This window comes from Heterodontus francisci, chromosome 20, assembly GCF_036365525.1.
Source record: "Heterodontus francisci isolate sHetFra1 chromosome 20, sHetFra1.hap1, whole genome shotgun sequence".
NCBI lineage: Eukaryota > Metazoa > Chordata > Chondrichthyes > Heterodontiformes > Heterodontidae > Heterodontus > Heterodontus francisci.
The window spans coordinates 85,304,641-85,570,873 of record NC_090390.1 but is presented as its reverse complement, the minus strand read 5'-3'; the positions used below and the strand labels follow the sequence as shown (position 1 = coordinate 85,570,873).

General features: G+C 47.2%; 2 protein-coding genes across 5 annotated transcripts; one reads left to right on the top strand and one right to left on the bottom strand.

Annotated features, from left to right (window-relative positions):
* Nucleotides 1–23,856: 23,856 nt before the first annotated feature.
* On the bottom strand, nt 23,857–29,292 carry LOC137380804 (BLOC-2 complex member HPS6). Its single transcript, XM_068053170.1, has one exon. The coding sequence runs from the start codon at nt 29,275–29,277 to the stop codon at nt 26,104–26,106; it is 3,174 nt and encodes a 1,057-aa protein (XP_067909271.1). The 5' UTR covers nt 29,278–29,292; the 3' UTR covers nt 23,857–26,103.
* Nucleotides 29,293–36,224: 6,932 nt separating this feature from the next.
* On the top strand, nt 36,225–233,598 carry armh3 (armadillo like helical domain containing 3). 4 transcript variants are annotated; one of them, XR_010977082.1, is made up of 26 exons: nt 36,225–36,565; nt 62,847–62,958; nt 64,308–64,364; nt 67,423–67,569; nt 68,618–68,725; nt 70,040–70,132; nt 70,432–70,506; nt 74,511–74,597; nt 78,909–78,965; nt 80,079–80,122; nt 82,104–82,164; nt 85,181–85,227; nt 99,581–99,656; nt 101,278–101,374; nt 103,684–103,785; nt 108,348–108,406; nt 109,143–109,208; nt 112,039–112,108; nt 129,453–129,513; nt 135,276–135,364; nt 145,528–145,610; nt 152,187–152,313; nt 153,054–153,129; nt 179,892–179,943; nt 182,404–182,482; nt 232,796–232,880. XR_010977082.1 is itself a non-coding variant. In XM_068053168.1 (26 exons), exons 2-26 carry the CDS (start codon nt 62,857–62,859, stop codon nt 232,886–232,888), a joined length of 2,073 nt encoding a protein of 690 aa, XP_067909269.1. In that variant the 5' UTR covers nt 36,230–36,565; nt 62,847–62,856; the 3' UTR covers nt 232,889–233,598. The 4 variants fall into 4 exon arrangements, 2 of the variants coding, with proteins under 2 accessions (XP_067909270.1, XP_067909269.1); XR_010977080.1 differs by lacking the exon at nt 232,796–232,880 and adding an exon at nt 231,857–231,944; XM_068053168.1 differs by lacking the exon at nt 179,892–179,943 and adding an exon at nt 231,857–231,973 and having other exon boundaries at nt 36,230–36,565; nt 232,796–233,598.
* Nucleotides 233,599–266,233: the final 32,635 nt, after the last annotated feature.

The following is a 266,233-nucleotide window of genomic DNA, read 5'->3' as shown; positions in this document are numbered from 1 at the left end:
TATATCTGTTCCTCTATCTCTCCCTGACTGTTTGGACACCTGTAGTACACTCCCATCCAAGTGATTGCCCTCTTTTTGTTTTTAAGTTCTTCCTATATGGCCTCATTTGAGGAACCTTCTAAGATATCATCCCTCCTTACTGCAGTAATTGACTCCTTGATCACAGTGCAATGCCACCTCCTCTTTTACCCCCTCCCCTGTCATGCCTGAAGATTCTATACCCTGAAATATTGAGCTACCAGTCCTGCCCCTCCCTCAACCATGTCTCTGTGATAGCAATAATATCATAATGACATGTACTAATCAATGCCCTCAATTTATCTGCCTTACTAGTAAGACTCCTTTCATTAAAACAGATGCAATCCAGCCTTGTATTTTTCACTTGTGCCTTAACAGGTCTATATTTGCTCGGCCTTCCAGACTGACTCAGTTTCTCCTCTATATTTGACTGTGCATCACCCTCTACTGTACCTCTCCTCTGTATCCCACCCCCCCATCCCCAACAGCACTAGCAAACCTCCCAGCAAGGATGTTGGTCCCGTTCCGGTTCAGGTGCAACCCGTCCAACTTGTACAGGTCCCACCTTTGCCGGAAACAGACCCAGTGATCCAGGAAACTAAAGCCCTCCCTCCTGCACCACCTCCTCAGCCACACATTCATCTGCTCTATCCTCCTATTCCTATACTCACTAGCATGTGGCACCGGGTGTAATCCAGAGATTACAACCTTTGAGGTCCTGCTTTTTAATCTGATACCTAGCACCCTAAATTCTTGTTGCAGGACCTCATCCGTCTTTCTACCTATGTCATTGGTAGCAATGTGTACCATGACCTCTGACTGTTCACCCTCTTCCTTCAGAATGCCCTGCAGCTGCTCCGAGACATCCTTGACCCGAGCACCAGGGAGGCAACATACCATCCTGGAGTCTTGTTTGCGGCCACAGAAATGCCTGTCTGTTCCCCTTACAATTGAATCGCCTATCAGTATGGCTCTCCCACTCTTTTTCACCCCCTCCTGTGCAGCAGAGCCATCCCTGGTGCCACGAATATGGCTGTTGCTGTTTTCCCCTGGGAGGTCATCCCCCCCCCCCCCCAACAGTATCCAAAGTGAAATAAAAACTGAACTGAAGAAAGGTCACTGACCTGAAAAGTTAACTCTGCTTCTCTCTCCACAGATGCTGCCAGGACCTGCTGAGTTTTTCCAGCATTTTGTTTTTATTTCAGATTTCCAGCATCTGCAGTATTTTGCTTTTATTTTAATATTCAAAATGATATCTGTTTGAGACGGGGATGTCACAGGGGACTCCTGCACTTCCTGCCTGCACCTACTACTCCTCCTGGTGGTCACCCATCCCTTTTCTGCCTGTGCAGCCATTACCTGCAGTGTGACCACCTCACTAAACGTGCTATCCACGACATCCTCAGCATCACAGATGCTCCACAGTGAGTCCACCCGCAGCTCCAGCTGAGCAATACGGTCAGCCAGTAGCTGCAGCTGGATACATTTCCTGCACACTGGAAGTGTCCCTGATTTCCCACATAGCACAGGAGGAGCATATCATGGGGCTGAGCTCTCCTGCCATGACTTACCCTGAGATTAAGCTCCTTAAATTAAGTTAGATTAATCCTTAGATTAAGTCTTCACTCATGTCGCCTTCAACAGGATCCAGAAGCTGGCTGAGAGTGTCTATCCTGAGGCACAGTGTGGCTTTCGAGCAAAGAGATCCACCATTGACATGCTGTTTTCCCTTCGCCAGCTGCAGGAGAAATGCCGTGAACGACAGATGCCCCTCTACATTGCTTTCATTGATCTCACCAAAACTTTTGACCTCGTCAGCAGACGTGGTTTTTTCAGACTACTAGAAAAGATTGGATGCCCACCAAAGCTCCTAAATATCATCACCTCATTCCATGACAATATGAAAGGCACAATTCAGCATAGCGGCGCCTCATCAGACCCCTTTCCTATCCTGAGTGGCGTGAAACAGGGCTGTGTTCTCGCACCTACACTGTTTGGGATCTTCTTATCCCTGCTGCTCTCACATGCGTTCAAGTCCTCAGAAGAAGGAATTTTCCTTCACACAAGATCAGGGGGCAGGTTGTTCAACCTTGCCCGTCTTACAGCGAAGACCAAAGGTACGGAAAGTCCTCATCAGGGAACTCCTCTTTGCTGATGATGCTACATTAACATCTCACACTGAAGAGTGTCTGCAGAGACTGATCGACAGGTTTGCGGCTGCCTGCAATGAATTTGGCCTAACCATCAGCCTCAAGAAAATGAACATCATGGGACAGGACGTCAGAAATGCCCCATCCATCAATATTGGCGACCACGCTCTGGAAGTGGTTCAAGAGTTCACCTACCTAGGCTCAACTATCACCAGTAACCTGTCTCTAGATGCAGAAATCAACAAGCGCATGGGAAAGGCTTCCACTGCTATGTCCAGACTGGCCAAGGGAGTGTGGGAAAATGGTGCACTGACAAGGAACACAAAAGTCCAAGTGTATCAAGCCTGTGTCCTCAGTACCTTGCTCTACGGCAGCGAGGCTGAACAACGTACGTCAGCCAAGAGCGACGTCTCAATTCATTCCATCTTCGCTGCCTCCGAGAATCCTTGGCATCAGGTGGCAGGACCGTATCTCCAACACAGAAGTCCTCGAGGCGGCCAACATCCCCACAATGCGTCACTTTCTGAACTGTGAAGTCAGTCATGGAACTCTCTCGCTGTCCCTGTGAGAGTCTGTGTGATATGCCTCTTTTAAGCCGCTGGAACTCCTGCTCCCCAGTGCTTGTCCCCTCGCAGGTCCGCCTTGGTCTCACTTTGCAGTTCATAGAGACTCTGTAAATAGACTTATTTTGTTTTACTGTTTGCTGCAAAATTTACTGTTTAGCTGTAAGTATAAAATTTACTATTTGACTATGAGTCCCTCTGTAACTTCCACCCAGCCTCAGTCCCCACTCATTGACTGACACCGTAATGTTCATTGTCACTCCACCTGTTTATACTGTCACAAATCCTGTGACACAGTGCAGTTCCCCAGTTAAAAATATGTGCCTGCATGTAGTTGCAGCATCAGACCACCAGGTGGTGGCATAGAGCAACTCAAGTGGAAAACTGGGAGACTGCTCAATAGCAGAAATGCTGGAAGCAATAGGAGAGATTACAGACAGAGGCGTGACAGAGAGAAATGTGATACATAGTGCATTACATACATTACTCACCTTCCAGGAACCATGTAATTTCCTGCTAAAGGTAATAAAACCGATCCAAAAAAACCCAGGCTAATTATGGAAATAAATCTAGAAAGTTCCTGTCAAATCTCTTCAAAACTGGTCCAGGTGATCACATTGACTGGATTAACATTACGAGGAACCTGCATTTTGTATGAGATGTTCTCCTCCTCAGCAGAAACAGGTCCAGCTCTCATTTGAAGGAATTCAGTAAATTGGAGTCCACCGCACGACCTGGGAGCCTGTTCCAAGAAGTTCACTACTCCCTGAGGAAACCATCTTCAAATATCTGACCTTGATTTATGTGTCTACAACTTGTAAGCTGTTACGGCTGATCCGCCTGAACCTGTTCAGTTGAAACAATTGGTCGACATAAACACAACCTGGCCGGCGCAGTGGTTAGCACCGCAGCCTCACAGCTCCAGCGACCCGGGTTCAATTCTGGGTACTGCCTGTGTGGAGTTTGCAAGTTCTCCCTGTGTCTGCGTGGGTTTCCTCGGGTGCTCTGGTTTCCTCCCACAAGCCAAAAGACTTGCAGGTTGATAGGTAAATTGGCCATTAGCAATTGCCCCTAGTATAGGTAGGTGGTAGGGAAATATAGGGACAGGTGGGGATGTGGTAGGAATATGGAATTAGTGTAGGATTAGTATAAATGGGTGGTTGATGGTCAGCACAGACTCGGTGGGCCGAAGGGCCTGTTTCAGTGCTGTATCTCTAAAACTAAAAAAAACTGATCTCCGCATTCTTTTATAAATCTCAATCAAATTGGCCCCTGAGTCTACACTTTTCTAAAGTATACAGTCCCAGCTCTTTGAGTCTATCTGGGTAACTAAGGTGTCTGTAAACTGGAATTAATCTTGTGACCCTCCTCTGCTCCCCTTCTAAAGCCTCAATCAGCCCCAACATGTGAATCACTGCATTGCAAAGTGAACCAACTCGGCAGGAAATATGGCCCATTTCGGCTTCTTTCACAGCTACTGAGGCAATTATTATGCTTAAACTGTGGATCAAGGAAGGGAGCCCATGCTGGAGTAGTTTGTTACATTTGTTGTGATCTGGAATGCACTGTCTGAAAGGGCAGTAGAAACAGATTCAATAATAACTTCCAAAAGAGGAAGTGGATATATACTTGTAAAGGAAAAGGTTTGCAGGGCTATGGGGAAAGACCAGGGGGAAGTGGGATTAATTGCATAGCTATTACAAAGCACAGGTACGATGGGCTGAATGGTCCCCTTCTGTGTGTAAGATTCTACTTCTAATTCAGGGGTCTCTACTGACCTGCGTAGCAAGCCCCTCTCCTACAGATGTTCATTCTGTGGTGATTCACTGTCTGGAATAGCTAGAGATTCACATCACATTTCTCAAATTAAATTTATTACCTTGTTGCAAAATGCTCCATCATTAGTAATGCATGACTGCAGAGCTACAAAATAATTAGCTCGAGATGAATACAACAGTGTTTAAGAACAGTCTTACTTGCTCTCCAAAAGGCATGTTAATAGATACTGGTTTAGTTGTAATATGTTTACTATAGAGTCACAGGATTTCAATCATGGGGATCTAGCTTGGATCTCAACCAGTTTTTATTAAAGAGAGTGAAATGCCAAATTTTCCCTGAATTCTGGATCGACTGAGTCTGGAAAGTACCTGGGAATTTTAATTTTAATACACCTCTGGACACCAAAGACTGGTTCAGTAGGTAGCGTGTAACAGAACCATATAGATTAGCAAGTTCAAATCCCTGTCGGTACTGACGGAGCTCATCTCAGGCAAAGGTAGTGGTACGGGCACTTTGATTCAACTTAGGACCCTTTGATTGGTGGTGGGGTGGGCAATACGGGCCAGGGTTCCCACTCCTGATTACTATCCAATAAGCTCTGCTAGGAAGAGTGTATGGGGGTTTCTGGGGAGTACAGCATCAGGCTCGGCTACGATGTCCACCACAGTTGAATAGCTGGCTGGCATTCACTCTCTAGGATCATACATGAAGAATGGTCACATGGTAAGGGGACCGGACAGGTGTGCCTTCATGACAGGAAATAGAGAAAGTTACACTCCATTTCTCAGTCAGAAGGTTTTGGGTTCAAGCCCCACTCCAGAGACTAGAGCACATAATCCAGGCTGACACTCCAGTACAGTATTGAGGGAGTGCTACGTTGTTGGAGGTGCTGTCTTTCAGTGAAACATTGAACCAAGGCTCCGTCTGCCCTTTCAGGTGAATGTAAAAGAACCCAAGCGTGATTTTGAAGAAGAGCAGTGGGGTTATCCCAGTGTCATAGAGCCAATATTTATCCCTCACGCAGCACCTAGAAACAGATGATATGGTCATTTATTTCATTGCTGCTTGTGGGATCTTGCTGGCTGCCAGCTTCTCCACAATAGTGATTACACTTCAAAAGTACTTCATTGATTATGAAGTACTCTGACGTTGTGACAGGTGCTTTTTTTTACAAGAAAAATGTAAATTCTTTCTTTCTAAATCCACTTCGTGCAGGACTGACACACACACTTTGTCATATGCTGGAAACTAGGCTTTGTCCAGTGTGTAAAATGACCATAACAGGACTTACACCTGAAATCTTCTGATAACATTGCAGCTAGAGCAGGAATCGGAAGCCTTTTGCATTAGGTCACAGCACCATTGTGCAGGGAATAGAATAACTCCGGCAAATCCCCTGTGCCCTTGTAAATTTGTTACCAAAATATCCACAGGTTCCTGGGAATATGAGGAAAATCATGACAGTCATTTTCATGGGATAAGAATGGCAGGTGTCACACCAAGGATTTCAAAAAAACTTGCATTTATATAGCACCCTTGCTTCACATGAGCGATGCCAGATAATTTTGACACTGAGCCCCATGAGCAGATATCAGGACAGGTGATCAAAAGCTTGGTTAAAGAGGTAGATATTAAGGGGCATCTAAAAGGAGGAGAGTGCGTTACAGAGGCAGAGAGGTTTCGGGAGGGAATTCCAGCGCTTAGGGCCCAGGCAGCTGAAGGCACGGCTGCCAATGGTGGAGCGATTAAAATCAGGAAGGCACAAGAGGCTGGAATTGGAGGAACATAGAGACCTCGGAGGTTTGCAGAAATGGAGGAGGTTATACAGACAGAGAGGGGCGAGGCCCTGGAGGGATTTGAAAACAAGGATGAGAATTTTAAAATAGAGTCCACTGTTGGTCAGGTGATGGGCGTACAGGACTTGATGCACGTTAAGGTATGAGCAGCAGAGTTTTGGTGGAGTACAAGTCTACACAGTATGGATTGTTCAGCAGAGATCTAGCTTGGACTCAATGGGCCGAATGGCCCCCTTCTGTGCTGTTAAAACTCTATGACTCTATATACACAATCAATACAGTGTCATATAGCAGGCCCAAGGCATTGCAACAGCAAGAATCACTTTATATTTAACACTGAGGGAGGAATTGCAGTCACCCTGCCACGAGTTAAACATGCCCTAAACCAGCAGAGTTTTTGTTGGCAGCACGAAGCACACACACATTGCACACCACTGGAATTAATATTCATGGGGGGGGGGGGCTGGGTGGGGAGTAAGGCTTATATAGATCTTTGTTAATACCATGATGTCTTCCAGCAAGGTGGGAGTTTCACCCCCTCCTCTCCCAAATGCAGAGATAAAGGTTTAAGAAACAGGGTTGGTATCTAAACACAATTCCAGCAGTGAATGTAAAGCTGCAAACCGAGGTAGGACCAGACCGTGGGAGGAACCACCATCTGACCTCAAGCCAGACAGTCGGATTTTGGTAGCAGCCACCCAGTTTCAATCATATATAAAATGGAACAGAAAAATTTCCCCCATCACTGTTTAATTGGGACGTGCAGTTGCAGCCAATGAAGGACGGTTGTAATAACAATTAGCATTTAGATAGCACCTTTAACAAAGGAAATGTCTCAAGGCGCTGAACAAGAGTGATACGAAACACCTTTGACATTGAGCTATGGAAGGGGATATCAGAACAGATGATGTAGGAAATGTGGCAGCCAATTTACACACAGCAAGATCCCACAAACAGCAATGAGATAATGACCAGATCAGCTGTTTTTTGGTGATCTTGTTTCAGGAATAAATGGTAGCCCAGGGCACCAGAGTAGCGCTGTGGGATCTTTTACATTCACCTCAGAGGCAGACAGGGCCTCAATTCAACATCTCATCCAAAAGATAGCACCTCCAACAGTGCAGCACTCTGACTGCCAGTCTGAATTATATGTTCAAGTCTCTGGAGTGAGGCTTGAACCTACAAGCTGCTGACATGGAGCTGAGCATGCTCCCCACTGAGCCACAACTGACTGGTCTAATCAATTATGAAGGGTGCCTTGAAGTGCTGTGGCTCTGACTCGTGTGAATACTTTGACCAAGACTGATACTTGGTGGGGATTTGGACCCAATCTTCCATCACCAGGTGTTCCATCTTGGTGTTAATTCTAAAGGATATTGTTAACCTTCTCTGCTAAGAACAGTGCATTTGGCTGGTGCTAAACTATTTAAACTCTACCAATCACATAGAATATACAACACAGAAACAGGCCATTCAGCCCAACTGATGAAACGGAGTGCCGATTGCAAGCTGAGTGTGGTGATTTGAGTTTGGTGAGTGGGGATTTAAGTGTTATCTTTATAAAAGTCCGGTTTTCAGTTAGCATTTAACCTCTTCTTTTGGGCCTCCTTATCTCGAGAGACAATGGATACGCGCCTGGAGGTGGTCAGTGGTTTGTGAAGCAGCGCCTGGAGTGGCTATAAAGGCCAATTCTGGAGTGACAGGCTCTTCCACAGGTGCTGCAGAGAAATTTGTTTGTTGGGGCTGTTGCACAGTTGGCTCTCCCCTTGCGCCTCTGTCTTTTTTCCTGCCAACTACTAACCCTAACCTCTAGTTAAAGAAGGGTTACGAAAGTAGTTTCTTACAGTCTTAGGCAGGAAGTAACAGGCTCTACTGCAGAATAGCTGATTACTTAAGTAGCTGACCAGTCTAATCTGGTTGCTGCAGTTTCAGCTTCAAAAATTATAAATACAGAGGTCTGGGTGCAGCCTGCAAACAGTGTGCAGATTGCAAGCTGAGTGTGGAGGTTCGAGTTTGGTGAGTGGCAGGTTCAGTGAAGCGGGAGGAGGTGCACCAGTATTTGGTTCTTCCTTTGGTGCAGTGGACGGAGCTGGTTGGTGAGTAACTGGTAAGCTACTTAAAATAAATAGTCTGTTAACTTAAGGTATGGCAGGGCAGCTCTACCGAGTGGAATGTACAGCCTGTGGCATGTGTGAAGTCATGGATGCACCATGTGTCCTAGACAAACACATCTGCAGGAAGTGTCACCGGCTGTAGAAGCTTGAGCGCCGGGTTTCAGAAATCGAGCGGCAGCTGGAGTCACTGTCGTGCATCCGCGAGGCAGAGGTCAACATGGATAGCACGTTTAGGGAGGTGGTCACACTGCAGGTCAGGAGCATTCAGGCAGAGGGGGAATGGGTGACAACCAGGCAGTCTAAGAGAACCAGACAGGTAGTGCAGGAGTCCCCTGATATGATCTCACTCACTAATCGGTTTTCAATTTTGGATACTGGTGAGGGTGATTGTTCCTAAGAGGAGTGCAGTCAGAGTCAAATTTGCGGCACCATAGGTGGCTCAGCTGCACAGAAAGGGAGGAAGAAGAGTGGAAGAGCAGTAGTCAAAGGGGATTAATTAGTTAGGGGAACAGACAGGCGTTCCTGAGGCAGGAAACGTGATTCCGGGATGGTGTGTTGCCTCCCTGGTGCCAGGGTCAAGGATGTCACGGAGCAGCTGCAGGACATTCTTCTGAGGGAGGGTGAACAGCCAGAGGTCATGGTCCACAACAGTACCAATGACATAGGTAGGAAGAGGGATGAGGTCCTGAAAGCAGATGTTAGGGAGCTAGGAAGGAGATTAAAAAGCAGGACCTCAAAAGCAGTAATCTCAGGATTACTCCCAGTCCCACGTGCGAGTGAGCAAAGGAATAAAAGAATTGAGTGATTGAACATGTGGCTGGAGAACTGGTGTAGGAGGGAGGGCATCAGATTTCTGAGATATTGGGACTGGTTCTGGGGCAGGTGGGACCTGTACAAGATGGACGGGTTGCATCTTAGCAGGGAGATTTGCTAGTGCTGTTGGGGAGGGTTTAAACTAAATTGTCAGGGGGATGGGAACCTGAGAGGGAGCTCAGATTGGAGGGAAGCAAAACTGGTAACTTGTCAGGGGTGTGGGAACCAGGAACAGGTATTAGAGAGGAATACCAAGGAGCACAGAATACTGGGGGAGATAGATAGCATGAGAATAGGGAATAGTAAGTTATTAGGTGGGGTCAGAGTAAGGGAGAAAGTAATAAAGTCTGAATCAGGGTTAATGTGCATGTATGTGAATGCACAGAGTGTGGTTAATAAGACTGGTGAGGTACAGGCGCAGATTGCCATGTGGAAATATGATGTTGTGGCTAAAACAGATACCTGGCTCAAAGAAGGGCAGGACTGGATGTTAAATATTCCTGGATACAAGGTGTTCAGGAAAGGGAAAAAAGGGGGAGGGATGGCAATATTGATTGAGAGCATTGCAGTGCTGGAGAAAAAGGATGTCCCAGAGGGGTCGAGGACACAATCAATTTGGCTAGAGCGAAGGAACAAAAAAGGTGTGGTTACATTGCTCAGTGTTGTCCATAGGCCACCAGCTAATTACCTACTGATTACCACCTACCGCCCTCCCTTAGATGATGACTCAGTACTCCTCCATGTTGAACACCACTTGGAGGAAGCACTGAGGGTGGCAAGGGCACAAAATGTACTCTGGGTGGGGACTTCAATGTTCATCACCAAGAGTGGCTCGGTAGTGCCACTACTGACCGAGCTGGCCGAGTCCTCAAGGACATAGCTGCTAGACTGGGTCTGCGGCAGGTGGTGGGGGAACCAACACGAGGTAAAACATACTTGACCTCGTCCTCACCAATATGCCTGCCGCAGATGCTTTTGCCCATGACTGTATTGGTAGGAGTGACCACCGCACAGTCCTTGTGGATTTGAAGTCCCGCCTTCACATTGACGATACTGTCCATCATGTTGTGTGGCACTATCACCGAGCTAAATAGGATAGACTTCAAACAGATCTAGCAATGCAAAACTGGGCAACCATGAGGCGCTATGGGCCATCAGCAGCAGCAGAATTGTACTCAACCACAATCTGTAACCTCATGACCCAGCATATCCCCCACTCTACCATTACCATCAAGCCAGGAGACCAACCCTGGTTCAATGAAGAGTGCAGGAGGGCATGCCAGGAGCAGCACCAGGCATACCTCAAAATGAGATGTCAACCTGGTGAAGCTACAACACAGGACTATCTGCATGCCAAACTGCGTAAGCAGCATGCGATAGACAGAGCTAAGCGATCCCATAACAAACGGATCAGATCTAAGCTCTGCAGTCCTGCCACAACCTGCCGTGAATGGTGGTGGACAATTAAACAACTAACTGGAGGAGGTGGCTCCACAAATATCCCCATCCTCAATGATGGGGGAGCCCAGCACATCAGTGCGAAAGATAAGGCTGAAGCATTTGCAACAATCTTCAGCCAGAAGTGTCGAGTTGATGATCCATCTTGGCCTCCTCCTGAAGTCCCCAGCATCACAGATCCAGACTTCAGCCAATTCGATTCACTCCGCGTGATATCAAGAAACGACTGAAGGCACTGGATACTGCAAAAGCTATGGGCCCTGACAATATTCCGGCAATAGTCCTGAAGACCTGTGCTCCAGAACTTTCCGCACCCCTAGCCAAGCTGTTCCAGTACAGCTACAACACTGGCATCTACCCCGCGACCTCTACCAACTAGAAGGACAAGGGCAACAAATACATGGGAACACCACCACCTGCAAGTTCCCCTCCAAGTCACACACCATCCTGACTTGGAACTATATCGCTGTTCCTTCACTGTCGCTGGGTCAAAATCCTGGAACTCCCTTCCTAACAGCACTGTGGGTGTACCTACCCCAAATGGACTGCAGCGGTTCAAGAAGGCAGCTCACCAGCACCTTCACAAGGGCAATTAGGGATGGGCAATAAATGCTGGCCTGGCCAGTGACGCCCATATCCCATGAATGAATAAAAAAAAATAATGGGAAGGACGTGGAGGAAAATATTTGCAAGGAAATTAGAAAGGTGCAAAAATTATAGGGTAGTTATAATGGATGATTTTAATTATCCAAATATAGACTGAGATAATAGTAGTGTAAAGGGCAGTCAAGGGCAAGAGTTCCTCGAGTGTGTTCAGGAAAATGTTCTGCAACAGTATGTTGCTAGTTCAATGAGAAAGGAGGCACTGCTAGACCTGGTTCTTGGAAATGAGGTGGGTCAAGTGGATCAAGTATCAGTAGGAGAGCATTTAGGTGACAGTGATCATTGTATCATAAGGTTTAGGCTGACTATGGAAAAGGACAAAAAGCAATCCAGAGTAAGAATAATTAACTGGGGGATGACCAACTTCAGTAGGGTAAGAATGGAGCTGGGACGAATAAATTGGAGTCAAAAGCTGGCAGGAAAACCAATAGATGAACAATGGGCTACCTTCAAAGAAGAGATAGTTCAGGCACAGTCAAGGTATGTTCCCTCAAAAGGGAAAAAGTAGGGCAAACAAATCCAGAGCTCCCTGGATGACAAAAGAGGTCGAGATTAAGATAAAGAAAAAAAAAGTGTACTTATGACAGATGCCAGGTAGCAAATACTATTGAGAACCAGGCTGAATATAGAAGGTCCAGAGGGGAAGTGAAAAAGCAAATAAGAGAAGCAAAGACAGTACACAAAAGATTCACGAGAATGGTTCCAGGGATGACGAATTTCAGTTATGAAGATAGATTGGAGAAGTTTGGACTGCTTTCACTGGGGAGAAGAGAAGACTGAGAGGTGATTTGATAGAGGTATTCAAAATCATGAGGGGTTTGGACAGAGTAGATAGAGAGAAACTGTTCCCACTCGTGAAAGGATCGAGAACATGAGGGCACAGATTTAAAGTATTTGGTAAGAGAAGCAAAAGCAACATGAGGAAAAACTTTTTCACATAGTGAATGGTTAAGGTCTGGGAGGTGCTGCCTGAGAACGTGGTGGAGGCAGATTCAATTGAAGCATTCAAAATGGAATTAGACCATTATATGAAAAGGAAGAATGGGCAGAATTATGGGGAGAAGGCAGGGGAATGGAACTGAGGGAATTGCTCTTTCGGAGAGCCAGTGCGGACACGATGGGCCGAATGACAACCTTCTGCACTGTAAGGATTCTGATACTCTGTACAAGTCTCCTTCCATTCCATCTGCCTCATCTCAGCCTTTCAGCATATCTTTCTATTCCCTTTTCTCTCATATACATGCCTGGTTTCCTTTTGAAATCATCTATTTACCTCAACCACTTTCTGTGGTAGCAAGTTCCACATTCTAACCACTCCCTGAGTTCTCCTTATTGTATTCATGGTCTCTATGATTAGATTCTCCTACAAGGGGAAACACTCTCTCCACATCCACCCTGTCCAACACATTCATAATTTTAAAGACCTCTATCAGGTTTCCTCTAAGCCCTGTTTCAACCTCTCCTGATAGCTGTCATCTCTTAATTCTGCTACCATCCTTGTACATCTTTCTTTCACCTTCTCCAGTGATGCTATATCCTTTTCACAGTATAGAGACTCAAAGTGTGGCCCGACTAGTGTCCTGTGCAAATTTCACATAACTTGGCTATGTTTGAATTCTACACCCAAAGAAATGTCTTCCAGTACTTTGTTAGCATTTTTACTTGCTTTGAGGACCTTTGATGTCTGCTTTTAATGATTTGTTTAATTGTATCCCTAGATCCTTTTGCTGTTCAACTTAGGGGTATGGTAGCATTGTAGTTATGTTATAGGACTTGGATTAATGATTCAGAGACATGAGTTCACATCCCATGACAGCAGCTGGGGAATTTAAATTGAGTTAATTAATTAAATCTGGAATAAAATAGTGCCCATCAAACTACTGGAATGTTGTAAAAACCCACCTGGTTCATTAACATCCTTTAGGGAAGGAAATTGGCCATGCTTACCTGGTACGTGACTCCAGACCCACTACAATGTGGTTGACTCTTAACTCCCCTCTGAACTGGCCTATCAAGACACAGAGCTGTATTCAAGAATGTGGCTCACCATCATATTCTCACCGGCAATGAGGGATGGGCAATAAATTTTGGCCTTGCCGATGACAGCCACATCAGATGAATGAATAAAAAAAAATTATTTCCTAAATTGTAGGTTCTTTTCTATTTTGCCTACGAAAGTTAAAGTTAATTTGCCACTTAACTGCCCAATCAATCCACAACCATACAACAGGTCTGCAGTTTTCTAATGTCGTCTTGTACTATGTTACATTCTTTCTCATCATTAACTATACGGTGTCCCTCTCCCAAGTTTGATATCACACCAATGGTGCCCAACAATTGTGATTTTGTGTCATTCTCCTTTTCTATGTGGGGTGGGGTGGGGAGGCTGGATGAAGGTCAGTTAAATGTCAAGCATACAAATATACAGAATATGCAGCACAGAAACAGGCCGTACAGCACATCTGGCCTACGCAGGTGTTTATAGCCCACATCACTCTCCTCCCGCGATATTACCACTTCCTACCCTGGCCCCCATTCCCTTCCGCCTCGTCCCCTTAAATGTATCAACACTCTGCTTCAACCACTTCCTGTGGCAGCAAGTCCCACATTCTCAGCAACCTCCAGAAAGTATTCATGGAAGAAAATATTTATTTATTCCTCCCACCTCCCTGCCCCAACTTTCTCCAACACTCCTACCAAAGGTAGACAAGATCAATTCTGGGGCAGAATTAAGCTGTTGCTGGGAGCCCCAGGGGAGCAGAACACAAAGCTCAGCTCGATGGACACTGCCCTTCAGTCCAAAAGGTCAATCTCCAAACTGATTGGACCGTCAGTAGCTCACTGTTACACTACTCAAAATTAACCTGTATCTTCCATTAAAAAAATGCTCATCAGCTGAGTTGAATCAAATTCACTCCAGTCAAAGTGCCACTGGCCCCACAGACTAATCACCCCACTGCCATGTGTAACATGAACCTCGGCGGCAGCCTTAGTTTCTTGTATAGCAACACTGCAGCCAATAACAGGACCAAGAGAACGGAGGTAAAATGTTTAAGGCTGTATTAGAGAGTGAGACAAAAAGTGCACATGGTAAGAGAGAATGTGTGTTTTACCATTGGAAAATTTCATAAGTTACATTCCAATTTTGCACAGATGTGGTTTGTTTTATTGGTGGAAAAGGCTCAACGCTCTAAGACTGTCTTAATTTTGAATTGAGTATTTTTATAATGACACCCCAAAAAACAATTTATCAAACCAAGACAGTCTTAGTTTCAGTAAACTGCTGCTTTGGCACTTGGCATGAATCCTTTTAGTTAACACATTTTGGCTACCACTTTTTGCGCCTTACTGAACAAGTAAATGTGCTGCACGATTAAAACTGTTATTTCAAAGCAGCACTTCATCTCCTTCCTCCTGATCTATCATACTTCTGGATTTATCAATAATGGAAAGTCAAAGCCTGCCTTGAGCTGTTTAACCTGTCAGTCTTAGACCATACCAGAGTGGAGAAGTGCAGTTGTGTGTTTCATTAGAAAATCTGTTTTGCTCTAAATGAGAATTCAATGTCTTCCTTGTTATCTGTTTGTATTCGAATATCCGAAGGTAAAGCATGTGGAATGTTTCCAGTGGGAATAATGTTTGGAAAAAAATATTACTCAAAAGTTTGAATACAGAAAGTAAATGGGGGAATTCAAAACTAGGGGCCATAAATATAAGATAGTCACTAATAAATCCAATAAGAAATTCAAAGAAAGTTCTTTATCTGGAGAGTGGTGAGAATGTGGAACTCACTACCACAGGGAGTAGTTGAGGTGAATAGTATCGATGCCTTTACGTGGAAGCTGGATAAACATCTGAAGTTGAAAGGAAAAGAAGGATATGCTGAGGGTTGGATGAAGGAAGGGTGGAGGAAACTTGTTTGGCGCTTAAACACTGACATAGACCTGTTGGGCCAAATGGTCTGTTCCTCTGCAGTTAATCCTTAGCAAGACTACACCTTCTTCTGGCAAGGCAGAGATCCTGAAGAACCAAGACAGCATGGAGTGGGCTTCGCCATCAGAAACTCCTTGCTCAGCATGATAGAGCCTCCCTCAAATGGCTCAGAACGCATACTGTCCATCCGACTGCTCACCACCTCTGGTCCAGTACACCTACTCAGCATCTATGCTCCAACACTCTGCTCCCCACCTGAAGCTAAAGACCGAGGAACTCCATATCATTAGCAGCATCCCCAACACCGAACACCTATTCCTGCTGGGGGACTTTAATGCCAGGGTTGGGGCCGACTATGACTCATGGCCCTCCTGCCTTGGGCGATATGGCGTTGGAAGGATGAATGAGAACGGGCAGAGACTGCTTGAGTGTGTACCGATCATAACCTCTGCATCACCAATTCGTTCTTTCACACTAAACCCTGTCACCAGGTTTCATGGAGGCACCCAAGATCGCGTCGTTGGCACCAGCTAGACCTCATTGTCACAAGGTGAGCCGCCTTAAACAGTGTTCAAATCACACGCAGCTTCCACAGTGCGAACTGCGACACCGACCACTCCCTGGTGTGCAGCAAGGTTAGACTCAGACCAAAGAAGTTACATCATTCCAAGCAGAAGGGCCACCCGCGCATCAACACGAGCAGAATTTCTCACCCACAGCTGTTACAAAAATTTCTAAATTCACTTGAAACAGCCCTTCACAACACTCCCACATGGGATGCTGAGACCAAGTGGGCCCACATCAGAGACGCCATCTATGAGTCAGCTTTGACCACCTACGGCAAAAGTGCGAAGAGAAATGCAGACTGGTTTCAATCTCATAATGAAGAGCTGGAACCTGTCATAGCCGCTAAGCGCATTGCACTGTTGAATACAAGAAAGCCCCCAGCGAGTTAACATCCGCAGCACTTAAAGCAGCCAGAAGCACTGCACAAAGAACAGCTAGGCGCTGCGCAAACGACTACTGGCAACACCTATGCAGTCATATTCAGCTGGCCTCAGACACCGGAAACATCAGAGGAATGTATGATGGCATGAAGAGAGCTCAGGGGACATAATCACTGACCAACACAAACAAATGGACCGCTGGGTTGAGCACTACCTAGAAATGTACTCCAGGGAGAATGCTGTCACTGAGACTGCCCTCAATGTAGCCCAGCCTCTACCAGTCATGGATGAGCTGGACATACAACCAACCAAATCGGAACTCAGTGATGCCATTGATTCTCTAGCCAGTGGAAAAGCCCCTGGGAAGGACAGCATTACCCCTGAAATAATCAAGAGTGCCAAGCCTGCTATACTCTCAGCACTACATGAACTGCTATGCCTGTGCTGGGATGAGGGAGCAGTACCCCAGGACATGCACGATGCCAATATCATCACCCTCTATAAAAACAAAGGTGACCGCGGTGACTGCAACAACTACCGTGGAATCTCCCTGCTCAGCATAGTGGGGAAAGTCTTTGCTCGAGTCGCTCTGAACAGGCTCCAGAAGCTGGCCGAGCGCGTCTACCCTGAGGCACAGTGTGGCTTTCGTGCAGAGAGATCGACCGTTGACATGCTGTTCTCCCTTCGTCAGATACAGGAGAAATGCCGTGAACAACAGATGCCCCTCTACATTGCTTTCATTGATCTCACCAAAGCCTTTGACCTCGTCAGTAGACGTGGTCTTTTCAGACTACTAGAAAAGATTGGATGTCCACCAAAGCTACTAAGTATCATCACCTCATTCCATGACAATATGAAAGGCACAATTCAACATGGTGGCTCCTCATCAGAGCCCTTTCCTATCCTGAGTGGTGTGAAACAGGGCTGTGTTCTCGCAACCACACTTTTTGGGATTTTCTTCTCCCTGCTGCTTTCACATGCGTTCAAGTCCTCTGAAGAAGGAATTTTCCTCCACACAAGATCAGGGGGCAGGTTGTTCAACCTTACCCGTCTAAGAGCGAAGTCCAAAGTACGGAAAGTCCTCATCAGGGAACTCCTCTTTGCTGACGATGCTGCTTTAACATCTCACACTGAAGAGTGCCTGCAGAGTCTCATCGACAGGTTTGTGGCTGCCTGCAATGAATTTGGCCTAACCATCAGCCTCAAGAAAACAAACATCATGGGGCAGGACGTCAGAAATGCTCCATCCATCAATATTGGCGACCACGCTCTGGAAGTGGTTCAAGAGTTCACTTACCTAGGCTCAACTATCACCAGTAACCTGTCTCTAGATGCAGAAATCAACAAGCGCATGGGTAAGGCTTCCACTGCTATGTCCAGACTGGCCAAGAGAGTGTGGGAAAATGGCGCACTGACACGGAACACAAAAGTCCGAGTGTATCAGGCCTGTGTCCTCAGTACCTTGCTCTATGGCAGCGAGGCCTGGACAACGTATGCCAGCCAAGAGCGACGTCTCAATTCATTCCATCTTCGCTGCCTCCGGAGAATACTTGGCATCAGGTGGCAGGACCGTATCTCCAACACAGAAGTCCTCGAAGTGACTAATATCCCCAGCTTGTACACACTACTGAGTCAGCGGCGCTTGAGATGGCTTGGCCATGTGAACCGCATAAAAGATGGCAGGATCCCCAAAGACACATTGTACAGCGAGCTCGCCACTGGTATCAGACCCACCGGCAGTCTATAAATACATCTGCAAACGCGACATGAAATCCTGTGACATTGATCACAAGTCGTGGGAATCAGTTGCCAGCGTTCGCCAGAGCTGGCGGGCAGCCATAAAGACAGGGCTAAAATGTGGCAAGTCGACGAGACTTAGTAGTTGGCAGGAAAAAAGACAGAGGCGCAAGGGGAGAGCCAACTGTGTAACAGCCCCGACAAACAAATTTCTCTGCAGCACCTGTGGAAGAGCCTGTCACTCTAGAATTGGCCTTTATAGCCACTCCAGGCGCTGCTTCACAAACCACTGACCACCTCCAGGCGCGTATCCATTGTCTCTCGAGATAAGGAGGCCCAAAAGAAGCCAATGTAAATGGGGGTGAGTATCAAGTCAGTTAAAAAGTGTGGCCCCTGCTTTGAATCCAGTCTACACTGATGTGGGTGAAATTCTCCACTTTGCAAACGGTAATCAGCACCATGCGAAATTAATTTTAAAATTCCAACCCAGTTGAAGAGGATCACGAGTCCATGCACATAAAATCCACAATTTGGCATTAAATGTTATTAGTCACACTCCACTGATAGCTGGCATGTTAGTTCAAGACAGAGGGGTTAATGTACACTGATGGAGTGCTGTAAGGGAGCTTGACTCTGTATTGAACCTGTTTTTTTTTTCTTTTTAGGAAGCCTTTATACCCCAGGTCCCATTATATATTATTTGTCGAGGGGGCCTTTATTTCCCATGCCCCCCTTATACACAATTTATAAAATAACTATTACAATTGAATAAATAAAACAAAACTCAAATTAAAATGCCATTTTTGGTGTCGATGATGCACTGCAGTCCCTGTGGTGCCCACCGGTCACAGAAGGCCTCAAGCGTACTGACGGACACTGCATGTTCCTTCTCCAGGCACACCCAGGCGCGAACGTAACCTCGGAAAAGGGGCAGGCAATCAGGGTGGATGGACCCACAGCCTGGACCCTGTGAATTGCCACCTTGGCCAGGCCCAGGAGCAGACCGACGAGGAGATCCTCCTCCCAACACCACCCCCCTCCGCACCAGGTGCCCAAAGATCAGCAGCGTAGGGCTGAAGTGCAGCCAAAACTTGAGGAGCAGCCCCTTTGAATACTCAAAGAGGGGGTGCAACCTCACACACTCGTCCAGGCCACAGAAATTACAGGTGGCTTAGGAGTCTGTGAACCCACTTAAGCGTATTGCACAGGACTGCCCTCTGCAGCACCTTCCACCCCTGAGTAAAGGGGGGACTCCTGTGTAGTGAGACCTCCACCGGGGTTTCCCCTCGCTGCCAGATGGCAACATGGACCGCCACGGCATGTCCGGGTGGCAGACAAGGGTGAGGAAGTGTAGAGTGTGCAGGAGCAGGAGCAGCCCATATTGGAAACCCCTTTGCGCCGTGTGGAATGGCACGGAGGGCATTTCTGGAGGCGACCCAGGTTGTGCGGGACCAGCTCCCGAGGAAGGTTTCGGGGCCTGGGTCCGATGAGCAGTTCTGGCTGAGTGGGGGCTCAGCTCGGCCGGGAGCGCTCCGCATGCCTGAGCCCCCTTGCACCCACAGTGAGGGGCGTCCCAGGGGCTTTGGCTACTCCTCGACTGGAGGCGACCATGTTCTAGACTCTGAATAGATCCTGTTAAAAGACAGGCAACTCCCTTAGAGAGGCGAGGTTAAAGTTCTCCGCTAGGAGCTGCGTGTCACCTTGAAGGCAGTGCCCCAGCGGAGAAAATACACTGCCAGTGCACACCATCTGGGAGGACGCTCGATGTACTGTATCTCTGCAGGGTCCGAAGGCGGAGAGTCGCAGCCTGGGTGTGGACAGACACCAGTGACTGGCCGCCCTCCTCGATTGGGAGACTCAGGAACGTGGCAGAGACCCAGTGTTTCCTCTTGCCCCAGAAGAAATCGACGAGCTTCTTCTGGATCTTGGTGGTGGCAAATGCAGGGGGCGGGGCCAAAGTGACCAACCGGTACCAGAGCAGAGGCCACCAGTTGGTTTATGACCAGCACTCGGCCCCTGTAGGAAAGCACTCGGAGCAGTCCTGTCCAGCACCCCAGCTGAGTGGTGACATTTGCCTCCAACACCTGTCAGTTTGCCGGCCAGGCTTCCTCAGCGGGGCTAAGGTGGACTCCCAGATAGAGGAGGTGCATGGTGCTCCACACAAAAGGTATCAACACTTCTGGCGGGGAGTCCACCCGCCACTGACCCACCAGGAGACCGGAACATTTCTCCCAATTAATCCTTGCGGAGGACACGACAGAAAAGGTCTGATGTCAGTCGCGCATCCTCTGCAAGTCAACGGGATCTGTGACGATGAGGAGCACGTCATTGGCGTAAGCCGAGAGGACGACCTGCATGGCCGGCTCGCGCAGAGCCAATTCCGCCAAACTCCTGCGAAGCAGGCACAGGAACGGCTCCACGCATATGGTATACAATTGGCCGGACATGGGGCATCCCTGGCGTACTCCTCTCCCAAAGCGAAGGGGCGCTGTCAAGGACCAGACACTCTGTGACGGCGTATAAAAGTCGGACCCGAATCCGAAAGCACGCAGAGTCCCATAAAGGTATTCATGATCCACCCTGTCAAACACCTTCTCCTGATTGAGGGAAACAAAGGCGACCGACAGACCAGTCCTCTGAAAAAGATAGATCAGGTCTCGGATCAGGTGGATGTTCTCCTGGATGGACTGGCCCACAACCGTGTAGGACTGGTCGGGGTGGGTCATCTGGGCCAGCACGGAGCCCAGGTGGATAGATATAGCCTGGGCAAAGATCTCTGCTGAGGAGGGAGACCGGACGCCAGTTTTTAAGCAGGCGGAGATCGCCCCTCTTTGGCAGCAGGACAATTACTGCCCTGCGCCACAAGAGGGGCATCTGCCCGGTCGCCAGGCTTTCCCCCAGGACCCGTGCGTAATCATCCCCCAGAACGTCCTGAGGAACTCCACGGCCAGTCCGTCCAACCCCGGGCATTTGCCCCTCGAGAGCTGGTGGAGGGCGCCGGTCGGCTCCGCTAACTTGAGTGGAGCCTCCAATCCTTCGACACCCTCCAGGCTGACCTGCGACAGGTCCTCCCACAAAACTCTGCGCACGTTCTCGCTGGATGGATCCGGAGTGCACAACGCACTGTAATAAGTACGGACCAGGAGGCCCATTCCCTCCAGATCCGTGATGGAGCATCTGTCGTCGGCCAGCAGCTCGACGAGCTGCATACGGACTCCCCGCCATTTTTCCAGCGAGTAGAAGGGTGAGGCACAGTCCAAATCTTCCAGGATCTGGATCTGCGACCTCACGTACGCGCCTCGAGACCCTATGAGCTGCAGGTCGCTCAGCACGCCCTTCTCTTTATATGCCTGCCACAGGGCCGGGTCCGCGATGGCATGACTGAGACGGGACTCCAAATCGAGCACCCCCCTCTCTAGGTGCCTGATCTCGGCTTCCCGCCTCTTGGTCGACCCCTTCGCGTACTCCTGACAGAAGACATGGATGTGAGTCTTGCCCACATCCCAACATAGTCTCAAGGAGGTGAAGCCCCCCTGCTTCTTCTCCAGTTGGCCCAGAATCAACAGAATGAGTCCCGGAATCGCTCGTACTCCAGCAGCCGGTTGTTGAAGTGCCAGTACGCGGACCCCGCCCGCTTGTGGAGCAGAGTGAACTCCACCCACACCAGGTGGTGGTCCGAGCACGGCACCAGCCTCAGGGAGGCTGCCGAGACGCGGGAGACGTACATCTATGAAAAGTAAAGGTGGTCGATTTGGGACCCTCCTCCTCCAGAACTCCACCTGAAGTCGGGATGGAGATTCCGCCAGACGTCCAAGTTGAGGGAGCCGATCAGTCCAATGCTTGGCCGCGCTGTGGACCGGAGCGATCCCCCACCTCGAGGGTACAGTTAAAATCCCCCGAGGATGATGCACTCGCCGCTATCGATGGAGCTCAAGACAGCGGACACTTCTTCAAAGAAGCGCGCTTGCAACGCGCGGGGCCTGGGCGCGCACATTTTCACAAGGTGGAGCGGCACACTACCCAGGCGAACGGCGAGGTGGAGCAAGCGGCCCGGCACTCGCTCCTTGACCCCCCAAGATCTCTGGCTGAAAAGTCGGGGCCAACAAGATAGCCACCCCACTAGAAATAGGGGTGAGGTGACTCATGTAGACCCCAACCTGCCACTCCAGGAGCCAGGTGGCTTCATCTCCCGGAACGGTGTGGGTTTCCTGCAGAAAGCTCACCGCATATCTCCCTTCCCCGAGGACTGAGAGATTGTGAAATCTGTGGTGAGACCTCCTGCTGCTGTTGATGTTGAGGCTGGCTATGGTTATCTTCACGTCAAAGGTACTTAAAAACCGTCCTCAACACCTCACTGTGAGGAGGGAGCAGAAGGGCACCTGGCTTTCCACTCTCCCAGCAACCCATTGAGGAACGCATTAAATCGGCGCCTGTCAACCAGTTTCACGCCCTTGCCTGCTTTCTTGAGGGCGGCACGGACGGACTGGGTGATCAGCGCCAGATTCGACCAATGGCCGAGGGCCAGCTGAAATTTACTGCGGCAACCCCTGCAAGCCATGAGGAAATCCCGGAGTTCCGTCGTGGGGATGAGAGGAGACTCGGTGGGAGGCACGAGGGACTCCACCACCTCACTGGCGATGGAATCAAGGTCGTCCTCCGTGCCCCACACCGAGTCCCCATATTCCTCCGGGTCGTAACTGCCAGTGCTTAGATGTTATTAGTGCAAACGGTGACAGGGCAACAGGTGCAGCTGCAGCAGCCGCGGCAGCATATGTATGGGAGGGCCCCACCACTGACGAAGGAGGGCTTGCCATGGGGTCTAAGAGCCACACCCACCCCTAAGAAACAAAGCAAAGTTACACAGTTGAAACAACAAAAACAAACTTTAAACAAAGTGGTCTGCGAGTAGAGGAGGATAGGGGTAGGAAGGTAAAGGAAAAGGGGAGGATAGGTGATTGAGTGGAGGAAGGGAGACAAAGGCTGAAAAGGATGTTTGTTCCAACTGCCAGTTGGAGCACCTTAATAACAGTTAGTCCAAAACTATTTGTTGTCTTCCAGTTGGGGGAAGGCTTCTTCACCCGGGACAGCTAGAGCCGCCCGGTACTCTCCTCTTCTGATTTTCACAAAAGGTCTTCACCCAGGCAATTCCAGCTGTCCCGAGCAGGCCGTTGGGGTGGGGAGGGAGCTCCCTGTGTGCAAGCACCAATACCAATGCAGGGGCCCCCTACCGGATTTGGCAGACCCACCCGAGTCTTCTACCTCCCCAAACAGTTCAAACTTAGAGTCTTTCAGGTGCTCTGACACCCACCTCTCCAAAACAACTGCAGCCTTTCTTGATGGTTTCACTCCACTCTACAGTCTCCTCTCTCCACTCCGCAGTTGCAGCAGCACAGGTGCAGCTGCTCCCCCTGATTGCAGGCAGGAAGTGCTCCAAGTTGCCCAGCCAATCCCATTTTTTTTTTTTTGTCGAGGGGGCCTTTATTCCTCAGGCCCCCTTTATATATTTTTTATGTCGAGGGGGCCTTTATTCCTCAGGCCCCCTTTATATACACACTTATGCTGTACCTGTCCTGGGAGTGTTTGATGGGGACAGTGAAGAGGGAGCTTTACTCTGTATCTAACCCTGTGCTGTACCTGTCCTGGGAGCGTTTGATGGGGACAGTGTAGAGGGAGCTTTACTCTGTATCTAACCCTGTGCTGTACCTGTCCTGGGAGCGTTTGATGGGGACAGTGTAGAGGGAGCTTTACTCTGTATCTAACCCTGTGCTGTACCTGTCCTGGGAGCGTGTGATGGGGACAGTGTAGAGGGAGCGTCAGATTATTTAACAGGCATGAGGAAGTTTTGATTGAAGTAGGAAGTAATAAATTTAACACTAAAGGCGATGTCAACAACAGTGTTTACATTTTATTTGGAGTCTGAGAAAAGCTTTCTTGATCTGAACATTGGGATAACATCCTAAACACTTACTTTAATTTTGTGCAAAAGCAGCACCAGGAATTGTATAAGCTGTAATAACTAGAACATAAAAAGCAGGTTCATGGGTACAGCAAGAACTGAACAGTCTGAAGACCATCTTCTCTCTTAGCTGTTGAGCAACCAACTGCATGGCCGTAAAGGAAAAGAGATGCAGGACTTAGTGTTCAGAAACAGGAGTGAGGGCTATTGCTCCTTTCAGACATGCATAAAACAATTGCAAAAATCACTCCAGGGGCACGCACTCTTGCTGTGCTTTGGATCCACAGGACTCATCATCCAGTAACTCATGCAGTTTTTCACTTGCTCAGATAACAAGTGTTGGAAGCAATTGCACTGCATGGTGCATCACAGCAGTCTCAGATCCCATCCTCCACTTTCAGGTGGGGGAGGTAATGGGAAAGAGAGGCTCGCTGACATTGACTCGGAAGAGGAATCCCAGCTCAGCTCTACACTCGCCCCCCCCCCCCCCCCCTCCCACCAGTGAATCCAGGGTCACTGAGGCTAACTCACACGGCACCTGCTGTCTTCAGTCGATTCTGCCTCGGCTGAGGATCCAGCAGCACCACCACCATTACCGTCTGAGCAATGGTGGGATCTTTCTTGCCCAAACCTGTTGATCGTAAAGCTCTATACTTATTATCCCGAACTTATCTTCCTCCATTTTAAAACCAAATGATAAAAACGGGTTATATAACTTGACAGGGATAAGCAGCATTTCAAAGATTTGAGTGAAGATTGATATCAAAGAGCAGGAACTGCCCACAAGACCAGGAGAACTGGCTGTCCTTTAACTGTGGATGTGAACTTTGAGAAGCCCTTTGGGGAGCTGGGAAAAGCCAGAATTTGTGCTCACATTTTCCACCTGACTGATTTGTTTGATCCAGACAGTTTGACAGGGTTTTAAAAAAATTAGATGCATTTTGTCCCCATTCCATCTCACCAGGAAGGGTCCCAGTAATACTGCAATGGTGGGTATATGAAGAGTGTCTCGCTGCACTCTGAAAAAACACTGAGCCAATACTAGATTCAGCCTTTTTCTAACCAATCGTGTCGGCAAAAAGCTGTGCTTTGGTTACAGGTCTGTCCCTGGCGGTGGAGCGTGATTAATGAAGAGTTTCACACAAGAAGACTTCAGCAAGGTCATTCCTGCAGTAAAGATCAACACCACACAATGAAACTGGGCAGCAAATTTCACCTCCAACTGAGGATCACAACTTTGCTGCTTTGAATCAGCTGGGCACCGTGTCAGACGCTATATCCCACCTGCCAGCTCATATCGACGGTAGGTAAGGAGGGCTGAAACCAGGGGCTCAAAACCTGAGTCTCCTGGCCTGACCTGCAATCTCTCAGGCTGCTTACGGACAGGAGGGGCGGAGCGTTCCTACTATGTAGTGGGACTGAAAAACCTCACTTGCTGCCAGTGCGTATCACGAAGATCGCAGGTAGCGTGTCCACCATTGTCAGATCCACCTTGTTGCAGGCCGATGCTCTCTGCTGGCAGCGAGTGATTTAAGCCACTGTGCCATGTTAATCACAAAGACATCACACTGCAGTCTAGGTCTATCCCAATACAAGGATAATCTTCATGAGAAAGCACAATTAACGGAGAAAAAAATATCAGCAGTAAATATAATTGAGATAAATATGACATTTCTTTCCTCATTCCTTAACATTATTCGGATAATTTGTTGCTAGTAAAATATGAAACAAGGCTGCCCTTTCCCAACCATCTTCCAAATCCCATTTGTCAATCAAGCCTTGAGCCAGCCCAATGAAAACAAGGACGAGCATAGTATGGCACGTAATTAAAACAATCTCAAGGGTGAGCATCAAAACTGCTTTTTAACCTGCTTCAAAGGAAGGTACATCGGCAGTAAAACAGGGCATCGCTTCTGCGGCCACTGTCCATCTGGCTGTTGCACTGGCAGGTGCGAGAAATGTTTTAGGAGAGAAGGAAGGTAGCTTATAAACATGATTGATTGCCCAATTCCCAGCTGGGCATCACCCCCTATAGATAGCACACACAGCAATACTGTTAAATTTCCTTGATATTATGTTTAAACAGAATATATAAACAATCGGGGAGATTTCCAACTTGACCACAGAGCAAAAAGTGCAAACCTTTTTGTATTTCACAGTGCTTATACAGTAGTGTTCACAATGGCTCATTTGCCTCAGCACTGGGTTCAGAGTTCAAAGGGTCAGATTGAGCAGCCACTTTCTTCTGCCTGGGTGGAGTGGGCGGAGGGAAAACCAGTGTCTTTAGCCCTTCGGTCATGTCCGCACTCCGCCGATCCTCGCCCCGTCTCAGCACTTTAGCCAACAGCGACCGCAGGGGTCCGATGGTCAGCTGGCGACCGTCGCTCGTGTATGGCTCAGGCTCGCAGCTTAAGGACGGCACAGATCTCAGGACAATGTCCAGTACGTCTGCAGTTGTGGCATCCTCGGGGCACAGCTCCCAAATCTCCTCCAGGTATGGATCCAGGGCTCGATGCTGGGAGATCTGGACGAGCATTGTAGCAAAGAGCTCTTTCTTCAGCAGGGGTCCTTGCTGCGAGAACCTCTGAGTGGCCTCCACTGCCCTCTGCCACATCCTCCGCTCGATCAGGATCCGAACCGCTTGGATTATGGCGTTTGGTCTCTTGCTGCACAGCAAGAGCTCGATGGCTGTTTCCATGGCGTCTCCGGTCCCACCACTGCGGGCCGGCGGGATGACCGACATAGCTCTCTTGTACAGGGGGGCGTTCTCTGGCCCCTCACTGCTCCCGTAGTTCCGGCAAGTGGCCAGGTGCTGCTGGGTCAGCTCGACGAACTTTGGCAGCCATTTGGGGTGGAACTGATAGAGCAGGCGACAGATCAGCTCGAAGACTGCCACTACTCCATTGGTGGTGACCTGCTGGTCAGATGGGAGACCCGGGCTCAGTATCACTCTCCACATATCTGCCGTGGCTCTAGCAGAGAGGAGTCCGTCACTGTTCTGGTGCAGGTGCAGTGTCCTTTTGACAGCCTTCCAGGCTTCCCTTGGGAACATGTTGAAAATGGAATTCAAATAGACCAATGCCTCCCTGTCAAGCTGGCAATGGAGGAGCCTCCGAATTTCCTGCTCAGTTATTTCCTCCACATAAGTGGTAACTTCATTCTCTGATCCGTTTATGATGCAGGACTTGGCTTCCTCCAAGTTAACATAGCCTTGTACTTCCCCAGCCATGATGTTGTGCAGCTTGGTGTAGGTCTGCTGGTTACAATAGCCAGTCTTCCTGAGATTGAGATGATTCTGCAAGATGGAGCAGAGGGCGAGAGGCGCCTGGAACATTGCCTCACTTTTCAGCTTCTCCACCGTCAGCCTGCTGCTACTCAAGCTCCTTTTCTGGTAATACTTGCAGGCTTCCTCCAAGACCAGCTGCTCCAGCACCTCTCGGGGCTGGCTCTTGCCCCAACGGATCCCTGATGTGGTGTCAGAGTGACCAGGGAGAAGCCCAAGAGCATAGATGCCATCCTCTGCCAGCAGTTGGATCACGCCGGTTTCTCGGCAGGCGAGCAGGGCCAGTGGCTGAACCTCCAGGGCTGTCTCCTCCACCATCCGACCTGTCTCAGTGTCAAAACATTGCAGCGTCCTGCCCAGCGTACAAATCAAGGTAGTCCCACAGAGCTCCATCATCAGTGAGTCCTCGGCCAGGGGGCTCCGGCTCAGCTGGCAGAGGAGCCGGGTGGTCCCGTCACTTAACAACAGGCTGACCTCTCCATTGGCCAAAGCCAGCAGGAGCCCGGCCGGACAGGGGGAGACGGCCCGGATGTCCAGTGGCAGGAGGGCAGGCAAGAGGCCCGCGGCGTCTGCCACCAGCCTCCTGAAGTCAGAGTCCCGAGGGAGCAGTTTCTTGGTGTCCAAGGGTCCTCGGGCCAGACTGCTGATGGTCAAAGTGTCCTCCCTGGGGCCCCAGACCAGGATGAACTTGGCCAGGTTACTCATGGGGCAGCTGCTAGGGCTGTTGCTGGGCATGGGGCTGTTACCGGGCAAGGGGCAGTTACTAGGGCTGTTGCCGGGCATGGGGCAGTTGCTCGGGTTGTTGCCCGGCATGGGGCAGTTGCTAGGGCTGTTGCTGGGCATGGGGCAGTTGCTAGGGCTGTTGCTGGGCATGGGGCAGTTGCCGGGGTTGTTGCTGGGCATGGGGCAGTTGCTGGGGCTGTTGCCGGGCATGGGGCAGTTGCTGGGGCTGTTGCTGGGCATGGGGCAGTTGCTAGGGCTGTTGCTGGGCATGGGGTAGTTGCTAGGGCTGTTGCTGGGCATGGGGCAGTTGCTAGGGCTGTTGCCGGGCATGGGGCAGTTGCTGGGGCTGTTGCTGGGCATGGGGCAGTTGCTAGGGCTGTTGCCGGGCATGGGGCAGTTGCTGGGGCTGTTGCTGGGCATGGGGCAGTTGCTAGGGCTGTTGCTGGGCATGGGGTAGTTGCTAGGGCTGTTGCTGGGCATGGGGCAGTTGCTAGGGCTGTTGCTGGGCATGGGGCAGTTGCTAGGGTCGTTGCCAGGCACCAGGTAGACGGCCTCCCCGGCTGCCAGCACCCGGTAGGCCGGGCTGTTGTGCATGAGGATGCGGACAGGTCCCAGGGCGAGGCCGCTGTGTCCCGGGTCCAGGCTCCGGCTGCAGACGCAGTGCTGCTGGGAGGCGGCCCGGCCCGAGGCTGGAGGCCTCTCCTCGCACCAGGTGATGAAGCGTCCGTCCCAGGCGGCCGAGAGTACCCGAGCCCGGGGACTGGAGCAGAGCTCGGCGGCCTGCAGCAGCTGCCAGCCCCCGGCTTCTCGGCAACTCCAAAACTCGGCCTTACCGCGCTGGGTGATGAGGGCGGCGGCGGGGCCCAGACCCAGGCCCGGGGTGGCCGGGCCCTCCAGCCTCGGCCTCTCCCACAGCTCCAGCACCTCGAGCAGCCGCTCCGTGCCCGGGAAGCTCCTGTCGAGCGGGGCGGGCGCCGGGCCTCGGGCGGGGCTGCGGTCGAAGCTCAGCAGCCGGCGCTCCCGGGGCAGGTAGAGGTAGAGGCGGCGGCGGGAGCAGCAGTGGAGCCGGGCCGGGGAGTGAGCCCCGGGACCCGGATCCGGCCGCAGAAGCTCCCGCAGCTGCTGGTGCCGCGAGTAGAGGCTAAGATCGGAGAGCCGGCGCAGCGGGGACGGGGAGGGAGAGCGCCTCATGCCTGCCTGCCTGACCGGGCCCCGGGCCCCGCTCCCCGGCCTCTCTCCCCTTCTTCTCTCCCCAGCCTCTCTCGCTGGATCTATCGCTCCTTTCCCTATCAGAGCTGTTTCCGGGTCAGAGGCTACATCAATCACCCCGCCTGCACAGGCCATTCAGCCCACCCAGCCTGTGCTGTCTCACTGAAAGAACAATCCAATTCGTCCCAGAGCCTTCAAGTATTTATCCACATGAGATCGGCACTGGAGATCAAGATGTAGAATCAGTCTGGGTAGAAAGAAGAAATAGCAAGGGAAAGACGACCCTGGTGGGAGTAATCTATAGGTCCCCATACAGTAGTTCTGCAGTGGGGCACAGGATAAACCAGGAAATACCGGGGGCTTGTAAGAAAGGTATGGCAATAATCTTGGGTGATTTTAATATGCATATAGACTGGATTAATCATATTGGCAAGGGTAGCCTCAAGGGAGAGTTCATTGAATGTATTAGAGATTTTTGTTGGAGCAATATGTTGTGGAACCAACTAGGGAGCAGGCTATTCTAGATTTGGTGTTGTGTTATGAGGTGGGATTATTTAATGATCTCATAGTTAAGGATCTGCTAGGGAAGAGTGATCATAGCATGCTAGAATTTCAAATCCAGTTTGAGGGCGAGAAACTCAATTCCCACACTAGCTTTCTGGAGTTAAACAAAGGTAATTACATAGGCATGAGGACAGATTTGGCCCTAGTGGACTGGGCACGAAGACTAAAAGGTAGGACAGTTGATGAGCAGTGGCAGATGTTTAAGGAGATATTCGACTCCTCCCAACTAAAATATATTCCAGAGAGGAAGAAAGATTCTAAGGGGGGGAGAAAACATCCATGGCTAAACAAGGAAGTTAAGGATAACAAAGACAAAAACTAAGGCATATCATATTGCAAAGGCCAGTGGCAGGCTGGAAGATTGGGAATTTTTTTTAAAGATCAACAAAGGGTTACTAAAGAAGTAATGAAAAGAGCAAAGGTAAATTATGAAAGAAAACTAGCGCAAAATATAAAAATGGATAGCAAAAGCTTCTTTCAGTATATAAAAGGTAAGAGAGTAGCTAAAGTGAATGTTGGTCCCTTGGAGGATGAGACTGGGGAGTTAATAGAGGGGAACACAGAAATGGTGGAGACACTACATCAGTATTTTGCCTCAGTTTTCACGGTGGAGGGCACTAGTACCATCCCAATAGTAACAGGCAATGCAGATGTTATAGAAAGAGAGGAAATTAGCACAATCATCATCACTAGGGAAAAAGTACCGAGCAAACTATTGGGATTGAAGGCAGACAAGTCCCCAGGGCCTGATGGCCGACATCCTAGGGTCTTAAAGGAAGTGGCAGCTGAGACAGTGGATCCATTGGTTATAATATTCCAAAATTACCTGGATGCGGGGAAGGTTCCAGTGGATTGGAAAAATGCCAATATAACGCCCTTATTCAAAAAGGGAGGGAGGCAGAAAGTAGGAAACTATAGACCAGTTAGTTTAACATCTGTCATTGGGAAATTGTTAGAATCCATTATTAAGGAAGTAATAACAGGACATTTAGAAAGTCAAAACACAATCCATCAGAGTCAGCATGGTTTTATGAAGGGTAAAACGTGTTTGACTAATTTGCTAGAGTTCTTCGAAGATGTAACAAGTAAAGTGGATAATGGGGATCCTGTAGATGCAGTATATCTGAACTTTCAGAAGGCATTTGATAAGGTGCCGCACAAAAGGTTAATACACAAGGTAAGATCACATGGGGTTAGGGGCAATTTATTAGCTTGGATAGAGGATTGGCTAACCAACAGAAAACAGAGTCGGGATAAATGGGTCTTTTTCTGGTTGGCAAGATGTAACTAGTGGGGTGCCACAGGGTTCGGTCCTCGGGCCCCAACTATTTACAATCTATATTAATGACTTGGATGTAGAGATAGAAGGTACTATAGCCAAATTTGCAGATGACACTAAAATAGGTAGGATAGTAAGTTGCAATAAAGAAATATGAAATTTTCCAATGGATATGGATGGGTTAGGTGAATGGGCCAAAATTCAGCAGATGGAGTTTAACGTGGATAAGTATGAGGTTATCCATTTTGGTCGGAAGAATAGAAAAGCAAATTATCTAAATGGAGAGAAACTTCAGAGTGCTTCGGTGCAGAGGGATTTGGGTGTCCCCGTACATGAATCGCAGAAAGCTAGTATGCAGGTACAGCAGGTAATAAGGAAGGCAAATGGAATTTTGGCATTTATTGCTAAATGAATAGAATATTAAAGTAGGGAAGTGTTGCTGTAACCGTACAAGGCATTAGCAAGACCGCACCTGGAATATTGCGTACCGTTTTGGTCCCCTTACTTGAGGAGGGATGTAGTTGCATTGGAGGAGGTCCAGAGGAGGTTCACTAGATTGATTCCAGGGATGAGGGGTTTGTCTTATGAAGAGAAATTGAGCAGGTTAGGCCTTTACTCTCGAGAGTTTAGAAAAATGAGAGGAGATCTAATTGAGGTATGTAAGCTGATTAAGGGGACTGACAAAGTAGACGTAGAGAGGATGTTTCCTCTGGTGGGGCAATCTAGAACGAAAGGTCATAGTTTTAGGATAAGGGGTAGCAGATTTAAAACAGAGATGAGGAGAAATTACTTCTCTCAAAAGGGTCGTGAGTCTGTGGAATTCACTACCCCAGAGTGCGGTGGATACCAGGACATTGAGTAAATTTAAGGAGGAGATAGACCGATTTTTAATTAGTAATGGATTGAAGGGTTATGGAGAACGGGCAGGAAAGTGGAGCTGAGGCCGAGATGAGATCAGCCATGATCGTATTGAATGGCGGAGCAGGCTCGAGGGGCTGAATTGCGTACTCCTGCTCCTTGTTCTTGTGTAAAGTTACTATTGAATCTGCTTTCACTGCCCTTTCTGGCAGCGCATTCCAGATCACAACAACTCACTGCGTAAAAAAAATTCTCCCGTCTGCTTCTTTTGCCATTATCTAAAATCTGAGCCCTTTAGTTAACAGCCCTTAGTCCCCAGACCCAGCAATATGTACATTAATGTATACTTCTTTCTTTTGGGCCTCCTTATCTCGAGAGACAATGGATACGCGCCTGGAGGTGGTCAGTGGTTTGTGAAGCAGCGCCTGGAGTGGCTATAAAGGCCAATTCTGGAGTGACAGGCTCTTCCACAGGTGCTGCAGAGAAATTTGTTTGTTGGGGCTGTTGCACAGTTGGCTCTCCCCTTGCGCCTCTGTCTTTTTTCCTGCCAACTACTAAGTCTCTTCGACTCGCCACAATTTAGCCCTGTCTTTATGGCTGCCCGCCAGCTCTGGCGAATGCTGGCAACTGACTCCCACGACTTGTGATCAATGTCACACGATTTCATGTCGCGTTTGCAGACGTCTTTATAACGGAGACATGGACGGCCGGTGGGTCTGATACCAGTGGCGAGCTCGCTGTACAATGTGTCTTTGGGGATCCTGCCATCTTCCATGCGGTATACTTACAAGGCACATTCATAATATATTTACTGTATGCAAAATTGCTCTTCCAGGGAGCCGGCATGGACACAATGGGCTGAATGGCCTCCTTCTGTGCTGTAACCATTCTCTAATTCTATTCTATGATTCTCTATGTAGAAATGATTGCATAACATATATATAATTATCTGTAAATCAACAGCTAAATACTGTAAGTGTGAATTCCTAATTGTACACAATGATTCAATAGAATCCACAGTACAGAAACAGGCCGTTTGGCCCAACTGGTCAGTGCTGTTGTTTATGCTCCACGTGACCCCCTCCATCTCACCCCATCAGGATATCCTTCCATACCTTTCGACCTTGCGTTTAGCCAGCTTCCCCTTAACTGCATCTATACTGTTCAACCACTCCCTATGGTAGCAAGTTCCACATTCTCACCACTCTCTGGGTAATTCCCTATTGATTTTATATGGCCCCTAGTGCTGGATGATATATTTTCCCTCTTTTAATTCTATTTCCTTACTATATATTCTACAAATAGAAATAAATGTACATTATTTAATTATTGAATGCAAATAGGAATACATTCAGAATTAATTACTCTAAGCAAGGAAATAATAAGCATAACATATAAAGAAATTAGCATCTCACATAGAATTGCTGAGCTCCAGGACATCACTGCAGGAGTTCCTCAGGGTAGTGTCCGAGGCTCAACCATCTTCAGCTGCTTCATCAATGACCTTCCTTCAATCATAAGGTCAGAAGTGGGGATGTTCGCTGATGATTGCACCACGTTCAGCACCATTCGCGACCCCTCAGATACTGAAGCACTCAGTGTAGAAATGCAGCAAGACCTGGACAATATCCAGGCTTGGGCTGATAAGTGGCAAGTAACATTTGCACCACACAAGTGCCAGGCAATGACCATCTCCAACAAGAGAGAATCTAACCATCTCCCCTTAACATTCAATGGCATTACCATCGCTGAATCCCCCACTATCAACATCCTAGGGGCTACCATCGACCACAAACTGAACTGGAGTAGCCATATAAATACCGTGGCTACAAGAGCAGGTCAGAAGCTAGGAATCCTGAGGCGAGTAACTCACCTCGTGACTCCCCAAAGCCTGTCCACCATCTACAAGGCACAAGTCAGGAGTGTGATGAAATTCTCTCCACTTGCCTGGATGGGTGCGGCTCCAACAACAGTCAAGAAGCTCGACACCATCCAGTACAAAGCAGCCTGCTTGATTGGCACCCCATCCACAAACATTCACTCCCTCCACCACCGACACACAGTGGCAGCAGTGTGTACCATCTACAAGTTGCACTGCAGCAACTCACCAAGGCTCCTTCGACAGCACCTTCCAAACCCACGACCTCCACCAACTAGAAGGACAAGGGCAGCAAATGCATGGGAACACCACCATCTGCAAGTTCCCCTCCAAGTCACACACCATCCTGACTTGGAACTATATCACCATTCCTTCACTGTTGCTGGGTCAAAATCCTGGAACTTCCTTCCTAACAGCACTGTGGGTGTACCTACCTCACATGGACTGTAGCAGTTCAAGAAGGCAGCTCACCACCACCTTCTCAAGGGTAATTAGGGATGGGCAATAAATGCTGGCCTAGCCAGCGACCCCCACATCCCATGAATGAATAAAAAAAACATACAAATAAATAGGAACTTTTCTTCTATTTCTGCTCAGGTTGCGGACCCTGTGGGAAAGGCAGCATTATTGCTTAACCCTTGTTGCCGAGAAGGTGGTGCTGTCCGTTACAACTGCCGCTCAAACTGTGTGCAAAGTAGTTGCCATATTTTCCTTCAAAATTAAAGTCGCTACACTCCAAATTCATTCATTTTCTGTGAAGTAGTTTTGGGACAATTCTGAAAGACATGTTAAGGCGCTATCGAAATGCAAGACTTTCTCTTAAAAAGAGGTGGAAGGTGCTCCCTCAATTGTCTAAACATTTCTCTGTTGGACTTTACAAATTAATGTGGAATTCGGGAGCAGGTACTTGGTAATTATAATGTGGATCTACAGCATATAATTCACTGACCTCAGTACTCTGGATTAGTCCATTCCTTGGACCCACTTGAGAGGGTAGAATTGCAACTGAGTCCAAACGACCACTTCCTAAACATAAGCCCCGCAATTTATGCAGCAATCGTCCATTAACAGGAAATGAGAAAAAGCACAGCCCATGATTTATTCGCTCTGGTTTAGCGAAATGTTGATTTCTTCTGGTCATTTCCCCATCCAATTATACCCAACTTTGCAGCATTTCAAGAATAACTAACTCTTACAAAGAGATTACTTCTCCTTTTACACAAATTGTACTCGCAATTTATTCACTGGGAAGGTTTTTTAATGGTGTGTTACCAACAGCTTGCTTTTATATAGCACCTTTATAACATAGTAAAACATCACAAGGCACTTAGCAGGAGTGTTATCAGACACCAATCCCTTCCCTCTCCCTGGTGACTGTCTCAAGGTGAACTAGACTGTTCGACCCCTCAGCGATCTATATGAAAATATGTTAAGGTTCTGGCCTCATGTCATCTCCAACACCAAGTCTGCATATTTCCACCTATGTTACATCTCTGCCCCTCCCTCAGCCCATCTGTTGCTGAAATCCTCATCCATACCTCTAAACTTGACTATTGCAATGGTCTCCAGGCTGGACAACCATCTCCATCCTCCAAAAAGTGAGCTAATCCAAAGCTCTGTTGTCTTTATCCGACTCACACCAAGTGTACTAGCTGGCCTACATTGGCTCCCGCTGCAACAATGCCATGACTTTTTCAATTTTTAATATTCCCATCCTAGTTTCAAATTCCTCCATGGCCTCGCCCCTCCCTAGCTTTGTAATCCTCCTCCAGCCCCACAACCCTCCAATTCTGGCCTCTTGAGCATCCCCAATTTTAATCGCTCCACCATTGGTGGCTATGCCTCCAGTGGCCTAGGCCTCAAGCTCTAGAATTCCCTCCCCAAATTACTCTCCCTGTCTCTCTCTTTTTAAGATGCTCCTTAAAACTTAAAGCTCTTTGATAAAGTTTTTGGTCATCTGTCCTAATCTCGCCTTCTGTGACTTGGTGTCATATTTTGTTTGATAATGTTCCTGTGAAGAGCCTTGAGAAATTTTACTACTTTAAAGGCAATGTATGAGTCCAAATTGTTGTTGTTGATTATCTCTGAGCTGTTTTCACGGCGCCAGGTTTTTGAAATTCTTTTTTTTGTTCAGGTTGGCATTATTTTGGGCTCAGTCCCACCAGCCAATGTGTTCCTTCAGTCATTGAACTATGGGTCCTCCCTGTTACTCAGGTTGCTATGGGGACGGTTGCTGTGCTCGGTCTTCCCTACTAAACAATTAAAAAAACTAACAGAAAAGTTCAACACCGCAAATCAAAACGGAAATAACCACAGAGGAACAAAAACTCCATTCAATGACCCTGCCTCAATCGGACCTCCCGACCAGTCTGCCAGCATCCCACAATCCCCGGGGATCCTCCCGCGCAGTCTTCCAGTATCCCACAATCCCCAGAGTTCCTCCCGATCAATCTGTTAAATACTCGATTAGAAATCGTCTTCTTGGGGGTGGGGAACAGTTGAATATTGGGAATTAAGGAATGTTGGCAGGCTGGTGAGGGGGAACGAGCCTCCAGACTGTGGACTACTTGGCAGCTGAATGGCAGGGATTATGTGATAGTGGGAGACGCAGGTCTGGAGATGTACTGGAGGATTGTGGGATTCTGGCAGACCGAGGTCTGGAGGACTGCCAACGATTGACGGATCTGGGAGGAGAATACTTGGAGGATTGCCCGGCATTGTGGGATGCTGGAGGATAGGCTGCGGATTGTGGGATAGAGGCAGACCGAGGCTGGAAGAGTGGTAGATTGAGAATGGGAGTGTGTGAGCGGAGGCCGGTTTGGTGATTGGAATGGGTCTGACAGGTAAGAAGATCTTGGGAGCAGGGGCCCGGGAAATCCTCTCTTTCCCTCCTGGTGGACCAGGTTACAATGTAAGCGAAAGGATCAACTCCTCATCCTGAGCTGCTGCAGTGAGGAGCGCTCGGAGTAACCAGGAAGGCCGAGGATTAGGGATCAGACTAGGCCGCGGCTGTAGTTTGCAATGAGTAGACAATGAGATTCCTTATTCAACACATCTACTGTTAAAAGACAGAAAATGCTGAAAATACTCGGCAGGCCTGGCAACATGTTTATTTTTAGAGATACAGCACTGAAACAGGCCCTTCGGCCCACCGAGTCTGTGCCGACCATCAACCACCCATTTATACTTTCTTTGGCCTCCTTGTCTCGAGAGACAATGGGTAAGTGCCTGGAGGTGGTCAGTGGTTTGTGAAGCAGCGCCTGGAGTGGCGATAAAGGCCAATTCTCGAGTGACAGGCTCTTCCATAGGTGCTGCAGATAAAATTGGTTGTTGGGGCTGTTACACAGTTGTCTCTCCCCTTGCGCTTGTGTCTTTTTTCCTGCCAACTGCTAAGTCTCTTCGACTCGCCACACTTTAGCCCCGTCTTTATGGCTGCCCGCCAGCTCTGGCGAACGCTGGTAACTGACTCCCACGACTTGTGATCAATGTCACAGGATTTAATGTCGCGTTTGCAGACGTCTTTAAAGCTGAGACATGGACGGCCGGTGGGTCTGATACCGGTGGCGAGCTCGCTGTACAATGTGTCTTTGGGGATTCTGCCATCTTCCATGCGGCACACATGGCCAAGCCATCTCCAGCGCCGCTGACTCAATAGTATGTATAAGCTGGGGATGTTGGCCGCCTCGAGGACTTCTGTGTTGGAGATACGGTCCTGCCACCTGATGCCAAGTATTCTCCGGAGGCAGCAAAGATGGAATGAATTGAGACGTCGCTCTTGGCTGCCATACGTTGTCCAGGCCTCGCTGCCATGGAGCAAAGTACTGAGGACACAGGCTTGAGACACTCGGTCTTTTGTGTTCCGTGTCAGTGCGCCATTTTCCCACACTCTCTTGGCCAGTCTGGACATAGCAGTGGAAGCCTTTCCCATGCGCTTGTTGATTTCTGCATCTAGAGACAGGTTACTGGTGATAGTTGAGCCTAGGTAGGTGAACTCTTGAACCACTTCCAGAGCGTGGTCGCTAATATTGATGGATGGAGCATTTCTGACGTCCTGACCCATGATGTTCGTTTTCTTGAGGCTGATGGTTAGGCCAAATTCATTGCAGGCAGCCGCAAACCTGTCGATGAGACTCTGCAGGCACTCTTTAGTGTGAGATGTTAAAGCAGCATCGTCAGCAAAGAGGAGTTCTCTGATGAGGACTTTCCGTACTTTGGACTTCGCTCTTAGACGGGCAAGGTTGAACAACCTGCCCCCTGATCTTGTGTGGAGGAAAATTCCTTCTTCCGAGGACTTGAACCACCCATTTATACTAATCCTACATTAATCCCATATTCCTACCACATCCCCACCTTCCCTCAATTCCCCTACCACCTACCTATACTAGGGGCAATTTATAATGGCCAATTTACCTTATCAACCTGCAAGTCTTTGGCTGTGGGAGGTAACCAGAGCACCCGGCGAAAACCCACGCAGTCACAGAGAGAACTTGCAAACTCTGCACAGGCAGTACCCAGAATCGAACCCGAGTCGCTGGAGCTGTGAGGCTGTGGTGCTAACCACTGCGCCATTGTGGACAGAAAAACAGAGTTAACGTTTCAGTTCTCTGATCTTTCATCAGAACTGGGAAAAGTTAAAAATGTAGTACATTTGTAGTGTGAAAGGGGGAGGGGAGAAGAATAACAAAGAGGGGAAATCTGTAAGGTAGAGGGCAGGAGAGATTAAGCAACAAAGCTGTCCAGGAACAAAGGCAAAGAGTGTTATTGCTTGTGGTGAAAGATAAAGCATTTGTCCAGAGAGAGTGTTAATATGAGAATAATGAACATTATTATTATATCATTATTCTGCTATTAACACTCTCTCTGGACTAATGCTTTGTCTTTCACCATAAGCATCAGCACACTCTTTGCCTTTGTCCCAAGACAGCTTTGTTATTTAATCTCTCCTGCCCTATCCCCTTTGTTCACCACCCCATCCCTTTGCTTAAAACCTAATTCTTTTCTAACCTTTGCTAGTTCTGATAAGTCACAGACCTGAAACGTTAACTTTGCTTCTATCCACAGCTGCTGCCAGACCTGCTGAGTATTTCCAGCACTTTTTGTTTCTATTTCAGATTTCCAGCATTTGCAGTATTTTGCTTTAATTGAAACAAAAGATGTGTCTGGATTAGGTGTGAATGGCAGGATAGCAGCCATCCAAAGACAATGTAACGGCATAGATAAAAGAAATGAGGAAAAAAAGCAAACCAGCAAAGAAACACAAGTGCCCAGTTGAAAGATGAGGTGCTGTTCCTCAAGCTTGCATTGAATTTAATTGGAACACTAGCAGGCCAAAGACCGAAAGGTCAGAGTGGGAGCAAGCTGGAGAATTAAAATGGCAGGCTACTGAAAACTTGGCGTCACACTTGTTGACTGAATGGAGGTGTTCCACGAAGTGGTCACTCAGTCTGTGCTCTGTTTCTCCAATGCAGAGGAGACCACATTGTGAGCAGCGAATACAGTATGCTGAATTGAAAGAAGTACAAATAAATTGAAGTTTGACTTGGAAGAAATGATTGGGGCCTTGGATGGTGAGGAGAGAGGAGGTAAAAGGGCAGGTGTTGCACCTCCTGCAGTTGCACGAAAAGGTGCTGCAGGAAAAGGAGGGGAGTTTGGGGTGACTGAGGAGTGGACCAAGGTGTTGCGGATGGAACAATTCATTTTGAATGCGGAAAGGCAGGGGGAAATGTTGTGTTTGATGGCATCACATTATTGGTGTTGGAAATGGCGGAGGATGATCCATTGAATATGGAGGCTGATGCAGTGGACGATGAGGACATGTTTCTGGGAGGGAGGTGAAGGGGTGAGGGCAGAAGTGTGCAAAATAGATTGGACACGATTGAGAGCCCTGTCAACGATGGTGTAGCAGGAATTCTCGGTTGAGGAAAAAGGAAGACATTGGAAGCGTTGGTATGGAAGTTTGCATTGTTCAAACAGATGTGATAGAGAAACTGTCCTTACAGAAAGCGGGTGCGAGAAAGTGTGGTTGATAGCTGTGGGAGTCCGTGGGTGTATAGTGACTATTGGTTGATAACCTATCCCCAGAAATGGAGACAGAGAAGTCGAGGAAGGGCAGGTGAGAGAACGGTGGAAATTGGGAGCAGTGTCAATGAAATTTTCCAGTTCAGGGTGAGAGCAGGAAATGGCACAGATGCAATCATCATTATACCAGAAAAATTAATTAGAGGCTGGGGGGAATCTTGAATCGGACTGGAATAAAGATTGTTTCACATATCCTCGACTTGTAGTCACCTACTTGTAAACCATTTCAATGAAGTATTTACAAGCTGCATAAAGGTTTTAATTACCATGTAGTTGTATTTTAAATATGAAAGAATGCATTGTCAGTAAAAAAAAAAAAAGGATCTTACCCCAGCACCTAATCTCTAAACTAGGCCCCTAACACTAAACCCTAAATCATGGGGTTTTAATGCTCTTTCTGAATATTAAAATATAAATCATGCTTTAAAAACAGCTTCACCATCTCTGGACATCATTGGGAAGGATAGGTAGGAGGAGCACTGCCCTATTGTGTCATCCATCACAATCAATACTGCTCCATCTCGGTGCAGTGGCAACAACCATCTAAAAGTGGAAATAAATACCATGAAAAAATAGTTCTAGATCAGGGTTGTCCAACCATTTCGTGTGGGGGCCACATTACAATTTTTGTCTTACACAGGGGGCCGGTGAGCGAATTTCAGGAAGATAAAGGCATAAAAGATTTATCTTACTATTAATCAAAACAATAAATGTACATTTTTGTTGAGCTTTAAATGAAAAGAATAATTTATTGACTGACTTTCTCATCACTATGTTGGATACTGATTCAGTGAGATAGCTGGCATTCTTTTGCTAGCACAAGTAGTCAACGTTTGCACACACACTTGTAGCGATGCAGAGTATTCTGGATCAATCTCCATCTGTCAGGAGTGATCGTGATCTCTCTCTGTCTCTCTGTCTCTCTGTCTCTCTCTCTCTCTCTCTCTCTCTCTCTGTCTCTCTCTCTCTGTCTCTGTCTCTCTCTCTCTGTCTCTGTCTCTGTCTCTCTCTGTCTCTGTCTCTGTCTCTCTCTCTCTCTCTCTCTCTCTCTGTCTTGTCCAGGGCTCTCCTTTTGCTCTTTTTCTGTTTTGGCTGCAACAGGGTTTATTTTAACACAGTGATTTTGCTTACCACCTCAATGAGCTCTTGCTCACTGTCCCTGTAATTCTAATTGTAAATGAATCAATCAGACAGGTTTACTTGCGTTTAAACAAGAAGGATGTAAGTTTTTGTAGTAGTGGTATCATCACTGGTAACCCAGAGACCTAGGTGATTTCTCTGGGGACATGGGTTTGAATCCCACCACAGCAGAAGGTGGAATTTGAATTCAATTAATAAATCTGGAATTAAAAGCTAGTCGAATGATGGCCATGAAACCATTGTCGATTGTTGTAAAAACCCATCTGTTTCACTAATGTCCTTTAGGGAAGGAAATCTGCTGTCCTTACCTGGTCTGGCCTACATGTGACTCCACACCCACAGCAATGTGGTTAACTGTTAAATTCCCTCTGAAATGGCCTAGCAAGACACTCAGTTGTATCTAACCGCTATGAAGTCAATAAAACAGAATGAAACTGGATGGACCACCCGGCATCGACCTAGGCACTGGAAACGGCAAACCCAGCCCTGTTGACCCTTCAAAGTCCTCCTTACAAACATCTGGGGGCTTGTGCCAAAGTTGGGAGAGCTGTCCCACAGACTAGTCAAGCAATAGCCTGACATAGTCATGCTGATCGAATTGTACGTTACAGACAATGTCCCAGACACCGCCATCACCATTCCTGTCCCACCAGCAGGACAGACCCAGCAGAGGTGGCAGCACAGTGGTATACAGTCAGGAGGAAATTGCCCTGGGAGTCCTCAACAACGACTGACTCCATGAAGTCTCATGGCATCAGATCAAACATGGGCAAGGAAACATCCTGCTGATTACCATCTACTGCCCTCCCTCAGCTGATGAATCAGTACTCCTTCATGTTGAACAGCACATGGAGGAAGCACTGAGGGTGGCAAGGGCACAGAATGTACTCTGGGTTGGGGACTTCAATATCCATCAGCAAGAGTGGCTCGGTAGCACCACTACTGACCGAGCTGGCCGAGTCCTAAAGGACATAGCTGCTAGACTGGGTATGCGGCAGGTGGTGAGGGAACCAACAAGAGGGAAAAACATACTTGGCCTCGTCCTCACCAATTTGCCTGCCGCAGATGCATCTGTCCATGACAGTACTGGTAGGAGTGACCACTGCATAGTGTCCTTGTAGAGACAAAGTCCTGCCTTCACATTGAGGATACCCTCCATCGTGTTGTGTGGCGCTACCGCCATGCTAAATGTGATAGATTTCGAACAGATCTAGCAATGCAAAACTAGGCATCCATGAGGAGCTGTGGGCCATCAGCAGCAGCAGAATTGTACTCAACCACAATCTGTAACCTCATGGCCCGGCATATCCCCCACTCTACCATTACCATCAAGCCAGGAGACCAACCCTGGTTCAGTGAAGATTGTAGGAGGGCATGCCAGGAGCAGCACCAGGCATACCTCAAAATGAGGTGTCAACCTGGTGAAGCTACAACACAGGACTACTCGCGTGCCAAACATCGTACCCAGCATGCGATAGACGGAGCTAAGCTATCCCATAACCAACGGATCAAATCTAAGCTATCCCGTAATCAACGGATCAGATCTAAGCTCTGCAGTCTTGCCACATCCAGCCGTGAATGGTGGTGGACAATTAAACAACTAACTGGAGGAGGTGGCTCCACAAATATCCCCATCCTCAATGATGGGGGAGCCCAGCACATCAGTGCGAAAGATAAGGCTGAAGTATTTGCAACAATCTTCAGCCAGAAGTACCGAGTTGATGATCTATCTCGGCCTCCTCCTGAAGTCCCCAGCATCACAGATGCCAGACTTCAGCCAATTCGATTCACTCTGCGTGACATCAAGAAATGACTGAAGGCACTAGATACTTAAAAGGCTATGGGCCCTGACAATATTCCGACTATAGTCTGAAGACCTGTGCTCCAGAACTTGCCGCGCCCCTAGCCAAGCTGTTCCAGTACAACTACAACATTGGCATCTATCCGGCAATGTGGAAAATTACCCAGGTATGTCCTGTACACAAAAAGCAGGACAAGTCCAACCCGGCCAATTACCGGCCCATCAGTCTACTCTCAATCATCAGTAAAGTGATGGAAGGTGTCATCGACAGTGCTATGAGGTCAGGAGCTGTGTGACCCTGGCTGAACCCAAACTGAGTGTCACTGAGCAGTTTATTGCGAAGCAAGTGCTGCTTGATTACAGCCTTGGTTCAAACATGGACAAAAGAGCTGAACTCCAGAGGTGAGGTGAGAATGACTGCCCTTGACATCAAGGCAGCATTTGACCGAGTATGGCATCCAGGCGCCCTAGCAAAACTGAAGTCCATGGGAATCGAGAAAAACTCTCTGCTGGTTGGAATCATACCTAGCGCAAAGGAAGATGGTTGTGGTTGCTGGAGGTCAATCATCTGAGCTCCAGGACATCACTGCAGGAGTTCCTCAGGGTAGTGTCCTAGGCCCAACCATCTTCAGCTGCTTCATCAGTGACCTTCCTTCAATCATAAGGTCAGAAGTGGGGATGTTCGCTGATGATTGCACAATGTTCAGCACCATTCGTGACTCCTCAGATACTGAAACAGTCCGTGTAGAAATGCAGCAAGACCTGGACAATATCCAGGCTTGGGCTGAAAAGTGACAAGTAACATTCGCACCACACAAGTGCCAGGCAATGACATCTCCAACAAGAGAGAATCTAACCATCTCCCCTTGACATACAATGGCATTATCATCACTGAATTCCCCACTATCAACATCCACGGGGCTACCATTGACCAGAAACTGAACTGGAATAGCCATATAAATACTGTGGCTACAAGAGCAGGTCAGAGGCTAAGAATCCTGAGGCGAGTAACCCACCTCCTTACTCCCCAAAGCCTGTCCACCATCTACAAGGCACAAGTCAGGAGTACGATGGAATACTCTCCACTTGCCTGGATGGGTGCAGCTCCAACAACACTCAAGAAGCTCGACACCATCCAGGACAAAGCAGCCCGCTTGATTGGCACCCCATCCACAAACATTCACTCCCTCCACCACCGACGCACAATGGCAGCAGGGTGTACCATTTACAAGATGCACTGCAGCAATGCACCAAGGCTCCTTAAACAGCACCTTCCAAACCCGTGACCTCCACCATCTGGAAGGACAAGGGCAGCAAATACATGGGAACACCACCACCTGCAAGTTCCCCTCCAAGTCACACACCATCCTGACTTGGAACTATATCGCCGTTCCTTCACTGTCGCTGGGTCAAAATCCTAGAACTCCCTTCCTAACAGCACTGTGGGTATACCTACCCTACATAGACTCCAGCGGTTCAAGAAGGCAGCTCACCACCACCTTCTCAAGGGCAGTTAGGGACGGGCAATAAATGCTGGCCTAGCCAGCGACACCCATATCCCATGAATGATTTGAATTAAAAGAAAGGTTAAAATTACTAAAATACACAATGCATCTATGCTCACACTCATACGAGAGGCACACTCGCACACACAAACAGGTACAGAAGGGAAAAAAAGAGTTGGGAGGTTGAAGTAAAGTCCGTAATAAATGGAATTCAAATACTGAGTTTCAGTGTCCTTTGAAGTTAAATTCTTGAAGTCTTCACTGGGCCATGCACAATTTAGGCTTGCTCTCTGGTTCCGGAAGGCCGAAGAGCGGCTTTATCGATCCTCTTGGTTGTTGCCTGAGGGTCTGTAGATTTGAGGTTTAGCTGCAGCTGAGGCTCCCCTGGGAATTTGCTGGGGAGGGAGGTGCTTCTTGGAGTTCAGTTACTGTCTTTTTTGCCTTCTGAGGCACAATTCACAAACTGAGTTACACATGCAGGTATGTCATGTGACCACCTATTTGTTTAAAAACAAGTTTCTGGAAGGTTTTTTGAAATTCAGAGTTCTTCTCTCAAGCTGTGCAAACATACTTGGTCGGGGGGAGGTTGGCTCTTTCAAAGTCAATGGGTGTCGAGGCTTTTGATGACCACTATTGACAAAAACCATTCTCGGTAACTGAATCAGAGCGTACACCTGTTGTTCTAGCTAGCCTCTGTCTCTCAGCCGGTTTTTGGCTTCTCATATGCACATTGTGCCTGGCCGTCTTTAGCTGTTTTGTTCTGCTTTTTAAAAGTTATTTGTAATGTCCAGTAAAAAAAAAAGGTCTCTGGTAACGTTCTGTATGATAAAATGAATATTTTCCGTTTGGCATGTGGGATTTCCGTCACACCTCCATACCGAATGAAATGCAATAATGGGGAGCAGTTCAATATAAGTTAAAAAGAAAAAACACAGGAAAACATACATGCATTTCTCTCATTCACACTCATCCCCTCAGAAATCTTAATATTGTGGCAGCTTGTCTTTTCTCTGCAGCAGTGCTGCTTTAAACTGCCCTTTTCCCTTGAGGTGGGTCTGAGATGGTTAGGTGTTGTCCAATGGGTTTAAAGTTACTTTAGTATCAGTTTGTAATAAGCTGGGGATGGGCTTTCCAATAAACATGTGGCTCTTGGGTAAGCTTGGTGTCTGCAAATTTCCATAATTGTCTAGGGCGAGTTCTTCTTTGTTCACAGAGTTTACCCCCTCATCTGTTGTTTCTGCAACATGTGGTCCTAACTCTTCAGGTTTCAGCACCTTGTTAGTTTCTCTCCACATGGTAGTAGTGGGTAATAAATTGGCTTTAAGCCCCCGTGAGGTGTCTGAGATTTCATCTGGGCCTTTGCTCTTGTTGAGGTCTGCAGGGAGATTGTTGGATTTAATTAGCTCTGGGCTTGAGCTCTGTTCATGGGAACAGAGCTGTTCATGGGAATAGAGTGGCGCAGTGGTTAGCACCGCAGCCTCACAGCTCCAGGGACCCAGGTTCAATTCTGGGTACTGTCTGTGCGGAGTTTGCAAGTTCTCCCTGTGTCTGTGTGGGTTTTCGCCGGGTGCTCCGGTTTCCTCCCACAGCCAAAGACTTGCAGGTGATAGGTAAATTGGCCATTGTAAATTGCCCCTAGTGTAGGTAGGTGGTAGGGAATATGGGATTACTGTAGGGTTAGCACAAATGGTCGGCACAGACTCGGTGGGCCAAAGGGCCTGTTTCAGTGCTGCATCTCTAAATAAATAAATAAATCTGCAGTGAGTGGATCCACTCAGATCTCACTTTCAATGCTCTGGCGAGTCATCCAAGTGCTGCTCACTTTAGAGCATTTTTGTTTCTCTTTTCTCCTGACTGGAGGGGTTGTCCTTTTGTTAATCTCCATCATGTCGTCTGGGACATTCATGCTCACAGGTATTTGTCCAGATTCCACTCCATTCCCATGAGGCACTCCGACTAGGTGAGGGATCACCCTCAATGTTTCTCTGCCTTTTTGGGAGCTTTCCTTGTCCCCACAGGTTTCTGCAAATACTGCTAGCAGCCCTGGTAGGGTGCTCCATTTGCCTGCATTTATGTAGGAGGGTGGGGGGAGGGTCTACTTTTTCCAACATTTCATGGAACACCACCACCTGCAAGTTCCCCTCCAAGTCACACACCATCCTGACTTGGAACTTTATCGCCGTTCCTTCACTGTCGCTGGGTCAAACTCCTGGAACTCCCTAACAGCACTGTGGGTGTACCTACCCCAAATGGACTGCAGCGGTTCAAGAATGCAGCTCACCACCACCTTCTCAAGGGCAATTAGGGATGGGCAATAAATGCCAGCGACGCTCACATCCCATGTATGAATTTAAAAAAAAATGCAGGTACAGGAGGAATTAGGGGTGCAGACTTTACGGCAGGTTGGGGCCTCCTCGCAACCTGGCACATGTGGCAAGTTCTACAGTACTCCACTACATCTTTGTGGAGTTTTGGCCAGTCAAACTGCTGTCTTGTGCGGGCTTTGGTTTCTCGTGCACCGACATGCACAACCAGTGTAAACACATGGGCCATTCTTAATATTTCTCTAAAGTACCTTGGCGGCACCACTAACTGGTGAACCACTGCCCATCCTTTGTTCTCAGGTCTGTGAAGAGAACTCCATTTCCTCATCAGCACCTCATCCTTCACATAGTAGCAATCAGGGATTCCCTCTGCTTCAATTTCAGGCTGGGCAGGCTTTACTAACTCTGTCGGCTCACTGAGCCTCAACGAGGGAAGATTCATTTAGTCCATTCCCTGGGTCCTCTAACTTTCCAAAGAAAGTTTCAGACAGTGAGACAGCATGGTCATCTGTCTGCAGTGTCAATTCAGTCTCCTCTGGGGGAGCTGGTTTGGCCATGGCCCGAGTCCCGACACATTCAGGGGAACTGCAGGGGACTGTTTCCTGCCACTGCCCTGTCTCTTTGACCTCCTTTGGTGTCTCTGCCACTGCTGGGGAAGCTACCACCTTCAGCAGATTATTCTGTCTCTCCCTGTCTCCCCATCTCTCTCTCTCCCTCTCTCTCTCTGCTCCCCCCCCCCCCCCACCGTCACGCTCTCTCTGCCCCCCCCCGGTCACGCTCTCTCTGCCCCCCCCCCCCCCCCCCCGTCACGCTCTCTCTGCCCCCCCCCCCCCCCGGTCACGCTCTCTCTGCCCCCCCCCCCCCCGGTCACGCTCTCTCTGCCCCGCCCCGTCACGCTCTCTCTGCCCCCCCCCCGGTCACGCTCTCTCTGCCCCCCGCCCCCCGGTCACGCTCTCTCTCTCTGACCCCCTTCCAGAGATCTTGTTTACGTGGCCATTGATATATGTTCTGTCCACACCTGAACTTTTCATCAAGGGCCACTGCTTCGTGATCAGAAGTGGAAGCCATGGATGGCACATTCCCAATCTGTTCCTCTAAAATGTCATTCTTTATGTGCCCTTCTCAACAGAACCTTTGGAGGAACTAAATCATGTTAATAGAATCAGTTCAGGTTCTGTCAGTAACACATGGCTCCAGCCTTGATCCAGATCTAGTTGTAGGAACTGGATGCCAGAGAAGATCTGAGAGTAGCTGCCTTTGATGTTAACAAAGCATTTGACTTGAGAATGGCGCCAATGGGAATCAAGGGGAGAAAATCTCCAGTGACAAGAGTCATGCCTTTAATAATGAAGCAACCCAAACGAACTACACCTGGTTAGTACACCTGGCAGACTTGGGCTGATGAGTGGTAGTGCACAAGTACCAGGGTATAACCATCTCCCCTGACCTTTGATGGCTCCACCATCAGCAACCTGGGGCATAGCCATTAACCAGATACGTAACTGGATCAGCCAATACCACTCCCTGACCCCTTAAAGCCTCTCTGCCATCAACAGGACTCCAGTCAGCAGTGTGATGGAGTCCTCACCACTTGCCTGGATGGGGACAGCCACATCAACACTGGAGATGCTCAATAATATTCAGACTGAGAAATTCACTTGATCGACACCCTGCTACTGGACTCACTATCCGCTCCCTACTTGTCACCACCACACTGACTGTAGTTTGTATGAATTACAGGATCCACTGCAGCAACTTGCCAGTGTTTCTTCTTCATGATCTCTGACTTATGCGACCTCTAGCACAGAGATCAGAGGCAAAAGCATGAAAGTCATGGTAACAGGATCATCTCCCAGTTCCCCTCCAAGTCATGCACCATCCTGACTTGAAAATATATTGGCTGTTCCGACATCATTACTGGGTCAGAATCCCGAACAACACTGTGGGAGCGCCTTCATCACTTGGATTGCCACAGTTCGAGAAGGCAGCTCCTCAGCACCACATGGACAATTAACGATGGATAATAAACCCTGGCCTTCTCACTCATGAGAAAAATTACATGTAAAATTGCTTTGCTTCAAAGTAAGGGCACTTTTTATGTGGATAAGTTTTGTTATTTCTTTCATGAAGAGAGCTTTTCGTTTTCCAATAGGCATGCAGTCTGGCAGATACGTCCTTGAGAGCTCGGTCAGTCGTGGTGCTACTGGGAAGAGGTGGGTCGGGGTGGTGGATGTGTTTTCACCAATGGGGAGTAGAGTTGTGGAATAAATAATAGGGGAGGATATTAAGTGAGTGGTGACAATGGATTCAAGAGAATTAGTGTGTTTTGGCAGTGGAGGTGGGGGAGGGATTGAGGGATATAATGAAAAGGTGGATAGTTGTGTTTGATCTACCAAGAGGGGCCGTTTTATTGGGTTTGGTGGCCTTATCCTGAGAATTCTTGAATGCTTATCTGACGTGATGTGAGCTTGGATGTGGTGGTGCACGTGGCCACATAACCTGCCACACTTACTGTCTCGGCTGCTCCATGAAAAATGACCAGTTTGCTGAGTTACCCTGAGGTGACTGGTACCTGGGGAGCTGTATCCACAGTAACATCAGGAAAAAGGCAGGGGGATTAGTTCAGTACTGAGGGAGTGATACACTGCAAGAGAAAGAAAGACGTGCACTATCGCTGTTCAACATCAGGACATCCCAAAGCGATTTACAGCCAATGAAGTAATTTTGAAGATTAGTCGCAGTTGTACTGTCATTGATGCCATCTCTCCTTTGGGATGAGATGTCAAACTGAGGCTGTATCAGCTCAGATAGCTGTAAAAGATTCCATGATAATATTGGAAGAAGAGCAAGGGAATTCTCCCTGGTATCCTGAGCGTTTTTTTTTTATCTCTCAACCAACATCACTGAAAATGGATTATCTGGTTATTGTCTCATTGCTGTTTGGGGGAGCATGCTGTGTGCAAATTGACTGCTGTGTTTCATACATTACAAGTCATTTCAAAAGTAATTAATTGTCTGTAAAGTACTTTGGGATGTCCTGAGGTTATGAAAGGAGTTGTTTAAGTGCAAGTCTTTCTTTTCAGTGGGGCTGGCTGCTGAGAAATGGGGTTGATTCTCTCATATTCCTTCTCCCTGTGGCAGCCTTGACTCCCTCACCTTGGTGTGTGACTGAGATCAGTAGTTCACTCGATGAGGGAATGGCAGATGTGACCCCATTAGTACTACAGTTCCCTTACTGTGCTGCTTTTGGTCAATTCCCCCACTTTTGGGATGACGATTTAAGCTCCTCAGATCCACAGCTCGTGAAGCTAGTGCGTAACCATGCAACTGTACCAGCAAAGGTCCCAGGTCTGCTGAGTTAGCCAATCCTAGCCAGGGCTGTACAAGAACCGCTGCAATTGGTCCAGCATGCTCCGGAATTAGGGAAAGGAAAATGGGCAAGTGCGCCCATCTGCAGGTGTGGGCAAGATCAGGCTTGATCGTGATGCCTGCTATGGCCAAATAGCCCATCGACATTCACCGTCGTGGCTCACAGCTGAAGAACAACCAGGCTGGTAAGGTGCTGCAGTGTGTCTGTGGAAGCAGAGCCAGTAAGAGGTGGAGTTTTGATTCAGTCAGTATACAGCAGGAGGCCCAGTAACATCGCTACTGGGCTTCCTCAGGGTAGTGTCCGAGGCCCAATCATCTTCAGCTGCTTCATCAATGACCTTCCCTCCATCATAAGGTTAGAAGTGGGGGGGAATTGGTGTGGGGGATGTGACAGGGGATGGGGGGGGAGTTGGTGTGGGGGATGTGACGGGGTGGGGGGGTGGGGGTTGAATTGGTGTGGGGGATGTGACGGGGGGGGGGGGGAGTTGAATTGGTGTGGGGGATGTGACGGGGGTGGGGGGAGTTGGTGTGGGGGATGTGACGGGGGGGTGAATTGGTGTGGGAGATGTGACGGGGGGGGTGGAATTGGTGTGGGGGATGTGACGGGGGTGGGGGGAGTTGGTGTGGGGGATGTGACGGGGGGGTGAATTGGTGTGGGAGATGTGACGGGGGGGGTGGGATTGGTGTGGGGGATGTGACGGGGGGGTGAATTGGTGTGGGGGATGTGACGGGGGGGTGAATTGGTGTGGGGGATGTGACGGGGGGGGGTGAATTGGTGTGGGGGATGTGACGGGGGGGGGGTGAATTGGTTTTGGGGATGTGACGGTGGGGGGGGGTGAATTGGTGTGGGGGATGTGACGGGGGGGTGAATTGGTGTGGGGGATGTGACGGGGGGGGTGAATTGGTGTGGGGGATGTGACGGGGGGGTGAATTGGTGTGGGGGATGTGACGGGGGGGGTGAATTGGTGTGGGGGATGTGACGGGGGGGGGGGTGAATTGGTGTGGGGGTTGTGACGGGGGGGGGGGGTGGTGAATTGGTGTGGGAGATGTGACCGGGGGGGTGAATTGGTGTGGGGGATGTGCCGGGGGGGGGGCATTGGTGTGGGGGATGTGACGGGCGGGTGGAATTGGTGTGGGGGATGTGACCGGGTTGGGGGGGGGGGGCGGGGTGAATTGGTGTGGGAGATGTGACAGGCGGGTGGAATTGGTGTGGGGGATGTGACGGGGGGGTGAATTGGTGTGGGGGATGTGACGGGGGGGGGTGAATTGGTGTGGGGGATGTGACGGGGGGGGTGAATTGGTGTGGGGGATGTGACGGGGGGGGGTGAATTGGTGTGGGGGATGTGACGGGGGGGTGAATTGGTGTGGGAGATGTGACGGGGGGTGAATTGGTGTGGGGGATGTGACAAGGGGGGGAATTGGTGTGCGGGATGTGACGGGGGGGTGAATTGGTGTGGGGGATGTGACAAGGGGGGGAATTGGTGTGGGGGATGTGACGGGGGGGGGGGGGGAATTGGTGTGGGGGATGTGACGGGGGGGGGGAATTGGTGTGCGGGATGTGACGGCGGGGGTGAATTGGTGTGCGGGATGTGACGGGGGGGTGAATTGGTGTGCGGGATGTGACGGGGGGGGTGAATTGGTGTGGGAGATGTGACGGGGGGGTGAATTGGTGTGCGGGATGTGACGGGGGGGGGTGAATTGGTGTGGGAGATGTGACCGGGGGGTGAATTGGTGTGCGGGATGTGACGGGGGGGGGTGAATTGGTGTGGGGGATGTGACGGGGGGGGTGAATTGGTGTGCGGGATGTGACGGGGGGGAGGAAATTGGTGTGTGGGGATGTGACGGGGGTGAATTGGTGTGGGGGATGTGACGGGGGGGGTGAATTGGTGTGCGGGATGTGACGGGGGGGGGGGGGAAATTGGTGTGGGGGATGTGACAGGGGTTGGGTATTGGTGTTGGGGGGGCGCGGTGCAGGGTGAGACAGCCAGGCAACATAGAGATTGCACAGTCTCTTCAATCCTCACAGTTAATCTGCACATAAGCAGACATTAGGACAGCTGACCAAAAGCTTGGTCAAAGAGGTAGGTTTTAAGGAGCGTCTTAAGTGGGATGAAGAGGTAGAGAGGTTTCTGGAGGGAATTCCAGAACTTGGGACCTGGACAGCTGTAAGGTGCGGTCACCAATGGAGGAAGTTGGGGATGTGCAAGAGGCCAGAATTGGAGGAGGTTGCAGAGATAGGGAGGACATCAGTACATACACTCACACTCTGAAATGGGTTTCAAATGTGATCCTGCTGCTCTGGGTTCTGTTACTGTCCAGAGCTGAGGTAAAAATGGTGATTTAGTTATTTCTTCAGTCACTCAGGCAGCTGTTTCCATTTTTGATGGAACTCGTACCCGATAGTATGAAGAATCTTCCAGGGCTGGAGAGTTTTTGATATCCAACATAAGTGTTCCAATCTCCCCAGTCAGTAATAATATCGGTTAGATACAGAGTAAAGCTCCCTCGACACTGTCCCCATCAAATACACCCAGGACAGGTACAGCACGGGGTTAGATACAGAGTAAAGCTCTGAGTACCCTGCCCTGAACTGTCCCTACTGCAGTTTTGTGACAGGGTTCAGTTTCCTTCACCAGTCACCCTGTGAAAAATCTTCTGTAAAGTTGCCAGTTAGTACTAAATTAGGAACAAATGTGTGCAGTGTACTCAAACTGTCTGAACCCTTGGAGTAGAATACTTTGGGAGTTTTGGAAACTTTGAGCCATTGGTCTGTGCAGGGTTTACACCCTTGTCCAAAAGGGATATGCGTGTGATTTGAAGGCAGCTTCTTCACTGGTGGAAGAGACTCGTGAACTGCATGATCTGTAAAAACCCTCTTGCTTTCTGAGAGACTCTTCACCGTACATTTAGTCAATTGGTTTAAGCCTCAGATGACTCTGGTGCTTGTAATTGCTGTCTCATGCTGATGGACATGGCTTGACGTGCTAGAGATGGGTTATTTTTGTTATGGCTTGACGTGCTAGAGATGGGTTATTTTTGTTTGCTACATAATCTAATATTGAGAGCTCGCTGCTTTGGACAGGAACAGCAGGACATTAAATTATACTTTCCAAGAGATGGGCGATAAATTCTTTGCTTTTTTCAGCATTTTCCCCCGCTTCTCTGAAGAAGCTGATTCTGGGAATGCTGTTGGACGAGTGTCAGAGGCTCCTGGGATACTTTCCCCAAACTTCACAGTAACTGAGCTGGTCAGTCACATAATAGAGAGAGATAGAGGAGCAAATCTGCAGGGGGAGTTACAGAGATGTGTGTGAACTATAGAGTGGTGATTTTACCCAAATGCCGATTGATAATGTTAGAATAAAGGGCAAAGAGGGAGAGGAATTCATGAAATGTGTAAAGGAGAACTTCCTTGACCAGTCTGTTCTCGGTCCAACTAGGAAGGAGGCATTGCTGGATCTGGTGCTGGGGTATGAAGTGGGCCAAGTGGACCAAGTGTCTGTAGGGGAAAACTTTGGTAACAGTAATCATTGTATCATAAGGTTTAGACGCGTAATGCAGAAAAGCAAGGACCAATCTAAAGTAGAGCGTTTAAATTGGAAGAGGGCTAACTTCAATGGGATGAAAACTGATCTAGCCAGGGTAAAATGAAACCAAAGTTTGATCGGAAAAACTAATGGAACACCTGGTGATTAGTAAGGAGGAGATGCTTCAGGTACAAGCTAGGTACATTCCAACAAGGGCGAAAGGTAGGGGATTCAATGCCAGGGCTCCTTGGATGACGAGGGAGGTAGAGAATATGATAAAACAAAAAAAGAGGGTGTATGACTGTCAGGGAATATGACAATGACAGTCAACATAAAAGGGAACCCAAAAATCATCATCTGGCATGTAAATAGTAAGTGGGTAATAGGCAGGGTGGGGCCTGTTATGGACGTAGAGAGTGATATATGCTTAGAGTCACAGGGCAAGGCTAGAATACTTAATAAGTACTTTGTTTCGGTGTTTACTAAGGAAGAGGATGCTGACAAAATATCAGTAGAAGTGGAGATAGTAGAGCTAATGGATGGGGTGAAAATTGAAAGGCAGGATATACTGGAGAGGCTGGTTATGCTTAGGGTATATACGTTGCCTGGTCTGGATGGCTTGCATCTCAGGTTGCTAAAGGCAGTGAGAATGGAGATAGCAGAAGGGCTTGCCATAACATTCCAGTCTTCCCTAGATGTGAGGGAGGTGCCAGAGGATTGGAAATTGGCAAATGTGACACCCTTATTTAAGAAAGGGTGTAAGGACAGTCTTAACAGCCACAAGCCAGTCAATTTAACATCTGTGGTGGGTATGTTTTAGAAACAATAATTGGGGGAAAAAATCAACAGGCATTGGAGAGGTTTGAGTTAATTAAGGAGAGCCAGCATGGATTTGTAAAAGTCAGATCATGTTTGACTATTCTAATTGAATTTTTTGATGAAGTAACAGCAAAAGTTGACAAAGGGAATGCCATGGAAGTTGTCTATATGGATTTTAAAAAGCATTTTACTAAGTACCATATAAAAGGCTGGTTAACAAAATTGAGACTCATGGAATAGGAGGGTCAGTGTCAGCTTGGATAAAAATATTGGCTTAAGGACAGAAAACTGCAAGTTGTGGTAAATAGTTATTTTTTGGACTGGAGGGTGGTAGACAATGGTATTGGTTGTAATCTTCCAAAATTCCCGAGATTCTGGAAAGGTGCCACTAGATTGGAAAACTGCAAATGTATCACCTCTTCAAGGAAATGTCGGGGTGGCAACAGAATGCGGGAAACTATAGGCCAGTTAGCTAACATCTATCATTGGGAAATGCTGGAATCCATTATTAGAATTAGAGAATTAGAATTAGAATTAGAATATTACAGCGCTGTACAGGCCCTTCGGCCCTCGATGTTGCGCCGAGCTGTGAAACCATCTGACCTACACTACTCCATTTTCATCCATATGTCTATCCAATGTCCACTTAAATGCCCTTAAAGTTGGCGAATCTACTACTGCTGCAGGCAGGGCATTCCACGCCCTTACTACTCTCTGAGTAAAGAAACTACCTCTCACATCTGTCCTATATCTATCACCCCTCAACTTGAAGCTATGTCCCCTCGTGTTTGCCATCACCATCCGAGGAAAAAGACGCTCACTATCCACCCTATCTAACCCTCTGATTATCTTATATGTCTCTATTAAGTCACCTCTCCTCCTCCTTCTCTCCAACGAAAACAACCTCAAGTCCCTCAGCCTTTCCTCGTAAGACCTTCCCTCCATACCAGGCAACAACCTAGTAAATCTCCTCTGCACCCTTTCCATAGCTTCCACATCCTTTCTATAATGCGGTGACCAGAACTGCACGCAATACTCCAGGTGCGGTCTCACCAGAGTCTTGTACAGCTGCAGCATGACCTCGTGGCTCCGAAACTCGACCCCCCTACTAATAAAAGCTAACACACCATATGCCTTCTTGACAGCCCTATTAACCTGGTTAGCAACCTTCAGGGATTTATGCACCTGGACACCAAGATCTCTCTGCTCATTTACACTAACAAGAATCTTCCCATTAGCCCAGTACTCTGCATTCCTGTTACTCCTTCCAAAGTGAATCACCTCACACTTTTCCGCATTAAACTCCATTTGCCATCTCTCAGCCCAGCTCTGCAGCCTATCTATGTCTCTCTGTACCCTACAACATCCTTCGGCACTATCCACAACTCCACCGACCTTAGTGTCATCTGCAAATTTACTAACCCACCCTTCTACACCCTCTTCCAGGTCATTTATAAAAATGACAAACAGCAATGGCCCCAAAACAGATCCTTGCGGTACACCACTAGTAACTAAACTCCAGGATGAACATTTGCCATCAACCACCACCCTCTGTCTTCTTTCAGCTAGCCAATTTCTGATTCAAAGCTCTAAATCACCTTCAACCCCATACTTCCGTATTTTCTGCAATAGCCTACCGTGGGGAACCTTATCAAATGCCTTACTGAAATCCATATACACCACATCCACTGCTTTACCCTCATCCACCTGTTTGGTCACCTTCTCGAAAATTAATTTGGAAAATCATAATGTAATCAGGCAGAGCCAACATGGTTTTGCAAAAGGGAAATTGTGTTTGACAAATTTATTAGAATTCTTTGAAGATTTAAACAAGTAGGGTGGATAAAGGGGAACCAGTAGATGCAGTATATTTGGATTTGCAAATGGCATTTGATAAGGTGCACTTAAGATGTTACTACTCAAGAGAAGAGCCCATGGTGTTGGGGATAATATATTAGCTTGGATAGTGGATTGGCTAGCTAACAGGAAACAGAGTCTGGATAAATGGGGCATTTTCAGGTGGGCAAACTAACTCGTGGAGTGCCGCAGGGATCAGTGCTGGGGCCTCAACTATTTACAATCTGTACTAATGATTTAGCTGAAGGGACAGAGTGTATTGTAGCCAAATTTAGGAAAGCAATTTGTGAGGAGGATGCAAAGAGATATAGATAGGTGAAGTGAGTGGGCAAAAATTTGGCAGATGGAGTATAATGTGGGAAAATGTGAGGTTGTCTAGTTTAGTTTAGAGTTTAGAGATACAGCACTGAAACAGGCCCTTCGGCCCACCGAGTCTGTGCCGACCATCAACCACCCATTTATACAAATCCTACACTAATTCCATATTCCTACCACATCCCCACCTGTCCCTATATTTCCCTACCACCTACCTATACTAGGGGCAATTGCTAATGGCCAATTTACCTATCAACCTGCAAGTCTTTTGGCATGTGGGAGGAAACCGGAGCACCCGGAGGAAACCCACGCAGACACAGGGAGAACTTGCAAACTCCACACAGGCAGTACCCAGAATTGAACCCGGGTCGCTGGAGCTGTGAGGCTGCGGTGCTAACCACTGCGCCACTGTGCCACTTTGAAAGGAAGACTAGAAAAGCACAGTATTATTTGCATGGAGAGAGACTACAGAATGCTGCGGTACAGAGGAATCTGGGTATCTTTGTACATGAATCACAAGCAGTTTGTATGCAGCTAGGCAGGTAATTAGGAAGGCAAATGGAATTTTGGCATTTATTGCAAGGGGAATGAAGTATAAAAGTAGGAAAGTCATGCTGCAACTGTCAGGGAGTTGGTGAGACCACACCTAGAGTGTTTACAGATTTGGTCTTGTTTAAGGAGGAGTGTACTTGCATTGGTAGCAGTTCAGAGAAGGTTCATTAGGCTGATTCTGGAGATGAGGGTGTTTGTCTTATGAGGAAAGGTTGAGCAGTTTGGGCCTATACTCATTGGAGTTTAGAAGAATGAGAAGTGATCTTATTGAAACATATAAGATTCTGTGGAGGCTTGACAGGGTAGATGCGGAGAGGATGTTTCCCCTCGTGGGGGAATCTAGAACTAGGGGCACAGTTTCAGGATAAGGGGTCTCCCTTTTAAGACGGCGATGAGGAGGACTTTGGTCTCTGAGGGTTGTTGATCTTTGGAATTCTCTTCTCAGAAAACAATGGAGGCTGAGTCATTGAATATATTCAAGGCTGACGTAGACAGGTTTTCGATCTACAAGGGAGTCACGGGATATAGGGGCAGGCAGGAAAGTGGAGTTAAGGCTGCAATCAGACGAGGCATGATCTCATTGAATGGCAGAGCAGGCTTGAGGGGCCGATTGGCCTACTCTTTCTTATGTTCCCCAAGGATCAGTGCGAAGACCACTGCTTTTTTGATATAAATGATTTGAACATCGAAATACAGGGTAAAGTTTTAAAATTTGCTGCTACTAAATTTGGAGAAGTGGCAAACAGCGAGGATGATACAAATCCACTGCATCAGGACAAAGATAGGATAGCAGAATGGGCAGACAAGTGGCAGTTGCAATTTCTGAGAAGTGTGAGGTGATGCATTTTGGCAGAAGGGCCAGGGTGAGGCAATATAGACTTAATGGCGCAGTTCTGAAGAATGTACAGGGACAGCGGGACCTTGGAGTGCATGTGCATAGATCTTTGAAGATATTTGAAGATAGATCTTTGAGGGCGGCACAGTGGCGCAGTGGTTAGCACTGCAGCCTCACAGCTCCAGGGACCAGGGTTCGATTCTGGGTACTGCCTGTGTGGAGTTTGCAAGTTCTCCCTGTGTCTGCGTGGGTTTTCTCCGGGTGCTCCGGTTTCCTCCCACAAGCCAAAAGACTTGCAGGTTGGTAGGTAAATTGACCATTATAAATTGTCACTAGTATAGGTAGGTGGTAGGGAAATATAGGGACAGGTGGGGATGTTTGGTAGGAATATGGGATTCGTGTAGGATTAGTATAAATGGGTGGTTGATGGTCGGCACAAACTCGGTGGGCCGAAGGGCCTGTTTCAGTGCTGTATCTCTAATCTAATCTAAATCTAATCTAATCATATTAAAAGTGTAGGTAGCAAAGCTTGAGCTTGGGCTTCATAAATAGAGGTGTTGAGTACAAAAGCAAGGAGGTTATGCTGAACCTCTATAAAGCTCTGGTTAGGCCACAGCTGGCATATTGGGTCCAGTTCTGGTCACTACACTTTGGGAAGATTTTTTTTACTCTTTCATGGGATGTGGGCGTCGCTGGCTTGTTAGGCCATTTCAGAGGGCAGTAGAGTCTAGAGTCACATGTAGGCCAGACCAGGTGAGGATGGCAGATTTCCTTCGCTAAAGGACATTAGTGAACCAGATGGTTTTTTACGACAAATGATGATAGTTTCAAGGCACCATTACTGAGACTAGCTTTCAATTCCAGATTTTATTTAAATAATTCATTGAACTCATTAATTAATTTAATTTAAATGCCACCAGCTGCTATTATGGGATTTGAACCCAGTTGATCTGGGCCTCTGGATTACTAGTTCTGTGACATTACCGCTACGCCACTGTCTCCCCACATGAGGAGAGGCTGCTGAAGAAATTGACCAGAATGGATGCAGGGACGAGGGATTTTACCTACTAGGTTAGGTTGGGGAAGCTGGGGTTGTTCTCTCCAGAGCAAAGGAGATTGAGGGGAGATTTGATACCGATGTACTGGATTATAACAGGATTAGATAAGTTAGACAAGGAAAAACTGTTCCCATTACTTAATGATACAAGGACCAGGGGACACAGACTGAAGGTTTTGGGCAAGAGATGCAGGGGGAATGTGAAGAAGAACTTTTTTATGCAGCGAGTGGTACTGATCTGGAACTCACTACCTATGAGGGTGGTGGAAGCAGAGGTGATCAATTATTTCAAAAGGAAATTAGATGGGCACTTGAGGGAAATAAACTTGCAGGGCTACGGGGATAGAGCGGGGCAATGGGACTGATTGTATTGCTCTACAAGAGCCAGCATAGGCTTGACGGGCTGAATGGCCTCCTCTGCCGTAGAGTCTATGACTTCCTTCTATCGTACTATCCTACACGCTCACTATGCATCTTATTTCGCTTTTCTACTTCTATATGCTGGTGCTCATCTTCCTGCCTATTAGTGTAAACCTTCCCCAACCACACGAGTGTACCTCCCCATGAAGACATTGGCTCCAGTCCTGTTGAGGTGCAACCTAACCCTTCTGAATAGGTGCCTCCTGCTGGTCCCATTGCCCAAGAATCTGAAGCTCTCCCTCCTGGACCGTGCCTCAAGCCACACATTGATCCTCCCTATCTTCCTATTTACTCTCGCTAGCACGTGGCACTGGGAGTCATCTAGAGATTACTACCTTCGAGGCCCTAATTTTTAACTTCCTTCCTAGCTCCTATGTCGTTGGTACCAAAGTGTACCACAACTTCTGGCTGACTCCCTTCCCTCTGCAAAATATTCTGCACCCTTTCCGTGATGTCCTTTATCCTGGCACCAGGGAGGCAACACATGTGGGACTCATGATGACATGAAATGCCTGTCTGTTCCCCTAACTATGGAATCTCCTATAACGACTGTATTTCTACTCTTTGCTGTTACCTCCTGTGCAGTCCCTTGTCTGTTGGTGCCATGGTCAGGAGTGCACTCCTTCAAGGTGTCATCACTCCCAGCATTCTCCAATGGTGAGTACCGATTTGAGAGTGGCATGCACCCCGATGGCTCCTGTACTTCCTGCCTCTTCCTACTTTTCAGGATCGCCAGCCATCTACTATCCTGAACTCTCACTGCCTGTGGGGTAGCCACCTCCTGGAACACATGATCCAGGAAACTCTCATCCTCCCTGATGCTCTGCAGTGACTCCATCTGCTCCTCAAGTTCAGAAATCCTGAGCTCAGTCTTAAGCAGCTGGGACACTTGCTACATGTGTGCTTCCCCTGAGACATGTAAGTTCCCACATGATGCAGGAATTGCAAGCAACAGGTCTCGGCTGCCCATCCGTGATCTAAAAAAGTCTCTATTTGTTTAAACTAAGAATTTTAATTAATGCCACTACATCAGCTCTGTGCTAATACTATTATTAATTCACTTACAGTTATACTTACCCCACTTGATACTTGTGTTTTTTTACTTTTATCCCCAATGCTCACTTGCTCTGTCGCTCAGAGTGGTGAGGAATGCGCTGCCTGATAGGGCGATGGATACAGATTCAATAGTAACCTTCAAAAGGGAATTGGATAAGTACTTAAAATAGAAAAAAATGCAGGGTTATGGGGGAGTGGGACTAACCGGATTGCTATTTGAAAGAGCCAGCGCAGACTCGATGGGCCCACTGGCCTCCTACTGTCCTGTACTATTCTATGATGAACTGTAGTTGCAGGTCGAGGAATGTGGTTTGAAATCCAGGCTTGATGTTGGGACACGCTTTCTCAGGCACCTCGAGCTGTCTCCTTGTAGGGGAGTGGAGGCAAAGATGATGAAGTCTTTCAAAAGACAGTCAGCTGTGGGCTGAATGGCCTTCCTCATCCTGTTAACCTAGTGTAAAATTAGGCTTGCTCTCTCTTGCAAAAGCGGCTCTGAGTTGATCATTGCAGAGTCTCCTTTGTCTGAGGAATGCTATACATGGAAATACAGGATGTAATTTTCAGGATTACAGCTCTGGCTTTTAACCTCCTTCGTACCACAATCTCCTGTCCTGCAAAGTCTTGATGCAGCTGTTCCGCGATAAATGTAACCAATGACGTATGGCAGGAGGCAATTGGTGATGGGTTTCCTGAGCACCTGAGCTGTCTACAAGGTATAGAATTTACAGACAGACACAGGCCATCAGGCCCAACAGGTCTATCCAGTGTTTATGCTCTAGACGAGCCTCCTCCCACTCTACTTCATCTCACCCTATGAACATATCCTTCTGTTCCTTTCTCCCTCGTGTTTATCTAGCTTCTGCTTAAATGTATTTATACTGTTGACCTCAGCACTTTCTGGGTAATAGGAATTCCTATTGGGTTTGTTAGTGACTTATTTTGGACTTGACATTACATGCAGAGAAACAGAACATGTAGCCCTGTAAATGTATGTTGATATCTGGTAGCCCATCGCCTTTGCTTCATCCCGGCAGGAAAATATGATTAGATTAGAGATACAGCACTGAAACAGGCCCTTCGGCCCACCGAGTCTGTGCCGAACATCAACCACCCATTTATACTAATCCTACACTAATCCCATATTCCTACCAAACATTCCCACCTGTCCCTATATTTCCCTACCACCTACCTATACTGGTGACAATTTTATAATGGCCAATTTACCTATCAACCTGCAAGTCTTTTGGCTTGTGGGAGGAAACCGGAGCACCCGGAGAAAACCCACGCAGACACAGGGAGAACTTGCAAACTCCACACAGGCAGTACCCAGAATCGAACCCGGGTCGCTGGAGCTGTGAGGCTGCGGTGCTAACCACTGCGCCACTGTGCCGCCCTTTTACATTTGGGTGTGAGGTTTGATTGAGATGGGGACACAAAGCAATGGTATCACATCAACTGCACCTCAATATTTGATTCCGTAGGTCAGGTGTATAACAGGCAGTCGATGTGATATGGCATGTTTTGTGACCCCACCCAAGTTGAAATTTGCCTGCATTTGTGTCTGCATTGTGCTTACAACATCTAGTGCAAAGAATTTCAAAATGGAAAGTAGAACCAGTTTTTACAGGAAATCAGGGCTTGTCACAATGTGACCAGTAGCAAATCAAGGAACATGATGTTTGAATTGGAACAAATTATTAACCAGTAGCCCCGGACTAAACCTTAATTTTGAATTGACTTGAGCAGAGGTCACACGTGATCCATTCAGAGAAATAATTGCTGTGGTCACTGGTTAGTGATACAACAAAGACTTTCAGAAAGAAAGTGTTTTGTAACATTGCCTGACATGTTACCAAGAGCACATCTTAAGTGTCAAAATGCCACAACCATCATTACACTTCACTGGAAATCTGGTGACAGCATTGTGGACAACACACAAGATTGATGAGACAATTGTTTACACGGAGAGTGGAAAGGAACTGTAGGGAGTCAGAAACTGTTGGCTTGATCCTTTGATTAATCTGAATTGAACATGGACAATGTGCAACCTTGGTTTTAGGCAGGTCTAGGTGTATATTAGTATTTATATATACATGGGGTACAGGTCCTATATTGCACATGCCGCATTATCATCACTGGGATTTCAATAAAGTGTAAAATCTTCATCCCGTTTCCATTTAATCTGTGGGAAAACACCCAGATGTATAATTACAGATTGTGTAACCAACTTGGGAAGGAACCTTTTGCGCTGTGTGACACTGTTGAAGTATCCTTGGTTGCAGATCTGTCTTGTTATAGTGAATACAATTCGAGTTGGTCAAGTAATAATGCTCAAGTACGTCTCACAACATGAATGCATGTTGGCTTTAAGTGAGTCTCTGCCTGTGAATTGGTAAGGATGAGCTAGAATAATCTGAGTGACTACACCATGTGCTGCACACTTTCTAATGATCAACATTCTTGTTTCAGAATCCAGGCAATGGCACAGGTAGAGAAAAGGGGAGGCCTTCTCCGTAAAGCATCGTCCACCAAGAAACCCCTGAAAGAGAAGGTGGTTTTAATGTACGACGAAATCTTTAAGGTGCGTGTTGTAAAATGTGAATTGATTGAAATTCAGGCTGTGTATTTCTATGAAAAGAGGTGGGTTGGTTTCTTGGGTTTAATTGATAGCAGCATCCCTTTGTGATGTGAAAGAAACTATTTGTTCTGTTTAATGGATTTGAATGCGGTGCTGTCATTGGAAATATTCATATCGAATGCAATTAGAATCATAGCATAGAATGGTTACAGCACAGAAGGAGGCCATTCAGCCCTTGGTGTCTGTGCCAGCTCTCTGCAAGAGCAAATCAGCTAGTCCCGCTCCCCAACCCTTTCCCCGTAGCCCTGCAAATTTGCCATTGTATTTGAAACATTAGTTTTCTGTTGTGAGGTTTTACATATCTATAGCTTTATTAAAGTATTTCCCCTGTGCAGACTTCCTGTCACCTATCTCCATTATAAATTCTGATGCCCACATTTATAAGGGAAATGGTGTCTCCAGTGAGGTGCAGGATATAATTATAATGTGACCAGTTCGCACAGACATTTTCCATTATTGATATGGATATAGGAATGTGTAATGTAGAAGCTTTCTAGGAACTGCACACAGATATTTAATATATTACTAGCCAGTCTCCTGTGCCATTTCACAAGTAAAATTCAGATCAAGTGTATTCTTAAGATGTAGCAGGGTTAGAGGCTGGAGATTTTTGGACCAGGATGTGTAGCTGTAATATGTACATTGTTGTTATATTTTTATAATATCCTTTATCCACATTGATAATGGAAACGGCCTATGTAAAAATAACCTTGCATTTCTACAGTGCCATTCAGGATGTCCTGAAGTGCTTTACAGCCAATTAAGTACTTCTGAAGTGTTGTGGCAGTTGTAATGTAGGAATATGTGACAATCTGTGCAAAACAAGATCCCACAAACAGCAATCTGATAATGACTGGATAATTGGTGTAGTCGCTGTTGTAATGTAGGAAACTATATGTAATGTCAACTAGGTACACCATAATTGCACCTTCCCGCCAGTGGCGATTCCGCTGCTGAGAAGGGAAAGGGGAGCATGGTGGTGAGAACGGGGGAGGTGGACAGGGAGAGTGAGAGAGAGATTGGAAAAAGGGAGAAGCTGAAGGAGGACAGGGGTCAACAAGAAAGGGAATGGAGGAAGGGAGATTGAGGAAGTTGGACTGGGGGTCGGAGAGAAAGCGAGGAGAACACGGAGATGCAAGAGGAGGAGAGGCTAGAGGAAGTTTTGACAATTAATGGTGGGGGCGGAGCAGAGATCCACAGGTGAACTGTGTCTTATAGCAGAAGATGAGAAATTGGCAAAAAAGACTTTATGAAGAGTCTCGAGTAATGTAGTGATGCTATTTCTGTCACAGAATGAAGACCCGGCCAAGAACTGTCCTCGATTCTGGGAGGAACTCTTCCTGATGAAGGTTAGTTGGTATATTTGATGCCACTTTTCTTGCAGTGTTAGGTTGCACTGACTAATTTGTAGGTGTTTTGTGTGTGTCAGGGAACAGTGGCTGCTGGATTGGGAGGATATTCTCTGTGGAGCGGGCAGATGTTATAATGATTGAATATTCTGGAGTTTAGCTTTGGGGATCAAATGGTATTAATATAGTACCCTCATTTGGGAGATTAAATAGGTGGGTAGAGTGTTTAATTGGATTGTATATGGCATTTGGAGGGGGATTAAGTTGGTGGAATAAAGTCTTATGATGGGGTAATTGCTCATGAGGTGTTGAAGTTGATTAAATGAGGGTGTGGTTTGCACCTTGGTATCATACTTGACCCAGAAGAGAGCTTCCAACCACTTATCCACACCATCACTAAGACTGGCTATTTCCACCTCCATAACATCGCCTGACTCTGCCCCGTCTCAACTCATCAGCTGCTGAAACCCTCACGCATGTGTTTGTTACCTCTAGACTTGACTATTCCAGTGCCCTCCTGGCTGGTCTCCCACATTCTACCCTCCATAAAGTTGAGGTCATCCAATCTATCTGCATAACTGAAATTCCTCATTCCTGGAGCCATTCCTGTGAAACTTTTCTGTACGCTCTCCAATGCCCTTATGTCTTTCCTCAAGTGCTGCGCCCAGAACTGGACACAATACTCCAGCTGAAGCCGAACTAGTGTCTTATACAAGTTAGAACCATAGAAAAATTACAACACAGAAGGAGGCCATTCAGCCTGTCGTATCCATGCTGGCCGAGAAGAATAGAAAAGAAACTAGCCCACCATTCTAATCCCACCTTCCAGCACCTGGTCCTTAGCCTTACAGCACTTCAGATACATGTCCATGTACCTTTTAAAAGAATTGAGGGTTTCTGCCTCCACCACCGATCCGGGCAGTGAATTCCAGACACCCACCTCCCTCTGGGTGAAAAAGATTTTCCTCATGTCCCCTCTAATCCTTCTACCAATCACCTTAAATCTGTTCAACATAACTTCCTTCCTTTTGTACTCTATGTCCCTATTAATAAAGCCCAGGATACTGGATGCTTTATTAACTGCTCTCTCAACCTGTCCCTCTGCTCCTACACCCCCTTTAGAATTGTACTCTTTTTCTTTATATTATCTGTCCATGTTCTTCCTACCAAAATGAATAACTTCATATTTCTCTGCATTGAACTTAGTCTGCCACCTGTCTGCCCATTCCACCAACTTCTCTATGTCCATTTGAAGTTCTACACTACCCTCCTCACAGTTCACAATGCTTCCAAGTTTCGTATCATCTGCAGGCTTTGAAATTGTGCCCTGTACACCAAGGTCTAGGTCATTAATATATATCAGGAAAAGCAAGGGTCCCAACACTGACCCCTGGGGAACTCCACTACAAACCTTCCTCCTGCCCGGAAAACATCCGTTGACCACTACTCTTTGTTTCCTGTCACTCAGCCAATTTCGTATCCATGTTGCTCCCATCCCTTTTATTCCATGAGCTACAAGTTTGCTCACAAGTCTGTTGTGTGGTACTGTAACAAATGCCTTTTGAAAGTCCATGTACACCACATCAACAGCATTGCCCTCATCAACCCTCTCTGTTACCTCCTCAAAAAACTCCAGCAAGTTAGGTGAACATGATTTTCTCTTGAGAAATCCATGCTGGCTTTCCTTAATTAACTCGCATTAGTCCATGTGACTATTAACCCGACACGTTTTGAGATCTTATGATCAAACTTTCATCCATTAAACTCAGTGACAAAAAAAGTTTCCTCCAGTTGCCAGTGGATGAAGGCACCTTTGACACAGTATTGAGCTGGTTCACTCCCCACTCTCTGTTATATTAACTAACCTCAGCCAGTGCTCTAGTAGGATTATTACAATGGATCCCATCTCCAGAGTTAGGGATGGGGTCAATTGACTCTGATTTCCTGGTATCTCCCTGCTGGAGAAGGAGCATCCGACAAGGCTGTTCTTGTGTCTCAGATCGGAAGCTGAGTTGAGTGGGTCTGAAACTCTACAACTGTCCTCACTTGGTGGCTTAGTGCATTGGCGTGCATTCTCCTGGTTCTCTACCTCCACCACCCCAGATTGCAACTGGTTTAGGATCTCACAGTCCACCTTCTCGCTCTCAGAGGTCCATCACCTCCATTCTCGCCAAGCTCTGTTGGCTCTTCACTAAATGGACTTCTCAACCATTTTCTCTCTCTCTCCATCCTAGATATCTCCATGACACCTGATCCTCTATCCAAATATCTTCACACATTCCCTACTGCAGAGCTGGTGCTTATTCCATAGAAACATAGAAAATAGGAGCAGGAGTAGGCCATTCGGCCCTTCGAGCCTGCTCCGCCATTCGTTATGATCATGGCTGATCATCCAACTCAGTAGCCTGTTCCTGCTTTCGCCCATATCCTTTAATCCCTTTAGACCCAAGAGCTATATCTAACTCCTTTTTGAAAACATGCAATGTTTTGGCCTCAACTGCTTTCTGTGGTAGCGAATTCCACAGGCTCACCACTCTCTGGGTGAAGAAATTTCTCCTCATCTCAGTCCTGAAAGGTTTACCCTGTATCCTTAGACTATGACCCCTGGTTCTGGACTCCCCCACCATCAGGAACATCCTTCCTGCATCTACCCTGTCAAGTCCTGTTAGAATTTTATCGGTTTTTATGAGATCCCCCCTCACTCTTCTGAACTCCAGTGAATATAATCCTAACCGACTCAATCTCTCGTCATATGTCAGTCCCACCATCCCAGGAATCAGTCTGGTAAACCTTCGCTGCACTCCCTCTTTAGCAAGAACTATCCCCACTAGCTCCACTCCACCCTTATGTGTTTGCTCTTTCACTCACTTTCCCACCCCCCCCCCCCCACTCCCACTGCCTTGCCACCATCTTCCTTCCGAAACTCTCTTCCCTCCTTCCTCCTGTATACTGTCCATTCTTCCCTCAGTGAAATAGCTTGAGGAGCCCCATGTCCCACCGCAGTAGACACCCTCAGGAAGAAATGGCTGGTTGTTGACCTTTGTCCTATGCCCTTTAGGTGAACCTGGAGTACTTGGAGGCGAAGCTGGAATCTGTGGATGGGGATGAGCTGATGAAGCTGAAGGATAATATTAACAGTCTGTTCCAGCACTGCATAGTGTCCTTAAATGAGGAGCATCAGATCAAAGTGGTGAATGCATTACAGGTAAGGTGTGGAATAGTGGAACAGATTTACATTTTAGATGAGTGGGGTACATAGTTACTTTGCCCATGCTTTGTCTCACCTCTTCCCCCTCTTGCACTCGACTATTCCAATGCTTTTCCAAACCTGTGATCTCTACCACCTAGAAGGACAAGGGCAGCAGATGCATGGGAACACCACCACCTGCAAGTTCCCGTCCAAGCCACACACCATCCTGACTTAGAACGATATCGCCGTTCCGTTACTGTCGCTGGGTCAAAATCCTGGAACTCCCTCCCTAACAGCACTGTGGGTGTACTGACACTACATGGACTGCTCACCACCACCTTCTCAAAGATACATCCAGTGGTCCTTGTAAGCAAGCCGTGCACAAGTCAGCCCCTTTAAGTTACTGCACATGCGCGGCTGCGCAAAAAATTGAAAGGACCCGTCCACCTAAATCATTCACCCACACACTACAAAAATAATTACAGGAATATTGCTCACATCCAGAGCATGAATGTTTAATAAAAAAGGAAAAAGCTACCTACTTCCATCTCTGTAACATCTCCCATCTCTGGCGTTGTCACTATTGAAACCCTCATGCTTTATAACCTCTTGTCCTGGCCAACCTTTTACCCTCCTTCCTCTGCAAACTTCAGTTCATCCAAAACTCTGCTGTTGGTATTCTATGTCACGCCAAGTCCTGTTTTCCCATTGCTCCTGTCCTTGCTGACTGACATTGGCTCCCAATCTCCTTGTGCCTCCAATTTGAAATTCTCTTTGTTTAACTCCCTTGCTAGCTCTGTAACGTCCTCCAGCCCTACAATCACTACAAACTCTCCATTGCTCTGTCTCTGGTCTCTTGCGTTTCCCATTTCCCTTCTCTCCACCATCAGCTGCCCTGCCTTCAGCCCTCTGGACTCAACTCTGCTCCCTGATCTGTTCAATCTCTCTATCTCCTGTGTTCCCTGCTCCTTTTATTTTTCTCTCTGTGTGGCCCTCCAGTTTGGGGGTTGGAATTGTTATTGCTCCTTGGGTTACATTTTCTGTTCCTGTTTTTATCCCCCAGACGTTGTGTGCCCTGATACGTGGTGTTCATCAGAAAAACAAACCGACCTCGGGCTTCGACATTATCAACATGTTGATGGGGTTTGACAAAGCCGAACTCCGGATGAAGGTGAGTGCTGGGGGAGGGGAGCAAAGAATGATAACCAATTCTGTTACAGACTTGGCAGTACTCCAGGGCACTGAACGAGCTAGAATGGCTCAGCGATAGGACTGATGGGCTTCTTCCTGCTGTCGACAGCCCTGTAGACCAGTGCCCTTGGCTCCCTCAGCTCTGTTTTGCTCCTGGCTCGACAAGCGGCAGAAAGCTGGTAAGCTGTCTCTTTTAACCAGTTAACAACAGCAACCTGCATTTATATAGTGCCTTTACCATCCCAAGGCGCTTCACGGGAGTGCAAACCAGACAAAATTTGACACTGAGCCAGAGGGAAATATTAAGGACAGATGCACAAATGCCTGGTTAAATAAGTGGGTTTCGGGGAGCATCTTAATGGAGGAGAGAGAGAGGCGGAGAGAGTTAGGGAGGGAATTCCAGAGCTTTGGGCCCAGGCAACTGAAGACATGGCTACTAATGATGGAGTGTAGGAAATTAGGTATGTGCAAGAGGCCAGAATTAGAGCAGCGCAGAGACTTCTGAGGGTTGTGGCGCTGGAGGAGGTTACAGAGATAGGGAGGGGTTGAGGCCATGGACAACTAGAATTTTAAAAAAGAGAGGTGTTACTTAACAAAGCCAATGTACGTCAGCGAGCACAGCAGTGATGGACAAACGGGACTAGTCGTGAGGATGTGGGCAACAGACTTTTGGATGAGTTCAAGCTTATGGGGTGTGGAAGGTGGGTGGCCAGCCAGGAGAGCATTGGAATAGTCAAGCCTACAAGTAACAAAGGCATTGATGAGGATTTCAGTAGAAGATGAGCTGAGACAGGAGTGGAGACGGGGGATATTACGGAGGTTGGCGGTGTTGGTGATTCCGAGGATATGGGGCTGGAAGCTCATCGCTGGATCAAATGGGACATCGAGGTTGTGAGTGGTCTGGTTCAGCTTGCGACGGTGGCCGGGGACAGGAATGGAATCGGTGACCAGGGAACAGAGTTTGTGGGAGGCGACTGAAGACCATGACAGCAGAGACACTTGTGGCTCCCTAAGCATTGGGTGAACTTGAACCAAATAGCTTACATTTACCAATAGTAACATCAAAGGCAACCCGTCCACTTCAAATGGATTACCGTTGGGGAATCTAGAGCATGCTGGTTTCAGCCGTCACTCATTTATAGGAATGTAAGTCTGTTCTTGCTTTATGTTCTGTGCATAAGGGAGTGAGTGCATCCCCATATTGGGCATGACTGTGTGTATGTGGATTGTTCAGTAGTTTAGTGAAGAGTGATGATAGGTTCTGTGTGATAACACTTCTCTCTTTGATTCCTAGAACCTGATGGAGAGTTTGGACACTTTGCTGTGTGGTGACGGCTCCGAGAGTTTGAAGAGTCTCTGCCTGAAGCTGCTACTCTGTTTAGTCACGGTGAGAAAACCTTCTATCGAGGTGGAGCGCGTTCCCGCGCTGGTCCCACCCTGTCTGCCCCAGGTGTCTCTCTCCCTCCTTGTGCCCCCTCTCTCCCTGTGCTGGCACCCTTAGCATAGGGAGGGCATCATCAGTGGGATTGCTCACTAGTGACCCCCGCTGGAAAACACATTACATTGACACATGGGTTGGGTAATAGCAGGAGAGAAGGAAATGAAGTGATCAAAACTAAAACTGATTATTTACCAAAATAGTTTTCCAGGCTCTCGTACATCAGCAGTTTGGTTTTTCATTGGCAGGTTACAGATAACATCAGCCAGAACACTATCCTGGAATATGTGATGATTAACAGTATTTTTGAAGCCATTCTTCAGGTGAGTGCCCTCAGTTAATCAATTTCATTAATCTTTACAAAACATTGATTTTGAGTTGTCTTCTAACCATTCGATTGGCCCATTCAGTGAGTGTTGCCTTCCTTGAGATGTGTTTGGTCTGGACAATATCTATCCCTCAGCCAACATTAGTCAATGCAGATTATCTGATCGTTTTCACAATGCTGTTTGTGGGATGATCTTGTGCACAAATTGGCTGCCTGTGTTACAACAGTGACTGTACCTCACAAGGTACTTTGTCTGTAAAGCGCTTTGGGGATGTCCTGGGGTTGTGAAAGGCACCGTAGAAATGTAAATCTGTCTTTCCTCTGATGTTTGCTCCCATTGGTCCTTCTGCAATTTGATCAAACCTCAGACTTTCATGATCTGTGTGTCTCAGTGTGACACCGAACAGGGAGAGTGGGCTGTTCTTGTCGCCCCTTTGTTTTTACATTCTGAGTACCTTTTTAGGGGTACATGGGCCTGGTGGTGAGACTGCTGTGTGCGTCATTTGAATAACGCCACAGCTTTGCCGCACTGCGTTCAACGCTTGTGCGCTCTAATTATCACAGGCACTCTCGGGATCTCACAGCACAGAAGGCCGCCATTTGGCCCCTCATGCCTGAGCCAGGTCTTTGAAAGGGCTGTCTAATTGGTCCCACACCCCAGCTTTTGCCCCATAACCTTGCAACATGAGTAGCTCAAACGAATTGGCAAGTAATGAGACACTTTGCATTCTCTGAGCGTTCCTCACACTTGTGTATTTATCGCACAGTCTATTTAATCTGCGTCCAATTCATCTAATGTACATCGATGAACTGAACCATAATGAGCAATGTTAAAGTCTCTGACGTTTTTATGCAAGATTATAGAACATAACTATGATTAAGGGATGCCCAAAGCATTGCTGCGTTTTACCAGAACTTGCCAAAGATAAAATAAGATTTTGAGGCCAGCACCATCTCGATACTGGTGCAAGCTTCTCTGTGGGGACTATCGGTGATCGCTTTAGACCACTCCATGATTTTAAATAAATCTCGTGAGTCTGTGGTTTAGCTCTGTAATGACCTTTGTTGAGGAGGGGGAATGTGCCGTTGATCTAGTGCCAGTAAGTTTGAACTTTTAGCTTTTCACTGCCACTGCCTGGCTGCCTTTAAGGGAATCTGCATAAGTACATCAGGGAAAAAAAAATTTGCACGTTATGCTGATAAGGTGAGATGAAGGAGGATGGGAGGAGGCTCGTGTGGAGCATAAACGCCAGCATGGACCAGTTGGGCCGAATGGTCTGTTTCTGTACTGTAAATTCTGAACTCCAATCACAATGCAGTGCTGTTGTGTGACCATTTAGGCGCTGTTGGCTGTCATGGGACTGCAGTACCACGACATTCCTTGCAGTGGCGATGTGGAGGGCAGTGATGCCTGTTAGCTCAGCAGCGGCACCAGCAGGAACACTGCTGTACTGCAGGCATGTAGTTTTGTTAATTTATAAAAGAAATGCTCGCGCCTGCAAAGAGAAATGAAGTTGTTTTGAGAGCATACCCATCACTCCACTATTGGCAGCAGTTGCCTAAGTCCTTCACTCCGGAATTCCCTCCCTAAATCTCTCTACCTGTCTCTCCTTTAAGATGCTCCTGAAATTCTACCTCTTTGATCAAGGTTTTGGTCACTTGTCCTAATATCTCCTTATACGGTTCAGTATCAAACTTTGTTTGGTAACATTCCTGTGAAGCACCTTGGGACATTTTACGACATTAAAGGTGCTATATAATTAGTTGTTGTGGTAGAACAGGACTAATCCCATTTGCACTATCAAGTGAAACTCACAGCATGGCACCAGTGAGCAACATGATAGTGCACACGATCAACTGCTCAAGACTTGGGTGTTGTTACAGATTTTGAGGTCTCTGGCCGTCACATTTCCCAACGTTGGTGCAGATTCTGTGCAAAGCGGCAATGTAAGGACAGCAGCAGTAGCCTGCGCAGGGTGACTGAAAAAACCTGTTACCTGATTGGTACGCAGACGTGCGCCCGTGTGCACACACACACACACATTCAGGAACTCTGACCGATTTCCTGCGTCCCCTCCCTATAGCCCAGGCATACTAAGATCAATTGCAGCACTCAAATATCAAGTTCAGTACAGACAGGGGTTCAGACCTGGGACCTTCTGGTGTTTGTGGTTCAGTTACTCACTGACTTTACCAACTAATGGAGCCATTGGGAAGGCCCTTACACATTGTTGATCAGAGGATTAAATTATGAGGACAGATTGCAGAGTCTAGGCTTGTAATTCCCTTAAGTATAGAAGATTGGGCAATCTAATTGAGGCGTTTAATATGATTAACGTATTTGATAGGTTAGATGGAGAGACACGTATTCCTCTGGTGGGGAAGTCCAGGACAAAGGGGTAAAACCTTAAAATTAGAGCCAGGCCATTCAGGGGTGATCATAGAATAGAATGATAGAAAGTTTAAGCCACTTGGCCCATCGTGTCTGTGCTGGTTGAAAAACAATCTGGAAGCACTCCTTCACTCAAAGGGCAGTGGAAATCTGGAACGTTCTCCCTCAAAAAGCTGTTGAGGAAAATCTGAAAGCTGAGTTTTGTTAGCTAACCGTATCGACATGTACAAAGTTAAGGTGCAGATGAGTCATGATCAACTGAATGGTAGAACAAGTTCGAGAGGTTGAATGGCCTCTTCCTGTTCCTTCCTATGTTTTCTGCCCCGATATGTTTCTCTCTATCGATGTGCCCATGCACTCTACATGCATTTTTATTTTGCAGAACCCTTGCCATGCTGGTGATGGTTTGTAGAAAGAGGTGTTCTTAAAACGTGTGTGAATCGCTGGGCTCCGCTGAGCCTTTGGAGCTTCAGAAACTCTGCAAGAAGGCATGAAATTGCACTCCTCTAGGTGTTCACACTCTCTCTACGGCCAAGGATGGAGGTGGGAGGGTGGTTCAAGGTCCTGCTCCTTGCTATCCCACTCTTGTAATTGAGGCAAATAGCACAGATGCATTTAAGGGGGAGGTTGATAAACACTTGAGGGAGAAAGGAATAGAAGGATATGATGATAGGGTGGGAGAACATTCATGTGAAACTGGAATACTAACATAGACTAGTTGGGTTGAATGGCCTGTTTCTGTGCAGTAAGTTCTATGTAGGTCTGTGTAGATTTAGGGCAGAATCTGATTAGGGCTGCTGGGTCTGTCTCTCTTTAAATAAGCACCCAGCATTGAACAAGCTGCTGTTCATGGCTCAAGTTCATGGCTCAGCGTGACAGCTCTCTTGAATATTCTGAAAGATATGTCTGTCTGCTGGTGCATCCACCAGGTGGCACCATCTTCCATTAAGTGTCTTCATGTTTGTGAATTTTGCTCTCCTCAAAAGCAGGACATTAATACTGGAGATTGACGCTCTTCCCATTCCCCCTTAGTAATGAGTTAGGAACATTAGGAGCTGCGATGTCACTGCTCTAACTCATCTCACATAGCAAAATACGTAGGTACTGCACGGCATTAATCAGGTCCAGAGTGGACTCGTTTCGACTGGCTAAGGGAGTCAGAGTAGAATTACCCCGATTTTATTTTCCCCAAATTGTTACAATTCCTGAGCTGTTATGATCTGAAATGCGCAGCCTGAAAGAAAAATTTGGAGAGATACACGTAGATTTATTGTTAAACCCCTGGGTGAAGCTGTTGTATGCTTAGATATTTAGGTAGTACAGGCACACCTCTAAACATAGAGACGCTCAGATCGCCTTCTGGGGTGACTAGCTGTACTTACAAAGCAGTAGCGACTGTGCTAAGTTACTCATTGTCAAGTGCTTTGGACCATTTTGGAATGATGTGATAAAGCTGTGTATAATTTTGTCATTTTCTTAAGTACTAATTGGTACCAAATAACCCTTGTGAGAACACTGTGAGGTCTTGATGTGCAAGTCAGGAACTGCACCTTAGCCTCTGTCTGTGTAACTGAGCTCCTGCTCCCTGTCCCATTGCTCTTTTTCAGATTCTCTCCGTGGCGTCCAGCAGAGTGCAGCACGGCTATGATGGTGTGGTCCTCCTGGCCCTGCTGGTTAATTACAGAAAGTATGAGGTTAGCCGTTATCATTGGAAGGGATCAATGATTCTCGTCCCCCTTTAAATATCATTTAAATGATACCTGAGCTAAAAGGGTTAAATTCTGAGGACACGTTGCATAAACTAGGCTTGTATTCTCTCGAGTATACAAGATTAAGGGGTGATCTAACTGAGGTGTTTAATATGATTAAAGGATTTGATCGGGTAGATAGCGAGAAACTATTTCCTCTGGTGGGGGAGGGGGTAGGGGAGTCTAGAACAAAAGGACGTAACTTTAAAATTCGAGCCAGGCTGTTCAGGGGTGATGTCAGGAAGCACTTCGTCACACAAAGGGGGAGTGGAAATCTGGAACTCTCTCCCAAAAAGTTGTTGAAACTGGGGGTCAATTGAAAATTTCAAGACTGAGATTGATAGATTTTTATTGGGTAAGGGGATGAAATGTTACAGCATCAAGGCAGGTAGATGGAGTTAAGATATGGATCAGCCACGAACTAACTGAATGATAGAACAAGCTTGATGTTACTATTAGATACCTTTCAATGAACAGTTGCTGAGTGAAAAGAAAAAGGATTATTTTCAGGAGGGAGGGGATTTTTTTGATACAATGTAATTCTCAGCGTTTATTTTAAAAAGTCATGCTGTCTTCCTATTTGTAGCACCCTCTGTCTAGTGCGAGTCCCTCACAAGTCAGTCTAGTGCGAGTCCCTCAAGTCAGTCTAGTGCGAGTCCCTCACAGGTCAGTCTAGTGCGAGTCCCTCACAGGTCAGTCTAGTGCGAGTCCCTCACAAGTCAGTCTAGTGCGAGTCCCTCACAAGTCAGTCTAGTGCGAGTCCCTCACAAGTCAGTCTAGTGCGAGTCCCTCACAAGTCAGTCTAGTGCGAGTCCCTCACAAGTCAGTCTAGTGCGAGTCCCTCACAAGTCAGTCTAGTGCGAGTCCCTCACAAGTCAGTCTAGTGCGAGTCCCTCACAAGTCAGTCTAGTGCGAGTCCCTCACAAGTCAGTCTAGTGCGAGTCCCTCACAAGTCAGTCTAGTGCGAGTCCCTCACAAGTCAGTCTAGTGCGAGTCCCTCACAAGTCAGTCTAGTGCGAGTCCCTCAAGTCAGTCTAGTGCGAGTCCCTCACAGGTCAGTCTAGTGCGAGTCCCTCACAGGTCAGTCTAGTGCGAGTCCCTCACAAGTCAGTCTAGTGCGAGTCCCTCACAAGTCAGTCTAGTGCGAGTCCCTCACAAGTCAGTCTAGTGCGAGTCCCTCACAAGTCAGTCTACTGTCACAGATGCAAATAAATCTTAAAGAAGCAGAAAGTAAACCAAGAATTGCATCTTGCGTTCTGATCTGAGACTGAGCTTTACAATGACTTGCATTTGTACAGCACCTTTAATGTAGCAGGACCATTATCAAGCAAAATTTGACCGATCCATATATAGAAATATTAGCACAGATGACCAAAAGCTTAGTCGAAAAGCTAAGTTTTAAGGAAAGGAAGAAAGTGAGGTTGCGAGGTATACGGAGGGAATTCCAGAGCTTAGGGCCTCGGTAGCTGAAGGAACAACCACCAATGGTGGAGCGATTAAACTTGAGGGAGGCTTAAGCAGCCAGAATAACAGGAGTACAGATATCCTGGAGAGTTGTAAGGCTGAAGGATGTTACAGAGATAAGGAAAGGACAAGGCCATAGAACATAGAACATTACAGCGCAGTACAGGCCCTTCGGCCCTCGATGTTGCGCCGACCTGTGAAACCATCTGACCTACACTATTCCATTTTCATCCATATGTCTATCCAATGAAGCATTTGAACGTAAAGGTGAACGCCTTCAGTTACCTGGATTCCTGCAAAGAGTACTTGAGTTGTGCTTTTAAGACCAGTGTGGCAGCTAAACATCACAGCAATATTAATAAGGAGAAACTATTTCCACTGGCAGCATGATTGGTAACCAGAGATTTAAGATAAATGGTAAAAGAAGTAGAGGGGAAATTACAATGAAGGTTCACCAGACTGATTCCTGGGGTGAGAGGGCTGCCCTCTGAGGAGAGATTGAGTAGATTGGGCCTATATTCTCTGGAGTTTAGAGCAGATCGCATTGTGACATATAAAACTCTTAGCATCTATCTGGTCAAACCCTCTGAGAGGCTGTTTCTCCTGGCTGGAGAGTCTAGAATTGCGGCTGAAAGTCTCAGGACAAGGGGTCGGCCATTTAGGACTGAGATGAGAAATTTCTTCACTCAGTTGGTTGAGAATCTTTGGAGATCTCTACCCCAGAGAGCTGTGGCTGCTCTGACAATGTTGAAAATGCTGGTCCCTTTAATTAACCAGACTTACTTCAGGGCTAGTAGAGAGCAGGTGATGCCCATTGCAGCTTGTATTTAAGGGCTGGGTTTTCCCCCAGTCGGGGGAGTTACTTCTGGACAGGGAGTGAGTCCAGGAGGGAAGAGTGTAAACTGAAATTTATACTGAACTGTGGATTGAGAGTAAAACAGTTGAGGATTACACTCTGTGTCCTGCTTCTTGGTTTTGGTGAATGGATATCTGCTTATTGATCAGCTCAGTCGTTGAGTATATTCAAAGAGTGAGATCCGTAGATTTTTGGACACTAACGAAATTGAGGGATAGTGTGGGAAAGTGGAGTTGAGGAAGAATTTCACCCATGATCTTGTTGAATGGTGGATCATTCTCGAGGGGCTTTATGATCTACTCCAGCTTCTATTTCTTATGGGTTTTTTATTCGTTTGGCGGATGTGGGCATCACTGGTAGGGCCAGCATTTATTGCCCATCCCTAATTGCCTTTGAGAAGGTGGTGGTGAGCTGCCTTCTTGAACTGCTGCAGTCCATGTGGGGTAGGTACACCCACAGTGCTGTTAGGAAGGGGGTTCCAGGATTTTGACCCAGCAACAGTGAAGGGACAGTGATAAAATTCCAGTGAGGATGGTGTGGGGCTTGGAGGGGAACTTTCATGTGGTGGTGTTCCCATGGATCTGCTGCCCTTGTCCTTCTAGGTGGTAGTAGCGGTCGCTGGTTTGGAAGATGTTGTCGAAGGAGCCTTGATAAGTTGCTGCAGTGCATCTTGTAGATGGTACACACTGCTGCCACTGTGCGTCGGTGGTGGAGGAGTGAATGTTTAAGGTGGAGGATGGGGTGCCGATCAAGTGGACTGCTTTGTCCTGGATGGTGTCAAGCTTCTTGAGTGTTGTTGGAGCTGCACCCATCCAGGCAAGTGGAGAGTATTCCATCAAACTCCTGACTTTTGCCTTGTAGATGGTGGACAGGCACTGGGGAGACAGGTGGTGAGTTACTCGCCTCAGAATTCCCAGCCTCTGACCTGCTCTTGTAGACACAGCATTGATATGGCTGATCAAGTTCAGTTTCTGGTTAATAGTAACCCCCAGAATGTTGTTGATGGGGGAATTCAGCGATGGTAATGCCATTGAACGTCAAGAGGAGATGGTTAGATTCTCTCTTGTTTGCGATGGTCATTGCCTGGCACTTGCGTGGCACGAATGTAACTTGCCACTTATTGGCCCAAGCCTGAATGTTGTCCAGGTCTTGCTGCAGGTGGACACGGACTGCGTCAGTATCTGAGGAGTTGCGAATGATACTGAACGCTGTGCAATCTTCAGTGAGCATCTCCTTTTCTGACCCTGATTTGTTGTGATCTGGAATGCATTGCCTAAAAGGGTGGTGGAATCAGATTCAGTAATAGCTTTCAAAAAGGGAATTGGATAAATACGTGAAGGGGAAAGCCTGCAGAGCTATGGGGAAAGAGCAGGAGAGTGACATTAATTGGATAGCTCTTTCAAAGAGCTAGCACAGGCACAATGGGCCGAATGGGCTTCTTTTGTGTTATACTGTTCTAAGATGCTCCAGAACCCAGACAGCTTGTGAGCAGCACCAAGGGCGATCACGTTTGTAACATGCTGAGCTCCTGTAGCATTGCCCCTAAAAAATTTTACCCTTTCCATTTTGTGGCAAACAAACGCCCAGTGTATTACTTGGCTTTGGTGGAACTTGTGCTTAACCTGGACTGTCCCTTTAAGCTCAAATTCTAAGCTCAGCCTGGGGTCAGGAAAAGTTTAATTGGCAGGTTTCTTGTTAATTTTCAAGTGAAAGTGAAATAGCCTGAATCTTTGGTTCGTATATAATTGCAAGTCGTTGTCGAATCTATTTCAGCCCAGTCAATGCACAGTGTCTGTTAGAGTGTCAGTAAATGTAGTATTCCAGTCTATTTAACCTGTTGTCTATTTCAGATCGATTAATGCAGTGTTTGATATAATTCAGTTTGTTTATAAAGTCTGTATTACAATCCAGTTAACATCCAGTGTCTTGTGTTGCAGTCCGTGAACCCGTATATTGTGAAGTTGTCCATTGTTGATGATGAGACCACATTAAATGTGAGTATGAGTTTCTGCCAAACTGCAGGCAGTCAGTCATAGGGCAGGACGGGATATGCAAGAGGCTGCAGCCTTAGACAGTAGAAGGTCCCACAGTTGTACTCCTTCCTCTGTCTGTCAGTCCGTTTATGGAGGCGTTTAAACAGTTATGGGAAAGGCAGGGACTGATTTGGAAAGTGACGACACATTGAAGGGCTTTGAATAGGAAAGCAAGGTTGGATAGGGGAAGATAGTTTGCAAGAACGGAGGGGATCAAGGGAGCTTCTTTTGTAGAGTGAAGTGATGGTGGTGTTCTGAAGTGAATGGCCACAGCACCTGATGAGAGGGAATAATTTATAACGTCTGCGAGCATCCGGGCCAGGGGAGAGGGTGGGTGGTCAGTTCAGGAGGAATGGGAATCAAGGGAGCAGGAAGTGAACACTAGCCTATTCATGAACACGAGCTTGGAGGTGGAGGAGAAACTAAGGAGAGACCGAGGTTCATGAATAGGCTAGTGGAGAGCATAAAGGTCAGTGGGCCAGAGGAAGTGAGGGGTTGGGAGAGGTGAGAGCTGAAAGGTAGGCCTCAGTCTTAGCGACAAAGAAGCTCACGAGCTGCTCACATTTATTGGAAGTGGGCGTGCAGGGGGGCGGGTGAAAGGAATCGATGGATATAATTGGTCGTGAAAGAAAAGAGGACCCCGGAGTAGTGGCTGGTTTTAGCTGAGGAATGTGAGGCTCACTAGTGCTCAATGTGGTTCAGTCAGATCTGGTGTGGAATTGTTAAACCAGTTGTGCAGCAGACATTTTCAACCCGCACCGCCTTTGTACTCAAGGGAGCAAGGCTGGGATACCAGCAGAAAGGGAGGGAGAGAGCAAGAGATTCACTCCCTTCTGATACTGTACAGCTCATTTGTCTCCCCATGAGCTCCAGTACAGGTACAATACACACCGGGCGAATGGAAGGGATTGTTTCTCTGTTTACTGTGCGATTCATGTGTCTGTACACCAACCTCTGACGTGTGGTACACAGTGTGCAAGTGAGCAGCAATGCCTGGAATCACCAGTGAGGAATAACTGGTAATTTAAAACATTCTCGATGACTGACTGTTTCTACCTTGTCTTTCTGTTGCAGGGGATGGGTCTGGTCATCTCACAAGCTCTGACTGAATATAACAGGTTTGTACTCCTTGTATGGAACAATGGGTATCAAAGGAACTGTGTGTTGGTGGAGGGAGTCGCTTGCATAGAGGCACACCGTATGTAGTTCTGAGCCAGTTGCAGAGCCACTGTCTTGGGAGATGTTCCCAAGCGTTGAAGGGGTAGCAGCATAAAGTGCAAGCAGAGGCTACGGCGCGAGTATTTTACCAACAAATTCTGCTGTGATTCGTGTCTTGAGTTAGAAGGTTATAGGGTCCAGTCCCTTGTAAGATTACTCATCGACTGGTTCAGCCCACATGAGACATCAGGAAGGGCATGGAGGGGGTGGTAAGGTTTTCAGCTTGGCCCGCTGGTAACACTCTTGTTTCTGTGTTGAAAGGTCACAGACACCACTCTCGAGCCTGTACTTTGTGCTGCGTTGCCTCTTTTTAGGTGGAATGTTGAACCAAGGCCCCACCTGTATGTCTGTGACTGCAATAGGGAGAAGAGCAGGAGAGTGCTCTGTGCCCTGGCCAACATTCTTCCTAACAAAAGCATGGATTTACAGACATTCCTCGCGTTGCTGTTCCTGAGGGCGGAATGACTGCCACATTTGTCTCCACAAGAAATCACTACACCGTCCCATACAAAGTAATTAATTGTCTGAAGCAGTTAGAGGTGTTTTTGGCAGTGTGTTAATATGCCCTGATTTCCTTAATATATTATATAGCACAATAGATGGCGAATGTTTTATTGGCAGTGCTGTGATTGAGAGACTACCTGCCCTAGTGTGCATTCTGAATTAGCTGATAAAACTCTGCAGACTGGTTCAGTACAGTGGGAGAGAAAGGGACCTTTTTTTATTCTTTCATGGAATGTGGGCATTGCTGACAAAGCCAGCATTTGTTGCCCATCCCTAATTGCCCTTGACAACTGAATGACTTGCTAGGCCATTTTAGAGGGCAGTGAAGAGTCAATCACATTGCTCTGGAGTCACATGTAGGCCAGACCAGGTAAGGATGGCAGATTTCCTTCCCTAAAGGACATTAGTGAACCAGATGTTTTTTTTTACGACAGTCGATTCTGAGACAAGCTTTCAGTTCCAGATTTTATTAATTAATTGAATTTAAATTCCACCAGCTGCCATGGTGGGATTTCAACCCATGTCCCTAGGGCATTAGCCTGGGCTTCCAGATTGCTAGTTCAGTGACATTACCACCCCGCCACCATCCCCCCCTTGTTTAGATTCTGTGGTCACTCACATTCCACTCAAAAGGTATCCTGTACCTTTCACCCATTGGCACACTGGGCTGTTATGTTAGTGCTATTGATCTGGGATGTTGTCAATTTGCTCATCCACAAGATAGAGTCATAGAGAGATACAACACTGGAACAGGCCCTTCGGCTGACCAACAACCACCCATTTATACTAATCCTACATTAATCCCATATTTCCTACCACACCCCCACCATTCTCCTACCACCTACCTACACTAGGGACAATTTACCTATCAACCTGCCAGTCTTTGGCTGTGGGAGGAAACCGAAGCACCCAGCGGAAACCCACGCGGTCACAGGGAGAACTTACAAACTCGACACAGGTGGAAGGGGTAACTTTGTAATTTTGTTGTCACTATATTTTTCCACTTCCTATCTCCAAGTTTTGCATACTTGCGATGTTGGTACTCCCTGGTTCTTCCACCCGCCCTTCCCACCTCCACCCCTGCTGCCTGAGTCTTCACATGTACGTATGTGCTATAGGTTTGAGACTATTCGACTGCAAGGGAATTGCGGATGAGCTTGGCCACTTCCTCGCCTAACATCAAGTAGGATGTCACTTGGGTGGTTGTTGGCTCCGGGAGCACTGCTTCCTAACTGTGGGTTTGTGACGACATCTGGACTGCAGACCTGAGCGTCAGCTAATGCTACACAGACCCTGGGGATCAAAGCTTCAACCTTTCTACCTGCATGCAATCTAACATTGTGTTTCTTTCCTTCTACTTTCCCCTGATTTCCACAGGCAGTATAAAGATAAAGAAGAGGAAAGCCAGGGAGGATTCTTCTCTGCTCTCACCAACATGGTACGGACTGTAGTAAATTAGGAAATGTTTGCTCGCGAGTTTGAAAACCAACCTCACTTGATGTGAAAATATAGAAAGACGCCTCAGCACCTTTTCAGCTCATACTTGTCATTTAAACCCCAAACCAAAACTAGAAAAAGTGAAGATGAGGAGAAACTGTTTGTGCTGGCAGGCGGGTAACCGGAGGACACAGTTTTAAGATAATTGGCAAAAGAACCAGAGGGAAGTTGGGAATATTTTTTTATGCAACGGGTTGTTGTGATCTAGAACGCACGGCCTGAAAGGGCAGATTCAGTAGTGACTTTCGACAGGGAATTAGATAAATACCTGAAAAGGAAATTTTTTACAGGGCTATAGGCAAACGGCAGGGGGGGGGTAGTGGGACTAATTGGATAGCTCTGTCAAAGAGCCAGCACAGGTATGATGGGCCAAATGGCCCCTTGAGCTGCATGATTCTGTCAGGCCAAGTTTTGCAGAAGATTAGATGCTGCTTTTTTGCATCTGAAACACGGAGGTTATTTTAACCAAACCCACCAGGATGGAATCCCAAGAGCTGGGTGGAACGGTGGTTTTACACCCTCTCCGTTATGACTCTCCATTAACAATGAACGAGGTGTAAAGCCAGCCTTCCACACCATCCAGTCAGTCTCCCGATGGGTGGGTTATCCCACATGCACTCAAGCTCAGACTGATGGCGTGTAAGTCCCTTATCTACGCTGCCTGGAGTAAGTCCAGTGTGAGATGAGTTCGGAACAGTGTTACCCAGCAAGAAACTACACTTCAGAACTAAGCACTGACAAGTGCGGCTGCTGAGGAAGGCAGATAGGCCACACAGTGGAGATTGGGACACTGTACAACTGGAACACAGGCAGGATTACACTCCATCTAATTTGTACCAACCTGGGAGTCTTTGATTGGACAGGATAGAGGGAGGTACACCGTAGATAAAGGTCCCTCTACACTGTCCCATCAAATACTAGCAGGGCAGGTACAGCACAGGGTTAAATACAGAGTAAAGCTCCCTCTACACTGTCACCATCAAACACTCCCAGGACAGGTACAGCACAGGGTTAAATACAGAGTAAAGCTCCCTCTACAGGGGTGGAGGGAGTCGGGAAATGAGAGGGATTGGGGGAATGAAGGGACAGATGGAAGTGGACAGAGGAAAGGCGGTGGAACGATTTCATTAATGGGTTAACAACAAGATAATTCTTTTAGATCGAGAGCGGGAATGAAAAAAAAACGAAAAAAAAAAACGGGGTTATATACAGAGTAAAGCTCCCTCTACACTAAAAAAAAACAAAAAAACGGGGGAGTTAGATACAGAGTAAAGCTCCCTCTACACTGTCCCCATCAAACGCTCCCAGGGCAGGTACAGCACGGGGTTAGATACAGAGTAAAGCTCCCTCTACACTGTCCCCCATCAAACACTCCCAGGGCAGGTACGGCACAGGGTTAGATACAGAGTAAAGCTCCCTCTACACTGTCCCCATCAAACACTCCCAGGACAGGGACAGCATGGGGTTAGATACAGAGTAAAGCTCCCTCTACACTGTCCCCATCAAACACTCCCAGGGCAGGTATAGCACGGGGTTAGATACAGAGTAAAGCTCCCTCTACACTGTCCCCATCAAACACTCCCAGGACAGGTAAGCACGGGGTTAGATACAGAGTAAAGCTCCCTCTACACTGTCCTCATCAAACACTCCCAGGACAGGTATAGCACGGGGTTAGATACAGAGTAAAGCTCCCTCTACACTGTCCCCATCAAACACTCCCAGGACAGGTAAGCACGGGGTTAGATACAGAGTAAAGCTCCCTCTACACTGTCCTCATCAAACACTCCCAGGACAGGTATAGCACGGGGTTAGATACAGAGTAAAGCTCCCTCTGCACTGTCCCCATCAAACACTCCCAGGACAGGTATAGCACGGGGTTAGATACAGAGTAAAGCTCCCTCTACACTGTCCCCCATGAAACACTCCCAGAACAGGTACAGCACGGGGGTTAGATACAGAGTAAAGCCCAGCTGTAGCGAAACGGGACTGATTTAGCCTGTGAAGACTGTGGAGAAAGCGAATGGACAGCCCGAGGGAAAGCATCAAACTTGCCGCCGATTAACTCAATCGGCGGAAAACAGCCTGTTGCCAGCAAGGCACGTCATTCACCGTCTCACGAAAGGTGTGGCGGAGGAAAAAGAAAGAAAAAAAAACAAAACGGGGTTCGGTACAGAGTAAAGCTCCCTCTACACTGTCCCCATCAAACACTCCCAGGACAGATACAGCACGGGGTTAGATACAGAGTAAAGCTCCCTCTACACTGTCCCATCAAACACTCCCAGGACAGGTACAGCATGGGTTAGATACAGAGTAAAGCTCCCTCTACACTGTCCCCATCAAACACTCCCAGGACAGGTACAGCACGGGGTTAGATAAATAACCAGGCAGTGATGAATTGTTGCTGTGTTCTGATGTTATTATAAGGGGTAACAGTGACTTTCATTCTTTGCTCTCTGCCTTGCTTTTTCCTCTCGTTCTCTTTTACAGGCTGTTGTCTCTCACTTTCTATCTCTCACTCTGCTTTATCTCATTCTATTGTTTTTCTCCCTCTTTGACCAAGCTTTTGGCCACCTATCCTGTTGACTTTGTGAATTTTTGGTTTATTATCGCTCCTGTGTAGCATCGTGTCGTTTTACTACATTAATGCAAGTTGCCCCAATTTCTCAGTCACTCTGTCCCTCTCTGATACTTTCTCACTTTGTTTCTTCATCATTCTTTCTGTTTGTTTAGCACTTTTTTAGCAGCTTAATTCTCTTTCTGTTATTCTTTGCTGTTACTTTCTCATTCTTCACCATTGGGTGTTTGGGTGCTCACAGACCAGTATCACTGTGCTCACAATGAGAAGCTCCTTTTCGCCACCACTGCCTTTCTCCTTGTGCTTGTTTCCAGCCTGGTTTTCCTTGTTGCTTTTCACCCTTCAGGGTAAACACTAACAGCTGTTCCCTCTCTCTGTACAGGTGGGCAATATGTTCATAGCAGATGCTGAGGAGAAGATTTCAGTCCAGTGAGTAGCATTCTGCAAAAAATCCACAGTTTCTCTCTCTCTCTCCTCTCTCTCTCACTCCCCCACAATGTTTCTTTAAACATTCTCTTCCCGCCCGCCTCACCAAAGGCATTGGCCGGAATTTAAGCTGACAGCTCTCAGTGGGTTGCACTCTCACCTCCGAGTCAGAATGTTGAGGGTTCTAGCCCCACTGCAAAGAATTGAGCAGAAAATCCAGACCAACACATTCTAGTGCTGCACTGTTGGAGGTGCTGTCTTTCAGATAGGACATTAAACTGAGGCCCCGTTTGCCCTCTCAGGTGGACATAAAAGTTCCCACAGCCACTATCCAAAGAAGTGCAGAGAGTTCTCCATTTATCCCACAAAGAGCACCTAAAACAGATGATCTGGTCATTTCAGTCATTGCTGTTTGTGGGAGCTTGCTGTGCGCAAATTGGCTTCTTAACTGTACTTCAAAAGTATTTCATTGGCTGTCAAGCTCTATGTGATGTTCTGAGCTTGTGAAAGATGTTGTAGAAATGAACATTCTTTTTTTTAAAATTCACTTCTGCACAATTGTGGAGAAGAATGGGGGAAAATGTGGAAGGTGGAGCGTACAGCTGCTTGACAGCCCCCTACTGGGATATCTGGATGCTAGCTGTCCTGTCCACTCCCTGACACTTGCAGATAGTGGTTGCAGTGGCTGTGGGGTGCATCCATCCATCCCCACAATTTGCCATTTCCTGCCATGTGGAAGATGCAGTGAAAAGTGGCCATGATGGAGGAAAAGGGCCTTGTAGCGGCCTCCACTTCTCCAACTGATGTCCTGCACTTGGATGAGGCCTCTGGTGGGAGCGTTGCTGCCAGCTTCGTGGCATGCTTGCCCCTTTAAGTTCCCTTGCCACCTCTGCTAGTGGCGCGCCCACTGCAGCACCATCGGCATCTTTTGTCCTTGCTCCACCTTGATGGCAAATACTGCTGGGATCCCGTCATACATGTGGAATAAACCTCTGATTCAGGAAAAAGGGACAGACACAGGGGGACAGTTAGAAATTCCCCTCCGGTCCCTTGAATTGCTTCCCGAACAGGAGACATGACCCCCATCGCTCAATGTTCTCGTGACTGGCCTCCCATCTTCCACCCTCCATTTACTTGAGATCATCCAAAACTCTACTGCCTGCATCTTAACTCCTTCCAAGTTCCACTCACCTGTTGTCCCTGTGTTTGTTCACCTACATTGGCTTCCAGTCCAGCAATGCCTCGAATTTCAAATGCTCATCCTTGTGTTCCAATCACTCCATGGCCTCGCCCTTCCCTATCATTGTAACCTCCTCCAACCTCCTGAGGTCCGTGCACTCCTCCAATTCTGGCCTCTTGCGCATCCCCGATTTTAATCGTTCCATCAGTGATGGCCGTGCTTTCAGCTGCCTGGGCCCTAAGAACTGGAATTTTCTCCTTGAAGCTCTCCGCCCCTCTCCGCCTTAAAACCTACCTGTTTGCCCAAGTTTTTGGTCACCTGTCCTCATAGCTCCTTACATAGGATTACATAGGATATACAGCACAGAAAAAGGCCATTTGGCTTAACCAGTCTATGCTGGTGTTTTTATGCTCCACTCGAACCTCCTCCCATCTTTCCTCATCTAAATCTATCATTATAACCCTCTATTCCTTTTTCCCTCAGATGCTTGTCTAACTTCCCCTTAAATGCATCTATACGATTCACTTCAACCATTCTCTGTGGTAGCGAGTTCCACATTCTCACCACTCTCTGGGTAAAGAACATAAAGAAGTTTCTTCTGAATTCCAGATTGGATTTCTTGGTGACTATCTTATATTGATACCTCTAGTTAAGCTCTTCCCCACAAGTGGAAACATCGGGCTGAATTTTACTAGCCCTCCGATGTTGGGGGTCGTGGCAGGGAGACCCGAAGAATTCTTCTGGGAGAGGCCAACCTTGACCCCCAATGCCGAGAAGGCCTCGCCTCATTTTCCTGGCGGCAGTGAGGCCTTGGTGCAGCCCACACCCTGTGCATGGTGGCGGAGCTTTCATTTGCGTATTAAAATTAATTCAAATGCACGTCAATGAACTTTCCTGGACCAGGCCCCCATCCGACGCCGATATTCCGGCTGGTGGCTGGAAGTCCTGTTTGGGGAACTGAGGTGAGACACTGGTGGGGAGGGGAGATGAGTGTAATTTTCAGGTCAGCGGTGGAGAGGGGGGAGTGGTGAAAACTGATTCCATTGGCTGAGGGGATGGTGGGAAGGTGTTGAAGGGCAAAGATCATAAAGTTTGGGGGTGAGAGGTCAGGACTGGTAAAAATGGATTTTCGGGGGAGAGAGAAATACATTTTTTGTTTGATGATTTGCGGGGGTGGAAGAGGGTCTTTGATGTGAACTTTACTGTTTGATTTAAATTAAAGGTAATGTTCCCTTTAAACATTCAAATGATCTGTCAGGGCCTGAAGCCCTTTTGAAAATGGCGCAGGCGCCTGCGTGGTGGCGCCAGACGCCGTTGCTGCGGACCAAGCGGCCACCCCCTTTACATCATCGGGAGTGGCCATTCCGCCCCCTCCATTTAAATGAGCCCCCGCACAAAATATCACGGGGGCTCAGCCACGCACAAGTTGTGCTGTGTGCCACACCTTCTTTCAAATCCGTTCTCTATGTATCCACTCTATCAAAACCTTTGATAATTTTAAAGAACTCTATTGGGTCACCCCTCAGCCTTCTTTTTCCAAGAGAGAGGAGACCCAGACTGTTCATCCTTTTTTGATAAGTAGAACCACTCATTTCTGGTATCATCCTTGTAAATCTTCTCCACATCCTCTCCAGTGCCTCTGTATCCTTTTATAATATGGTGACCAAAACCACACACAGTACTCTAAATGTCGTCAAACCAAGGTTCTATCCAGGTTTAGCATAACTTCCCTACTTTTCAATTCTATCCCTCTAGAAATATAACCTAGTGCTTGGTTTGCTTTTTTTAAGGCCTTGCTAACCTGTGGCAGAACTTCTAGCGATTCTTGCATTTGTACTCCGAGATTCCTTTGTTCCTCTACCCCACCTGGACTGGCACCTTACAAGTAATATGTAACCTCCCTATTCTTCATACCTCACATTTATCCATGTTGAACTTCATTTGCCAATTATTTGCCCATTCTATAAGCTTATTAATGTCCTCTTGTAGTTTGTTGCAGTCCTCCTCAGTATTGGCTATACACCACCACGCGCCCCTCCTCCTCCCCCCCCCCCCCCCCCCCCCCACCAAACGATTTTGTGGTATCTGCAAATTTATAAATTGTGTTTTTGATTTCAAAGTCCAAATTGTCAATGTAAATTGTGAACAGCACTGGTCCCAGCACTGATCCTTGTGGAACACCATTTCCCACCTTCTGCCATTCTGAATAATTGCCCATTACTCCCACTCTCTGCTTTCTATCTTGAAGCCAGCTAGCAAATCATTCTGCCACTTGTTCCCTGACTCTACACTCATTAGTCTATTATAGGACACCTTATCAAAGGCCTTTTGAAAATCCAGATAAATTACATCTACTGCATTACCATTGTCTACTCTCTCTGTTACCTCCTCAAAAAATACAATAAGGTTAGTCAAGCAAGATTTTCCCTTTTGAAATTCATGCTGACTATTCATTATAATATTTTTTGATTCTAGATGTTCTTCTGTTCTCTCCTGTAATAGAGATTCCATTATTTTCGCTACCGCCAATGTTAAGGTGACTGGTGTATAGTTCTCTGGGCATGTTCTGCCCCTCTTTTTAAACATAGCAATTATGTTAGCTATCCACCAGTCCTCTTGCACCGCACCTTTTTCTGATGAATTATTAAATATGTGTCATAATGCCTCTGCTATCTTTTCCCTAGATTCTTTTAAAACATTTGTGGATGCAATCCATCCAGACCAGGGGCTTTGTCCTCTTTGAGTTTGATTAATTTATCCAATACATCCCCTTTTTTATTTTAAGTGCACTTATCTCATTACTCATCTCATCATTCAGTGTCACGTCCACCTGTTCCCCTCCCTGGTAAATACCAAAGTGAAATAATTTATTATTTCTGCCACCTCTCTATCATTACCTGTGGTATTATCCTGTCTATCCCTGAATGGTCTTATTTCCATCACAGCCTTCCTGTTTTTATTGATGTGCCTGTAAAATATTTTACTATTTTGTTTTATGTTCCTTCATAATTTAATTTCATAGGGCTGGATTTTACCTGAGGCGGATGGGAATTTGCCATTGACATGAAAGTCGGCAGCAAACCCGCTTCTGCCTAGCCTGGGGATCCGTCCCACATTTTACGGGTCCCTGGGCTTTAATTGTCCCGAGGCAGGACTTCCACCCACTTTGAGGGAGGAGGTCCCGCCCCAGTGAGCTCCCGGCCAATCAGTGGGCTGGCAGCTCTTAGTCCCAGCAGCGCCACTGAGAGTGGTGGCCTCTGCTGGGACTGCAGCACAGCCGAAGCCATGGATCCAGGAGGGAAGGAAAGTAGGGACGTGCGTCACCGGGGGGATCGGCCCTTCCTTGGTGAGGCTGGAGTGGTCGTTTGGGGGGAGGAGGGCGTCTTGGGTCCCGGGGGTGGGTTGGAAAGCGGGGACGGCCCTCAATCGGGCACCCTGTGTCTGATTGTCATGGCCCCAACCCCCACACCCCCGGGGCACGGAAAGGCCAGCAGCTATCGCTGGGTGGCCTTTCACATCCCCAGCACGCCCACTTGCCACAGATCAAATACCCGTGGAGGTGGGCGAGGGCCCTTAAGTGGCCGTTAAGTGGCTAGTTAAGGGTCTTGATTGGTTTCGGGTGAGCGAGCCGTTTCCCTGCCCCTGCCCAACGCTGTAAACTTGGCCGGAGGCGGAAGCGGGGCGGGTAGGCCTCCTGGAGCCTCCCGTTCAATTTTACGCCACCCCCTTGCCACCATCCGACCTACTGGGGCGGCGTAAAATTCAGCCCATAGTTCCTCTTTACCTTCCTAATTGTTTTTTTGACTTCTCTCCTAATGTCTTCATATTCTGTCTGATCAGGAACTCCTCTGCTCTCTATGTACTTAATATATGCCTCTTTCATTATTCTGAATTGTTTCCTTATGTCTTTATTTATCCATGGCATCTCACTAGTATCTTAGTTTGTTCTTTCCTTAGTGGGATATATTCTTCCTGCACTCTGTTGAGCATAGTTTTAAAATGTTTTCTGTTGTTGTTCTACATTGTTGTTTGCTAGTATTGTTGCCCATTTTATTTTCCAAAGTTCTATTCTCAGCCCCTCAAAATCAGCTTTTCTGCAATCTATTAACCTGGTTTTTTGTCATACTTACGCCTTAAGTTGATGACAGGGAAGGACGTATTATATTATGGTCACTATTGCCTAGATGGTCCCCTTTTACTTCTTACGTGGCTCAGTGACAAATATTGTTTGATAATGCTGCTGTGAAGCACCTAGGGACATTTTACTATGCTAAAGGTGCTATATAAATGTAAGTTATAGATTCTTTTCCTATAGTGCGGTGTCAGTGACTTTATCAGGGGCCACAGTCCCAACCAATGTCTTGCCAGTGGCCTTTGTTGGTAAGTGTGCATGCAGAGGTGAGGTTGAGGATGGAATCTGACTCATCTGTGATGCCCTCCATGGTCTGATAGCTCTCCAGTATTCACTCTCTCATATTACACATGAAGACTTAGTTAAGAGCATCTAACACGTTTGCAGTTAAACTCCAGAATGAGTTAATGGATTTGGGAGAAAATTGAATGGTGGGGTTGGGGAGGTTTGATGAGTAAATATTCTCTTAATTGGGAACTGTCACACAGGTGGAGGAGAAAGAAAGAAAGAACTTTTGCTTATACAGCGCCTTTCACAACCTCAGGACATCCTAAAGTGCCTCCTAGCCAGTGTAGTACTTTTTAGCTGTAGCGACTGTCGTAATGCAGGAAACGCGGCAGATAATTTGCACACAGCGAGCTCCCATAAACAGTAACGCACAAATGACCAGATAATTTGTTTTAGTGATGTCGATTCAGGGGTAAATATTGGCCAGGACTCCCAGATCTCCCCGACTCTACTTCAAAATAACGTTGTGGGATTTTTTTTTTACATCCACCTGAGAGAGATGGAGACTCAGTTTAACTGCTCATCCAAAAAAACTTCACCTCCGACAGTGCAGCACTCCCTGCACTGCACTGGGATTTGTGCTTAAGCTCTTGGAATAGGACTTGAACTCACAACCTTCTGATTCCGGAGGTGAGAGTGCCGCCCACTAAGGCACTGTTGATGGAGAATTAAACAACACCAGGAAATGGGTGAACTGGTTTAACGTGGAGGCAGACAGACTTTCTGCAGCATTATTGACTCTTCCAAACTCAACATCTCTGACATGTAATAAATCATCTGACTCTGCTCTGTCTCTGCCATCTGTACAACAGACTTTGACACTTAATGAAAACATGGAACTGGCACTGTTTTCCCTTTTCTTCTACAAGCCTAACCAGAAATAAAATTGAAATAAAAGCAAAGTACTGCGGATGCTGGAATAAAATTGAAACCCTGGTTTATCGTGTAGATCACACATTGAAGAACTTGGAGAGGGCATGGGAATGGCGAGGAAGGTGCAGAGCTCATCAAACTCTTTGACAGAGCCCCGAGACAGCACGAATAAAGTTTTATGAAACAGTCGCGAGTTTTAATTGGGCTGCTGGCAAGGACTGGAGGAGCCTGCACTGAGACAGAAGATTAGAAGAGGCTGTTATTCCTACAGAGCAGTGGGTGTTGAATGGACCTCTAATGACAGCAGTTGAGACTGAGACAATTAACTCCTTCAAAAAGGAGCTGGGTAAAGATCTGGTTGGGAATGGGAGCGGAGATGATAGGTTTACAGATGGACCCTAGGTTCTCAAACACAGGAGATCATACCAGCTGGTCCCCAAGGTCATCATATTTCTGTGCACCTGCCATCAGGGTTCTGTATTTTTGACTTATGAATCAAAAATGTTTTCTGCAGCAATTGCATTGTTTTTAAGAACAGGAGGAGGCTATTCAGCCCATCGGGCCTGTTCCACCATTCAATGAGATCATGACTGATCTGATTATGACCTCTTAGCATTCTCTCTTCTCCCCACTGTTGGTTGCTGTGCCTCAAACAACTTCAGCCTAATGCTCTGGAATTCTCCTCCTTTACACCAGCAGTGTTGTGCATCTTGGAGCCAGAGCAAAACCAGCACCAGAAGCTATGGTCTAAATTTTGTTTTTTGTGCATCTTCAGAGGCATTTTGCTACACTTCAAACAAGTGGTGTCAAATAATTTCAATAATTTCAGAGCATGACGGGCTCCCCATTTTACTTTTATTTTTAGTTCTTTTTTTCTTTTTTACATTTTTTACAATTTTTAAAAATGTTTATTTCATTTCATCTTTGTTCAGTTTGCTTACCCACTGTTTTTTTTTCATGTTTGTACTTGCTGCTGTTCAATCTTCAGTCCGTTAACACCCTATCTGTACTAATGCTTTGTCTTTCAACACACCATGAGAGGTATAGACAGGGTGGATAGCAAGAGGCTTTTTCCCAGAGTGGGGGATTCAATTACTAGAGGACACGAGTTCAAAGTGAAAGGGGAAAAGTTTAGGGGGGATATGTGTGGAAAGTTCTTTACGCAGAGGGTGGTGGGTGCCTGGAACGCGTTGCCAGCGGAGCTGGTAGATGCGGGCACGATGGCGTCTTTTAAGATGTATCTAGACAGATACATGAATGGGCAGGAAGAAAAGAGATACAGAACCTTAGAAATTAGGCGACATGTTTAGAGAGAGGATCTGGATCGGCGCAGGCTTGGAGGGCCGAAGGGCCTGTTCCTGTGCTGTAATTATCTTTGTTCTTTGTTCTTTGTTGTTCCATTAACATATTGTTTGCCTTTGCTCCATGACCTTTTGGTCAGCTATATGGCCTTGTCCAATCTACACCTTCTCCTTTGTTATCTCTTGCCCCACCCCCGCCTCACTTGCTTATAACCTTTGACATTTCTAATATTTGCCAGTTCCAAAGAAGGGTCACTGACCCGAAACGTTAACTCTGCTTCTCTTTTCACAGATGCTGCCAGACCCGCTGAGTGGTTCCAGCATTTCTTGTTTTTATTTCAGATTTCCAGCATCCGCAATATTTTGCTTTTATTTTGGTGTTAAATTCCTTGCCTTGCCATTCGAGCATTTAAAACCAAATGATGGCTTTACCATTGAATCTTTCAAACAGTTTTTTTTAAATTCTGGAAGTAAAAAGCTGGTATTGGAATGTTATAAAAACCGAACTAGTTCACTAACGTCCTTTAGGGAAGGAAACCAGCTGTCCTTTCCTGGTCTGGCATATATGTGGTTGACTCTTAACTATTCTCTGAAATGGTTCAGCAACATACGAACATACAAATTAGGAGCAGGAGTAGGCCACTCGGCCCCTTGAGCCTGCTCCGCCATTCAATAAGATCATGGCTGATCTGATTGTAACCTCAACTCCACATTCCCCCAATAACCTTTCACTCCCTTGCTTATCAAGAATCTATCTACCCCAACCTTAAAAATATTCAAAGACTCTGCTTCCACTGCCTTTTGAGGAAGAGAATTCCAAAGACTCACGACCCTCTAAAAGGAAAAATTTCTCCTCATCTCTGTCTTAAATGGGCGACCCCTTACTTTTAAACAGTGACCCCTGGTTCTAGATTCTCCCACAAGGGGAAACATCCTTTCCACATCTACCCTGTCGAGACCCATCAGGATCTTATATGTTTCAGCCAAGTCTCCTCTTACTCTTCTAAACTCCAGCGGATACAATCCTAGCCTGTCCAACCTTTTCTCATAAGACATTCTGCCCATTTCAGGTATCAGTCTAGTAAACTTTCTCTGAACTGCTTCCAACACATTTACATCCATCCTTAAATAAGGGAACCAATACTGTACCCAGTACTCCAGATATGGTCTCACCAATGCCCTGTATAACTGAAGCATAACCGCCCTCCTTTTGTAGTCAATGCTCCTCGCGATAAACGATAACATTTTGTTAGCTTTCCTAATTACTTGCTGTACCTGCAGACTAACCTTTTGTGATTCATGCACTAGGACACCCAGATCCCTCTGCATCTCAGAGCACTGTAAGTCACGCAGTTGGGCCCAAAGAAAAAAACCATCAGCCGTTCAAGAACTAGGCTCGTCGTCATCTCAGGGAAACTAGGGATGGGCAATAAATGCCTTCCTTTCCATCAATGACTACATCCTGAGAATGAATTAAAAAAAAAGACACATGCACCCAGGAAACGGGTGGCAGATGGGTTTATATAGCACCAGCACCATGTTTCTGATCCACGCACCCCTTGAACTGGACTTCTTGCTGAGGGTGCAGGAACACTGAACTTGCATTGCTTGAATATTGCTGAAAAGAGAGCCATGTTGCTGAAGCTTTTTGCCTTACACTCCAGACAAATGCAAGAATGCCAAATTTCAAACCATCACAACAATTTATACTCCGGTAATATAAAAAAAAGTTTCAGCAATATATCTCACTTTTCAGCAACATTCAAGTTCTGTAATACCAAGTGACCGATTGAACTTTCATTACAGGATAGCCTTTTTCAGGCTGTACATATCACAGAGTGATTCATGGAAACTGCTTGCAAGGCACTCTCCTCGGGACCACCAATCTTAACAAAAAGACAAACACCCTGGTGTCCCACTTAGCTAATGCACTCCCCTGTGTGGTACTTGAACCGCACAAACCAGAAAGACCCCAAGTTCAGTTCATGGTCTGCGCTGCGTTAACTGATAACAGCCAGGCCAGCAGTTGAAGTGGAACAATTTCCCTCCATGGCTTCGCCCGTCCATATCTCTGTAACTTCCTGCAGCCCCACAACCCTCTGAGGTCACTGCACTCTGCAATTCTGTTTTTTTTTGCGCATCCCCTACCCTCATCGCTGCACTATTGCTGGCTGTGCCTTCAGCTGTCTGGGTCCTAAGCTCTGGAATTCTCTCACTAAAGCTGTCTGCTTCTCTCCTCCTTTAAAACCTACCCCTTTGGTTAAGCTTTTGGTCACCTGTCCTAATTTTTCCTTTGTTTAACATGCTGTGTGGGGGAATTGTGGACACAATAGCTGCACATGAGGGAGAAAGGAATAGGGAAGTTGGGGGAGGGGCAGTTCTCTGAACAATCCAGTGATGCTTTGGCTGACCATACTATAGGAATGGAAGGATGTGTTGGTGGGATGAGATGAAGTAGGGTTGGAGGAGGCATGTGTGGAGTATCAACACTGGCATGGACTAGTTGAGCCAAATGTTTCTGTGCTGCAGACTTGGTGTAATTCTGTGTAATAGCAGGCCCTGGTCCCACCTTTCTGTTGCCTTCATCTCACCCACACCAGTATGCCTGAATTACTTAGCACTGCAAGTTAATATTTTTGTGTTCCTTGATTTTGGGAGGGGGAGAAAGGAACACAGCCAGGAATTTCACACTCCCTCATCACAATCCTGCTGGACAGTGGATATTAGGTTGAGGATAGGATCTGGATTGCCTGAGTGAACTCTACTACAGATGAATAGCCTTGGTTTGCAGTCAATTCGCAGTGCAGGCTCAAACATAAGAGTGGCCGCTTGGGCAAAGTGTTAGAGGGCTGTCTATGCCTGTGGAACTGTACCCCAGCGAGAATCGACAGCTTCAGGGGAGGAGGGGAGAGATCTCGGAAATAAAAAGAGAACCTACTGATTGGTGGAGGAGTCAGTGCCTCGGGGGCTGTACTGAGAGTCACAGCGTGGGTGGGGGTGTTCAATTAACATTAGCTGTGACACAGTAATTACCTGAGGGTGAATCAGTATGAAACACGTGATCTAATTCAGCCCTTTTGCAAGGCTGAGCTAAACAGCCCTTCAAAACCACTGACCCTGGTGATATAATCAGTATTTATAAACAGAAAAAAGACAAGCAGAAGACTGCCACTGAGGCACAGCTGGTATTTAAATGGAGTGCTAATGGCAAGATTCACTTTTCCTCTTTAACAGGGGTCTTGATGGTGAGACTCTGTATGTTAACTGAGTCTCTTTGCTGCTTGACTGCCCTCTTCCTCTCCTGGGCAACCTTTAGGGTAACTGCTTATGCCCACTGGATGCCCTGGATGAAATCAGGAGTCAGTGTTTTTTCTCTCTCTCTCTCTCGCTCTCACTCTTGGAAGCATCCATTCTACATGCTTCACGGCCCCATTCCTCTTATTTAGTTGTCAGCTGTGACTCAGTGGCAGCACATTCGCGTCTGAGTCAAAGGATACAGGGTCTTCTGTTGTAGTGTAGGAGGGTGGACAGGGGGGATTTGTTTAACATGCTGTGTGGGGGAATTGTGGACTCAATAGCTGCACATGAGGGAGAAAGGAATAGGGAAGTTGGGGGAGGGGCAGTTCTCTGAACAATCCAGTGATGCTTTGGCTGACCATACTATAGGAATGAAAGGATGTGTTGGTGGGATGAGATGAAGTAGGGTTGGAGGAGGCATGTGTGGAGTATCAACATTGGCATGGACTAGTTGAGCCAAATGTTTCTGTGCTGCAGACTTGGTGTAATTCTGTGTAATAGCAGGCCCTGGTCACACCTTTCTGTTGCCTTCATCTCACCCACACCAGTATGCCTGAATTACTCAGCACTGCAGAAATGAAGGTAGGCCTCAGGAGCTGTGGCTCAATTCTTCCACAGCTAGTTACAGATCAAATTAGCAGCAGAAGATCTGCAGAACCGTTGACGTTCTCGTTCTAAGGGAAAAAAAGTCAGAAAGGCAATCCTGTGAATTATAGGCTGTCAGCCTGACATCATCAGCAGACAACCCCAGCAAGACTGGGACGTTAGTGAGATTGGACCCCCAGTGGGACTCCGCACCCAGCGGAAACATTTGTCAAGAGCGCAGACAATAAGCTAAGACGGGTTTCAGCTCATCCACGTCAGTTTTTATGCCGCATTTTGTCACATAGCTCCCAACTCAAGTGACAACAAAACAATGCAAACATGGAGGTGCTGTGCAGAGTTGAGTGGGGCTGTCACTTTTCTGCCATGCTAGAGTTGTTAAAAAAAACACTGCACAACATGAGAAAGACTGCTTCAGAATATGGGAGACCTCCACTTCTCTACCTTTCGTTCCTCCTTTAAGCTACTCCTTAAAACCTACCTCTCTGACCAAGCTTATGGTCACCTATCCTCATATCTCCTTCAGTGTCAGATTTTGTTTGCAGCACCCCTGCCCCGCCCCTCCAAAGTTCTGCATTGGGATGCTGCCCTAGATTATGTACTCCAGTTTCCAGAGGAGGACTTCAACCCACAAGCTTCAGAAACAGATGAGATGATGCCAGGCAGGGAATTCTCGGATTTTGACCCAGTGAGATGAATGCTGCACAATCTTTACACAGCAAGATCCCACAAACAGCAGTGAGACGAATCAGCTGTTAGTGTTTTTTTTGGTTGCATTGGGTGAGGAAGGAATATTAGCCAGGACACTGGGAAAGATCCTTACATTTTCAAATGGTGCCACTACGGAATATAATGATGATGTTTAATGTCTCGTACAAAGGGTAGTGTGAACAGAGACTCTGGAGGCAGAATTTATTTTTGTTTGAAAATAAGATTGATAGGCAACATGCTGTAGGTTTTAAGAATATTGCAAGTTATAGAAGTTGGACATGAGGGGAGCAGGTTCCCTGACACAGACCACTCAAAGACACAATTACAAGATTCATGAGCCTCGCCTGAGTGACCAGGTCACTTACCACCCCCCACCCCCCCGCCCCACCACCTCCACCCCCCGCCTCCAAACAGGCTAATGGAGACTTGAATTCTGAGCCAATTGATGCATTTAAAAGGAACGAGATCAATACCCACCAGAAAGAGTTACAGAGGTATTACAGGTCTATTTGATTCACACAACAACAACTTGTATTTATGTAAAGTGCCTTCAATGTAATTGAACGTCCTCTTGATTGAAGGTGCTTCACAAGACCTTTAGAAAATAAAATTTGACACAGAGCCACATAAAGAGATATCAGGGCAGATGGCCAAAAGCTTGTTCAAAAAGGTAGGTTTTAAGGAGCATCTTAAAACAGGGAAGAGAGGCGGAGAGGTTTTGGGACAGAATTCCATAGCTTAGCGCCTAGGCAGCTGAAGGCATGGCTGCCACTGGTGGAGCGAAGGAACTTGGGAATGCTCAAGAGATCAGAAAGCATAGAGATCTTGACTTGGGAGTAGACCATAATAGAGGTAGTCATGCATGGATTCAGATGGAGCAGGCTGAATGATGCTTTTGAAGTTCGTGGTACAGTTTCCATAGGGCCCTCGGGCACTGTTCTATTATATCTTTATAAGGCGGCTCTGCAGTATAACTAAAGAATTATTAAGGTCATTCACAAGAGACTTGAGGCTAGCAAGCCTTTGGAAGGGAGAAAAGCGAGCATTGTAAATTTGTTAATGAATTGTCAAAGTAATAGGATAACTCAGTCGTGATTGATGCTTGTTGCATTAGAGAGAAGTGAGAAGTGCGGGGCTTGTGCTTTTCTTCATATTAATAAATGATCCTAAAGATATTGAAAGTAAATATTTTAAATTTTCAGATTATAAACAGAAAAAATGTAGCATTAGTAAAGTACTTTGCCAAGTCTCATAAATGCTTTGAAGGCAATTTGCACCTTCATGCTGCAAAACTTGGCAGTCACTTTATTGCACAGCAGGATCCCAGGAATTGGATGATCGGCCAATTAATACGTTAGCTGAGAGTGGGATGTTGAAACAGTACTAAGTTGTGTGGGAAAGCAGGATGCTCTGAAGAAGAGGGATAGAGAGATTAGAGCAGGGGACTCATAAATGCAATTTAACATTGAAAGCAATAGGGTATTTGGACTGAAAATAAAGAGTACCATTTAATAAGCTGGGTCAGGAAAAAGATTCCGTTGAAATATGAGGATGAGGGATAGTCCTTCCCTATCTCAGTAACTTCCTCCAGCTCTACAACCCTCCGAGAACTCCTGCACTCCTCCAATTCCAATCTCTTATGAATCCCACAATTTTAATTGCTCTGCAATTGGCAACCCTGCCTTCAGCTGCCAAGGCCCTTAGCTTGAATTCCCTGACTAAATCTCTCTGCCTCTCCTTCCTCCTTTAAGATGCTCCATAAAACCAAACTTTTTAACCAAGCTTTTGGTCACCTGTCCTGATATCTCCTTGCATGGCTCAGTGTCAGTTCTTGTCTGATATTGCTCCAATGAGATGCCTTGGGATGTTTTACAATGTCAGAGGTGCTATATAAATACACGTAGTTGTTGTTGAATAGGCATTGCTATCTTTGTTCAACTGCTGGTTGTCTGTGTGCCTTTTCTGATCTAGGACCAACGAGGCTATTCTGCTGGCACTGTACGAAGCTGTTCACTTAAACAGAAACTTCATCACAGTATTAGCACAGGTGAGCGCGCACTAACCTTGTTCCGCGCCCACCCTGATCACCTCTTTTTGAGACCCACGGAGGTGGCTCTCCCAGTGACATTAGTGTACTGTTTAGTGTTGCACTAAATCAAACAGCCCAATACACCCAGTCTATGCTGAGCTGGCTGACCTTGGCCAGGGTGTCAGCAGTGGTGCTTTCATAGACCCCAGTGACCCCCGGCTAAGAAATAGTAAACAAAATCAGTCGGTGTTCCTGTTCCTGATCATTACTCCAAAGTAACTGCATGTCTCGCCCTCTGTGTTTCAAAGGGTGACTGCAGGTTATGTTTTGCACACTGCGTCAGAGGATACAGGGCAGCATGAAGAAACTTACACTTTTTTGTACTCCAGTGGCATATTGTAAAGGCACCCTATGTTGGAAGGCCTCCCAAGGTGGAATAGCCTACCAGCACTGCTGTCTGGGGTCACAGATGATGAATAGCCACCTTGGATGAGGTGCTGGAAGGTGACAGATATAAAGTCCCTACTAAGGCCTGAGTCAGCACCTTCAAACAGGAGGGACAAAGCTGTTGGTCAGGAACTCGTAGATTTAAAGTCCTAGTCAAACACTGATTATTTTGTATGGATGGTGAGTGAGATATTCCCACCCATTCCCACCTTCATAGCCGAATAGGCTGTTGCCACTCCCTCCTTGAGCTCATGCATGAAGATTGAGCACCTGGGGAAGGTATTTGAGGACAGCTTGTGCACCTGGAGCCTGTCCTAGCACCCTTCACCTTCCATAAATTGCAGCATAAAACCCTGCTGCCTATTTCCTAACTCGCACCAAGTCCCATTCACCCATCACCCCTGTGCTCACTGACCCACATTGGCACCCGGTTTGGCAATGCCATGATTTAAAAATTAACGTTCTTCCATGGCCCCATCCCTCCCTACCTCTGTAACCTCCTTCAGCCTCACAACTCCTTGAAATCGCTGTGCTCCTTCAGTTCTGGCCTCTTGCACATCTCCCTAATCCTTCACTCCACTGCTGGCAGTCACATATAGGCCACAAGCTTTGAAATTCCCTCCCTAAACCTCTCTGTCTCTCTACCTCCCTTCCTTTAAGATACTCCTTAAAACCTACCTCTTTGACCAAGCTTTTGATCATCGGTCCTAATATCTCCTCGTTCAGCTCATGGTGATGGAATGCAGATCTGTATCTGCAATTCCCTCACACGGAGAACTCACGATTTGAATCGTGTTGCTATATGCTATAGGTGGAGATTGACACTTCCTCACATTGAGGGGAATAGAACAACACAGGCCCCAATTGATGTAAATGGTATCCTCGCATTCCAGAGCCAATTTTCTAACTTCATTTCTGCCCTCCATTTTCTTTTGTTTGGACAGCAAGGGAAAGAGAGGGATCAGCATTGAATGTCAGCGTGCCCTGCATTCATAACTAACAGGCTGTATGGGAGGCAGCAAGCCAGCCCAGGGTCACCAGTGACAAATAGATACCATCAATCAAAAGAAAAAATGTGTTTGGAAAATGCCAGATTTTTTCTAAATTAGTAATTGTTAATCATTGTAAAGATTCTTAGAGATGTGGTGGTAGATAAAGTCTCTGACTGCAATGTTGTTTTTGTTACACTCAGAGCCACCCAGAAATGGGACTGGTTAGTATTCCAACGACACCAACACTGCCTACAACTCCGACCACGCCCTTGGGAACCACGACTCCTTCATCAGACGGTAAGTCTTCCTGAAATGATTTATTTCATCCTATTTCTGCCAACCCCTCCCCTCCTCTCCTGAAGGTGCTGTCTCCTAAAGGCCTGCTCGGGTCTGCAAACGAAACCCGACCCGAGCCCGACAGAACCACATCCGACCCAAGCCCGACCCGGCCCAAGTCCTTTTACTTTTTTCCCGCGCCCGACGTGACCACCAGAATGTTCAGTTGACCTAGCTTCCGTTTTTCACTTTTTAAGATTGTGCAGATAAGCAACAAAAACTGTAACTGGACTTGAAAAGTTGTTTAAAAAAATACATTAAGATTGGAGCCACGTACCGGAGGTGGTGATGGAACGTGTCCGACCCGGCCCAACCCGACCCAAGCCCGAATGCCAGACCCGGAAGAGCGACTCGACCCGCACCCGACACATGTCGTCAGGTTTGGGTCAGGTAGCCATGCTCTCCTGTCTCCTGCCTGGACTCTGGGCTTCTACAGGCTCTGGCTGCCTCAAGTATTTTACCCAGTGTTTGTTCTTCAGGTGTGAGCCCAAGCAGTATTATTTGACTGGGAGCGGTTATGGGCAGGATTTGGTTGGGGGGTGGGGATGCGGGAGATTAACCTTGTCCTTAGCTCAATATCCACACACACTTTACAGCGAGGGTTGACTGGACACTGATCAGGAGTGGGAACCCTTATTGCTCCCTAACCCTACCTTCCCTCCATCCCCCACCCAGCAGGCACTGAGGCCAGTTTTAGCACTGCCACCAATGCCTTGACAGAGGCCGGCCAACTGGAGGCAGAGCAGTTGAGCGAAAACCTGAGATCGTCCTTGTTAGTGATCCACCTGAGTGAGAGGAGCAGTAATCCTGAGTGGTTTCGATGGTGTGGTTTTATTTCCTGGTACAGACTGGGAGCCACCGTATTGTATTGAGTGCTGATTCCACCACATAATTCAAGAGCACAGAGACTGTAGACACCACACTGCATTTATGGTGTCACAGGAGCTGCGACTCTACACCAAGTGCCTGCTCCCGAAAGCCTCCCACTGGCAGTTTGAACATGCGCAGGTAGGAAAGGAAATGCAGAATAAGAATAGGCTAAGCATCCATCCAATCTCTTCCTCCAAATAGTTGCATACATTCTCCACTGCTCTGCTCTCAACTCAACTTAACCTCTTAATGAAAAGTTCTGCAAAGTTTTACCTGACCACACCCTCCCCAGGCCCTAATGCTACTGAGTAAAACCTCAGGTTATCTATTGAGTCTCCCACACCTACGATCTAACCCTGGCTGGTTGCATTCCATAGCCAAAGTAGAAAGGCAAAATGAACTTCTGGCAGGAGGCTTGGTAACCAGAGGACACAGACTTAAGGTAGGTGGCAAAAGAATCAGAGGCGGACAAATTTTTAGACACAGTGTGGCCAACTTCACTTGCTGTGAGAATGTAGAAAGCTTCCTTGTGACTCTTTCAGCTTCGACTTGTCATTTAAATCCCAAACTAAAACCAATCCATAATAATTTGATGAAAAGATGAAAATGAGGAGAAACTGTTTCGGCTGGCGGGGCAGAGGTAACCAGAGGACACAGATTTAAGATCATTGGCAAAAAAGCTGGGGCAGAGTGATTGGAATTTTTCTTACACAGCGAGTTGTTCTGATCTGGAATGTGCTGCCAGAAAGGACGGTAGAAGCAAATTCAGTAGTAACTTTCAAAAGCAAGTTGGATAAATACTTGAAAAGGAAAAATTTGCAGGGTTGTGGGAAAAGAGTGAAGAAGTGGGACTAAGAGGATGTCTGTTTCAAAGAGCTGGCACAAGCACGATGGGCTGAATGGCCACTTCCTGTGCTGTAAGATTCTTTAGTCTATATGAATATATGGATATTCTAGCAAGGGGAAGCTAGATCAGGACTGGGACTTTTTTCCTCCACAAGCAGGGAATTCAGGAGAAACTTCTTTACCCAGAGAGTAGTAAGAATGGTGAACTCGCTACCACAGGGAGTGGTTGAGGTGAATAGAATAGATGCTTTTAAGGGGAAACTGGATAAACACATGAGGGAGAAAGGAATAGAGGGTTATGCTGATAGGGTTAAATGAGGAAAGATATGAGGAGGCTCGAGTGGAACATGAATGCTGACTTGGATTAGTTGGGCCAAATGGCCTGTTTCCGTGCTGCTTATTTAATATATTTCTGTGTAACTGAGGTACTGAGGCTAAGTGTAGCACTCTAAGTTACTGTTCTGATTGCGGTCATCTGACTTGGTACAGACTGCACTGGCCTTGGGCTGTGAATTGTGTTTCATTTAATTTCTCTCTCTCTCTTTCCACTGCAGTAATGAATTCTGCAGAACTGCCACTGGATCCAAATCTGCACACCAGTAACCTCCTCATCACTTTCCTCAAGTATTGCTCCATTGTCATGCAGGATACAAAAGGTAAGGAAAGAAAGTTATCACCAAAAGAAAGAGTATCGAACCTATTTAGTACCACCATCTCAGAGGAACAGAAGGAGGCCGTTCTCCTGTCCCACCATTCAATTTGATCCTGGCTGGTCTGTATCTTAATGCAATTTACCCCCCTGTTGTTCTATATCCCTTGATACCTTTACCCAACAGACATCTCTCAATCTTGAAAGTTCCAGAATTCTGTCTTTTGGGGGAGAGAGTTCCAGATTCCCACAGCAGCGGCCACATCCCATGAGCAAATAAAACAAAGGCATTGCAGCCAGCATGAACCGGGTACCAGAACAGTTGCCTTATTTACATGAGGCTGGTAAACTGCAGGAACCTTGCTGGACCTCCCCGGGCAGCTTGCTGGCAAGGAGGTTTCAATTTCAGGCCTCTATGTCGCCTGCAGCAAGCCTTAGACGGGTCTTGAGGTGGAGGAGAGGGGAGGAGTGTCAGCAATCAAGAGAGGAGGCTGTGACTGTAAAGGTGGGACAGTGAAGGGAAGGCGAGTAGTGGTGGACAGCGGCCCGTAGTTTTAATGTGGAGCCAAGGTGAGGCGGCCAGTATTTTTAAAAGAACTTATCTTTTTGGGTGACAGTCCCTTTAAGGGTAGGCTGCTGGCAGCCATGATTTTCCTGAAGGCAGCTAGCCTGCTGCCAACTCTGTTCAGGGCAAACCATTTGTTAATAGGGCCATCAAACAGGACAACCCTAGGCCCCTTATTTGTACATGCCAAGGGTCACATGCCTGTCTTGGGCAGGACCAAGACCCCTCTTTTGATGCAATTTGGCAGGCGGCGCACTCCTGGCTCGGAATGTGCGTATTGCCCGCCATTCTAGACACTGTCGCACCCGTTTTACGCCTGTAAATCGTCTTAGAATATTCTAGGTTTGAAGGTGCTCAATTACCTGGAAATGTGATGGATTTTTTTCATTTGACCTTTTCATGACAGGGTAGATGCTGAGAGGCTGTTTCCCCAGGCTGCAGCGTCTAGAACTCTGGGTCACGGTCTCAGGATAAGGTGTTGGCCATTTAAGACTGAGTTGAGGAGAAATTTCTTCACTCAGAGGCTTGTGAATTTTTGGAATTCTCTACCCCAGAGAGCTGTGAATGCTCAGTCCTCAAGGCTGAAATCAATACATCTTTGGACACTAAGGAAATCAAAGGATATAGGGAATGGATGGGAAAATGGAGTTGAGGTAGAAGATCAGCCATGATCATATTGAATGGCAGAGCAGGCTTGAGGGGCCGAATGGACTACTCCTATTTTTCATATTCTCTGGTATCTCTGTGAGTCAGTGCAGCCTTATAGGAACATCTGCACTTGAAGTATTTATATTGCTCTTCACGGGATCCCTACTTCCTGGGATGCATATAGAAATCTCAGCACAGAAGGGAGGCTCATTCTATCTATGCTAGCTCCCCACCAAGCCTTTTTCCTGCCACCTTTTTGGATATTTCTCTTCCAGTGTTTATCTAATTCTCTCTTAATCCTTGCGATTGACTCAGTTTGATTGTCCTCCTGTCTGGGATAAAGCCTGTGGATTTAACGCTTTGGCGTTGCCAGTTTGTTCTCAAATATAAATGAGCTTTTGTTATTATCTCCCAGTGAGCTCTACATACGAACGTACGAATTAGGAGCAGGAGTAGGCCACTTGGCCCTTCATGCCTGTGCCACTATTCAATAAGTTTATGACTGAACTGATTACTCCACATTTCCACCTACCCCCGATAACCTTCCACCCCCTTGCTTATCAAGAATCTATCTACTACTGCCTTAAAAATATTCAAAGACTCTGCTTCCACCACCTTTTGAGGAAGAGAGTCCCAAAGACTCACGACCTTCTGAGAGAGAAAAATTCTCCTCATCTCTGCTGTCGGTGAATTTCCAGCATTGTGAAAGGGCAGGGGCGAATCTGTTGAAGTGGCACATTATTCTAAATTTTGTAAAGGACAATAAGTGGCCCTGCGCTGGTGACTCAGTCCTCCCTTGTTATTGTGGTTTATGCTTTCATACTGCTGGAGTGCAGCCAGTTTCTGAACAATGCCCTCTCAAGTGACATGGATTGTAAATGTTGCTCCAAGCACCTCATTTTCAGCAAGCAGTGACTGATCTGAAACATTGGCAGTCGTTCTTCTTGTGTGCAAATGTAAAGTGATTTTTGTTTTTTTACCAGTTCTCCCCCCACCCCCACTATTCTGCTCGTTCTGAACGCACTGACTCATTCACTAGTGTACTGGTTTCACAGGCACTCCCTGCCACGCCTTGCCCCCCCCCCACCGGTGCCTGTTAAAATGCCAGATTGCCTCAGTTGTGGCACTCTTTTCCTCAAGTCAGGAGCATGTCACTCCCAGTGCAGTACTAAAGGAGCTCAGCATTGTAAGGAATGCCGTCATTCGGATGAGACATTAAACTGAGGCCCCACCTACCCCCTCAGGTGAAGTAAAAGATCTCATGGCCATATTCAATGATGAGCTTGGAGAGGCTCCCCGTCAATCCCTTAACCAACACCACTAAAAACAGATGATCTGGTCATTCTCACACTGCTGTTTGTGGGAGCTTGCTGTGCACAAATTGGGTGCTGCTTTTTCTATATTACAACAGCGACTACACTTCAAAAAAAGATTGAATTGGCTGTAAAGCGCTTTGAGATGTCTTGAGGCTGTAAAAGGTGCTATAGAAATGCAAGTTCTTTCTCTCTTTATGGACTTTGTGTTGGCTATTCAGCTGTGGGATGTGTTAGAGCTGCACTCAAGCTTGTTCTCTCCTACACCTTCAGTTTTTAACATGGGTCACAGACAGTGATCAGGAGCAGAAGCCTGTCTGATACCAAACCCCCATTCCGCCCCCCGCCCCACCCACCTCCTGCCAAGCTTGCATTGATAAGAACATAACATAAGAAATAGGAGCAGGAGTAGGCCATTCGGCCCTTCAAGCCTGCCCCTCCATTCAATAAGATCATGGTTGATCTGCCCCAGACCTCAACTCCTCTTTCGTGCCAGCTCCTCATAGCCCTCAACTTCCTGATATTTCAAAAATCTATCTACCTCCTCTTTAAATACTTTCAGTGATCTAGCCTCTACAACTCTCTGGGGTAGAGAATTCCAGACATTCACTACCCTCTGAGAGGAGAAATTCCTTTGCATCTCAGTTTTAAATGAATGTCCCTTTATTCTGTAACTATGTCCCCGAGTTTGAGATTCCCCCACTAGTGGAAACATCTTCTCAACATCTACCCTGTCAAGCCCCTTCAGAATCTTGTACCTTTCAATAAGATCACCACTCATTCTTCTAAACTCTAATGAATAAAGGCCTAACCTTTGTAGTCATTCTTGTTAAGTCAACCCCTTCATCTCAGGAATCAGCCTATCCTCTTTTGAACTGCCTCCAATGCCAGTATATCCTTTCTTAAATACGGGGACCAAAACTGTACACAGTACTCCAGGTGGGGCCTCACCAACTCCATGTACAGTTGTAACAAGACTTCCCTATTTTTAAACTCCAACCCCCTAGCAATAAAGGCCAAAACTCAATTTGCCTTCTTAATTACTTACTGTGCCTGCATGTTTACTTTTTGTGTTTCATGCACAAGAACACCCAGATCCCTCTGTACTGCACTCTTTTGAAGTCTCTCTCCATTTAAATAATAGTCTGTCTTTTGATTCTTCCTACTAAAGTGAATGACCTCACACTTTCCTACATTAAACTCCATCTGCCAAGTTTTTGTCCATTCACTCAACCTATCTATATCCCCTTGCAGATTCCTTATGTCCTCATCACAACATGCCCTCCCACCTATTTTTGTATCGTCAGCAAATCTGGATATATTACACTCTGCCCCCTCCTCCAAGTCGTTAATATAGATGGTAAATGATCGAGGCCCTAGGACTGATCCTTGTGGCACTTCACTAGTTACGTCATTCCAACCTGAAAAAGACCCATTAATCCTGACTCCCTGTCTTCTGTGAGTTAACCAATCCTCAATCCATGCTAATACATTACACCCAATACCGTGAGCTCCTATCTTGTGCAATAATCTTTTATGTGGCACCTTATCGAATGCCTTCTGGAAATCTAAATACACTACATCTACCAGTTCCCCTTTGTCAACTCTGCTTGTTATATCCTCGAAGAACTCTAGCAAATTTGTCAAACATGATTTCCCTTTCACAAAACCATGTTGACTCTGTTTCATTGCATTAAGCTTTTCTAAATGTCCTGCTATTTCTTCCTTAATAATAGACTCTAGCATTTTCCCAACGACCGATGTTAGGCTGATTGGCCAATAGTTTTCTGCTTTTTGTCTCCCTCCCTTCTTGAACAGGGGCCTCACATTAGCGGTTTTCCAATCCACTGGGACCTTCCCGGAATCCAGTGAGTTCTGGAATATTTCGACCAATGTCTCCACTATCTCTGCAGCCACTTCCTTTAAAACAGGGCACACAAAGGTTGGGTGAGACAGATTGCTTCCATCATTCACTGCCTACAGTAGCTGTCTCACTGTTGCCTTTTATGAATCTCGAATCTATGTTGTGCATCCTCCTTTCAGATGAGCATCGATTGAACAGTGCCAAACTCTGCCTGATCATCCTCACCTGTATCGCAGAGGTAAGTACAAAATACTTGGAACACCTGTATTCCCATATGACTGTGAGCTCTCATAAAACATTTCTAACACTGTCCCCATCAAACACTACCAGGGCAGGTACAGCACAGGTTAGATACAGAGTAAAGCTCCCTCTTCACTGTCCCCATCAAACACACTACAAAAAAAGGGGGGGAAAATGGGTTAGATACAGAGTAAAGCTCCCTCTTCACTGTCCCCATCAAACACACTACAAAAAAAGGGGGGGAAAATGGGTTAGATACAGAGTAAAGCTCCCTCTACACTGTCGCATCAAACACTCCCAGGACAGGTACAGCACGGGGTTAGATACAGAGTAAAGCTCCCTCTACACTGTCCCATCAAACACTCCCAGGACAGGTACAGCACGGGGTTAGATACAGAGTAAAGCTCCCTCTACACTGTCCCATCAAACACTCCCAGGACAGGTACAGCACGGGGTTAGATACAGAGTAAAGTTTCTTCTTCTTATTCATTCATGAGCGTCGCTGGCAAGGCCAGAATTTGTTGTCCATTCCTAATTGTCCTTGAGCATGTCTGGGTGAGCTTCCTCTATGCCATCCCAACAAACACCCCCAGGGCAGGTTCAGCGCAGTTTAGATAGAGTAAAATTCCAACTAATGTGCTCCAACAATATGCCTCAGCTGTGACCTCATTGATGCAGTTACACTCACTCTGCAAGGCCACGATTTAGACCCTTACTGCTTTGTTCTGTTCCAGGACCAGTACGCTAATGTCTTCCTGCATGACGACAACATGAACTTCCGCGTTAACTTGCACAGAATGGTGAGTATCGAAGTTGAGGTGCTGGGTGAATGATTCCCCAACTGTACAAACATCCAGCATCACTGGACCTTTAATTACCAGGCTTTCCAGGGAGCCATGGGAGAATTCGCCATCAAGGGGGAAGAAATGTTAGGGCGTAAGTCCCTTCCCATGTCGGTGCTGGTGAATATTTATCAGAACATGGCAACAAGGGCAGTCGCTGCCCATCTGAGAAGGTGCTTAACAGCCAGTTCATCTGGGAATAAGACAATCCGCAGTGAATACTGTAAATAACCTAAAATTCTGAAGTGGTTGGAAATACTGTACACGTAGAGTTCGACATAAAAACTTCACCTGTCCTTTCTCTTCCAACTGTTGGTTGATCTATATTTCCTGCACTTTCTATTTTTATTTTAGAGTTAGCTTCTCCTTTACGCTGTCCTTAGAGGAAGGCAGGTGCTTCAGGCCACGTAAAGGTCCTACGGAGCTAGGTGATATGAACCTCGGACAGACCGAGTGCATCCCAACCTGGGGATTAGTAGGTCTTGCTGGTTTCCATTTGTCCATTCATTAAGGTGGAGCAAAGAATACTTTTTACTAGAGGTCACTGCTGTCCCATCCACAACACTCCCAGGGCAGGTACAGCACAGGGTTAGATACGGAGTAAAGCTTCCTCAACACTGTCCCATTGAACACTTGCCAGGAAAGTTAAAGCCCATGGAATAAAAGAGACAGTTGTAGCATGAGTGACAGAACAGTGTTTTGGACTGGAGGAAGGTACACAGCGGGGTTTCCCAGGGGTCGGCACTAGAGCCACTGCTTTTCTTAAGAGATGTTAAAAACCCAGGCTTGGGTATACAGGGCACAATTTCAAAATTTTAAGATGACTCAAAAGTATTGTGAACTGTAGGGAGGGCAGTGACTTCAAGAGGACAGAGACAGGCTGGTGGAATGGGCGGACATGTGGCAGATGAAATTTAGAGAAGCGTGAAGTGATACATTTTAGTAGAAAGAATGAAGAAAAGCAATATAATATAAAGGGCACAATTCTAAAAGGGTGCAGGTGCGAAGAGACTTGGGGCGTCTGTGCACAAATTGTTGAAGTTGGCAGGGTAGGTTGAGAAAGTGGTTAAAAGGCGTATGGGATCCTGGGCTTTATAAATAGAGGCAGAGAGTACAAAAGCTAGGAAGTTATGATGAACCTTTACAAAACTCTGGTTCCACCTCAACTGGAGTATTGTGTTCGGTTCTGGGCACAACACTTTAGGAAGGATGTAAAGGCTTCACAGAGGGTGCAGAAAAGAGTTACAGGACTGGTTCCAAGTATGAAGGACTTCAGTTGCGTGGATAGATTGAAGAAACTGGAGTTGTTCTCCTCAGACAAGAGAAGGTTGAAAGCAGATTTGATAGTGGTGTTAAGTATCATGAGGGGTCTAGATAGCATAGATAGAGAGAAATATTCCCATTCGCAGAAGGATTGAGAACCAGAGGGTACTAATTTAAGGTGATTGGCAAAAGAACTAATGGCAACATGAGGAAAGACTTTTTTATGCAGCGTTTAGTTTAGTTTAGAGATACAGCACTGAAACAGGCCCTTCGGCCCACTGAGCCTGTGCCGACCATCAACCACCCATTTATACTAATCCTACACTAATTCCATATTCCCACCACATCCCCACCTGTCCCTATATTTCCCTACCACCTACCTATACTAGGGGCAATTTATAATGGCCAATTTACCTATCAACCTGCAAGTCTTTGGCATGTGGGAGGAAACCGGAGCACCCGGAGGAAACCCACGCAGACACAGGGAGAACTTGCAAACTCCACACAGGCAGTACCCAGAATTGAACCCAGGTCGCTGGAGCTGTGAGGCTGCGGTGCTAACCACTGCGCCACTGTGCCGCCCGTGTTGTTAGAATCTGGAATGCACTGCCTGAGTGTGTGATAGAGGCAGATACAATCATGGCTTTCAAAAGGGAATTGGGTAAGAACCTAAAGGGAAAACATTTGCAGGCCTATGGGGAAAGGACACGGAGTGGGACTAGCTGAGTTGCCCTTGCAGAGAGCCGGTACAGACATGACGGGCCAAATGGCCTCCTTCTGTGCTGCAACCATTCCGTGATTCTATGAAATACTCAAACGTTCACGGGGCAGGTACAGCATGGGTTAGATACAGAGTAAAGCTTCCTTTACATTTAGCAGACAATGGAACTCAGAACCAACATTGCAGAGCCAACATTGGACGAGCTGTCCCTCCCTACCGTGGCATAGCTAGCTTAGGTGCTCTTTTGTCCACTAACATGGTGACAATCTGCTCATGCTTCAAGCAGGACAGTTGTAGGCAGCTGACCCCCGATCTGAGAAATGGAAGGCAGATCCTGACACCGCTTTCATTCACGGGTCCTTGTAGGAAGTTATCCTCACTTGCAGCTGAATAGAAAAGCTGGAGCTAGAGCAGGAAACGGGGAATATTCAGTAAGTGGATCAGCAGCAGTGAGATCAAACAAGAAGGTAATGTTTGGGTAGAAACCCTTCTTCAGAAGCCCATCAGAGTTCTAACTACTGATCCCCACTCTGTGTGACTGCTCTCTCAGATCCAATGGGCCTGCTGTGTTTTTTGGTTGGTTAGTGCTTTCTCTGTAGGTCTTCAGCTTATTAAAAGATCTTTATTTTGATTGGAGATCAGCATATATTGCAATAATGAAAAAAGAATCCAAGCGGGATTTCAGTGTTTCATGTGCGAAGGGATTGAGCGGAGGCAGATGCTGGAGTTGACCTCTCGAAAAAGGTCTAATGTTCACTTTGTGTTCGTTAAAATTGGTCTGTTAACTTATAAATTACTTTCCAGCCCATGAGGCATCGGAAGAAGGCTGCAGAGAAGAACATCCCCTCATGTCCTCTGGTCTGTGCTGTGTTGGGTAAGTGTCTCACTAGCCCTTTAATTGTCTCTCCTCACCTTGAATGATGATCTGAGTTTGTTAAACAGTGTCTTGGGGGAGAAAAGCAAGATTTAGGATCTACAATTAAAAATGACAAATGTTCAGAATACAACCTGTTGGCTCTGGAATTTGGCTTAGTTTAGGGATAGTCTGTCAGTGGAGACTGCAACTCAGTTCTCAATGTCTCCCTCATTCTGAGGTATAAATGACCCCAGGCTATCGCCAATGCAAGAAAATGTGGATCTGCAGCCCTACTGTGGGATTATCTGTAGGGAGCTGGTCCTATTTGGGTCTCTGTATTGTACGGAAGAGCCCAGCATATCTGGGGAAGACTTGTACCCAGAACCAGATGTAACCTATGGACTATGTAGCACATTTGGAGACAGGAACAAAGAAAAGTCAGGTAACCTATTTAATATCTGTTTGGGGGAGTGCACACGGGCTGTGGGAGGTGATTAAATGGTTCGGTAGAGCCAATGATAGGAGTGAGTATTTGGGGCGGGGAGAGTGCACATGCTCTTGGAGGAGCTGGTTCGATGGGCCCAATGTCCTTTCCGTGTTCCATGCTTTGTTTCTTTCCTGCTTTTTTCCTTTAGTTTCCTCCCTACTCCTCCCCAATGGTGCTGACTCCTGCTGCAATTTTGTCCCCTTCACCCCCAATTGTGCACTCATCTCACCCAGTTGCCCATTTCTTCATGTGTAAGGCCAGACTGCAAAAGGTGTTGGGTACTTTGACTATGCAAGTTATTTCCTGAAGTAACAGGTAGGACCAGAAACCTGAGTTGATCTTTTTACGTCTCCCCTTGCTGGCTCAGGGTCCTGCGGTTGGTTGTGACGCCAATGCTCCTTATCAACTGAAATCAGCTGCTGATCTGTGCCTCAGTGCTATGCTGTAGATTGGCGAGACAGGCTGCTGCACCAGATATTCATGGCTTGTTTGCCTGTAATTTATGTTGCTGTTTCTGGTTTAGATGTGATGTTATCTTAGCAATGGCAGATTGGACACCTTCTCCTCATGTAGCCTTAGTTGGAACCCATTGGAAATTGCAGAATACAGAAATGCACCCCCACAGAGCGGCTATTCGGCTGGGGGTGGCAGTAGGGTTCGTCAATTGGTCTCAGTCTCCCTGAGCTAGAGAAGGGTAAAGTCAGCTCAAGTTCTTTTGTCTCATCATTAGCCAAGATTGAACGATACTGAATAACATTCAGATAGCCTACCATTACTCATAGTCTCAGTTCACCTATAAAGAAAAACCTCTTATGTGAGAGAACAGAGACATTTTTTTTTCGCAATCTCAGGATGTCCCGAACTGCTTCACAGCCAATGAAGTACTTTTGAAGTGTAGTCAATGTTGTAATGTAGGAAAAATGGCAACCAACTTAGACACAGCAAGCTCCCAAAACCAGCAATGTGATAATGACCAGATAATCTGTTTAGTGATGGCTGAGGGATAAATATTGGCCAGAACACCAGGGAGAACTCCCCTGCTCTTCTTCCGATAGTACTGTGGAATCTTGTACATCCACCTGAGAGGGCAGATGGGGCCTCGGTTTGACGTCTCAGAAATACGGCACCTCCGTCTGTGCAATGCTCCCTCAGTGCAACATATGAAAATGTTAGCCTGGATTTTGAGCTCGAGTCTCTGGAGTGGGGCTCGAACCCACAACCTTCTGACTCAGAGGGTAGAGTGCGACCCACTGAGCCACAGCTGAGATCTGAATGAGGGATGCTGGCACCGCAGCTGTCCTCCAGTAGCAATCGTATCTGTCAGGGAGAGGAAGGGGAGAAAGAACAGAAGTAAAGACTTCAAATTGTCAGTGATCACAGAATGCTTTCGGAATCTACCCCAGACTTGATGTGGAACTGTGTTGACATCCTGTCTCATTTAATGATAGGAGAAAGCAGTCACAGCTGCCTCTGCACATCAAGGCTTGAGGCTGTTACATACGCGCACGCACACACACACTGACAGCCCTTGATTGAAGTTTCACATATCTCTCGCCTGACTGCTCTATAAAGGAGATGTGCATTGTACAATTATATAAATGTGATCTGTGAGTTGCAAGTGAAATATTTGTGTTTCTGATGCCTCTGGGTTTATATTCTGGGTCAATATTCTGGGTTTAAAACAGCTCATTAGCTCCTTCGGTGGCTCTGTTGGTAAATGCACACTGTGGTACACCCTGTAGCTCTTCATACCATGGTCCCAGGTCACAGCCAAGGCACCTGATGTTGGTTAGGGTAGAAGTGCTACAATTATTCTCCCTGAGTTAGGAAGGGGAGGAACTGACCTAGGCCCCAACTCCTTTTTGGTAGAATAAATGAAGAGAAACTGTTTCCCAAGCAGGTGGGTCTGTAACTGGGGGAAGCTAAGAAGAATTGTTTTTATTATGTTTTTGTGATCTGGAATGCAATGGTGGAAGCAGATTCAGTAGTAGCTTTCAAAAGGGAATTGGATAAATACTTGAAAAGGAAAAAGAATTGCAGGTCTATGTGGAAAAAGCAAGGGGGAATGAGATCAATTAGATAGCTCTTTCAAAGAGCTGGCACAGGCATGATGGACTGAATGGCATCTTTCTGTGCTGTATTCTATGATTCCTGTGATTTCCACTGCCAAGTGCGTGCGTGTTTGGACATGGTTAAGGTAAAGATTGCTTTCAGCTGTGATGCCTCTGCCAAAGTAGACTATCTTGGCCGACATTCACTGTCTGGATCTACTCAGGAAGAATGCCTACTGTGCAGCTGCTGGTATGAGGCAGCATCTTCAGGAGTAGGGATTTGCTGCATTTGTTTTTTATTATCTGATTGATTGCACTCACTTGCCAGAACTGCCCGCTTCAACCACAAATACATAATGCTGTCTCCAAAAGACCTTCCACCGTCCGATACATAGTCACACTCACCAGCTTGTTTGTTTAAGGACAGCATGAAGCAGTAACTCGAGTGTAAACAGTTCTTCTACAAACCTCAACAATTCCTTTACGTCCCCCATGATGTTCTCCCCTCCTTGAGCCGCTAACTCATGCAGAGCTGTGGAGCGGTTCTCCAGGGTCTTATTCATTTATCCACACAATAAATGTGGGCAATGTCTCAATGTGGGCAATAAATGCTGACCTAGCCAGCGATGCCCACATCCCACGAATGATTTAAAAAAAAACATGTGTGGAGCTGGACAGGGAATGTTGGCGGGATATCTGAATGAACTTGCATTTATATAGAACCTTTCACAACCTCAGGACATCCCAGAATGCTTTACAACCAGTGAAGTATAGAAAACACGACAGCCAGTTTGCACACAGCACGCTCCTTCGAGCAGCAATGTGATGTACGAGCAGATCATCCGTTTTATTGATGTTGGTTGATGGATAAATATTGGCCAGGACACTGGCAAGAACTCCCCTGCTCTTCTTTGAAATAGTGTCAGCTATGGTTTAGTCGGTCGTATTCTCACCTCTTAGAGTCAGACAGTTTCAAGTTCAAGTCCCACTCCAGGACTTAAGCACAAAAATCAAGGCTGACTCTCCGAGCGCAGTACTGAGGGAATACTACACTGTGAAGTCCTGTCTCATCGGATGAGATGTTAAACTAAGCCCCAGTCTTCCCTCTTGGGTGGACATAAAAGATCTCATGGCACCATTTCGAAGAAGAGCAGGGGAGTTCCCCCTGCTGGCTTGACCAATATTTATCCCTCAACCAACATCACTAAGACAGGTTATCTGGCCATTATCACATTGCTGTTTGTGATAGCTTGCTGTGCACATTTGGGCTGCCACCTTTCCTAGATTACAACAGTGACTACACTCCAAAAGTACTTGATTGATTGTGAAGCAGTTTGAGACGTCTGGTGGTCGTGAAAGGTGCTATATGAATGCAAGTCTTTTTATACAATGCTACGGAATCTTTTACACCTACCTGTGAGGGCCTCAGTTTAACATCTCATCTGAAAGCCAACACCTCACACAGTGCAGCACTCCCTCAGTACTGGTACTGGGTGTGGCAACCTGGGCTTTGTGCTCAAGTCTCTGATTTGGGATTTCATCCCCTGACCTTCTGTGTCAGGCGAGAGCACCCACTGAGTCACAGCTGACCAACTGAACATACGACTTAGGAGCAGAAGTAGGCCATTCAGCCCCTCTAGCCTCCTCCGCTGTTCAATAAGATCGTGGTTGATCTGTTTGTTTGGAATTCCGCACTCCCTTCTACCCTGATAACCTTTGATTCCCTTGCCTAACAAGAATTTATCTACCTCCGCCTTAAAAATATTCAATGACCCCGCCTCCACCACCTTCTGAGGCAGAGAGTTCCAAAGTCGCACAACCCTCTGAGAGAAAACATTTCTCCTCATCTCTGTCCTAAAATCGAGACCCCTAATTTTAAAACAGTGCCCCCTAGTTCTGGACTCACCCACAAGAGGAAACATCCTTTCCACATCCACCTTGTCCAGACCATTCAGGATCTTATATACTTCAATCAAGACTCCCCTTACCCTTCGAAACTCCAGTGTCCAACCTTTACTCTTAAGACAACCCACTCATTCCTGGTATCAATCTAGTAAACCTCCTCTGAACTGCCTCCAACGCATTCACATCCTCCCTTAAATAAGGAGACCAAAACTACACACAGTATTCAAGAGGTGGTCTCACCAATGCCCTGTCTAACTAAAGCATAACATCCTTACTTTTATTTTCTATTCCTCTCGTAATAAAGGATAGCATTCCGATAGCCTTCTTTATTATTTGTTGTACCTGCATACTAACATTTTGTGACTCATGCACTAGAACACCGAGATCTATCTGCACTTCAGAGTTCTGCAGTCGTTGGCCGTTTAAATAATACTCTGCTTTTTTATTCTTCCTGCAAAAGTGAACAACTTCACATTTTCCCACATTATACTCCACCTGCCAGATTTTTGCCCACTCACTCAACCTATTTGTATCGGTCTACAACCTCCTTATGTCCTCTTCACAACATACTTTCCTGCCTCAGGGGAGGCGGTAGCGTAGTGGTATTGTCGCTGGACTAGTAACCCAGAGACCCAGGGTATTTCTCTGGGGACATGGGTTCATTCAAATCCCACCACAGCAGAAGGAATTTGAATTCAATTAATAAATCTGGAATTAAAAGCTTGTCTAATGGTGACCATGAAACCATTGTCGATTGTTGTAAAAACCCATCTGGTTCACTAATGTCCTTTAGGGAAGGAAATCTGCTGTCCTTACCTGGTCTGGCCTACATGTGACTCCAGACCCACAGCAATGTGGTTGTCTCTTACATGCTCTCGGAAATGGCCTGGCAAGACACTCAATTGTATCTAACCGCTACAAAGTCAATAAAAAGGAATGAAACCGGACGGACTACCCAGCATTGACCTAGGCACCGGAAACGACAATGGCAAACCCAGCCCTGTCAACCCTGCAAAGTCCTCCTTACTAACATCTGGGGGCTTGTGCCAAAGTTGGGAGAGCTGTCCCACAGACTAGTCAAGCAACAGCCTGACATAGTCATACTCAAGGAATCATACCTGACAGACAATGTCCCAGACACTGTCATCACCCACCGGCAGGACAGACCCACCAGAGGTGGTGACACAGTGGTATACAGTAGGGGGGGAGTTGCCCTGGGAGTCCTCAACGTCGACTCTGGACCCCATGAAGTCTCATGGCATCAGATCTAACATGGACAAGGAAACCTCCTGCTGATTATCACCTACCGCCCTCCCTCAGCTGATGAGTCAGTATTCCTCCATGTTGAACAGCACTTGGAGGAAGCACAGAGGGTGGCAATGGCACAAAATGTACTCTGGGTGGAGGACTTCAATGTCCATAACCAAGAGTGGCTCGGTAGCACCACTACTGACCGAGCTGGCCGAGTCCTAAAGGACATCTCTGCTAGACTGGGTATGCGGCAGGTGGTGAGAAAACCAACAAGAGGGGAAAATATACTTGACCTCGTCCTCACCAATCTGCCTGCCGCAGATGCTTCTGTTCATGATAGTATTGGTAGGAGTGACCATCGCACAGTCCTTGTGGAGACGAAGTCCCGCCTTCACATTGAGGATACCCTCCATCGTGTTGTGTGGCACTACCACCATGCTAAATGGGATAGATTTTGAACAGATCTAGCAATGCAAAACTGGGCATCCATGAGGCGCTGTGGGCCATCAGCAGCAGCAGAATTGTACTCAACCACAATCTGTAACCTCATGGCCCGGCATATTCCCCACTCTACCATTACCATCAAGCCAGGAGACCAACCCTGGTTGAATGAAGAGTGCAGGAGGGCATGGCAGGATCAGCAGCAGGCATACCTCAAAATGAGATGTTAACCTGGTGAAGCTACAACACAGGACTATCTGCGTGCCAAACTGCATAAGCAGCATGCAGTAGACAAAGCTAAGCGATCCCATAACCAACGGATCAGACCTAAGCTCTGCAGTCCTGCCACATCCAGCCGTGAATGGTGGTGGACAATTAAACAACTAACTGGAGGAGGTGGCTCCACAAATATCCCCATCCTCAATGATGGGGGAGCCCAGCACATCAGTGTAAAAGATAAGGCTGAAGCATTTGCAACAATCTTCAGCCAGAAGTGCCGAGTTGATGATCCATCTTGGCCTCCTCCTGAAGTCCCCGGCATCACAGATGGCAGATTTCAGCCAATTCGATTCGCTCCGCGTGATATCAAGAAACGACTGAAGGCACTGGATACTGCAAAGGCTATGGGCCCTGACAATATTCCGGCAATAGTACTGAAGACCTGTGCTCCAGAACTTGCCGCGCCCCTAGCCAAGCTGTTCCAGTACAGCTACAACACTGGCATCTACCCTGCAATGTGGAAAATTGCCCAGGTATGTCCTGTACACAAAAAGCAGGACAGGTCCAACCTGGCCAATTACCACCCCATCAGCCTACTCTCAATCATCAGTAAAGTGATGGAAAGTGTCATCAACTGTGCCATCAAGCGGCACTTGCTTAGCAATAACGTGCTCAGCACCATTTGTGACTCCTCAGATACTGAAGCAGTCCGTGTAGAAATGCAGCAAGACCTGGACAATATCCAGGCTTGGGCTGATAAGTGGCATGTCACATTCGCGCCACACAAGTGCCAGGCAATGACCATCTCGAACAAGAGAGAATCTAACCATTTTCCCTTGACATTCAACAGCATTACCATTGCTGAATCCCCCACTATCCCAGGGGCTACCATTGACCAGAAACTGAACTGGAGTAGCCATATAAATACCGTGGCTACAAGAGCAGGTCAGAGGCTAGGAATCCTGAGGTGAGCAACTCACCTCCTGACTCCCCAAAGCCTGTCCACCATCTACAAGGCACAAGTCAGGAGTGTGATGGAATACTCTCCACTTGCCTGGATGGGTGCAGCTCCAACAACACTCAAGAAGCTCGACACCATCCAGGACAAAGCAGCCTGCTTGATTGGCACCCCATCTCCAAACATTCACTCCCTCCACCACCAACGCACAGTGGCAGCAGTGTGTACCATCTATAAGATGCACTGCAGCAATGCACCAAGGCTCCTTAGACAGCACCTTCCAAACCCGCGACCTCTACCAACTAGAAGGACAAGGGCAGCAAATGTATAGGAACACCACCATCTGCAAGTTCCCCTCCAAGTCACACACCATCCTGACTTGGAACTATATCGCCGTTCCTTCACTGTCGCTGGGTCAAAGTCCTTGAACTCCCTTCCTAACAGCACTGTGGGTGTACCTACCCCAAATGGACTGCAGCGGTTCAAGAAGGCAGCTCACTACCACCTTCTCCAGGGTAATTAGGGATGGGCAATAAATGCTGGCCTGGCCAGCGCCGCCCATATCCCATGAATGAATAAAAAATTTTTTTTGTGTCATCTGCAAATATAGCAACCATGCCATCGCTCCCCTCTTCTAAGTCATTGATACAAATTTTAACAAGTTGAGATACCAGCACAGACCCCTGCGGGACTTCACTCATCACATCCTGGCAATCAGAGAAGGACCCATTTTCTGCCAGCCAACTAATCTTCTGTCCATGCTAATATGTTACCCACTATAGCATGACCTCCTACTTTGCGCAATAACCTTTTTTTTTATTGTTTATTTAGGGATACAGCACTGAAACAGGACCTTTGGCCCACCGAGTCTGTGCCGACCAGCAACCACCCATTTATACTAACCCTACATTAATCCCATATTCCCTACCACCTACCTACACTCGGGGCAATTTACAATAGCCAATTTACCTATCACCTGCAAGTCTTTGGCGGTGGGAGGAAACCGGAGCACCCGACGAAAACCCACGCGGTCACAGGGAGAACTTGCAAACTCCGCACAGGCAGTAGCCAGAATCGAACCCGGGTCCCTGGAGCTGTGAGGCTGCGGTGCTAACCACTGCGCTGCCCATGTGGCACCTTATTACATGCCTTCTGGAAATCCAAGTACAGTACATCAATGGGCTCCCCTTTATCCATGGCACATGCTACTCCTTCAAAGAGCTCCAATAAATTGGTTAAACATGATCTCCCTTTCACAAAGCCATGCTGACTATTCCCAGTTACCTTGAGTTTTTCTAAGTGCCCAGTTATAGCCTCCTTAATGATCGATTCTAACACTTTCCCACGATGGACGTCAAGCTAACAGGCCTATAGTTACCCGTTTTCGGCCTCCACAACCCCCCCCCCCCCAATCCTTCTTGACTAGAGGGGTTATATTTGCTACTTTCCAGTCTGATGGAACTTTTCCAGAATCTACTACCTTACTAACCACCTCTTTTCAGACCCTAGGATGAAACCCATCAGGACCAGGGGACTTGTCAGCCTGCAGCTCCATCAGTTTTGTCAGTACCAGTTCCCTGGTCATTGTAATTTCACCAAGTTCCTCTCTTCCTTCCACTGAATACAGCTATTACTGGAAAGTTTTTTGTCGTCTCTATAGTGAAGACAGAAGCAAAATATTTGTTGGAACATAGATAGAACATAGAACAGTACAGCGCAGTACAGGCCCTTCGGCCCACGATGTTGTGCCGAACCTTTAACCTACTCTAAGATCAAACTAACTACCTACCCTTCATTCTACTATCATCCATGTACCTATCCAAGAGTCGCTTAAATGTCCCTAATGTATCTGCTTCTACTACCACCGCTGGCAGCACGTTCCACGCACCCACCACTCTCTGTGTAAAGAACCTACCTCTGACATCTCCCCGAAACCTTCCTCCAATCACCTTAAAATTATGCCCCCTGTTGATAGCCCTTTCCACCCTGGGAAAAAGTCTCTGGCTATCCTCTCTATGCCTCTCATCATCTTGTACCCCTCTATCAAGTCACCTCTCATCCTTCTTCGCTCCAATGAGAAAAGCCCTAGCTCCCTCAATCTTTCTTCTTAAGACATGCCCTCCAGTCCAGGCAGCATCCTGGTAAATCTCCTCTGCACCCTCTCTAAAGCTTCCACATCCTTCCTATAATGAGGCGACCAGAACTGAACACAATATTCCAAGTGTGGTCTAACCAGGGCCTTATAGAGCTGCAGCATAACCTCGCGGCTCTTAAACTCACTCCCCCTGTTAATGAAAGCCAACACACCATACGTCTTCTTAACAACCCTATCAACTTGGGTGGCAACTTTGAGCGATCTATGGACATGGACCCCAAGATCCCTCTATTCCTCCACACTACCAAGAATCCTGTCTTTAAGCCTGTATTCTGCATTCAAATTCGACCTTCCAAAATGAATCACTTCACACTTTTCCAGGTTGAACTCCATCTGCCACTTCTCAGCCCAGCTCTGCATCCTGTCAATGTCCCGTTGCAACCTACAACAGCCTTCCACACTATCCACAACTCCAGCAACCTTCGTGTCATCGGCAAACTTGCTAACCCAGCCTTCCACTTCCTCATCCAAGGCATTTATAAAAATCACAAAGAGCAGAGGTCCCAGAACAGATCCCTGCGGAACACCACTGGTCACCGAGCTCCATGCTGAATACTTTCCGTCTGCTACCACCTTCTGTCTTCTATGGGCCAGCCAGTTCTGTATCCAGACAGCCAACTTTCCCTGTATCCCATGCCTCCTCACTTTCTGAATGAGCCTACCATGGGGAACCTTATCAAACGCCTTGCTAAAATCCATATACACCACATCCACTGCTCTTCCTTCATCAATGTGTTTTGCCACATCTTCAAAGAATTCAATAAGGCTTGTGAGGCTTGACCTGCCCCTCACAAAGCCATGCTGACTGTCTCTAATCAAACCATGCTTTCCAAATAATCATAAATCCTGTCTCTCAGAATCCTCTCCAATAATTTGCCCACTACCGACGTAAGACTGACTGGTCTATAATTCCCAGGGTTATCCCTATTCCCTTTCTTGAACAAGGGAACGACATTTGCCACCCTCCAATCATCCGGTACTACTCCAGTGGACAGTGAAGACGCAAAGATCATCGCCAAAGGCGCAGCAATCTCTTCCCTCGCTTCCCGTAATATCCTTGGGTATATCCCGTCTGGCCCCGGGGACTTATCTGTCCTCATATCATTCAAAATTTCCAGCACATCCTCCCTCTTAACCTCAACCTGTTCGAGCATATCAGCCTGTTCCACGCTGTCCTCACAAACGACCAGGTCCCCCTCACTCGTGAATACTGAAGCAAAGTATTCATTTAGGACCTCCCCTACCTCCTCCGACTCCAGGCACAAGTTCCCTCCACTATCCCTGATCGGCCCGACCCTCACTCTGGCCATCCTCTTGTTCCTCACATAAGTGTAGAACGCCTTGGGATTTTCTTTAATCCTCCCCGCCAAGACTTTTTCATGTCCCCTTCTAGCTCTCCTAAGTCCATTCTTCAGTTCCTTCCTGGCTACCTTGTAACCCTCTCGAGCCCTGTCTGATCCTTGCTTCCTCAACCTTAAGTAAGCTTCCTTCTTCCTCTTGACTAGCTGTTCCACATCTCTTGTCATCCAAGGTTCCTTCACCCTACCATCCCTTCCTTGCCTCATTGGGACAAACCTATCCAGCAGTCACAGCAAGTGCTCCCTAAACAACCTCCACATTTCTGTCGTGCATTTCCCTGAGAACATCTGTTCCCAGTTTCTGCTCCCCAGTTCCTGCCTAATAGCATTGTAATTCCCCCTCCCCCAATTAAATATTTTCCCATCCCGTCTGCTCCTGTCCCTCTCCATGACTATAGTAAAGGTCAGGGAGTTGTGATCACTATCACCGAAATGCTCTCCCACCAAGAGATCTGCCACCTGGCCTGGTTCGTTGCCAAGCACCAAGTCCAACATAGCCTCCCCTCTAGTCGGCCTATGTACATATTGAGTCAGGAAACCTTCCTGGACACACCTGACAAAAACTGCTCCATCCAAACTATTTGCACTATGGAGGTTCCAATCAATATTAGGGAAGTTGAAGTCACCCATGACAACAACCCTGTTACTTCTGCACCTTTCCAAAATCTGCCTCCTGTGCCTACCCACTGTTTCTGTTTTTCAAAAAAAAAAATTTAATGTTTGTCCTTGGAGTCCTTTGTGCTTTACAGTCTGTTGACACCCTCTCTGTACTTATGCATTGTCTTTCAGCACACCATTAACATACCGTTTGCCTTTGTTCCATGACCTGCTGGTCAGTTATTCTCTGTGACCTTGTCCTATCAACACCTCTTTTATTATCTCTTGCCCCACCCTCCGCTTTACTTGCTTAAAATCTTTTACATTTCTAATATCTGTCAGTTCTGAAGAAGGGTCACTGACCTGAAATGTTAACTCTGCTTCTCTCTCCACAGTTGCTGCCAGACCTGCTGAGTATTTCCAGCATTTCTTGTTTTTGTTTCAGATTTCCAGCATCTGCAGTATTATGCTTTTATATTATATATGAAGCAAAATATTTGTTCATTTCATCTGCCATTTCCTTATAATCTACTATTAACTCCCCATTCTCACTCTCTAGAGGACCAACACTCACATTACTTACTCTTTTCCTTTTTAAATACCTGTAGAAAACCTTGCGATCTATTTTTCCATTTCTAGCTAGCTTCCTCTCATACTCGAATTTCTTTCTCCTGATTAACCTTTCAGTCATTCTCTGCTGTTCTTTATATTCTGACCAATCATCTGATCTGCCACTCATCTTTGCACAATTATATGCTTTGTCCTTTTGTTTGATACTTTCCTTAACTTCTTTAGTTAACCACGGATGGTGGGTCCTCCCCTTAGAATTTTTCTTTATAGTAGGAATATACTATCTGTGCCCTCAGCTCATTGGCTTTATTTACTATACTCCTTGCATTTCAATAAATATCCTTTAACACTGCTAAATTCCTGTTGCCCTTATTTAGGTTTGAAATACTAGTCTTAGACTCACTCTTCTCTCTTTCAAACTGGATGTAAAATTCAATCATATTGTGGTCGCTGCCTTTATTCTGAGGTGATTAATTAATCCTGTCACATTACACAATACCGAGTCTAATATAATCGGCTCTCTGGTTGGTTCCTGAACATGCTGCTCTAAGAAACTATCTGGAAAGCATTCTATGAACTTTTCATCCAGGCTACTATTGCCAATCTGATTTTTCTAATTTATATGTAGATTAAAATCAAGCATGATTATTGCTGTCCCTTTATCACCACCCAATATTTCTTCCTGTATACTTTGTCCTACATTATGGTTACTGTTAGGGGGCCTGTAGACCACTCCCACTAGTGACTTCTTTCCCCTACTATTCCTCATCTCCACCAAAACCGATTCTACATCTTGATCTCCTGACCCAAGGTCATCTCTAACTATTGCACCAATGCCATCCTTGATTAAGAATGCAACCCCTCCACCTTTACCTAGCTTCCTATTCTTCTTGAACGTCATATACCCCTCAATATTCAGGACCCAATCATTGTCATCCTGCAGCCACTTCTCCGTAATGGCTATCAGATCATATTTACTTACTTCAGTGTGCACTATCAGTTCATCTACTTTGTTATGAATGCTACGTGCATTCAGATACAGAACCTTTAGTTTTGTTTTTTTGTTATCTTTGTAACATCTAGTCTTGACTGTTGGTGTGTTCTTAGGTTTTTTTTCTCTCTGTCCCTTCCTGTCATTCTCTGATCTTCATTTCCCATATTGTTATTTTGCTCTCCTGCCTTGATTCTACCCCTTGGTTTGCTACGTCTACCTAGGCTTGATCCCTCACCCCCCTTGTTTAGTTAAAAGCCCTCTCTACTTCCCTAGTTATACGGTTTGCTGGAACACTGGTCCCAGCATGGTTCAGGTGCAGACTGTCCAAAAGGTACAGCCCCCACTTTCCCCAGTACTGTGCCAGTGCCTCTCAAACCGAAACCCACTTCTCCCACACCAGTCTTTGAGCCACTTATTCATTTCACTAATCTTATGTGCCCTCTGCCAATTGGTACGTGGCTCAGGTAATAATCCAGAGATTATTACCCTTGAGGTTCTGCTTTTCAATTTAGCCCCGAGCTCCTCATACTGTCTAAGCAGAACCTCTTTCCTAGTCCTACCTGTGTCGTTGGTGCCTACATGGACCACGACAACTGGATCCTTCCCCTCCCACTCCAAGTTCCTGTCCAGCCCTGAGCAGATGTTCCGAACCCTGGCACCGGGTCGGCAACACAGCCTTCTGGACTCACGCTCTTGGCTGCGTCGAGCAGTGTCAATCCCCCTTACTATACTATCCCCTACTACTACCACTACATTCCTTTTTGCTCCCCCTACTTGAATGGCTTCCTGTACCACAGTGCTATAGCCAATCTGCTCATCCACCTTGCAGACCTTGCTTTTGTCCACACAGGTTGAGAGCACCTCAAACCTGTTTGACAATTGTTAAGTCTGAGGCTCCTCCACTACTGTCTGCTCAGTCCCTTTACCTGCCTCATTCACGGTCACATCCTCCTGTCCCTCACATCCTCCTGTCCCTCACATCCTCCTGTCCCTCACAGCTGACCAAAACAGATTGTTACGACCGAGGCAGGCGCAACACACTGTCAATTCAGTCCCATCACTCCACAGGTCGCAGCATATTATTAAAGTTTTCCCACCCAACCTGAAAAACAGCCAAATTAAACACTCTAGTAACCCCCAGAATAAAACAGACCAAACCAGGTATCTTTAGATAACAACAAATTAACTATTTATTAAAAAAACAATATTTTAAACACTATTAAGATAAACTTATGTCTAAAGACCTTGAGATCAACTTGTCCAGCACAGACCAGTGATTGTACCCAGGCTTTGGTGCTGTAAATGATTAGTACCTCTGCAAATCTGGTTAATTAAGGACAGGCTTTCACCTAAAGCTGAACAAAGTACAGCTTTATGAGATTGGAAGGGTCTATTCATTATTGCGGGTGGTGAATATATATGAATGAATTATGCTATTTAAATCTAATTCACCAGTATGCAAAGTTAGGCTGTAGCCATTGATCTAGCACCACAGAAGCAAAACTAATTAGGGAAATGTAGACACTGTGAAGAGGAATCATAATTACTTGATATTGAAATGCTTGAATAATTTAGTGGTTCCTTCAGTTTTTAAAATCTAAATATTGATATTTTAAACAAATGGGATCCATTTGGGGCGGCACAGTGGCGCAGTGGTTAGCACTGCAGCCTCACAGCTCCAGGGACCCGGGTTCGATTCTGGGCACTGCCTGTGTGGAGTTTGCAAGTTCTCCCTGTGTCTGCGTGGGTTTTCTCCGGGTGCTCCGGTTTCCTCCCACAAGCCAAAAGACTTGCATGTTGGTAGGTAAATTGGCCATTATAAATTGTCACTAGTTTAGGTAGGTGGTAGGGAAGTATAGGGACAGATGGGGATGTTTGGTAGGAATATGGGATTAGTGTAGGATTAGTATAAATGGGTGGTTGATGGTCGGCACAGACTCGGTGGGCCGAAGGGCCTGTTTCAGTGCTGTATCTCTAATCTAATCTAATCATTTTTGATTTGTCTTTTTTTAAATTCATAATGAGCTGACAAATGCTTTCTTGTTAGGGCTGTATTACTCCGGACTAGATCTTGTGATGTTACTAAAATGCAGACTTTTGAAATCTGAGGAACAAGTCCCAGTGAAAATGAGTGTGGTGTTGCCTTCGGGAAATTTAGACATTGTAAAGTGGAATCAGAATGATTCAAGTAACATGGCGCTGTGGTATTCTCTCTCCTTTAGGTGCTGTCTTCTGGTGAAATACGGCTCCACAGGGGGCCAGGCCTACCTCTGGTACTTCAGCCAATGGCCAATCTCATGTCTGGATGATGTCAATTGTGACTCAGTGTGGAGTACTCTCACCTCTGAGTCAGAAGGCTGTGGTTTCAAGTCCCACTCCTGATACTTGAGCACACATTCCAAGTGCTCAGGGCATGCTGCACTATCGGAGGCGCCGCCTTTCAGATGGGACTTCAAATCGAGCCCCCTCAGTGAATGTAAAAGATCCATGGTACAATTTTGAAGAAGAGTCGGGGAGTCCTCCCAGGTGTCCTGGGCCAATATTTATCCCTCAACCAACATCACTAAAATCAGAATATCTGGTCATTATCACATTGCTGCTTGTGAGAGCTTGCAGAGCACAAATGGGCTGTAAAGTTAGGGCATCCTGAGGTGATGAAAGACGTTATAGAATGCAAGTTTTTTTTTCTTTCAACCTGTTTTGACTATAAGCGACACGTCAAGCCCAGTTCTCTCCTGGCTCTTGCACATGGTACAGGTTAGCAATCAGGAGTGGTTTTCCTCACTAATATTTTCTTTTCCTTGGTCTGGTGTTTTGAGCCCAGTTATATGGATAGATTGGAGAATCTGGGGTTGTTCTCCTTAGAGAAAGCTGAGAGATTTGTTGGAGGTGTTTAAAATCATGTAGACTGAGTAGATAGAGAGAAAGTGTTCCCACTGGCCAAAGGGTCAAGAACCAGAGGCGATATGAGGAAAAACATTTTGCGTAGTGCGTGGTTTGGATCTGGAATGCACTGCCTGAGAGTGTGGTGGAGGCAGATTCAATCGTGGCTTTCAAAAGGGAATTGGATAAGCACCTGAAGTGAGAAAATTTGCAAGGCTACAGGGAAAGGGTGGGGTAGAGGGACTAGCTAAATTGCTTTTGCAAGAAGTGGGCACGGACTCAACAGGCTGAATGGCCTTCTCTGTACTGTATTCCATAATTCTATCATTCCTAGTACTTTCTGTGATCATCTCTCTCAGCACATACTGGAGATTGAATCTGGGACTGTCCGCTTGTGTTGTGTGTTACCTCAGCACTGCATTTGATTGGCGCCCTTGTTAACCAGGCTTTCATTTTCTTTTTAATAACTTTATTCATCAGGTTTTCAGGATTTACAGTGTCACAGATGCCGAAGTACCGCAATATATTGTTTATCAGACCTTCAGACATGAAATAAAAGAAATTAATTCTTCTCCAGGTTCCTTGTCTGACTGACTCTCCTGCATATTTATAGTTAAGGTGATGGGAGTGTAGTGTACATTCAAGACTTGGCAAATAGCTGTATAGAGCATTATCTCAACATTGCCAACAGGTCAAGAGGTGACACCAATCCCAGACCAAGAATCATGGGCACCAGTTGTAACCTTCTGAAGAGATGAAGAAATTGGTGCTGGAACCAAGAGAAGTTCATCTTTGGGTGATGCCCAAAATCAAGTCTAAAGGTTGGCACAGTTTGCACCTCTGCAGATTTCTGAGCAGGCTGTGTCCTTGCTCTTGACCTTACAGCAACAGTGGTGTCAAACCAACCATGTTATTAATGCTCTCTTATTACTGCTGCAATGAAAGGCACCAAAAGTTAAAAAAGAAAGCTTTCCATTCCTGTAGCATCTAGTCACATCTTTCAGCAGCAGTTGTTGCAGCAAAATGACCTGAGCTAGGTAACATCATGTAATTGGAAGAGCCAGCCAGGCAGGAATGATTCTTGTGTAATGTAGGCAAACTATTTGTTTATTTCTATTTAGTTAGAGTAAATAAAGAGAGACTGTTTCCAGTGATCGATAACCAGAGGGCACAGATTTAAAGTGATTGGCAAAAGAACCAGAGGTGACATGAGAAAGCACTTTTTTAGGCATTGAGTTGTTAGGATTTGGAATACACTGCCTGATAGGGTGGTAGATAAAGATTCAGTAGGAGTTTTCAAAAGGGAATTGGATAAATACCTGAACGAGAAAAATTGCAGGGATATAGGGAAAGAGGAGAGGCGTGAGATTAACTTCAAAGGAGCTGGCGTAGACTCAATGGGCTGAGTGGCCTTCTGTGACGAACTTTATATATGTATGAATATATAAGCTCCAGCCACAATATATTCCAAAGCTTAACTCACTGTTTTCCAGATCTAATGGTGGAATTTATGGTCACCCACATGATGAAGGAGTTCCCCATGGACCTTTACATGTAAGTCAACATCATTTCTTCATTGTCCCCTTCATTCACCCCTCCTGCTTGCAGGGTGAGTCCCCATACTTTACCCAAGCTTTCTGCATGCCAGACTAATGGTGAGCATGGGAATCTCTGAATAATGATCAAGATGTGGAAATTTGGCTGATCAGTTATCCTTTTCCAACCCGAGTCCCAGAAATCAATTGTAGCTTCTTCTACCGCTAACCTGGGTAAGATCAGGTAACCCAGGACCCGCTCCATTTAACTTAGATTGGACAGAGCATTTGGGAATCAGTGAACATGGATTGTAAGAGAGTACCTATGATAACATAAGGTTTACAACATTTGTTGAATCCCTTTGAGTGGATTAATTATGCTATGGGTAGCTCAGATACAGGTGAAGCTTATTGAATGTCATCTGATTCTTTAAAACGCTTATTGTCGCCATGATACTGCTGCAGCTGTTAATCTGCTCCACGACTACTTTGATCATTACGTTTAGGCCAGTCAGCTGCCAAATATGGTTCCCCCAGTGTTGAACCAGCATGTTAATCTATTTTTTCTCCTATTTCCCTTCATGCTATGTCTGAGCTCATTTTGTCCATGAGACCTTCTGCTCCCTTCACCTCATTCCCACTAAACTGCTGATGATCCATTTTCCCTTCCTGGCCCCCATGCTACCTGCCATTGTAAACGGCTCCCTCCCCTCAGATATTGTACCGCTCCCTTTTAAAAACGCTGTCATCACCTCCCCACCTCAGAAAACCCGCCCTCAACCCCTTTGCCCTTTCTGATGAAAGGTCATCACCCTGACATGTTAACTCTGTTTCTCTCTCCACAGATGCTGCCTGACCTGCTGAGCATATCCAACATTTTCTGTTTTTATTTCAGATTTCCTCCATCTGCAGTATTTTGCTTTTGTTTTAGTGTTGAATTCACTGCCACCTTTCTTCCAGGAATGCTAACCTTGAAGAAATTTTGCTCTTCTCTCCAATGGGATTTCCGTTTGTCTCTTTTACCTCATTCACCTTCATTGGTTTCTGTTCCCCTCCTTGTGTTTGATCAGGTGTCTACCAAAGCTCAATTTCACAGCCACATCTCCTTCCTTAGCAACTGTCACCAGCTCCGACTTATTCCACGTGGATTCCAAGTGAAATTGCAACCTTCGTGTTTCGGATCCACTCACAATTAGAAACCTCCTAGACATTGAGCGTTCTTCGAACTGCTGCTCTCACTGCACCTGAGATCCACTGTCAATGCCATGTGCTGCCACATGCACACTCTGACCTCTCTTCAGCAGCACTGACTCACTCGATCTCAAAGCTACCTATTCCACAGTTTCATTTCATCCGTCGCCACATCTGACACTCAAACAAAAAAACTTTTTTTCTTCCTTTCAGGTGTGAAGGATCGCAAACTCCAACAACCCATGGGTAGCAATGCCCCTCTGGATCTTTCTTCCCCTTCACTTCCCTCTGACCCCATCCCTTCTTCCAATCTTACCCCTTGCCATGTATTCACAGTACCCTCCAACCTTCCTCTCTCTGATACTGATCAACCTGTCCTTAAGCAATGCTTCAGCTTGATCCCCTTATGCCCCCATTTCAATGAATTTTGAGCTCAGAATGATGCTGAGCTCTTCTGTTGCCTCCACGCCCACTTCAATGGCTAGGAGTCTCTCCCATCCCAGCTCAGTGGACTCTTTTACCCGTCTCGCGTATTCTCCCTCCAACTGGACTGCTTCCTCTGGTGTCTTACTTTTTCTAGATTTTTTCGGTGTGCCATTGGCCATCTAAATTTGTCTGTTCTCCTCACTCACTCTAACCTGTTTCCCTCTGAACTTGCAGCTCTCTGTTCTCTCGGGTGCCAGCCTAATATTATCATTAAACCTGCTGATAATGATGGTGTTGTTGTCTGGTGAACCGACCTCTACCTTGCAGAGGCTGATTGCTAACTCTCTGATACTTCCTCCTACCTCCCCCTGGACCATGATCCCACTACTGAACGTCAAGCCATCGTTTCCAGGACTGTCACTGACCTCATCTCCGCTGGAAATCTTCCGTCCGTGGCTTCCAACCTCCTAGAGCCCCAAACTCGAAGAGCCCGCTTCTACCTACTTCCCAAGACACACAAACAGCACTGCCCTGGTATACCTATTGTTTCAGCCTGTTCCTGCCCCCCTGAACAGATTTCTTCCTATCTCAACTCTATCCCCTATTCTGTCATGCCTATCTCTCTATTTTCTATCCTCTTGTCCAGTTGCTTCTCACCTGCATCCGTGACTCTTCCGATGCCCTCGTCACTTCAATGGTTTCCAGTTTCCTGGTCCTCACTGTCTCCTCTTCGCCATGGACGTCCAATATCTCTACATCTCCATCCCCCACCAGGACGTTGTGAGGGTTCTCCCCTTCTACCTTGAACAGAGGCCCAACCAGTCCCCATCCACCACCAAAATAAAAGCAAAATACTGCGGATGCTGGAAATCTGAAACAAAAACAAGAAATGCTGGAATCACTCAGCAGGTCTGGCAGCATCTGTGGAAAGAGAAGCAGAGTTAACGTTTCGGGTCAGTGACCCTTCTTCGGAACTGACAAATATTAGAAAAGTTTTTTTCAGGTTGTTTTTCTTCAGGTTTGCACTTGCTGCTGTTCAATATTCAGTGTATTCACACCTAATCTGTACTAATGCTTTGTCTTTCAACACACCATTAACATATTGTTTGCCTTTGCTCTGTGACCTTTTGGTCAGCTATGTGGCCTGGTCCAATCTGCACCTTCTCCTTTGTTATCTCTTGCCCCACCCCCACCTCACTTGTTTATAATCTGTGACTTTTCTAATATTTGTCAGTTCCGAAGAAGGGTCACTGACCCGAAACGTTAACTCTGCTTCTCTTTCCACAGATGCTGCCAGACCTGCTGAGTGATTCCAGCATTTCTTGTTTTTGTCCCATCCACCACCACCCTCCTCCCCCTGGTTGAGCTTGTTCTCACATTGAACAACTTCTCCTTCAACTCCACTCACTTCCTCCAAACAAAACGTGTTGCTATGGTTACCCACATGGGTCCTAGATGTCCCTGCTTTTTTGTGGGATATGTGGAATGTTCCTTGTTCTAGTCCTACTTAGCCCCCTCCCTTACCTCTTTTTCCAGTGCATTGATGTCTTGTATCTGTGCTGGTTTCTGCTGTTGGGATGCATTAGAAAATTTCATCAACTTTGCTTCCAATTTCCACCCTTCCTTCTCTCATCTTCACATGGTCCATCTCCAACTCTTTCTTCCTTTCCTCGACTTCTTTGTCTTCATTTCTGGGGATCGGCTATCAACGACTATTCATTAATAGCCCACTGATGCCCTCAGCTACCTTGCCTACACTTACTTACACCCCACTTCCTGTAAGGACTCCATCCCATTCTCCCAGGTTCTCTGTTTCTGTCGCATCTGCTCTGATGATGTGACCTTCCATACCAGCACTTCTGATTTATCTTCCTTTTTGCTCAGCTGAGGAGCCCCCCCCCACTGTGGTTGACAGGGCCCTCGATCATGTCCATTCTATTTCCTACACTTTGGCTCTCACCCCCTTGCCTCCCTCCGACAACTATGATAGGGTTCCCCTTGTCCTCACCTTCCACCCCACCAGTCTGCATATTGAACGGATCATCTTCTGTCATCTCCAGCTTGATGCTGCAACCAAACACATCTCACCGCCCCCCCCCCCCTCAGCATTCTCCACTCCTCACTCATCCCAACACACCCTCCCCTTCAAAAGGCACATTTCCATGCAAGTGCAGGAGATGTAACACCTGCCCTTTTACCTCCTCTTTCCTCAGTGCCGAAGGCCCCAAACATTCCTTCCAGATGAAACAGCGATTCATGTGTACTTCTGTCGATTTAGTGTACTGTTTTCGCTGCTCACAAATCGGTCTGCTCTGCACTGGGGAGACCAAACACAGATTGAGTGACTGCTTTGCGGAACACCTGTTCAGTCCGCAAGCGTAGCTCCACGCTTCCGATCGCCAGTTATTTTAATTCTCCACCTTGCTGTCATGCTGACCTCTCTGTCCTTGGCCTCCTGCTGTGTTCCATTGAAGCTCAAGGAGCAGCATCTCCTCTTTTACTTAGGCACTTTACAAACTACTGGTCTCAACATTGAGTTCAACAATTTCAAACTGTAACCTCTGCCCCCATTTTGTTTCGTTGTCTTTCTCTTTCTTTGCTTTCAGGTGGCAGTTGTTCATCGTTCTGCCATTCACAGTTCCTTTAGACGCATCTTTTGTTTCTTTACTTGTCCAATTACCATTTCCTTTGGCCCTGCACCACCAACTCTTTTGTCATTTAATCTCTCCAGGAGTTCTGATGAAAGGTCATGGACCTGAAACATTAATTTTGTTTCTCTCTCCACAGATACTGTCTGGCCTGCCGGATATTTCCAACATTTTCTGGTTTTATTTCAGACACCCTTTACCACTTCTCTCGACCCCTGCACTTAATCAATTTACTTGTTCGACATACATTTCTGGATGAGTCGCAACCTCCTCAAATTAAAATATTGAGAAAGTCAAAGCTATTGTCTTTGCCACCCCCATTGCACACGCGGTTCCCTAGCCACCAATTCCAACCCCTTTCTAGCCATGGTCTGAGGCTCAGCCCGACTGTTCACAACCTCAGTGTTCTGTTCAACCCTGAAATGAGCTTCCAACCCCATACCCTCTCCATCACGAAAATCACCTACTTCCACCTCTGTAACATTGCCCACTTCTTCTCCAGCTCACCTCATCTGCTGCTGAAACCGTCATCCATGCCTTTGTCACCTCCAGACTTGACTATTCCAATGCTTTCTGGCCGGACTCCCATCCTCCATCCTCTGTAAACTTGAGCTTGTCTAACACCCTGTTTTCTAATCCAACCAAGTCCCATTCACCCATCACCCCTGTGCTTCCTGGCTCCCCATCCACCAATGCCTCAAATTTTAAATTCTCACCCTTGAGTTTAAATCCCTTCATGGCTTTGTCCTTGACTATCTCTTCCAACCCTAAAACCCTCTCTCCTCTGTGCTCTCTCTTCGTCCAGCTCTGGCTTTTTGTATATCCCCATTCCATTCACCCGCCGTTGGTGGCTGTGCGTTCAGCCATCTAGAGCCTATGCTCTGGGATTCGCTCCTTAAACCTCTCGGCCTCCCCACCTCTCTCTGCTCCTTCATTACCCCTCTTAAAACATACATCTTTGACCATGCTGAGGGAGATGTTGGCGTAGTGGTAATGTCACTGCACTAGTAATCTAGAGGCCCAGGCTAATGCCCTGGGGACATTGGTTCAAATCCTACCATGGCAGCTGGTGGAATTTAAATTTAATTAGTTAATTTTAAAAAATCTGGAATCGAAAGCGAGTCTCAGTAATGGTGCTCCCAGTTATGGTGCCATGAAACAATCATTGGTTGTCATAAAAACTTATCTGGTTCAGTAATGTCCTTTAGGGAAAGAAATCTGCCGTCCTTATCTGGTCTGGCCTACATGTGACTCCAGACCCACAGCAATGTGGTTGACTCTTGGTCAAGCCATTCAGTTGTTCAAGAAGGGCAATTAGGGCTGGGTAACAAATGCTGGCCTTGTCATTGATGCCCACATCCCATGAGAGAATTTTTTAAAAATGCTTTTGATCACCTCTTCTAATTACCCTTTCTTTGCCTCACCATCTATTTCTGTTTGATTAGGTTTAAAAGCTCTATTAATGCAAGTTGTTTTTGTTGTTAATGTAACACTTCCTCCATTTCCCTGTTTGCAGGCGGTGTGTTCAGATAGTTCACAAGCTCATCTGTTATCAGAAGAAGTGTAGAGTACGGTTACATTACACCTGGCGTGAACTCTGGTCAGGTGAGTGTCCTGTTATACCTGGTAGATAACATTATAGTACACCTGGAGCTGTGATCAGTTAAGATTAAATAGAGGATACACATTAGGAAGTGTTACCTTACAGAACAACAATTGAAATGTTCCATATTTTAATGTTTAAATAATATTCACCAGAGTTTTGCCATTCCACTATTGTCTTGTTCCCCCATCATGTGGGGTGGAATGAATGGAGATAGGGGTGGGACAGATGGGGGTAAGGCTGGGGGTGAGGGTGGGGTGGATGGGGGTGAGGGTGTGGGGGATGTGGGTGAGGGTAGGGAGGTGTGGACAGATGTGGGCGAGGGTGGGGGGGAATGTGGAGGAGGGTGGGGCGGATGTGGGCGAGGGTGTGGGGGATGTGGGTGAGAGTGAGGCTCGGGATGGATGTGAGTGAGGGTGGGGGGGTCGTGGGTGAGGGTAGGGGGGACGTGGGTGAGGGTGGGGAGGTGTAGGGGAGGGTGGGGCAGGTGGGGCGGACGTGGGCGAGGGTGGGGGGGACGTGGGCGAGGGTGGGGCGGATGTGGGGCAGTGTGGGGGGGATGAGGGTCGGCACGGGAGGGCATGCGGCAGCCACTCAATAAGTCTGAAGTCATGGACTTTGTTGCTTTATTTGTGGGTTCCTTTATTCACATTGGGAAACTTCATCAAATCCTTCTGTGATGGAAAGCCATGGAGAGGCAGGAGCAGGGTAGGGATGGGAAGACAGGAGACCTGAAGAAAGAGTCAGGAGGAGAAAATGAGTTGGAGGTGTTGGGGTGGGCATATCGAAAAAGCAACAGCCAGTAAGAATACAGGACTGTAGTGTAGGTTGTCATGGAGAAGAAGTGATGGGCAAAATCTGGAAATTGCTGATGCTGTACATGTTAATGAGAGATTGTAGTGTATGTCGATCATTGTGAGGCTTTTTCATGTAGGCCTTGCTCCATCCCAGTAATTTCCCACCCCGGCACCCTGTCTTCTCCTGCTGGCGTCCAGTTCCACAGTTGCCACTCACCTGTTACTGCTGACACCTTGCTTCATTGCTCAATTAGAAGGCCCTGGATTCAAGTCCCACTCTGGAGGCTTGAGTACAAATTCCAGGCTGAAACTCCCGGTGCAGTACTGAGGTGCCGTGCATATGTTACGACTGAGGCGGGAGGAGTGCACTGACTTTTCTAGTTCCACTTCTCCACAGGTCACAACTTATGTTTTTTAAAATGTTACCCAGTTACCGATGCAGTCAATCATACATATTTTTTTATTCATTCACGGGATGTGAGCGTCGCTGGCCAGGCCAGCATTTATTGCCCATACCTAATTGCCCTTGAGAAGGTGGTGGTGAGCTGCCTTCTTGAACCGCTGCAGTCCACGTTGGGTAGGTACACCCAGAGTGCTGTTAGGAAGGGAGTTCCAGGATTTTGACCCAGCGACAGTGAAGGAACGGCGATATAGCTCCAAGTCAGGATGGTTTGTGACTTGGAGGGGAACTTGCAGGTGGTGGTGTTCCCATGCATTTGCTGCCCTTGTCCTTCTAGTTGGTAGAGGTTGTGGGTTTGGAAGATGCTCTCTCAGGAGCCTTGGTGCATTGCTGCAGTGCATCTTGTAGATGGTACACACTGCTGCTACTATGCATCGGTGGTGGAGGGAGTGAATATTTGTGGATGGGGTGCCAATCAAGTGGACTGCTTTGTGCTGGATGGTGTCAAGCTTCTTGAGTGTTGGAGCTGCACCCATCCAGGCAAGTGGAGAGTATTCCATCACACTCCTGACTTGTTCCTTGTAGATGGTGGACAGGCTTTAGGGAGTCAGGAGGTGAGTTATTCACTGCAGGATTCCTAGCCTCTGACCTGCTCTTGTAGCCATGGTATTTATATGGCTACTCCAGTTCAGTTTCTGGTCAGTGGTAGCCCCTAGGATGTTGTTAGTGGGGGATTCAGCAATGGTAATGCCATTGAATGTCAAGGGGAGATGGTTAGATTCTCTCTTGTTGGAGATGGTCATTGCCACATCCCCACTTCTGACCTTATGATTGAAGGAAGGTCATTGATGAAGCAGCAGAAGATGGTTGGGCCTAGGCTACTACCCTGAGGAACTCCTGCAGTGATGTCCTGGAGCTCAGATGATTGACTTCCAACAACCACAACCATCTTCCTTTGCGTTAGGTATGACTCCAACCAGCAGAGAGTTTTCCCCCTGACTCCCATTGAATTCAGTTTTGCTCGGGCTCCTTGATGCCATACTCGGTCAAATGCTGCCTTGATATCAAGGGCAATCATTCTCACCTCACCTCTTGAGTTCAGCTCTTTTGTCCATGTTTGAACCAAGGCTGCCATGAGGTCAGGAGCTGAGTGGCCTTGGCAGAACCCAAACTGAGCATCACTGAGCAGGTTATTGCTAAGCAAGTGCCGCTTGATGGCACTGTTGATGACACTTTCCATCACTTTACTGATGATTGAGAGTAGACTGATGGGGCGGTAATTGGCTGCGTTGGATTTGTCCTGTTTTTTGTGTACAGGACATACTTGGGCAATTTTCCACATCGCCAGGTAGATGCCAGTGTTGTAGCTGCACTGGAACAGCTTGGCTAGGCACACGGCAAGTTCTGGAGCGCAGGTCTTCAGTACTATTGCTCGAATGTTGTCAGGGCCCATAGCCTTAGCAGTATCCAGTGCCTTCAGTCATTTATTGATATCACGTGGAGTGAGTCGAATTGGCTGAAGTCTGGCATCAGTGATGCTGGGGACTTCAGGAGGAGGCCAAGATGGATCATCAACCCGACACTTCTGGCTGAAGATTGTTGCAAATGCTTCAGCCTTATCTTTCGCACTGATGTGCTGGGCTCCCCCAGCATTGAGGATGGGGATATTTGTGGAGCCACCTCCTCCAGTTAGTTGTTTAATTGTCCACCACCATTCATGGCTGGATGTGGCAGGACTGCAGAGCTTAGATCTGATCCGTTGGTTATGGGATCGCTTAACTCTGTCTATTACATGCTGCTTACGCAGTTTGGCATGCAAGTAGTCCTCTGTTGTAGCTTCACCAGGTTGACACCTCATTTTGAGGTATGCCTGGTGTTGCTCCTTCATTGAACCAGGGTTGGTCTCCTGGCTTGATGGTAATGGTAGAGTGGGAGACATACCAGGCCATGAGGTCACAGATTGTGGTTGAGTACAATTCTGCTGCTACTGATGGCCCACAGCGCCTCGTGGATGCCCAGTTTTGCATTGCTAGATTTGTTTGAAATCTATCCCATTTAGCACGCTGATAGTGCCACACAACAAGATGGACGGTATCCTGAAAGTGAAGGTGGGACTTCGTCTCCACAAGGACTGTGCGGTGGTCACTGCTACCAATATACTCTACTCTTTATCCCAATATAAAATACACCAACCAGGTTTCTTTAATAAACAACAAAACTATCAGTTTATTATAAACCAAGACTTAACCAGTAACAAAGCTGACCATTATCACACAGATTGAAATATGAAAATTCCCCTTTTTAAATTCCCCACACACAAACTCACGCATACTGGAAAAAATACAGAAATTCTGTCTGCAGGGATCTGTTACAAAAAAAAGACAAAAAAGAATACTTTGGCTAAATACTTGCTAATTTTTGAAGAAAAAAGAGAAGATATGGAAACATTTCAGTTGTCCCTTTTGGTCAGGCATCTCAAATATGCATAGACTGCTGTGACTGGGATCTTTCTAGAGCCGTTCTTTTCAGGCGATCTTGAGGATCAGTTTGGCAGGTTTATCAGGAGAAATGCAGCATCAGTTTCTCTATTTCTTACACTTGATTCTCGGGAAATTCTCAAAGAGATGGAGGAAGGTGAGCTGATGGTGGCTGCTGTCTTGGCTGGTTTTCTCCAACTGTCTTGAAAACAGTTCACACCCCAACACAGTGTCCAAAGCAAAACCACAAACACTATCTCTAGAGTCAAGCCTTCTGACCCTTATAAATCCTGACCTGTCACTTCTCTGTAAACATCTTCCTCAGGTCACCAGGGCTTCTGTGTTTATTGCTTAAAGCACATGACTTCCAGCAAGGCTGTTTTTAAACAGCATCTCGGTGTCCTTTCAATGAACTGTCAACAGCAAAGCAAAGTCCAGCTTCTATGAAGTCTTCAGTCTTTCAATTAATCTATCTTCACAGTTTAATTATAAGTCCTCAAAAACATATACTGAACAAAAAATATCGAAGCACTTTTGTAACAGTGCCGCCTTTCAGATGGGGCATTAAATTGAGGCCCTCTCAGGCGGACATAAAAGATCCCATGGCACAACTTCAAGGAAGAGCAGTGGAGTTCTTCATTTATCCCTCAACCAACATCTAAAACAGATGTTATATTTCACTGCAGTTTGTGGGAGCTTTCTGTACACAGATTGGCTGCTGCCTTTTCTACATTACATCAGTGACTAGGCTTTAAAATTGGCTGCAAAGCCCTTTGGGATGTCCTGAAATTGTGAAAGGCGCGATATAAATGCAAGTTTTTTTTTTACTTCACGCAAATTCATTGTGAGTGAACCTATAAAGTCAGTCCCATACATCATCCAACTATAGGGCTGTCATAGCTGAGCCCAGTCCTGCCCTCTTGGTGACTTTTCACTGGATAGCAGTTGTGACTTTTCCAGCTGTGAAAAGCTTCACTTTGAGAAGACCCTTTCATCACAGGTTTAAATTGCAGGAGTACCAGCCTCCTCAATCATCCTTCGTGTTTGCCAGACTGTAGTGGACGGTTAATGTCTTTCCATTTGTGTTGGAAAGTCCTCCAAGCAGTGTTGCCTGTCAATCACGAGTCCACAGTCTGAGTGTTTCACTTTGCACAGAAATACTGGGTACGATCCAGGTATGGGGCAGAGATGGGATGGTGAAGATCACACCCCCCATTCCCATTCATTCACTCTGACGCACTTTGTCCATTACATTGCGTCTACAGCACAGAAAAAGGCCATTCGGCTCAATGGATTCATGCCTGTGTTTATGTTCCTCGAGCCTCCTCCTACCCCACTTCAGCTCACCCCATCAGCGTATCTTTCGATTCCTTTCTCCCTCATGTACTTATCTAGCTTCTCTTTAAATGTGTCTGCGATTCGCTTCAACTAATCCTTGTGGTAGCAGCTCTGTTCAATTTCACATTCGATCCAACTGTTGCAATTGCTATTACGTTTTGAGCCTAGCTGAAACATGTGAAGTAGCTCCACGATTCGGGGCCCCATGACACTGTGTGACTCATCAGAGGTGCGGGAGCACTGCTGTGTGTATGAGGCAGTTAAGATGAGCCCTTGAGTATTAAAGCTAATTTGCAATCACTGCTGGTGGTTTTGAGCTGGTGAGATGACAGCATTCTGGCAACAAGCATTGTACATTGCAAATGAATAGGACTGCATTTTCATTTTGTGCAAATGGCAGGATTGTCCATGCTTCTGAATCATACTAGTCGAAGTGCCAGAATTTCAAGCTGATGAGGCATTCCCTCCTACTGTCCACACATCATAAAGGAAAGTTAGGAGGAGATTTAATAGAGTTCAAAATTGAGGAGTTTTGATGGAACAAATAAGTTCTCAGTGGCGCAAGGTAACCAGAGGACACAGATAATTGGCAGAAGAACCAGCAGAGATGAGAATTTTTATTTACTCTGAGTTGTTCTGGAGTGCCCTGCCAGAAAGGGCAGTGGAAACAGATTCAATCGTAATTTTCTAAAGGGCATTGGATAAATACTTGAAAAGGAAAAATTTGCAGAGCTGTGGGGAAAGAGAAGGGGAATGAGACCAATAGAATAGCTCTTTCACAGAGCCAGCACAGGCCTGATAGGAACGGCAGCCTCCTGTACTGTAAGATTCTGTCTCTTACTTGCACCTAATTTAATGAATTTAAAAATTGGTGCAGGGCCATGAGCATTTTATTTTTAGAGATTACAACATTATCTGATGAGGCAGCAAATCATTTCAGGCCTTCTCAGGTTTTTCTGGACTGTTTGAGAATTAATTGCATCTGAAAGACAGAAGCATAACGGAATAAGTTCACATTGGTTTTCCTGAAATTACAGAAGAAATACGAAAAAGGAAACAAGGCCATCTGTCAGAGCAGTTAGTCAATACCTTGGGTCTCCATTAGCGTAATTTATACACTCGCTCTGTAGTCAACAGTCAGCCTGGTGCAGTCAATAGTTAGTAATCCAGTACCTGGTGCAGGGGAGCCTCTGTCCAGTTAGGAAACTGGTCAGTTTCAGCACTAATCATCTAGAGGAAGCCACAGAGGAGCTCTTTGGGAGCACAGGAACAGGAGGAGGCCATTCAGCCCCTTGACCCTGTTCCACCATTCAGTCAGATCATGGCTGATCTATATCACAACTCCATCTACTTGTCTTCATTCCATCTCTCTCGATACCTTACTCTACAAAAACCTATCGATCTCAATTTCAAAACTGACCTCCAATGTCAACACATTTTTTGTGGGTCAGTGGGGGGGGAGTTCCAGGTTTCCACGAGCCTTTGTGTGAAGAACTGTCTCCTGACATCACCACAAACAGCCAAGTCTTAATTCTCCACTAGAGAAAATAGTTCCTCTCTATTCGCCCTATCGAATCCTTTAATCGCCTGAAACATTTTTTTGAAATACAGGAACTGGAATAATGTACTTTTGCAGTAAGGGGGCAGTTAATGCTGAGATTGAGGCTAAAGCTCAGAGTTTCCAATTGGAGCCAAATACTGAGGGAGTGCTGCACTGTCAGAGGGTCAGTACTGAGGGAGCACTGCACTGTCGGAGGGTCAGAATTGAGGAAGCACTGCACTGTCGGAGGACCGGTACTGAGGGAGTGCCGCACTGTCGGAGGGCCGGTACTGAGGGAGTGCCGCACTGTCGGAGAGCCGGTACTGAGGGAGTGCCGCACTGTCGGAGGGTCGGTACTGAGGGAGGGCCGCACTGTCGGAGAGCCGGTACTGAGGGAGTGCCACACTGTCGGAGGGCCGGTACTGAGGGAGGGCCGGTACTGAGGGAGTGCCGCGCTGTCGGAGGGCCGGTACTGAGGGAGTGCCGCACTGTCGGAGGGCCGGTACTGAGGGAGTGCCGCACTGTCGGAGGGCCGGTACTGAGGGAGTGCCGCACTGTCGGAGGGCCGGTACTGAGGGAGTGCCGCACTGTCAGAGGGCCGGTACTGAGGGAGTGCCGCACTGTCGGAGGGCCGGTACTGAGGGAGTGCTGCACTGTCAGAGGTGCCACCTTTCAGACTAGATGGTAAACCAAAGTCCTGTCTGCCCTTTACATTGTATGTACAAGATCTTGCAGCCACTATTGGTGTCCCTGGTGTCTTGGTCTATATTCATCCCTTAACGAACGCACAAAAAAAATTTGCTGCCTCGTTTCCTATATTACAACAATGACTCCATTTCTTAACTTACTTCATTATCTGTAAAATGCTTTGGGATGTTCTGAGGTTGTGAAAACAGCTATGGAAATGCAAGCTGCTTCTTCCTCCCATTATCAGTGGCATTGTTTTCTGCTTTCTTTAGTCTCCCTGACTTTTTTTCCTTAATCTTTTTCTTTCTCTCTCCACCTGCAACTTGATTAAACTCTTCTGCTAAACCCCTTCCCTTGTATAACTTCCATCCTGCAGTTTCTTTTGCTGCCTGGCTCCCGATCAGGTTGCCTTGCAGCCAAATCAGATCAGCAGCACAGCACATGCAGCGAAGCTCAGTCACTACAGCTATGTAACATCTGTTCCCACCATCTGTTATTGTCTCTTTTTTCCTCCCTCTTGTTGGAAATTGTTTAGAATCAGCAAACTAAGTCCTTACCATCTGAGGTTAATTACTTCTTCAGTCAGAAAAGTTTTGTACAAAAGCCAAATTCTGCAGATGCTGGAAATCTGAAATAAAAGCAGAAAATGCTGGAAGTACTCAGCAGGTCAAGTTATATCTGTGGAAAGGGGAGCAGTTACCTTTTGGGTTGATAATCTTTCGTCTGAACAGGAGTTTAATGTCTCATCTGAAGGATGCTACTTCTGGCAATTCAACCACCACCACTTGTTAATGGAATTACAAGTGCCACACTAGTTACAGTAATGGGCCTATTCTGGGCTAGGGGTAAAATGTGTGGAAGCTGTGTAGAGGGAGCTTTACTCAGCATCTAAACTATATTACATCGGATGTGGGGAGAGGATCATCAGATCAAGAGGAGGTCGTTCAGCCCATCAAGCCTATTCCATCATTCTGTTAGATCATTGCTGATCTGTACCTGCACTCCATTTACCTGCCTTTTCTCCTTGATGTTCTTACCCAACAAAACTCTATCAACAGCAGTCTTCAAAATGTCAATTGATCCCCAACATCCACACCCTTTTGGCGCGGAAGTTCCAACTTTCCACTAAACCTTTGTGTGTAGAGGTGCTTCCTGATTCCTTTCCTGAATGGCCTAGTTCTACATAGAATATGCAGCACAGAAACAGGCCATTCAGCCCATCCATTCCATGCCAACATTTATGCTGTATACAAGCCTCCTCCCATCTTGTCTAACTCTATCAGCATGACCATATATTGCATTCTCCCTTTATCTATTTATCTAGCTGCTTGAATCCATCCACACTATTCACCTCAACCAATCCCAGTGGTAGCAAGTTCCACATTCTCACTCCTGTCTGGGTAAAGAAGGTTCATCTGAATTCCCTATTTGATTTCTTGGTGACTATCTTATATATTATGTTTATATGATAGTTTTGCTCTACCGCTGAAGACACTCTCTGTGTCTACTCTATAAAAACCTTGCATTGTTTCAAAGACCTCTATTCAGTCACCCATCAGCCTTCTCTTCTAAAGAGATTCAGCCTGTTCATCCTTTCCTGATAGGTTCTAGTCATAGAGTTATACAGCACAGAAACAGGCTCTTTGGCTCATCGTGTCTGTGCCAACCATCAAACACCTATCTATTCTAATCCCATTTTCCAGCACTTGGCCCGTAGCCTTGTATGCTATGGCGTTTCAAGTGCTCATCGAAATACTTAAGTATTGTGAGGGTTCCTGCCTCTACCACCCCTTCAGGCAGTGTGTTCCAGATTCCAACCACCCTCTGGGTGAAAGAATTTTTCCTCAAATCCCCTCTAAACCTCCTGTCCCTTACCTTAAATCTATGCCCCCTGTTATTGACACCTCTGCTAAGGGAAAAAGCTTCTTCCTATCTAACCTATCTGTGCCCCTCATAATTTTGTATACCTCAAACAGGTCCCCCTCAGCCTTCTCTGCTCTCAGGAAAACAACCCTCTCCTATTCAGTCTCTCTTCATAGCTGAAATGCTCCAGCCCAGGCAACATCCTGGTGAATCTCCTCTGCACCCTCTCCAGTGCAATCACATCCTTCCTATAATGTGGCGACCAGAATTGCACACAGTACTCCAGCTGTGGCCTAACTAGCGTTTTATACAGCTCCATCATAACCTCCCTGCTCTTATATTCTATTCCTCGGCTAATAAAGGCAAGTATCCCATATGCCTTCCTAACCACTTTATCTACCTGTGCTGCTGCCTTCAGTGATCTATGGAAAAGTACACCAAGATCCCTCTGACCCTCTGTACTTCCTAGGGTCCTACCATCTATTGTATATTCCCTTGCCTTGTTAGTCCTCCCAAAATGCATCACCTCACACTTCTCAGGATTAAATTTCATTTGCCACAGCTCCCCCCATCTTAGAAATGATCTCCCCCTGACAACGCCATGCTGACTATCGCTTGTCACAGTGACTATCCACTGGGATAAACTTAACATCACACATTGGAAAGGAACAGAACAGATTCCAGACCGAGCAGATTGTTTCCAGTTCTGTAGGAAAATGGTGTAAACCTCCATGGCTGGTTTGTTGGGCTGATATAAAACTGCACACTAGAGGGTCCCAGCTCTGATTGTTCAGTTTGTGTCGGGTTACTTGATCTTTGCCAGGAAGCAGAAGTGAAACAGGTGAAACTTGGCTTTCTGTTGGGCTGGGGAGAGGTTCAGCCATAGTTCCCTCCTAAGATGGTGCTGGAAAGTGCTTCGAGTCGGTGAGAGTCTGAGCTCCGTGAACATCATTTCCTAACATTATGCACCCCTATCAAGGGAGTAGGAGAAAGATTCAGTAGTCAAAATTGTGTATCTTTTTGTTTTATTGCTTTTCTTACTGTCTGCTTCATGTAATTCCAGCACTGATCAATCTGTTGAAGTTCCTGATGTCAAATGAGACTGTTCTCCTGGAAAAATACAACATCTTTGCTTTGGCCTTAATGGTGAGCCATTATTTTGCAATGTACATTTTATTAATGTTCTCTGTGTCCCACAGATGACAGGACAGCGAGGCAACTTACCGCAAAACACTCTAAGTAACTGCCAGGTTGCTCAGGCCTTTTCCAACAGAATTCTTCAATGTTTACTGTTATGTATGAAATTGTGTGACTGACTGAACCTATGTGAGTGCAACCATGTGACTGATCCCTCGACAGTGCGGCCCTGTCACCATGTGACTGACCCCTCGACAGTGCGGCCCTGTCACCATGTGACTGATCCCTCGACAGTGCGGCCCTGTCACCATGTGACTGACCCCTCGACAGTGCGGCCCTGTCACCATGTGACTGACCCCTCGACAGTGCGGCCCTGTCACCATGTGACTGATCCCTCGACAGTGCAGCCCTGTCACCATGTGACTGACCCCTCGACAGTGCGGCCCTGTCACCATGTGACTGATCCCTCGACAGTGCAGCCCTGTCACCATGTGACTGATCCCTCGACAGTGCAGCCCTGTCACCATGTGACTGATCCCTCGACAGTGCAGCCCTGTCACCATGTGACTGACCCCTCGACAGTGCAGCCCTGTCACCATGTGACTGACCCCTCGACAGTGCGGCCCTGTCACCATGTGACTGATCCCTCGACAGTGCAGCCCTGTCACCATGTGACTGACCCCTCGACAGTGCGGCCCTGTCACCATGTGACTGATCCCTCGACAGTGCAGCCCTGTCACCATGTGACTGATCCCTCGACAGTGCAGCCCTGTCACCATGTGACTGATCCCTCGACAGTGCTGCCCTGTCACCATGTGACTGATCCCTCGACAGTGCGGCCCTGTCACCATGTGACTGATCCCTCGACAGTGCAGCCCTGTCACCATGTGACTGACCGCTCGACAGTGCAGCCCTGTCACCATGTGACTGATCCCTCGACAGTGCAGCCCTGTCACCATGTGACTGACCCCTCGACAGTGCAGCCCTGTCACCATGTGACTGACCCCTCGACAGTGCAGCCCTGTCACCATGTGACTGATCCCTCGACAGTGCAGCCCTGTCACCATGTGACTGACCCCTCGACAGTGCAGCCCTGTCACCATGTGACTGACCCCTCGACAGTGCAGCCCTGTCACCATGTGACTGATCCCTCGACAGTGCAGCCCTGTCACCATGTGACTGACCCCTCGACAGTGCAGCCCTGTCACCATGTGACTGATCCCTCGACAGTGCAGCCCTGTCACCATGTGACTGACCCCTCGACAGTGCAGCCCTGTCACCATGTGACTGATCCCTCGACAGTGCAGCCCTGTCACCATGTGACTGACCGCTCGACAGTGCAGCCCTGTCACCATGTGACTGATCCCTCGACAGTGCAGCCCTGTCACCATGTGACTGACCGCTCGACAGTGCAGCCCTGTCACCATGTGACTGATCCCTCGACAGTGCGGCCCTGTCACCATGTGACTGATCCCTCGACAGTGCAGCCCTGTCACCATGTGACTGACCGCTCGACAGTGCAGCCCTGTCACCATGTGACTGACCCCTCGACAGTGCAGCCCTGTCACCATGTGACTGATCCCTCGACAGTGCAGCCCTGTCACCATGTGACTGACCGCTCGACAGTGCAGCCCTGTCACCATGTGACTGATCCCTCGACAGTGCAGCCCTGTCACCATGTGACTGATCCCTCGACAGTGCGGCCCTGTCACCATGTGACTGATCCCTCGACAGTGCGGCCCTGTCACCATGTGACTGATCCCTCGACAGTGCGGCCCTGTCACCATGTGACTGACCGCTCGACAGTGCAGCCCTGTCACCATGTGACTGACCCCTCGACAGTGCGGCCCTGTCACCATGTGACTGATCCCTCGACAGTGCGGCCCTGTCACCATGTGACTGATCCCTCGACAGTGCGGCCCTGTCACCATGTGACTGATCCCTCGACAGTGCGGCCCTGTCACCATGTGACTGATCCCTCGACAGTGCGGCCCTGTCACCATGTGACTGATCCCTCGACAGTGCAGCCCTGTCACCATGTGACTGATCCCTCGACAGTGCAGCCCTGTCACCATGTGACTGATCCCTCGACAGTGCAGCCCTGTCACCATGTGACTGATCCCTCGACAGTGCAGCCCTGTCACCATGTGACTGACCGCTCGACAGTGCAGCCCTGTCACCATGTGACTGACCGCTCGACAGTGCAGCCCTGTCACCATGTGACTGACCGCTCGACAGTGCAGCCCTGTCACCATGTGACTGACCGCTCGACAGTGCAGCCCTGTCACCATGTGACTGACCGCTCGACAGTGCAGCCCTGTCACCATGTGACTGATCCCTCGACAGTGCAGCCCTGTCACCATGTGACTGATCCCTCGACAGTGCAGCCCTGTCACCATGTGACTGATCCCTCGACAGTGCAGCCCTGTCACCATGTGACTGATCCCTCGACAGTGCAGTCCTGTCACCATGTGACTGACCGCTCGACAGTGCAGCCCTGTCACCATGTGACTGACCGCTCGACAGTGCAGCCCTGTCACCATGTGACTGACCGCTCGACAGTGCAGCCCTGTCACCATGTGACTGATCCCTCGACAGTGCAGCCCTGTCACCATGTGACTGACCCCTCGACAGTGCAGCCCTGTCACCATGTGACTGACCCCTCGACAGTGCAGCCCTGTCACCATGTGACTGACCCCTCGACAGTGCAGCCCTGTCACCATGTGACTGACCCCTCGACAGTGCAGCCCTGTCACCATGTGACTGACCCCTCGACAGTGCAGCCCTGTCACCATGTGACTGACCCCTCGACAGTGCAGCCCTGTCACCATGTGACTGACCCCTCGACAGTGCAGCCCTGTCACCATGTGACTGACCCCTCGACAGTGCAGCCCTGTCACCATGTGACTGACCCCTCGACAGTGCAGCCCTGTCACCATGTGACTGACCGCTCGACAGTGCAGCCCTGTCACCATGTGACTGACCCCTCGACAGTGCAGCCCTGTCACCATGTGACTGACCCCTCGACAGTGCAGCCCTGTCACCATGTGACTGACCGCTCGACAGTGCAGCCCTGTCACCATGTGACTGACCGCTCGACAGTGCAGCCCTGTCACCATGTGACTGACCCCTCGACAGTGCAGCCCTGTCACCATGTGACTGACCCCTCGACAGTGCAGCTCTGTCACCATGTGACTGATCCCTCGACAGTGCAGCCGTCACCATGTGACTGATCCCTCGACAGTGCAGCCCTGTCACCATGTGACTGATCCCTCGACAGTGCAGCCCTGTCACCATGTGACTGATCCCTCGACAGTGCAGCCCTGTCACCATGTGACTGACCCTTCGATAATGCGGCGTTGTCATCATGTGACTGATCCCTCGACAGTGCAACCCTGTCACCATGTGACTGACCCTTCGATAATGCGGCGTTGTCATCATGTGACTGATCCCTCGACAGTGCGACCCTGTCACCATGTGACTGATCCCTCGACAGTGCAGCCCTGTCACCATGTGACTGACCCCTCAACAGTGCATCCCTGTCACCATGTGTCTGACCCCTCGATTGTGCGACCCTGTCACCATGTGACTGACCCCTCGATAATGCGGCATTGTCACCATGTGACTGACTGACCCCTTGAGAGTGCGGCCTGGTCACTTTGTGACTGACTCCTTGAGAGTATGGCCCAGTCACAGTGTGACTGACTGACCCCTCGACTGTGCGACCCTGTCAGTATGTTACTGACCCCTCGACAGTGCGGCCCTGTCACCATGTGACTGACCCCTCGACAGTGCAGCCCTGTCACCATGTGACTGACCCCTCGACAGTGCAGCCCTGTCACCATGTGACTGACCCCTCGACAGTGCAGCCCTGTCACCATGTGACTGACCCCTCGACAGTGCAGCCCTGTCACCATGTGACTGACCGCTCGACAGTGCAGCCCTGTCACCATGTGACTGACCCCTCGACAGTGCAGCCCTGTCACCATGTGACTGACCCCTCGACAGTGCAGCCCTGTCACCATGTGACTGACCGCTCGACAGTGCAGCCCTGTCACCATGTGACTGACCGCTCGACAGTGCAGCCCTGTCACCATGTGACTGACCCCTCGACAGTGCAGCCCTGTCACCATGTGACTGACCCCTCGACAGTGCAGCCGTCACCATGTGACTGATCCCTCGACAGTGCAGCCCTGTCACCATGTGACTGATCCCTCGACAGTGCAGCCCTGTCACCATGTGACTGATCCCTCGACAGTGCAGCCCTGTCACCATGTGACTGACCCTTCGATAATGCGGCGTTGTCATCATGTGACTGATCCCTCGACAGTGCAACCCTGTCACCATGTGACTGACCCTTCGATAATGCGGCGTTGTCATCATGTGACTGATCCCTCGACAGTGCGACCCTGTCACCATGTGACTGATCCCTCGACAGTGCAGCCCTGTCACCATGTGACTGACCCCTCAACAGTGCATCCCTGTCACCATGTGTCTGACCCCTCGATTGTGCGACCCTGTCACCATGTGACTGACCCCTCGATAATGCGGCATTGTCACCATGTGACTGACTGACCCCTTGAGAGTGCGGCCTGGTCACTTTGTGACTGACTCCTTGAGAGTATGGCCCAGTCACAGTGTGACTGACTGACCCCTCGACTGTGCGACCCTGTCAGTATGTTACTGACCCCTCGACAGTGCGGCCCTGTCACTGTGTGACTGACCCCTCGACAGTGCGGCCCAGTCACTGTGTGATTAACCCCTTGATAGTGTGGCCCTGTCACTGTGTCACTGACTGACCATTCGATAATGCGGTCCTGTCACTGTGTCACTGACTGACTCCTCGATAGTCCGGCCCTGTCATTGTGTCACTGACTGACCCCTTGATAATGCGGTCCTGTCACTGTGTCACTGACTGACTCCTCGATAGTCCGGCCCTGTCATTGTGTCACTGACTGACCCCTCGATAGTGCGGTCCTGTTACTGTGTTACTGACTGACTCCTCGATAGTGCGGCCCTTTCACTGTGTCACTGAGTGACCCCTCGATAGTGCGGCCCTTTCACTGTGTCACTGAGTGACCCCTCGATAGTGCGGCCCTGTCACTGTGTCACTGACTGACCCCTCGATAGTGCGGCCATGTCACTGTCACTGACTGACCCCTCGTTAGTGCAGCCCTGTCACTGTATCACTGACTGATTATTGGGAAACTTCCATGGGAGCACAAATGATTCCTTCAGTTCTTGGCTGCATTGAAAGCTTGTGGGATCAAAGCCGACATTACAAATGGGCACTGAATTGGCTGGAAAATGCAAAGCAGAAGTATATGGCTATCGGGAGTGATATTTCGAATTGGACAGCCTGCAGACTTTGAGCTTGGATGCTGAAATCCTGCAGCTCGTAATGTATATTAATGACAAAAAAGAGCTGCTACACTTTAAATGGAATGTTAAAGTTTGCAGATTGTAGCAAAAAGGATTTTTACAAGTGATGGATTGCTCTCAGAGTTACCTAGCAACAAAAACCTAGCAACAGGGCAGATGAAGTCACATGACAGTTTACGTAGTATCTTTAGGGACAGGAACAGGCCACCAGGATCGACAAGCCTGTTCATTTTTTATTGACCTCAAACTCACAGACCCACCTCCTCAATCTCCCTCAATCCCTACCCCTCTCCACAACTGCATCCACTCGTCCCGTGAGCCCACTTTAACCGTGCACACTGCAACATCCCTCCCCAGTAGCCTGTTCCATGCAGCTCTTTTTGATCTGAGCCACAAAATTACTCCTGGATATCAGCAGGCTATAGCTTAACGCACTCATGTGAAGTTCCTCTGTCTGCTTATTCAGTTTAGACACTAACCCGGCCAGAATATACGGGTTATTGCTTGCGCTACAGTACCATGCAGAGAGCATAGCAACAGGAGGAGGCCTCCAGTCTGTTCTGTCATTCAATTAGATCATGGCTGAACTGTATCTTAACTTCATTTACCTGTCTTGGTTCTGTAACCCTTCATACCATTACCCAACAAAAATCTATCAATTTCAGTTTAGAAATTTTCAGTTGACCCCCAAGCTCTACAGCTTTTTAGGGGAGAGTGTTAGAGATTTCCACTACCCTTTGCGACGTCACCCCTGAAAGGCCTGGCTCTAATTTTAAGGTGCTGGACTCCGCCCACCAGAGGAAATAATTTCTCTCTCTCAATATTAACAGCTCCTTTAATCATCTTAAACTCCTCAATTAGATCACCCCCTAATCTTCTAAACTTGAAGGAGGACAAGCCTAGTCTATGCAACCTGTCCTTAGAATTTAACCCTTTTCGCCAGAGGAATGTCACACGAGTAGATTTCCCTTTTGCCTGTTAATAACGGCAGCCAGAATGTATTGGAGACAGCTGGACAGTGGCAACACTGAGGTGATTTAAGAACTCCCTACCCATTGAGGCAGTGCAGAGTGTTGCAAAGTCTCATTAACCCATGCCAGCTGACTCAGGGCAGGGCTGCTCCTGTTGTGAAGTGTTTGCCTTTTCCACCATCCTCTGAAAAGTGTAACAGAAGAATTGAGCTATGGCTCCTTTTCGTTGCAGGTCGTGAATTTATTCAATGTGTTTATTACGTATGGCGACACTTTCCTCCCCACGCCAAGCAGTTATGATGAACTTTACTACGAGATCATTCGAATGCACCAGGTCTTCGATAACTTATATTCAATGGGTGAGTTACTTCTTGAATTGCAGTCACTGTTGTAGGAGATGTGGCAGCCAATTTGCGCACAGCAAGCTTCCACAAATAGCAACGTGATAATGATTAGATAACCTGTTTTGTGATGTTGGTTGAGAGATGAATATTGACCCCAGGAGACTGGGGAGAACTCCTCTGCTCTTTAAATATTGGGGTAGGATCTTTTACTTCCACCTGAAAAGGCAGATGGAGTCTCTGTTTAACATCTTCTCCAAAAGATGGCACCTCCAACAATGCAGCACTGGGAGCGTCAGCCTGGATTTTGTGCTCAGCAACTTGGGTTGCAGAATCTGAGGAAAGGTATGAGCACATGAGACCCTTCCTCGTGGCTGCGGATACACTGGCTCTAGCCTCTTATACGTCTCTTTTCGATTTACTGTACCATTGTTGGCCATGCTTTCAGTCACCTAGGTCCCACTTCCTAGTATTCCCCCTCCAAACTCCTCCACTTCCCTACTCTGTTTTTCAGAATCTCCTTAAAGCTGCTCTCAGAACTCTGGCTAGCCCTCTTCAATCTCCCTCCCTTTGAATCCACATCCATTTTTTTCCTTTGTGCCTCTGAGAGTCGTCCTGGGTCATTTTACTTTATCCAAGATACTACATGAATGCAGGTTATTACAGACGCAACTTTCTGTTCACACGTTTCGATATAAGTGTTGCCATGGATGAGTTTGAATTGAGTGCTAGTGACCTTTATTTTTGCTCTGTTATAGTTTTAAGGCTTTCGACAAACAGCGGTCAGTGGAAGGAGCCAGCAAGCAAAGTGACACATGCGCTGGTCAATGTCAGGTAAGCAACACACACAGATGGCAAGTGGCAAACTCCAGAATAGATCAGTTGGGCTGAATGGCCTCTTTCAGTGCTGCAGACTCGATGTAAGTGGGGACCACTTTCACTGTTATTGCTTTGGTTTTATCCATTCCAATTTGGGAATGTTATAATACAACTGTGCAGTTGTACAGTTTTTAAGCCTATTAACACAAATATATATCACAATACCAGACTATATTGGATAAAATATAGCGGAGTTATAAAAACGAACTTGTATTTATATAGAGCTTTTCATGACCTCAGGATTTCCCAAGGCGCTTTACAGCCAATGAAAGACTTTTTGAAGTGTCGTCACTGTTGTAATGCAGGAAAGGTGCCAACCAATTTGCGCATAGCAAGATCCCACTACCAACAGTGAGATAATGACAATATTGTGTATCAGTTATGTTGGTTGTAGGATAAATATTGACTGAGAACTCCCCTGCTGCTGTTCAACAGTGCCATGGGATTTTTTAACATCCACCTGAGAGGGCAGACGGGGCCTCGGTTTAACGTCTCATTTGAAAATGTCTCCTCAGACTGTGCAGCACTCCCTCAGTACTGCACTGGAAGCGTCTGCCTAGATTTTGTGCTCAAGTCTCTGGAATGGAACTTGAACTCATGACCTTCTGACTCAATTGAGAGTGCTGTCCACTGAGGCACAGCTGACGCGTATCCACTAACGCCTAACGGGGCTGCTGACGTGATTGGAAATGTCCATTATATGTTTTTTCACTCTTGAGATGTGGGTGTCGCTGGCAAAGTCGGCATTTATTGCCCATCCCTAATTTCCCTTGAGAAGGTGGTGGCGAGCTGCCTTCTTGAACCGCTGCAGCCCATGTGGGGTAGGTACACCCACATCGCTGTTAGGAAGGGAGTTCCAGGATTTTGACCCAGCGACAGTGAAAGAATGGCGATATAGCTCCAAATCAGGATGGTGTGAGGCTTGGAGGGGAACTTGCTGGTGGTGGTGTTCCCATGTGTCTGCCAGCCTTGTCCTTTTAGGTAATATAAAAGCAAAATACTGCGGATGCTGGAAATCTGAAATAAAAACAAGAAATGCTGGAACCACTCGGCAGGTCTGGCAGCATCTGTGGAAAGAGAAGCAGAGTTAACGTTTCGGGTCAGTGACCCTTCTTCGGAACCCTTCCGATGCTGCCAGACCTGCTGAGTGGTTCCAGCATTTCTTGTTTTTATTGTCCTTTTAGGTGGTAGGCGTTGCTGGCATGTGTTAGGTGCTGTCTCCCACGTAGCTGAGTAACCCAGTAACTGACACTGATACTCAGTGTGTATCAGCCTAGGATAGTTCAAATTTTGTGCAGGCCTCTTTGTGGCCTGTTTTTACTTTTAATTAGAACTGCTAAAGCATCCAGACTGTCTGACTGAGCGAGACTCCAGTTGCTCAGTGTCTGTTAAAATTAGACACTGCCAGGGATGGCCATTGAAAATATTTTAATATCTTTTCCCAAGCATCAAAGTTCCCCCGAGGGCTGCCCAGCTTACCTCCTTCACGCCCGTTGGATCTTTAACGTCCTCTTTGCTGCTGTGTTTTCTCTTCCCTCTCACCAATTTCCTTTGTTCTTGAGGTTCCAGCAGCTGTTTTAAGTGCTGCTGCTGCTGGAAACCTACTCCCAAAATCTCGTCTTGCTCCATCCCAACGAGTGCTGTGCAATGGGGGTTGACGCTCGGCTGCTTCACAGGGCAGCTCGGAGAACCTCTCAACTGTTACTTGGTGGTTCAGGAACACCTTCTTAGGGCAAGTAGGGCAGGGCCATAAATACCTTCCGAAGAAGGGTCACTGACCTGAAACGTTAACTCTGCTTCTCTCTCCACAGATGCTGCCAGACCTGCTGAGTATTTCCAGCACTTTCTTGTTTTTATTCCATAAATACCTTGCCTCATCCTGAGAATGAATTAAAAAAGCCAAAAATTGCCAACGGGAGCAACGTTTAAAATATTATTAAGCTGACCTTGCCTTGTGGGGTGAGGTTGGATTATCTCTAGGCTGAAGAATGGAGTGTTAGTGGCACTGTTCATGGCTCAGTTTACAGGCCTGTGCGCAGCCAGTCAGCTGGAGGATGGACCAAGTGTGATAGTTCCTCGGAATGGTTTTCTGTTGTTGGCCCAGTTTTCCTGGGCTCCTGTGATGAACTGTCCTGTAAACAATGCTCTGCAGCTGTGAACAAAAGGTGCGTTGTTCACAATATCAACTCAAGTTAGAAATGAATACATTGAGGAATTAATTTCAGGCATCAATTCATTAATTGGCAAAAATTAATTCAATATATGGAATTCAGCCAGTGATTTAACGATTAGATTGAGTCAATAGCATAATTAAATTCTGTCAGTAATTATTGAATGCAGTCAGTAACTTAATAACAATATTCAATTGGAACTAATTTGGTTATTAAATTAACATAGTTCTGAAATTTCCTAGGAATTGTGCATATATTGAATATACTGTTGAGTGTTTTACAATCCAAGCTCTTAATATGTGCATATTGCCCTTAATGTTAGCATCCCAATGCTCCAGATACCCACACCCTGAAGCTCTTGTGGCCCATGTTACATCCGCCTCAATATCTACATTTGCTTTTTATCAGCGCCCCTGTTTGATCCATTTTAATCTTTGTCCTCTGGCACTTCATTCCATTGACATGATTGGTGTGTTTTTCTTTTTCGTAAAACTTTATTACAGATTTTACTCACGTAAAACAGAGCTACCAATTATGACTTATAAAAAGTGACTCTCACTGGAAAAGGTACTATTTATAGCTGTCGTAAGTTCACCCTCATTACTTGTTCTGCATTGTGGTAATAAATGAAGCAGCTGTAGTGCCATCGACTGCTGTTTGCAATTGGAATAATTCACAAATACGTCTGGTATGGATGTCTCTCTGCTGAAAAGCCTCTGCCTTGTTAAGAGCCACAGTAAATAAATTGCCTCACGCTCACGCAGTACCATTTGATCTCATATCTTCACCCTTGGCTGCTATCATCTTTACTTTGTCCACTTTTACTTGATCAATGACTTCTCTGAGCTCCACACTCTTCAGTGCACATACCAAACTGTTATCGCAGAATCTGAACAGGCTTGGATTGATCCTGATTCTTAGGTTCTGGGCTGAGGCATTACTGATATATTTGTCAAACTGTAGCAGGATACCTGGAGTGACAGGTGAAGGGAGGGGCTGGTACAAAGAGGCAATATGATTTGTTGGGGCCTGTTAACAGCTCGTTCATCCAGTCGTGCAGGCTGCTTTCCAGAATGGTGTCTAAGTGCAACTTTGACTCCATCACCTCGACCCTGTGCCTCCTGCCCAATCAGCACAGCAAGCCATATAGCCCATCTCCGCCCCATTCTGACGCTGGTGCACTCAGTCAGTGAGGCTGATTTATGAATCTTTGAACAATCTGTGGAATGTGGAGAGCTGGCAATGTTTGATGCAGACAGTGCAGAGGGAGCTTTACTCTGTAATCCCTTTTTTTTAATGTCAAGGGGGCCTTTATTCCTCAGGCCCCCTTTATATACATATTTTTAAAATAACTTTATTAAAATCGAACAAACAAACAAAAAAACTCAAATTAAAATGCCATTCTCGGCGTCGACGATGCACTCCAGTCCCTGCGGTGCCCACCGGTCGCGGAAGGCCTCAAGTGTATCGGTGGACACCACATGCTCCTTCTCCAGGGACGCCCGGACGTGAAGGTAACCGTGGAAGAGGGGCAGGCAATCGGGGAGGATGGACCCCCCGATGGCCCGCAGCCTGGACCTGTGAATTGCTACCTTGGCCAGGTCCAGGAGCAGACCGACGAGGATATCCTCCTCCTGGCCCATGCCCCTCTGCACCGGGTGCCCATAAATCAGGAGCGTGGGGCTGAAGTGTAGCCAAAACTTGAGGAGCAGCCCCTTCAAATACTCCAAGAGGGGCTGCAACCTCGCACACTCCATATATATGAACACGGACTTGTCCAGGCCGAAGAAAGTACAGGCGGCCTCGGAGTCCATGAACCTACTTAAAAGTCTATTGCACGGGACTGCCCTATGCAGCACCCTCTACCCGAGGTCCCCGATGTAAAGTGGGAGGACTCCCGCGTACAGGGACCTCCGTCGGGGTTTCCCCTCGCCGCCAGATGGCAACGCAGACCGCCAGGGCGTTCCGGCCAGCTGACGAAGGCGAGGAAGTGGAGAGTGTGCAGGAGCAGCCCGTACAGGAAACCCCTGCGCGCCAATTGGAATGGCACGGAGGGCATTTCTGAGAGTCGGCTCGGGTTGTGTGGGACTGGCTCTCGAGGAGGGTTTCGGGGCCTGGTTCCGATGTGGTCTTCAGCTCGGCTGGGAGCGTTCCGCACCCCCGAGCCCTCTCGCCATCCGCAGTGAAGGGCGTCTCAGGAGCTTCGGCTACTCCTCCGCCCGTCGGTCCGTCCGCCGGCGGGGGAGCACTCTGACTGGAGGCGATCATGTTCCAAACTCTGAATAGATCCCGGTAAAAGACAGGCAACTCCCTCAGAGAGGCGCAGCTAATGGACTCCACCGGGAGCTGCATGTCATCTTGAAGGCAGTGACAGTGGCGGAAAAATACATCGCCAGCGCACTCCATCTGGGAGGATGCTCAATGTACAGGTATCCCTGCAGGGTCCGAAGGCGGAGAGCCGCAGCCAAGGTGCGGATGCACACCAGCGACTGGCTGCCCTCCTCAATCGGGAGACTCAGGACCGCAGCAGAGACCCAGTGTTTCCTCTTGCCCCAGAAGAAACTGATGACTTTCTTCTGGATCTTGGTGGCGAATGCAGGGGGCGGGGCCAAATTGGCCAACCGGTACCACAGCATCGAGGCCACCAGTTGGTTTATGACCAACACTCGGCCCCTGTAGGAAAGCACTCGGAGCAGTCCTGTCCAGCACCCAAGCCGATTGGTGATGTTCGCCTCGAACTCCTGTCAGTTTGCCGGCCAGGCATCCTCAGCGGGGCTATGGTGGACCCCCAGATAGAGGAGGTGCGTGGTGCTCCACGCAAAAGGTGTCATCTCCTCCGGCAGGGAGTCCACCCGCCACTGACCCACCAGGAGACCAGAACATTTCTCCCAACTGATCTTTGCAGAGGACGCAGCAGAAAGGTCTGCTGGCAGTCGCGCATCCTCCGCAAGTCAACGGGATCTGTGACCACGAGGAGCATGTCATCGGCGTAAGCTGAGAGGACAACCCAAAAGGCCTGCTCGCGCAGAGCCAATCCCGTCAACCTCCTGTGAAGGAGGCACAGGAACGGCTCCACGCAGATGGTATACAATTGGCTGGACATGGGGCATCCCTGACGCACTCCTCTCCCAAAGCGAAGGGGCGCCGTCAGGGACCTGTTAACTTTGACCAGACACTCTGCGGCGGCGTATAAAAGTCAAACCCGAGCCACAAAATGCGGGCCGATTCCAAAGCGCGCAGAGTCCTGAAAAGGTATTCATGATCCACCCTGTCGAACGCCTTCTCCTGATCGAGGGAGAGAAAGGCGACTGACTGACCAGTCCTCTGGCAAAGATGGATCAGGTCCCGGACCAGGTGGTTGTTGTCCTGGGTGGACCGGCCCGGGATCGTGTAGGACTGGTCGGGGTGGATCATGTGGGCCAGCACGGAGCCCAGGCGGGTAGACATAGCCCGGGCAAAGATCTTACAATCAGTGCTGAGGAGGGAGACTGGACGCCAGTTTTTAAGCAGGCAGAGATCGCCCCTCTTTGGCAGCAGGACGATGACCGCCCTGCACCACGAGAGGGGCATCTCCCCGGTCGCCAGGCTTTTCCCCAGGACCCGCGCGTAATGTTCCCCAGGACATCCCAGAACGTCCTGAGGAACTCCACGGTCAGCCCGTCCAGCCCTGGGGATTTGCCCCTCGAGAGCTGGTGGAGGGCGCCAGTCAGCTCCGCCAACGTGAGTGGAGCCACCAATCCTGCGGCGCCCTCCGGGCTGACCTGCTGCAGGTCCTCCCACAAAACTCTGCGCGCATCCTCACTGGAGGGATCCAGAGAGAACAACGCACTGTAATAAGTACGGACCAGGAGGCCCATTCCCTCTGGCTCCGTGATGGAGGATCCGTCATCTGCCAGCAGCTCAACGAGCTGCTTATGGACCCCCCACCATTTTTCCAGCGAGTAGAAGAAGGGTGAGGCGCGGTCCAAATCTTTCAGGATCTGGATCCATGACCTCATGTATGTGCCTTGGGACCCTATGAGCTGCAGGTCCCTCAGCGCGCCCTTCTTCTCTTTGTACGCCTGCCACAGGACCGGGTCCGCGACGGCATGACCGAGGCGGGACTCCAAGTCGAGCATCTCCCTCTCCAGGCGCCGATCTCGGCTTCCCGCCTCTTGGTCAACCCCTTTGTGCACTCCTGACAGAAGACACGGATGTGAGTCTTGTCCACATCCCACCATAGCCTCAAGGAGAGGAAGGCCTCCTGCTTCCTTCTCCAGTCTGCCCAGAATCGACAGAATGAGTCCCGGAATCGCTCGTCCTCCAGCAGCCGGTTGTTAAAGTGCCAGTACGCGGACCCTGCCCGCGAGCGGAATGAACTCCGCCCACACCAGGTGGTGGTCCGAGCACGGCACCAGCCGCATGGAGGCCGCCGAGATGCGGGAGACGTACGCCTGCGAAAAGTAAAGGCGGTCCATTCGGCACCCTCCTCCTCCAGACCTCCACGTGAAGGTGCTGGAGTCGGGATGGAGATTCTGCCAGACGTCCACCAAGTTGAGGGAGCTGATCAGTCCCCTCAACTTCTCCACCGACGCTTGGCCGTACTGGGGACCGGAGCAATCCCCCACCTCGAGGGAACGGTTAAAATCCGCCCCCCCCCCACCGCCGAGGATGATGCACTCGCCACTATCGATGGAGCTCAAAAGAGTGGACACTTCTTCAAAGAAGCGTACTTGCAACGCGCCGGGCATGGGCGCGTACATGTTCACAAAGTGGGAGCGGCATGCTACCCAGGCTAACGGCGAGGTGGAGCAAGCGGCCCGGCACTAGCTCCTTGACCCCCAAGATCTCCGGTTGAAAGGTCGGGGCCAATGAGATAGCCACCCCACTAGAAATAGGGGTGAGGTGACTCATGTAGACCCCACCCTGCCACTCCAGGAGCCAGGTGGCTTCGTCTCCCGGAACGGTGTGGGTTTCCTGCAGAATGCTCACCGCGTATCTCCCTTCCCTGAGGACTGCGAGATTATGAAATCTGCGGTGAGACCCCCTGCTGCCGTTAATGTTGAGGCTGGCTATGGTTATCTTCCTGTCAAAGGTACTTAAAACTGACACCGACACCAACACCTCACTGTGAGGAGGGAGCGGAAGTGCACCTGGCCTTCCACTCCCCCAGCAACCCATTGAGGAACGCATTAAATTGGTGCCTCTCAACCAGTTTCACACCTGCGCCCTTGCCTGCTTTCTTGAGGACGGCACAGACGGACTGGATGATCAGCGCCAGATTCGACCAACGGCCGAGGGCCAGCTGAACATTATTGCGGCAACTCCTGCATGCCACGAGGAAATCCTGGAGTTCCGCCATGGGGATGAGAGGAGACTCGGTGGGAGGCATGAGGGACTGCACCACCTCACTAGCGATGGAATCAAGGTCGTCCTCCGAGCCCCACACCGAATCCCCATCCTCCTCTGGGTTGTCACCGCCAGTGGCTGACACACCCACCACATACTGTGGGGTGGCTGTCCCGGCCACGCCAGCTGGTCCCGCCTCCGTCACGATCCCATCCCCAGGATTGATGGCGGAGGAGTCCACTCTGGGTTCTAGAATTGAACTGGAGCCTGTGGGCGCCAGCGTTTCAGGACCACCCTCCACCTCCGTCCCCAGGCCAATGAGATGGAAGTGCCCGACTCCGCAAATCTAGCCGGGACCGGAGGGTGGAGAGAGGAGGCCATCTCCTGTCCTGTCAGCACCTACAGGACCAGCAGACCGGGAATTACACAGATTGGCCTCTGGGTTGATTACATCCCGGTTAGGAGTTTCGGGCTGTTGGGAGGGTGGCCCCTCACAGGTCTCACCCTCACCCAGGACACCCGACCCATCGGCCAAAGGAATGATTTCTCTCGTGGGGTCCATAGACTCCCCTACCAAGGGCGGATCCCCCACCTCGGGAGTTGACAAGATTACAGGGGCATCTCCCCCACCTCCGTTCCAAGGGGTGGAGGGTTTCCGCCCAGGGCTTGAGGCCCTGATCGTGCTGGTGGCAGGGGGAACCTGAGGACCCACGCCAGGAGGTGGACCCCGTGGTTCAGGGCCTTCTTCAGAGTAAGGACGTCTCCTCCTCTTATTTCGGGAGGGGCGATGGGGCACAGAGACCTCCATGTCATCAGGGGCCTCTGCCTCCGCACCCACCTTTTGCCTGGTCACCCTGGGCCTGAGCCCAACCCTGGGACAGGTGGATTCCCCGGGAGCGGGCCTTGGGCTGAGCTCAGGCTTGGGCTGAGCCACGGTGTCCAGGGGACGTACCTCTCGATGTTTATTTTTCTTCTGCGCCTTCCTTCCACTTGGACGGGCACCCCCGCTCCCTGCTGGAGGCCGTGAAAACCACAGCCTCCGGCACCGACTGAACAGTATCTGGTGGAGGTGTACGGGGGGTGGGAGGAGGTGCAACGGCACCACCCTGGGCTGCGAGGTGGAGTTGGCAGCCGGGAGGTTGGGACAGTTCTTAGGAACATGCCCCACCCCTTTGCAGACATGGCACCGTGCCCCGTCCAAGGTCCAGAAGACGTGTTAGGCTGTCCCCTGGAACTCTACATTGAAATGGCCCCCTGTATGAATAGCTGGTGGTGGAAGGAGTACACCTGCCGGAGGCTGTTCTCCCGAAGACCGAGCGGGACTGGGGTGATCCCCGTCTTTACTTCCCCCAGATGGTGCAGGTGGGGAAGGAGGAGCTCACCAGGGTTCAAGGGTGGGACATCTGACAAAATGATTCGTTGCGCAGTGGCCTCCAGGGGGTCCACTGGCAGAAAGGTCCGGTCCACGGTGAGCCCCTTGTTCAGGGCCAAGGATACCGCCCGCTCGGTCTTCAGGAAAAACACAGCCTTCCCGTACATTTTAGAGGCAGCAACAATGGCCGAAGGGCCTACAGCACTTCTATCTGACCCTGTTTTTTTAATGGGAGTGTTTGATGGGGGCTTTATTCTATATAGCCCATTTTTTTGTTTGTTTGATGGGGACAGTGTAGAGGGAGCTTTACTCTGTATCTAACTCCGTGCTGTACCTGTCCTGGGAGCTGATTGATTTCACCTTGATGAGCACCAAGTTCACTCAAAAAATATGTGCTGGCAATTTCAGTAAATCTTTTGTGGAAGGAATGGAGGCATCCATTTCACTTAAGGGTCCCAGCAGTTAGTCAATAGCTGAGATAGATTGTTTAAACTGCTAAGACCATGATTAATCTCTTCAACTTCCTTAAGTGTTCCAGGTTGTTCAGTCTTCAGTGAGGAGAGTTTTGCTGCAGGAAAAAAATTAATGTAGTGACAAGGCATAGCAGATCAGTCTGACACCGCCACGGCCCCGGTGTGGCCCAGTGGTCCCTTCACCCTCCCCGACAGTTGAAAACTGCAGCTCCTCAATAGCTGCTGCTTGCACTGAGCTGCCACCAGGCTGTGCAGTTTGTATGACTGGCACAAAGGAGCACAAGTTACCACCCTCAAGGGGAAGCATGGAGTTTAATTGAGGAGCTATTTTAACTTGAGGTAACCTACGCTTGTGGGCAAGTGGCTTTCTGTGGGTTTTACAGTTAGAATCATATAGTACAGGAGGAGGCCATTCGGCCCATCACGCCTGTGCATTCACCTTGAAAGAGCTTTCCATTTAGTCCCGCTTCCCTCTGCTCTTTCCCCATTGCCCTGTAAGTTGTTCCCCTTAAGTATTTATTCAGTTTTCCTTTTCAAAATGACTTGAATTTGGTTTCACCGCACTTGCAGGCAGCGTGATCCAGATTATCATAACCCGCGCCATTTAAAAAAAGTTGTCCTTAGATCCTCTGGTTCTTTTGTTAATTACCTTAAATCTCTCCCCTCTGGTTACAACTTTCCTGCCAGTGGAAATAGTTTCACCTTATTTACTCTTGTCAAAACCCCTCCATTGGAACGGTCGCCATGAGCCCAATGTCCGATGGCTCCAGTTCTGTTAGCAGAGCAGGAAGAGGCAGAATGTCTATACTCAGAGCAGGCAGAGGAGAGGGGTCTGTACTCTGAGCAGGAAGTGGGCGGGTGCCTGTACTCGGAGCGGGAAGTGGACGGGTGTCTGTACCCGGAGCGGGAAGAGGAGGGATGTCTGTACCCGGAGCGGGAAGAGGATGGATGTCTGTACTCAGAGCAGGAAGTGGACTGGTGCCTGTACCCGGAGCAGGAAGTGGACTGGTGCCTGTACTCCAAGCAGGAAGAGGACGGGTGTCTATACCCGGAGCGGGAAGAGGATGGATGTCTGTACTCAGAGCAGGAAGAGGATGGATGTCTGTACTCAGAGCAGGAAGTGGACTGGTGCCTGTACCCGGAGCAGGAAGTGGACTGGTGCCTGTACTTCAAGCAGGAAGAGGACGGGTGTCTATACCCGGAGCGGGAAGAGGATGGATGTCTGTACTCAGAGCAGGAAGTGGACTGGTGCCTGTACCCGGTGCAGGAAGTGGACTGGTGCCTGTACTCCAAGCAGGAAGAGGACAGGTGTCTATACCCGGAGCGGGAAGAGGATGGATGTCTGTACTCGGAGCGGGAAGAGGATGGATGTCTGTACTCGGAGCGGGAAGAGGATGGATGTCTGTACTCAGAGCAGGAAGTGGACTGGTGCCTGTACCCGGAGCAGGAAGTGGACTGGTGCCTGTACCCGGAGCAGGAAGTGGACGGGCGTCTGTACTCAGAGCAGGAAGTAAGCGGGTGCCTGTACTCGGAGCAGGAAGAGGACGGGTGCCTGTACCCAGAGCAGGAAGTGGACTGGTGCCTGTACCCAGAGCAGGAAGTGGACGGGCATCTGTACCCGGAGCAGGAAGTGGGCTGGTGCCTGTACTCTGAGCAGGAAGTGGACAGGTGCCTGTGCCCAGGGCAGGAAGTGGACGGGTGTCTATACTCGGAGCAGGAAGTGAACGGATGCCTGTACTCGGAGCAGGAAGTGGACTGGTGCCTGTACTCGGAGCAGGAAGAGGACTGGTGCCTGTACCCGGAGCAGGAAGAGGACGGGCGTCTGTACCTGGAGCAGGAAGTGGACGGGTGTCTATACTTGGAGCGGGAAGAGGTCATTGTCTGTACTCGGAGCAGTAGGTGGGCGGGTGTCTGTATTCGGAGCGGGAAGAGGTCAGTGTCTGTACTCTGAGCGGGAGAGGACGGGTGTCTGTACTCTGAGCGGGAAGAGGACGGGTGTCTGTACTCGGAGCGGGAAGAGGACGGGTGTCGGTACTCTGAGCGGGAAGAGGACGGGTGTCTGTACTCGGAACGGGAAGAGGACGGGTGTCTGTACTCGGAGCGGGAAGTCGACGGATGTCTGTACTCGGAGCGGGAAGAGGACAGGTGTCGGTACTCGGAGCGGGAAGTTGACGGATGTCTGTACTCGGAGCGGGAAGTTGACGGATGTCTGTACTCGGAGCGGGAAGAGGACGGATGTCTGTACTCGGAGCAGGAAGAGGACGGGTGTCTGTACTCGGAGCGGGAAGAGGACGGGTGTCTGTACTCGGAGCGGGAAGAGGACGGGTGTCTGTACTCGGAGCGGGAAGAGGACGGGTGTCTGTACTCGGAGCGGGAAGAGGATGGGTGTCGGTACCCGGAACGGGAAGAGGACGGGTGTCTGTACTCGGAGCAGGAAGAGGACGGGTGACTGTACTCGGAACGGGAAGAGGACGGGTGTCTGTACCCGGAGCGGGAAGAGGACGGTGTCTGTACTCTGAGCGGGAAGAGGACGGTGTCTGTACTCTGAGCGGGAAGAGGACGGTGTCTGTACCCGGAGCGGGTAGAGGACGGATGTCTATACTCAGAGCAGGAGGTGGACAGGTGCCTGTACTCGGAGCAGGAAGAGGACGGGCGTCTGTACCTGGAGCAGGAAGTGGGCGGGTGTCTGTACTCGGAGCAGGAAGTGGGCAGGTGTCTGTACTCGGAGCGGGAAGAGGTCATTGTCTGAACTCGGAGCAGGGAGTGGGCGGGTGTTTGTACTCTGAGTGGGAAGAGGTCAGTGTCTGTACCTGTAGCAGGAAGTGAGCGGGTGTCAGTACTCGGAGTGGGACGAGGACGGTATCTGTACTCGGAGCGGGAAGAGGACGGGTGTCGGTACTCGGAGCGGGAAGAGGACGGGTGTCGGTACTCGGAGCGGAAACGGACGGGTGTCTGTACTCGGAGCGGGATGAGGACGGGTGTCTGTCCTCGGAGCAGGAAGAGGACGGATGTCTGTACTCGCAGCGGGAAAAGGATGGGTGTCGGTACTTGGAGCAGGGAGAGGACGGGTGTCTGTCCTCGGAGCAGGAAGAGGACGGATGTCTGTACTCGCAGCGGGAAAAGGATGGGTGTCGGTACTTGGAGCAGGGAGAGGATGGATGTCTGAACTTGGAGCGGGAAGAGGACAGGTGTCGGTACTCGGAGCAAGAAGAGGACGGTGTCTGTACTCGGAGTGGGAAGTGGACGGGTAAGAAGTCACTTGTGGGAGTATTTTATAGTCTCCCTAATAGCTACGCTGTAGGACCGAGTATACAGGAAGAAATAATGGGGGCTTGTAAGAAACATACTGCAATAATCATGGGTAATTTTAATCTTCATATAGATTGGACAAATCAGATTGGCAAAGGTAGCCTGGAAGATGAGGTCATAGAGAGTAATCGGGACACTTTCTTAGAGCAGTGCATTCTAGTGCCAAGTTAGGAGCAGGCTGTTTTAGACCTGGTAATGTGCAGCAAGACAGGATTAATTAATGACTTCATAGTAAAGGAGCCTCTGGGCAACAGTGATCATATCATGATAGAATTTCACATTCATTTTGAGGGTGTGAAGTGTGGGTCTAAGACTAGTATCTTAAACCTAAATAAAGACAATTACAAGGATATGAGGACAGTATTGGCTAAAGCGAACTGGGAGCATAGATTAAAGGTAGGACATTGGGAAGCATATTTCAGGAGATATTTCATAACTGTCAGAAAAAATAAATTCTATTGAGAAAGAAAGACTATAAGAAGGATGCACCATCTGTGGGTAACTAAGGAAGATAAGGATAGTATCAAATTGAAAGAAAAAGCATACAATACTGTGAAGATTAGTGGTAGGTCAGAATATTGGACAGATTTTAGAAACCAGCAAAAATGGCTTAAAAAAAAAAGGAAGGGGAAATTAGAGTATGAGAGAAATATAAAAACAGATAGTAAGAGTTTCTACAAATATTTAAAAAGGAAAAGAGTGACTAAAGTGAGCGTTGGTCCCTTAGAGGGTGAGACTGGGGAATCAATAATGAGAAACAAGGAAATGGTGGAAATGTTGAACAGATATTTTGTGTCTGTCTCCACCGTACAAGAAACAAAAACCACCCCAAGAATACATGAAAATCAAGAGTTAAAAGGGAGGGAGGACCTTAAAACAATCACAATCACTAGGGAAAAGGCACTGGGAAAACCATTAGAACTAAAGACTGACAAGTCCCCTGGACCTGATGGCCTGCATCCTAGGACTGACTGTAGAGATAGTGGATGCATTGGTTGTGATCTTCCAAAATTTCCTAGGTTCGGGAAAGGTCCCAGCGGATTGGAAAATCGCAAATATCACCTCTCTTCAAGAAAGGAGGGAAGCAGAAAGCAGGAAACTATAGGCCATTTAGTCTAACATCTGTTGTAGGGAAAATGCTAAAATCTATTAAGAAGGTAACAGGACATTTAGAAAATCACAGTACAATCAGGCAGAGCCGTCATGGTTTTGTGAAAGGGAAATCGTGTTTTACTAATTTATTTGTGTTCTTTGAGGAAGTAACAAGCAAGGTGGGTAGAGGGAAACCTGTAGATGTGGTGTACTTGGATATCCAAATGGCATTCGATAAGGTGCCACATCAAAGGTTACTACGCAAAATAAGAGCTCATGGTGTAGGGGTAAGATATTTGCATGGATTGAGGATTGGTGAGCTAACAGGAAGCAGAGAGTAGGGATAAATGGGCCATTTTCTGGTTGGCAGGCCATTACTGGTAGAGTGCCACAGGGATCAGTACTGGGGCCTCAACTATTTACAATCTATATAAATGACGTGGATGAAGGGACCGAAAGTATGGTAGCTAAATTTGCTGATGACACAAAGATAGGTAGGAAAGTAAGCTGTCAAGAGGACATAAAGAGTCTGCAAAGGGATATAGATAGATTAAGTGAGTGGGCAAAAATTTGGCAGATGGAGTGGGAAAATGTAAACTTGTCCACTTTGGCACGAAGAAAAGTGGTATATTATTTGAATGGAGAGAGACTGCAGAACTCTATGGTACAGAGAGACCTGGGTGTGCTGGTACGTGAATCACAAAAAGTTAGTATGCAGGTACAGCAAGTGATTAGGAAGGTAAATGGAATGTTGTCATTTATTGCAAGGGAAATTGAGTATAAAATTAGGGAAATGTTGCTACAGCTGTACAGGGCCTTAGTGAGACCGCATCTGGAGTACTGTGTACAGTTTTGGTCTGCTCACTAGATGGATGTAATTGCATTAGAAACAGTTCAGAGAAGGTTCACTTGACTGATTCCTGGGATGAAAGGATTATCTTAGGAAGAGCATCATAGTCATAGAGTTTTACAGCACATAAACAGGCCCTTTGGCCCGTCGTGTCCGTGCCGGCCATCAAGCACCTATTCTAATCCCATTTTCCAGCACTTGGCCCGTAGCCTTGTATGCTATGGCGTTTCAAGTGCTCATCTAAATACTTCTTAAATGTTGTGAGGGTTCCTGCCTCTACCACCCCTTCAAGCAGTGTGTTCCAGATTCCAACCACCCTCTGGGTGAAATTTTTTTTCCTCAAATCCCCTCTAAACCTCCTGCCTCTTATCTTAAATCTATACCCCCAGGTTATTGACACCTCCGCTAAGGGAAAAAGTTTCTTCCTATCTACCCTATCTATGCCCCTCATAATTTTGTATATCTCTATCAGGTCCCCCCTCATCCTTCTCTGCTCTAAGGAAAACAACCCTCTCCTATCCAGTCTCTCTTCATCGCTGAAATGCTCCAGCCCAGGCAACATCCTGGTGAATCTCCTCTGCACCCTCTCCAGTGCATTCACATCCTTCCGATAGTGTTGTGCCCAGAACTGTACACAGTACTCCAGCTGTCACCTAACTAGCATTTTATACAGCTCCATCATAACCTCCCTGCTCTTATATTCTATGCCTCGGCTAATAAAGGCAAGTATACCGTTTGCCTTCCAAACCACCTCATCTACTGTGCTGCTGCCTTCAGTGATCTATGGACAAGTACACCAAGGTCCCTCTGACACTCTGTACTTCCTAGGGTCCTACCATCTGTTGTATATTCCCTTGCCATGTTAGTGCTCCCGAAATGCATCACCTCACACTTCTCAGGATTAAATTTCAATTGCCACTGCTCTGCCCATCTTACCAGTCCATCTATATTGTCCTGTAATCTAAGGCTTTCCTCCTCACTATTACGACAGCACCAATTTTCGTGTCATCTGCGAACTTACTGATCATACCTCCTGTATTCACGTCTAAATCATTCACACTACAAACATCAAGGGTCCCAGCACCGATCCCTGCGGTACCCCACTGGTCACAGGCTTCCACTCGCAAAAAGAACCCTCGACCATCACCCTCTGTCACCTCCACTGAGCCAATTTTAGATCTAATTTGCCAAATTGCCCTGGATCCCATGGGCTCTTGCCTTCTTAACCAATTTCCCATGCAGGACCTTATCATCTACATATCTAGCCACCTCCTCGAAAAATTCAATCAGGTTTGTTAGACATGATCTCCCCCTGACAAGGCCATACTGACTATCCTTGATTAATCCCTGCCTCTCCAAGTGGAGATTAATCCTGTTCCTCAGAATGTTTTCCAATAGTTTCCCTACCACTGATGTTAGACTCACCGGCCTGTAATTACCTGGTTTATCCCTGCTCCCTTTCTTGAATAATGGTACCACATTCGCTGTCTTCCCGTCCTCTGGCACCTCTCGTGTGGCCAGAGAGGATTTGAAAATTTGTGTCAGAGCCCTTGCAATCTCCTTCCTTGCCTCACATAACTGCCTGGGATATATCTCACCTGGGCCTGGGGATTTATCCACTTTTAAACCCGCTAAATCCTCCTCCCTTTCAATGCTGATTTGTTCGTGTATATCACAGTCCCCCTCCCTGATCTCTGCACCTACATCGTCCTTCTCCGTAGTGAACACAGATGAAAAGTAATCATTTAAAACCTCACCTATATCCTCCAACTCCACACACACATTGCCACTTTGGTCCCTAATGGGTCCTACGCTTTCCCTGGTTATCCTCTTGCCCTTAATTTACTTATAAAATGCCTTAGGATTTTCCTTGATCTTGCCCGCCAGTGTTTTTTAATGTGCCATAAGCCTCCTTTTTTTTTCCTGATCCAATACTCTATATCCCTTGACATCCAGGGTTTCCTGGACTTGATGGTCCATCCCTTCACCTTAATGGGAACATGTTGGCTCTGAACTCTCACTATTTCCTCTTTGAATGACTCTCACTGGTCAGATGTAGACTTTCATACAAGTAGCTGCTCCCAGTCCACTTTGGCCAGATCCTGTTTTATCATATTGAAATCGGCCTTCCCCCGAGTCAGTACCTTTTTTTCCGGTTCATCTTTGTCCTTTTACATAACTACCTTAAATCTTACAGAGTTATGGTCACTATCCCCGAAATGCGCCCCCACTGACACTTCTATCACTTGTCCAGCTTCATTCACTAGGATTAGGTCCAGTAACGCCCCTTCTCTTGTAGGCCTTTCTACGTACTGGCTCAAAAAGCTCTCCTGTATGCATTTCAAGAATTTCGTTCCCTTTAAGCCTTTTGCTCTAAGACTACCCCAGTTAATATTGGGGAAGTTGAAATCCCCTACTATTATTACCCTATTATTTAAATCTCTGAGATTTGCCTCTATCTGCTCCTATATCTCTCCCTGAGGTCTGTAGTACACTCCCATCCAAGTGATTGCACCCTTTTTGTTTTTAAGTTTTATCCATGTGGCCTCATTTGAGGAACCATCTAAGATATCAACCCTCCTTACTGCAGTAATTGACTCCTTAATCAACAGTGCAATGCCACCTCTTTTACACCCCCCCACAAGATTCTATATCCTGGAATATTGAGCTGCCAGTCATGCCCTTCCCTCAACCATGTCTCTGTGATAGCAACAATATCATATTCCAAAGTGTTAACCAACGCCCTCAATTCATCTGCCTTACTTGTAAGAGAGGTTCAGCAGTTTGGGCCTATACCCGTTGGAGTTCAGAAGAATGAGAGGTGATCTTACTGAAAAATATAAGATCTTGAGGGGACTTGACAGAGTGGATGCTGAGAGGATGTTTCCCCTTATGGGGGAATCTAAAACTAGGGGATGCAGTTTAAAAATAAGGGGTCTCCCATTTAAGACTGAGATGGGGAATTTTTTTTCTCTCAAAGGGTCATTAATCTGTGGAATTCTCTTTCCCCAGAGAGCAGTGGAGGCTGGGTCATTGAATAGATTCAAGGCTGAGTTTGAAAGATTTTTGATCGACAGGAGTCCAGGGTTATGGGGGGCAGACAAGAAAGTGGAGTTGAGGCCACAATCAGATTAGCCATGATCTTATCGGATAGCAGAGCAGGCTCGAAGGGTCAAATGGCCTGTTCCTGCTCGTAGGTCTTGTGTTCCTGCTCCGGGTGTAGACACCCACAAGAAGAGGATGGGTGCCGGTTCTCGGAGCAGGAAGAGGACGGGTTCCTATACTCTGAACGGAAAGAGGAGGGGTTTCTGTACTCGGAGCGGGAAGAGGAGGGGTGCCTGTACTTGGAGCAGGAAGAGGACGCATGTCTGTACTCGGTGCAGGAAGAGGACGGATGTCTGTACTCGGTGCAGGAAGAGGACGGATGTCTGTACTCGGTGCAGGAAGAGGACGGATGTCTGTACTCGGTGCAGGAAGAGGACGGATGTCTGTACTCGGTGCAGGAAGAGGACGGATGTCTGTACTCAGCAGGAACAGGACGGATGTCTGTACTCGGTGCAGGAAGAGGACGGATGTCTGTACTCAGCAGGAAGAGGAAGGATATCTGTACTCAGCAGGAAGAGGACGGATGTCTGTACTCAGCAGGAAGAGGACGGATGTCTGTACTCAGCAGGAAGAGGACGGATGTCTGTACTCAGCAGGAAGAGGACGGATGTCTGTACTCAGCAGGAAGAGGACGGATGTCTGTACTCAGCAGGAAGAGGACGGATGTCTGTACTCAGCAGGAAGAGGACGGATGTCTGTACTCAGCAGGAAGAGGACGGATGTCTGTACTCAGCAGGAAGAGGACGGATGTCTGTACTCAGCAGGAAGAGGACGGATGTCTGTACTCAGCAGGAAGAGGACGGATGTCTGTACTCAGCAGGAAGAGGACGGATGTCTGTACTCAGCAGGAAGAGGACGGATGTCTGTACTCAGCAGGAAGAGGACGGATGTCTGTACTCAGCAGGAAGAGGACGGATGTCTGTAATCAGCAGGAAGAGGACGGATGTCTGTACTCAGCAGGAAGAGGACGGATGTCTGTACTCGGAGCAGAAAGAGGACGGATGTCTGTACTCGGAGCAGAAAGAGGACGGATCTCTGTACTCAGCAGGAAGAGGACGGATGTCTGTACTCAGCAGGAAGAGGACGGATGTCTGTACTCAGCAGGAAGAGGACGGATGTCTGTACTCAGCAGGAAGTAGACGGATGTCTGTACTTGGAGCAGGAAGAGGACGGATGTCTGTACTCAGCAGGAAGAGGACGGATGTCTGTACTCAGCAGGAAGAGGACGGATGTCTGTACTCAGCAGGAAGTGGACGGATGTCTGTACTCAGAACAGGAAGAGGACGGATGTCTGTACTCGGAGCAGAAAGAGGACGGATGTCTGTACTCGGAGCAGAAAGAGGACGGATCTCTGTACTCGGAGCAGAAAGAGGACGGATGTCTGTACTCAGCAGGAAGAGGACGGATGTCTGTACTCAGCAGGAAGAGGACGGATGTCTGTACTCAGCAGGAAGTAGACGGATGTCTGTACTTGGAGCAGGAAGAGGACGGATGTCTGTACTCAGCAGGAAGAGGACGGATGTCTGTACTCAGCAGGAAGAGGACGGATGTCTGTACTCAGCAGGAAGAGGACGGATGTCTGTACTCAGCAGGAAGAGGACGGATGTCTGTACTCAGCAGGAAGAGGACGGATGTCTGTACTCAGCAGGAAGAGGACGGATGTCTGTACTCAGCAGGAAGTGGACGGATGTCTGTACTCAGAACAGGAAGAGGACAGATGTCTGTACTCGGAGCGGAAAGAGGACGGATGTCTGTACTCAGCAGGAGGAGGACGGATGTCTGTACTCAGAGCAGAAAGAGGACGGATGTCTGTACTCAGCAGGAGGAGGACGGATGTCTGTACTCAGCAGGAAGAGGACGGATGTCTGTACTCTATGCAGGAAGAGGACGGAAGTCTGTACTCAGCAGGAAGAGGACGGAAGTCTGTACTCAGCAGGAAGAGGACGGAAGTCTGTACTCAGCAGGAAGAGGACGGAAGTCTGTACTCAGCAGGAAGAGGACGGAAGTCTGTACTCAGCAGGAAGAGGACGGATGTCTGTACTCAGTAGGAAGAGGACGGATGTCTGTACTCGGAGCAGAAAGAGGACGGATGTCTGTACTCGGAGCAGAAAGAGGACGGATCTCTGTACTCAGCAGGAAGAGGACGGATGTCTGTACTCAGCAGGAAGAGGACGGATGTCTGTACTCAGCAGGAAGAGGACGGATGTCTGTACTCAGCAGGAAGAGGACGGATGTCTGTACTCAGCAGGAAGAGGACGGATGTCTGTACTCAGCAGGAAGAGGACGGATGTCTGTACTCAGCAGGAAGAAGACGGATGTCTGTACTTGGAGCAGGAAGAGGACGGGTGCCTGTACTCAGAACAGGAAGAGGACAGATGTCTGTACTCGGAGCGGAAAGAGGATGGATGTCTGTACTCGGATAAGAAAGAGGGCGGGTGTCTGTACTCAGAGCAGGGTGAGGACGGGTGTCTGTACTCAGAGCAGAAAGAGGACGGATCTCTGTACTCAGCAGGAGGAGGACGGATGTCTGTACTCAGCAGGAAGGGGACGGATGTCTGTACTCAGCAGGAAGGGGACGGATGTCTGTACTCAGCAGGAAGGGGACGGATGTCTGTACTCAGCAGGAAGAGGACGGATGTCTGTACTCAGTAGGAAGAGGACGGATATCTGTACTCAGCAGGAAGAGGACGGATGTCTGTACTCAGCAGGAAGAGGACGGATGTCTGTACTCTGTGCAGGAAGAGGACGGAAGTCTGTACTCAGCAGGAAGAGGACGGATGTCTGTACTCTGTGCAGGAAGAGGACGGATGTCTGTACTCAGCAGGAAGAGGACGGATGTCTCTACTCAGCAGGAAGAGGACGGATGTCTGTACTCAGCAGGAAGAGGACGGATGTCTGTACTCGGGATAAGGAAGAGGACGGGTGCCTGTACTCAGAACAGGAAGAGGACAGACGTCTGTACTCGGAGCGGAAAGAGGACGGATGTCTGTACTCGGATAAGGAAGAGGGCGGGTTTCTGTACTCAGAGCAGGGTGAGGACGGGTGTCTGTACTCTGGATAAGGAAGAGGGCGGGTGTCTGTACTTGGAGCAGGGTGAGGACGGGTGTCTGTACTCAGAGCAGGGTGAGGACGGATGTCTGTACTCGGGATAAGGAAGAGGACGGATGTCTGTACTCGGGATAAGGAAGAGGACGGATGCCTGTACTCGGATAAGGAAGAGGACGGGTGCCTGTACTCAGATAAGGAAGAGGACGGGTGCCTGTACTCGGATAAGGAAGAGGACGGGTGCCTGTACTCGGAGCAGGAAGAGGACAAGTGTCTGTACTCGGATAAGGAAGAGGACGGGTGTCTGTACTCTGATAAGGAAGAGGACGAGTGTCTCTACGCGGATAAGGAAGAGGACGAGTGTCTGTACTCGGATAAGGAAGAGGATGGGTGTCTGTACTCTGATAAGGAAGAGGACGGGTGTCTGTACTCGGATAAGGAAGAGGACGAGTGTCTACGCGGATAAGGAAGAGGACGAGTGTCTGTACTCGGATAAGGAAGAGGACGAGTGTCTGTACTCGGATAAGGAAGAGGACGGGTGTCTGTACTCGGATAAGGAAGAGGACGGGTGTCTGTATTCGGATAAGGAAGAGGACGAGTGTCTGTACTCGGATAAGGAAGGGAACGAGTGTCTGTACTCGGCTAAGGAAGAGGACGGATGTCTGTACTCGGAGCAGGGTGGAACGTCAGTTCCATCTGACAGTGAATCAAATCGTACGGTGAAAGCTGTCGCTTTCTGTCTCCTAAGGACCAGTTAGTCCTTACTTTCTGTGTGTACGAATTCACAGCAAACCACGAAAACACATTTATGGCTGAAAATTATACTTGAATTAGCAAACTTGTTTTCTGCGTGATTGCTAAATCAGCACTTTGAACAAATGTCTTTTAAATTTAATTTAGATGGTGGATATTTGCAACAGGATGAATCAGCATGCAGTCTACCACTGAGATTCAATTCCATTAACCAAACAAGCAGTGTCTGGTATAATTTGTACCTTTGCCTATATTACATGCTGCCTGCATTCTCGCCACGTTGAAATCATGACTCATTGCATCGTCTCCTGCTCTCTCATTTCTTCCCCTGTACCTGGGCAACTCCTCGCTGCCCTCAGCATCTCTTTACTCCGATGGGCTAGAAGCTTATAAAACCTAAACTTGGTGTCGATTCATGGGTAATTCTTGATGATTCTGGGAATTATGTAAGGCACTCTCTAAATGCACATCTCTGTCTCTTTTTTTAAAACCTCGCTAGGGTAGAGCATTCTGGGCTATGGACCTTCACAAAGGTTTCTTCAGTGTTTAACTTGTTTTTGTTATCAGAGCACTGACCCTATTTGGCATACAGTTCCACAAACACTGGACAGAGATCATAAATCTTTTGAAAAGAGAATTTGATCATTGCTTGGAAAAGAGTGCTTTTAAAGGTTGTTGCAAATGAGCAGGACAATGGGATTAGACTGGGTGGGATAATAAAAGGTATGGAAGAGTGAGTAGAGATTAGACCAGGTGGGATGTTCAAGGATATAGGGGGGAATGAACAGGAGAGTGACTTGTAAAGTCAGTTATGTGTGCTATTTAATGTGGATGCAGGATGTGACTGGCTGATGTCCCCTGCCCAGTGATAACTGACCCGTCCACACACATTGTCTGGCCTCATACGTGAAGATTGGTCACTTGGGTGAGATATCCAATGCCTGTGGAAAGGTTTTGGCACCAAACCTCAGGAAGGATGTACTCGCCTTAGAGGACATAGAGTGCAGATTCACCAGAATGATACCAGGTATTGAAGGGTTATATTTATGAGGCGAGGTGGGATTGTGTTCCTTTAATTTCAGGAATTTGAGAGGTGAGCTAGTTTGAGGTGTTTAAAATGAAAGAAGGATTTGATAGGATAGATACAGGGAATCTGTCTCCTACTGAGGGAATCTAGAACAAGGAGACAAACTTTAAAATTCGAGCTCTCCTGTTGAGGAGTGAAATCGGGAAGCACTTTTTCACACAAAGGGTAGTGGAAATCTGGAGTCCTCTCTCCCCCAAAAGGCTGTGGATGCTGGGGGTTAAGTGGAAATCCTGCGATTGATAGATTTTTGTTGTAAAGGCCTGCTCGGGTCTGCAAATGAAACCTGACCCGAGCCCGACAGAACCACATCTGACCCAGTCCGAGTCCTTTCATTTATTCCCACGCCCGACCCAACCATCGGAATGTTCAGTTAACCTAGCTTCCGTTTTTCACTTTATAAGCTTGTGCAGATAAGTAACAAAAACTGTAACTGGACTTGAAAGGTTGTTTAAAAAGTGCATTAAGATTGGAGCCACGTACCGGAGGTGGTGATAGAGGGTGTCCGACCCGACCCAACCCAACCCGAGCCCGAATGCCGGACCCGGAAGAGCGCGCCAAACCGGACACATGTCGTCGGGTTCGGGTCAGGTAGCCATGCTCTATTTTGTTGGGTAAGGGAATCAATGGATATTAAGCAAAAGCAGGTAGATGGAGTTGAGAATGAAAGAAAGACAGACTTGCATTTATATAGCACTTTTCATGATCAGCAGTCTCCAAACAACTATGATCTAATAGAATTTTGGAACGGTTTCGAAGGGCTCCTATCCCTATGTTCCTCGAGTATCTGAATGGCCTCTTCTGGTTCCTATGTTTTCAAGGGGTTGAATGTTGTGAAGAGGACAAAAGGAGGTTGCAGACTGACATAGATAGGTTGAGCGAGTGGGCTCGCAAAAAGATGGAGTTACATTCACGCCACACAAGTCCCAGGCAATGACCATCTCCAACAAGAGAGAATCTAACCATCTCTCCTTGACATTCAATGGCATTGCGATCACTGAATCCCCCAGGAATTTACCATTGACCAGAAACTGAACTGGAGTAGCCATATAAATACCGTGGCTACAAGAGCAGGTCAGAGGCTAGGAATCCTGCGGCGAGTAACTCACCTCCTGACTCCCCAAAGCCTGTCCACCATCTACAAGGCACAAGTCAGGAGTGTGATGGAATACTTTACACTTGCCTGGATGTGTGCAGGTCCAACAACACTCAAGGAGCTCAACACCGTCCAGGACAAAGCAGCCTGCTTGATTGACACCCCATCCACAAACATTCACTCCATCCACCACCGATGCACAGTGGCAGCAGTGGGTACCATCTACAAGATGCACTGCAGCAAAGCACCAAGGCTCCTTAGACAGCACCGTCCAAACCAATGACCTCTACCACCGAGAAGGGCAAGAGCAGCAGATGCATGGGATCACCACCAGCTGCAAGTTCCCCTCCAAGCCACATGCCATCCTGACTTGGAATTATAGCACCATTCCTTCACTGTCGCTGGGTCAAAATCCTGGAACTCCCTTCCTAACAGCACTGTGGGTGTACCCGCACCACATGGACTGCAGCGGTTCAAGAAGGCAGCTCACCACCACCTTCTCAAGGGCAATTAGGGATGGGCAATAAATGCTGGCCTGGCCAGCGATGCCAGCATTCCTTGAACGAACAAAAATAAATAATGTGGGAATATGTGAAGTTGTTCACTTTGGCAGAAAGAATAAAAAAGCAGAGTATTACTTAAACTGAGAACGGCTGCAGAATTCTGAGGTGTAGAGGGATCTAGGTGTTCTAGTGCAGGAGTCACAAAAAGTTAATATGCAGGTACAGCAAGTAATAAAGAAGGCTAATGGAATGCTATCCTTTATTACGAGAGGAATTGAAAATAAAAGTAAGGATGTCATGCTCAGTTATACAGGGCATTGGTGAGACCACATCTCAAATACTGTGTGCAGTTTTGGTCTTTTTTAAGGAAGGATGTAAATGTGTTGGAGGCAGTTCAGAGGAGATTTACTAGATTGATACCTGGTATGAGCGGGTTGTCTTATGAGGAAAGGTTGGACAGACTGAGCTTGTTTTCACTGGAGTTTTCAGAAGAGTGAGGGGAGACTTGATTGAAGTTTATAAGATTCTGAACGGTCTTGACAAGGTGGATGTGGAGAGGATGTTTCCTCTTGTGATTGAGTCCAGAACTAGAGGGCACTATTGTAAAATTAGGGGTCGCCCTTTTAGGACAGAGATGAGGAGAAATTTTTTCTCAGAGGGTTGTGCGACTTTGGAACTCTCTGCCTCAGAAGGTGGTGGAGGCAGGGTCAGTGAATAATTTTAAGACGGAGGTAGATAGATTCTTGTTGGGCAAGGAAATCAAAGGTTATCGGGGGTAGATGGCAGTGTGGAATTCAAAACACAAACAGTTCAGCCATGATTTTATTGAATGGCAGAGCAGTCTAGAGGGGCCGAATGGTCTACTTCTGCACCTAATTCGTACGTTTGTATGGCCTCCTCCAGTTCCTATGTTCCTCAAGGGGCTGAATGGCCTTCCCCTCTTCCTATGTAAAAGGTTTAAAGACCACAGGGTACAAGTTAAAAATAGAAAGTGAAGAATAAGCAGGGAAATCGAGCAAAAGATTTTGCTGAAAGGATGGTAAATTTCCACTGAATGCACTGAAGCAGACAGTATAAATGAGCCCAAAGCAGATGTATTTCTGTTGAGAGATAGGCTTGATGGATATTTGCTATGAATAAGAGAGAGGTCTGATTGAGGTCAATGAAAATAGAATATTTTTCTAGATCCAATCACCTTTTCCTGTTTATATAAGATAGGGTAGAAATTGCAGTTGATGAAGCCCCCAAATGAGCTCTCAGTGAACAAAGAACAAAGAAAATTACAGCACAGGAACAGGCCCTTCGGCCCTCCAAGCCTGCGCCGATCCAGATCCTAAATCTAAACCTGTCGCCTATTTTCTAAGGGTCTGTATCTCTTTGCTTCCTGCCCATTCATGTATCTGTCTAGATGCATCTTAAAAGACGCTATCGTGTTCGCATCTACCACCTCCGCTGGCAACGCGTTCCAGGCACCCACCACCCTCTGCGTAAAGAACTTTCCACGCATATCCCCCCTAAATTTTTCCCCTCTCACTTTGAACTCGTGACCGCTAGTAATTGAATCCCCCACTCTGGGGAAAAAGCTTCTTGTTATCCACCCTGTCTAAACCTCTCATGATTTTGTACACCTCAATCAGGTCCCCCCTCAACCTCCGTCTTTCTAATGAAAATAATCCTAATCTACTCAACCTCTCTTCATAGCTAGCGCCCTCCATACCAGGCAACATCCTGGTGAACCTCCTCTGCACCCTCTCCAAAGCATCTACATCCTTTTGGTAATGTGGCGACCAGAACTGCACGCAGTGTTCCAAATGTGGCCGAACCAAAGTCTTATACAACTGTAACATGACCTGCCAACTCTTGTACTCAATACCCCGTCCGATGAAGGAAAGCATGCCGTATGCCTTCTTGACCACTCTATTGACCTGCGTTGCCACCTTCAGGGAACAATGGACCTGAACACCCAAATCTCTCTGTACATCAATTTTTCCCAGAACTTTTCCATTTACTGAATAGTTCACTCTTGAATTGGATCTTCCAAAATGCATCACCTCGCATTTGCCCGGATTGAACTCCATCTGCCATTTCTCTGCCCAACTCTCCAATCTCTCTATATTCTGCTGTATTCTCTGACAGTCCCCTTCACTATCTGCTACTCCACCAATCTTAGTGTCGTCTGCAAACTTGCTAATCAGACCACCTATATTTTCCTCCAAATCATTTATGTATATCACAAACAACAGTGGTCCCAGCACGGATCCCTGTGGAACACCACTGGTCACACGTCTCCATTTTGAGAAACTCCCTTCCACTGCTACTCTCTGTCTCCTGTTGCCCAGCCAGTTCTTTATCCATCTAGCTAGTACACCCTGGACCCCATGCGACTTCACTTTCTCCATCAGCCTACCATGGGGAACCTTATCAAACGCCTTACTGAAGTGCTCGCCTTGTACCTTCCATAGGGTGGCAATCGGGATGGAGGACAAGCACCCAAATTGTTTGTGAACTTTGCTGATTGAAATTCCTACCCTTCCAGATCAATATGTTCAAGACTGAAGGGGAGAAAATTGGAGAGGGTTGGAAAGAAAGTAAGTCTGCATTAAAGGAAAATAATAAATGTCTTAAGAGTTAGCTATGCTTTGTTGGAAGTTCTCTCACCTCCAAGTTGTGGGCTCAAGCCCCACTCCGTACATAGTGCAGCTCTGAGTGTCATCCTGGACTATCAGGAGTGACATTCTAAAGATGCAGCTTTCAATCCAGATTCCGTCTGGCTGCTCAGGTGGATCCCATGACACTGCTGGAGAAAAGAGGAGAGTTCTTCCTAGTGGCCTGGCCAAAGCATATCTCCAAACCAATATCATCAAAACTCTTATCACCTGGCCATTCATTCATTGTGGGAGTTTGTTGTGTGCAGATTTGGCTGCTGTGTTTCCATACATTAAAACAGCGACTACACTTCAAAAATAATTCGCTAGTTTCTATGGGATATCCTGAGGACAAATCTTGAACTCTAAATACAATTCTTTTTAACATAAAACCAGAAAAGTTCTAATGATATACCACCACTTGCAAGTTCCCCTCCAAGTCACACACCATCTTGACTTGGAACTATATTGCCGTTCCTTCACTGTCACTGGGTCAATATCCTGGAACACCCTACCTAACAGCACTGTGGGTGTACCTGTACCACACCGACTGCAGTGGTTCAAAAAGGCAGTTCAATACCACCTTCTCAGGGGAAGTTAAAGTTGGTGGCCTTGCCAGCGACGCCCACATCCCATGAATGAATAATAAAAAAACAAATAAGGTCAGGTCTTGCGCCCAACTGCTCCACAGTTAAAGTTAACAAGACAGCCCTTTTGTAAATAGCTGACTACACAGTGTCAACCATCTTGAGCAACATCCTGTAATTATCTGGGCCTCGTTTGTTTTGTCTTTGAATCCATGACTTTGGCTGAATCCTGCTGTTTTATCTGCTCAGCGAGTTCCCAGCCTTGTGTCCCGCTGTCTCTTGTGACGGAATCATCTCTCCTTCATAAATAGATCTAGTTTTAATGTACCCATCTGGCACTGAGTGTTTCAGCTAAGAAAACATGCACAGCAGGCAGACCATGCTGCAGTGTTGCTCATAAGCATGAGTCCATATTGTGCGATAGGTTTCTTGAGCTTGTGTTCCCATCGCAGCGCACTGTGTAGCTGACGGGCTTGTTGGTGTAGCAGGCGCAGAGGTTAGCTTAGCAGCTTTGCAGTGTGCTCAGTTCTTCCCCCTATTAGATGCCAACGAAATTATGCCTGCCCACAGTGATTCAGCCAGTGCACTGAGAGAGAACTGACAGTTGAGTGCTGAGGGTATGCAGGACATTGACAAACGTAGAGTGCAGTCATCAGCAAAGAGGGTTAGTTGATGCCGTTGAATAGCAATGGTGAGACAGTCCTGAATAGTGATGTACAAAATAAATTTAAAGAAGGCTTACTATATATGCTTGCATGTAAGTCTAGAGATTTAGGGCAGTCTGAGGTTTTGAAAGTAGTGTGTGTGGGGAGGGAGGCACCTTATAGAAGATACCCTGAGGAGCACTCTGCCCTCCCCTGTTTCTGGCCTGGTCACACCTTCTCATCAGCTGTGGCTCAGTGGGTAGCACTCTTTTGCCCCGAGTCATGTCCCACTCCAGGACTTGAGCAGAAAATTCAGGCTGATATTCCCAGTTACTGTACTGAGGGAGCACTGAACTGCCAGAGGTACCGTCTTTCAGATCAGATGTTAAAATGTTAAACCGAGGCCCTGTCTGCCCTCTCAGGTGCATGTGCAAGAGCCCATGGCACTTTTCGAAGAAGAGCAGGGGAGTTCTCCCCAGTGTCCTGGCCAATATTTATCCCTCAACCAACATTACTAAAACAGATTATCTGGTCATTATTACATTGCTGTTTGTGGGAGCTTGCTGTGCACAAATTGGCTGCCATGTTTCCTACATTACGACAGTGACTACACTTCAAAATTGCTTCATTGGCTGTAAAGCACTTTGGGATGTCTTGAGTTGGTGAATGGCGCTATAGAAATGTAAGTTTTACTTTTTTTTAAATTTTGAGCTCACTGTTGTGTTTTTCTTTACTTGTCCAGTATCATGGGCCTCACGCTCTCCCCTCCCCCACCCCCCTCTCGCTTGCTGCTGTTCATTGTCCCAAACCTCTTCACAGCCAATGAAGTACTTTTGAAGTGTAGTCATTGTTGTAATGTAGAAGTGATGTTGTGATGATTGGTGAGTGAATCTTGTACGTGTGTGGTAAATGTTATTTTCTTGTTTTTTTATTAAAATGCAGGGTGTTGTATAATACATGAGTGTCTTATAAGCCTGTGCATATGATAGTCAGAGGTTACACAATGTGCAATTTCAATGTTTAAAGGCAAAAAAAAAATCCCGTTTGAGTATTTGTTTTTTAAAATAGCACCACAGATCTGAACTAATTTAAAACATATTTCAAAAACTGAAGATTAATTGAGGGTTTATACAATTGACAATTTTGTGAATCATGGGCACTTTTTGTTTCAGAGCCATCATCAACCATTTTAACCCTAAGATAGAGTCGTATGCAGCAGTTAATCACATCTCACAACTCTCTGAAGATCAGGTACGTGCTGTCACTTCATGTACTTTTGGTTCAGTGTGCTTTCATTCCTTGAGGTTCCATTAACTGCTGCAGTTTGGTTCTGTCAGTCCTCACTTGGCCCATTTGTGAGCCCAGGCAACTATTTGAATATAGGAGGCATCACTGACAAACACAGTTCCTTCCTCATCTGAAATCCAAACACACACACCTAGCAGCATATGTTGGAGAATAGCAATCAGAAGGGGAAATCCTGGCCGACTTCTGCCTCTCCACCCCCAGCTCTGTCCCCGCCACCCAGCTCCATCCTCTCCCCCCAGCTCTGGCCCACCCGCTCCTCCCTCAGCTCCGCCCTTCTCCCCCCCCCACCCCCCCCCAAATCCACCCTTCCCCAACTCCGTCCTATCCGGCCCCCAACTCTGTCCCTCCCCCCCCACCCCCAGCTCCATCCCTTTTCCTTCCCCTCCCCTCCCAGCTCTGTCCCCTGCCCCCACAGCTCTGTATCCTCCACCCCCCGCAAAGTTCCATCCCCTCTCTTTCCCCTTCCCTCCCTGCTCCATCTCCTCCCCTCCCCAGCACGTCCCCTCCGTCCCACCGCCCCCCCCCCCGCCAGCTCCATCGCACCTCCCCCCAGCTCCCCAGCTGTGTCCCTTCTTCCCTTCCGTTCAGCTCTGTACCCTCCCTTCCCCTCCCCACCCCCCACCCCCCCCACCCAGCTCTGTCGCTTCTCCTTCCCCTTCCCTCTCTACCCCTTCTTCCCCACCCTCCCAGCTCTGTCCGGTCCCCTCCCCTATCCTGCTCGTTTTCCTTCCGCCCTCTTCCCACCCCACCCAGGGGGAGTGGGCCTAATTGGAGAACTGAGAGTTGGTGCAAACGGAATAGGATGAATGGCTTCCTTCTGTGCTGTGTGATTTGATAGTACTCTATATTAAAGGGAGTAACTAAGGAGCTTACTCTAAGGTAAGTCATGGCAAGAGAGCTCAGCCCCCAGATATGCTCCTCCTGCGCTATGTGGGAAATCGGGGACGCTTCCAGTGTCCATGACGACCATGTGTGCAGGAAGTGTGTCCAGCTGCAGCTACTGGCTGACTGCATTGCGCAGCTGGAGCTGCGGGTGAACTCACTGTGGAGCATCTGTGATGCTGAGGATGTTGTGGATAGCACGTTTAGTGAGGTGGTCACACTGCAGGTAATGGCTGCACAGGCAGAAAAGGGATGGGTGACCACCAGGAGGTGTAGTAGGTGCAGGCAGGTAGTGCAGGAGTCCCCTGTGGCCATCCCCCTCTCAAACAGATATACCGCTTTGGATACTGTTGACAGAGGGATGGCCTCCCAGGGAAAGCAGCAACAGCCAAGTTCGTGGCACCACAGATGGCTCTGCTGTACAGCAGAGGGTAAAAAAAGACTGGGAGAGCCATAGTGATAGGAGATTCAATTGTGTGGGGAGCAGATAGGCGTTTCTGTGGCCGCAAATGAGACTCAAGGATGGTGTATTGCCTCCCTGGTGCTAGGGTCAAGGATGTCTCTGAGCGGCTGCAGGACATTCTGTAGTGAGAGGGTGAACAGTCAGAGGTCGTGGTACATATTGGTACCACGACATAGGTAGAAAGAGGGATGAGGTCCTGCAAAAAGAATTTAGGAAGCTAGGTAGCAGATTAAAAAGCTGGACCTCAAAGGTTGTAATTTCTGGATTACTCCCAGTGCCATGTGCTAGCAAGTATAGGAATAAGAGGAAGAGCAGATGAATGCGTGGCTGAGGAGATGGTGCAGAAGGGAGGGCTTTAGTTTCCTGAATCACTGGGTCTGTTTCTGGCAAAGGTGGGACCTGTACAAGTTGGACGGGTTGCACCTGAACCGGAATGGGACCAACATCCTTGCTGGGAGGTTTCCTCGTGCTGTTGGGGGGCGGTTTAAACTAATTTGACAGGAGAATGGGATACAGAGTGGAGGTACAGTAGGGGGTGATGCACAGTCAAATACAGAAGAGAAACTGAGTCTGTCTGGAAGACAGAGCAGGTATATAGACCTGTTAAGGCACAAGTGAAAAATGCAAGGCTGGATTGCATCTATTTTAATGCAAGGAGTCTTACTAGTAAGGCAGATGAATTGAGGGATAAAAGCAAAATACTGCGGATGCTGGAAATCTGAAATAAAAACAACAAATGCTGGAAATACTCAGCAGGTCTGGCAGCATCTGTGGAGAGAGATGAATTGAGGGCATTGATTAGCACATGGGATTATGATATTATTGCTATCACAGAGACATGGTTGAGGGAGGGGCAGGACTGGCAGCTCAATATTCCAGGGTATAGAATCTTCAGGCGTGACAGGGGAGGGAATAAAAGAGGAGGTGGTGTTTCACTGTTGATCAAGGAGTCAATTACTGCAGTAAGGAGGGATGATGTCTTCAAAGGTTCCTCAAATGTGGCCATATGGGTAGAACGTAAAAACAAAAAGGGTCAATCACTTGGCTGGGAGTGTACTAAAGGCCTCCAAACAGTCAGGGAGAGATAGAGGAACAGATATGTAGGCAAATCTCAGAGGTGTAAAAATAGTGTAATGATAGTAGGGGATTTCAACTTCCCCAATATCAACTGTGATAGTCTTAGTGCAAAAGGCTTAAGGGGGGCGGAATTCTTAAAATGCATACACGAGCGCTTTTTGAGCCAGTACGTAGAAAGTCCTACAAGAGAAGGGGCAGTACTGGACCTAATCCGAGGGAATGAAGCTGGACAAGTGGTAGAAGTGTCAGTGGGGGTGCATTTCGGGGATAGTGACCATAACTCTAAGATTTAAGGTAGTTATGGAAAAGGACAAAGCTGGACCGGAAATAAAGGTACTGAATTGGGGGAAGGCTAATTTTAATATGATAAAACAGGATCTGGCCAAAGTGTAGTGGGAGCTGCTACTTATAGGAAAGTCTACATCAGACCAGTGGGAGTCATTCAAAGAGGAAATAGTGAGAGTTCAGAGCCAACATGTTCCCGTTAAGGTGAAGGGTAGGACCAACAAGTCCAGGGAACCCTGGATGTCAAGGGATATAGAGGATTGGATCAGGAAAAAAAAGGAGGCTTATGGCAGATTCAGAGTGCTGAAAACAGCGGAGGCACGAGAGGAGTATAGAGAGTGTAGGGGGGTACTTAAAAAAGTAATTAGGAGAGCGAAGAGGGGACAGGAAAAAACACTGGTGGGCAAGATAAAGGAAAATCCTAAGGCGTTTTATCAGTATATTGAGGACAAGAGGATAACCAGGGAAACAGTAGGGACCAAAGTGGCAATCTGTGTGTGGAACCGGAGGACATAGGTGAGGTTTTAAATGATTACTTTTCATCTGTGTTCACTATGGAGAAGGACGATGTAGGTGTCGAGATCAGGGAGGGGGACTGTGATATACTTGAACATATTAGCGTTGAAAGGGAGGAAGTATTAGCTGTTTTAGTGGGTTTAATAGTGGATGAATCCCCAGGCCCCGATGAGATGTGTTCCAGGCTGTTATGTGAGGCAAGGAAGGAGCTAGCAGGGGCTCTGACACAAATTTTCAGATCCTCTCTGGCCACAGGAGAGGTACCAGAGGATTGGAGGACAGTGAATGTGGTACCATTATTCAAAAAGGGTAGCGGGGATAAACCAGGTAATTACAGGCCGGTGAGTCTAACATCAGTGGTTGAGAAACTATTGGAAAAAATTCTGAGGGACAGGATTAATCTCCACTTGGAGAGGCAGGGATTAATCAGGGATAGTCAGCATGGCTTTGTCAGGGGCAGATCGTGTCTAACTAACTTGATTTAATTTTTCGAGGTGGTGGCTAGATGTGTAGATGAGGGTAAAGCAGTTGATGTAGTCTACATGGACTTCAGTAAGGCTTTTGATAAGATCCAGCATGGGAGATTTCTTAAGAAGGTAAGAGCCCATGGGACCCAGGGCAATTTGGTAAATTGGATCCAAAATTGGCTTAGTGGTAGGAGGCAAAGGGTGATGGACGAGGGTTGTTTTTGTGAGTGGAAGCCTGTGACCAGTGGTGTACTGCAGGAATCGGTGCTGGGACCTTTGCTGTTTGTAGTGTACATTAATGATTTAGACGTGAATACAGGAAGTATGATAAGTAAGTTCACAGATGACACAAAAATTGGTCGTGCCGTAAATAGTGAGGAGGAAAGCCTTAGATTACAGGACGATATAGGTGGGCTGGTAAAATGGGCAGAGCTGTGGTAAATGAAATTTAATCCAGAGAAGTGTGAGGTGATGCATTTCGGGAGGACTAACAAGGCATGGGAATATACAATGGATGGTAGGACCTTAGGAAGTATAGAGGGTCAGAGGGACCTTGGTGTACTTGCCCATATATCACTGAAGGCAGCAGCACAGTAGATTAGTTGGTTTGGAAGGCAAATGGGCTCCTTGCCTTTATTAGCCGAGGCATAGAATATAAGAGCAGGGAGGTTATGATGGAGCTGTATAAAATGCTAGTTAGGCCACAGTTAGAGTACTGTGTACAGTTCTGGGCACCACACTAGAGGAAGGATGTGATTGCACTGGAGAGGGTGCAGAGGAGATTCACCAGGATGTTGCCTGGGCTGGAGCATTTCAGCTCTGAAGAGAGACAGAAAAGGCTGGGGTTGCTCTCCTTCGAGCAGAGAAGGCTGAGGGGAGATATGATTGAAGTATACAAAATTATGAGGGGTAAATAAAAGCAAAATACAGTGGATGCTGGAAATCTGAAATAAAAACAAGAAATGCTGGAAATACTCAGCAGGTCTGGCAGCATCTGTGGAGAGAGAAGTAGAGTTAACGTTTCAGGTCAGTGACCCTTCATCAGTTCTGAAGAAGGGTCGCTGACCTGAAACATTAACTCTGCTTCTCTCTCCACAGATGCTGCCAGACCTGCTGAGTATTTCCAGCATTTCTTGAAAATTATGAGGGGCATTGATAGGATAGATAGGAAGAAACTTTTTCCCTTAGAGGAGGTGTCAATAACCTGGGGACATAGATTTAAGGTAAGGGGCAGGAGGTTTAGAGGGGATTTGAGGGAAAAAATTTTCACCCAGAGGGTGGTTGGAATCTGGAACACACTGTCTGAAGGGGTGGTAGAGGCAGGAGCCCTCAGAACATTTAAGTATTTAGATGAGCACTTGAAACACCATAGCATACAAGGCTACAGGCCAAGTGCTGAAAAATGGGATTGGAATAGGTGCTTGACGGCCAGCATGGACACGATGGGCCGAAGGGCTCTTTTCTGTGCTGTATAACGCTATGACTATGACTCTCTTCCTAAGATAATCCTTTCGTCCCAGGAATCAGTCGAGTGAACCTTCTCTGAACTGTTTCTAATGCAATTATATCCCTCTAGTAAGGAGGCCAAAATGGTACACAGTACTCCAGATGCGGTCTCACTAAGGCCCTGTACAGCTGTAGCAACATTTCCCTACTTTTATACTTAAGTTCCCTTGCAATAAATGACAATATTCCATTTACCTTCCTAATCACTTGCTGTACCTGCGTACTAACATTTTGGGATTAGAATAGTTAAGTTTTTTAATGGCCGGCCCGGACACGATGGAACGAAGGGCCTGTTTCTGTGCTGTATAATTCTATGGCTGTATGGCTCTATATTATGTGAACATGCGATTTTCTATCCATTTCTATATTTGATAATGTTTACCCAATTTGGAATGTAGAAGCAACAGCGCAGACTGAAATTCTTGTCGCAACTACCTCTTGATGTTCAAGTCTCTGTGTGTTCTGATGACTGGGAGAGTGGAAGCAGTCCTACCTGTGTAAGGGAAAGCTGCCAGCATTTCATCTCTGGGTAAACAGGCATTCAGTTTTAAACAGTGGGTTTTAAAAGGGCATCCTTTTGAATTCAAAGTTGAAGTTTAATTGGCAGCAGTTCACCTCTGGCCTTTTCCAGGAGAACATGTAAACCTTTTCCATTTTTATCCTGATTCAGTCACTGACTGTGGGAAGGTTAAACCAGGGCAAGTGATTTGCTTTTGCTTGGATTTGCAATGTTGATCACCCTGGGACATGTCATGTCAGGCAGCAAACTACACTGGGTTCACGTCGAAATTTGTGGGATGTTGCACTTCATCACATAACGTGTCCTCGAAACTCCTTGTGGCTTTTGTTGAATATTCTCTGTTTCAACTTTCCTATCACTTGCTCGATTGTTTTTAATGCAGTAATGTATTTGCTTAATATTCTGTCCCCTGTTGTCCTGGAGGCATTGATTCTTCCTGGGGTACGTTACCACTGTCTGCACCTGCCCTCTGGAAATAGGGCCAACTGGCCATTCTTAATATGATTCCCGACGATGGATGTTGGGAGGATAGCCATTCATGGGGGGCATCACAGCTGAGCCCAATCCTGTATGAAGAAAACACTTTACAGCGAAGTACTTTTTCAAGTATAGTCACTGTTGTAATGTAGGAAATGGAGCAGCCAATTTGTGCACAGCAAGCTCCCACAAATGGCAATGAGATAATGACCAGATGTTTTAGTGATGTTTCTTGAGGGGTGAATATTGACTACTTCGTAATAATGACCGGGGATCTTTTATGCCCAGCTGAATGAGCAGATGGGGCCTCGTTTTAAAGTCTCATCTGAAGGACAGCATCTCTGACAGTGCAGCACTCCCTCAGCACTGCATCAGAAGTGTCAACCTGGGATATTTGTGCTCAAGGCTCTGGTGTGGGGCTCGAACCCACAACCTTGTGGCTCAGGGGCGAATGTGCTGCACACTGATCCACAGCTGACGCCACGTGTCTTAATGCTGAAGGGGCAACGTGCATTTACTCCAGGAGACATTGGAGGAGGGGCAGAAACGTCTTCACTGATTCAGTGCATGCCAGGAATTTGAGGGAAAGTGCACCAACTGAAATATCACCCCGTCAGAGCCTGGGTAAATAAAGGAAAGCTGCCTTAGTACTTGTCCGTTTATGAGCATTCAGCACATCCTATACCCACAGTGTCTAGCAACGGAAAAATGTCATGGCAACCAGTTTAACTAAGGGAGCACGAGCACTTTAACCAAAGGAATAAAAAATAGCGAGAGAGAAAGCATTGTGTAGAATATTCTTTCCCTTTAGCTGTGTTCCTTTTCAAAAAAAAATTACTTCTACCTCTGAGGATAAATCATTCAGGAGCTCATGCAGCTCTGATGTTTCACTTTAAGGGAAACTAGCTGAAGTTGCTTGGTTGAGATCACTCACAGGCTCCTTCAATAGTGAACGACTTCACTGATCCAGTGGGGTGAGGACGCATGGAGAAGTATGTGGGGTGGAAGATGGGAACAAGCCGTGGCCACTCAGCCTCTTGACAGCCTGTTCCACCATTGAATTAGATCATGGCTGATCTGTATTTTAACACCATCTCCCTGCCTTGGTTCCATAACCTTTATTACTCTCATCCTCAGTTTTGAAATTTCCAATTGACCCCCAGACTCAACAGCTTTTTGGGGGAGAGTGTTCCAGATTTTCACTCCCGCTTTGTGTGAAGAATTGCTTCCTGACATCACTCCTGAACGGCCTGGCTCTGATTTTAAAGGTCTGCTCCCTTGTTCTGGACTGCCCCACCAGAGGAAATAGTTCTCTCTATCCTATCAACTCCTTTAATCATCTTTAATGTCTGTTAGATCACTCTTCTGTACTCGAGAATGGATTCTGTACAAAGTATGCTGCTATGATTCTCCCCAGCCACTTTTCACTCTTCTCTGATCTATTTTTGGACTCTTTGCATTCATGGTTTCTTCCTCCAATGCTGGAGATTAAGAGAGGTTGTCGCGTGTGTCCAAGGCTGGCTGTGTTCTCAATCTTTGGTTCAGATTTTTATCATTTGTGCTTTATTTATTAACCTCTATTTTTATATAAGGCTCTGTTGCTATGGAAACATGTCTCTCCAGTAATGGCTTGACCCACGAGGTCTTGGCTGTGACAGCGGCGTTACACTTTAAAAACAATCAGTCTGATTCTAGTGTGTTAAATTGACAGAGCAGTATCAGTGACTGAAACTGCAGCTGGGCAAAAGAACCTTGACAGTTAATTCGTTTTATTTATATTGGGAAATGCTGAAGGGGCAATGTGCATTTACTCCAGGAGGCATTGGAGGAGGGGCAGAAACGTCTTCACTGATTCAGCAAAGGGCAGGGCGAAGGTCCATGGTGCAGGACAAGCACTGGGGCAGAAGATGAGATCAGTGAGGAAATAGAAGAGCCCAAATTTCGGTTTTGAAAGCCTGTAGATTGTAGGAAGAAAGGCTTGGGGGACGTGAAGAGTTCCATCGATTTGAGATCCTGGGAACGAGTTGGAGCTGGTGCGATGGTTTGAATGTAAAATGCAGGGAGCAGAAAAAGCAAGGGAGGAAAGAAAGAAAGAACTTGTATTTTTGTAGCCCCTTTCACAATCTCAGGATGTCCCAAAATGCTTATAGCCAATGAAATACTGTTGAAGTGTGCTCACTGTTGTAACATAGGAAACATTGCAGCCAACTTGCGCCCAGCCAGCTCCCACAAACAGCAATGACCAGATCACTCGTTCTTTTTTTAATGAAGTTCATTAAGGGATGAGTATTGTCCAGGACACTGGGGAGAACTCCCCTACTCCTCTTAGAATAGGACCGTGGGATGTTTTATATCCACCTGCGAGAGCGTGGGATCTCGGTTTACTCATTCAGTACTGCACTGGAGTGTCAGCTGCGATTATGGGTTCAAGATTCTGGATTGGGGCTTGGACCCACAAACTTCTGACCCAGAGACAAGAGAGCTACCAGCTGGGGACAGAAGAGATTTGCCAAAATGATTCCAGGGATGTAGGATTTTAGTTTAGGTTGGAAAAGCTGGGTTTGTTTTCCTTAGAACAAAGGAGATTGAGGGGAGATTTGAGAGGCATGTACAAGATTATGACAGGCTTAGATAGGTTAGACAAGGAAAAACAGTTCCCATTAGCAAATGGTACAAGGACTAGGCAACACAGATTGAAAGTTTTGGGCATGAGATGCAGAGGAAATATGAGGAAGCACTTTTTACGCAGTAGGTCGTAATGACCTGGAACTCGCTGCCCGCAAGGGTGGTGGAAGCGAAGACGATCAATGAGTACAGGAGAAAGTTGGACGGCCACCTGAGAGAAATAGACTTGCAGGGCTATGGGGATCAAGCCAGAGAGTGGGACTGATTGCATAGCTCCGTGATGAACCGGAATGGACTCATTGGGGTGAATGGCCTCCCTCTGTGCCCTAAGTGACTATGATTGAGCCAGGAAGATTCAGAAGAGCAACGATTTGCTGTAGCAGAAAGTTACTGGATCATAAGTTTCATTTTTGTCAAGAATCAGCTGAGTGAGTGCCATTGATTGGCAGTTTGAAGGGGGACAGCAAGGACCTTACACTCAGTTTCGTAACACCTTGCCATAACTTGGAACCGATGCATTCTCTCCATTAATTCTAAGATCCAGCAATTGAAATGGGTTGCTGTCTTAGTTTATTGGCCGGACCCGAGGCTGTGCTTTGTGCTCTGCTTAAAGCAGCAGGACCCTGAGACAGTATCCTGCAGCTATGCTGGAATTAATGTTTTTTTTACCCTGCCTTTGTCTCACTGGGATTCCAAATTGTTTCCCCTGGCAATACCCAGAGGACAGAGATTTAAGGTAATTAACAAAAGAACCAGAGGGGAGATAAGAAGGTGACCAGAGGCACTGTTTTGCATACAGTGGGCATTCAGGTAAGTTGAGTATATTCATGACTGACATCGATAGATTTTTGGACAGTAAGGGAATCGAGGGATGTGGAAATCAGGTGGAAAAGTGGAGTTGAGCCATGATCTTACTGAATGGCAGAGTAGGCTAGGGGGAGCCACATGGGCTACCCCTGCTCCTATTTCTTCTTATACTGGCAGACGACGGGTGCCCCCGGGACTGTACTCAGCCGGAAAGGTCATCAACAACAACTTGTATAGTGCCTTATAGATAGTAAAATATCCTGGGTGTTTCATAGGAGCATTATCAAACAAATCTTAACACCGGGCCACATAGGGAGATACAGGAACAGTGACCAAAAGCTTAGTTAAAGAGGTAGGTTTTAGGGAGCGTCTTAAAGGATGAAAGAGAGGCAGCGAGGTTTAGGGAGGGAATTCCAGAGCTTAGGGCCTTGACATCTGTAGAGACAGCCACCAATAGCTGAGCCATTAAAATTGGGGAAACTGGCTGCGAGAATTAAAGGAGCACAGATATCTCGGAGGATTGTGGGGTTGGAGGAGATTACAGAGTTAGTGAGGAGTGAGGTCATGGAAGGATTTGAAAACAGGGATGAGAATTTTAAAATTGAGGAGTTACTTGACCAGGAGCCAGTTTAGGTTTGCAAGCACAGGAGTGATGGGTGAACGTGACTTGGTGCGAGTGTTTTGTTTATTCTTGCACAGGATGCAGCCATCTCTGGCTATGCCAGCATTTGTTGCCCGTCCCTAATTGCCTTGAGAAGGTGGTGGTGAGCTGCCTTCTTGAACCGCTTCAGTCCATGCATTGTAGGTATACCCACAGTGCTGTTAGGGAGGGAGTTCCAGGATTTTGACCCAGCGGCAGTGAGGGAACGGCGATATAGTTCCAAGTCAGGATGGTGTGTGACTTGGACGGGAACTTGCAGGTGGTGATGTTCCCATGCATCTGCTACCCTTGTCGTTCAAGGTGGTAGAGATCGCGGGTTTGGAAGTTGCTGTCTAAGGAGCCTTGGAGAGTTGCTGCAGTGCATCTTGTAGACGGTACATGCTGCCACTGTGCGTCGGTGGTGGAGGGAAGGTGGTAGATGATGGATGGAATCGGCTCGGGGACGGAGTTTGTGGCTGTGACCAAACACAGTGGTTTTGGTCTTCCCGATATTTAGTTGGAAGAAATTTCTGTTCATGTCGTACAAGCATTCTGATAATTTAGAGACAGTGGAGGGATGTAGAGAGACGGTTGAGGTAGAGCTGGGTGTTGTCAGTGCAAATATGGCAACTGGTGGAATTTATTCAGATGATGTCACTGAAGGACATAATGTAGGTGAGAAATAGGAGAGAGCCAAGTTAACCGTGCTGGAGCAGGAAGAGAAACCGTTGCAGTAGAGTAGGGAAGAGAATTAATTAAAGGAAAGAGTGGCCATTAATTTTCACAATTGAAACATTTAAACAAACCTAACTTAAATTCTGATAATTTATAGATTAAATTCATACATTTAGATGATACCTTTTAAACTGTCTTTCAAATCTACTTTTATTACTTCCTTTTAAGGCCAGGATTATATATGAACACTGTAGAAACTGTGATGAATTCCTCACACCTCGTGTTAAACTGACATAATTAATGCGTTAGAATCAAAGTCTGAAGTTATCCTTGTGCTTGGGGAGTGATAAATCTGCTGGATTCTGCAGGAGTCAGTAAAGACTGCCTGACCTGGTATTAATGCTCTCACATAGCATTAGGAGCAGTTTTAATCCACTAGGTTCAGGTGTACCCAGACTGGTGCTGGACATTCATTTCTGTAAAAGATCGATTATAACACACAACTGTGGGTCTAAAATCATGTAAACAAATTTGTTTTTCGTTTAGGCATTCTGTTCATCCAGCTTGCTGGCAAACTTTGCCTATATCCCTACTCATAGAGTCATACAGCATAGAAACAGGCCTTTCCGCCCACCGCGTCCATGCCGACCATAATGCCTGTCTATACTAATCCTACCTGCCTGCATTAATTCCATATCCCTCTATGCCTTGCTCATTCAAGTACCTGTCCAGATACCCACTATTCTTTGTGTGAAAAATTTACCTCTTTGATCCCCTTTAAACCTCCTCCCTCTCACCTTAAATCTATGCCCTCTAGTTTTACTCACCCCTACCATGGGAAACAGACTCTGGCTATCTACCCTATCTATGCTTCTCATAATTTTATATACCTCTATCATGTCCCCTCTTAGCCTCCTTCGCTCCAGGGAAAATAGACCCAGCCTATCCAATCTCTCTTTATAACTCAAGCCCTCCAAACCGAGCAGCATCCTTGTGAATCTTTTCTGCACCCTCTCTAGCTTAATCACATCTTTCCTGTAGTGCGGCGACCAGAACTGCACACAGTACTCCAAATGCAGCCTAACCAACGTTATGTACAACTGTAACATGACGTCCCAACTCTTGTACTCAATGCCTTGGCCGATGAAGGCAAGTATGCCATACGCCTTTTTCACCACCCTGTCTACCTGTGTTGCCACTTTCAGGGAACTATGTACTTGCACCCCAAGGTCTCTTTGCTCAACAACACTCCCCAGGGCCCTGCCATTCACTGTATATGTCCTGCCCTGGTTTAACTTCCCAAAATGCATCACTTTGCACTTGTCTGCGTTAAATTCCATTTGCCAATCCCTTGCCCACTTTCCCAGTTTATCTATATCCTGTTGTAACCTTAGACAACCTTCTTCACTGTCCACTATACCACCAATTTTGGTGTCATCTGCAAACTTACTAATCATGCCCCCTACATTCACATCCAAGTCATTAATATATACGACAAACAACAGATGGCCCAGCAGCGATCCCTGCGGCACACCACTGGTCACCGGCCTCCAATCTGAAAAACAACCCTCCACTACCACCCTCTGCCTCCTATCACCAAGCCAATTTTGTATCCAATTGGCTAGCTCACCCTGGATCCCATGTGTTCGAACCTTCTGGACCAGCCTACCATGCAGGACCTTGTCAAAGGCCTTGCTAAAGTCCGTGTAGACAACGTCCATCACCCTGTCCTCGTCAATCCTCTTGGTCACCTCCTCGAAAAACTCAATCAAATTCGTGAGACATGATTTCCCACGCACAAAGCCATGCTGACTATCCCTAATCAGACCATGCCTTTCCAAATGCATATAAACCCTGTCTCTCAGAATCCCTTCCAATAACTTTCCTACCACTGATGTAAGGCTCACCGGCCTGTAGTTCCCTGGCTTATCCCTGCTGCCCTTCTTAAATAAAGGCACAACATTAGCTATCCTCTAGTCTTCTGGTACCTGACCCGTGGCTAACGATGATACAAAAATCTCTGCCAGGGCCCCAGCAATCTCCTCCCTTGCTTCCCATAGCATCCTAGGATACACCTGGTCAGGCCCTGGAAATTTATCCACCTTAATGCACTTCAAAACCTCCAATACCTCCTCCTTTGTAATGTTGATATGCTCCAGGATATCGGTGTTCCCTCCCTTGAACTCACTAGCTTCCATGACCTTCTCCACGGTAAATACTGATGAGAAATATTCATTTAAGACCTCACCCATTTCCTGTGGCTCCACACATAGATTGCCACACTGATCCTTAAGGGGACCTACTCTCTCCCTAGCTACCCTTTTATTCTTAATATACTTATAGCATCTTTTAGGAATCTCTTTTATCTTATCTGCCAGGGAAATCTCATGACCTCTGTTCGCCCTCCGAATTTCCTTCTTACGTGTCGTCCTACATCCCACTAATCACACTAAGTCCAATTCACCCATCACCTCCTGTGCTTCTGATCTACATTGGCTCCTGGTCCACCAATGCCTTGATTTTAAAAATCTCATTCTTAACTTCAAATGTCTCCGTGGCCTCACCCCAGCCTTTCCCTGTAACTTCCTCCAGCCCTTCAACCCTCCGAGATCTCTGCACTCCTCCAGTTCTGGCCTCTTGCGCATCCCAGATTTCATTACTCCACCATTGGCAGCCGTGCCTTCGGATGCCTGGGCCCTAAGCTTTGGCATTCTCTCCTAATTCTCCAGTTAAATGCAGATTGTTGTTGTGGTTTGATGCTGCCAATTAACCCTTCATTTGCACGCAGAGTTTCTGGTCGCCGCCTGAGCTACAAGAGCTGGTAGTTTTTCTTGCAGGGAAAGGAGGGGTAACTACCCCTCTCACATACTCGAGCGCACACTAACCAGTGATGCTGATAAAACAACGGCCGTGTGTGCAAAACCCGTGATTTCTGCATTTCTCCAGCAGCCAACGCTCCTGCATTGACTCATCTATGCTCTGCCATATTGACATATTGCTGGTAGAGATGTATGCTTCCAGAAGTTACTTACGATGTACATTGACCTGAGACTCAGAAGCAGGCCAGCTGCTGACCTGTGACCCAGAGGAGGGGTGATCCTAAAAGGGGTGAAAATACAATCACTTCCTTCCTCTTGGCCCCTCCTCCAGTAAAGGGGCGAATGATCGATCAACGAGGATTTCCAGTTACTGCCCAAGATCCTGACGCAGGCGGCAGGTCCAACAGACTTGGTTAGGCAAGTTAATGTTCTGAGTGAGGCCCTTCCTTAGATTGGTCCAGTTGAAGGGCCCTTGCCTGAAACATGAGAAAGAAGAAAGATCTTGCATTAATTTAGCACCTTTCCATCCCCAGTGTGGTATAAAGGTCTGAAAGGGTTAATCTTGAGAGAGTGTACAGAATGCCTCCTCCCATGATGTATGAGATCACATGTGAAAGAGATTTGAAGCTAGATGCGGCGTGGCTTTGGTGGAGTCACACAGACTAGTGTGAAGATGTATATAGTTCTAATTTAAATATCAATGTTCTAATAACCCCAAACTGAAGTATCTCTCTGAGCTAGACTAATTATGGTGGTAGTGTACCAAACAAACATACAATATGGTGATCAGCAGTGAGATCGAGACCAATGGAGGTTCTTACCTTGCTACACCCAAAAGAAGAATTTGGAAGAAGTTAGGCCTGAAAAAGGAGCCAAAACTGCAAGGCTCGAGAAGAGGCTGTAAAAAAGCTCCAGACACGGAGCGTCAGGGAATCGGTGGTAGAAATCCGGTCCAGCGAGCACAGGCTTCAAGTCAATGCACCAAACAAAGTTCGAGGATCTGGTGAGCAACCTGAAAGAGGATTAAAAAATCCGTCCATAACAGAACTGGGCAACACCGGGAAAGTCCATAGTGAGGGCTGATCTTAGGTCGGCGCCATTACACGTGGTGGCCAGAGGAAAGAAAACACAGTAAGCAATGAGGCTGCAAATACTGGATTCTGTATGAGATGAAAGTTAAAGAAGTGTAGCAGTAACGCTATAAAACGGAGTTTAACGTAGGGAGGGAAGTAATCCTAGTCTAGAGGTTTTGAAGGCTGACATAGCCATCGTGGGAATCAGCGCGAAGCTGAAAAAGCACAGGAAGCTTCCAATACTGGAGGGAAGAACACGAAAGTGAAAGTAAAACTAATTGAAGCAATGGAGCTTAAATTCTCAATTCCCGAGAGAATTGGACCAAATCGAACCCAAAATTGGTCACTCTGGCAAAAATGGTTTCTCAGATACAGAATAGCTTCCAAATTGGACAGTCAGTCTGAAGCAGAACAAGTTCACACTTTATATTATATTCTATTGGGGCTATAGCAGATGTTATTGCAAGACAAGGTATTAATAAAACATCTGCCAAGTTCGAAGAAGTTTTAAAAGCTTTTGATTCTTATTTCAACTTGAGCAATAAGATTTTAGAAAGAGCAAATTTCAGCAGAAGGGTCCAGAAACCAGGCGAAACTGTTGATGCTTTCGTCAATGACAGATACAGGCTTGCAGAGAGATGTGAATAAGGAGACCTTAAAGCAGAATTGATAAGAGCTCATTGTAGTAAGCATTGCTGATGAGTCCCCATCAGATTTATTACAGTCCAAAGAAGACCTCACCCTGGACAAAGCTATTCAGCTGATGAGACAAGCAGAGGTCTGGAAGAACAACAGATCAATCCTGGGAGGTGAAGAAAGACCTTGGTTCAGGAAATCTCTCGCAACATTACAGTTCCTTAACAGAGGGCTGTGAAAGTGGCTCCAGAAAAAAAATGTACGGGGTGAGGGAGGAGGTGGAGCGGTGGGGGGAAGCAAAGGATGCCATAAAACCCTGCTAGCGATGTGGAGCCAAAAGTACCCACAGGTGTTAACAGTGTCCTGCAAACAAAGCAAGATGTTTCCACTGTAAGAAAACAGGGCATTTTGGTAAAATGAATATCTACTCCCACAGGTGCAAAAAAAAAAATCATTCAAGACTAGAGTGGTTAACAAAGTTAAACAACTTTTTTCAGAAGAGCAACCAATATACTTCCTTGGTGAGACCAATGATCCTAATCAGGCATTTTGGTCTGCAGATATATATGACAATGGACATATCACTAATTTTAAACTCTGTGCTGGAGCGAGTGTAACAGTCTTATCAGACAAAGAGACGTTGTTATCAACACATTTTCTGCAACCAGCAGAAACTCAGTTGCATGGCCTGGGACGGGTTGAACTCGAAGTAAAGGCGAAGCTACAGGCAACACTCCAGTACAGGGGAATGCAAATGTTAGAAACACTATGTTCAGAAGAATCAGGAATTCTCTCTGTCAAGTAGAAGAGCTTGTATTTGACCTTCCTGTTATAAAGAAAGTGGAAGAAGTTAAACAACAAGAGTCCGGGAGTCCCTTCCAAGAGGAATTCCCAAAATTATTTACTGGTCCAGGGGGACCGAAGACCGAATATAGTATTACATTACGGAAAGATGCTAAATCAGTATGTCTTTTCACGGCTAGGAAGATACCATACCCACTTATGAAGTCCAACATCAATTAGAAGACATGACCAGGATGGGAGTCATTTCTCCTGTTACTGAATCTACAGAGTGGTGTTCGGGAATGGTTCCAGTTCCTAAACCTAACGGTGATCTTCGCATTTGTGTAGACTTAACTTAATAAGGCTGTGGCAGGAGAAGTCCATCCGATGTCCTTAGTGGGCGAAGGTTTGGTACAGTTATCCAAACGTACTGTCTTCACGAAGCTTGACATGCACAGTGGCTTTTGGCAAGTTCCATTAGATAAAAAGTCATGGTTATTGACAACCTTCATTACTCCGTTTGGAAGATTTTGTTTTAACTGTCACAAAAGACAAGAGCTATTAGCGAGTTTCTACTACCTATTTCGATCCAACATATTCGTCTGGCGCAGTGCAAAATGAAGAATGCATCTATGTCCGCCAATATTGCAAGCAATATTGCGATACAGTGGTAAGAAAATGAAAAACTTCCTGGAGCACAGAAGACACTTTGCCATAGTGGATGATTTGCTTGTACATGATGAGAGATTGGTGATTCCAGAATCCGGGTAGATATCTTGGAGAAAATACACCCGGGTCTTATGGGCATAACTAAATGTAGAGCACGGGTTCAGGCGTCCTTGTGGTGGCCAAGAATATCGAAGGATATAGAAGAAATTATTTCAAATTGTCACGTATGTGTAATTCACAAACAGGAACAGAGGGAACTTTTTATTTCAACCCAATTCCCAACCAGACTGTGAGAACATTTGGTGATGGATCTGTTCATCTTTGATGGAAAATCCTACCTGATGATAGTAGATTACTTTTCAAGATGGATTGAGGTTAAACGTGTATACACAACAGTACTGAAGCAGTCATTCGAGTATTACAAGAAATCTTTGCAACACATGGTATACCTGATCAGATAGTGTCCAATAATGGAACACAAGTTGCAAATGATTACTTCAAACACTTTGCAGAAATCAGTGGATTTGTGCATATAACAAGTTCCCCTAGGTATCCACAATCTAATGAAGAAGCTGAGCGAGCAGTCAGAACAATGAAAGCACTGTTGAAGATACATCAAGAATTCCAATCAGCACTTCTGAACTACAGAACTGCTCCATTGTTATGCGGATTAGCACCACCCGAAATGTTAATGGGAAGAAAATTTAGGATGCAACTTCCAATTTTACATTAAGAAATTACTTCCAGGGATACAAATCTAGGATTATCAGAGAGTTCAAGACAGAGAAAAGTCTTACCAGAAGAAACAAACCCATCATTATAACGAAAGATACCATACCAAAAACCTACCAAAGTTGTCACAGGGACATGCGTATGAGACCAAAGCAGAGAAGGGGTAATTCTCCAGAGAGAGGAGAATCAACACCGATCTTATTTACTAAGAACTTCAAAAGGTACGATATGGAGAAATCGAAGGAATCTTATTCCTTTATATCAAAGAAGTCAATCAGTCATACATTTGGATGAATCGGATGTTGAACGGGAAATTCAGAAAAGTCAGGATAGTACAAAACTCAATGAAGGCAGTCCAAGTCAACAAAACGAGAGTTCAGGGAAAGACAACCAATCTCTTCCACATCTAACGACAAGAAGATCAGGGAGAGTTGTGAAACCTCCTGACAGATTGAGGATACAAGTAACATCCCAGTATTAGCTGCAAATCAGGAAATGGAAGGGAGGGAGGAACTCAAGAAAATTACAATCACCAGGGAAGTGGTACTGAACAAATTGTTGGAGCTGCAGGCTGGCAAGTCCCCGGGTCCTGATGAACTTCATGCTAGGGTGTTAAAAGAAGTGGCTAGTGAGATAGTTGATGCATAAGTTTTAATTTTCAAAAATTCCCTGGATTCCAGGAAGATTCTGCTAGATTGGAAAATAGTGAATGTAACTCCTTTATTCAAAAAGGGAGGGAGACAGAAAGCAGGAAACTACAGGCCAGTTAGCTTAACATCAGTCTTAGGGAAAATGTTAGAAGCTATTATTAAAGATGGTATAACAGGGCATTTAGAAAAATTCAAGGTAATCAGGCAGACTCAACATGGTTTTGTGGAAGGGAACTTATGTTTAACCAATTTATTGGAGTTCTTTGAGGGAGTTACATGTGCTGTGGATAAAGGGGAACCGGTGGATGTATTGTACTTAGATTTCTAGAAGACATTTGATAAGGTGCCACATCAAAGGTTATTGCAGAAAATAAAAGCTCATGGTGTAGGGGGTAACATATCGGCATGGATAGAAGATTGGCTAGCTAACAGGAAAGAGAGAGTAGGCATAAATGGGTCATTTTCTGGTTGACAAGATGTAACGAGTAGTGTGTCACAGGGATCTGTGCTGGGCCCTCAACTTTTTACAATTTATATAAATTACTTAGATGAAGGGACCGAAGGTTTGGTTGCTAAATTTGCTGATGACACAAAGGTAGGTAGCAAAGTAACTTGTGAAGAGGAGATAAAGGGATATAGATAGGTTAAGTGACTGGGCAAAGATCTGACAAATGGAGTAGAATGTAGGAAAGTGTTTAATTGTCCACTTTGGCAGGAAGAATAAAAAAGAAGCATATTATCTGAATGGTGAGAGATTGCAGAGCTCTGAGATGCAGAGGGTTCTGGGTGTCCTAGTGCATGAATCACAACAAGTTAGTATGCAGGTACAACATGTAATTAGGAAAGCTAATAGAATGTTATCGTTTATTGAGAGGGGAATTGAATACAAAAGTAGGGAGGTTATGCGTCAGCTATACAGGGCATTGGCGAGACCATATCTGGAGTACTGTGTACAGTACTGGTCTCCTTATTTAAGGAGGGGCGTAAATGCTTTGGAAGCAATACAGAGAAGGTTTACTAGTCCAATACTAGTTCCGAAGAAGGGTCACTGACCCGAAACGTTAACTCTGCTTCTCTTTCCACAGATGCTGCCAGACTTGCTGAGTGATTCCAGCATTTCTTGTTTTTGTTTCAGATTTCCAGCATCCGCAGTATTTTGCTTTTATTATACTGGAATGGATGGATTGTCTTATGAGGAAAGATTGGACAGGCTAGGCTTGTATCTGCTAGAATTTAGAAGCGTAAGAGGCGACTTGATTGAAACATATAAGATCCTGAGGGGTCGTAACAGGGTGGATGTGGAAAGGATGTTTCCCCTTGTGGGAGAATCTAGAACTAGGGATCACTATTTGAAAATAAGGGGTCACCCGTTTAAGACAGAGATTAGGAGAAATTTTTTTCTCTCTGCGGGTCGTGAGTCTTTGGAATTCTCTTCCTGAAAAGGCAGTGGAAGCAGAGTATTAGTATATTTTTAAGGCAGAGGTAGTTAGATTCTTGATAAACAAGGGGGTGAAAGGTATTGGGGGTAGGTGGAAATGTGGAGTAATCCGAAGGTATCGTTCCCTCTGCGACACCCTCGTCCATTCCTCCATTACCCCCACCACCTCGTCCCCTTCCCACGGCACGTTCCCCGGCAATCACAGGACGTGTAATACCTGCCCATTTACCTCTTTCCTCACTATCCAAGACCCCAAACACTCCTTTCAGGTGAGGCAGAGATTTACTTGTACTCCTTTCAATGTAGTATACTGTATTCGCTGCTCACATTGTGGTCTCCTCTACATTGGGTTGACCAAACGCAGATTGGGTGACCGTTTTGCGGAACATCTCCGCTCAGTCTGTAAGCATGACCCCGAGCTTCCGGTTGCTAGCCATTTCAACAGCGCCCCCCCCGCTGTCATGCTGCTCACATCTCTGTCCTGGGATTGCCTCAGTGTTCCAACGAACATCAACGCAAGCTCGAGGAACAGCACCTCATTTACCAATGAGGCATGCTACAGCTAACCGGACTGAACATTGAGTTCAATAATTTCAGAGCATGACTGGCCCCCGCCCTTTTTATGTTGTTGTTTTTTCTTTTTTTCTTTTTTGTTTGTTTATTTCATTTTAGGTTTTTTAGTGTGTTTAGTTTGGTTCTACTGTGCCTACCCACTGTTTCTGTTTTTAAAATTTTTTTTTAATGTTTGTGCTTGGTGTGCTTTGTGCTTTACAGTCTATTCACACCCTCTCTGTACTAACGCTTTGTCTTTCAGCACACCATTAACATACCGTTTGCCTTTAGTCATAGTTATACAGCACAGAAACAGGCCCTTCGGCCCATCGTGTCCGTGCCAGCCGTCAAGCACCTATCCTAATCCCATTTTCCAGCACTTGGCCTGTATGGCGTTTCAAGTGCACATCTAAATACTTAAATGTTGTGATGGTTCCTGCTTCTACCACCCCTTCAGGCAGTGTGTTCCAGATTCCAACCACCCTCTGGGTGAAAAATGTTTTCTTCAAATCCCCTGTAAACCTCCTGCCCCTTACTTTAAATCTATGCCCCCTGGTTATTGAACCCTCCACTAAGGGAAAAAGTCTCTTCCTATCTACCCTATCAATGCCCCTCATAATTTTGTATACTTCAATCATATCTCCCCCTCAGCCTTCTCTGCTCTAAGCAAAACAACCTTAGCCTTTTCTGTCCGTCTTCAGAGCTGAAATGCTCCAGCCCAGGCAACATCCCGGTGAATCTCCTCTGCACCCTCTCCAGTGCAATCACATCCTTCCTAAAGTGTGGTGCCCAGAACTGTACACAGTGCTCCAACTGTGGCCTAACTAGCGTTTTATATAGCTCCATCATAACCTCCCTGCTCTTATATTCTATGCCTTGTCTAATAAAGGCAAGTATCCCATATGCCTTCCTATCTACCGTATCTACCTGTGCTGCTGCCTTCAGTGATCTATGAACAAGTACACCAAGGTCCCTCTGACCTTCTGTACTTCCTAGGGTCCTACCATCCATTGTATATTCCCATGCCTTGTTAGTCCTCCCAAAATGCATCACCTCACACTTCTCAGGATTAAATTCCATTTGCCACAGCTCCGCCCATTTTACCAGCCCATCTATATCGTCCTGTAATCTAAGGCTTTCCTCCTCACTATTTACGACAGCACCAATTTTTGTGTCATCTGCGAACTTACTTATCATACCTCCTGTATTCATGTCTAAATCATTAATGTACACTACAAACAGCAACGATCCCAGCACCGATCCCTGCGGTACAGGCTTCCTCTCGCAAAAACAACCATCACTCTCTTCCTCCTGCCACTAGGCCAATTTTGGATCCAATTTACCAAATTGCTCTGGTCAGTTATTCTTTGTGACCTTGTCCTATCAACACTTTCTCTTTTGTTATCTCTTGCCCTCACCCCCCACCCCCGCCCGCACCCCGCTTTACTTGCTTAAAATCTTTTACATTTCTAATATTTGTCACTTCTGAAGAAGGGTCACTGATCTGAAACATTAACTCTCCTTCTCTCTCCACGGATACTGCCAGACTTGCTGAGTATTTCCAGCATTTCTTGTTTTTATGTCAGATTTCCAACATCTGCAGTATTTTGCTTTTATTAATCAGTTCAGCCATGCACTTATTGAATGGCAGAGCAGGCTCGAAGGGCTGAGTGGCCTACTCCTGCTCCTAATTCGTATGTTCGTATGAAGTCAGAGCCTTGGGGAATGGGGCAGTATGTAGATAAATAAAAAGTGAATGTATGTCAATATATATTTGGATAAAGACTTGGGAGATGCAGTATAAGAGTCTGAAAGGGTTAATCTTGAGAGAATGTAAAGAATACCTCCTATCATAATGATGCAAGAGATCTTGACTCGAAATATGATGCAGCGTGGCTTTGGTGGAGTCACACAGACTGGTGTGAAGATATATATAGTTCTAATATAATAAATATCAATGTTTTAACTACCCCAGACTGAAGTATCTCTCTAAGCTAGACTAATTAAGGTGGCAGCATACCTCATATACAACACCCAGGACGTCAAAAGACACTAGATGGGCAATGAAGTACTTTTATTTTTGAGTACAGTTGCTGTTGTGCTATAGGCAAATGTAGCAAGATCTCACGAACAATAAATCAGATGAATGACCCAATAATTCTGCTTTGGTGCCATTGGTTAATAGAGGAATGTTAGCCTGGGCAACAACAACCTGGATTTATATAGCACCCTTAATATAGGAGAACTTTGCAAGGTGCTTCACAGGAACATTGTCAAATAAAATTTGGCATTGGATCACTGAAGGAGCTATTAGGGCAGCAGCAGAAACCGAGCCATGGACGTATATAGCAGTGAAGGAGGTGATTCAGCCAACCCTGTCTGAGTTGACCCTTTGCTAGAGAAATCGTAGCTAATGCCACTGCTCTACTAACCTGTATCTCTACTTCAGATGTTTATCAACTGTTTCCTTAAAAGATGCAATGGTTGCTGCCTTAAATGCCAAGTATTCCGTGCTAATCCCAGTTGGCCAGTTAAAACGTGCCTGCTGTACCAGCCCATGCACGCTATATCGTTTTCTGTGCTGCATTGGCATCATCTAATGCACCGCAACATGCAAAATGATATGTGATTCTTGGAGTTTTAAAAGTCAGTGGATTGCCAGAAGAACACAAAGTGGAGGGAGGTAGGAAAGTCCAGTTGTGACATCCTGAGAGAGAATAAATTAGGGAGGAGTTGGAGAATTATTTGCAAGTTTTGTCTTTTTTCCTTTCCATTTGGCTGTTCTTCCTCTGAAGGAAATGGGTGCAGCAACGTACCACGGTTAAAAAGAGATTGAGAAACATACAGTCACATAATGCTTTATTGCAGCTGTCAAAAGCCGCTTGTTATGGAAGTGAACTGTTGCAGAGACAATGTTAGAAAAGAGTTGAGCCAAATTGTAGGTAGCATCATGTTGGTGTTTAAAAGCCTGTAGATTTAAAAAAATTTGTTCTTGGGATGTGGGCATTGCTGGCAAGTCCGCGTTTATTGTCCCATCCCTAGTTTCCCTGAAAAGGTATTGGTGGATCTTGTTCCTTCAAACACAGCAGTTCTCATGATGGTACTCTAACAGAGGTGTCAGGTAGGGATTTCCAAGGTTTTGACCCAGTGACTATGAAAGAACAGCATTATATGTCCAAGTCAGGATGGTGTGTGACTTGGGAGGGGAATGTGGAGGTGATGGTGTTTTCATGTTGCTACAAATCCTGTCCTCCTTAGTTTAGGTTGCTGCATTGAAGGGGATGCTGTTAAAGTAATCATGGTGAATTGCTGTTGTGGGAGTTTGCTGTGAACAAATTGGCTGCCGCATTTCCTGGATAACAACAGCAACTTCACTTCAAGAGTACTTAATTGGCTGTAAAGTGCTTTGAGACGTCCAGTAGTCGTGAAAGGCGCTATATAAATGCAAGCTTTTCTTTTTCCTTTTCACATTTCTGACATGAACCTTGTAGATGATGGTGAGGCTTTGCGGGGTCAAGAGGTGAGCCACTAGTTATCGCTTACCTAGGTTCTGCCCTATTCTTGGTGCTGTGGTATTAACCTTGCTGCTTCAGTTCAGTTTCTGGTCATCAGTGACACTCAAGATGCTGATGATGGGTACTCAGGATTGTGGTGGTGTTGAAGATTAAGAGGAGATTGATGGGCCTTTTCCTGTTTAAGATGAACATCACCTGGCACTTAGGTGACATGAATTTTACCTAAAACCTGTAAGCCCAAGCTTGCTTGTCATCCAGGTCTTGCAACATGTGGGAGTGGGCCGTCTCATTGTCAAGAGACTAGCAAAAGAAGCTAAACACTATGGAATTGTCAGCAAACACCACGTTGGTCCCCATATAGCACTCCATTCCACAACAGATGGATAGTCATTGTTGATGCAGCTGAAGCTCCCCGAGGAACTTGTGCACTGATGTCCTGGGACTGTGACGATTGGCTTCCGCCTTCTTTTTTTTCAGTTATGACCCCAACCAGATTTCCCTTTGAACCCTACTGATGTCAGTTTTGCCAGGGCTCCTTGTGCCACATTCAGTTGATTGCTGCATTGACGTTGAGGGCAACTACTGTCCTGTTTCTCCTGGCTTTCAGCTCATGAGCCCTAATCTGGATCGTGGCTGTGATGAGGTCCGAAGCTGAGTGTTTCTGGCAGTGAGCTGGTTAGGTGTTTGTTAATGGTATTACTAAGATCTCCTTCCATCACTTTATTGTTGGTTGGGAGGTGGCTGAGAGAGCAGTCATTGACAAATTAGATTAATCAGATATTCAGAGTGAGGTAGGTTGTGTAAGTTGGAATATTCAGCATGAGGAAGAGCATCTAAGACTGGATATTCAGAGTGAGAGAGACTGTGCAGGATGGGATATTAAAAGTGAGAGCTGTTGTGTAGTATATAGTACTAGGAGTGACAAAGATCACATAGGATGCAGTATTGAGAGTGAAGATCAAATAGGATGTGATGTTGAGTGAAGATGATCAAGAAGGCTTGGATGTTAATGATGGGATTTTCAGTGTGAGGTAGAGCAGGTAGAATGGGATATTCAGAGTTCAAGAGGAACAAGGTTGGAGGGAACTTCAGAGGTGTGCTGACCATACGAGTATCAGTAAGGTAAGGGAAAATTCAGTGAGGCTGTGGTTCTGGAGCAGAGTGCTAGTCAGAGATTGGACTGTAACACTAAATCCAGATCTTGACCCATGATCCCTGCCTATGGCACTCCATTCTGGAAGTGCAGCCTCATTGAATTTTCCCTATAGGTAGCGAAAGGAAACCTGCAATGAACAGAAGTGGAGGTGACCTGAGCTAGCTTCTACAACAGAAGAGTGAAGTCTGGCATATTACTTGCTGTGTTGCATTTGTGCTGGCCCAAGCTATTTCTGTGTGCTGCTGCATATCTCTAGGTAAAGTAGCACTGGCTGTTTGCCCAGATATTGAGTAATCAGAGTATTGGTTGATTAAAGCAGCACAAACATTGACTTCTTTCAAATATTTTGGTGAAATGTTTGCTCATCAAAGCAAGAGCCGTCAGTGCTGTGAAATGGAACATTTTTCATTTACAGAATTTTGTGTCAGTATGCAGCATTCCCAAGTGAGCTACGGTTTTGGGTAGATACAGAGTAAAGCAGAAAAAAAACCAGGGTTAGGTACAGAGTAAAGCTCCCTCTACACTGTCCCATCAAACACTCCCAGGACAGGTACAGCACGGGGTTAGGTACAGAGTAAAGCTCCCTCTACACTGTCCCATCAAACACTCCCAGGACAGGTACAGCACGGGGTTAGATACAGAGTAAAGCTCCCTCTACACTGTCCCATCAAACACTCCCAGGACAGGTACAGCACGGGGGTTAGATACAGAGTAAAGCCCCCTCTACACTGTCCCCATCAAACGCTCCCAGGACAGGTACAGCACGGGGGTTAGATACAGAGTAAAGCTCCCTCTACACTGTCCCATCAAACGCTCCCAGGACAGGTACAGCACGGGGGTTAGATACAGAGTAAAACCCCCTCTACACTGTCCCCATCAAACGCTCCCAGGACAGGTACAGCACGGGGGTTAGATACAGAGTAAAGCCCCCTCTACACTGTCCCCATCAAACGCTCCCAGGACAGGTACAGCACGGGGGTTAGATGCAGAGTAAAGCTCCCTCTACACTGTCCCATCAAATGTTTTCAAATTACGTATAGTTCATATTGCACAGTGTGAGGATCTGTACCTACCCACTAAGTGTTTGATGCTGACAATGTTCATGACATATTCTGTTCACATGCACTGATACCCTTCACCTTGATAAACACAAATCAAGTTCCCTATGTGACATTGGTGAGGATGTGTGTCCTTGTGGGAGGTTTACTGGCTATCATCCCAGCTGTGACAGCACAGCCTGAATTCCATTATTTTACTTCAATTCATTCTAAGAAGAAACACAAGCACAATAGCAAGGAAATTCAAACTGTATTCGCTGACATGATAAAAATTAACTTCCAAATATTCAGTTTTCAGGGTAGCTGTTAGTATCACAGAATCAGAATGGTTACAGCACAGAAGGGAGCCATTTGACCCATTGTGTTCTTGCCAACTCTCTCTGTGAGAGCAAATGAACCAGTCCCACTCTCCCACCCTTTACCCTTAGCCCTGCAAGTTCTTTCCCTTCAGGGTAATTATCCAATTCCCTTTGGAAAGCCACGATTGAATCTGCTTACATCACACTCTCAGGCAGTGCATTCCAGACTCAAATCACTCGCCGTGTAAAAAAAGCTTTTCCTCATGTCACCTTTGGTCACCTTTAAGTCGGTGTCCTCTGGTTCTTGACCCTTCCGCCAATGGGAACAATTTCTCCCTGTCCACTCTGTCCGGACGCCTCATCGTTTTGAACACCTGTCAAATCTCCTCTCAATCTTCTCTAAGGAGAACCGTCCTAACTTCACCACTCTATCCATGTACCTGATGTCTCTCATCCCTGGGACCATTCTCACAAATCATTTCTGCACCCTCTCTAAAGCTTTCACATCCTTCCTAAAGTGTGGTGCCCAGAATTGGACACAATCCTCCATTTGAGGCTCAACCAGTGTTTTATAAAGGTTCAACATAACTTCCTTGCTTTTGTACTCTATGCCTCTATTTATAAAGCCCAGGATCCCAAATGCCTTATTACCAACTTTCTCAACCTGCTCTGTCACCTTCAATGATTTGTGCACATATACCCCCAGGTCCCTCTGCTCCTGCAACTCCCTTTAGAATTGTGCCCCTTATTTTATATTAACTTTCCTCGTTCTTCCGACCAAAATGTATCACTTCACACTTCTCTGCATTAAATTTCATCTGCGCCCATTCCACCAGCCTGTCTATGTCCTCTTGAAGTCTATCGCTATCCTACTCACATTTCAGTTTGATATAACGCTCTAACGGAGGGAGACTGCCATCATTTAACTTACAGATTAGGAATGATTCTATTAATATTCAGTGGATTTTACAGGCTCTCTTTGATCTGTATTCAATAGGCAACAGCACAGGCACATTGAAATCTGAATGTTTTTCTTTCTTCATGACACTGATTCCCACACAAAAAATGCAGCTATGTTAAAGGGTAACTTGCATTTAGACACTACCTATTAAATACCTTTGAGGTGGGTTAAATGCTTTCTCTTGTGACTTGATGCATTAATATACCATGTAGAGCAGTACTGAACAACCTACATCAGGAAGGTCTGAGACTGTATACCTGAAGTGAGCCAGGGTTGCAGTTAGGAACGGGAGGAGGCCATTCAGCCCCTCGAGCCTGTTCCACCATTCTATTAAATCATGTCGGCTCTGTACCTCAACTCCATTTACCCACCAAATCCCTTGATACCCGAACCTAACAAATATCTCAGTCTTAGAAGCTTCACTTGACCCCCCCAGTCTTTTGGGGAAGAGTGTTCCAGATTTCCAGTTTGTGCATTATGGTTGGTATTAACAACAACGTAGACTTTTATTTTTGGTACAGTGACCAAAATATCCTAATGTGTGCACAAGTCTAAAGGGAGTTGCAGGAGCAGAGGGACCTGGGGGTATATGTGCACAAATCATTGAAGGTGACAGAGCAGGTTGAGAAAGTTGGTAATAAGGCATTTGGGATCCTGGGCTTTATAAATGGAGGCATAGAGTACAAAAGCAAGGAAGTTATGGTGAACCTTTATAAAACACTGGAGGGATGGTAAGTGGTTTGAGTGTGAGAGTCTTGTGTCTGGAGTGCTAACTTTCATCTGTGAGCAATGCCAGGGAGATCAACCAGAATCAGAAATGAGTGATAGCGCAAAAGTGAAAGTGGTAAACGCAGGTTCAAACAACAGAAGACATGAGATAGAGATGATGGCTGGAGTGTGAGCATCATAAGGAGGTGTTTTTCTTTTCATTGAGAACCCTTTAGCCTTTCACCCAAGTTACGAACATATGACATTGACAGAAAAAGACCAGCTGATCCATCAAAGCTGCCCTACACACCATGGTGACTAGAGCATCGTGACTATGAACTCCCTCTGAACCTTCCCCCCCCACTCCCCTGCAACCATGTAATCTACTGGAGAGGTATAAAGAAAAAACCCAGGGCTGATAAAGGAAACAAAATCTGGAAAATTCCCCTCTGCTCCTCTCAGGCAATCGAAACGAGCTCAGGACATCACATGAGTATGAAGGTACTATTCTTTGTGTGTACTTGCGTAGCCAGTGAGTGTCAGCAGGATGTTTGACCATATGAGTGAGATACTGGAGAATGACCTGAGTTTGTGGGACAGCTTATCCCTAGAGAATGACCTGAGTTTGTGGGACAGCTTATCCCTAGAGAATGACCTGAGTTTGTGGGACAGCTTATCCCTAGAGAATGACCTGAGTTTGTGGGACAGCTTATCCCTGAAGAATGACCTGAGTTTGTGGGACAGCTTATCCCGAGAGAATGACCTGAGTTTGTGGGACAGCTTATCCCTAGAGAATGACCTGAGTTTGTGGGATAGCTTATCCCTGAAGAATGACCTGAGTTTGTGGGACAGCTTATCCCTAGAGAATGACCTGAGTTTGTGGGACAGCTTATCCCTAGAGAATGACCTGAGTTTGTGGGATAGCTTATCCCTAGAGAATGACCTGAGTTTGTGGGACAGCTTATCCCTGAAGAATGACCTGAGTTTGTGGGACAGCTTATCCCTAGAGAATGACCTGAGTTTGTGGGACAGCTTATCCCTAGAGAATGACCTGAGTTTGTGGGACAGCTTATCCCTAGAGAATGACCTGAGTTTGTGGGACAGCTTATCCCTAGAGAATGACCTGAGTTTGTGGGACAGCTTATCCCTAGAGAATGACCTGAGTTTGTGGGACAGCTTATCCCTAGAGAATGACCTGAGTTTGTGGGACAGCTTATCCCTAGAGAATGACCTGAGTTTGTGGGACAGCTTATCCCTAGAGAATGACCTGAGTTTGTGGGACAGCTTATCCCTAGAGAATGACCTGAGTTTGTGGGACAGCTTATCCCTAGAGAATGACCTGAGTTTGTGGGACAGCTTATCCCTAGAGAATGACCTGAGTTTGTGGGACAGCTTATCCCTAGAGAATGACCTGAGTTTGTGGGACAGCTTATCCCTAGAGAATGACCTGAGTTTGTGGGACAGCTTATCCCTAGAGAATGACCTGAGTTTGTGGGACAGCTTATCCCTAGAGAATGACCTGAGTTTGTGGGACAGCTTATCCCTAGAGAATGACCTGAGTTTGTGGGACAGCTTATCCCTAGAGAATGACCTGAGTTTGTGGGACAGCTTATCCCTAGAGAATGACCTGAGTTTGTGGGACAGCTTATCCCTAGAGAATGACCTGAGTTTGTGGGACAGCTTATCCCTAGAGAATGACCTGAGTTTGTGGGACAGCTTATCCCTAGAGAATGACCTGAGTTTGTGGGACAGCTTATCCCTAGAGAATGACCTGAGTTTGTGGGACAGCTTATCCCTAGAGAATGACCTGAGTTTGTGGGACAGCTTATCCCTAGAGAATGACCTGAGTTTGTGGGACAGCTTATCCCTAGAGAATGACCTGAGTTTGTGGGACAGCTTATCCCTAGAGAATGACCTGAGTTTGTGGGACAGCTTATCCCTAGAGAATGACCTGAGTTTGTGGGACAGCTTATCCCTAGAGAATGACCTGAGTTTGTGGGACAGCTTATCCCTAGAGAATGACCTGAGTTTGTGGGACAGCTTATCCCTAGAGAATGACCTGAGTTTGTGGGACAGCTTATCCCTAGAGAATGACCTGAGTTTGTGGGACAGCTTATCCCTAGAGAATGACCTGAGTTTGTGGGACAGCTTATCCCTGAAGAATGACCTGAGTTTGTGGGACAGCTTATCCCTAGAGAATGACCTGAGTTTGTGGGACAGCTTATCCCTAGAGAATGACCTGAGTTTGTGGGACAGCTTATCCCTGAAGAATGACCTGAGTTTGTGGGACAGCTTATCCCTAGAGAATGACCTGAGTTTGTGGGACAGCTTATCCCTGAAGAATGACCTGAGTTTGTGGGACAGCTTATCCCTAGAGAATGACCTGAGTTTGTGGGACAGCTTATCCCTAGAGAATGACCTGAGTTTGTGGGACAGCTTATCCCTAGAGAATGACCTGAGTTTGTGGGACAGCTTATCCCTGAAAAATGACCTGAGTTTGTGGGACAGCTTATCCCTAGAGAATGACCTGAGTTTGTGGGACAGCTTATCCCTAGAGAATGACCTGAGTTTGTGGGACAGCTTATCCCTGTCAGGAGTTGTGGCATCAGGTGGGGGAGAGGAGGAATTGTCAAGAAAGCAATTCTTTTAAATTGCAAAATGAATCCTCAAATGAGGTCATGTGGGTGGAGCTCAGAAACAAAAAAGGGGCAGCCACACGACTGGGAGTGTACTATAGACCCCCCCAAAAAAAAATAATGAGAGGGAGGTAGAAGAACAAATATGTAGGCAAATTTCTGAGTGCAAAAACTATAGGGCAGTAATAGTTGGGGATTTCAACTACCCCAATATCAACTGGGATACAAACAGTGTCAAGGGCAGAGGGGACAAAATTCTTGAACTGCATTCAAGAGAACTTTTTTAGCCAGCACATAACAAGCTCAACAAGTGGGGGCGCAATTCTAGATATAGTCTTTGGTAATGAAGTGGATGAAGTAGCAGTGGGTGACCATTTTGGAGATAGCGACCATAATACAGTTAGTTTTAGCATAATCATGGAAAAGGACAAAGATAAAACAGGAGTAAAAGTTCTAAATTGAGGGAAGGCAAATTTTACGAAACTGAGAGGTGATCTGGCGAAACTGGACTGGATACAGCTACTTGAAGGAAAATCAGTGGCAAACCAGCGGGGGGCATTCAAAAGCGAGATTCTACAGGCACAGTGTAGGCATGTCCCCACAAAGATAAAGGGTGGTACGGCCAAATCTAGAGCCCCCTGGTTCTCTAGAGGCTTACAGGGTATGTTGAAGCAGACAAAGAAATCTTATGACGATCACAAAAAACTTAATATTTTATAAAGCCTAGAGGAGCATAGAAAGTGCAGGGATGAAGTAAAAAAGGAAATTAGAAAAGCAAAGAGAAGACATGAAAAATTATTGGCAGGTAAAATCAAGGAAAACCCAAAGATGTTTTATCAGTACATTAAGAGCAAGAGGGTAACTAAGGAAGGGGTAGGGCCTATCCGAGATGTACAAGAGAACTTCTGCGTGGATGCAGAAGATGTGGGCAGGGTTCTTAATGAGTTTTTTGCCTCTGTCTTCACAAAGGAGAGGGTTGATGTAGACATTGTAGTAAAAGAGGAGGTGTGTGAAATATTAGATACGATTGGCATAATGAGAGAGGAAGTACTAGAGGGTCTGACATCCTTGAAAGTGGATAAATCGCCAGGGCTGGATGGATTGCATCCCAGGTTATTAAAGGAAGCCAGGAAGGAAATAGCAAATGCGCTGAGGATCATTTTCAAATCCTCACTGCATACGGGTGAGGTGCCAGAGGATTGGAGGTCTGCGAACGTTGTACCATTATTTAAAATGGGTGCGAGGGATAGGCCAAATAATTATAGGCCAGTCAGTCTGTCCTCGGTGGTGGGTAAATTATTAGAATCAATTCTGAGGGACAGGATAAACTGCCACTTAGAAAGGCACGGATTAATCAGGGATAGTCAGCATGGATTTGTTAAGGGAAGGTCATGTCTTACTAACTTGATTGAATTTTTTGAGGGAGTGACGGGGAGGATTGATGAGGGGTAGTGCAGTGGATGTGGTCTACCATGGATTTTAGTAAGGCATTTGACAAGGTCCCGCATGGCAGACTGGTCAGTAAAATGAAAGCCCATGGGATACAGGGGAATGTGGCAGGTTGGATCCAAAATTGGCTCAGTGACAGGAAACAAAGGATAGATGTTTTTGCGGACGGAAAGCGGTTTCCAGTGGTGTTCCACGGGGCTCAGTGTTGGGTCCCTTGCTGTTTGTGGTGTATATTACTGATTTGGACTTAAATGTGGGAGGCATGATTGGGAAATTTGCTGATGACACAAAATTGGCTGTGTAGTTGATAGTGAAGAGGATAACTGTAGACTCCAGAATGATATCAATGGTTTGGTTGAGTGGGCGGAAAAGTGGCAAATGGAATTCAATCTAGAGAAGTGTGAGGTAATGCACTTGGGGAAGCCAAACAAAGCGAGGAAATACACAATAAATGGGAGGATATTGAGAGGGGTAGAAGAAGTGAGAGACCTTGGAGTGCATGTCCACAGGTCCCTGAAGGTGGCAGGACAGGTAGATAGAGTGGTGAAGAAGGCATATGGAATGCTTTCCTTTATTGGCCGAGGTGTAGAATACAAAAGCAGGGATGTAATGCTGGAACTGTATAAAATGCTGGTTCGGCCACAGCTGGAGTATTGCGTACAGTTCTGGTCACCACATTACAGAAAGGACATTATTGCTCTGGACAGAGTACAGAGGAGATTTACAAGAATATTGCCACGGCTTGAAAGTTGCAGCTATGAGGAAAGATTGGATTGGCTAGGGTTGTTTTCCTTAGAACAGAGGAGGCTGAGGAGTGATTTAATTGAGGTGCACAAAATTATGAGGGGCCGAGATAGAGTGGTCAGGAAGGACCTGTTTCCCCTAGCAGAGAGGTCAATTACCAGGGGACACAGATTTAAGGTGATTAGAAGGATTATAGGGGATGTGAGGAAAAGCTTTTTCACCCAGAGGGTGGTGGATGTCTGGAATTCACTGACGGGAACAGTGGTCGAGGCAGAAACCCTCAATTCTTTTAAAAGGTACCTGAACATGCACCTGAAGTGCTGCAACCTGTGAGGCTACGGACCAGGTGCTGGAAGGCGGGATTAGATTGGGCGGCTGGTTTTCTCGGCCAGTGCAAGCACGATGGGCTGAATGGCCTCCCTCTGTGTCGTAATTTTTCTATGGTTCTATGGGTGGCTCAGGGAGCAGTGGGATCCTCCACAGTGCTGGTGCTGCAAGGGTTAATGAACATTTCACTACTCCACGTTGGGAAGTAGCTTTTGGTTTATCGACAGCAGGCAGTAATCCACAGCTAAAATCCTTCATCCCCAGAATGAGCTTCGGAGATTTAGAAACAAAATGGCACAGGTTCTTAGAAGTGTTGTCGCTGGCTGATGCTTGCTATTTAGCTCTTTCCATTCATGTTAATAATAAGCACTTGTCTCTGCTTCCTGGCTTAATCTGTTCTCTGTCCCTTATTCCCGAGATGCTTTCAGTGAGACATTTCTTAAAGCTGTCATCGGATAATTTTATCAACCCTCGCCGAATTTGCTTTTCTCTTTGAAGTCTTGTTGATTGCTTTTTTTTTAGTTTAATTTTCCAGTTTCCTCCCCGTTTCATCTGGGGCTGAGTCCCAGTGATGCTGGCTGTCTGTTATCTCATTCCAGTCACCCTATTCTTCATTATGAGCCTAGACAATGAGTGTCAGCAGGATGTTTGACTGAAGGGCATCATAAAAGAAGAACTGACATTTCTAACACCTTTCACAAGCTCAGGACTTCCCAGAGTGCTTTGTAGCCAAAAAAACACTTCTTGAAATGTAGAGATTATTATTGTAATGTAGGAAACATGGCAATGGACTTGCACACAGCAAGATCCCATAAACAGCAGTGGTATAATGACCAAAGTATTTTTAGGTGATGGCAATGGGTAAATATGAGCATAGTGTTGTACACTCATATCTGCTGCACCATCCTGAAATGAGATAAATTGCTCTGCATAAGCCGTAGGATGAGTCGTTTTAATATTACTTCATAAAGACATGCAGCACAGAAGGAGGTCATTCAATCCATTGTGCTTGTGCCAGCTCTTTGTAAGAGCTGTCCAAGTAGCCCCACTACCCCATCCCTTCCCGCCTCCCTCCACTGGCTCTTTCCCCGTAGCCCTGTGAACTTTTCCTTTTCAAGTATTTATTCAATTTCCTTTGAAAGTTGCTATTGAGTCTGCCTCCACCGTCCTTTCTGGCAGTACATTCCAGATCACAACAACTCACTGTGTTTAAAAAAAAAACATTTTCCTCATTAACCCCTGGTTCTTTTGTCGCACATCTTGTCTGTGTCATTTAGCTATCAACCTGGTGAAAATAGTTTCTCCTTAATTACTCTAACAAAACCCCTCATCATTTTGAACACCTCTATTAAATCTTCCTTTAACCTTCTCTATTCTAAGGAGAACCATCTCAGCATCTCAAGTCTCTCCACATAACTGAAGTCGCTCATCCCTGCGGTGTACCTTTCTGGTAAATCTCCTGTGCATGTCTTGTTCAATAAAGGTGCAAGGCACAAGAAAAGCTTACTGTTAGGTAAACTCTCACTTCCCGCTTCCCAACTCTCTGTCACAACATTTCTTACCTTATTCTGTTTTATTGCTATTTCTGGGGTCAGTGCCCTTTTGAACATTGGAATTTGGAAGCAACAAAGGGCAAATACCCAGTTCAGCACATTTTTCAAGACTTGAACTTAAAACTGCCAATCCCCTCACTTCACCATCTCCCCTTCCTCCTCCAATCTACAGACTTTTAAAACCTCAGCCCCGAACCATCTAACCACTTATTCCCAGCTTATCTCATCCTATTCTTCTTGGTCTTAGAGTTGATCTTGACCTTGGTTTCTGCAAATACAATAAAAAAAGGGTGAGTACATGTGTGTGAAAAATATTATTGGCCTGTTTTTAAAAAAAAAACAAATGAGAAGGTAAAATGCCCAGTCCAGTTCACCAAAATGTGCATTTGACCTCAACCTCCCCTTCCTGTGGATTTTTGGCTTGGTACAGTGATATGTTTCAATCTCTTAAGTTATTAAATAGCAGTTGGCAGATCGCACTGGCTGAATAATGTAATCGGAGCTAGCAGGCACCTCATTCAACAGGTTGTAATCTGTATGAAGTAGCTGCTGTGTTTTGGGTTTCCTGTGTGGATTGCTTCCAGTTCTCCACTCCTCCAATGTTCTGTTTTTGATGGAATTCTGCTTTATCAACAACAACTTGTATTTATATAGCACCTTTAACATAGTAAAAATGTCCCAAAGCACTTCACAGGAGCGTTATCAGGCAAAATTTGACACTGAGCCACATAAGGAGACATTGAGGGGCATTAACTAAAAGCTTGGCCAAGTGTTTTAAAGGAGGTGGTGAGATTTGGGGAATTCCAGAGTTTGGGCATAGGCATTTGAAGGTACAGATGCCAATGTTGGGATGAAGTGAGTGGGGAATGGACAAAAAGTTAAAGTTGGAGGAAGGCTAACCAACGCACCAGGGCTCCTTAGACAGCACCTTCCAAACCCGCGACCTCTACCGCCTCGAAGGACGAGCAGCAGATGCATGGGAACACCACCACCTGCAAGTTCCCGTCCAAGTCACACACCATCCTGACTTGGAACTATATCGCCGTTCCTTCACTGTCACCGGGTCAAAATCCTGGAACTCCCTTCCTAACAGCACTGTGGGTATAACTACCCCACATGGACTGCAGCGGTTCAAGAAGGCAGCTCGCCACCACCTTCTCAAGGGCAATTAGGGATGGGCAATAAATGCTGGCATAGCCAGTGACGCCCACATCCCATGAATGAATTAAAAAAAACACCCTCCTAAGTGTTGGCAGGTCCTTCAATCTACCTGGGGAAGGTGGAGTGAAGATGACCCTGGTCTGGTTCTCACCTGTACATTCTATTGAGGTCACTGGACAGCGATCCGGAGTGGGAAATCTGGCCGAAGGCTTTTTCTTTTCTCCTTCCCACTTCAGGGACATTAAGGCAGCTGGAACAACCCCCAGGTATATTCAACACAGACTAGGAGTCATCCTGGTCGTTGGCTCTAAATCACGCTGGGTGATACAGCCACTCACTGAAATATCAGGAGAATAAAGTCCAGGAGCTTCATTTGAAAGTTTACAGTGCAGGCCATTTTGACTGCCTGTAATATTAGCTCAGTCAGTGAAAAAGAGTATTCTGATTGAATGAATCAATCACTCAGTGGAGTTCAGCTTCCACCCCTCATGCTCCTGCAGTTAATGCCTGTCAATAAATACTGAAAAACGGTGAATTGAGTCAAGATTATACATCAGCTCAGCTTTCATTTGAATGAAAAGAGGGAGCAACAAAGTGGATTTTCCAGCAGATTGACTTGTTAGCAGACCAGAACTCACTCTATTTCTGTGGATAAAGAGGTGAGACTAATGTACAGCATTTAACAGCACCTCATCTGCCTGTAACTGCAATGCTTCATTAATCAGAGGAGCGCAGGCGAATATTTTAAGAAAAAAAAGTGATTGTCATTGGACCAAAGTTGGATTAATTCACCGACCGTGTCTAAGTGCAATTTCTCTCATCTTCTGACAACCACAGAGGTCTAGCCTGGTCGCAGTGTCTCCAGCTGCACACTGTCATATCCTGCCAGGAATTTAACATATTGCTTACCCTGCTCACACATGCGTGCACACACACATGCCCTCAAATGCCCACACGTGTGAGCTCATGCACGTGCAAGCTCATGCACGTGCACTTACATATGCAAACACACAGACATTGCTATTCATCTCCCAAACCAAAATGGCAATTGACTTCTCTATTCTTTCAAAAATAATTGAGGAACTGAGACAACAAAGCCCCAAGGCCCATAGTGACAGAAAACTCCAAGTTTAGAAAGAGTAGAAAAAAAGACCAGGCAGAACAGAAATTAGTGATTGGGTGATGCAAAATTTGGGTTTTGAAAATTTGCATGTTGTATGGAGGAAGGAAGATGCAGGGCAGGGACAACCTGGGTCCTAGTAAAGAATGTTAGAGTTGGAGACAATGTGATGTGTTTTGATGTGAACCTGGTGAGGGTACAGGGAGGAGGAGGAATGGGTAGGACAGCACATTTGGAGCTTAGGAGGAGCGCTGACCGTAAGCGTTATACATTTGTAAGGTAAAGATGAGACAGACTACAGTGCAGAGGGACGTTGGAGTCCAGAGATAAGAAAAGTATATGATAAGATTTTTCTTCTGCGCTGTCCAGGAGTTTGAGTGAGATGCGAGATGAATCTTTCTGGATATAGCCTATCCCTGTTTAGATTAAAAATCAGCCAGCAGAGTTAAGAGGGCACTTTGCTGTTAATTCATCAATCCTTCTCCTGAACCCTCACTTGGATTTGGATTAGCTCCAATCCCATAAAGATAGAGATGAAAGGAATCAGCTTGATATTCTGCCACGCATCCTCCTGAGGTATCTTTGACCAGAAATCAGAGAGTCAATTCCAGTCACTAACATTAATGATCGTCATCCTTAAGTATTTAAAAACAACTAAATAAGCAGGATTATAACAGATGTAATTAGGATTATACATCCTGATGTTCATGTAAAGTGATTGCAGCACACTTATATTAACACTGGCAGAGCAGACCTAAGGCGAAGATCATTACCTCCGAGCACCACAGACTTCCTATTGGTTTGTCATTTGGTGTCAGCTATGGCTCAGTGGGTTGTGCTCTTCCCTCTGAGTCAGAAAGTCAGGGGTTCAAGCCCCATTCACTCAGGATGACACTCCCAGTGTAGTATTGAGAGAGTGCTGCACTGTTGGCAGTGCTGTCTTTCAGACAAGATGTTAAATCGAAGCCCCATCTGCTCTCTTGGGTGGATCTAAAAGATCCTACGGTCACTATGCGAAGAAGATCTTAGAGTAGGTTAAAGGTTTGGCACAACATCGTGGGCCGAAGGGCCTGTACTGTGCTGTACTGTTCTATGTTCTAAGTGCAGGGGAATTCTCCGCTGTGTCGCGGCCTGGTCAATATTTATTTCTCAATCGATATTGCTAAAACAGATTGTCTGTTCGATATCACATTACTGTTTGTGGGAGCTTGCTGTGTGTAAATTGGTGTTGTGTTTCCTACATTACTCAACAGTGAATACAGTTCAAAAGTACTTCATTGTGTGTTAGTGTGCTTTGGGGCATACTAAGGTGCTATATAAATGCAAGGATTTCTCTTATTAAACCTATTTGTAACCTTCATAACACATAATAGTGCAAAGATATATCAGCCATAGAGTCATTTAGGGCACTGAAGGAGGCCATTCAGCCCATCGAGTCCATGCTGGCACGCCACGGAGCTATGCAGTCAGTCCCACTCCCCGGCTCAATCCCCGTTGCCCTGCGAGTCTATTTCTCTTGGGTGGCCAGCCAACTTCCTCTTGAAGTTATTGATTGTCTCCGCTTCCACCATCCTTGTGGGCAGCAAGTTCCAGGTCATTACCACCTGCTGCGTAAAAAGTGCTTCCTCATATTCCCCCTTCATCTTTTTCCCAAAACTTTCAATCTGTGTCCCCTAGTCCTTGTACTATTTGTTAATGGGAACAGATTTTCCTTGTCTAACTTATCTAAGCTTGTCATAATCTTGCACACTTCTATTAAATCTCCCCTCAATCTTGATAATCTGGAAATCCAGCCACCTGCCCTTGACCTTCCACAGTACCACCATTACTGTGCTCCTCACAGTCAACATGGTGGAGGTCTACATTGACCAGAAGCTTAACTGAACTGGCCAGCACTGTGGCTAAAATTGCAGGGCAGAGGCTTGGTGCTGTCCGATGCGTGACTTCCCTCCTGACCCCTTAACCATCTACAAGTCAGGAGCATGATGGAACACACTCCACTTGTCTGGGTGGGTGCAACAGCAACAATACTCAAGTTGCTTGACAGCATTGAGGAGAAAGCAGTCTGCTTGATGGGTGCCTGCCACAGGACTCCTCACCCACCTCCTTCACCTTTGGCACACTGTGACTGCGGTTTATATGACTTACGATGCATTGCAACAACTGTGCAAGGTTGCTCCAACGGCACCTCCCTATTCTGCACCCCCCCCAGTCTCCTCCACCGAATAAGACAAGAGCAGCAATGTTCTGGCAATATCACCACCTACAAGTTCCCTTCCAACTCTCACAACTGGACAAGCATCACCATTCCTTCGCTGGTACTGGTTTAAATCCCAGCCATTATGGTGGCACCATCAATGCAAGAACAGTCGCAGTTCAAGAAGGCGGCGCACTATCCTCTCAAGGAAACTAGAGATAGACAATAAATCTGGCTTTGTCACAGTTGCCCATATCTCAAGAACAATTTTTTTTTTAAATCAGTCTCTTGTGTTCCGACAAAGTTATAACTTCAGTGGGCAAGAGAGTCTGGATGAATTAAGTGCCTGATGTGGTACTGAGCCATTCAGACCATGAGCGTCACAGGTTCCATCACAGGTCTTTGCTGCATTTGCTGGTCTCGGCTGCAGTGCCTGTAGGAAACAATGCAATTGTCCTCAATATCCTTGGTTAGAGAGGGCAAAGATCAGCCTGGATTCTCACTCCTGTTGTGAAAGGTTACTTTTTAAAAAAATTCATTGTCTGGATGTGAGTGTCACTGGTAAGGTCAACATTTGTTGCCCAACCCTAGTTGCTCCTTAAGATGGTGGTGGTGAGCTGCCTTCTTGAACTGCAGTCCGCGTGGTGAAGGTACGCTCACAGTGCTGTTGGAGAGAGAGAGTTCCAGCATTTTTGACCCAGCAACAATGAAGGAATGGCGGTTATAGTTCCAAGTCAGGATGCTGTATGAGGTTTTGAGGTGGTGGTCAAGGTGATCCCACGCACCTGCTGCTCTTGTCTTTCTACGCAGTGGAGGTCACAAGTTTGGGAGGTGCTGCCGAAGAAGACTTGGCGAATTGCTGTGGATAGTGCACACTGCAGACATGGAGCGCTAGTGCTTACATCCAGGAACTGTACTCCAAGCACTAGTTATCAGTCTTGAAGAGGAAGAGAAGACTTGCCCGATTATGAATGTCAGGGACTGTCACCCTAGCTGAGAATAGCTAACTCCACAAAAGTCCAAGGATCAGACCTGGGAGCTTCCTGATCTGTGGAGCTTAGTGTGATAGCAGGCAATGTAATTGCTCACTTTCTAAAGACTGCAGACGAGCAAGAAAGGAGTTAGTTAATTCTGGCTCAGCTTTAAAAAGGAACCAATTCAGTACATGTTAAGGGAATTGGGGTTATGGCGTCAGCAGTAGATCTATTTGATTCACAGAGGTGGAATGGGGATTAGAAAGAGAATTTTGTGGGGGAGGAGAGTCCATGATCAATGTAATAATCTCTAAGGAAGGAATGACCTTGATGGGCTGAATAGACTTTCTTGTCGTCTTAACCGATGCAGATTCTGCCCCAGCAGGGTGGGGGCAATATTGGAAAACATCAAATTTTAAAACCAAACACGTTTGCCAAGTCTTGTGTAACAGGATGTAACAAGATCATTGTCATTAACCTGTATTCTGAAGACTCCTACAGAATGATACACAGGGCTGTTACACTGCACCTTATTACATTTCAGTTCAGTATTGCTAATAATGTCACTGTGTAGAAGCCATACATTAGAATACATTACAGCTATTTGTCTTTGGTTAATGCTCCAACAGATTGAAGAGCGATATCAATCAGGCAACAGCACCTCCATGAATATTCACATCACTTTTTTCAGCATTCTCCTCAGCTCCCAACAGGATCTCCTTCCTCCCTGCAGCCCCACTAGATTAAAATTAAGTTTGCAAGTCTATCTTAATCTATAAAATTCTCTTGCCTACCTTACCCATTCCCCCTCCATTGATCTACAGGCTTTAAAACCCAGACATTGACAAGACCGTGGGCGGTTTGCGAGTTTAAATTCAGTTCAAAATTTCTGGAAATAAAAAAGCTGGTCTCAGAAACGGTGACCGTGAAGTTGTCAGACTGTCGTAAGTCCCAACTGGTTCACTAATGTCACTTTAGGGAAGGAAAGCTGCCACATTTACCTGGTCTGGACCTATATTGTGTCTCCAATCCCACACAATGCAGTTGATTCTTAACTGCCCTGTGAAGTGGCCTAGCATGTCACTCCGTTGCAATAAGTGCAGGCCTTGCCAGTGATACCCACATCCCACAAATTATTTTTTTTTAAACTAGTTATTATTTTCCAACTTACCTAGTATTGTTTCTTAGTCCTTGCCAGTGTTTGTTTGGCTCAAATGGTAGCACTCTTGCCTCTCTGGCTAGAGATTGTGGATTTGAACACATAGGGTTTATTTAGGGTGAACCTTGTTCAGTGGAAGTACAGGTCTGAGAAATGAACCCATTTTCTACTAGTCCAGTTCTAAAACAACTGGGTTACCAGTCTCTTAAGGCGGGTTATGTTATTGCCAGTCAAGACTCCTGTCACATTGCTGTGAGCAGGAAGGAGAATGTGATCTTTCTCTTTGTGTTAGATTTGAAGCCTTGGCCTCAGCCATGTTCAAATGACAAATGTGGCCTCCGGCTCCTGGTTAAACCCACCCCGACTCTGCCACATCAGTGTAACCAGGAAATTCTGTTACATTTCTGCTTCAATTCTTCTTATTCACTAAGGGTGGGGGAGTGTGACTAACTCTTCAAAAAAAAAGCATAAACTCGACAGGCTAAATGGCCTCCTTCTGTTCTGTACTGTTCTATGATTCTAATCGCTGCTGCCTCATTGCTGGATAGATTCCAAACCAGAATCTGCAACTATCAGCAACTTGTGATTTATTGGAATGTGCAGTTAAAGTTTATACATGACGCATGGCCCCACAAAGGCAATAAGCTTGGCGGAGGGAGGAATGTTGGCAAGGGCACCAGAGCTCCCTGCATTTCCTCCAGTCGTGCCATGGGATCTTCAACAGCCACCTGAACAGGCAGGCGGGTTTTCAGTTTAACATTTCATCTAAGGGGTGACAGTGCAGTACTCCCACATTGCAATGGAGAATTAAACCCTGATTGTGGGCTCAGGTCCTTCTGATTCTGAGGGGACTGTGCAACCAACAAAACCAAACTGCCACTTGGTCACAGCCTCTAATTACATTTTGAATAGCCCCAATGTTTTCTTGTCTGTCGCCTGCATTGAGAATTGATTCCGTACTTTTTTTGGCTAAAGAAGTGTTCTTGACTCTGCTCTTCATACAAACCTACCAATTTGGAGCAGGAGTAGGCCCCTCGAGCCTGCTTCGCCATTCATTAAGCTCATGGCTGAACTGATTTCTCCACATTTCCACCTACCCCCGATAACCTTTCACCCCCTTGCTTATCAAGAATCTAAAATTGCCAGAAAAAGCAGCAAGTCTGAGGATTGGGGCAGTTTAGAATTCAACAAAAGGGGACAAAGAGGTTGATTAAGAGGGGGAAAATAGAATATGAGAGTAAACTTGGGGGAAACATAAAAACTGACTGTAAAAGCTTCTATAAATATTTGAGGAGAAAAAGATTAGTGAAGACAAATGTAGGTCCCTTACAGTCAAACGGGGAAATTATAATGGGGAACAAAGAAATGGCAGAACAATTAAACACATCTTTGGTTCTGTCTTTACAAATGAGGACACAAATAACCTCCCAGAAATGTTAGGGAACTGAGGGTCTAATAAGAGGGAAGAACTGAAGGAAATCAGCATTGGTAAAAAAAAAAATAGTACTAGGGAATTTAATGGGGTAAAAGGCTGACAAATCCCCAGAGCCTGATAATCTACGTCCCAGAGTACTAAAGGAAGTGGCCCTGGACTTAGTGAATGCATTGGTGGTCATCTTCCAAAATTCTGTAGACGCTGGAGCAGTTCCTACAGATTGGAGGGTGGCAAATGTAACCCCACTATTTAAAAAAGGAGGGAGAGAAAAAACAGGCAACTACAGAAGTTAGCCTTACATCAGTGGTGGGGAAAATGCTGGAATTTATTATAAAGGATGTGATAGCAGAACACCTGGAAAACATAAACGGGATTGGGCAAAGTCAGCATGGGTTTATGAAAGGGAAATCATACTTAACAAATCTCCTGGAGTTTTTTGAGGATGTAACTAGTAGAATAGATAAGGGAGAACCAGTGGATGTGGTGCATTTGGATTTTCACAAGGCTTTTGATAAGATCCCACATAAGAGGTTAGTGTGCAAAATTAAAGCACATGGGATTGGGGGTAATAGACTGGCATGGATTGAGAATTGGTTGACAGACAGGAAACAAAGATTAGGAATAAACAGGTCTTTTTCTGGGTGGCAGGCAGTGACTAGTGGGTTAACGAAGGGACCTGTGCTTGGGCCCCAGCTACTCACAATAGATATTAATAAATTGGGTGAGGGAACTAAATGTAACATTTTCAAGTTTGCAGATAACACAAAGCTGGGGGGTCTGTGACCAGTGAGGAGGATGCAGAGAGGCTCCAATGTGATTTGGACAAGTTGGGTGAGTGGGCAAATGCATGGCAGATGCAGTATAACGTGGATAAATGTGAGGTTATCCACTTTGGTTGTAGAAACTGAAAGGCAGATTATTATCTGAATGGTGATAGATTGGGAAAGGTGAGGTGCAATGAGACCTGGGTGTCCCTGTACACCAGTCGCTGAAAGCAAGCATTCAGGTGCAGTTAGGAAGGCGAATGGCATGTTGGCCTTCATTGCAAGAGGATTTGAATACAGGAGCAAGGATGTCTTACTGCAGTTATACAGGGCCTTGGTGAGGCCACATCTGGTGTATTTTGTGCAGTATTGGTCTCCTTATCTGAGGAAGGATGTTCTTGCCATGGAGGGAGTGCAAAGAAGATTTACTAGGCTGATTCCTGGGATGGCAGGATTGGCATATGAGGAGAGATTGGGTCGACTAGGCCTATATCCACTAGAGTTTAGAAGAATGAGAGGGGATCTCATGGAAACCTATAAAATTGCAACAGAACGAGACAGGCTCGATGCAAGGAGGATGTTCCCGATGGCGGGGGAGTCCAGAACCAGGGGTCACAGTCTCAGGATGTGGGGTAGAACTGAGATGAGGAGAAATTTCTTCACTCAGAGGGTGGTGAACCTGTGGAATTCTCTGTCGCTTAAGGCAGTGGAGGCCAAGTCATTAAATATATTCAAGGAGGAGATAGATATATTTCTTAATGCCAAAGGGATCAAGGGATATGGGGAGAAAGCGGGAACAGGGTATTGAATTAGACCATCAGCCATGATCTTTTTTGAATGGAGGAGCAGACCCGAAGGGCTGAATGGCCTACTGCTGCTCCTATTTTCTATGTTTCTATCTACCTCTGCCTTAAACATATTCAAAGACTCTGCTTCCATCGCCTTTTGAGGAAGAGAATTCCAAAGACTCACGACCCTCTGAGAGAAAAAAATTCTCCTCATCTCTGTCTTAAATGGGTGACCCCTTATTTTTAAACAGTGACCCCTGGTTCTAGATTCTCCCACAAGGGGAAACATCCTTTCCATATACATCCTGTCAAGACCCCTCAGGCTCTTGTATGTTTCAATTAAGTTGCCTCTTACTGTTCTGAATTCCAGCAGATACAAGCCTAGCCTGTCCAATCTTTCCTCAGAAGATAGTCCGCCCATTCCAGCTATTAGTTTAGTAAACTTTCTTTGAACTGTTTCCAGTGCGTTTACATCCTTCCTTAAATAAGGAGACCAGTACTGTACACAGTACTCCAGATGTGGCCTCACCTGTACAGCTGGAGCTTTTGTATTCAATTCCCCTCGTGATAAACGATAACATTCTATTAATTTTCCTAATTATGTGCTGTACCTGCATAATAACCTTTTGTGATTCATGCACTAGGACGCACAGATCCCTCTGCATCTCAGAGTTCTGCAATCTCTCACCATTTAGATAATATGCTTCTTTGTTATTCTTCCTGCCAAAATGGACAACTTCACATTTTCCCACATTATACTCCATCTGCCAGATTTTTGCCCACTCACTTAATCTATCTATATCCCTTTGTAGCCTCATTATGTCCTCTTCACAACGTACTTCCTACCTATCTTTGTGTCATCAGCAAATTTAGCAACCATACCTCCGGTCTCTTCTTTTATATAAATTGTAAAAAGTTGGGGCCCCAGCACTGATCCCTGTGGCACACCACTTGTTACATCTTGCCAACCAGAAAATGACCCATTTATGCCTACTCTGTTTCCTGTTAGCTAGCCAATCTTCTATCCATGCCAATATGTTACCCCCTACACCATGAGCTTTTATTTTTTGCAATAACCTTTGATGATCTTCATTTCCATTTGCTTCCACTTTCCTGGCTTACTTTGAAAAAGTATTCTGCCTTTATCATATCTATACCATGTGATGTTTAATATACTTCAATAAAGTCTTACAATAACCATATTCTTTCTGGACTGTAGGGTCTGACCTTCTCTCGTCTTTGTTCCTACTCTGGCTGTATTACTTCCTAATGTCTGCTATAAATTTCTCTCTACCTCAGTCTTCTCCTGCCCTCTCCTCCTGAAGGTGCTGACTGACATTTGACCACCTCCCATGTGCCACATGTCATTCTTGTACGATCCTTGGCATTGTATTGGCCCTGGTCTCACCCCGCATCCATGGTGGAATGGATAGTGATCGGGGACTGCATGATTTTCCCAACCTCCGTTGCCTGGTCCTGGGAAACTGAAGCTCCCACAACTGAGACTAGTTAATCCAGAACAGACCACAGATTAATCTGAGACCTTGCTGGTCTGAGCATCACAAGAGGTTCTGCAATCACACATGAAGCCAGTGGGAGAGCATCATCCTCTTATGTTTTGCCTGTGCTTGTACTATCTCTGTGTTATTGGCTAATAGTGGAAAGACATACAGTGGTGTACAGAAAGTGTGAGAGCTTATGATCAGGCTTTCTCTGCCAATGTGAGGAAAAGGAAAAAAGAACTTACCTTTATATATTCATGACCTCAGGAGGTCCCAAATGGCTTTACAGCCAATGACTTACTTTTTATAACCTGTGACTTTTCTAATATTTGTCAGTTCCGAAGAAGGGTCACTGACCCGAAACGTTAACTCTGCTTCTCTTTCCACAGATGCTGCCAGACCTGCTGAGTGAATCCAGCATTTCTTGTTTTTGTTTCAGATTTCCAGCATCCGCAGTATTTTGCTTTTATTGACTTACTTTTTGCAGTGGATTCACTGTTGGAATGTAGGAAATGATGCTGGATGGGTGGGGTCATTCTCACAGCTGGGGTAATGTTTACCTGTGCTTTGACACCACAGAACTGCAGTCAGCAGAATAGGAGTAGGCAGTTCAATCACTCAAGTCTGTTTTGCCATTCTACTAGATTCTGGAGGATCTGTATCGCAACTCAATTTACTGGCCTTTGCTCCAGACCCATAGTTTTCCCACCATCAGCGGTTCTCCAAAGTGCCAGCTCGACCTATCCTGTAACATTAACTGAGTTGGAAGGTTGTGGGTTGAAGCCCAACTCCAGGACTTGAGTACAAAATCTGATCCGACATTCCCATTGCGGTACTGATTGTCAAAGGTGCCATCCTTTCAGGTCAGGTGTTAAATCGAGGCCCCCGTCTGCCTTTTCTGATGGTTGAGATGGGCATGAAAGATCCCAGGCACTGATTGAAGAAACCAGTCAGTTCTGTCATTGCAACATTGTGTGTGTTGCACCATTAAGAACAAAATGTGTGTACATTTCAGGACATGATTTTGGGATGGGAATGAAACGGAAGCTTAGGTATCCATTTCTTTTAATATGCTCCCAATCATCTTGTCCCAGATCGCAGCTCTTCTTTGTCCAAGTTGATGCTTTAGGGTCAAAAACAGCAGCATTAATTCTTTGAGCTTCTGTTGAGTGCCCCAATTTTAAAATTGCCATTCTTGTTTAAAATCCCTCAATAGCCTATCTCTGTAAACTCCTCCTGCCCAACAACCCTCTGTGATCTCTGCACTCATTCAGTTCTGTCCTCTTGTGCGTCCCTGATTTTAATTGCTCCAACCGTTGGCCGACATACCTTCAGCTGCATAGGCTCTAAGCTCTGAAATTTCCTCCTTTAAGAATGCTCCTTAAAACCAACTCATCTGTCCAAATATCTCTTTATGTGGCTTGGTGGTAAGTTTTGTTTAATAATGCTCTCGTGAAGCACCTTGGAACGTTTTATAAGGTTAATGGTGCTGTAATGTTGCAAGATGTCATTGTTATAAATAATTGGATTTATTTTATGTATTCTTGCAGTTCCACCTCCATATTTGTTATTTATTGTGCGCCAGTTTTCTAATGACCTGCCATTTCCAAATATATCAGTTAATTCAATGCTTGGGGGAATTCTAATTACCACATACTTTCTTGTTCCCCAGACAGCACCGTGTGCATTATGGGACCTTTCAGTCTATTAGCAGCTCGTTATCTTTATGAATCTGTGAAAATATAGTGAGGACAGGCTGGTGGGCACTGGGTTTTATTTTTGACCAACCAAATCACAAACGCTCCGGCACAAATCAAGGAACTGTCTAAATTAGCACTGTGAAGAGAACTGTTCATATTGGGTACTGACAGTCTTTCTGAACACTTGTTCAAGCAATTGTGTTCAATTTCATCTGGAGGCAGCTAATGGGACATTGTCCTGGGTCATGAAGATTACTCGGGATAGTAAACACCTATTAAAGTCCAGCAAGCCTGTTCTCTCAAAGATCAGCCCTGTTATCGCTATCATTCAACACCTTCTCATTCCAGAATAAAGCAATTTCTTTTAAGTTTAAGCGATTTGATTTGATTTAGAGATACAGCACTGAAACAGGCCCTTCGGCCCACCGAGTCTGTACCGACCATCAACCACCCACCCATTTATACTAATCCTACACTAATCCCATATTCCTACCACATCCCCACCTGTCCCTATACTCCCCTACCACCTACCTATACTAGGGGCAATTTATAATGGCCAATTTACCTATCAACCTGCAAGTCTTTGCTGGTGGGAGGAAACCGGAGTACCCGGTGAAAACCCACGCAGACACAGGGAGAACTTGCAAACTCCACACAGGTAGTACCCAGAATTGAACCCGGGTCGCTGGAGCTGTGAGGCTGCGGTGCTCGCCACTGTACCGCCCATAAATATTCCAAATTAAAAAGCTTTTTTATCAATATGTTTTCCATATTCTTCCCCCAGATTTTTAGTGTGCAATTTTCACCCACATGTTAAAGCTAGAAGCCAAAAATACCCAAAGCTTGGTTTTTAAATCCATACTGATCTTAGTGATCAGACACTGTAAAATTTCAAAGCAATCTTCAGTCATTGTCCCAGATAAATGTGGGTGTATAATGTATCATCAGGTCAAGATTTCCGGTTAGTAAATCGGTGGTGGGGGCACAGAGAGGAGACTATACAGTGGACAGAAAGAGGGCTGTAATGTCACTGGCGGAGGGCCATGATGTCACATGGGGCAGTGATTTCACTGGTGGAGGGCCATGATGTCACATGGGGCAGTGATTTCACTGGTGGAGGGCCATGATGTCACACAGGGCTGTGATGTCACTGGCGGAGGGCAGTGATGTCACTGGTGGAGTAGAGCTACGAAACTAACTGTTCCCAGATTTAAATTCTGATTTTTTAAGTTCTGAAGAAGGGTCACTGACCTGAAACGTTAACTCTGCTTCTCTCTCCACAAATGCTGCCAGACCTGCTGAGTATTTCCAACATTTCTTGTTTTTATCCCAGTTTTAGATTGTTACTCTTAAAGTATAAAACCCACTCCCAGTGGAAATTGAAATTGTTATTTGTAGAGCAATAGTATCTGGAAATATTTAGGATGATATATAAGAGTGATTTACCCTGAACCAATTGGGGAAAATTCATTTTTATGGAAGCTTACTATCAATCTATACTCCTCTGAACTGTCCCCTCTTGTTCCTCCCAAACTACCCTGCTACGCACTTTCTCCCCCTCCCGCCATCCTCACTGCCTTCAAATCAAAATCCAGCATGCGGTCGTAGTCTTTAACTCATTCCTTCGCAGTACCTCAAGGTTCTGGGACTCCGTACACCCCTCGGTTCCCCCCACATTCTTCAGGGTTTTAAATTCTTTAAATCATTGAACCAATTACTAATTGAATGGTCTTGTTTCCTTCTCCTACTTTCTTTGCTCTGGATGGTATATGTCGGCTTAGCCTTGGTATTTCAGTAACTAGTATGTCCAACTCCTCAGGTGTTGGAGGTGGTCCGCTCTAACTACGACACACTGACGCTGAAGCTCCAGGATGGGTTGGACCAGTATGAACGTTACTCAGAGCAGCCCAAAGAGGCAGCGTTCTTCAAAGAGCTGGTAAGTAGGCAGCATTCATCAGAGCCACCACAACCCATGCAGTTAAAGAAGAGAAAGAATGATCTTGCATTTCTGTGGCCCCTTTTTAGACCTCAGAATATCCCAAAGTGTTTTACAACCAAAGAAGTACTTTTTGAAGTGTAGCCAGTGTTGGAAACCTGGCAGCTAATTTGTGCACAGCAAGCACCCACAAACAACATTGAGGTAATGGCCAGATAATCTGTGTTATTGATGTTGGTTGAGGGATAAATTTTGGCCAGGACACTGGGGAGAACCCCCTTGCTCTTCTTCAAAATAGTGACCATGGGAACTTTTACATCCACCTGAGAGGGCAGACAGGGCCTCGGTTTAATATCTCATCTGAAAGACAGTACTGGGAGTGTGAGCCTGGAGTTTGTTCTCAGGTCTCTGGGGTAGTACTTGAACCCTTGACCTTCTGACTCCGAGGTAAGAGTGCCACCCACTGAGCCATGGCTGGCACAAAGTGGGAAATCTCTGTAAAACAGAGAGACTCTACAAAAGAAAACTACTGCGTATGCTGGGAATCTGAAATAAAAACAGAAAATGCTGAAATCCTCAGCAGGTCTGGCAGCATCTGTGGAGAGAGAAACAGTTAACGTTTCAGGTCTGTGATCTGTTGTCAGTCCTGAGGAAAGGTCACAGACCTGAAACGCTAACTGTTTCTCTCTCCACAGATGCTGCCAGACCTGCTGAATATATTCAGCATTTTCTGTTTTTATTAACCAGAAACTCTATTTTCTTTCAGTATTTAGTCCACTGCAGAATAAACCATCACTGAGCTGATTCTCTCTGCTCCCACAGGTCCGCTCCATCAGTCTTAATGTGAGGAAGAATCTTGCTGTGAATACATTGAGCCAGGAGATCTTGCTGAAAGAGTTCTCCACCATCTCCTGAGAGTGACCTTTGCCTGTTAAGCTCATACCCTTACACCCTCAGTTTACTAGCACATCGCTGTTTCGGTTCTTTATCCAGTGGATTATTGTGTAATGATTTTTTTTTTAAAAAAGAAACAATCGGATTTTGCAGTTGACTTCTGCGGTGCATGGTGTTTGTGACATTCTGAATTCCACCAGGACCCAGCCTGGCTCCACAGTGGGAGAGGGGAAGCCAAACTGCACATCTTTGCACTGTGTATCTGGGATCGGACACTTGGACTGGCTTTCATTCAACTCCTTGAGTTATTTCCTGTTGATTTTTTGTAGAGCTGGAAGCCTGGGATTAGCGTTACAGCAGCGTGACGCAAACGTGTGACGCAGTTTCACAGTCTCCTGAGTGTTATATTTTCTTTCTCTTCTCTTGCCGGCTTCCGTCCCTCAGGGTCGGAGTGACTAGATTCCGCAGTTACCCACATGCGAGGGGCTTGGTGCGTTTCAGAGTTATCAGTCGCATCTCTTCTCACTCGCGGCCGGCTCCCATGGTAACCCGCTTCACACGTTTACAAGGAAGTGACTCCTGACCTGGGAACCTAAATGCCTGCGGATAATCTGAACTTGGTGTTGGGAGCTGAACCTGGCCGGTCCAGCGTGTGATGGTGTGCTCTAGCTTTTTACGCTGATCCCTAGTTACTGTGGAACGTGCTTTGGAGAATAAAGATCTGTAACGTATCATCTTTTTCAGGCAGCCCCCTTTCTTCCAGCCAGGGTTGGGGGTGGCATCCAATTAAAATTCAGAACTCCCTGCTGAAAATCTGAAGCATACAGTAGGGGCATCTGGTTTACTCACTGCATCATAGTCATCGCTTCAGATCCCCAGTGCAGGTTTCCCCAGAGGTTCCAGTCCGTATTGAGGGAGATGATCACGGCCTGACAGTGATTATGGAGGCATGTTATTGCTGTCAGCATCTCTGGGCTGAAGAGGCAAAATTCAGCAAAGTTTTCCCGTTCCTGATTGCTATCCTGTGACCACACCCTCCGCCCCCGCCCCTCCCCCCCACCCCTCCCCTTTGCTGGGTGGCAGTGTTGTGTGTGGATGATGAAAGAGGATGAGCTCAGGCTGTGACGCCGGACCCACGATTGGGCACCCTGACAACTGTCACCTGCTACATGCACACCTGTACGAGGGTGTCAGAGAGAACCCACAGTCCATGAAACCATACTCCAGAATGAGTCCATGGCTTCAGGGGAAGAGCGACATGGTGGTGAGGTGGGTGGGAGAACTGTTGGGAAGAAAAGCCACTTTTTTCTAATTGAGAGGGCACGACTCTGGGTTCAGGGCTGCCCCAGTGAGGGGTCTCGGTTGGACATGCAGGTTTTCATTTTCTGGTGAGGTTCGAGGGGAAGGGAAATCTCGTTACAATATTCAGCCCTCGGCCTCAGACGAGTGAGCTGAGCTGGATTACCATACAACATGTTCTACAGTGTTGCATTATAATACATCACTGGGGGTGTATGCTGATAGTATTGCTGTACGGTGACACTAACATTGTACACTGGTCTTCTGGTTCTGTGTGTCTCAATGCCACAAGAAGTGGTGCATTTATCAACTGAAGCATTGGGGGCTGTCTGTAAGAGCACACAGCATGGGTTAGAAATGACCAATCATCCATAATGAGAAGAAAGGTGAAAGAAAGAATTGCATTTCGATAGTGCCTTTTGTGATCTCCGGACATCCCAAAGGGCTTTAAGGTCAGTGAAGTTTTTTTGAAGTGCGATCCTTATTGTAATGTAGGAAACGCAGCAGCCAATTTCCACACAGCAAGATCCCACAAACACAATGCGATAATACCAGATTTTTTTTTTTAAGTGATGTTGGTTGAGGAATAAATATCTGCCCTGCACACTGGGGTCTGCTCCTTTTCAAAATAATGAAATGTTTTACCCGAGAGGGCAGGCAGGTCCTTGATTTAACATCACATTTGAAAGATGGTACCTCTGACAGTGCAATCAGTACTACACTGGAGTGTCAGCCTGGATTTTGTCTGTGGTGTGGAACTTGAACCCACGACCTTCCGAATCTGAGGAAAAAGTGCTACTCACTGAGCCACAGTTAACAACAAGGCAGGAACCCCAGTCCGTCTATTCACTGGATGGTGCAGTCTCCCTCATTGCTTTTTCCAATCAATAGTGATCTGAACTCTTGGGGCAGGGCAGGAGACCAGAATACTGGAACCAATGTCAGGAAAAGCCAGGACATTTCTCCCATCTTCAAAAGGAAATCAAGCAAGCTACAGAAGACCACCTTGAAGTATCAAACCCACAACCCACCCAGCCAATACACCCCAATCTGTCGATGCCCGAAATAAAAACAAAGAACTCTGGGAACACTCAACATCTCTACCTGTCCTGGGAGTGTTTGATGAGGACAGTGTAGAGGGAGCTTTACTCTGTATCTAACCCCGTTTTTTGTTTTTTTTTATTTTTTTTAGCAACACCGGTGCAGCTGCTCCCCCTGATTGCTGGCAGGAAGTGTTCCAAATTGACCAGCCAATCCCCTGTGCTGTACCTGTCCTGGGAGTGTTTGATGGAGACACTGTAGAAGGAGCTTTACTCTGTATCTAACCCTGTTTTTTTTTTTTCTTTTTTTTTTCTCTTCTTTTTTATATATTTTATGTCGAGGGGGCCTTTATTCCTCAGGCCCCCTTTATATATTTTTTATATCGAGGGGGCCTTTATCCCTCAGGCCCCCTTTATGTACATATTTACAGTTTTAAAATAACTTTATTAAAACAGATAAATAAACAAAAAACTCAAATTAAAATGCCATTCTCGGCGTCGACGATGCACTCCAGTCCCTGCGGTGCCCACCGGTCGCGGAAGGCCTCAAGCGTACCGGCGGACACCGCATGCTCCTTCTCCAGGGACACCCGGGCGCGAACGTAACCGCGGAAGAGGGGCAGGCAATCGGGGAGGACGGAACCCCCGACGGCCCGCAACCTGGACCTGTGAATTGCCACCTTGGCCAGGCCCAGGAGCAGACCGACGAGGAGATCCTCCTCCCGGCCCAAGCCCCTCCGCACCGGGTGCCCAAAGATCAGGAGCGTGGGACTGAAGTGCAGCCAGAATTTGAGGAGCAGCCCCTTCAGATACTCAAATATGGGCTGCAACCTCGCACACTCCGTATAAATGTGGAACACGGACTCGTCCAGGCCGCAGAAAGTACAGCTGGCCTGGGAGTCCGTGAACCTACTTAAAAGCCTATTGCACGGGACTGCTCTGTGCAGCACCCTCCACCCCAGGTCCCTGATGTAAAGGGGGAAGACTCCCGCGTAGAGAGACCTCCATCGGGGTTTCCCCTCGCCGCCAGATGGCAACGCGGACCGCCAGGGCGTGTCCGGCCGGCTGATGAGGGCGAGGAAGTGGAAAGTGTGCAGGAGCAGCCCGTACAGGAAACCCCTCCGCGCCGATTGGAATGGCACGGAGGGCATTCCCGAGAGGCGGCTCGGGTTGTGCAGGACCGGCTCCCGAGGAGGGTTTCGGGGCCTGGGTCCGATGAGCAGTTCCGGCCCAGCGGGGGTCAGCTCGGCCGGGATCGCTCCGCACTCCCGAGCCCCCTCGCCACCCGCAGTGAGGGGCGTCCCGGGGGTTTCGGCTACTCCTCCGCCCGCCGGACCGTCCCCGGAGTCGGCCGCCCGGACAGCCGAGGCGCTCTCCTCCGCCAGCGGGGGAGCGCCCTGACTGGAGGCGACCATGTTCCAGACTCGGAAAAGATCCCGGTAAAAGACAGGCAACTCCCTCAGAGAGGCGCGGCTAACGGACTCCACCGGGAGCTGCGTGTCGTCTTGAAGGCAGTGACACTGGCGGAAAAAATACGTCGCCAGCGCACACCATCTGGGAGGACGCTCGACGTACAGGTATCTCTGCAGGGTCCGAAGGCGGAGAGTCGCAGCCTGGGTGCGGACGCACACCAGCGACTGACCGCCCTCCTCGATCGGGAGACTCAGGACCGCGGCAGAGACCCAGTGTTTCCTCTTGCCCCAGAAGAAATCGACGAGTTTCTTCTGGATCTTGGTGGCAAATACAGGGGGCGGGGCCAAAGTGACCAACCGGTACCACAGCATGGAGGCCACCAGTTGGTTTATGACCAACGCTCGGCCCCTGTAGGAAAGCACTCGGAGCAGTCCTGTCCAGCGCCCCAGCCGAGCGGTGACTTTCGCCTCCAACTCCTGCCAGTTTGCCGGCCAGGCTTCCTCAGCGGGACTAAGGTGGACTCCCAGATAGAGGAGGTGCGTGGTGCTCCACGCAAAAGGTGTCATCTCCTCCGGCAGGGAGTCCACCCGCCACTGACCAACCAGGAGTCCGGAACATTTCTCCCAATTGATCCTCGCGGAGGACGCGGCAGAAAAGGTCTGCTGGCAGTCGCGCATCCTCCGCAAGTCAACGGGATCTGTGATTGCGAGGAGCACGTCGTCGGTGTAAGCCGAGAGGACGACCCGCATGGCCGGCTCGCGCAGAGCCAATCCCGTCAACCTCCTGCGAAGCAGGCACAGGAAGGGCTCCACGCAGATGGTATACAATTGGCCGGACATGGGGCACCCCTGACGCACTCCTCTCCCAAATCGAAGGGGCGCCGTCAAGGACCCGTTAACTTTGACTAGACACTCTGCAGCGGCGTATAAAAGTCGGACCCGGGCCACGAAATGCGGCCCGAGTCCGAAAGCGCGCAGAGTCCCGAAAAGGTAATCGTGATCCACCCTGTCAAACGCCTTCTCCTGATCGAGGGAGAGAAAGGCGACCGACTGACCAGTCCTCTGGGAAAGATGGATCAGGTCCCGGACCAGGTGGATGTTGTTCTGGATGGACCGGCCCGGGACCGTGTAGGACTGGTCGGGGTGGATCATATTGGCCAGCACGGAGCCCAGGCGGGTAGACATAGCCCAGGCAAAGATCTTATAATCCGTGCTGAGGAGGGAGACCGGACGCCAGTTTTTAAGCAGGCGGAGATCGCCTCTCTCCGGCAGCAGGACGATGACCGCCCTGCGCCACGAGAGGGGCATCTCCCCGGTCGCCAGGCTTTCCCCCAGGACCCGCGCGTAATCGTCCCCCAGGACATCCCAGAACGCCCTGAGGAACTCCACGGTCAACCCATCCAGCCCTGGGGATTTGCCCCTTGAGAGCTGGTGGAGGGCGCCAGTCAGCTCCGCCAACGTGAGCGGAGCCTTCAATCCTTCGGCGCCCTCCGGGCTGACCTGCGGCAGGTCCTCCCACAAAACTCTGCGCGCATCCTCGCTGGACGGATCCGGAGAGAACAACGCACTGTAATAAGTACGGACCAGGAGGCCCATTCCCTCCGGATCCGTGATGGAGGATCCGTCGTCGGCCAGCAACTCAACGAGCTGCTTACGGACCCCCCGCCATTTTTCCAGCGAGTAGAAGGGTGAGGCGCGGTCCAAATCTTCCAGGATCTGGATCCGCGACCTCACGTACGCGCCTCGGGACCCTATGAGCTGCAGGTCCCTCAGCGCGCCCTTCTCTTTGTACGCCTGCCACAGGGCCGGGTCCACGACGGCATGACCGAGGCGGGACTCCAAGTCGAGCACCTCCCTCTCAAGGCGCCCGATCTCAGCTTCCCGCCTCTTGGTCGACCCCTTCACGTACTCCTGACAGAAGACGCGGATATGAGTCTTGCCCACATCCCACCATAGCCTCAAGGAGGGGAAGCCCCCCTGCTTCCTTCTCCAGTCGGCCCAGAATCGACAGAACGAGTCCCGAAATTGATCGTCCTCCAGCAGCCGGTTGTATCGTGCCAGTACGCGGACCCCGCCCGCGTGCGGAGCGGAGTGAACTCCGCCCACACCAGGTGGTGGTCTGAGCACGGCACCAGCCGCATGGAGGCCGCCGAGAGGCGGGAGACATACGCCTGCGAAAAGTAGAGGCGGTTGATTCGGGACCCTCCTCCTCCAGACCTCCACGTGAAGGAGCTGGAGTCGGGATGGAGATTCCGCCAGACGTCCACCAAGTTAAGGGAGCTGATCAGTCCCCTCAACTTCTCCACCGACGCTTGGCCGCGCTGGGGACCGGAACGATCCCCCACCTCGAGGGTCCAGTTAAAATCCCCCCCGAGGATGATGCACTCGCCGCTATCAATGGAGCTCAAGAGAGCAGACACTTCCTCAAAGAAGCGCGCTTGCAATGCGCCGGGCCTGGGCGCCTACACGTTCACAAAGTGGAGCGGCACGCTACCCAGGCGAACGGCAAGGTGGAGCAAGCGGCCCGGCACTAGCTCCCTGACCCCCAAGATCTCCAGCTGAAAAGTCGGCGCCAACAAGATAGCCACCCTACTAGAAATAGGGGTGAGGTGACTCATGTAGACCCCACCCTGCCACTCCATGAGCCAGGTGGCTTCGTCTCCCAGAACGGTGTGGGTTTCCTGCAGAAAACTCACCGCGTATCTCCCTTCCCTGAGGACTGAGAGATTGTGAAATCTGCGGTGAGACCCCCTGCTGCCGTTGATGTTGAGGCTGGCTATGGTTGTCTTCATGTCAAAGGTACTCAAAACCTGTCACCAACACCTCACTGTGAGGAGGGAGTGGAAGTGCACCTGGCCCTCTACTCCCCTAGCAATCCATTGAGGAACACATTAAAACGGCGCCTCTCAACCAGTTTCACGCCCGCGCGCTTGCCCGCTTTCTTCAGGGCGGCACGGACGGACTGTATGATCAGCGCCAGATTCGACCAACGGCCGAGGGCCAGCTGAACTTCATTGCGGCAACCCCTGCAAACCGCGAGGAAATCCCGGAGTTCCGCCGTGGGGATGAGAGGAGACTCGGTGGGAGGCACGAGGGACTCCACCACCTCACTGGCGATGGAATCAAGGTCATCCTCCGTGCCCCACACCGAATCCCCATCCTCCTCTGGGTCGTCACCGCCAGCGGCCGACACATCCACCACACACTGTGGGGTGGACGTCCCGGCTGCGCCAGCTGGTCCCGCCTCCGTCACGATCCCACCCCCAGGATCGATGGCGGAGGAGTCCTCTCTGGGTTCTACTGTGAAACTGGAGCCTGTGGGCGCCAGCAGTCCAGGACCCCCCTCCACCTCCGTCCCTAGGCCAATGAGTGGTCCCGGGGAGACAGAAGTCCCTGACTCCGGAAATCCAGCCGGAGCCAAGACCGGAGGCGGAGAGAGGAGGCTATCTCCCGCTCCGCCAGCACCCACAGGCCGAGCAACACGAACAACATTTTCAATTGCAACCGGGTTGGGTATCTCCTGGTCAGTGGAGGACTCAGGCAGGGAGGGCCGACCCTTTGGGGCCCCACCCTCCCCTCCACTCAGGGCACCCGACCCAGTGGCAGTGGCAGAATGAGCGGCGTCCCCAGGCTCCCCCACCGCAGGCATGGCTCCACTTACTCCTTCAGGAGGGGCCGTATGTACAAGGGCCTCCCCCTCCCCTCCATCCTGAGGAATAGGGAGCTCCTGCCCAGACTTTGTAGCTTTGGTGGTGGTGGTAGGGGCTACCTGGGGACCCGAAACAGGAGACAGCTCCCCTCCAACAGACGTGTCCCGTATCTCAGGGCCCTCTGTGGAGGGGTGCCTTCTCCTCTTTCTCCCAGTTGGGTGCGGCGGTTCAGAGACCTCCATGTCACCAGAGGCCTCCGCCTCCGCGCACTCTTTTTTTATTCACCCTGGGCCTGAGCCCAGCCCTGGGGCAAGTTGACTGCCCGAGATCGGGCTTTGTGCTGAGCTCAGACTCTGGTTGTGTCAATATGTCCAGGGGACGCGCCTCTCGATGTTTATTTTTCCTCTGCGTCTTCCTTCCACTTAGACGGGCACCCCCCTCCCTGCCGGAAGCCGCGAAAACCACAGCCTCCGGTACTGACTGAATGGTATCTGGTGGAGGTGTAGCGGGGGTGGGAGGAGGTGCAGCAGCGCCACCCTGGGCCGCCGAGTTGGAGTTGGCAGCCGGGAGGTTGGGACAGTTCTTACGAACATGCCCCACCCCCCTACAGACATGGCACCGCTCCCCGTCCAAGGTCCAGAAGACGCGGTAGGCCGTCCCCTGGAACTCTACATTGAAGTAGCCCTCTGTAACCTCCTCCCGTGCCAGCTGCATGAATAGCTGGCGGCGGAAGGAGTACACATGCCGGAGGCTGTTCTCCCGAAGACCGAGCGGAACTGGGGTGAGCCCCGTCTTTACCTCCCCCAGATGGTGCAGGTGGGGAAGGAGGAGCTCACCAGGAATGAAGGGCGGGAGGTTGGATAAAATGACCCTTTGCGCAGTGGAGTCCAGGGGGTCCATTGGCAAAAAAGGTCCCGCCCACAGTGAGCCCCTTGTTCAGAGCCAGGGACACCGCCCGCTCGGTCCTCAGGAATAACACTGCCTTTCTGTACATTTTAGAGGCTGCACCAATGGCCAAAGGGCCGACAACCTCGGCCATTGCTTTCACACATGCCTCTATTGTCATGTTCGGGTGGATGTAGCTCGACCCCATGCTTCGATGTTAATAATGCAAACGGTAATGGGGCAACAGGTGCAGCTGCAGCAGCCGCAGCAGCATATGTACGGGAAGGCCCCGCCACCGGTGAAGGAGGGCTTGCCATGGGGTCTCAGAGCCACGTCCACCCCCAAGAAACAAAGCAAATTTACACGATTGAAACAAAAAAAAAAGCAAACTTTAAACAAAGTGGAGTGGGAGTGGAGGAGGATGGGGTAGGAAGGTAAAGGAAAAGGGGAGGATAGGTGATTGAGGTGACTGAGTGGAGGAAGGGAGAGAAAGGCTGAAAAGGATGTTTGATCCAACTGCCAGTTGGAGCACCTTTATAACAATTCGTCCAAAACTGTTTGTTGTCTTCCAGTTGGGGGAGGCTTCTTCGCCCGGGATGGCTGGAGCCGCCCGGTACTCTCCTCTTCTGCTTTTAACAAGAAAGTCTTCACCCGGGCAACTCCAGCTGTCCCGAGCAGGCAGTTGGGGTGGGGAGGGAGCTCCCTGTGTGCAAGCACCAATACAAATACAGGGCCCCCTACTGGATTTGGCAGCCCCACCCAAGTCTTCCGGCCTCTTCTCCCTCCCCCAAACAGTTCAAACTTAAGAGTTCTTCAGGTGCCCTGACACCCACCTCTCCAAAACAATTGCAGCCTTTCTTGATGGTTTCTCTCCACTCTGCATTCACCTCTCTCCACTTTCTCCAATTACTCCAGTCTCCACTCTGCAGTTGCTGCAGCACAGGTGCAACTGCTCCCCCTGATTGCTGGCAGGAAGTGCTCCAAATTGCCCAGCCAATCCCAGTGCTGTACCTGTCCTGGGAGTGTTTGATGGGACAGTGTAGAGGGAGCTTTACTCTGCATCTAACCCCGTGAGTACCTCTCCTGGGAGTGTTTGATGGGGACAGTGTAGAGGGAGCTTTATATCTAGCCCTGTTTTTTTTCTGTTATTTTTTTTGATGGGGACAGTGTGGAGGGAGCTTTACTCTGTGTCTAACCCCCTTTTTTTCTTTTTTTTCTTTATGAGCAGGGCTAGAATCAGCCAATAAACCAAAGTAATTAACTTTATGTTAGGATTTCTTGTGAATGGGAGGGGGCCAATGTTTGATGGGACAGTGTAGAGGGAGCTTTTCTTTCTTTTGGGCCTCCTTATCTCGAGAGACAATGGATACGCGCCTGGAGGTGGTCAGTGGTTTGTGAAGCAGCGCCTGGAGTGGCTATAAAGGCCAATTCTGGAGTGACAGGCTCTTCCACAGGTGCTGCAGAGAAATTTGTTTGTCGGGGCTGTTGCACAGTTGGCTCTCCCCTTGCGCCTCTGTCTTTTTTCCTGCCAACTACTAAGTCTCTTCGACTCGCCACAATTTAGCCCTGTCTTTATGGCTGCCCGCCAGCTCTGGCGAATGCTGGCAGCTGACTCCCACGACTTGTGATCAATGTCACACGATTTCATGTCGCGTTTGCAGACGTCTTTATAGCGGAGACATGGACGGCCGGTGGGTCTGATACCAGTGGCGAGCTCGCTGTACAATGTGTCTTTGGGGATCCTGCCATCTTCCATGCGGCTCACATGGCAAAGCCATCTCCAGTGCCGCTGACTCAGTAGTGTGTATAAGCTGGGGGTGTTGGCCGCTTCAAGGACTTCTGTGTTGGAGATACGGTCCTGCCACCTGATGCCAAGTATTCTCCGAAGGCAGCGAAGATGGAATGAATTGAGACGTCGCTCTTGGCTGGCATACGTTGTCCAGGCCTCGCTGCCGTAGAGCAAGGTACTGAGGACACAGGCCTGATACACTCGGACTTTTGTGTTCCGTGTCAGTGCGCCATTTTCCCACACTCTCTTGGCCAGTCTGGACAGAGGGAGCTTTACTCTGTATCTAACCCCGTGCTGTACCTGTCCTGGGGCACTGGGTATTTATTCCTCCATGCTGACATTCCCCACAGTGCTAAATACTAAAAATGGAACAGATATATAAAATTGTTGATTGCTGCTGGAAAGAAGAACTGAGGGAAGCACGTAACGGTGAGAGGTAGCAGCAGGGCATTGTTATTGACGTCTTTTATTGTGAAATCAAAGATGTGATTCTCAAAAGATGTTTATTTGATTATGGTGCTTTTGTGAGGAGTCAGCAGTGTACATTAATGCAGGATCTACAGCAGGAGGTGGAAGGGCTGACAGCTTCACTGAGTGATCACACTGGGACTGCCTGCTGTTAATTATCAGTTGTGTGTGATATGACTGAACATTTGCCACCTCTCCTGCTCTGTTCAACCTTGGTCTCGCTGCATTGTTACTCCGCCCTACACCTGGACTTCTGTAGGGAGAGACTGCTCATTACTGCCACTCAAAGAGTATTAATTCATATTGTGCAGCTTTGATCATTTGGTTTCAGCATTCTCTTCCAAATCTGTAATTCCGATCACGGCTGGTGCAGCTCAGTGGGACACAGAGGTAAGATAGCCTTGCAGAGAGTTATTAACTTTCTCAATTTATTCCCCTTCCTTTTTCTGAGAGGATGGTTCCAATGACACTTTCAGATCTCCCTCTTGTGAGCAAACTGATGGCTGGCTATTTGACTGTAGATGGTATCGCAGCCAAGACCAATCCTGTCCTAGTTTGACATTAAGATGGCACGTTGTCAGTTGATGGATAGTCGCCAAGTGCAGGAACCTTGGCAAACTATCCCCTCAATCACCCAGAGGCACTGATATGAATTGTTCTTGTTACTGAACCTCCTGTGTGTGCCGCCAGGCTTTACTCCTGGAACCCACTGTCTATGTGTGACTCAGTACTGCACCCTGTGCTGCATTTAACACATGTGTTACCCATGGAGCAGTCTCCTGCGTTTTAAAATCATGTTTGAAGAGTGAACCCTGATGACATCAGGTCAGCTAGTTGGGGGAGGGGTTACTGAGTGACTGTGCAGGAGCTGAATTAACATCAGTAGAAGAGATACAGTCAGTAACACAGGGCACTGGGGCGGGGGGGGGGGGGGGGGGGGGGAGAGGGGTTACTGAGTGACAGTGTGAGGGAGCTGGATTAACATCAGTAGAGATACAGTCAGTAACACAGGGTGCTGGGGGAAGAGGGGTTACTGAGTGACAGTGTGAGGGAACTGGATTAACATCAGTAGAGATACAGTCAGTAACACAGGGTGCTGGGAGAGAGGGGTTACTGAGTGACAGTGTGAAGGAGCTGGATTAACATCAATAGAGATACAGTCAGTAACACAGGGTGCTGGGGGGAGAGGGGTTACTGAGTGACAGTGTGAGGGAACTGGATTAACATCAGTAGAGATACAGTCAGTAACACAGGGTGCTGGGAGAGAGGGGTTACTGAGTGACAGTGTGAGGGAACTAGATTAACATCAGTAGAGATACAGTCAGTAACACAGGGTGCTGGGAGAGAGAGGGGTTGCTGAGTGACAGTGTGAGGGAGCTGGATTAACATCAATAGAGATACAGTCAGTAACACAGGGAGCTGGGAGAGAGAGGGGTTGCTGAGTGACAGTGTGAGGGAACTGGACTAACATCAGTAGAGATACAGTCAGTAACACAGGGTGCTGGGGGGAGAGGGGTTACTGAGTGACAGTGTGAGGGAACTCGATTAACATCAGTAGAGATACAGTCAGTAACACAGGGTGCTGGGGGAGAGAGAGTTACTGAGTGACAGTGTGAGGGAACTGGATTAACATCAGTAGAGATACAGTCAGTAACACAGGGTGCTGGGGGAGAGAGGGGTTACTTAGTGACAGTGTGAGGGAACTGGATTAACATCAGTAGAGATACAGTCAGTAACACAGGGTGCTGGGAGAGAGAGAGTTACTTAGTGACAGTGAGGGAACTGGATTAACATCAGTAGAGATACAGTCAGTAACACAGGGTGCTGGGAGAGAGAGGGGTTGCTGAGTGACAGTGTGAGGGAGCTGGATTAACATCAATAGAGATACAGTCAGTAACACAGGGTGCTGGGGGAGAGAGGGGTTACTGAGTGACAGTGTGAGGGAACTGGATTAACATCAGTAGAGATACAGTCAGTAACACAGGGTGCTGGGGGGTGAGGGGTTACTGAGTGACAGTGTGAGGGAACTGGATTAACATCAGTAGAGATACAGTCAGTAACACAGGGTGCTGGGGGAGAGAGAGTTACTGAGTGACAGTGTGAGGGAACTGGATTAACATCAGTAGAGATACAGTCATTAACACAGGGTGCTGGGGGAGAGAGAGTTACTGAGTGACAGTGTGAGGGAACTGGATTAACATCAGTAGAGATACAGTCAGTAACACAGGGTGCTGGGAGAGAGAGGGGTTACTGAGTGACAGTGTGAGGGAACTGGATTAACATCAGTAGAGATACAGTCAGTAACACAGGGTGCTGGGGGAGAGAGGGGTTACTTAGTGACAGTGTGAGGGAACTGGATTAACATCAGTAGAGATACAGTCAGTAACACCGGGTGCTGGGGGAGAGAGGGGTTACTTAGTGACAGTGTGAGGGAACTGGATTAACATCAGTAGAGATACAGTCAGTAACACAGGGTGCTGGGGGAGAGAGGGGTTACTTAGTGACAGTGTGAGGGAACTGGATTAACATCAGTAGAGATACAGTCAGTAACACAGGGTGCTGGGGGAGAGAGAGTTACTTAGTGACAGTGAGGGAACTGGATTAACATCAGTAGAGATACAGTCAGTAACACAGGGTGCTGGGGGAGAGAGGGGTTACTTAGTGACAGTGTGAGGGAGCTGGATTAACATCAATAGAGATACAGTCAGTAACACAGGGTGCTGGGGGAGAGAGGGGTTACTGAGTGACAGTGTGAGGGAACTGGATTAACATCAGTAGAGATACAGTCAGTAACACAGGGTGCTGGGGGAGAGAGAGTTACTTAGTGACAGTGAGGGAACTGGATTAACATCAGTAGAGATACAGTCAGTAACACAGGGTGCTGGGAGAGAGAGGGGTTACTTAGTGACAGTGTGAGGGAACTGGATTAACATCAGTAGAGATACAGTCAGTAACACAGGGTGCTGGGGGAGAGAGAGTTACTTAGTGACAGTGAGGGAACTGGATTAACATCAGTAGAGATACAGTCAGTAACACAGGGTGCTGGGAGAGAGAGGGGTTGCTGAGTGACAGTGTGAGGGAGCTGGATTAACATCAATAGAGATACAGTCAGTAACACAGGGAGCTGGGAGAGAGAGGGGTTGCTGAGTGACAGTGTGAGGGAGCTGGATTAACATCAGTAGAGATACAGTCAGTAACACAGGGCGCTGGGGGAGAGAGGGGTTACTGAGTGACAGTGTGAGGGAACTGGATTAACATCAGTAGAGATACAGTCAGTAACACAGGGTGCTGGGGGAGAGAGGGGTTACTGAGTGACAGTGTGAGGGAACTGGATTAACATCAGTAGAGATACAGTCAGTAACACAGGGTGCTGGGAGAGAGGGGTTACTGAGTGACAGTGTGAGGGAACTGGATTAACATCAGTAGAGATACAGTCAGTAACACAGGGTGCTGGGGGGTGAGGGGTTACTGAGTGACAGTGTGAGGGAACTGGATTAACATCAGTAGAGATGCAGTCAGTAACACAGGGTGCTGGGAGAGAGAGGGGTTGCTGAGTGACAGTGTGAGGGAGCTGGATTAACATCAATAGAGATACAGTCAGTAACACAGTGCGCTGGGAGAGAGAGGGGTTGCTGAGTGACAGTGTGAGGGAGCTGGATTAACATCAGTAGAGATACAGTCAGTAACACAGGGCGCTGGGAGAGAGAGGGGTTGCTGAGTGACAGTGTGAGGGAGCTGGATTAACATCAGTAGAGATACAGTCAGTAACACAGGGAGCTGGGAGAGAGAGGGGTTGCTGAGTGACAGTGTGAGGGAGCTGGATTAACATCAGTAGAGATACAGTCAGTAACACAGGGTGCTGGGAGAGAGAGGGGTTGCTGAGTGACAGTGTGAGGGAGCTGGATTAACATCAATAGAGATACAGTCAGTAACACAGGGTGCTGGGGGAGAGAGGGGTTACTGAGTGACAGTGTGAGGGAGCTGGATTAACATCAGTAGAGATACAGTCAGTAACACAGGGTGCTGGGAGAGAGAGGGGTTGCTGAGTGACAGTGTGAGGGAGCTGGATTAACATCAGTAGAGATACAGTCAGTAACACAGGGTGCTGGGAGAGAGGGGTTACTGAGTGACAGTGTGAAGGAGCTGGATTAACATCAATAGAGATACAGTCAGTAACACAGGGTGCTGGGGGGAGAGGGGTTACTGAGTGACAGTGTGAGGGAACTCGATTAACATCAGTAGAGATACAGTCAGTAACACAGGGTGCTGCGGGGAGAGGGGTTACTGAGTGACAGTGTGAGGGAACTGGATTAACATCAGTAGAGATACAGTCAGTAACACAGGGTGCTGGGGGGAGAGGGGTTACTGAGTGACAGTGTGAGGGAACTCGATTAACATCAGTAGAGATACAGTCAGTAACACAGGGCGCTGGGGGAGGGAGGGGTTACTTAGTGACAGTGTGAGGGAACTGGATTAACATCAGTAGAGATACAGTCAGTAACACAGGGTGCTGGGGGGAGAGGGGTTACTGAGTGACAGTGTGAGGGAACTCGATTAACATCAGTAGAGATACAGTCAGTAACACAGGGTGCTGGGGGAGAGAGGGGTTACTTAGTGACAGTGTGAGGGAACTGGATTAACATCAGTAGAGATACAGTCAGTAACACAGGGTGCTGGGGGAGAGAGAGTTACTGAGTGACAGTGTGAGGGAACTGGATTAACATCAGTAGAGATACAGTCAGTAACACAGGGTGCTGGGGGAGAGAGGGGGTACTTAGTGACAGTGTGAGGGAACTGGATTAACATCAGTAGAGATACAGTCAGTAACACAGGGTGCTGGGGGAGAGAGGGGTTACTTAGTGACAGTGTGAGGGAACTGGATTAACATCAGTAGAGATACAGTCAGTAACACAGGGTGCTGGGGGAGAGAGAGTTACTTCGTGACAGTGAGGGAACTGGATTAACATCAGTAGAGATGCAGTCAGTAACACAGGGTGCTGGGAGAGAGAGGGGTTGCTGAGTGACAGTGTGAGGGAGCTGGATTAACATCAATAGAGATACAGTCAGTAACACAGTGCGCTGGGAGAGAGAGGGGTTGCTGAGTGACAGTGTGAGGGAGCTGGATTAACATCAGTAGAGATACAGTCAGTAACACAGGGCGCTGGGAGAGAGAGGGGTTGCTGAGTGACAGTGTGAGGGAGCTGGATTAACATCAGTAGAGATACAGTCAGTAACACAGGGAGCTGGGAGAGAGAGGGGTTGCTGAGTGACAGTGTGAGGGAGCTGGATTAACATCAGTAGAGATACAGTCAGTAACACAGGGTGCTGGGAGAGAGAGGGGTTGCTGAGTGACAGTGTGAGGGAGCTGGATTAACATCAATAGAGATACAGTCAGTAACACAGGGTGCTGGGGGAGAGAGGGGTTACTGAGTGACAGTGTGAGGGAGCTGGATTAACATCAGTAGAGATACAGTCAGTAACACAGGGTGCTGGGAGAGAGAGGGGTTGCTGAGTGACAGTGTGAGGGAGCTGGATTAACATCAGTAGAGATACAGTCAGTAACACAGGGTGCTGGGAGAGAGGGGTTACTGAGTGACAGTGTGAAGGAGCTGGATTAACATCAATAGAGATACAGTCAGTAACACAGGGTGCTGGGGGGAGAGGGGTTACTGAGTGACAGTGTGAGGGAACTCGATTAACATCAGTAGAGATACAGTCAGTAACACAGGGTGCTGCGGGGAGAGGGGTTACTGAGTGACAGTGTGAGGGAACTGGATTAACATCAGTAGAGATACAGTCAGTAACACAGGGTGCTGGGGGGAGAGGGGTTACTGAGTGACAGTGTGAGGGAACTCGATTAACATCAGTAGAGATACAGTCAGTAACACAGGGCGCTGGGGGAGGGAGGGGTTACTTAGTGACAGTGTGAGGGAACTGGATTAACATCAGTAGAGATACAGTCAGTAACACAGGGTGCTGGGGGGAGAGGGGTTACTGAGTGACAGTGTGAGGGAACTCGATTAACATCAGTAGAGATACAGTCAGTAACACAGGGTGCTGGGGGAGAGAGGGGTTACTTAGTGACAGTGTGAGGGAACTGGATTAACATCAGTAGAGATACAGTCAGTAACACAGGGTGCTGGGGGAGAGAGGGGTTACTGAGTGACAGTGTGAGGGAACTGGATTAACATCAGTAGAGATACAGTCAGTAACACAGGGTGCTGGGGGAGAGAGGGGTTACTTAGTGACAGTGTGAGGGAACTGGATTAACATCAGTAGAGATACAGTCAGTAACACAGGGTGCTGGGGGAGAGAGAGTTACTTCGTGACAGTGAGGGAACTGGATTAACATCAGTAGAGATACAGTCAGTAACACAGGGTGCTGGGGGAGAGAGGGGTTACTTAGTGACAGTGTGAGGGAACTGGATTAACATCAGTAGAGATACAGTCAGTAACACAGGGTGCTGGGGGAGAGAGGGGTTACTGAGTGACAGTGTGAGGGAACTGGATTAACATCAGTAGAGATACAGTCAGTAACACAGGGTGCTGGGGGAGAGAGAGTTACTGAGTGACAGTGTGAGGGAACTGGATTAACATCAGTAGAGATACAGTCAGTAACACAGGGTGCTGGGGGAGAGAGGGGGTACTTAGTGACAGTGTGAGGGAACTGGATTAACATCAGTAGAGATACAGTCAGTAACACAGGGTGCTGGGGGAGAGAGGGGTTACTTAGTGACAGTGTGAGGGAACTGGATTAACATCAGTAGAGATACAGTCAGTAACACAGGGTGCTGGGGGAGAGAGAGTTACTTCGTGACAGTGAGGGAACTGGATTAACATCAGTAGAGATACAGTCAGTAACACAGGGTGCTGGGGGAGAGAGGGGTTACTTAGTGACAGTGTGAGGGAACTGGATTAACATCAGTAGAGATACAGTCAGTAACACAGGGTGCTGGGGGAGAGAGAGTTACTGAGTGACAGTGTGAGGGAACTGGATTAACATCAGTAGAGATACAGTCAGTAACACAGGGTGCTGGGGGAGAGAGGGGGTACTTAGTGACAGTGTGAGGGAACTGGATTAACATCAGTAGAGATACAGTCAGTAACACAGGGTGCTGGGGGAGAGAGGGGTTACTTAGTGACAGTGTGAGGGAACTGGATTAACATCAGTAGAGATACAGTCAGTAACACAGGGTGCTGGGGGAGAGAGAGTTACTGAGTGACAGTGTGAGGGAACTGGATTAACATCAGTAGAGATACAGTCAGTAACACAGGGTGCTGGGGGAGAGAGGGGTTACTTAGTGACAGTGTGAGGGAACTGGATTAACATCAGTAGAGATACAGTCAGTAACACAGGGTGCTGGGGGAGAGAGAGTTACTTAGTGACAGTGTGATCTAATCAATTTTTTTTAATGATTAAGGATTTGATTGGGTAGATAGAAACTATTACCTCTGTTGGGAGGAGTCCAAAACAAGGAGCCATAACCTTAAAATTAGAGCTAGGCTGTTCAGAGGATGACGTCAGGAAGCACTTATTCACACAAAGGGCAGTGGAAATCTGGAACTCTCCCGCGCCACCCACCACCCCCCCCCCCCCCCCCCCCCAACCAAAAAAAAGCCGCTGTGCTGAATGTCAGTTGGAGCTTTCAAGGCTTTTATTAGAGTAAGGGTATTGAGGGATAATTGGAACATTTAGCCCTTGCGATTCTAGACTTGCGCTCTTTACTGGCAGCGGCTGAAGAAATGGGAACAGTTTTCATTCCCCAGCAGTGATATCCCTCATCACAGTGAGCAGCCAGCTGGACAGTACAAGCTGTGCCAGAACTTGGCATAGAGAAATCCTCGGCAATATTGCTGGGAGCTGTGCTACCTGTTTCCAGAGCAGAATATTCATAACAAATGTAATTGAGTTAGGAAATTAGGTTACAGATATAAATATATACAAGATCAGGCTTATTTTCCCACTTTCACATTAATATTGTATGGATTGTAAATCTTTTATTATTAAGTGTTTATATTGCTCGTTCTCTCCAGAAAGGGTTTTATTGTCTATGAATGTTGCTTAATTCTGCTGCTGATAATTTGGTTACTGAAAGTGAACACATTGAGGAGGTTGAAATTGAGTCAAGAACAAAGAACAGTACAGCACAGGAACAGGCCATTCGGCCCTCCAAGCCTGCGCCAATCTTGATGCCTGCCTAAACTAACACCTTCTGCACTTCCAGGGCCCATATCCCTCTATTCCCTTTCTATTCATGTATTTGTCAAGATGTCTCTTAAACATTGCTATCGTATCTGCTTCCACCACCTCCCCTGGCAGCAAGTTCCAGGCACTCACCACCCTATGTTTAAAAATTTGCCTCGCACATCCCCTCTAAACTTTGCCCCTCTCACCTTAAACCTATGTCCCCTAGTAACTGTCTCTTCCACCCTGGGAAAAAGCTTCTGACTATCCACTCTGTCCATGCCGCTCATAACTTTGTAAACCTCTGTCATGTCGCCCCTCCACCTCCGTCGTTCCAGCGAAAACAATCCGAGTTTTTCCAACCTCTCCTCATAGCTAATGCCCTCCAGACCAGGCAACATCCTGGTAAACCTCTTCTGTACTCTCTCCAAAGCCTCCATATCCTTCTGGTAGTGTGGCGACCAGAATTGCACACAATATTCTAAGTGTGGCCTAACTAAGGTTCTGTACAGCTGCAGCATGACTTGCCAATTTTTATACTCTATGCCCCGACCGATGAAGGCAAGCATGCCGTATGCCTTCTTGACTACCTTATCCACCTGCGTTGCCACTTTCAGTGACCTGTGGACCTGTACGTCCAGATCTCTCTGCCTGTCAATACTCCTAAGGGTTCTGCCATTTACTGTATACCTCCCACCTGCATTAGATCTTCCAAAATGCATTACCTCACATTTGTCCGGATTAACAGTTAAGTGCACTGGTATAAAGCTGGCTGTGCCTTTCTCTCTTTTTAAGTAGTTGACTCTTGTGGGAGTGTGCAGTTTCCCAGTTGCTGACTGACTGCCCTCCAGTACCTGGCCCCCAAATGGTCATTCTATAGGCGTGATCCCATCACTGCTTGACCTAATTCTACCCCAATCCTGATGTTCACAACCATTTACTTTCCAGCTCGTTAGACACTCTAAAACAGGCTGTACTGCAGGTTCGAAGATGCCTTTTCCCCTGTCTTTCAACTCTGCCATCATCACCCCTCTCCTCAGAAAACCACCCTCTATCCCGCCACCCTTGCAAATTACCACCCCATCTCCAATCTCCTATTCCTCTCCCAACATGTCTCCCAAATCCATGCACATCTTTCCTGGATCCCCATATCTAAATCCCTCCATTCAGGATTCCTTCCCCCATCATAGTACTGAAATGGCTCTTACCAAAATCACAGTGACATCCTATGTGACTGTGACACGAGTAAGCTATCCCTTCTCATCCGTATTGATCTGTCTGCAGCCTTTGACACAGTTGACCATGAAATTCTGATCCAGCACCTCTCCACAGTCATCCGACTGGGTGGAACTCCCTGCTTTCATTCCTATCCTGATGTCATAGAATCACCTGCAATGGCTTCTTGCTCCTGCACCATTACCTCTGAGGCTCATCAGTGAGCTATCAAAGAACAAAGAAAATTACAGCACAGGAACAGGCCCTTCGGCCCTCCAAGCCTGCGCCGATCCAGATCCTCTATCTAAACCTGTCGCCTATTTTCTAAGGGTCTGTATCTCTTTGCTTCCTGCCCATTCATGTATCTGTCTCGATACATCTTAAAAGACGCCATCGTGCCCGCATCTACCACCTCCGCTGGCAACGCATTCCAGGCACCCACCACCCTCTGCATAAAGAACTTTCCACGCATATCCCCCCTAAACTTTTCCCCTCTCACTTTGAACTCGTGACCCCTAGTATTTGAATCCCCCACTCTGGGGAAAAAGCTTCTTGCTATCCACCCTGTCTATACCTCTCATGATTTTGTACACCTCAATCAGGTCCCCCCTCAACCTCCGCCTTTCTAATGAAAATAATCCTAATCTACTCAACCTCTCTTCATAGCTAGCGCCCTCCATACCAGGCAACATCCTGGTGAACCTCCTCTGCACCCTCTCCAAAGCATCCACATCCTTTTGGTAATGTGGCGACCAGAACTGCACGCAGTATTCCAAATGTGGCCGAACCAAAGTCCTATACAACTGTAACATGACCTGCCAACTCTTGTACTCAATACCCCGTCCGATGAAGGAAAGCATGCCGTATGCCTTCTTGACCGCTCTATTTACCTGTGTTGCCACCTTCAGGGAACAATGGACCTGAACACCCAAATCTCTCTGTATCCTTGGCCCCCCTCCTTTTCCTCATCTACATCGTCCATAATCATGGCATTAGTTTTCACGTAGATGCTGATAACACCCAGCTCTACCTCGCCACCACCTCTCTCAACCCCTCCACTGTCTATAAATTGTCTGACTGCTTGTCTGATGCCCAGTATTTCCTCAAATTAAATATTGTGAAGATAGAAGCCATTGTCTTCAATTATGTACAAACTCTGTTCCCTTCCTACCAACTCCATCTGTCTCCCTGACAACTATCTGAGGCTGTTCGCAACCTTGGTCTCATTTGACCCCAAGAGGTGCTTCTGACCACATATCCACTCCATCACTAAGACTACCTATTGCCATTGTCTGACTTCACCCTTACCTTAGCTTCTCTGCTGCTGAAACCCTCATCCATGCCTTTGTTACCTCTAGAATTGACTATTCCAATGCATAGCTGGCTGGCTTATGACTTGCTGACCATCTGCAAACTTGACATCATTCAAAGTTCTGCTGCCTATGTCCTAATTCACACCCAGTCCCATTCACCCAGCACCTCTGTGCTCGCTGACCAACATTGGCTCCTGTTCAAGCAACACCTTGATTTTTAAGTTCTCATCTTTGTTTTGAAATCGCTCCATGGTCTTGCCCTTCCCTATTTCTGTAATCTCCTTCAGCCCCACAACCCTCCTATATCTCTGCACTCCACCAATTCTGGCCTCTTGAGCATTGAGGCTGTGACTTCAGCTGCCAAGGCCCTAAGCTCTGGAATTCCCTCCCTAAATCTTTCTGCCTCTCTACCTCTCTTTCCTCCTTTAAGATACCTCTTAAAGCTACAGCTTTTGACCAAGCTTTTGGTCACCTGTCCTAATATCTCTTCATGTGGCTTGGTGTCGGATTTTGTTCTATAACGTTCCTGGGAAGCACCTCGGGATGGCTTATTACGTTAAAAGTGCTATATAAATGCAAGTTGTTTTTTTTGCCTTGATCTTTATCCACATCTCACTAAACCTGAAACCATCTTCATTTTATTAACATTGATTTTCTCTTCAGGAAAATTTCATTTGTGCAAGAAAAAGTTGGAAGTGCTGGTAGATGTGAGAGCTCTGAGCTGCAGCTCATTAAATTAGAGTAGAGAGAGTATCTGGGCCACTGTCATCATTTTATACCAGCAGAGTCCCATGGGATAAAATAACCCTCATTTCGTGGCTGCCAATATTTTAAGCCAAGAGAATTCCGATCATTTACTCTTGATTCTTTTCAATAGAAGCCCAGTCGTTCTTCCAGATTAGCTTCAGACACAACAGGGTAGGTTTGAACCGGCATAAGTTAAATTTAGGACTTCTTTAAGATCTTACCCTAGCAATTATCAGGCGGACTGGACTTCTGGGTGGGGTAGTTGGGACAAATGCCTTGGAGTCATCTGAGAAACTTTCGGATGCATTTGTAGAAACTTCAGACTAGAGCTTGGCCATTTGGCCCATCATGCCTCTTCTGGCACTAATCTTCCGACTGTATTCCCATTTTAGTACCATACTCTTTAAGGAAGAACTGTGGGTTTTTCAACATGGAGAGCTCAGATAAACCAAATTGATCTTTCTCATTGCACTCAGTGTTGTGTTGTGGCCATTGTTAGATTAATGTCAGGCAGCTGATATGTGCTTGTTTCTTGAGAGTGACCACAGAGCTTCCATTTTAAAAATTGGTGGTCTCCTTCCTTACCCCACTTAGAATTTTAGAATAGTTACAACACAGGAGGCCATTCGGCCTGTTGAGTCGATGTCAGCTCTCTGCAAGAGCAATTCAGCGAGTCCCACTCTCCTGCCTTTTCCCCGTAACCCTGCAATTTTTTTCCCACCAGGTGCTTTTGATTTTGCCTCCACCACACTCTCAGGCAGTGCATTCCAGATCCTAACCACTCACTGTATATTAAAAAAATGTTTTTCTTATGTCACCTTTGGTCTTTTTTGTCAGTCACCTTAAATCTGTGCCCTCTGGTTCTCAACTTTTCTGTCAATGGGAACAGTTTCTCTTTATCTGCTCTGTCCAGACCCTTCATAATTTTGAACACCTCTTATCAAATCTCCTCTCAACCTTCTCTTTTCTAAGAACAGCCCCAGCTTCTCCAATCTACCTTTGTAAATTTAGTCCCTCATCCCTGGAGCCATTCTAGTAAATCATTCCTGCACCCTCTCTAAAGCCTTCACATCCTTCACATCATCTTTCCCTCCCTAAAGCTAATATCTGGCCCTCAGATTGGTTAAAGCCTGATTCCTAATTGGTGTAAAAAGGGTTAAATGCACCAATCAGGAAATATGCTTTTGAAATCAATAAAAAACAACTTGCATTTAATAGCACCCATAACATCGGAAAATGTTCCTAGAGAATCCCAGCTTTGAACGTTGGTCTGTGCTGTTTAGCTGATCTTAGCCAAGGTGACACTTGAGATATGACAGCTGGCCCCAGTGCCACTGAGTTAAGGAGGGGAGGAAAAGCTGCTCTCTGGTGGCCCCTGCTGAATGGGTTTGGGCTTGGTTACCTAAATCAGTCATGGTTGAATAACCTACTAACATCCTCTGAATTTAAGCAAGGTAGTGAAGGGCAGCTGATGGCTGTCGACCTGTACACGACATGAGTGGGTGCCTTCGGGTGAAAAAAGTGTGGCGAGTTGGGACTTGCCATTGACTGTTCAAATCGTTGATCCTGTTCCAAATTCCAGGCATGGGATTATTTTAATACTTGGGATGGACGACCCCCCCCCCCCAACCCACAATGGAGCAGCCCACCCTGATTTGCTGGTAGAAACTTGGGTTGGCACGAATCCACTTGGTGGAAGCACCCAGAGGCCGATAACAGGCTGGAGAGGAAAGAGAAACTACTTGATCTCTCCAACCCTCTGCCAAATAGAGGAGTGGGTAAATGATTACCTCAGCTCTTACCGGAGTCTTCAGAATGCCCAGTACAGAACCCACCCAACCCCTGCCTCAACAGTCATGGGAGCACTGGCCTCTGGGTGATGTGTGACACATAAATTACAGGGGTAGTCTGGGGCTTCCACAAATTGCTGCCAGGGGCATGGGAAGGTGCAGAGGGCCCCTTCTATATCTCATTGGAATTTCTCACTGTGGACAAATGACAGGAAACCTGGCAGGTCCAGCTTCATACAATCTTACAGAACTGAAGAAGGCCATTCATCCCATCGTGCCTGTGCCAGCTCTTTGAAGGAGCTATCCAATTAGTTCCACTCCACTGCTCTTTCCCCAGCACCCTGTAAATTTGTTTATTTCAGGTACAATACATATCCAATTCCCTTTTGAAAGTTATTATTGAATCTGCTTCCACCGCCCTTTCAGGCAGCGCATTCCAGATCACAGCAACTCACTGTAACAGTATTTCCTCTCCTCCCCTGGATCTTTTTACCAATGACCGTAAATCTGTGTCCTCTGTTTTTCGAACCTCCTGCCACTGGAAACAGTTTCTCCCTATCTACTCTTATCAAAATCCCTCATAATTTTGAACACCTCTATTAAATTTCCTCAAACGTTTCTTTAAGGAGAACAATCAGAGCTTCTCCAAATTCTCCACAAAATCCCTCATATCTGGTACCATCCAATTAAATCTTTTCTGCACCCTCTCTAAGGCCTTCACATCCTTCCTAAAGTGCAGTGTCCAGAATTGGACACAATACTCCAGCTGAGGCCTAACCAGTGTATTGTAAAGGTTTAGCATAACTTCCTTGCTTTTTTTACTCGATGCCTCTATTTATAAATCCAAGGATCCAGTAGGCTTTTTGAACAGCCTTCTCAACTTGATGTGGCATCTTCAAACTTCCCAAATTCTTTGCGCCTCCCCCCACTCCCTGTGGGAAATTTGGCTGAGTTGCAGCAAGCCTCACTGGCTCCTGTTTGTTAAATAGCGGGGCCACTTGCTGCCCTGTCCACACTAAATGGGAGCAGGGTGAGGATGGGGAGCAGAGTGGGAGCACTGGGGCTGCTGCTCTCACCTTTACTTCAGAGCTGGTGAAAATTCATAGACCATCTTAACTAATATCATCACATGGTTGCATGTGAAAAAAAATTGGATCTCAGTTTTAACCATTTGTGTACTGGAGATGTCCTGCACCTGCCCCTCGTCAGGTGGGTTTGAATGACAAAAAACCCTCCAGACCAGTTGATCTCATCCTTCCAGAACTTCAATCCAACCATCTCCCTATTATGCCACTGTGTTGCTTCTCAATTGTCCTGATCTCGGAACAAAAGAATTGCTAGATGAAAAACGATCAAGATCCATCTGGTTCACCTTCTATCATCCTGATAGTTGCACAACACGACAATAACGGAGTTGTTGACTAATCATAGCCACCAATCTCTATTAATTAATCTATAACCAGACAGACATGAAGTGAAGAAAACCACCAGTGGTGAAGAGCTTTGGGATCCATCAGTCTAAAGTCACTTGTTCCTCCCGAGCAATGTTACATGCAGCATAAGAACTAGGAGCAGGAGTAGGAGTAGGCGATTCAGCCCCTCGAGCCTGCTCCGCCATTCAATACGATCATGGCTGATCTCATCTCGGCCTCAACTCCACTTTCCTGCCCGTTCTCCATAACTCTTCAACCCATTACTAATTAAAAATCTGTCTATCTCCTCCTTAAATTTACTCAATGTCCTGGCATCCACCGCACTCTGGGGTAGTGAATTCCACAGACTCATGACCCTTTGAGAGAAGTAATTTCTCCTCATCTCTGTTTTAAATCTGCTACCCCTTATCCTAAAACTATGATCTCTCATTCTAGATTGCCCCACCAGAGCAAATATCCTCTCTACGTCTACTTTGTCAATCCCCTTAATCATCTTATATACCTCAATTAGATCTCCTCTCATTAGAACATAGAACAGTACAGCACAGTACAGGCCCTTCAGCCCACGATGTTGTGCCGACCCTTTAACCTACTCTAAGATCAAACTACCTACATACCCTTCATTCTACTATCATCCATGTACCTATCCAAGAGTCGCTTAAATGTCCCTAATGTATCTGCTTCTACTACCACCGCTGGCAGTGCATTCCACGCACCCACCACTCTCTGTGTAAAGAACCTACCTCTGACATCTCCCCGAAACCTTCCTCCAATCACCTTAAAATTATGCCCCCTGGTGATAGCCCTTTCCGCCCTGGGAAAAAGTCTCTGGCTATCCACTCTATCTATGCCTCTCATCATCTTGTACACCTCTATCAAGTCACCTCTCATCCTTCTTCGCTCCAATGAGAAAAGCCCTAGCTCCCTCAATGTTTCTTCATAAGACATGCCCTCCAGTCCAGGCAGCATCCTGGTAAATCTCCTCTGCACCCTCTCTAAAGCTTCCACATCCTTCCTATAATGAGGCGACCAGAACTGAACACAATATTCCAAGTGTGGTCTAACCAGGGCCTTATAGAGCTGCAGCATAACCTCGCGGCTCTTAAACTCAATCCCCCTGTTAATGAAAGCCAACACCCCATACGCCTTCTTAACAACCCTATCAACTTGGGTGGCAACTTTGAGGGATCTATGGACATGGACCCCAAGATCCCTCTGTTCCTCCACACTACCAAGAATCCTGTCTTTAAGCCTGTATTCTGCATTCAAATTTGACCTTCCAAAATGAATCACTTCACACTTTTCCAGGTTGAACTCCATCTGCCACTTCTCAGCCCAGCTCTGCATCCTGTCAATGTTCCGTTGCAACCTACAACAGCCCTCCACACGATCCACACTTTCACCTCACCTCTTGAGTTCAGCTCTCTTGTCCATATTTGAACCAAGGCTGTAATGAGGTCGGGAGCTGAGTGGCCCTGCCGGAACCCAAACTGAGCATCACTGAGCAGGTTATTGCTAAGCAAGTGCTGCTTCATGGCACTGTCGATGACACCTTCCATCACTTTACTGATGATTGAGAGTAGACTGATGGGGCGGTAATTGGCCTGGTTGGACTTGTCCTGCTTTTTGTGTACAGGACATACTTGGGCAATTTTCCACATTGCCGGGTAGATGCCAGTGCTGTAGCTGCACTGGAACAGTTTGGCTCGGGGTGCGGCAAGTTCTGGAGCACAGGTCTTCAGTACAATTGCCGGAATATTGTCAGGACCCATAGACTTTGCAGTATCCAGTGCCTTCAGTCGTTTCTTGATATCATGCGGAGTGAATCGAATTGGCTGAAGTCTGGTATCTGTGATGCTGGGGACTTCAGGAGGGGACCGAGATGGATCATCAACTCGGCAATTCTGGCTGAAGATTGTTGCAAATGCTTCAGCCTTATCTTCCGCACTGATGTGCTGAGCTCCCCCATCATTGAGGATGGGGATATTTGTGGAGCCACCTCCTCCAGTTAGTTGTTTAATTGTCCACCACCATTCACAGCTGGATGTGGCAGGACTGCAGAGCTTAGATCTGATCTGTTGGTTATGGGATCGCTTAGCTCTGTCTATCGCATGCTGCTTAAGCAGTTTGACACGCAAGTAGTCCTCTGTTATAGCTTCACCATGTTGACACCTCATTTTGAGGTATGCCTGGTGCTGTTCCTGGCATGCCCTCCTGCACTCTTCATTGAACCAGGGTTGGTCTCCTGGCTTGATGGTAATGGTAGAGTGGGGAATATGCCGGGCCATGAGGTTACAGATTGTGGTTGAGTACAATTCTGCTGCTGCTGCTGGCCCACAGCGCCTCATGGATGCCCAGTTTTGCATTGCTAGATTTGTTCGAAATCTATCCCATTTAGCATGGTGAAAGTGTCACTCAGCTCCTGACCTCATTACAGCCTTGGTTCAAACATGGACAAGAGAGCTGAACTCAAGAGGTGAGGTGAGAGTGACTGCCCTTGACATCAAGGCAGCATTTGACCGAGTATGGCATCAAGGAGCCCTAGCAAAACTGAGGTCAATGGGAATCGGGGAAAACCCTCCGCTGGCTGGAGTCATACTTCGCGCAAAGGAAGATGGTTGTGGTTGTTGGAGATCAATCATCAGAGCTCCAGGACATCACTGCAGGTGTTCCTCAGGGTAGTGTCCTAGGCCCAACCATCTTCAGCTGCTTCATCAATGACCTTCCTTCAATCATAAGGTCAGAAGTGGGGATGTTCACGGATGATTGCACAATGTTCAGCACCATTCGTGACTCCTCAGATACTGAAGCAGTCCGTGTAGAAATGCAGCAAGACTTGGACAATATCCAGGCTTGGGCTGATAAGTGGCAAGTAACATTCGCGCCACACAAGTGCCAGGCAATGACCATCTCCAACAAGAGAGAATCTAACCATCTCCCCTTGACATTCAATGGCATTACCATCGCTGAATCCCCCACTATCAACATCCTAGGTGCTACCACTGACCAGAAACTGAACTGGAGTAGCCATGTAAATACCGTGGCTACAAGAGCAGGTCAGAGGCTAGGAATCCTGCGGTGAATAACTCACCTCCTGACTCCCCAAAGCCTGCCCACCATCTACAAGTCAGGAGTGTGATGGAATACTCTCCACTTGCCTGGATGGGTGCAGCTCCAACAACACTCAAGAAGCTCGACACCATCCAGGACAAAGCAGCCCGCTTGATTGGCACCCCATCTACAAACATTCACTCCCTCCACCACCGACGCACACTGGCAGCAGTGTGTACCATCTACAAGATGCACTGCAGCAATGCACCAAGGCTCCTTAGACAGCACCTTCCAAACCCGCGACATCTACCAACTAGAAGGACAAGGGCAGCAAATACATGGGAACACCACCATCTGCAAGTTCCCCTCCAAGTCACACACCATCCTGACTTGGAACTATATCGCCGTTCCTTCACTGTCGCTGGGTCAAAATCTTGGAAGTTCCTTCCTAACAGCACTGTGGGTGTACCTACCCCAAATGGACTGCAGCGGTTCAAGAAGGCAGCTCACCACCACCTTCTCAAGGGTAATTAGGGATGGGCAATAAATGCTGACTTGGCCAGTGTCGCCCACATCCCATGAATGACTAAAAAAAAACACGTGTTTCCAGTTGTACTTTAATTACGTGTTAGTTAACCACCTTATATGGACATTGACCATGCCTCTGAGTAGTTTAAAGACTTGGATCCTGTCTCCTTTGACTCTTATTTCTCTTCTCTCAGTTTTCGGAGTCTCTCTGAAAAAACACAGTGCCTTCAGTTTCTGGTAGGTTCTCCAGGTATTTTGTTCAGTACTGCATATGAGAGCAGACTGAGCTAATTAGACCATTTCCTTCATTTACGCCCTCTGGACACAGTGGAATGATTGACAAGCTGGTAGCTCAAGGTGATTTTTAATGGTGATTTACTCAGCAATCTCTCAAGGATCGAGGAAAAGGCAGTAATGGAGCTGATTAAGTTCAGACAGTCTTGCTCCAGTTAGTTCTCATCGCACAATCCACAGCAAATAAGGGTCTTAATAGAAATCAAATAGTTTGGAAGATTATAATGATTTAAATGTTTTCTTTCAATTTGTTAAGGATGTCCCAAAGCCAATTCAATATCCACTGTTTTTTTTTATTTGTTCCCGGGATGTGGATGTCTCTTAAAAGGCCAGCATTTGTTGCCCATCCCTAATTGCCCTTGAGAAGGTGGTGGTGAGCTGCCTTCTTGAACCGCTGCAGTCCATGTGGTGCGGGTACACCCACCGTGTTGTTAGGGAGGGAGTTCCAGGATTTTGACCCAGCAACAGTGAAGGAACGGCGATATAGTTCCAAGTCAGGATGGTGTGTGGCTTGGAGGAGAACTTGTATCTGCTGCCTTTGTCCTTCTAGATAGTAAAGGTTGCGGGTTTGGAAGGTGCTGTCGAAGGAGCCTCGGTGAGTTGCTGCAGTGCATCTTATAGATGGTACATGGGCCTGCCACTGTGCGTCGGTGGTGAAGGGAGTAAATGCTTAAGGTGGTGAATGGGGTGTTGATCAAGCGGGCTGCTTTGTCCTGGATAGTGAAGAGCTTGCGTATTGTTGGAGCTGCACCCATCCAGGCAAGTGGAGAGTATTCCATCACACTGCTGACTTGTGCCTTGTAGATGGTGGACAGACTTTGGGGAGTCAGGAGGTGAGTTACTCATTGCAGAATTCCCAGCCTCTAACCTGCTCTTGTAGCCATGGTATTTACATGGCTACTCCAGTTCAGTTTCTGGTCGATGGTAACCCCCAGGATGTTGATAATGGGGGATTCAGTGATGGTAATGCTGTTGAACTACAGGGGGAAATGATTAGATTCTCTCTTGTTGGAGATGGTCATTGCCTGGCACTTGTGTGGCACAAATGTTACTCAGCCCAAGCCGGAATGTTGTCCAGGTCTTGCTGCACGTGGGAACAGACCGCTTCAGTGTCTGAGGAGTTGCGAATGGTACTGAGCAATGTGCAATCATCAGTGAACATCCCTACTTCTGACCTTATGATGGAGGGAAGGTCGTTGATGAAGCAGCTGAAGATGGTTGAGCCTAGGACACAATGTAGGAAATGCTGCAGCCAATTTGTGCACAGCAAGCTCCAACAAACAGCAATGAGATAAATAACCAGATAATCTGATAGTGATTTAAAAGCAAAATACTGCAGATACTTGAAATCTGAAATAAAAACAAGAAATGCTGGGACTACTCAGCAGCTGTTCCTCCGCTCCGTCCGCAAGCAGGACCCTGACCTTCCGGTTTCTTGCCATTTCAACACGCCCCTCTGCTCTCATGCTCACATCTCCGTCCTGGGATTGCTGCAGTGTTCCAGTGAACATCAACGCAAGCTCGAGGAACAGCATCTCATTTACCTATTAGGCACACTACAGCCTGCTGGATTGAACATTGAGTTCAGTAATTTCAGAGCATGACAGGCCCCCCATTTTACTTTTATTTTTAGGTTTTTTTTCTTTTTCCTTTTTTTATATATATTCTTTTGTGTTTATTTTATTTTATTTCATCTTAGTTTGTTCAGTTTGCTGACTCACTGTTTTTTTCATGTTTGTACTTGCGGCTGTTCAATTTTCTGTCCATTAACACCCTATCTGTACTAATGCTTTGTCTTTCAACACACCATTAGCATATCTTTGCTCCATGACCTTCTGGTCAGCTATGCTGTGACCTTGTCATATCTACACCTTCTCCTTTGTTATCTCTTGCCCCACCCCCACTTTACTTGCTTATAACCTTTTACATTTCTAACATTTGCCAGTTCTGAAGAAGGGTCACTGACCTGAAACGTTAACTCTGTTTCTCTCTCCACAGATGCTGCCTGACCTGCTGAGTGTTTCCAGCATTTCTTGTAATCTTATAGTGATGTTGGTTGAGGGATAAATATGGCAGGACACTGGGGATAACCATCCAGTTCTTCTTCAGATAGTTACCTTGGGATCTGTTACATACACCTGGGTGGGCAGACGGGGCCTCGGTTTAACATCTCATCAAAATGACAGCACCTCTGACAGTGCAGCACTCCCTCAGTACTGCACTGGAAGTGTCGACCTGAATTCTGTGCTCAAATCCTGGGGTGGGGCTCAAATCCCCAACCTTCTGCCTCAGAGGCTGAACTATGGTTGATATCTTGTTGGAGAACCTTCCTTCAGTAATGCTAGTTTCTAGGAGATAATATGAGGGACAACAGGAACATACTGCCAGCTTCCATTGTGGTTCAGTAGCTAAATATATTGCCCAGGTGGTGCTGAACTAGTTGAGTCCTAACTTCACAAGAAATAGGAGCAGAAGTAGACCAAATGGCCCATCGAGCCTGCTCTGCCATTCAAAACGATCATGGCTGATTTTAGGATTCAACTCCACTTTCCCACCGGCTCGCCATACCCCTTGATTCCGAGAGACCAAACATCTGTCTATCCCAGCCTTAAATGTATTCAACAATGGAATATTGGAAGTTTGATCTGCCTTACCTTGGCCAACACTAAGGCTACTAGAATTGACATTGGTGTCTCTGGACGCCAAGGTGGGGTGGGGATGGGGAGAGGAAATCAGTCAGGGTTCCCACCCCCAGAGGTAGGAATTTTAACCTAATTCACTGGACGTGGAATCCATAGGATCGAATGGAATGCTAATTTTAAACCCAGTTATTATTACTATTCCATAGAGTTCACATTTGAGTAGAATTGGATGCGGTGTAAATCCAGAGTTTCACTCGGCACTCGATCCTGACAGTTTCCTGCCCGGGGGGGAGGGGGGACATTAGGTTAATGTTATGTAGGTGGTCATTGGACAAGGAAAGTGTCAAGCAGCTGCAACCCCCCTCTTGTGGTCAAATAACCTGCTGCCACTCACTAGGCTCTTGGTCACTTGGAGAAGGTGCTAGAAGCCAGTGTTGGTGAAACTGGATCCCTGCCAATAAACCCCAGCTCCTCCAGGAGAGGGAGAGTGGAAACTACAGAGGAAACGAGGACTAGTTGTGCATTTTCACATTTACTTGAACAAGTTCTAGACTTCTGCCCCCCCCCCCCTGATTAATTGTAGTCAGACTCAGTGCTCCTGCCCATTGACTTTCACTGGGCTCGGTCAAGCCCAAGGTTCATTGATGGAATCCTGATCAATACCAGGTGAAGATGAATGTTGGCCACTGGGTGTAAAACCATGCTGCTTTCTATTTCCTTTTCAATTTTCGCAGCACAGAAACCTCAGCTGACAAGGGTCCCAAAGAAAGATTGAGTGCAGAAGCAGTAATAGTGCTGTACTTCAATTCATCTTACTGGCAGGCTGCTGTGCTCAATTGTTTATGCTCATTTTCTGTGATAAACAAGCAAAGGAACATACACGGAGCTGGCTCCCTTTGCAGAATTATAATGATTTTTTTTAGCCCTTTCGTTTACCAATTTTTAAAAATATTTAATTATTGTTATTTATTTGTTTACCTCCTAGCTTTCACAGTAATACCAATCGCTCATCATCATCTACTCGGCACTTTCAGCCTCTTTCTTGCAAGCTTCTGTGTCTGTGGTTATTTTCTTGATATTTTTCAGGTCCATGCTTCTTCTCTTGTACCTCTGATCTCCAAATTATGGGGGTGAAATTGGTCTTTGAGGAAAGTGTGAAGCAGATCCTCGGCCTGTTTTGCACTGCAATCCTCTTTCATTCTTTAAAATGGGAAAGAAATTTGTGGACGGTGTAAAATGACTGATTCACTGTCACTCATCTCGTGCTTTCATTGATCATCAGTTTCACCCCATTTTTGTCCTATGATCTCTCCTCCACCACTATTCCCTCAGCCTCATTGAAGTCGAGGCTCATCACACCCTGTCCTACTCTGATTCACCAAGAATAGAAAAAAAAAATCCACAGGGTCAATAATGGAGAAAAGAAATTCTGCAGAAATTTCACTGCCCCCTCCAACCACAGGTAATTGAAGGAAAGCAGAGTAGTTCTGCTGCTCTTCTGGCCAATATGTATCCCTCAAACAATGCCTAAATATGATTATCTTTTGTTATCACATTGCTCTTTGTGGGTCCTTGTTCTATTCAAGATTAACTGCTGTAATTTCAATAACTTGCAGTTGTGCTGC

What these genes read in the sequence shown, in the direction of transcription:
- LOC137380804 (XM_068053170.1), bottom strand. Translation starts at nt 29,277, where the DNA reads ATGGCCTGTGCAGGCGGGGTGATTGATGTAGCCTCTGACCCGGAAACA.
- armh3 (XM_068053168.1), top strand. Translation starts at nt 62,857, where the DNA reads ATGGCACAGGTAGAGAAAAGGGGAGGCCTTCTCCGTAAAGCATCGTCC. An exon ending in TTAATTACAGAAAGTATGAG is followed by an intron (nt 74,598 to 78,908) that starts GTTAGCCGTTAT and finishes CTTGTGTTGCAG; the next exon opens with TCCGTGAACCCGTATATTGT. An exon ending in GCGTTAACTTGCACAGAATG is followed by an intron (nt 109,209 to 112,038) that starts GTGAGTATCGAA and finishes ATTACTTTCCAG; the next exon opens with CCCATGAGGCATCGGAAGAA.